Here is a 251,765-nt window from a genome sequence, read left to right as displayed (position 1 = left end):
TATAGGTGCAGCACGTCACTGATTGCTTACGTTGTGCTTACGCAAAAAAACATGGGCGAAATGCCGGCAATTTGTGCAGTCGAGAATAGGGCCCTGAATGAGATGCTCTGCATCTAAAAAGCAGGGAGGTCGATAAAGTGTCATCCCAGTCAGGGGTAGCGGCAGGGCAGCATTAAACAGAAATACAAGTTGAGGGTTAACTAAATTTGAAGGCAGCGTTTCGTACCATGCGCGTGGTACGAGATTGATGAAAAACATTTATTATGGCAGGAGGACCAGAGGTCCGAGCGTGGTAGGGGAAGAAAGGAGGGAAATGAAAGCCAATCTTGGCCAATCACTTCAGATGGTGGTACCTAGAGCCACTAGATGAGGGAGCGGTTTTTCGCACTTGATCTCACCCCCACTGCCCTCTGCGCATGCGCCGCGTTGCTATGGCAATGGAGGCGCGTCGCCTGCGTCGTCTGCTTCCTCTCCGTCGCGGCTGCGCTCCGCGGCGCCGAAGTCAAACGGGAGCGCGCGGCACGCCGCTCGTCGATGCGCGCCGTCGGCAACGAGAAGCGTGTAGCCGCGTATGCGATCACGATGGAAACAAAAACAAAAGCAAAACAAAGAAAGAAAAGAAGAAGATTCGAACGCGGAGATCGAGGCATTGGCGCATTTTTCTCTGCCCAGCAATGAACAGCTGATCTCACGATCTCAGTGCTTTCGTCAACTGCAATAGAGAATGCTTCAAACTCGTGGCATCGGTTGATTAATCCTTTTTCAATGTCTCCACTGATCTCGTTAATTATCTGGGTGACTGTGTTTGGAGAGAGGCTTATTTTCTCGAATGTCTTTTTCATGCTGGGACAGGTAGCATCAGCGACTCCGAGCAGGCACTGCTTAAGTTCACGAACAGACCTTCAGTGAAGGGCTTGGATGATTTGGCGATAAGCTCAGAAATGACGAAGCTTGCCCTTACCGTTTCGTCGCTTGCTTTGGCAGCCTTTTTGAACAGGTTTTGCTGCTTTCCCAACGCCGCCTTCAGTTGAGTCACGGTGTGCTCGCGAACGTTGCCAGTAAGAGCACCATACTTCTCGTGATGGCAAGACATGAAGTGGCGTCGAACATTGTACTCCTTCGGCACAGCCACAGTCTGGTGGCAGACTAAGCACAACACCTTGTCTCTTGATTCCGTGAACAAATAAGAAAGTTCCCATCGCTCCTGAAAGCACCTCATCTCGTCTTCCACATTGCGTTTTGCAGCCTGCTTGGACAACGACATTGTGGCTCGCTAGACTTCCACAGCAGAAAGCTTCGCTGTTTGCAGACCGTCCAAAAAAAAGTCAAAAAGACACCTGTCACATTTACGGAGGCGACAGGCACGTAGGAGCACAATTATATAGTGCGCTCTATCATGATTGACTTGGGGCGCCGCTACCATCCACAGTGCTGTCAACAGCTTGCGAGTCGGAGGCCAGGATAGGCGCTTGGTTTGGCGTCTCAATTTAGCGCACGCGAACAGATATGTGGCGTTTGATGTCTGGAAGTGCACAGTTTTGAAGGGCAATGTGCAGTCTTTTCCTCAGCAGCGAGATGCCGCTCTCTCCCAGGCCATAAATAACGCTGCGACACGCCCCTAAACGCACGTGGGTGAATTTTAGAGCCCGAACCTAGAGTCCGACGTGCGGCTGCGTCCTTTTCGCTACAGCTGCAGCGCAGTAAAAGTATTTGACACAAAGACGAACAGGAAAGCAAACACCATACAAGTTACAACACCCGGAAACCTTCCCGCTTTTCGCGGAAGCCTGGAAAACTCCGGACAAGCCGCCGTCTTCTCATTAGTGACGTGCCGCCCCGTTCGCAGGGTCATAAAACGCTGCGGGCAGTTTCTCCGCGGCCTGTGCTCGCCCAGCCCTGCGCGCACAGTAGAGTGCTCGATCCACAAGTCGCAGTTGCTTGTGACCATTGTGCACCCGACTTAACGGCGCCCGAATCGAGGGGCCTCCGGAAAAGAGGGGTGTCCGCTCTGGTAACGCGAAGCCGTGAAATACAATATCCACTCGTTTTCGAGCAGTCTCTGGCCACTTGCGTCCTTGGCTACACAAGCAGGGCGCGCACTCACACATTCGCTTAAATAAAAACATAAATAAATGAACCAAGACACTCATGAGGGGGCCGCTGGCCGCAATAAAAGGGTCCGCGGGCCGCGTGTTTGAGACCCCTGATCTACGCTCTCATTCTGGTTTAGTACACTCTGTTCTGGTTTACCAATTTCGAGTCAGGAGCAGTTTCCTATTTCGATATGTTTTCCTGCACTGTGTACACCATACGTGTATATTCAACAAAACTGGTTTTAATTATTGCATGTAATAAATATGTCCTGTGCTTTGTTTTTTTTTTTTTAATAAATGAATGATTCATGGATCCTGTGCTATAACCAGTCTCCCTTTGTCATTGAAGAATGGCATAATCCATATCAAACGATCAGGGCCCGAACAAAAGAAATGCTTAAGACGACCTGCCGTTTACTACGCAATGACGGCACGTGTATTATATTTTTATTATTGCGTAATTTTTGGCAACTTTAAATGCACGATGTAAACACGCCTTGCGCTGTGCATGAAGGCGTCTGCTTGAGAGCGTTCCCGTTACTTGCTGACGAATTCTGCTTTGTGGGGTCTATGAAAGAGCCGAAAAACAACTACGGGATGAAGCTTCTTTCATTACGTGGTTCATTTTTCCCGGCCTAATGAAAAAAAAAAAAAAACACTGCGCGCGCGGAAGGCTTTCAACCCTGCAGTTGCGCGTAACCTTTGCCCTTTTCATTCGGGTCTTTAATAAATAGTTCGTAATAAATATGTTATTTATTTTTATTTATTTATTTGTTTATTTGATTGTTTATTTGTTTGTTTGTGCATTTGTTAGTTTGTTTGTAAAGCAGGCCTCTATTTAGGCCCAGCACAGGAGGGTCAATATAACAAATTCGTCGACAACCACAAAAAGACTGAGCAACACGTACGAGACTAGCATCGTCCCCAACAAAGCAGGAATCACATCATATACACAGCTTACAAAAGTTGATAATTTGCGTAAACAGTTCTGGAACAGGCGCTAAAAGGATGGGATGCACAGCCAAGGGCGCCGATTTTATCAAGTGACCATCGTAATGAAAGCCCATGCTAGCGCCGATTAGCTTAGTCACAACCAGCGCATTTCGAAATACGACACGAATCGTGAGATCAGCTGTTCATCACTAGGCTGAGCAAAATGTGCCCAATGCCTAGATCTCCGCGTTCGAATCTTCTTCTTTTCTTTCTTTTTTGCTTTTGTTTTTGTTTCTATCGCGATCGCATACGCGGCTACACGCTAGCTTCGTTGCCGACGGCGCGCATCGACGACCTGCGTGCCGCTCGCTCCCTTTTGACTTCGGCGCCGCGGCGCGCAGCCGCGGCGGAGAGGAAGCAGACGACGCAGGCGACGCGCCTCTGTTGCCATAGCAACGCGGCGCATTCGATTCAGACGCGATTCCCTGCAACGCCTGCAACGGTGCAGGATGCGCTGCACCAAAGCGCTCGATTCACCGCTGCACGAGTGGTTCCCTGCACCGCGTCGCTCGATTGCTCATGGTGCGGCAGCGGTGCCGCCGCGGTGCAGAGAATCGCTGCACCTGCTACGGAGGAGGTGCAGCGATTCGGTGCCGTGAGCGTTGGGGCGTTGCGGGTTGGCAGGCGGCTACCGGCAGTTGCGGCGACCGCGTGAAAATGTCCGTCGAGCTCGAAGATACGCGGGACGAACTTAGCGTCGCCGCTGATGCGTACGACGCAACCCAGATGGCCGTAAACATCCAGTTGTAGAGGACGACAGGCGATGATGATTAGCAGACGACTATGCCTGCACCTCGCTCGATTGTGAACACGCAGGGGCGCTGCTGACGGTGCAGCCGTGATGCACGGCACCGCGGAACCACGCTGTTGCACTGCATCGGCACCACAGAACTTTCTCTGTGCACCCCTTCTGAATCGAATGGAGCTCTAGTAACGTTGCAGAGAGCAGTGGGCGTGAGATCTAGTGCGAAAAACCGCTCCCACTAGGGGAAGTTGTGGCGTTGTGGTACCATAGAGTTATTGTATGAAACTCCTTTGTGAAACTCGTGAAACTCTTCCTCCATGGTTAGGGAGCGGTTTTTCGCACTTGATCTCACCCCCACTGCTCTCTGCGCATGCGCCGCGTTGCTATGGCAACGGAGGCGATTTGCCTGCGTCGTCTGCTTCTCCGCCGCGGCTGCGCGCCGCGGCGCCGAAGTCAAACGGGAGCGCGCGGCACGCCGCTCGTCGATGCGCGCCGTCGGCAACGAGAAGCGTGTAACCGCGTATGCGATCGCGATGGAAACAAAAACAAAAGCAAAAAAAAAAAAAAAAGAAAGAAAAGAAGAAGATTCGAACGCGGAGATCTAGGCATTGGGCACATTTTGCTCAGCCTAGCAATGAACAGCTGATCTCACGATTCGTGTCGTATTTCGAAATGCGCTGGTTGTGACTAAGCTAATCGGCGCTAGCATGGGCTTTAATTACGATGGTCACTTGATAAAATCGGCGCCCTTGGCTGTGCATCCCATCCTTGTAGCGCCTGTTCCAGAACTGTTTACGCAAATTATCAACTTTTGTAAGCTGTGTATATGATGTGATTCCTGCTTTGTCGGGGACGATGCTAGTCTCGTCCGTGTTGCTCAGTCTTTTTGTGGTTGTCGACGAATTTGTTATATTGACGCTCCTGTGCTGGGCCTAAATAGAGGCCTGCTTTACAAACAAACTAACAAATGCACAAACAAACAAATAAACAATCAAATAAACAATCAAATAAACAAATAAATAAATAAAAATAAATAACATATTTATTACGAACTATTTATTAAAGACCCGAATGAAAAGGGCAAAGGTTACGCGCAACTGCAGGGTTGAAAGCCTTCCGCGCGCGCAGTGTTTTTTTGTTTTTTGTTTTCATTAGGCCGGGAAAGATGAACCACGTAATGAAAGAAGCTTCATCCCGTGGTTGTTTTTCGGCTCTTTCATAGACCCCACAAAGCAGAATTCGGCAGCAAGTAACGCGAACGCTCTCAAGCAGACGCCTTCATGCACAGCGCAAGGCGTGTTTACATCGTGCATTTAAAGTTGCCAAAAATTACGCAATAATAAAAATATAATACACGTGCCGTCATTGCGTAGAAAACGGCAGGTCGTCTTAAGCATTTCTTTTGTTCGGGCCCTGATCGTTTGATATGGATTATGCCATTCTTCAATGACAAAGGGAGACTGGTTATAGCACAGGATCCATGAATCATTCATTTATTAAAAAAAAAAAACAAAGCACAGGACATATTTATTACATGCAATAATTAACACCAGTTTTGTTGAATATACACGTATGGTGTACACAGTGTAGGAAAACATATCAAAATAGGAAACTGCTCCTGACTCGAAATTGCTAAACCAGAACAGAGTGTACTAAACCAGAATGAGAGCGTAGATCAGGGGTCTCAAAAACGCGGCCGCGGACCCTTTTATTGCGGCCAGCGGCCCCCTCATGAGTGTCTTGGTTCATTTATTTATGTTTTTTTAAGCGAATGCGTGAGTGCGCGCCCTGAGAGAGAGAGAGAGAGAGAGAGAGAGAGAGAGAGAGAGAGAGAGAGAGAGAGAGAGAGAGAGAGAGAGAGAGAGAGAGAGAGAGAGAGAGAGAGAGAGAGAGAGAGAGAGAGAGAGAGAGAGAGAAACATCTTTATTTGCCCTTCTATAAAGGCTTCTGCGTTGCTGGGGGAAGGAGCTGCTGTTACCAGTCGCCCCCAAGAACTGCCTCAATGTGTTGGAGGAGGGCCTCCCAGTGCTCCTCTTCTGTCAGTCGTAATGAGGAGGTGGTCAATTGTCGGACTGAGGGCGCGTACCAGCCGGCGCTTTTCGTCCGCTTGCGGAGAGAGAGTTTGAGTTGTTTTTGGGGATCCTCTGGGGGGTCAAGCCACTCCGCCCAAGTGCCAGGAGTAGGGGAAAGGGAGTCTGTGTATATGTTTCTTGTCTGTATAATCTCTAAGCAGTCCCACATATGTAGTGCTGGTTGTTAGGGTACCCGTGACCGCAGCGTGGGCAGCTAGCTAGGGTGGCCAGGTTTATTTTCTATGTAGTGCATGATATGTGGGGTGCGTAGGACACCTGCTTGAGCTCGGCGGATGCAACTTGTCTTCGATCGCGGCCAAGAGATGGGAGGAACGCAGTGTGTGTCTTGATCGGTGCGAAGGTCTACCAACTTTTGGTGCCTGGCTTGTCTTCGACGCGGCTGGTGTGGCGGTCGTATTCCTCCGGCAGCGCAATTGGAGGCTCAGACTCGCGGAAGAGAGTTTCGCGCGCGAGTTGGTGAGCCGCCACATTTCCTGGTATCCCTTGATGACCTGGGATCCAGCGGAGTTCAACCGAAAGCTCTGGTTGGGAGGTTAGATGCACTTCGAGAATGTTGCGAATGTGCGTGGCTATTTTATTGCGGCAGAAGAGGCGGATCGCATCCTGGCTGTCAGTCAGTATAAGCAGTTTCCGTCGGCCGGTGAAGTTCGTGATGGCATCTGCTATGGCTAACGCTTCGGCATGACCGGGATCACTAATTCCTTGGAAGCGACGAGTACTTTGTCCGTTCCCGTAGTACGCGGCGGTAGCAACTATACCGTCGTCTGATACGGCGGCGTCGGTGTAGACCGGAGTGGAACCCTGGTCTATCTTCTGCGCCACTAAATGGCGGGTGGCACGCGCTCTGTGGGCTCTGCGCTCGTGGTCGTTTTCCACACTCATGTGGCGGGGGGATAGGATGTACAGTCAGCCTTGGCAGGTGTTCCCAAGGAGCCCTGCTTGTGTAGCCAAGGACGCAAGTGGCCAGAGACTGCTCGAAAACGCGTGGATATTGTCTTTCACGGCTTCGCGTTACCAGAGCGGACACCCCTCTTTTCCGGAGGCCCCTCGATTCGGGCGCCGTTAAGTCGGGTGCACAATGGTCACAAGCTACTGCGACTTGTGGATCGAGCGCTCTACAGTGCGCACAGGGCTGGGCGAGCAAAGGCCGCGGAGAAACTGCCCGCAGCGTTTTATGACCCTGCGAACGGGGCGGCACGTCACTAATGAAAAAAACGGCGGCTTGTCCGGAGTTTTCCAGGCTTCCGCGAAAGCGCGAAGGTTTCCGGGTGTTGTATGGTGTTTGTGGATATTTGCTTTCCTGTTCGTCTTTGTGTCAAATACTTTTACTGCGCTGCAACTGTAGCGAAAAGGACGCAGCCGCACGTCGGACTCTAGGTTCGGGCTCTAAAATGCACCCACGTGCGTTTAGGGGCGTGTCGCAGCGTTATTTATGGCTTGGGAGAGAGTGGCATCTCGCTGCTGAGGAAAAGACTGCACATTGCCCTTCAAAACTGTGCACTTCCAGACATCAAACGCCACATATTTGTTCGCGTGCGCTAAATTGAGACGCCAAACCAAGCGCTTATCCTCCGACTCGCAAGCTGTTGACAGCACTGTGGATGTTAGCGGCGCCCCAAGTCAATCACAGTGGCGGTCCCAGAGATTGGTTTTGGAGGGGGCGAATTTTTTTTTTTTTTTGGGGGGGGGGGGGGGGGGGGGGGGGGAGGGGGCGATGAAGAACCGCTCCCCTACTTGCACCAGTTCTGCGAAGGAGGTGATAGCCATGCCGGTGCTAAAGTTTGCCGGGCGAAGGAAGCGCTGCCCTCTCCCCTCCGGGGGAGTACGCCGGGCCGGCGGCCTATTCGGCACGTGCTTTTTTCGCTGTGCGCGTGCTGCATTTGTCGCGCTAGGAAGAGGGCTGGGTAAAATTTCCTTTCGACTTATGAAAGCATACACATTAGCACGTGTCCAGCAAGTTCGGTTTACACGTAGAGTAGTTACTGAGTTCATTTTTGTCGACGTTTGTCTTGTCGTCTGCTACAGACGCGCCGCCTGCTTCCCGCCGCTCGACCGGCAGACTGCCCCGACGATTTTAAGGGGATAAACGCGTTGTTCGGCGGTCGTCGGTTGCTCTTTTCTTCTGCAAGGCGACAGCTGTTCAGCTGGTCACAGCGTACTTTTCTCTTGTTTGTTACTCCCTTCGCGTGCTCGCGCTTCTGACATCCGGACTTTCTGGACTGCAGAAACACTGACGCTTGCAAGAAATGTAAGATAAACGTGATTGATTATGGTTAATAGGTTATTTCTTACTCTTGAAACAATCAGCTGCATATTATAAAACGCATTAGAAAGGCACACGCTAATAAGGGGTGCGCTGACAGCGCCGCATTCCCATTTTACTTGACCTTGAAGAAATTTTGTTTGCAATGTTTGTCACCCGCTTGGAGTACAAGTATGGGTTAGCGTGACAGTTCGCGGAAACAACAGAACAGCTTGTGGCGTATAACTTTTAATTACTATAATATACAGAATTTGATGTATACCTCTTCTAATTACCAGTATTGCTAAATGTGGGAAAAAAGCGAACAACGCAGCAATCCCGTCCAGAACACAAGTCACAATGACAAGACGGACCAGAGCTACTACACCCAGGTAAATCGCTAGAAACTATTTTTTTACCCATGCAAAATGTCAACCTATTGTGCTATATATGGACGATATCGAATGGCACCAGCTAAACAACTCCGAAGTTCATTTATTATAGCGGAAAACAATCATTGGCAGCATGCATTAAAAAAAAAAGTGTAGAGGGGAGGACTCGTTAGAACACTAGTTTGCATTTTCAAAGCCGGGTAATGTAAATTGAAAGCACACAGATACAAACAAAAATGTGTCAACTTATTTCACCTGTCGAACCGCAGTGATCCATGCTTACCGTCTATCCTTTTGGTGCGCTTTCGCGGGGAATATGCAGAATTTAACGAATGGATCCTCTTCTTTCGCCTTGTTACTGTCGTGGCAGCTGACCATGCAACAATATGGGGGGTTTGCTTCACTTTCAGTTAATCTTTTCCTTTCGGGCGAGTGAGGAGTGTTCCCGCCGCCCTTTGTACGTGCTGGCTTAAGTGGCTAGAGCAGCAGGCGGTCGCTTTCTTCGCATTCGTGAGTAGGGGGCTGGATGCCTCAGGCGGTGCGGGAGACAGCGCGAGCTGCGCGTGCACTTGCCAGACGCGGAGGAGCGGGCCGCCGGGGCGCTCGGCCGTTCGAGCGGCGCGTAGCAGACGACGCGTCTCTAGCAGACGACAAGACATGCACCGGCAAAAATGGACCCAGTAGCTACTCTACGTGTAAACCGAACTTGCTGGACACGTGCTAATGTGTATGCTTTCATAAGTCGAAAGAAAATTTTACCCAGCCCTCTTCCTAGCGCGAGAAATGCAGCCCGCGCGCAGCGAAAAAAGCACGTGCCGAATAGGCCACCGGCCCGGCGTACTCCCCCTCCGGGGAGAGTGCAGCGCCACCCGGCGATCGTTCCGGAGCCTATGCGAAGTAACCCGCTTTCGTGCACAAATTCCTCAGTGGCACAGTGGTTTTTGGCCCCCTCTAGGCGGTACAACGGCTGGCTCGAGCCCGTATTTCTGACGGTCGCAACACGTTTGCGACCTCGCACAAGAGGGACCTCTTTGGGGGAGGGGGGGGGCGATCGCCCCCTTCGCCCCCCCCCCCCCCCCTTGGGACCGCCACTGGTCAATCATGATAGAGCGCACTATATAATTGTGCTCCTACGTGCCTGTCGCCTCCGTAAATGTGACAGGTGTCTTTTTGACTTTTTTTTGGACGGTCTGCAAACAGCGAAGCTTTCTGCTGTGGAAGTCTAGCGAGCCACAATGTCGTTGTCCAAGCAGGCTGCAAAACGCAATGTGGAAGACGAGATGAGGTGCTTTCAGGAGCGATGGGAACTTTCTTATTTGTTCACGGAATCAAGAGACAAGGTGTTGTGCTTAGTCTGCCACCAGACTGTGGCTGTGCCGAAGGAGTACAATGTTCGACGCCACTTCATGTCTTGCCATCACGAGAAGTATGGTGCTCTTACTGGCAACGTTCGCGAGCACACCGTGACTCAACTGAAGGCGGCGTTGGGAAAGCAGCAAAACCTGTTCAAAAAGGCTGCCAAAGCAAGCGACGAAACGGTAAGGGCAAGCTTCGTCATTTCTGAGCTTATCGCCAAATCATCCAAGCCCTTCACTGAAGGTCTGTTCGTGAACTTAAGCAGTGCCTGCTCGGAGTCGCTGATGCTACCTGTCCCAGCATGAAAAAGACATTCGAGAAAATAAGCCTCTCTCCAAACACAGTCGCCCAGATAATTAACGAGATCAGTGGAGACATTGAAAAAGGATTAATCAACCGATGCCACGAGTTTGAAGCATTCTCTATTGCAGTTGACGAAAGCACTGAGATCGTGAGATCAGCTGTTCATTGCTATAGGCAGAGAAAAATGCGCCCAATGCCTCGATCTCCGCGTTCGAATCTTCTTCTTTTCTTTCTTTGTTTTGCTTTTGTTTCCATCGTGATCGCATACGCGGCTACACGCTTCTCGTTGCCGACGGCGCGCATCGACGAGCGGCGTGCCGCGCACTCCGGTTTGACTTCGGCGCCACGGAGCGCAGCCGCGGCGGAGAGGAAGCAGACGACGCAGGTACGCAGGCGACGCGCCTCCATTGCCATAGCAACGCGGCGCATGCGCAGAGAGCAGTGGGGGTGAGATCAAGTGCGAAAAACCGCTCCCGGGTGCGTTTCCAAACGCTTCGCTGCACAGAGCACCCACGTGACATGTCTGTTCTCGCGATGAAAAACGGCAATTCAACGTGGTTATTGGCTGCACCCAAGCCTAAAGCGACCTAAAACATACCAAATCATCATTATTAACAAAAACGAAGCGTAGATTGGAGGTTGAAAAAAATTAAACTTAGAAAAATATACGCAATTAAAAAAAAACAACCCACGAGTTAGACCTGCCGGGGCTCGAACCCAAGCCGTCAGCACCAACCTTTCCTCCATGGCACCAACACTCAGTGCTCTACGTCAAGGCTACAGAGCCAGAACGGCGGATTCGTTATGGCAGGAGCTTAAAAGAGTAGCGCGCGCAGTGACATCACACATGCCACGTGCGTGCTCTGTGCAGCGAAGCGTTTGGAAACACGCCTCCCGCGTGGTTACGGTGGGTACGAGGGCTAGATGGCGCATGCCGTCACCCCAATTCAAAGAGGAGGCCTTTGATCATCAACATCATCATCATAAAAAATTAGTGCACAATTAAAATTATTTTCGCCTGTTTATTCAGAAATTACCTGCGGTTGCCCCATTATATAAAACGGTGGCTTTCATATGAGCTAGACGACATGCACTCCACAAAAATTGGTTGTCTGTCCTCTTAAAAATTATTCGCGCGAGGAGTACGGATAGGGAGTCAGGGACAGTGGGTACAGTCGTTGGCGCGATGGTAGCTTCGGTGGCTTCGGTGCTCTGTTGTTCTGTTGTAGAATAGTGTTTGTGTTGCGTACGTGTGTTACAAAACTATTCGTAGTGCTTATGTAATAGTTGAAATACTTGAGGTCACATTTATAGACAGAAATGGACGACCTGCCCACCGATCACGATGTAATTGTCATTGGAACAGGTACGCCCGTTCTTTTGCTTTAAAGAAGACATGGAACTGTCAGTTCGTCCGGTTTGCTCTGACCATGACTTGCTTAGAGTAAGCTTACTGAAGAACCAGGCCCTGTACGATGTAGTAGTGGTCATAACACAGACAGTGTGACTAGGAAAGCGTGCTTCTCGTGACGCTTCACTTTCATTTGTCGCACATCGCAAAGCGAAACCGTGAACCGGAAAAAAAGAAGAAAAAAAAAAACCCCTCTTTTTAGCGTGGTTCGGGCGCCGTTTTTTTTTTTCACCTGTTTATATTTGCTTGCAGGCATGCCGGAATCGATTGTGGCCGCAGCAGTCTCAAGAATCGGGCATAGAGTTTTGCACTTGGACAAGTACGCACACGTCTTTCTTACCTATATCTGCGTCAGATCCTGTGGCGCACTACTAGGTTTTAGAATTTGCACTGCTTGTTCTCAATATTCACCATGCTTGCATTTCAGGGAAGCCCACTACGGCAGTCTTTGGGCTAGCTACAACTTCACCAGCCTGCGAGAATGGCTGTTTGCGCAGGTACACCAGTAATGTGATCTTTAGAGTTTTGTGTGTAGCGTCGATCATTTGTGCTATGCATACAAAAGAGCCACCTTTCCTGAAGGCACGTGCTGGTCGGAACCAGTTGACCAGAAAATGCAGCTGTTTGAGCGTGCCAGTAACAACATTTTGTGTTATTGCAGAACCCTCCTCATCCATCTGAGCCACTGGCAGAGATTCCGTTGGAGCATGGTGAAAGCATCATGGTCACTGCGCAGAACAAGTCTTCAGTCTCCAATGCAAAAGAGATTATAAATGTGTAAGTTCGTGTGCAGTTTTGATCCTGCAAAGTACTTCTAGGACGTCTTTTGGCAGTGTGGCTCCTGTGGGGTTGACTCGAGTGGGTATGGCAATTTATCTCTGAAATGTCTGTATGGCATAGGGCTCTCAAGTGCTCACTGGCAACCTATGAGGACAGCCCAATGGGCCTCGTGCGGTGGTATTGTGTCCACATAGAAGCGGACAACGAAGAGATAATGTTTCTGTTACGCGAGCAGACAATGTTCCATAGCATTGCATTCGGTGCAGTATGAATATCAGCACGAGAAAGAAGGAATGGCCGCTATTCTGTGGTAATGTGGTAGAAACAGCGAAACGGTACTTCAATAAATTGAAACATTTTTGCATCAGCAGCGTGAAACCGATCCATCAGGCAAAAAGCCAGTTACATACAAGTGTGGGAACTGTTTCCGCGCTGTGTGAGCATGCTGTCATTGCGCAACCGCTTTAACTAAACTCCAGCAGCGTCGCCCAAACAATAAAAATGGAAGACAAAAACCCGAGAACCCACTTACAAGAAAAAGAGAGGAGTGTGCGTGTTTGCGCACATTGCCTCTTGGAAGCGATAATGTGTGTCTGAGAGAGAGAAGGCACGTTTACTTGTTACTTCTTTATATTTTTTGCCGGCATGACTGCGTACAATTAATGGAAGCATGTACGTGCGTGGGATGTATATTCGGATGTATATATCCCGGTACCGAAAGACTATTTGGGAAACTACAAATATAAACACTGGTTCAGTTGTTTTGTTGAATATACTGAATTTTTTGCAGTGGTCGTACGCCAAGTGGAGTGCTACACAAACGCACCCATAGTTCTGTGCTTTTTATCTCTTTTCGGGGTGGTATGTGCTTTGTGCACAGTGGTATTGCAAGCAGCTGGTTCGTGTACTGTTGTTGGTTTTTATTAGCGAATTGATGGTACAGAAACATTTTCAGCTATATTCTGGTAGGTTTTGATGAACACACATTTATGGGTATTATGGGAGTTATTCTACAAAAAAAAAAAAAAGGTTGCTTGCTTCTTTTTGGCTGAATTTTGAAGCCTTCACAATGAGGTCATATTGGAAATTGCTGCACATTTTTATTTCCATCAGGGAGATAATGTCGCCGCCGCCACTGCGAGGTGGTGCCATGTGTCACCTCGAAACTGCAGAGTGCGAAGCCCATGGGGCAGTTTTAATAGTGTGCACGGAGGAATGGAGGGGGGTGTGATTTCAGAAAAATATGCTTGCAGTCAAGACTGATTTTAGTTTCACAGTGCATGAGGCGAGATTGTGTCAGACAGTCACCCATCCCGTCGTGCACCGTGGGACAAGCTTTGTGAGCACAGTGATGCCAGTCCGTGCTTGGCCCTCCTCACTATATCTCATCCCAAATTGACCATAGGTGCCAAGACTGCCTGCGATCTTCTCGTACTGACCTGTACAATGAGTCGTTTATTCTCAAAACAGTGGACCAATGAAGCTGCGTCCCCAGCATCATTGCAGCCATTACCGATACCACCTTCTTCGAAATGATCGTTTGTAACCCTAGTTGTTTTAGCATGCTCATGCAATATGCGCATCTGAATTCTGTTGCTATCATATAAAGTTTCGTATTGTCTTCCATGTTACCACTTCTTCCTGTTTCGTGCCGTGGGCCTTGACAGTGTGTGTAACAAATTGTGTTCTGCAGGCCCGAGACCCTTCCTGCCTGCCCGCCACCAAGCCCCGGACCAGCCTTTCGGCAGTCCCCAGCCGCGCTTGCCGAAAACTCTGGTGCAGCCGACGGGCCTGTTGGTTCGGGCTCCTCCGAGAGCGCCGCCGATGAACTGGTTGCCAGCTGCCCGTGCCCGTTCTCGGCCGAAAGCACCGAGCATTCCAGCGGGGTTGTGGGTGCTCCGAGCCTGCCTGACGACGGGCCTGTTCCTGCGGCCGTGGCCAGTGAGGATGCTAGTGCTGCGTACCACACGGTGGGCAGTCAGAGCTCGGGCGGCTCGGTGGATGCCACCTTTGGGAGCACCACGCAGCACCTCGAAGATGGCATGTCGGACAGTCTGAATGAGGAGTCTGCTGGGGCCAGTGGAACTACCGCTGTGCCGGGCACCGCAAAGCAAAGGGAACAAGCCCAAGAAGAGTGGTCCTTGGAGAAGCTGGTGAACCTGTCTCGCAAGTTCAACCTGGACCTTGCTCCCAAGGTGAGCTGACTGATTTTTCTTATTCTCTATTCTTAAGGATGTTTCCTTTTTGCACGTATAATGCATGCCAGGAAAAAACGCTCTGGGGACAACTCAGCACTTTTCTACGAGTTGTAAATGCAAAAGCATTCACTTCGGACACTTGGCTTCTGCCTCGCGTTGTCAAAGGGCTTTGTAACCTTGCCCCTTAAGACACTTTGCTGTGCGATCTGCCTCATGGCCTTCAAATAAGCTTTGGTCTGTTTCCTACGTGTTGCACTGCTACTTGCTCTTGCCACCATGTGATAGACAAGTTGACAACGATGGTTAATTTCGCTGCCTGGCTGTTCGCTCGTTAGGCTAAATTTTTGTGCTCTCGTAAAAGACATTGTTAGGAAACTTGGTGCATACTTGTTCTAAAAATTACGGCACGATAAACAGGATGACACAGAAAAAGCACTGCAGTATATTGGCTTTTCACTACTGCAGAGTTTAAGCGCATGCTATGATACCATGAAACATTTTCCAGACACGTGGGTTAGGAACCATTTCACGGCTTCTGATGCCAAGTTTTTGCACCTCAAGAGCCATTCAATGCTTTTGCTTTCAAAAATTTAAACGTGATGTTTCCTTGGCCTGTAAGTGCAACCTGCTTATGCCATTGTTTAGCTGCATGTAGGAGGTATGGTTAAGATGCCTGGGTAATTAGCTTTGGCATCATTCATATCTCCTCATGCATAAGTTCAAGTGAATGGTGTCAATGATTAACGCACTGCGACGGTGGAGTGGCTAAGGTGTGCGCTGTCGAGCACGAGGTCGTGGGTTGTGATTCCAGGCCGTGGCAACTGTTTTTCTGATGGAGGTGGAAAACAGCACTGCTCGCGTACATGGAAAAATGCCCGCTCTCAATGTAGCTGTCGTGCGAAGCGTGATATACTGTGGCAGGCCAAGCCCCAGTTTGAAGCGCGCGTGCCCGTTCTGTGCAGCTGCTGTTCAGCCGTGGTCCGCTGGTGGAGCTTCTGATCTCGTCCAACATTGCCCGCTACGCTGAGTTCAAGGCCCTGACGCGCATCCTGACCTGGCACAACGGGGCCCTGGTCCCCGTGCCGTGTTCTCGCTCGGACGTCTTCAGCTCGAAGAACGTCACGGTGCTGGAGAAGAGGATGCTCATGAAGTTCCTCACCTTCTGCAAGGAGTTCGAGCAGCACCCGGAAGAGTACAGGGGTCAGTGGGAGACGACACGCTTGTCTTGGCATACACGAGCGCTGACAGAGGGTGGCACAGTCACGCACCGCCTTCCCTTTTCCTCTGCATGCACAGTCACTTCTTCCAGTTCATGGAGTGTTTCCAGCACATCCATGCTGAGAACTTCTTGTCTGCACAGTGTTGAGATGTTCTGGTCTTCATTTTCACTCTCAGTTGGGGTGTCATGCCATGGTGTCTCGCAGTAAACATATTTGAAAAGTAGACACACTCCAAGGAAAGGCATGCAGGCCCTCAAAGGCCCCCGTTGTAGCCGTCCACCCAGTTGACTGGCTGCACCGTTCGAGCTGAATCCTCCCTTCTTTTCTCCTGGCCCCGTGACAGGGTTCGAAGGCAGGCCCTTCTTGGAGTTCCTCCAGTCCAGGCAGCTGAGCACCAATGTTGAGCACTACGTGCTGCACGCCATAGCCATGGTGGATGGCGAGATGCCTACACTGCAGGTGGGTGGCCGCCCGTTGCCTTGCACCTCCCTCGACTGCCGCAGTGGCAGGGCTGCGAGTGCTACTGAAACCTGTGCGTCTAGCACTGCACACATCTGCGAACCTGCTGGGGTGGAAAGCTGTGTGAATGGCTGTGCGCTCATGCAGAGAGCGCAGAGTGCAAGAACGGAGATGGCAGGGTGAAGTCCGCTGAGTAACAGTCAGGGCTGTGGACGGAACCAGCCCCTGAAAATGTAATAGTACCTTGCTGGATACAGTGTACGCACCCTTGTTAAACTTGGATCTTCAAGCAGTCATGAATGAGCCTCGCTCCTCTGAGTGATGTTAGCAAGGCTTTTTCTTTCGCACTTTTTGGCAGGCGTTGAAGTCTGTTCAGAAGTTTCTGGAATCACTGGGAAGGTACGGCAACAGCCCCTTCCTGGCGTCCCTGTACGGGAGCGGGGAGCTGCCCCAGTGCTTCTGCAGGTGAGCCCACTGCCGCAGAGAAGCGACTCTGTTGGGGGCAGTTGATGACTTGTTTTCTTTCACACCACTGGCCAGTTGTGCCGCCATATTGGTGCACGATTGTGCGTGTATGTGTGCCTGGCGTTTCACTTAAGGGGGGACACTGAAGTGAATTTGTCAAGCTCCCGTTTTTGCTTGCACTGCGTAGACTGGCTCAAATTAGCACACTTTTAATCGTTTATCCGGTTGACAAATCGGTAATTATTTTACAAAGCGCGAAAGAAGAAAAACTACCATGCGCGGTTTGCGGCGGCCGCACCAACTAAGGCTGTGACGTTGGGAGGAGGGGGCACCGTGATTGGACGATGCCCAAGGTTAGCAATCAAACAAGTTTCGGTTTCGGTTCTGTAAAACAACATGTTTGACATCCGATGGTGTCGTTGGATGGGCATTCTCGATATCCCAGTAATCGTAGTACCGCGCTTCTGCCATGTTGTCGGCTGTAAAATGCATAAGATAAGCCTCCCAGGACGGCTTGGAATCGTAGCATTCACTAGCCGAGGCCTACGCAGTGCATGAACGCCCTCCGCGTCCCCGCAGACACACAAATGCATGCGCTTTTCCCCCATATTTGGAGCTTGCCTCACTCATGCATGTATCATAAAAAGCGTGTTCGCACCAGGCCAAGGGTCTGTTGATTCTGGCCTGTGCCCACTGCCCGCAAGCAGTCGGTGCTTATGGCAACAGCGCGCCAACGAGAACTCGCTAGCGCGCCAGTGCCAGGCTGCGCGAGTTCTGCGGACTAGTTCGTGGAGCAGGCCCAAAAAAAGGTGAACTCAGTATAGAAAACATCGGCGAAAAACGAAAAAGTTACCTTATTATAAAAAAAAAAAAAAAGCTTGTACCCGCGGGGATTCGAACTTATGACGGGCAAAACACTTGCAATGATATACCTAGCGCTCCAGACCACACGGCCACGGGCAAGAGCGCTGCGGACTATGGAAATATAAGGTATATAATGTACAACCAGTTTACACTTCTATTTAGTTTTAGTATTTCAAGCAGCTTAGGTGACTATTTGTTGTATTGCGCTCGCGCAGTAAGCGTCCCCCGGTTTCCACAATAGCTCACGTCTAGCAATTGCACTTCTTAGACGGAAAAGCGTTCGCAGATGCGTAGTCGTGCTGCTGACCGCTGTGCTTGTTTGCCCAGCGCAAAAAAGTACGCTGTACGGTAAAAATATCAGTTGATTTTATTTCCTTAGTGCCTATATTGACTTCGCTGACTCTTCTACCCCTTCAAGAGGCCTTATATTTGTACCAGTCAGCGAAGCGTCGCATGTGCGCTTGTGCAGCGCTTGTGTGAAGCGACCTTGACTTGGAGCTAGATACAGAGTACAAGCTAACAAAGTACAGAAAGGCTCATTCTTCCATTCACAAACGTGTTGTGGCTTAGTTTCAACTGATCGAGCGAATTGCCATGACCCGTCGGCGGCCGGCGGACTAAACGTTGGGCCGACTGACTCGGTCGCGGAAGGTCGGCGAGCTGTGCAGTAGCGCAGCCAATTGCCAGCTCCTCTCCTGCTGACGTCACACGAAAACGCCAAAGAAAATGGGCGAGAGTGCAGAGAGGAGGACAGCATTTTCGAATTGATTTTTCTACTAAATAAATTCGCGTAAACGCGCTCAGAGTGGTCGAAACAGGGCCTAGGGACTCCGGACTACAATTTGCGCTCGTAATCCCGCATTGTTTACAAATCACTTCAGTGTCCCTTTAAAGGGGGACACTGGTCTTGAGGACATTTTTGTTATTTTTTAACCTATGTGCTTGAGATTTACACATTGTGTGTATCTGAACATCCTGAGCTCAAATATGCAGTCAGTTTTCGTCTATGGGGTGTAAGTTTAGAGTTGTGCAACATGTTATGTCACTCTGTTTCGGGCAATTTTTTCATTATGTACCTATGAAATACTCAAATAGCTTTTATCCCTTTGTGCTCTAGAAGGGACAGGGAGTGCAACTATACTACTGCAGTAATTTTAGCATGGTTTCTGCAAACGCTGTAAAATTGGTAAATTCCAGGTCATCAATTTACAATGTTTTTGTTAAACTAACTGCATAAAATCTTGTGCCAGCAAAACAAAATTCTGTACTTTTGTGGTTTTATTGCACTGTTCAGTTCATAAGCTTTCGAATTCAGCAAAAATGATGTAAATCGAACCAGTACATTCCAAGATATTGTACCTGACAGCTGACCATGTGGGAAAAAAATTGGTTCTGAGAAAACAGGGCACGAAGTTTCTAAACAGGCAAAAATGGTCATTTAGGCGACTTCAAAGGGCGACAGCTTTGTGAATACTTATGATACAGCTATGATATTTTGAATGTACATTCTTTGGGACCTGTTGACTGCAAATAAAATTAATACAGAAAATTGATGTTTTGGCAAATTATCGGTCCTCAAGACCAGTGTCCCCCCTCAAAGATTTGGAACAAAAAAGGGAGACAGACACAGTAATTTTTAAAAAGACACACAAAATGCACAAATAAACAAATTCATCATTGCAGTCTGAAATTGCTCATTTAAATAAAGCCAGTTGTTCTTCCTGGCAAGTTCACTTAGTATTTAAGGTTAAGAAGCACGCACTGGGTTTGAAATTTTAGCCATTGAAACTAATGCGATATAACTGGAGCATCAGCCAAAGTGTGACAGGCCATGGTGGGAATTAAAATAAACAGGACACGTGCTTCAGTGTCTGCTACCAGTGACAGAGCAGTGCTGGCAAGGCGTCTGTTGTCACTCGGCTTTGTTAGCTCTCCACAAAAGTGCTTGGTGTACACTTTGATCATTGCCAGAGTGTGATGGCTGAGCGAGTTGGCCATGTGCTGCTGCAGGCTGTGTGCTGTGTACGGAGGCATCTACCACCTGCAGAGGGGACCCAGTGCCATCCTGCGCAATGAACAGGGCGCTTGCATCGGAATTGTGTCCAATGGCAGGCGCTTCAATTGCAGGTTTGAGGACCCTGTTTTTTTGCCTGCCATAGCAGAACTGCAATTGCATGTCCCACAGTTACCTTAATTGTTATTCCACAATCGAATTAGAATAATATCCCCAAGGACTAGCTGCACCCTTGGAAAAAGCTGTTTTGTATTTGAGAGCAAAATACCGAGTTAAGGGGTGTTGCTGATCCTGAGGGTTTGTCCAAATAGACCACATAGACCATTTTTGTGAAAACTTTGAGAGTGAGCAAACAATCAGTTGGCAGGGGGAAAAAAAAAAAAGAAGACATTCTGAAGTGTAAGTGATAACATTGTAGCACCCTGTACATTTTTGATTCCTCCAATATAGTGATGCACTTTACGGAGCGACTTCCTCAGTACATGGCCAAATGCCTCTCTCTTTTTCCCCTCCCACATTGTGCAGGTGGGTTGTAATGGGAGCCAACTACGCCCCACCTGCAGTCTGCCTGCCCGGTGACATGAGGAGGTAACATTTTTTGCTCGAGGCACGAAAAAGAAACAAGTTTTGGTTGTCTGTTTAGGATGGTAAAAACCATTTTTGTTTGCTTTTGGTACAGGGTCTCTAGGGCCATCGTCATCTCTGACAGGTCAATGCACCCGGCAGAGAAAGAGCAGGTATTCTCGACTCGTGGCCTCATCTTAGTCGCATTTACACCTTTTTCCCGGTTCCAGAAAAGGCGACGAGGTGCAGAATGGAATGCTGTAAATTTGCAGCACCCTAAATTATTGCAAGTCAAACGCATTTCATATAACCAGTGCCTTGATGGCCTTTCTTGCAGCCGCCAGGCAGAGCAATGTGCTTCGTGCTACAGCATTTGTAGAACACTGCAGTGGCCGCCATCTGCTAATTGTCACTGCTATCCCAACAGATCACCCTGCTCAGAATCCCTGCTGGGGAACAGCTGCCGTGCTCTGTGCTGGTTCAAGAGCAGGGGCCCGGCATGATGGTCTGCCCGCCTGGCCTGTGTGCGTGCCGCTTCTTCTCTATCTCTCACAACCGGGGCCTCTCACTGTTCACGACAGTTTTTTTTTACTTTATCATCATACTGTGTGGCAGTTGTTAAAGAGGCCATGAAGACAAAGTACAAATTTGTTATAGTATTTGAAAGAGTTGGTGTTTTATAGTGCCCTCAGCGCTTGTCCAGCAGCAATGGTGCTTTATCCACTGCGAAATAAAAAATTTTAAGCCAAAATTTCAATTCTGCTAAATCACGTTTCGTAACGTTGGAAATGATGTATCCAGCGCTAGGCCTTAAAACTAAAGATGCTATCCTAACCAGGGCTGCTACTTGTTTGTCTCCCACTTTCATAGATAGCGCTTCAGTACTGCTGAAGTCCCAGTGTTAGCACTTTGCTTCTTACCGCACTTCTATGCCTGCCATATTTCTATTACGGTTGATAGTAATCGTTTCCTAAAACATAAGCTACGACTCAACAAACTTGTGCCACTCATGCCGGTTGGCCAGTGTTGGGTCACACAAGCCTAGCACATCCCACGGCCGTGTTGGGCAGTGTCAGCCGGCAAAGTGCTGCACTAGCTGGTTCGTTCGCAACTTTAATTGTTTACCCTACAATTCTTACTGCTATAAAAAGATTATGCATTAAATTAAAGCGCAAATAGCTCATTCTGCTTGTAAACACCGCCTGCTTGCTTTTGCCAGACTCAGCCAATCGTGCAGCTTCCAATGATACGCCTTAGGTTGTAGTGCGGAAAAGCTAGGAGGTCGCATGGTCATTCGCTTTTTTTCTAATTATATAGCTTCTTTGAGTGAAGTGGTGTCAGTGTTATTCCAGCGAAGCAATCTTCATGGCCCCTGTAAAATGTCCTAGTAGCTGGCAGCCTTTCGTGGCATTTGTTATTAGCTGTAGTCTGCTTTCAGATAAAAAGCTTTTAAACTCTGGAAGTGGTACAGTGCAATCTCACAAACTCAAACTTGAAGGGGGCCAGTAATTTTGATGGGGGCAGTCTTTGTTCAAACTTTAGGTAGCTATTTTAAACTTGCACGACTATGACGGTACCTTTAAAAAGAAACACTTCTGGGGACCTGAAAGCTTTCTTGAAGAGGTCGTTTTCCCATCTTCCTTGCAGTTGTCGTTCACTTGACGTGCACCAGTGTTCATGAAACTGCCGAGCAAGATTTGGAGCAGGCTGTGAAGATGCTGTTCGACACATCGCCACCAAACGCAGGTACGGGGTGGAACTGTGGGTAGTGGTTCATTCGGAGCGCATGAGTACCCTCCTATGTTGCGAGACGGTTTCAACTGTGCTCTTGGGTCATCACCTTGGAAGCTGTCCATTTCAAACCGCAGCACTGTATCCAGAATGGACTGTTCCGTAAAGAATCGGTTGGACAGGGATCGAGCGGCAGAGATGTTTCCCCCTGGCAGTGTGGCTAATGCTATGTGCACTGGTTGTGGGGGTACTTATTTTCTTGCAGGTGGTGAAGAAACCAAGCCAAAGGCATTGTACATTGTGTACTTCAATGCTGAAGACACCACTCGGGCTTCTCTGAATGAAAACTGTCCTTCTGGTCTGATACTTGTGTCATCACCGGGCCCTTACCTGGACTACGAGCACCCCGTGAACGAGGTGGGTAGAACCACTCTCACTCGGCAATCCTTCGAGTGTCAGGCCTTTCTTACGCAGCCCTTGCCTACCCCCCTCTCTTTGCATCTGTCATTTCAAAGCTTTCGTAGTTGCAGAGTACGTTAGGTCCTTTTGCCTCGAGAACATTTGATTTAGGCTTTTGGCCCGATTCTTGCTTTTGTAAAAGATGCTAGAATGCTCGACTTGTACACGCTGCTCTGATGGAGTCCTAACACTGCAGCATAAAAGTTTTTGAAAATATTAACTTGCTCGGCAGATGTAGTGCTAGCTTTGTTGGAATCGCTTATGCTCATCAAAAGCAATTAGCTTGCATTAATTCAGGATCTTCAACTGAGAAATCATGATTGTCCTTAATTAAAGCGAGTCTAGATACGCAGGAATCTTTCGATGCCCATCAGAACATCGCTATTTTGGCCCAGCTTGCCATTTCCCTGCATTAGCTACAGGCTATGCGTTCAAGGTACCACTAACTACACCTTTCTATTGAGTGGGGCCATTCAGTGCTGCTAAAACGCGAAATGCTAGTGTTAATGCTGGCCGCTGATCGCAGGCACGAGAGGTCTTCCGCAGGATGTATCCAGATGAGGAATTTCTGCCACGTGCCCCGGACCCGGAGGAAATTTTGCTCGAACACGAGAATAACCCGGGAGACCATGAGCCACCCACCGGGAGAGGGGAGGGCGACGAGAAGCTGGAGGACCAAGTTGGGACCGGGGAAACCGATGGGGCCGGCACGAAAGGAGAAGAGAAGAAAGGTGATGAGCCGGAATGCGGCAAGGGAGACGACGCCAATGCCTCCAAACGCGGCAGCGGCGGCCCTGCTGCACCTAGTCGTGGCGGCGCCAGCTCCTCTGGGGATTCATGAACTGCTCTGCTTTCCTCCACTGCCGCAGGGCTTTCAGCGTCACCCGCTGTGTACATGCAAGTCTTTTCCAAAATAAAGTGCTGCTGCTTGTGCTCTCGCCACAGGTGCGTTGCTGAGGGCAAACAGGAGAGGCACTGCTCTGGCATAGAAGCTGGCATCGCCAAAATTGGAACGGGGAGGGCTATGCGAGCAGAATGGGAGAAGACTAGTTGTGGCAATGTTCCGCAACAAGCCTGTTAGCAAGGAGTGTGAACTATGCTTCATTTCCTGTGTTTCTGCAAACTCTGTACATGACTGTACGCCCATCCACATCACTACTCGACGAGCAGTTTGAGGGAGCCTAAATTGGTTAAATTTTGTATGTGGCCAGCACTTGCAGCAGAGCTGTATATGGCTAGGTGTCCGTAGATATTTTGTATCCGTGCCAGAAAACTCCCAAGCACCTCTGTGAGGAGGCGAAGGAAGCCATTAGGGCATTTGCAATTGGCCAGTGCACTAGAGGAAAGCCAGGGCATTCCTGTTTGGGCCAGTCGTGAATTGGGCTGCTTCACAGGAAGAGCAGGCCGCTTACAAAGCCAAACGCTGCAAACGTAAACACAAGTGCTCCTAGCAGCAAGGAGGAACGAGTAGCAGTGAAAATTGTGTCCAATAGGCCGCCTGGACGCGGCAGGCTCGACAGGAAGACTGACACGGGCATAGAGTATTACAGTTGAACCCCTTTATAAGAGACACGTACCGGGGAGCAGTTTCTGTCTCTTATATGAGATGTCTCTTATAAGCAGGGTACCATGTTTTCACTTACTAATCAGACCCTACTATATTGTGGGCACTGTATGACTAAAATAAGCTAAAAGAAATGCTACAGCATGTTGGAAAAGATTCATTCTAATTTATGTTTGGCCCCCAGAATTTATGAAACAGTTCTGAATCTTTGTTTGCTTCATTACTGTATTTACACTGTTTTTTACAACCAATTCTACGATCTTTTTTCCTTTCACTCTTTGTGGAAGATGAATCGTAGATGTTGAGTTCACAAGCCTGATGAATAGCCAGAGCGCACAGCTTCTTCCACTGTGTGCTCAGGCTATTCATTACGCTAGCAGGACTCAACATCTGCGATGCTTCTTGATTGGGAGCTATGCGAGTGAGAGAGCCCGCATGTGCGGTCGCGCTCCAATGGATGGCAGTAAGCTTCAACCACTTCTGTAAGTTGCATTTCCATTGGCAGAGCTTCTCAACATCATTTCATAGCTGACTGAACCACTGTGTGTTTGCTGAAGTTATAATAAATAGCGACTGCAGGCGTCTGTTGTCCACCTGTGTTTCCACAATGGAAGCAACTGCAATTAGTGACTGGTGGCACTGCATCTGAAGTTAAAATGTCTGTTACAAGCGAGATTATTGATTAAAGTTCAAGGATGACTTGTCCCTTATAACCAATCTTCTACATCCGATGTCTGTTATAAAAAGGTCAATTTAATGGGAAAGATAGGGCAGCCAGCCATGTGGGTGAATAGTGTCTCTTATACCCATTTGTCTCTTACATCCATGTCTCTTATAACGAGGTTCAACTGTATACAGTAATTATATGAAACTCTTTGGACGCAGGCCATCTGTCAGCAAATTGTACGAAATTTCAGAGGAACCTTCTGGAAACAAATGCTGAATTCAGTTGTGGTGTGCAACAGTCTGGTTTGGAAGTGGCAACGTGCTGCATACCTTTCCCAACGGGGTCGATGTGGCACTGTTCAAAGCACATATGACAAGCAAGGATTCGTTACTGCGCGGTGCTGTGCCAAGGCTCTGCACGGCGAATCAAATTGCAACGTGCAACTCCGCCCCCACCTGCTATGCAGCGTTGCTGCTCGGCCACCTTCGCAGGGCACAATGGTGTGGGGTTTTTCAACTAATCCCGGTGTCCACAGCGCTCTGTAAACAGCTTTCACCACAGCTTCAGAGGCAGTTTTAAACTACCATTTCATGGAACACTGGCAGTGGCATGTGTTTTTGAGACAACCCGCTTACCTACTACTGCCTTGTCGTTACGTCGAGGTCAAAAAAACAGAACAGGTGCAAATGAACGCCGTGAATTTTACTGCAAAATGGCCAAGCAATTCACAAATACACTTCTTAGCACGGTGCTTCACTCCCTATCAGTGCTGTGCTCAGCCCTGGTCATCGGCACCATTCAGTGCACCACAGCCAAGCTGTGGTAGCAGGCTGTTTTGCACGAGACAGTTGTGGAAGAACTCCTAGTAGCAGTGGTATGAATGAGGTCCAGTGGCATGTTGCCTTGTGTTGCCTGACAAGGCTTGTCGAGTTCCATTGTTGCATTACCTTGTCTTAATCGAACTTGTGCAACTTTTTTTCTTGTGAGGATTTGGATATCTAACCATTGACAAAATGATTACAACAACTCTTAACACTAGTTTTATTTAAAGATGTAGTACAATGTATGTTCTTATGAACACGTAAAGATGCACACACAGGAAAAGTTCAAGGAATCATTTTGTAACCGAGGACCCATTCGCTATTGGCAGCTGGTGGGTATGCATATTTTATCAATATTACCTTTCGAGGGGGAAAAAAATGCAAATGTAAAACGAGCCAATAGGTTAAACAGGGTACACTCATAAAATATAATTGTGGCCCAATAAAACATAACAGTAGGCATACATGAATGGCAACTAATACAAGAGTGACTTGTAAGCATCACCTGGTTAGTTGCCAGCTTTGGCTTCCCTACCCTTTTCATGCACCGACACTCACAAATTTAAAACAATCTGGCAAAAATTAATGCACATGAACGTCGATGCGCCATTTTGAGCTGTTACAACTGTCAAGTTGATAACTCTGATACACAACGAGACGTGGCAATTTTGTCTGATAAAATTTAGTAAAAGCCACTGCCGATCAAGCAGTCAAAGAAGTAGGATTGTTACAGGTATACTTTCATTCCCAAGAAGAGCTAGAAATAACATGAGCAACACAAGTAACAATCAAATCTCGTCCTAATACGGCTGCACCTTCCACATAGGCACTTCAAAAGAGCCATGAGCGAAAATCTGCAAACACAGGAATAAACAATTGCACCTAAGATGACAATATTCCCAGATTGCACTTCCGTTAACAGAGTACTTGCACGCTTCAAAGTGCCACCACTGAGGTAGAACATTGGCCGAGGCACAAACCGCCACTTTCTAGGCTGCTGTACATGTGAACAAAGAGCTACGACAGTCGTGCAGATGACTTGAGACTCAAAATGAGCGCACTGAGCAAATGTGGAACGCGGCTCGGTCGTCATCACGCCAGGCCCGCGTCCCTCGCCATGGCCACAAACAGGCCATCCTCTTTAAGCAGCAGCTCACTCGGCGAGCCCTCTTCCACTATTTCTCCAGCAGACAGCACCAGAATCCTGCAACACAGAGAGGGGAGAAGGATGAGAGGACCCAAGCATGCCGGCACCTACAAGCTTGGACGTCGCAGGAACTTTCCAGCAGACCTCCGATACTCATCGGGGGACCACATGCTGGAGGGACACGACGCAAGAACCTCGCAACTACGCACATAACTACTGTGTGCGGCAGCTTTACATGCAGGCCCCCGGTTTCGCTGTCATGCCCCATCAGAACGAATGGAGTGACCAGAAGTGCAGGTTCTGTAGAGAACCTATGCTCGGGCTGGCCACGGTGTTGCTTTGTGCGCGAATTCAGTTAGTTTCTGCACTTCAAGCAATCCAGGCCACTAGAAAGCAACGGCGGCTTCACTTCACCATACAGAAGGCAATACATCTGGCCAGAGTTGTTCAACGCGACGCGTACACACAAGCTGCGGGACGAGAGGAAGGCTGTGGCTTGCCTGTCGCAGTCCATGATGGTGTGCAGCCGGTGGGCGATGGTGATGACGGTGGTGTCGCGGAACTCGCGGTGGATGGTCTCCTTGACCAGGTGGTCCGTGGCCAGGTCCACCGACGAGGTGGCCTCGTCCAGCACCAGCACCTTGCACTTGCGCAGCAGGGCGCGCGTCAGGCACACCAGCTGCCGCTGGCCAGCACTGCGCACCACCAGGCGCAGCCAGTGGTCACACGGACAAGCTTTCAACGGGCCAACACACCCACGGGCAAGCATTACCACTTCCAGAGGTTACCTCTCAGACCAAACAAAGTGCTCCGTAACCGCAAAGTCAGAGCTGCTTGTTTGAACATTGCGGTGAACACCGGTGCCTATAATTGTTACATGCTGCATCACAAAAGTCCCAGCAGAGCTTCCCCTCATAGAATCTGCACACGATTTCACGTCAAGGCATTGATTTTCCCCTCGCAGCAGATTGGTGGCATCACAACAAATTTCCCCGGAAAAGCCACGCTTTTTTTTTTTTTTTTCCATTATTATCCTGGTTAAAAAAAAAACCAAAAACGAAAGCCCCTTTTCGAAAAACCGCTTACATCTCCACGTATGCTGAGACGGCGTGAGACGTCAGCGATGTATTACGAGATTAATGAGAGACTGAAGAGGCCACCAAAAATAGAGCAAGCAAGAAAGCAGAGGGTGAAAGTATGGAGAAAGGTACGACACATGCCCCCACGCAGTGACGTGCTGAGAGACAATGCCAGAGTACATTGCACGCCTGATGCAGCGATCAGTTCGCGAGATACAGCAGGTGTGCACCGTCACCCAGAAGACTGCAGTTCGCCCTGTGCACTAATTTTGCGTTAGGGGGTATCGTAATTGTCAGCCAACTTTTTCCTTTGTTTTTATAGACATCAATTTTTTTGATGACTAGGGAAGAAAAAAAAGGTAAAGCAGTTCAATTCAACGTGAAACTTGCCAAGTTGGGATGCGCTCAGAGCTGCTGGTCTTCAGTGGGATAAACCGGGCGACTTCAACTGGTGGGTGCAAAAAAACAGCTGCTGCAGGTCGCTGCTCGACTTCTTGCATGAAGCCGGACTCCACGCCTACCTTTAGACTTGTCCAGTGTCAATTTCCTGACTACCTGTGGCGTTTGCACCCCTTCTGTCTCTTCTACATATCATCTTATGTTTTCTTCATAGGCCGCAAGGCAAAAATACGAAAAAAAAAAAAACCCTGCCAAGTGCGGAGCAGCGACTTGTGGCAGCAAGGGGCTGTGGCACCCTCTCTTGACTAGTTTCAGTATTAGCCTGGCATTTATACCAAAAGTAGTCCAGAGAGCAGCCCCTGAAATGGCCCACAAAGAGACACTGGCTCGAGTTTTCATTAATTTTGGGTGCTTACCTAATGTGTAAGCTCATGATTTTTTTTCTTATTTCATATTACTGCGTCCTTATTTGTGGCCTAACAATGGCAGCCTCCGTGGCAACAGCGCAGCACAAAGATCCCCCGAACACTTTGCAAATGAGGAACGTGCGCCTGTGTGGCACAATGGGATGGACATCAGCTTCGTAACGCGAGGGAACCAGGTTTCATCCCGACCAGGGGAAGGGGTGATCTTTTCCAAGCCACTGTTCAGGTGTGTGACGCCGCACTACTGCAATGGTGGCTCGATACCGTGACCCTGGACGAGCTACGACAAGAAGCCCGGCCCCTAAATTGCTGGGCTCTTAAAAAGCTGAACTTCTTAATTCAGCACCTCCTGGTGTAAGTTCACTGAGCTGAAGAATAGTGTGATGAGTGCTTTCAAAGTTAGCACTGCCTGGTTTGCACGGGTGAGGTTATGTTCGAGCCTGACAAGAAGCTAGGGAGCTATGTCCGGTGAGCTTTTGGCCAATGAGCGTTCGACCCAAGAGCTTTTGTATGGTTTCCCTGCCCGGTACCCTCTACCGTCAAATGCCCCCCCCCCTTTCAGAGAAAAACTCCCGGTGACACCACTGCATGCCTCCTTTAATGTTTGTAATCTGAGAAAATGAGGACCCATCAGTGACACTGCATGCTTACACACGAATATTCTTTCCAATTTTCGCTGCTTCACGAAAAAATTCCCTGGACCACCATCGCAATTCCCTCGCTCTTACAACTGAATACCCTCATTTTGGAACATTTTGAAACCTACACTAACCACCGACTTATTTAGTAGTGCTATTGTAGGTGGGGATGGCAAGCAAGGTGGCAAACAGTGAAAATCCGCATACCATATTTGCTTGTGTAATGAACCCACACATACACTTTTCTTGAGAATTTACTTTCTTGTTACCTTGCATAAAAAAATGCAGCGGGAATAGAAAAGATACTGCTCAATGTTTTTATCTTGGCATGGTTACTGATGCCGTCGATGATCACAGTAACCTGATATCAAAAAGCATTCTAACAAAAAACAAATCTCAACAGTGGCCAGAGACACGAGCGCAAATTTCGTGGCTCACAAGTTGCACTTGCAAATTGCGGTTGCAGTTGCAAATTGTGCACTTGCAGAGCACCACCTACTGAAAACAAAACAAAACTCCTTGTGTATAACGCCACGAAAGTGTTGCGGTGTGCAAACAAAGCACCAAACATACTAACATAGCCTCCTGTATAAATTAGGGGCACTGCAGGGGTGTGCGTATGCCAAATAGTAGCTTTCGAATCAAATATCGAATCGAAGACTGAATATCATTTTTTTTATCGGCCTCGATTTTTCATAGGTTTTGGTGCAAAAGCAGAAGGTACTTCACATGTTCAAGAGACATGACATTCTTTTTCAACCCGGTGAACGCACTTTTCAACTCGCATTGACGACACTTTAGGAATTCGGAGTGGGCACGATATGCATTTGAGAGGGGAAAAAAAAAAAAACTTGCACTGGGGTTGCTGTACTTCAATCATAGGCAATGACTATAACTCAGAAGCGAGCACTTTGCAGGCGTGAACAATAGGACATGAAAACATGGCCCAACCATAATCATGGACCACGATGAGGCACTTCTTAATAAGAAGCACATGGGCACCGTAAATGAAAACGTAGCGGAAAGAAAGCTTGCACTACGCTGCTGTGGACAAGCCTGCGCTACCCACTGTGGTTAAAAAAAGTAAACATGCAGTAACCATACACCAACTGCATTAAAAGCAGCCAGAACCGCTTCTGATGTTAAATTAATAGCAGCGCTGTCAAAACGGCGGCGGTCTTTACCGAAAGCTGCCTTAGCATTGTAAACATCCGGTCGCAACATTCAAAATAGCGGCCAGAGTCGACGGCGACGGCTCGAAAAACAGATTTTATCGATGCAGTCGCAGATTACTCCGCGCAGCGAGATAAAATTAACGGCTTCTGCAAGGCGCGCTCGTCGAAAGCGTGATTTGGATGAAACTTGCCGAGCAGACGGTGTAGCAATGGTGCGTTAGCGTGCGCCGACATCTCTCGCTTTCGCAAAACCAGGGAATGTTCGGAAACGCCACTCGTCTATTCGAAAAATCGAATAGTGGATATTCGACTCGCGAATCGCATTACAGTCAAACCCGATTATAACGAACCCGGATAGAGCGAATTATGCTATATATCGAACAAAGAAAGATCAGTTACAAAATACATGCGAAACATATTCCTTATAACGAAGTTCACATCTGATACAGTGTACACCATTTATAGCGTAACCGCTTACAGTGCGGGACTGGATATAATGTGGGCTTTTGTGACCACCGGTTTGCCTCCCATAGAACTCAAAGCATAAGCATACCGCTTAGGATGCGGTTGGCCGAAGCACTATACCATTAAAGTGCGGTTTTTCGGCGGCTCTGCCGATCAACCGGCACAGCTGGGGCATCGTTTTAGGGTAGCAAAAGAAAAAAGAAAGGATGAAATCGGCCATCTGACGCAGTGCGCACCCCTTGCTCTCCTCTAACTTCGACACAAAAGAAAAAAAGGGGAAAAAAAAAAAAAAAAAAACCACCCTTTAGTTCATGCGTACGTGATAACCACAACTGACCTTGCTTGACGCACCTTTGAAGATAGCGACCCCCTCCCCGTCCGTGCGCGGAAGTTGTTTCTATTAAAGGGACACTGAAGTTATTTGTAAACATTGCGGGATTACTAGCGCAAATTGTAGTCCGGAGTCCACAGGCCATGTTTCGACCACTCTGAACGCGTTTACGCGAATTTATTTAGTAGAAAAATCAATTTGAAAATGCCTCCTTTCTGCACCCTTGCCCATTTTCTGTGGCGTTTTCGGTGACGTCTGAAGGAGATGAGCTGGCAATTGGCTGCGCTACTGCACGGTTCGCCGACCTTCCGACAGAGTCAGTCGGCCCAGCGTTTAGTCCGTTGGCGCCGACGCGTTGTCGCAATTCGCTCGCTCAGTTGAAACTAAGCCACAACACGTTTGTGAATGGAAGAATGTGCCTTTCTTTACTTTGTTAGCTTGTACACTATATCAAGCTCCGATTCCGTCGCTCCACACAAGCGCTGCATAAGTGCACATGCGACACTTTGCTGACTGGTACGCTAGTAGAAAAATCTACGGGCACTTGGAGGCGGGAGAAGAGTCAGCGAAGTCAATATAGGTACTAAGGAAATAAAATCAACTGAAACTTTTACCGTACAGCGCAAAACTAGGGAGCAGGAAGCACTTTTTTGCGCTGGGTGAACAAGCACAGCGGTCAGCAGCACGACCACACATCTGCGAACGCTTTTCCGTCAAAGAAATGCAATTGCTAGATGCGAGATATTGTGGAAGTTTGGGGGGCGCTTGCTGCACGAGCGCTATACAACAAATAGTCACCTAAGGTACTTGAAATGCTAAAACTAAATAAAAGTGTAAACTGGTTGTACATTATATACCTTATATATCCAAGCTCAGCAGCGCTGGCTCGTGGCAGAGTGGTGAGTCGCCTCTCATTGGCTAAGAACGCTACTCGGAGATTCTATGGAATAAACATTCCCTAAAAAGCTGTGTATGCAGTTGCCCCTGTAGCGCTGTGATTCCTCTTCCAGCCACCGAAGCGCGCGGACGCGGGATCATAAGCTACGTCGGGGCGGTGACAGCGGCCCAGTCTGGCCGCGGGAACAGGGTTTTTGACGCCGAAAACAACAACCAGGATTATCAAGCGAGTCTTCCACAACTGCCATCAGGAAAATATGTGACCAACACAGTATTTTTACACGGCGATATGCGTGCCAGGCCCTACCGGGTAGGAGATTTTCAAGACGCGCTCACGCGTTTGGCGCTGCTCCCAGAAGTGATTGCTCGGGGGGCGTACCAAATGAATCACGTGTGGGCCGTCACCTTCAGCAGCGCGGACACAGTAAAGAAGATGCTGGCCGTCGGAGACGTGAAGGTGAAGGAGAGAAAGTGCCTTGTCATTGATCCGAATAACCAGGACCTGCGTTTGAAGCTGCACTGGTTGCTGCACGGCGTCCCGGATGACGAGGTGTGTTCGGCGTTTGCTCAGTATTGCAGGGTGACCGACGTCTCGAGAGAGCGTTGGTGGGTGCCAGGTTGCGTTGAAAAGGGCTCAACGACGCGGCATGTGACTATTCGACTAAAGGAGCAGTTTTTACCACTCGTGCCGAAGCTGGACGAAGAAGTTAAAGCAAACTTGGAGGCTCCTTCCCATCAGTGTTCGGGAAATAGAGCAGGCCATAGATGAGCTAAGTCGAGGAAAAGCGCCTGGGCCTGATGGCCTCAGCGCTGCTTTTTGCAAAGCGTTTAAACGTGAACTTGCAGAGGCTCTTTGCAACGTTATATGGCTCGCATATAAGGAAAAGACGTTGCCCCCGTCCTTCCATAGAGCACATGTAATCCTTATCCCCAAAACAGATGATGAAACAAAATTGTTATCCGTCGAAGCATATAGACCAATTACATTCGCAAATGTAGATTATAAGGTATTTATGAAAGTTCTGGCAAAACGTTTACAATGTGTTATTCAGTCTCTTGTTGGCCGACACCAAACCTGCGGCATAAAAGGTCGCTCAATCACGACAAACCTCCATGTGTTTCGGAGTTTTTTAGAAACCACCGATTCACTGGGAGGACGAATTGCTATCTTGCAGTTAGATCTGGCTAAGGCCTTTGATTGTGTAACACACGATATCTTGTTTGCAGTACTCGACCAGGTGAATGTTGGCTCGATTATTTTAGAGGGGGTTAAAGGAGCCATGAAGAGAAAATGCAAGTTGGTTTTATTTGAAAGATTTCGTGTTTTATAGTGCCCCCAGCGCTTGTCCGGATGCAAACGGTGCTTTATTCACTGAGAAATTAAACAATTTAGGTTAAAATTTTGATTTTCCCGCTCAATCGTGCGTTTTCGTGGTCCCAAATGACATCACAAGAACCGACCGCTCTGCAGCCTAGAGTACCTTCATTCACGCATCCGCCGTACAGGGTAGAGACACGTATACGCTGGCGCCGCCATTTTCGGTTGCTCGCTCGTCGCCGAAGCAAGTCATTGTGTCAAAACCGCCCTAAAATTATCGCCGCAACGCGGTTTACTGAAGAAGTTTGAATCATATTGTCTGTTTCGCGTTGCTAGGTCTCGTCGGAAATGAAAAGAATAACGCGTTGAGCCCGTTGTCCCAATTGCGGCGGCACGGTTCCGTTCAAAGGTTGTCTCCACCCTGTACAGCGGTGTTGGTTTGTTCCCGCGTTTCTTTACGTTCCGTAACCTAGATGGCGCCACCATACCGTGGCAAGCGTTTGGTTTGTTTTTGCCCGCATTTAAACCTGGCTTGTTTTTGTTCTGGGAGAAAATATTCGTTCCCTGAAACAGTGCTAGCTCGACAAATGGGGTCACGTAAGACACCGTTGCTTGCGTCAATCGGCCAGTGTCGTCTGAGACAACCCCAAGCCCCGTAGTGCTGTGCAGCTAAACCAAGCATGCTGTGCGCAGTGCGAACAGCAGAACGCATCAGTACTTCTATGTTTACATGTGCTTTCGTAACTTCCACTGTTTGTCCCATCATTCTTATTGCTTTGTAAAGAATGTGCCCTAAATTTAAGCGCAAATCGCTCGTTCGTCTAGTTTGTAAGCTCTACCTAATTTGCGTCTGCTTCTGCCAGCCTCCACCAATCGCAGAGCTTAGCTCAAGTGACATCATAGGTTCTGTTGCGGGAAATGAGCTGGTGGGTCGCATGACCATTCCAGTTTTTCCTAATTATGTAGCTTATTTGAGCGAAGTTTACGTTAAAAGTGGTGTCAGTATGATTCTAACGAGACAATCTTTTGAATGAACCAAACTTGTGTTTTCTCTTCATGGCTCCTTTAAGATGAGTTACACAAACAGTTTCACGAGCCAGATAGTAAATAAAAAAGTTAGCGACAGCTTTGAGGTTGTGCCGGGTGTGAAGCAGGGATGTCCTTTAAGTGCCCTGCTGTTTGCTATTTACCTGGAACCATTTTGTTTGAAATTGTCAAATAGCAACCAGATAAGAGGTTTTACGTTGCACGAGAGTGAGGTAAAGGTTCTTTGTTATGCTGATGATGTTGCGGTCGTGTGCTGTGACAAAGAGAGCGGTTCGAGTAACGGCAAAATTTTGTGAGCACACAGGAAGCACTATCAATTGGAGTAAGTGCATAGGCACTTGACATGGAGACTGGGAGGGCACGCCAGAGGAATTTGCAAATGTCAACTGGAACACCTCCCCCACTAGATACCTTGGTGTGCCATTACAAGTACCAGAAACCCGCTGAGTTCTGGTCTGAGGAAACTGAAAGAGTCCGGAGGAAACGCTAAAATGGGGGGGTCATGATATGTCAATATTTTTGCGCGCTTCTGTCTGTAATGTATTTTTGGTTGCTAAAATATGGTATGTGCTTGAGGTGTTGTTCATGTCAAAAGTCAACGAGCAAAAAATTCATAGGGTTTCTGCTGTGCTTATTTGGCACTCAGGATGGGAGCGCATGAGTCGTGCGAATCTCTTCGTTTTTGTTAAAAAAAGGAGGTCCTGGACTGGTGGACCTATTTCTTAGGCAGGTTGTCTCTAGGTTTATTTTCCTGAGAGGCCAGACACACCCTTTTTTACAAACAGTTGTGCAGACGAGGCTGGTGAATCATTTGCCGGATTTTGTTGCGTCTTCCAGTGCACTAAAACCAAGAGCCCCACGAGGCTACTTGAAGGAGGTCGTTATGGCCTTTCAGTTCCTGAAAGCCAGGTTTTCCTATGAATACCTTGCTCTGGTACCTAGAAAGAAACTGTACAAGGATGTAATCGATGTGGCATTACCGGTACCTGTTTATCGCTCTTTATACCGTGCAAGGTCGGGGGAAAGACGTGTTTAGGAGAGTTACACAAATGCCTGTGAAATCAACAGTCAAATGCTTCTTTCAATTACACACCGGAACGCTACCCGTCAGTCCTTGGCTGCGGGATAAAGGAAGAATTGTAGCGGGGTCAGTGAATTGTCGACATTGCAGTAAACTGGAGACCATAGAGCACATTTTCCAGCGGACATTTTCCAGCGGACACTAAAGAAAGAACTGCCGGTATCTCCATGCGGAATACGTTTCCTTCCAACGCGTAATGATGGAGGCATGCCACTTGACATGTTTATGGCCTTGAGCCTGCACAGTCTCTGGAAACCTCATATGGCCGTGCGACATGCAGACCCGGATGCACGACCGGAAAAGGGAATACTTTATTGAAAGCATTGCTTATATTGGAGATGTAATGAAAATTGCAATACGAGCAACCTGATTGGGATAACATCTTGGATGAACTAGTTAACCTGAAACGCTTTTAACACGCGCCATATGTAGCAGCGGGAGAGGTTTTTATCATTATGTTGTGTTGAGGCATGTATCATTGTTTTGTTTTTTGTTCACTGTACCAAGCCGGTAATTAAAAAAAAAAAAAAAAGCTTGTGGTTGAGTGGTCTAAAGCGCTAGGATTATTGTTTTGTAAGTCGCAAGTTCGAATCCTCGAGGTTACATGCTTTTTTTTTTTCGTACGTTTATTTTTTCATTTGCGGCCGATGTTTTCTGAACTGAGTTCACCATTTTTGGGCCGTAACGTTCACTTCTCCACGAGCGAGTTCGCAGAATGCGGGCAGACTGACACTGACGCGCTAGCGAGTTTTTGTTCGCGTGCTGTTGCCAGAAGCACCGACTGCTTGTGGGCAGTGGGCACCAACCAGAATCAACAGACCCTTGGCCTGGTGCGAACACGCTTTTTACGATACAGGCATGAGTGAGGCAAGCTCCGAATATGCGGGAAAAGCGCATGGCATTTGAGCGTCTGCGGTGACGCGGAGGGCGTTCATCCACTGCGTAGGCTTCGGCTAGTGATTGCTAAGATTCCCAGTCGTCCTGGGAGGCTTATCTTAGGCATTTTACAGCCGACAACATGGCAGAAGCGCGGTATAACAATTACTGAGATATCGAGAATGCCCATCCAACGATGCCGTCGGATGTCAAGCATGTTGTTTTACAGAACCGAAACCAAAACTTGTTTGAATGCTAACCTTGGACATCGTCCAATCAAGGTGCATCTCCTCCTGTCGTCACAGCCTTTAGTTGGTGGGGTTAAAAAAAAAAAAAAAAATCCCCCTGGCGTTCTTATCATGTCCCGCGGCATCTGTTCATAGACGCTAAAAACGCCGCCATGGTCTTTCAAAACACAAACAAAACGGAAGTTAACGCCATGCTCGCCATTTGTAAGAAGGCACTTTTTCAACCTGTAAGACCCTGCAGCAGCGGCTGATGTTAAAAATAATATGAAATAAAGACCGTGCCTTTGTTTTTAAATGCTGTGCGTTTGAGTGATAAAAAATTTAGGATGACTTAGGTAGGTGGCGACGTGGTTGAATTTACGCATGTTTTGGTTATAGTGCGGTACCGCTTACAGTGCGGATTTTTGCGGCTCCCGCGACATACGTTATAAGCGGTCTACACTGTATATCGAACTTGGCGCAGCTAGAATTGCTGCCAGAATGCATGGCCTCAAAGCGGCGATTGAGATGATTGGCTGCGATGGAGATGTTGAGCCTCAATGGAGAAACGTGACTCCCGGCACTTTCCGCGACTGTTTCAGACGCCCCTGACTCACGATTAAAACCTCCCAGTCAGTGAGTCTGGACCAAGATGGAAGCATCAATGAACTGTGAGAAGAGCTCGCCAACGTTCCCGATGTTGTGCTGAAAGGAGTGCCCTTCAAAGATAGCCTGAGTGTCGACGGCGACGCTGCCTTCACTGTGAGCCCCTCGGACGCCGACACCGTCACCGATGTCATGGCTGCTGGCGCTTCGGGAGGCACCGAAGAGGCGGAGGATGTCGCGAGTGAAACCCGTCCGATGCTTAATGAAGCACTTTCGGCAGTCAATGTGCTCCACCGTAACTTCTCCGGTATTGAAGGACACGGACTGCAACTGATGTCTCAAGTAGAGAATGCTGTTCTAGTTGATGCTGCCAAAACGAAAGTGAAAACAAGAATCACCGCTTTTTGGGAAAGTAGGTAGTTACAGCGGAAAGTAGCTTTATTGCTTGCAATAAATATATTGTTTTGTGTATGGTAATGGCATGCTTTATTGTGTTCGTTTCTGCATGTGGGGATGGCAGGAGGAGGGGGTCCCGCGTATTGCGAACTCGTAACAAAAAACTCGTTTTAGGCGGGTTCGGCTATTTCGACCTATTGGGTATATCGAACTAATCGTGGTGCACATTGAAGTTTGCTGTAACCGGGTTTGACTGTATTTACGCGGGTACTACTCGATTCGTATTCGAGTATTTGCACACCCCTAGCTATAAAGCTGTTATACGGGAGGCCATGTGTACTCCACACTCTTTCCCTGCTCAGTGCTGTCCTGCAACTTTGCTACTACGCTCCATGGTTTTGTTATTCAGCTGTGCTACAACCTATTTTCTGTGCTCCTGGTGCGTGGCGTACGGTGGGCCAGCACGTGAGCTACATAGCGTGCGTCAAAGCGTATGGACACCGTGCGGCTGGGCGGCATGCGAGTGCTGACCCAGTGCGTGTACCGTATTTACACGATTGTAGGTCGACCCTTTTTTTCAAATTTGACAATAAAATGTTGGGGGGGTCGATTTAGAATCGAAATCGAACCGTCTACCATGTGACAGCAAGAGAAACGAGAAATCGGGGGTGCTACGAGGTGGGGACAGCTTTGCACCCTCATTCTGTGAACCGCATGGGGCGTTTTCTGCTTGCGAAAATGCGCTGCGCTGACGCTGCCGCGAATACCACCCGCATGCTGCGTGCTACGCGATTGGCGGTAGCAACATGGCGGCGTCACCAGCCGCGAAAAGGTGCGCGTAGCTCCAGCGACCGCTTGTAACCGCTCTTTAAGATATCATTGAAGGCACAAGCGACGACGTTTGTGCAGGAAAGAAGCTGACAATGCAGTCGAAAACGACACTATAAAGCATCATCTGCGCCACTAGGGAAAGCGCCAATCAAATATCCGCCACCCTGGTAAGCCTAAACATCTCCGGTGGCACCAGCCGGCTGTCCCGAGCGCTTTCAAACTGCTGCCATGAAGAGCGCGCCTCGCCATTGGGGCAAGACGTCAGGCTCCTCCCACTGCCGCGCTCGTCACGTGTCATACCGACATAGAACCAGTAGAACTTAGAAGCTGCCGTGCGTGCGGGATCGTCGATGTGGGTGTGAAAAAGTCGCCCGCGCAACGGCGACGTGCACGAATCCAGGCAAAAACGCGTCAAGAAGCATTTTATTTGTCTCTAATAAACAAAACGAGTAGTATTAGCGAATCCCTTGATTCAATGCACGGTGCTAACGTAGCCCAAATCATATCACATTGTTCAGTACACATTCCGAACGCGATGGTGGGAGGTTAGTCGCTTGGAAGTAAATCGCGCGTGGCCGCTTCAGTCAGCCGCCATGTTGTTTGTTTTGGTATCGCGCGGCAGTGGCCGCTGCTGGTTGCTTTGATGGTTGTCATCTCGCAGCGAATGTGTTCTTCCCGCTCAACCCACAGCGCATGGTTATTCCGGGTGCTTATACAAAAGCTTTTCTTTTTTTTAACATCTACCGCACATACCGCGAGTGCATGGCTCTTGCGGGAGCATTGACCATTGATGGTAGAGCCACCGTGTAAGTTGATGGAAGAGGTTCTCTTTGTGATACGATTTTCTAGGCGGCGCTCACATTTTTTTTTTTAAGAGATGCAACTTTTGGGGGTCGACCTACATTCGAGTCGACTTATGATTGTGTAAATACGGTACGCTACTGGTGAAAACGCGGGGTTTCGGCGATGAACAGGGATCGCCGTGTGTTCCGTGGGCCCAAAGAAGGGAAGTTTCACAGTGTGCAAAAACAAGTTTTGGAGTGCCCTGACGGCACGGACGACGATGTGCTGTCGGCCGACGATGAACGTGAAGCTGCAAGCGACGTCAACAAATGAGACCGCTCCGATGGAAAGTATGAGGATGATGTCGAGTATGTGAATAAAAAAGAAATTTGCTTACATACCCACATTTCTTTACTGAAAAGGCAAGGTTTTGACAACGCTCCTCTTAGCATCTTTATTGTATGAAATTTCAACTTATAAAAATCTGTTGCAACTATTTCCCGCATAATTAATCCTCCCTCCATATTCATGCTGAATTTTCTGGGGAGGGGGGGGGTAAGGGGGGCGGGTCATTACGCGAGTAAATACGGTATTTTTTTTCCTCCACAAGACGCAACTGAGGACGCCTGACGCTTATTGTGGTAATTTATTTCGTGCGACGAAGCGCTTTTTATCATTTCCGAAAAGGAAGGAAAGTGGCAGAAAAGAAATATTCTCCAGGCAGCCGTAGGGAGGGAGGTACCCATGAACTTTCCCAGTGCCTCCCCCTCCAAAAAAGCTCGGTGGGGGCACCTGCCCCAACGGCCCCCCATGCAAGTGACACCTATTATGGATGCATTGGAGCTCTTACGTTTTCAGGTAACAATGTCAACGTCTTGTAGGAGCACAAAGCAAGTAGAACAGGCAACCAATAAGGCATGGTATGTATGTTGTAATAAGCCCAGCAATTTGCCACAGAGATTTGGTTTCACAGAACACTTTGCCTTCGTATAGGTCAGTGTGTATGCTGTAAAGTTGACCTAAAATTGGCACAAAAAAAAAAGGGGGCACCCAAGAAGCTCATGCTAGAATTAAATTTTGTGGGTGTTTTGTCGGTCAACAGCCAACACTGGTAACGGTGCCCACATACTGATAAGCACACCCGCTGTTTGCCAGCGAAGCAATGAATAACTAGTTGCTCATAACACACAGCTCAAATCGGAGTTTACTCTCTGAAACGGGAGGGCCAGTGGTTATCTTACAACACCTGGGGATACCCAATGCTCAAAGAAATCTCAACACATGAGCATTTCCTCGTGTAAGCCGAGCTTCCCGCCGGTGAAATCAGCCAGATAAGGCACAAGGCTGCTACCGAGCTGGGAGAGAGAACTGAATGCCAGCGGAGGAGGTGGAGAGAAGCAGCGCGTGTTGCAAAGCGGGGTAGAAGGACACAATGCTCAAGGTCAAGGCGGACACGCCTCGGAAATGAAACGCACGGAAGACGACAGCAACGTGCCCCCTCCTTCCCTTCCCGGAAGCAGCCCACGTGAATAAGCTCGCAGAATGAAAGGAAGGACAGCTTGTCCTCCCCTAGATCGGCTCAGGCACTGCACAAGTGACAGAAGCGAGCGCCCACGCACCTGAGGTTCTCGCCGCCCTCGGAGACCTCGTAGTCGAGGCCCCTGTCCTGGGCGGCCACGAAGTCCTTGAGGTGTGCCTGCTCCAGGGCGTGCCACAGGGCATCGTCAGAGTACTCCTCGCACGGGTCCAGGTTCCACCGGAGGGTGCCCGCAAACAGCACCGGGTCCTGCATGCACACGCACACAAAGCAGCACGGGCCCACTCTCAGCTGCTACTACACTCGCAGTGGGTAAGGGCCCGCCATCTTGGGAAACCAAGACATGTTGGGGTGAACAATAAAAACTGACCCGGTTTACTTCTGCAAAATGATGTCCAGTTGAAGAACTGAAAAACTGTTCATATGGGCTTGTCGGTGCATACTTGGTTTGATAACAGTGCTAGGACAGGACACAGATCTTTGAACACATGCATCTTTTTATAGAAATAAGCCCTTACCCTCGCAATTTTTTGAATTTGTGTTTTATTGTTTTCATTTCCCGGGGTACATATTCAGCTGCAGCGAAATAAACCCTTTGTTGTTAGTCAGCGCCCAGTCTCGTGCCGCCTCCTCTGTGTCCTGTCCTAGCGCCGTTATCAAACTAATAGAGTGGAAGAATGAATAGGATATTACAATTAACAGAGCTACAGCCAAACAACTACTCATATTGGCAGTCATGGCCTCGCAAAACATTTGCCAGTGTCACAGGTTATGCCGAAATGCACACCTTGAGCTCAATGTCGTAGTTGCTACACCAAATTTTGTGGTTCCGCAGTTTTTGTCTTTACCCAGCTGCTGCTAGCAGGCAAGCGTAACTCAGGAGAGCATACAGTCACAGCTCTAAAGGTATGTGGGCATGTGTCTGTCTGCATGCATGTGTGTCAATAATCCTGCAGGTGACTAGAGCTCAACCAGGACACTACTACGTAAGGCGTGGTGGTGCTGGGAACATGCTCAGCCTATCTTAAATCCTGAACTTCACAGGACATGCGACACATGTTGGAGACGGTAAGGAAGAGACCATGAAATGGAGGTGGAGGTGCCGCAGCAGTTCTGTCTGACCTGGGGAATGATGGTCATCTTGGATCGAAGGTCATGCAGGCCAATCTTGCTGATGTCCACACTGTCCACGTCAATGGTGCCCGTCTTGGGCTCAATGATTCGGAACAGAGCCAGTGCCAACGTGGACTTGCCCGCACCCGTCCGGCCGACAAGACCGATCTGGAAGGGGCGGGGCACCCGCCGTCATACCGACTCTCGTGACGAGGCACCTGTTGAGGAGGCTTCCCCAACAGCATGCTCAATAGTTAGCACGAAGGCAGGCAGGAAGCCATTTTGGGCCCCTCATAAACAGCCCTTCCTGCTCGGTCCTTTCTTCCCCAGGAGACATCACACATTCCAGCTAAGTGTGTCCACTCACCCTGTACAAGTGATCAATCACATTAACACTTGGGCGTCCTTACAAAAACGGAGGATGTGCACCACCTTCGATTCTGCAAAATGCATGGAGTGCTGCCTCACTTTGCCCCGTAACAAGCTTGTGGCCGAGGCACGAGCACTTAAACCATGCAGTAACTCGTGGGCCTCTCAAACCATCACTGCAGACGGAATGCTTTCCAAGCACGCACACCAACAGCACAAACAGGTTCCGACATGGGTTTCAGCCCGCAGCTCACCTTCTGGCCATCGTAGGCCGTGATGTTGATCCCCCGAAGAACCAGCTCCAGGTCGTCCCTGTATGCCACGCTGTAGTTGGAGTACGCGACGTCCCCTCTCGTGGGCCATTCTGCAGCGGGCTGCATGTCCGCATTCCTCCACGGTGCCTGGAAAGCATGGCACGGCTCACTGTCTCTGCAACCGGCCGATTCCCAAGATCACCCAACTAGCCCTGCCTGTTCACCACAGGGGAAGCACAGACCACATACGTGGCACACAACCGCATGCGCCTAAAAGTGTGAAGAGAGGACCGGCTGCAAGAGGCACGGTTTGCAAAAGTATGAGTGGCAAACTGAAGACGGCAACAGACGGGTACCAAAGCCTGTGAATGGGCACCACTCAATGCAGGCACGGTAACAAGGTAGCTCGTGCTCAACGCTGCCTGTACCACATTCCCTCTCACGTCAGCCACTTTCCGATGGAAGCAGTAGGCACGCTGAGGCATGTCCGCCGGTGCGCTCCACACCACGAATCAGCGGAGAAACTAGGCGCCCTAGGGGCCCTACACATAGAGACGTAGGACCACCACCGTGCAAAGGCTGGACAAACCCTGTAGATCAACTGCAATAAAACTGAAAGGCGGGCTAGTTGGTGAAAATTCATCACTGCAACTTGAGCGCACAAAAAAACGAGGACTGAACGAAAAAGACACGCAGACCAGTGCAGACTAACAACTGGATTTTTATTCATCACACACCACATATGCACCCTCTTGGGCAACACCCGTGCATAATCAAATGTGTACGTATCACGACATACACACAAACGCAAGGAAGAAAAAGAAAACACTTTACATTATCTTACGTCATCTAACAACTCAATTTCCCTATCGGACAAGGCTACTGAAGGTTGACTTATGCATGTTCCCTCTGTTTTCGACATCTGCCAGGCTCCCACTATCTCTCTTGTAGTTCTATCTCGGTGGTGGAGCTCTGTCGTCGTTTGGACAAACAGCGTGCACTTTTTTGTTGTGCACCGCGCACAATGCGCAGCCAGATGTGTGTATGGCCGACCTTTAAGGATGGACATGCGTTCTCTGAGCCTTCTTACATTTACGCATCTGCTCGTCTGACCAACGTACTGGTGCCCACATGTGAATGGAATTTTGCATGCAACGTTTTTTCTGCACACCAAGAATTTGAACGTGTGACGCACGGTACATTTGCTAGCCTCACTGCTTGCCCTTTCCTCGTACAGTCTGTTCACTGCTGAGGAAACGCAGAATGCAGGAAAAACGTTGTGTACATGTGTGTTGTGTGATGAATAAAAACCCAGTTGTTAGTCTGCGCTGGTCTTGGTGCCTTTTTCGTTCAGTCCTCGTTTTTTTGTGCACTCAAGTTACAGCCATGTCCTGTAAATCATTTCGAGGCTGCGCTGCCTAGTGAGTGCACAGTATGCAGGTCGGCAGAACGTGCTGCAGAAATTCTTCTTAGCAGTATACCACACAAAGGTTGAGGGAAGCGCGTCAGTGTTCCATCACGGCACAGAAGAGGATGCGGACAAGAGTGAGCCCGTGCATAAACGGTACACAGGCAGCAGCTGTGATGTTCACCACCTTCTCGATCTGCACGCATCCTCACCGATTTCAAAACTCAGAAAATGAAACTAGAGCAGCTTAAAAACCATTTGCACATGTGAAACAACAAAACACACACGCACAGCAATTTTCATTATCAGAGACGGATTGACAAAAACAGTGTCTCCCCTCGATGCCGCACCCTCGCAGCTGGCAGTGCGCGCAGCTCTTCGCGGCCTTCACAAAGGGCTGAGTGAAGCGCATACCTCTTCTGCGAGCCCAATGTACTCCTTGATCCGCTCCACAGCCACCAAGCTTGTCTCGAGCAGGGCAAACATCCGAAATGTGTACGAGGCAGCGTTTGATACCTGCAGCAGAGAAATGGCCGCTGCAGGACGCGTCGCGTGCACCCCACGCAGGCAGAGGCATAAGCAGACTGGGAATCACCTCCAGCGTGTAGGACAGCACCAAGCCCACCATGCCTGGGTTCAGGACACCCCGGCCCGCAACTGTCAACATCGACGCACCCAGCGACACCACCAGGGCCAAGGTGTTGGCGATCACCAGCCTGCAACTGAGGGAGGGACACAGGCAGCGTGCTGGAGCAAAAGATTTTGCTCTGCTTACAGGAAAATGGTTTTTTACTGCAGCCAGCTGACACAAATGAAATGACATCTGGTGCTGCCACAAACCGCAATCTATTCCACTCCCTGTTGGATGGCAGCTCCTGTGATCATTACCCTTGTTGCAAACCTGCTCTTGTTTCAAATCAGCTGCTGTTACGAACCAGCTGCTCAACCTTTTGTGGCTCCCTGTTGGGCCATGCCTGACAAAGCGAAGCTGCCGTAGCGGTCCGTTGCCGGGATATGGCTGACACGGTTTCCTTCACTGCGCCGTGCGCGCATTCTTTGTAAACGTGATGCGCCACCTCTTGAGGGATAAGTGAACCTTGTTTGTTGAAGTTTTTTTTATTTTGCGCTAGGGTGCAGCACGGGCCTTCTGGATTCCGGGGCGTTATCACGTGCACACTGTTCGCTGAGAAGCACGGCCGGTTTCTCATCACGGGTGTTCTACGGTGGTGCCCTTAGCGAAAGCAATGATGACTTCAGTGAGGAAGAGACTCACATGCGTCCATCAAGTGGTGATGACAGGGATTTGACAGACGCGAGTGATGACGACCACGATGGCGGTGGAGACGGTACGGGGTGGATCATTACCCTGTGAGCTACGCATTTTGTCGAAAGACAATGAATAGGTGGTGAAAGACTTTTCCCCTGGAATCTAGAGGTTTACATTGTCCATAGTTTAAATATTTAGAGGCGCACTCAGCTGCAGATTCGTGCGAAGAAAGAGCAGGAAACCTGCACTACTGCCACAGCCTCATCCAATAGCTCGTGGGTGATCTGAGGGCTCGAGTTAAGAAGCGGGGCCCATCTGCGCATATCGGGGGCGAGGACAGGCTAGATGGTATGCGCCATTTCAGCTACAAGCTCCCAGGCTGAAGCAGCAAGGACTGCACTGTTTGTAGCGATGGGAAAACAAGAGGAAGCAGGAGGAAAACTGTGCTTTTCTGCAAAACCTACAGTCACAACCCTTGCCTACACCCAGGAGAATGCTTTGAGCAGTTTCACACACTGCTCAAATGTTGGTAAAGCTGTTGCAAGCAGAAATCAAGAGAAAAAATAGATATCCTGTGAGTTTTTATTGCATAGTTTGTGTTTTTTTTCACCGCGTCAGAAACTGCCAAAATGGTTGCGGACCGGAACGGCCGGTAAGTGGGTAATGCTTCCAGACTGCAAAGGGTTAAAACCAGTTCTTGTTTCAAATCGGCTCTAGCTAAAAGTCTGCCCTTGTCACAAATCTGCCCTAGTTACAAATGCCATTGCTTCGAATCAGCTGTTTCAAATCAGCCCTTGTTTCACATCGGCTCTCGTTACGAATCAGCCTTCAAGCGACTGACCATTGTGCGGTAAAGCGGGGACAGAGACAACGGGACATGACAATACGTGTTGTCAAGAACAGAGGTGGTTTCCCGTGCAAAAAATTCTTTGTGCACGCTCTGCGCGTTTTTTCCCCCATCTACAGGTGTCTATTGGGACACCTTTTATTTCGCTAACAGAAGTTGGCCACTTCAGGACACTGGCCACTTGATACTGGAGACATTGTCGCCGACAAACATGGAAATCTCCCGTTTTAGGAATTAATTTCTCAGGCGTGCCAGTGCAATGCAGGCAGGGCCTCCGTGCTCACCAGTCCAGTGCTATGCCATGGTAGCAGCAGTTGATGTTGGTGTCCACATGGCGCTCCAGGGCCCCAATGAAGTCCCGGGTGACATCGAAGGCCCGCAGGGACACCACGCCTGCTATGCTCTCGCTGATGTGCGACAGGATGGGCGAGCGAGTCACTGACCGCAGCCGCTGGACGTGTCGAAACGCTGGCAGCGACACTATCTGCGTGCGTGGATGGGGGAGAGGTGGGATAGTGAGGACACGGCAATGTCAAGTGTCATCAGCTTGTTTGAACAATGGCATATTGTCCTTTACATTCAGAAGAAACAATGAATAATGAAGGAGGGTGCTTCAGCACTTCCATCAACAGCCCGTGATACTGAAAGGCGTTTTTGATGTGCTGGTGGCCACATTACCCACCGCTGTTATGTAGCTATGACAAGACAAACTGCACAGCTCACATGACACTTCTTTTTAGCCACGACCCTAACGACTTTCCCAGCTTCAGCACACGCACTGTTGTAACTTCTCCACGCCCAGCTCTGCCAGCAATCAAGCAGATTTGTTGCACACCATGGGTACTGCCTCCAGGGAGCCAACGTGCATGCAAGTGGAGAGAGCCACTGGTGGAGAAGCTCGGCTGGGCGTTGTGTCTCACCAACCACTAGTGACACAGCACAGTCGAGTATCAATAATTCCAGGCACTTGATTGGAATTTTCAATTAATTGGAAGCAATGTTCCAGTCCTGGCAATTTTACGTGCAATTCAATGGCTCAAAAGTTTTAAAGATGAGGCCCAGTATATCGGTCAATTGGCAGTTATTGCAAATAAAAAGCATCAAGGTGACCGCCATCTCTCGATACAATTCAAAATTTCTAAGCGCTAAAACACCACTGTGCCCTGCACTATGTTGACCAGGGCTGCTTCCATCTCACAGATGGCTGTCTGGTTATCTCGTTTACCGCCCCTTTTCACAGATGCAATGCAACACCGCTGAAGTGCCAGTGTTCGCACTTTGCTCCTGGCCGGACTTCTATACCTGCCATGTTTTTACGAGGGTTCATACTGATCGTTTCCTAAAATGTAAGCCACGGCTCGAAAGCATGGTCATGCAAGTGGCCGTGCTGCTTATGTCAGCTGGTCAGCGATGTGGCAGACAAGTCCAATGCGTCTGACGGCTGTGTTAGGCAGTGTCATCCAGCAAGGCGCTGCACTCACTGCTTCAGTATTTATGTGTTCGTTCATTTTTTTATTGCCCTCCCAACAATTCTTACTGCTGTAAAAAGAATAGGCGTTCCGTTTAAGTGCAAATAGCTCGTTCAGCAAGCTCGTAAGCCCTGCCCAATTTCCCTTTGCTTGTGCCAGCCTCAGCTGCACTAAATAGTATGTCCTATAGTTCATCTCACAAGCAAGCTGCAGCACTGTAGAGGCTACATTGTTATCAATAGTGCGCCCACTGAGGGCGCCTAATCCGCCGTGAAGGGGGTCCTGAAAGGACACTCCCTTCTCCCCTCTCGGCAAGTGGCACCGCATGGCCCCGGCGCCTTTTTTCGCTTCCTTCGCGGTGAGTTAGGCGCCCTGAGGGGGACAACAATGTAGCCTCCACAGTGCTGCAGCTAGCTTGTGAGATGAACTATAGATTCTGGTGCAGAAAAGGGGCTAGTGGGTCGCATGGCCATTTCCTTGTTTCCTAATTATATAGCTTGTGTGAGTGCAGTTTACGTTAAAAGTGGTGTCAGTACGATTCCAACGAGGCAATCTTTTGAATGACCCAGACCTGTGTTCTGTCTGCATGGCCCCTTTAACCTTCTTTGTCGCACATAGCTCCATGCGAGAAGTTTGCGTGGTGGTTGCTTCAGGCTTTGAGTTTAGCGATAAATCTGAACTATCAGGGCGAACTGTGTCATATGCTAGAACTGCCAACAGAAGTTGCGATTCTAAACAAAATCAAGAAGGGGGACGTGCTGTGGACTAATGGCAACGCTGTAATTGTGCTTTTTGTTTCACTGCAAGTTCAGTTAATTCAAAGCTTTTTGCAGTCCCAGTGGGCTTTGTATTTTAAGGGGGACGCGGCTTTCAACTTCGGAAAAATGACCAAAACATCGTTTTTTTGAAAGCCACATATTCGGCTTCTATGTTTGCTATTCTGTGCGTCTGCAAAGTTTTTCCGCTGAAAAGCGTCGCAAAGTGGCAGAAAAAATAGTTTTGCCAAGCGCGGTGACAAACTATCAGCGCAAAAGGGCGAAAAAACGGCAATTTTCGGAGCGCTGTATCTCCGCAACGGTGCCACCGGGCGCGGCCATTTTGATATCGTTAGATCGGCCGAGCATTCATCTTTCCGGTTCCGCTCGTCTCTTTTATCTTCGTTCATTCACAAACGCACGAACGGCAGAAAAGAAACGACGCACAAATGAAGCTAGAAATAGATGCTGAAGCGCTATTTGTCCTCCGGTCGGGGCGCGCTAAGACAACCCTTCTGATTGGGTGTCGCGGCGCAATGCAAGATGGCGGCCGCCTGAGCTGCGTAGCGTGGGCGGTTTGAGTTCATTTTCGCTGCTTCGCTCGCCCAAGTTTCTGTTCAGTCTATGGTATTCAACACGAACGTTATCGCGATGGGAAGGCCTAAGATCACGAGCCAGATTACGGCAAGTTGTGGGGCTCGAAAGGCAGAGGTCATTGAACGCTTCGTAGTACACGTGACTCTACCATCGCCAGACCCCGGAGGGTGATGCGGTGTGCGCGCTTGCGATAGCGTTTCGTGAAGTGAACTTTTAGTCGGATTTGCTATGTTTACACACTTAGTTATTGCTGTGTCTTGATTGTGGGCTCGCTAGCCTTGGGAAAGAAACGGTCGACGCGTCAAACGCTGCGGCGCACACGGCATTCGCACTTTCCAGCAACGATGGTGCCGCCGCGTGCCTTTTTTCCAAAGCTGTTTGTAGATGATTGGCATCCCGGACGAAGGCAGCCGGAGCGTTCGGAAACGTGGGGATTGAGAACGCAAAAGCAATCGAATGTGCTATGTACCGCAGTATATAAATCGCTCAGTGCCGGGAAAAGCAAGCATTCATACCTTTACTGGAGATAAAAAAAGCCCATAAGGCTTGGATAACTATGCTCTGCATTGGAAAAGGTGTCAGCAACACAATGGGGTTTGCAGTAGTCACTTCACGAAAGCTGATTGGAGCAGTATCCGTAAGTTTAGTTCGCTCTCTCGTTATTGATGGTGTGTTTTTCGCGCAAGTTGAGTGTGTTGTTTATTAATAGATGGCCTGCAGCGACTGAAACTGCGGTTGAAAAAAGGCGCCGTGCCGCCACATAACATTCCTATGCGCACGCACGAGAAGAAAGTGAAGCCATTAACCAATAGGAGAACGTCATTGTTCTTTTATTAAGGTGCTGGTTTCTTTTAATAAATGCATCATTCCAGCTGCATTTTGTGCTTTGTTGGGTTGTTTGTGCTTCGTTCTCTTTTTAGCATTGTGTGTGATTACAGTTTTGAACTTGCTGCTCTTTTTTTTCTTTCTCAACCCTTCCCCCAGGAATGGGCGATGTAGGTAGGTATTGGTAACAAATATATAAACTTGTTACTGCGGCATCGTCATTTCCGACAGCACGCTGAAAGCACAGCACAGCTGATGTAACAGGAGCTGCCGCAGAGGCTTCAGCGTTTGATATTTAGTTTCGGTATTTTTATTATTACCTGCAACCTGCATAAACGCCGTTGGATCTTTCCTTGTAAAAACAGCCCACAAAATTATAATTTACTCGCATATTCACACTTAACCCGACACAATTGCACAAGTGGCAATAACAAAACGCTGTGCTCGGTTGCGCCTACCGAGCTCTGCTTGGCACTTAATAAATATACGCGAAGTTTGCTTGAACAATTTTACGAGCATGGATGAAAGTGTAGCATCCTTTATAGAACCTGCAGTGCCAACAAACGTTCACGCAGTGTGGTTGGCTGGTGACTCCGTTTAGTTGCAGGCACAATCCCTCGATGCTCAGCATGTCGTCGGTGGCCGCCCTGATGTGTGACTGACGATATAAACTGCTTTGCCTTCGACAAAGCACCTTCGTGTCTCATCGGCAAGGGAAAATATGGTCTGAAGAGACACTAAAGGGCCCGGGTCGGCTTATTCCTCCAGACACGCACGCTTATGCGATGTCCCGATCATCGTCCCGTCCTCCATTTTGATGCCCCGTCGCGCCACCTATATTCGCTGGAAAGTGCGAATAGCCGATGCGCATTGGAGCATCACATGTCTGCGCAACCGGTTACTATTGAACGCCAGTAGTTGTAATTAATGCCTGCGATGTTAGATTTAATCTTAAGAGCGACCTGACCAGCCATATCAGGGATAATCAAAGTACGATATGTCGCGGCAAGCGTGCGCTGCGATGCGCGGGAGCCATATCGCTAGGGGTGTGCGAATATTCGAAAATTTCGAATATTATTCGAATATTAAATATGATATATTTGTATTCGCTTCGAAAACTATGTATTCGAATTGTTTCGAATATTCGAACCGGTTCGAATAATCGGCTATTATCGAATATTTCGGTTGAATAGTTTAAGGGGGGACGCGTCTTTCAACTTATGAAAACCGTCGCAAATTTGTGGCACGATGTCAGCGCAAATGGGTGGTGGCAAAATGTCAGGGCAAATGTGCGAAAAAACGGCAATTCTCGGAGCACTGTATCTCTGCAACGGTGCCACCGAGCGCGGCCATTTTGGTACCATTGGATCGGCCGAGCGATCCTCTTTCCGGTCCTTACCGTCTCTTTTATCTTCGTTCATTCACAAACGCACGAATGGCAGAAAAATAAAGGCGCACAAACGAAGTGAGATATAGATGCTGAAGCGCGGTTGGCCTTTCTGACTGCGCGCGTGGAAACGGCCCTCCTGATTGGGCGTCACTGCGGCATTTCAAGATGGCGGCCACCTGAATTGCGTAATGCGCGTTTCTGAGTTCATTTGCACCGCTTCGCTCGGCCAAGTTTCTGTTCAATCATGGTATCTGCGGTGGTATTCAACAGAGACATTATCGCGATGGGAATGCCTGAGATCACAAGCCATATTACGGGAAGTTGCGTGGCTGGAAAGGCGGATCGGTCACCCAACGCTTTTCGTGGGGCGCGAGACTTTACCCTGGAGGGGGAAACGCGGTGTGTGCGCTTGTGATAGCGGTTCGCGCAGTGAGCTTTTCGCCTTATTTGCGATGCTTACACGCTTAGTTATTGCTAAGCTTGGCAGTAGTCTCGCTAGCATTGGGAAAGAAACGAGCGACGCGCCAAAAGCTTCGGCGCGCACGGCGTAGCCGCTGCGCGTTGGAGCATCGCCTGACTACGCAACCTGGCACGATTGAACTCCAGTAGTTGTAATTAATGCCTGTAATTTTAGATTTAATCGTAAGAGCGACCTAACGGGCCATGTCAGGGGTAAACAAAGGATGACATGTTCCGGTGTACGAGCGCCGCGATGAGGGTGAGCCATATCGCTTTTCTTGCGCAACGTTTCCCGTGCACTTCGAGTAATCATGAAAACAGGTCTGAGTTAGGAATAAGAACGTGTTGACAGCGTTAAAAATGTACCTTACAGTAGTTGAATTTAAAAAATTGATTTTATTTATTTTTAGGGAAATTATTAATACCAATGCACACATCTATAGTTTAGTGCATAGTGGCTGTGCTGCGAGGAATATTGGATGCCCTCAATTTTAAGAGTACCAAAAAATGTCCAAATATTGAAGTTGGAGTTATGAAAAATATTATACCAAGCTTCAAAGTAGCTCATTTGTACCCTTGTGGTATGTAAACTTTTGGCACTGAACGCCTGCACGTAAGCTGCCGCTCCAGGCAACGATATGAAGCATAAAAGAAGTCAAAGCTCAGTTTTCAAATTGAAGGAAAAGAAAAGAGTGCTAAATTACGGGATTAATTAATTAAAAGGACGAGGGAGAACACACACACAGCGCTCGTGTGTGTGTTCTCCCTTGTCCTTCGTTTTTTCGCGCTGTTTTGCTTCAGTGCTTAATTTGTTGCCATGGTCACTGCAGAGGGAAGTTTTGCAGTGCAGTACAAGCAACCAGCTAACCTACTTTGCATTTCAAGCCGTCTCCCCCCCTTGGTCCGCAAACTGGGCTGCGTACGCTTTACAGAAAAGCTGCAATTGATGTTTTATGGAAAAAAAAAGGGTGCAAAAGGCACTCCAATTTTAAGGCAAGGCATTCCAAAAGCTCCGTGTTAAAAAATTATGGAAGGCTACAACCCTGGCGACTTTTGATGAATGAAATGTATTTTTCAACTTCGGAATCCGTTTTCTCAAAAGTTTTTTTTTGCTACCTACGTCTCTTGTTTTAGTGATTTCTTTGTGACCTGTAGGTGTATTTTTGATTCCGTTTTTTGAGTTTCATTCCTTGATCAACAGTTCAGGTTGTGACAATCTTGGTTTTTCAGGTTTACTTTTGGTAAATTTTTTATTCAAATGGTCATTCATTGTCTATATGCCTGTTGTACATTCACGTCTAAAAAACGAAAAACTAAAAAAAGTTGTGTTCTAATAAAAAATCTAAGACTGTCAAGACCTCGTCCATTCATTTGGAAGTGCAAAGTGTTTTGAGCAAGCTTTCTATCATGTTTTATAGGCCACTCAAGCTCGGTACAAAGTGGACAGAAAGAAAATTTTATAAATACAGAAGTTTTCAAAATATTACTTTGAAATTTTTATGTTGTTACCAAAAAAGCATTTCTGGTTGCTGTGCAAATTTTCATCGAAATTCACAAAGAAATCAAGAGGTTGATTTCGAAAGCCACATCCGCCCTTAATTATTCGATATTCGATTCGATATTCGAAGCTAGATATTCGTATTCGATTCGAATTCGAAAAATTTGCTATTCGCACACCCCTACATATCGCCTTTCTTGCGCAACGTTTCCCGTGCACTTCTAATAATCATGCAAACAGGTTTGAGTAAGGAATATAGGAATAAAAATATGTTCTCTGCTTTAAAAATTTACCTTACTGTTGCAGCATTTAACAGTGATTTTTTTAGGGAAATTATTGATACCAATGCATATAATCTATGGCTTAGGGCATACTGACTGTGCTGCCAGAAATATTGGATGCCTTGAACGTCAAAAGTAGTGAAAAAAAAGAACTCTTCCATCAAAGTTGGAGTTATGCACAATATTATACCAAGCTTCAAAGTAGCTCATTTGTATCCTTGTGGTATGCAAACTTTTGGCAATGAACACCTGCACGTATGAGTACTAAGTTGCTGTGCCAGGCAAAGAAATAAAACATAAAAGAAGCCAGAAATTTTCAAATTTAAGTAAAAAAAATGCTTCACTTGTTGCCATGGGGACAACACTGCAAAGGGAAGTTGTCCAGTGCGATACAGCCAACCAGCTAACCTACTTTGCATTGAAAGCCCATTGAAAGCCATCTCCCCCTCCGTTTGGCCTGCTAACTGGGCTATGTACTCTTCACAGAGGAGCTGAAAATGATGTTTTGTGGAAAGAGAAAGGCTGTAAAAGGCACTCCAATTTCAAGGCAAGGCCTTCCAGAAGCCCCATGTTCAAAAGGACATGAAAGGCTACAACCGTGCCGACTTGTGATAAGTGAAACGTATGTTGCAGCTTCGGAAGCTGTTTTCTCAACTTTTTTTTGCCACCTGTGTCGCTTGTTCCAGGGATTTCTTCGTGACCGCTGGGTCTATTTTGATTCCGTTTCTTGCATTACATTCCTGGATGAACAGTTCAGGTCGTGACACTCTTGGTTTTCCAGATTTGTTTTTGTGATTTTTTTATTCAAATAGTGGTTCACAGTCAACATGCCTGTTTCACATTAACCTCTAAAAAAAATGAAAACTAAAAAACATTGTGTGGTAAAAAAAAAAAAATTCTAAAACTGTCACGACCTCGTCCATTCATTTGGGAATGCAAAGCACTCCGTACAAGTTTTCTATCATGTTTTATAAGTCACTCAAGCTCGGTACAAGCGGAACATAAAGAAAATTTAATAAATAAAAAAGTTATCAAAACATTACCTTAAAATTTTTATGGTGTTATCACAGAAGCATTTCCAGTTGCTGTGCCAATTCTCATTAAAATCCACAAAGAAATAAAAAAGTTGATTTTGAAAACCACGTCCCCCCTTAATGGGAGTCGACTGTAGCTGTCATGGGCTGAGGAAATCGCTCAGTTGAAAACACCCCTTCGGTCATAACATTTTGATGTCAGAACAAAGACACACAGTTGCTTCCAAGCAATTGTGAGCCTTAAGTGCAAGTAGAGACTGGTTGCTATGGTGTCCAGTTATATAAGTATATAAAATATCGCAGTCCACATGAAATTGCTATCAGCCCGATTCATGGCAGTCGTTTTTTTCTATACGCTCAACGTGTATGACAGAGCTGTCTGCATGCCAAGTAAAAAGAGGTTTAGCTCTTCCCCACTCACAATGTGCACAATAACTATGCTGCCAGGCAGGCTCTGTCAAGTGAAGCAAAACAACATTAACACAATAAAACCCTGGCCATTACCATGAAGACAAAATACGACCTTGTTAAATTAGAAAGAACCAGCCTTTGGTAACTCCCTCAGCTCTATTACAGCCCCCCAAAACATTTTTTTAATTATGAACATGCAACAAATATTGGAACTTCAAATTTTTGCGCTGAAGTGACATAATAAGGGTGGGAGTGATGCGACTTGCACCAGCATCAAGAACACAGCGGCTTGTTAGCATTTAAGCGGTACAAGCAAACAGAACTAGAGGCCCTGCTACAATCTCGCAGTCACGTTTCTTGGCAGTCGCCAATCACACAAACAAGATTCTAGCTGTAACGTCACAGAGGAATCGCCCAAGAGTGGCTGGGAGGTCGCCACTTTATTTCTTTGAAGTTTGCGATAAAATTGGTGGCACTGTTGCCGGGACAAAGCAGTCTTTTCAACGAACCACACTTTGTGTGTACTTTGTTTCCATGGCCCCCTGAGGCGCACCACAAGACCGAGCAGGCAGGCAGGGACACAAGAAGAGCCCGCTCTCTGAGGCGGCTCCTCACCGTGATGCTTGCAAAAAGAAACACCGCCACGATGACGACGATCAGGAAGTAGGGCGACATGACACAGATGAGGATGAGAAGCTGCATGCCCCAGATGACGTTGCACATGGTCATGTTGGCGTTCATGGGAATCTCCTTGTCGACCGACTCGATGTCACGGCTGAATCTGCAACAGGCATGGGCAAAAGACAGCTACTAAGATGCCCTGAGAAGCAAAAGCGACACAAAGCAACAAAGACCGATGACCATCACCACAAGGTTGTTATAGCGATGCTGTTAATGATACCTCAATTGAAATCTATTGCGGCCACTGTCAATGTGGAGTGGAGTGGAGTGGAAAACGTTTTCTTTATTATCGCACTGAGTGCTACCGTAGGCGGTGGCAGGTGGACATCCTAATCCGGTAGTCCACGCTGTGCTGCGGCGGCCCGAGCGCGCATCACAAGAAACTCCTGATCCGCGAGCTGGCCACTGCGCAGCAAGCTCTCCCACTGCTCAAGGGTGTGTGCTTGTGAAGGTGGGGGGTTGGCAGGGCACTTGTTGTATTTGGGGTGCCGGGGTGCGTATTCCCAAACCATATCCCGTAGGGGCCCAGGCCGACCACACCCCCTTCAAACGGCGACGTCACAGTGTGACGTCACTTTCTCTTCGTGCGCTACTTCATGCGACGTGGATTTTTTTTTTCTCTCTCTCGTTTCGGGCGGCGACCGATAATTTCGCTCCGTGCGCGAAGCTGGGGCTGAGGCGCTGGGGAGCTGACGCACATTTAGTAGAAGTTAAAGGCCCAACCATATGCAGCGTACTTCGGCGTTTTCTCACGTGGCGACGCAAGCTGACGCGCGAGCAACGCTGATGCCTACGCTCGCCAGATATCCATCGACGCAGTGCGAGAAAGCGGCGGGAAGCTGGCAGCGGCAGTCGGGTTTCACGTCCTTCTCGTGCTTTGGGGTCATTCCTTTCAGCAGCAGAGAATCAATTTCTTTTTAACTTGCGGTTATCAGATGCCTTGAGACAATATGCAAGCTATTTCTGTTCGAAAGTGCTCATTCATTTGTGGCTTGTTTGGTTTTCATCGGGGAGATAGGGTATTTGCGATAGCTTTTTTGAGTTAAATAAGGGAGCTCTGGCTACTTCACTTGTAGTATTAGCATGATGGGGCTTGGCTGCAAGATGGTGCGTGACGACCAAGCCTTATCAACGCCAGAATGCTAGCGGCGCATGCCATTCCATTCGTTGCTACCGTGGCTTGCGTAGGGAAGACCGAGGTTTTGCGATAGCTTATCTTGACTCAAATAAGGAGGCTGTGGTTGCATCGCTTGTAGTAATAGTATATCTGCCCTTGCATCCAATATGGGTGCGTAAGAAACAAGCGTTACCACGGCTCAAATCTCTCAAACATGACCAAAGCAAATTACTCGACAATATTCGTTGGCAGCCTCTGTTAGGGTACCAAATTCTTGGGACCCGCGTCTTCTCCTGGCGTGGTTGAGCGGTTGCGCGCTTGTGTGCTGGCGTATCGTTTTGAAAGTCCATGGTTCGAATCGTGGCGAAACCTCGTTTTTTTTTTTTTTTTTGCAATGAGGGTTTCACCGGCTTTTCTTTTCTTTTTCAAGCTAAACAAAGGGGGCCAGAGTGCCTTGCCGTTTAACCTACAAGTGACGTTCGACGGTACCCTCAGTATCAAGGCAGCCACGAAATTTGCTTTGCTCACACTTTTAATACCCATGAAGCTGCAGTCGGTACAAAACATCAAGGTTAAATCAAGTAGCAAGTAAAGTTGTGCTAAGTGCTTCGTTCATCATCCTATCTTACTTTGTTCAGATTTGACGGTAATGACACAATTATAAGAACGAATCAACACGCTCGCTGATGTTAACAGCAGATGAGCGACCGACGTACGCGTGTGCTTTCGACCGATTGGTAGAGAACGTTCTGCGCTTTGGTACGGAATCCAAAAGACCACCCAAGATCAAAAAAACATTGTCGTCTTCACTGTAATGATCGAGAGTGTTCGCTGTTCGCTTTCCGGAACGTAAACAATGACCACATGTACGTGAAACAGCGTCCGCCTGCGCGCGCACTCAGAGCAACGCGCCCAGCGCTAGCTTAACTAGGAACAGGATGGAAGACGAGCGTCTGCAGGCTCGCAAGAGAGTGCGGAGAGTGAGAAGCGAGAACAGGTATGCAAAGGTATACTTCGTGCTTGAAGCTTCCCAGCGCGTACGTCATGTTCGCGCACGGAGCGAAACCATCGACCGCCGCGAAGCAGCGCGACCACAAAAGACCAAAACAAATTTTTGTCTTTACTTTAATGAGAGTGCTTTCCGGAACGTATAGGTAAAAGGTTAAAGTCCTAACCACATGGACGCGAAATCACGCGTCGCACGAGCGTTGGTGTCGTTCGGCGGCAACGGTCTGGAGTCGTCGCCAAATGTGTGCGTTGGCCACACCCAGGGATGGATGTGGGGTGGCAGAGCCCTGCAGGAGCTCTGTAGCGATTAAGGATGTCGGAGTAGTTCTGCGAGAGTGGGTGCAGGACCAGAGGGCCGCTAAGTGGGTCGTCTTCTTCCCCTTCTGGGAATGCCCGGTGGGTCAGGTCGCGGGCAGGGGCATGCGCCACCTCATTCCCAGTGAGGGACAAAGGCCAAGAGCTGTTTTGTAGGCTTTGCGAATCATTATATCGATTTTGTTGGCATATTTGGTCTTGAGAGCCACGTAGGGTGTCCCATAAGTGATTCTGATTGATTTGATTTGATTGTAGGGTTTAACGCGCCGACGCAACGCAGGCGATGAGGCGCGCCGTAGTGGAGGGCTCCGGATTAATTTTGACCACCTGGGGATCTTTAACATGCGCCGAAATCTCGTACACGCGGGCATTTTTGCTTTTCGCCTCCATCAGAACCATAAGTGATTCTACTGATCAGCATGGCCTGAAGAATTCTGAGTGTGTCTGCTTCTTTGAGTCCATGACAGCGGGAGCACACACGTTGAATAAGATGAGTCAGCTGGGCCACAGTCTGTTGAAGCCCACGAAGCATTGCTGCTCCGCTTCCATCATGGCGGTAGGGAATTCCCAGGATTCGGAGCGTTTGCACTGTGGGAACGACAGCACCCTTTATGGTCGCAATCGGATCTGGAGTTGGGGGAACCGGTCGCCCTCATGCCCGCGAGCGCATGATGAGTAGGGCAGATTTTTAAGGTGCGCACGTCAGGCCGCACGTTTGCAGGTATGCCAATGCGGTGTCGACAGCTTGCTGTAGCTGATATTGCTGGTGGCCTGATGACCCTTTGGTAATCCACATTGTTAAGTCGTCTGAACACAGCGCGTGGGCGACATCCGCTATGGAATTGAGCTGGGCTGGTAACCCGGCAGACAAAAAATAAAGAAATACTGGGCTCCTGGGGAAAGGGTTTTGCAATGTGCATACCGTTCAACTACCTGGTCATCCACCCCTTTCTCTCATAAGATGAGTATGGGGATGACCATCGCTGCCTATACAGCTCTGATCCTGCTATCAAATGACAGTCAGCTTCGTGAGACCATCATCTGATCAGAGATCTACATGCGCCATTTATTTTTTCTAAATCTCTATACAGTATCCTATACTGCATGTCTGCACGTGCCTGCCTACACTTCTGCATCTCCATCCCTCTGCGTATCCCTGTACCACTTGCAGGTGCAGCACCACAAGTTGCGGAATGTCAGAGCCATGCACACCTGTTGATGATCCTGCCCATGGGGGTGGTGTCGAAGAAGGCCAGCGGGGAGCGCATGATGCTGTGCAGCAGCTGACGGTGGAACCAGACGGCCGCCCGCAGGGTGCCAATCACAAAGATGGTCCAGAAGACCAGCTCGAACACCACGTACGACACCAGGAACAGCCCGTAGCCCACCAGGTAGAAGCGCCGCCGGGACAGGTCTGCGTCCTGAGACCACTTGCTCAGCCAGGCTGCAGAGGCGTACTGCACCGGAGGGTGCCAGAAAAGCAATGCACTCCCCCTCTAGAAGGCGCTCAGCAACTCTGGAGTCAAAAGCTTGCTTTATGGCAGCAGCCAAAAGGGCAGACATTGGGAATGGGAGGCACCTAGAGCACCCTGGTTGACAAGAGAAAGGGGCTGAGAACTTCGTAGGAAAATCTTCCCTATAGTTTAGAGTGTGAAGAACGCCACCCCACTCACACCGAACATATCGCTAATCAAAAATGAGTTTCTTTATCCCATTAGTGCCATAGGGAGAGTTAGGAAGGAGAGCTACAACACAAACACATTTTTTTCTTTACTCCTCCAGAAGCCGATTTGCAAATTCCACCTTTTTAAATTAAACTAGCCTACTTGCAAAATTTCGTTTAGTTTTGTGCCACACAGAAAAGCAGAATATTGAGTTTTAATGACAAATTAGCAATCTATAATCGCCACTTTTGGACCTGAACATGCCTACAAAAGATTTTTTCTAGCACAAACTTGTGTGGCGCAACGAAGGTCGAACTGCTGTCATGCTTTGTCGTAGAAGTATAAACTTCAGCAGATATGAAACCATTTTACGAATACAAATAATTTGCTGAAAATGCACAGGATTCCAGCCAAACTAGGTGAGCGATGGCATCCACAAAAGTAGCCAACGCTCGCCAGCTTCGTTGGCCAGTCACCTGCAGCAATGCGATCACACTTTGACTGCAATGTAGACAGCACTAGCCTAGCAAGCACGCACCTCGCTTCCAAAGGCAATAATGCAGGTTAGGACTGCCGGGACCATAAACCGCCATCCCACCTGCTTGAAGTATGCACCATACACCCGACGGCCAACCTGGAATTGTTGAGGATGGAACAAATTGAAGCAAGTGCAGTTCTCGCAAGGGGAAAAAAATCGGAAAGAAAAGAAAATGCTGAAGTAATACACAGCATATATATGTGCGCGATATGAGCTTACATATCCAGTACACATGGTTTCTTCCTCAGTCAGCTTGAACTTGTCAGCTGCTGCTTCTTTTTTCGACTCTTCAGCTTGCCTGCACACACAGGGAAGGACTTTTTTCTTTTTTACATACTGCAGCCCAAGAGGGCTATCGCAGGATGAAAGAACACTAAACATTACTTTGCAGCAGTACATACAAACCTGTAATAAGCCTGCAAGGCTATTTCTGAATAAAACATGCCAGTGAATTCCACTCAGCAATCCACATTACCGGACCATTAACTTAATTTAGACACGTACTTATTTATTATTTCATTTATTTATTTTACAAGTGCCCACAAACAGCCTTGGTGCACAAAAGAAATGCAGTAGAGACAGATATGTAGGACAGAAAAAGAATAGCAAGAAAAAAAACACCACGTGACTGACTAAACCACGATTCCGCAATAAAAAAAGAAACTAATTAAAAAATACACTCATTCTTTGGACACATTTTTTACAGCTCGGGCAAGAGTGCTGTGACAGTCTGAAGTACTCGGATCAGGTGCCTCAAGTGAGTTGCAGAGGAGTTGGTTGTGCTCTTTGTACAGGACTTTGTACTTTGTACAGCAGGATAAAACAGTGGCAAGGAACGACATCGGGTCGGGACACGAAAACTGATGGAAGTTAGGAAATCGGCACGGTCAAGAACACCACGAATGAGCGTGCCGAGAAAGCACATATTGAGGAGCGTTCTTCAGTCACCCAGTCTGTCTAATCCAATGTGGTGAAGTATTCTATCACGAAAAGGGAACGATCATAACAGACCTGGATAAGTCTCATCCGTTGAATGCAGTTGATTGATTGCGGTGTTTAACGCGCCGACGCAACGCAGGCGATGAGGCACGCTGCAGTGGAGGACTCCAGATTAATTTTGACCACCTGGGGATCTTTAATGTGCACCGAAAACTCGTACACACGGGCATTTCTGCTTTTCGCCTCCGTCAGAAAAGCGGCCGCGGCAGCCGAGAATCGAACCCGCGTCCTTGTTGAATACAGTTAAAGAAAGCGACAAGCAGTGATCGCGGAACAGAGGTCCACACCCCCGAGCAGTACTTCAGCCGACATCGCATGACAGCCTGAAAGAATGGCAAACAGTAGCAGGTAGGATGAAGCCTTTCATAATGCGTGCCACGAGGCTAAGGAATTTATATGCAGTGAACATGCCGCACAACAAAAGAAGTGCAGCCTTTCCGCAAAATGAACTGAAGAACAGAGCGCTGGGCGAGCGAAGTGCTCAAACACTGACTTGTCCTCCCCTCGCAGGCCGCCGCCCAGCCTGGCCAGGCTGGCGCTGCTCGGGTGTGCCTTGACGTGCTGCTGCAGGAAGGCGGCAAACTCGCTGCCTTCCCGGGCAGCGAGGTCGGCGTAGGTGCCCTGCTCCTGCACCACGCCCCCGTCGAGGAGCACGATCCAGTCCACCTGGGGCAGGAAGGTCACCGAGTGGGTCACCAGCACCCTCGTCTGCAAGGGAGAGGGAGAAGGCTGTCACGCGCCTGCTTCGTGGCCTCGAGGGGCAGTGCTGGCCACCAATTCTGCTTAGGGGCCTGATCTGTAAGCCTCGACAAGAGCCCGACCTTTGACCTGAGGATGCCGGTGGGCCCCACAACGTGCTCAAAGAGGTGGGCTGCAACGTGCACGTCGACCGCGCTGAAAGGGTCGTCCAGCAGGTACACATCCGCGTTGTGGTAGACTGCCCGCGCCAGGCTCAGGCGAAGTTTCTGCCCACCACTCAGGTTGATGCCCTGCAAAACAGCATCATCCGCAGTGTCGTCCTGGGCAGCAGTCAGGGCGGGCGTTCCCCCGGGTCTCAGGGGCAACGGACCATCGCAGATGACTACACTTCCCCAACGCGGCGTCTATGGCGACATCACACCTTCAACGTGTGTTGAATGAACAGAGCGCAAAGCAAACGTGTCCATACCTTCTCGCCGATTTCAGTGTTCTCTCCCCCAGGAAGCATCTCCAGGTCTGGCAGAAGGGCGCAGGATTCCACCGCCTCTCGGTAGCGTTCTTCGTCGAGGGGATTTGTGAACACCACGTTGCCCTTGACAGTGGCGTTCTGAATCCAGGACTGCTGAGGCACATAGGCCAGCTTGCCCTGTGGTGGTGCAGGCAGAAGGAGCCACATTCTGCCAGTGCTCAGCACGAGCACACAATGTCGCATGTTCACAAAGCAGGGGTGAGACAGCTAAATCTGTTTTGGCAGCAGTTTCTGGAGCAGCGAAATTTAGATTTTGGAGCAGAAGAACGACATTTATTATGCCACCTTTGGAGTCTAAAAAATCACATTTTTGGCAACTTGGAGGAGAAAACTGCACTTTTTAATCGGGTTCAAACTTGCATAACACTGAAACAGCCTTTCAATAAAGTTTTTTCTACCGGAGCATCACAAGGTACGAACTGCACTAGCTTTTTACAAAACATTTTATTTACTTGAGTGCCGTCGAAGATACTGAATTGAAAAACTAAGCAATCATCAGGCATTTTTATTATCATGTAGATGCCGAAATTAATATTTTTGTAATCCCATACTCAGCCTTACGCACAAGAGTAGAGAGCCCGGCAAAAGTTTCACAAAGCGCAGTTGCACAAAAGTTGCACAGGGTCCCTTACAGTCGTCGCACCCCACCAGCCCTCCCATTTCAATCCCCAAGGTGCATGTTCACTACGATCGTAATTTGAGTAACGGTGGTATGTTTAGCCACCTTTCTCTTGGCATTAAATTTCACTTCCGATAGATGAACCATCAGTACTAGCGTGCAATAATAGCCCGTCCCGCTATCGGACACTGTTTGAACATTTTGCGGCGATGTAGCCTGCACCGCCACTTCGGCAGTCTCGATCGCCCCATTCCTGCGGCTCGCGAGCTCGCTGTCAAAAGCAGCAATAACTCAGCGTTTTATTATACCACCGCAATGAGTCCGAAATTTCACTTCAAGCAGGCATCGCGCCTCTCACTCGAGGCCGAAACACGGCGCATTCGCAGGCATCACGCTGTTTTTGATGAACCCCCGTCTTTCGAGTCGCACAACTTCCCGCAACAACTCAAACGACTAAATGCAAGCCCAGCCACTCCCATAACCAAAACCACGGCAGAAATCGGCGAAGAGCACTCTGCCTGAACCCCGAGCAACTTCTTTGCCCGGCGGCCACGTTTTCCAATCTTCACCACACCAAGATGGCGGCGTCCAGTTATGTCATTCCGGAGATACAGCGCCCCGAAAATTAGTTTTTTCATCAACTTGCACAAGCAGTTTGTCGCTTCCGTACACAGAAATGTTTTTTCTGCAGGAATTTGCAATGGTTTTTGATGGGAAAACATTAAAAACTCACAGAATATTATAACATGTGCAACCCGACATTGTCATTTTTGAAAAAACTGTCTCGGGGACAATTTTATGCCTGTTTTTTATTGAATGATCAATCAATTACACCTTTACAAACAGCATGACCATGGGGGTGCTGGAAAATTATGCCATCAGTAAGCATTTTCCCCACTGAAACTGACGGGAGCATTAAAATCCTTGGCTCTCGGGCTGTTTTGGAGCAGTTCGGGGCAATTTTTGCAATTTTCAAGCTTTTGGAGCAGCCTGGCGCAGGAAAACCAATTTGTATCAAAACTGCGCAATATGCGCAGCTGTCTCACCCTTGACAAAGGGGTGGAATTCTAAACTGTGTCTGTTCTACTTGTGACGTTCCAGTTTCCAGGGCCTCTCTGATGTGTCCGCTGAAGGCCTCACTACACCTTGCTTGTTCTGCGTCACATCCATGTTTCCCGCCTTCGGCCAATCAAGGACTCACTCAAAGCAGACACTTCCGGTAACAGACAACTCAGAATTCCGCCCTAAGAAGTAACAAAGGCAAAATGCTGCTACTGCGCTTTATAATTCACCATGGCAACAAATTGGTCCCACGTACTCAATGGTAACCGTGGGAACTGCTGGAAAATATAGCTGGAGATGCTTTCACAACGGGCTTTTATGTATGGGCTCTGCGACACACATTTGTGGTGTGTGTTCTGAGGTGGCTGGTTGGTGCATAATCGATTGATTGTAGTGTTTAACGCGCCGACACAATGCAGGCGATGAGTCGCGCCGCAGTGGAGGACTCCAGATTAATTTTGACCACCTGGAGATCTTTAACGTACGCCGAAATCTCGTACACACGGGCGTTTTTGCTTTTTGCCTCCATCAGAAAAGCGGCCGCCGCAGCTGGGAATCGAACCCGCGTCCTCGTGCCCAGCAGTGGAACGCCTTAGTCACTGAGCCACTGCGGTGGGTGTTGGTGCATAATTGAAGCTAAAGTTGCAGCACAAAACAGACAAGACCGACTGCCAACTGATTTTTTTAATTCATGCAATTTTTAAATACCCCCTCCCTCCCCAAGCCTGGCAGCGAAAAAACCATCTAGGAGGCGACAGAGTGAAAAAGAATGCCACGCTAAACCCACAAGTTACTATTTCTAAAGACCTTGCAGTCACTGGCTCCTCCATACTAATCTTTCACAGGCCTAAGAGATTTTGCCGAATAAAACATATTTACAGGCATAGAAATTTACACCAGAAATTTACACCTTGTTGGCCCCAGAATCAGCACTCTGCTAGTCATGTGCGAAGCATAATGTGAACAAACAACTGACCTGCACATCAACCGTGCCAGAAATCTTCTCCAGAGTTCCGAGGATGCCTGCCAGCAGGGACGACTTTCCCGAGCCAACCGCTCCCACCACAGCGACCAAGCTGCCCGCTCTTATGTTCACCGACACATGTTTCAACACGGGAGGCTCTCCCCTTGACCAGGACAGGGTCGCGTTCTTGAGAGTGATCGCATGTCCTAAAAAGCACAACATACATGTCACCGCACAGCAGTGCAGTGCCCAAATGCAAGAGGAGCGATAAAAACTAGGGGGAAGCCGCAGAGAGTGCTGTGGTTGAAACATGTTTCACTGTTATGCACGTCACTTCGAGTCCTTGTGATGCACACAGTGGTACTTATGAGTATCGAGTCAACTGTTGTAAAGGAACAGTGATTTAATCTGATTGATTAATTATGACGTTTAACGCGGTAACGCAACGCTACGCAGGCGATGAGGTGAGCTGTAGTGGAGGGCTCCGATTAACTTTGGCCACCTGAGAATCTTTAACGTGCCTCCAAATCTCGAACACCTGGGCGTTTTCGCTTTTCGCCACCACCAGAAAAGAGGCCACCAATAGCAGATCTCACTTAAACAAAACAACAACAGCAACTCCATTACCCTCATGAAATCCCTTATAAAAGAAACGTTCAGACGAGATAAACTCAACCATTGGCATTCCAAATCCTTGTCTAATCATGCCAACATTACTGTAATGCATTACTGTACCAAGAGTAATGCACTACATTGGAAAGTAGAGGCCTCCAGATTCATCAAATACCAAAGTGTTCCCCCCTTTGAGGTCCTACATTCTGTAACAACAAATTTAAAATTGAGCAGGGTAGCGGAAGCCATCAAGGGGTCCTGGACACGGTGGCAAGTCGGTTTTATCAGACACTTTGTACACGCATTGCTCGACGAGATGCTTCAGCGTGTGCAGCTGTGATCTACAAAGGCTCTGCAGAATGCAACAACCTACACAATGGACCTTTTTCGAGTAGCGCTGCCCCTAGCGGCGGCCACCCAAGCCACACTTTGGGGATTATGGAAGAACACACCCCATTTTTTCCGCCTGCCCTGCACCGTTCAGGAAGCCGTCCCAGGCATCACGCATGGTTTTGGTGGCAAAGAAATTTCTTGATAGTAGCAGTACCGCCTGCCTGTCGGCCGTGTTTTAAGCGAAGTGGGGTGGCAAACAGACTTCAGAGGTCTGCCGGCATTAGATGGGGCGGCATTATGATCTCGCAATCTGGTTCATCATGCAAACAGCATGGGTGGAGGTTTCTCAAAACTCTCAAGCCATAGCCGCCGTTGGAGCGGTTCGCCCAGTCTACCACAACACAAGAGTGGGCCGTCCCGCAGCAGGTGCCCCTTTGGAAGCACTGCGCACGTGCGTTGCCTCTTGACAGTGACACCACGATAAAAACAGCACGCAATAGACTACATGAACCAAGACAAAAGCAAACAATGTTAAAATGAAAACACTAACGCAAAAATGACGAAAATAGAAAAAAGACAAAGATAGCAGAGCTCAGAAAACAGAGCAGCATTAGCTGACTCGGCATTCGCAACTGGCCAATACAATGCGACAATGTTTTGTTTACATTTTGCCTCTAGTAATGGTGGATCGGTCGCTGGGAGCGAGAGTAGCGCATGCACAGAGCGTTACTGGAAAAAGGCCCATTTCTTTCCACTAAATACACACGTCTTGCAACAAAGTGGTATGCTAGGGCACCCCAAAAACATGAACACAAACTAGTGAAATAGCATGCTGCAGGCAATGCAAATTAATGGAAAGTATTGCAAGCACAATACTTGGTGTTACCAGAAGTGCCTGAAGGAAGGTAATCTCCAGCAAGGATCTGTGCTCGTCATAAGCACGAGAAACCACGGGGAATGGGAAATAAGCGTGGGAGAGGAGTGGGGGAACTTTACAGAGTAAGTGTGTGCTCCCGACTGCCGGTGAAGGCCCAGCCCACGCGTCCTGGACCATGCAACCTAGCTATAGGGAGGGTGCGACCACATTCAAAGTCTGTTTCAGGGCCTTCTCGAAGTAGAACCCTCAGTTGTAACCCCATGTGCACCAACAGTGATTAAGGGACACATCACAGGGAACAGGAACTTTTCCCTACAAAATAAAAGCTAACACTGCAATCAGGGTACACGCACACTGCCACAGGGTCCTTGGTCTCTAAGCTGCCAGGTTGGCACAACCCAGAAAAAGGGCTGTCTAAAGTAAATTATGTCTCAGAACAAGCCAGCATGCCATTCGGTCAGTCGCTTCATCCTACTGGGTAGCCCTGAAATGTTTGTGTTTTGTTTAGTACAGGGGAATGTCTGCGCATGAAAAACCCAGGCAGCAACGCATGCATAAGGATGCACAGCTGCTGCATTTCGACATCCTCAAGTATAGGTGGACACTGGACTGCCTCACATCATCAGGTTTGCTCAGGGGCATGGCCAGGAATTTTTTTTCGGTGTAGGGGGGGGGGGGGGGTCGACCAAACGATGAGAGGGGGAAATATGTAGCCAAAGCTTCTTGCGCATTGTTTTTCGAACGAAGCTTGAAATAACTGTCTTCAACATGCGATTTGTGTATGCTGAACGCTAACGGTAAAGCCCACCTTAAAGGGCCCCTGAGATGGGGTTTTTGGGGGGTCGATGGTATCGGAGCGCAACGGCTATTTCTTGAACTAATCGTGACGTGTTAGTGCGCTCTTGATTTAATCAATTTTTTACGAGCGTAAAAACATCAGAAAGCTACAAAAAACATATTTTGTGTGTGTGTGCGTTTACACAGTCGCACATATTCATTTTATACCGGAATGTAAAGCACTTGCACACCGGGCCAAACCGGGCTTGACGCTCCTCCGTTCTCGGCGGAAGGATACAGTGAGCGCAGGAGCAACGACGCTTGCAGCGTGATCGCACAGCGCTCCGTGTCTGGTGTAATCAGTTTTCTTTGCATTTGCTTTCATGGACGCTGTATCCGAAAGGATTCTTTGCACCATCTGTGTTTCGAGCGTAGCCTCGACGTTGTTTCAGTTATGAGGTGGTAACTAACGGCGCGCCAAGGGAGCGCCGCGCTGACGACGAAGGCGGAGCTCTGCACGCAGCGCTTGGACGACGCCGGATCGACGTAGGGAACGACGCCGGGGACGACGCTCGTGATCACAAGGCGCACGCTCAAGTGCGCTCACGCGGGCTGAATAAACCAGTTCAAGCCCAAACGCTGTCGCAGCTGATTCTCTGCGCCGGTCGCGACAAGGGCAAGAGCATGCGCATCCCGTAACGACAACTCCTGTCAAAGAGTTTCATTTCATTGCTTCCCATCTAGTCATGATCGCAGCTAGGAAAGTGTGGTTTCCTGCACCGGCCTTCTGAATAAACCTGTTGCCTAGTGTCCTTAGCGCGCTTTACCGTTTACTGTGTTAAATTAAGCAAGAGTAGCCGTTTGCCGCTGAAAACGAAAGGATTGCACTCTGCGGTTTCTGCATTCCGGCTCTGCCAAGTAGCGACATCTGGCGAATTTGTCTCAAAGCAAATGACACAAACGTTTGTGGCCCAGAACTGTTCTCTTACGCTTGAAATAGCTTGAATCTTCGACGTTTTAGATTGAACTCTCACAATACAAAAATTTTCTTTTAAAAGAGCCGTATACTTCTGCTGTAGAGCTTAAAAAAATAGAAAACATGACGTTGACGCCGCCATCTAGTGGGAACAATTAGGACCAAGTATTGCATTAACCAGAATTCACGCCTCCGCGAAATATTTCGATATAAAATGAGTAAGATATATTGTAATGATTCCGCAGTTACCTATATTACCTTGCCCAACATGATTTTAAACGCATAAAAGAACTATGCTAGTTTATAAAGGCATCTGAACCATTGGAAGCATGGGAGGCTGGAGTAGGGGCAGAGATTTTGCTCGCTCATTCTGAAAAAAATTGTTATTTATCGTGCTCCTGATCATCATTTAGCAAGAATGTAGTAAACAACATCAACTAAGATTGCTTGCATGAAGTGCCGAGAGCAGTGCATTTGCTGTGCCGTAAAGTTCCTGAAGAACGCCCACCCAAATTTAAGTACAGTATCAAGTGAAAAATACGAGATGGGTGAACTTTCGGGTCAGGTGCGAAAAACTACGAAAAGGTGGCCGCACCGCCAACCAAAACTGCGGAGATGTCAAGAAAAAATTCGAGACTGGCGAACTTCCGGGTCAAGCGCGGAAAGGACGAATAAGTGACCGCATCTACACATGAAGAGATGATTCGGGTTTGTTTTGTTCACTCATCGGCGCTAAAGCCATCGATTTTACGGGGTGGGTGCGTCTTTCACTAAATTGAACATTTCACCCGTAAAAGGAGGTCGGCGATGTTTCGGGGGAGGGCGTTCTCTGGGAACTTTACGGTAATTCTAATCGAGACGCGAGCGTACATTTCGCAGGCGCAGGGAGCTCGCTGTTACAGTCGCTAGAAATTCTAGCCGCTGTGTAGCGACGGTAAAAATAAGTTGTTGTTCACCGACTCTCGCGCTTGCAAGGTCGACTTCCGCAATCACCAGTACCTCCTGCTCGAAGTCCGTAAGGACTAAAAAGGTAGCTTAAAAAAAAAAAAAAAAAAAAAAAGGGCGTTGTCGTTTGATGTGCGACCCACTCGCTGAAGTAACCATGGTAACAACGACGCTGTAAACCAACGACCGCCACCGTCAAAAATCGCGGACATTCCGGCGGCCAACCATGAAATGAGTGCTTCGCCTCGGACGAGGTCGGACTATGTCGTCATCGCAAGCCGCCGAGCCAACAAATAGTTCTTTCTCGTCGGGGTAATAACTTTTGTTAGCGTGAGCGAATATGCTTACTATTTTTGGACTTGTTTCTACAAGAACTTTAGAGTAGTTTTCTGACACAAACAAAAACACTTTGAAATCCATCTCAGGCCCCCTTTAAAGAGGCTACATGATGATGATGATGATGACCTGAATTCCTGTTCGCCGGTCTATGGGTAAGCCACGGGTAATCCGTTTGTCCCTAGAGCAGGCGGTTATGCGGGCGCGCGCTCGTGAGCATGATCATGAATGTGCTCGTGAGTGGCCCGCAGTCCCCGAAGTTTGTCACGTGGAAGTGGAGGCCAACACTGGGTGTTCACTATCATGATTCGCGTGTTTTAGATTTTCCTTTAGGAAAGGGACTAATAAGTTTTCTTATCAGCTATGAAGTACAGTCGAGCACGATTTGAAGGTTATCGCGCCAGCATCGAGCAGCCAAGTGGGTCACCAACCTCGGAGGCCGGCGGCATGCTTGGGCAAGAGTTGCAAGAGTGCGAAATCTTGATTTTCATGGTTCCGAAACGAAACCGTAGGCCGCCTACGGTTTCGTTTCCGAAACATGAAAATCAAGATTTTGCACTCTTATCTCCCTTGTTGGCCGTTCCATGCTACAACATAGGCCCGCACGACTGACTTGCCACCCTTTTGGGTTTCAAGCTTTACATTCGTTGTTATCAAGCACAGACTTGGTTGCCTTTTATCTACGTCGACAATAAGGAAACTGGCATGGAAGATTTGCTAAAGGTGGCGTTCTGTCTGCTTCATTTGAAAGACAAGCTTTCCCGCGATAACCTTCGAATCGCACTGGACTGTACATGCGGCACATTCGTATATTAGGCGGTGAAGCTAGCAAATGTGCGTCTTTGTCCTAAAGTAATTGCCTTTTTGTTATTTTGTGCTAGTAACGTGAAATTGAAAAGACATGGCTTCAGTAAAATTCTGGTTAAGCTAATACAGAATGCTGATTCTAGCCCAGAGGGATCAAGAAAACAATGAAATAGTGCCAAAAAGAAAAACCTCCAAAAGAAAAAAATACAAGATGTGCACAGCAATGCTTTTCATATAGCAGAAATTATAGAACTGCAATAGTGAACGAAATGCGATGTCGGTAGAAAAATATCAAGGATTGATAGTTTACTGAACAAAATACAGTGACATGCTCTGTAATGTTATTACACTTTGTACCAGTATAAAGGCAAGGAATGACACGCTAAAGTCCAGACCACATGTATGCCTATATGAGGCTTTCCCTGCTGTTCCGCCATTTCCCGGCCGTGCTGTTCCGCCTGCGAAACAGCGGGACTGCCTCGATCGGCTCGCGGCAGGTTCCCGGCGCAGCTCGGTGTATCCGGCGCGAAATGCAGCCGGGCTGTATATGTTGACATGTGCAGCACCTGGAGCGGGCACAGGGATCAGACGTTGACGTAGCCCTTGTTTTCAGCTTTATATGGACAAGAATGTCCTTAAAACTGCAGGTTCCGCGCCTGAAGGCGACTTCAGGCGGTTCTTCAGGCTACTTGAACTGCACCCCAGCCTGGAACGAAACATTTCGGGAGAGGGGGAACGGGCCCGGTGCGCCCCCCCCCCCCACAGCTGCGCCCCTGGGGTCTGCTGCAGTACACGCACAAAGCCATGAAGTGAAACAAAAGGTAGCAACCTTCAACTGGGTTCCTGCCCACTGTTTCCACATCGAGTTCCGCTTCATTGAGGAAGTTCGCCAGACGCCCCATGGAGACCACAAACTTCACCAGGCAACATCCAGGTGCACATGAAATGGCCAAGAAGAGAAAACAAAGGGCACAGAGCTGCAGTGCAAACCCAGTCCTCACATATCCCAGATAATAAAGGTTGGTGCTGCTAGTGCCATTACAATATACATACATTTTTTTGTATTGAGTGCACGCAGCTTAACTCCATGCTTTGCCTGCTACCAAAAATAACAAATACCCACATAATCGTAGCAGCAATTTTCTCTAACATTTTGCTAGGCCTACATTGCCTTCTGTAAATCAAGACCCGTCGACACTGAGCACACGACGTTTCACTTCGCCGGAAGTGCGAGAAAAAGCCGTCCAATAGCAAGATTTCTGTATCGGGACGCACGTGGGAGAATCAACGACGTACATGCCGGAAGATGGCAGAGCCCAAAAACAGGCAGGAAAGGGTGGGGACGCAGCAACAAACTTTGCAACGAAAGTGTGAGCCTTCCACTGCACGTAAAAATGTCATAATTTGCACATATGACAATGACTTCCACATTTCGCGATTACGTCTACTCATTTAGTGCGCTCAAAATGCCTTTCAGGCATACATTGGCAGGTTCACTCACGAGTGCACTCACGCAACCCCCCCTCACCACCCATGAGTGAGTGATGACTGTGCCTCACCATTGTTTCGGACTGGCGGGTGTGAGTGCGAGCACCAAGCGCAGTGAGCCACGCTCACCACTCACAAGTGCAAGCGCCCCTCGCGGTGAGCCCCACTCACCACTCACTAGTGAGAGTGCCCCTTGTGGCACGCCCCACTCCCCACAAGCGCGAATGGGTGTGAGTGGTGATGGCAAATGACGAGCATAAGTGAGTGCGAGTGGTGACAGTGAGAGGTCAGCGTGAGCACAAGTGAGTGAGTGGTGACGGTGACTGGTGAGCGCGAGTGAGTGGTGAAGGCGACTGGTGAGCGTGAGTGCGAGGGGGTGCGAGTGGTGACGGCAAATGATGCACATGAGTGAGTGCGAGTGGTGAGCGTGAGTAGTGACGGCAAATGATGAGCGTGAGTGAGTGCGAGTGGTGAGCGTGAGTGGTGACGGTGACTGGTGAGCGTGAGTGCGAGTGGTGATGGCGTATGATGAACGTGAGTGCAAGGGTGACGCGGAATGATGAGCGCGAGTGAGTGCGAGTGGTGATGGCGAGTGTGAGTGAGTGCGAGTGGTGACGGCGACTGGTGAGCGTGAGCGCGAGTGGAGATGACGGATGATGAGCGTAAGTCAGTGCGAGTGGTGAAGGCGACTGGTGAGCATGAGTGGTGATGACGGATGATGAGCGTGAGTGAGTGGTGAAGACGACTGGTGAGCGTGAGCACGAGTAGTGACGGCGAATGATGAGTGTGAGTGAGTGAGTGAGTGAGTGGTGACAGCGATTGGTGAGCGTGAGTGCGAGTGGGTTCGAGTGATGATGGCGACTAGTGAGTGTTAGTGGGTGCAAGTGGTGACCGCAAATTTTAAGCGTGAGTACGAGTGGTGACGGAGACTTGTGAGCGTGAGCACGAGTGGTGACGGCGACTGGTGAGCATGAGCGCGAGTGGTGACAGCGAGTGAAGAGCGCGAGGGAGTGTGAGTGGTGATGGCGAGTGGTTAGTGTGAGCACGAGTGATGACAGCGAGTGATCAGCGTGAATGCAAGTGGGTGCGAGTGGTGACGGAAACTGGCGAGCGTGAGAGAGTGCGAGTGGGGACAGAGAATGATGAGCGCAAATGAATGCGAGTGGCGACAGCGACTGGCGAGCATGATTAGTGCGAGTGGTGATGACGAATGAGCGTGAGTGAGTGCGAGTGGTTACGGCAACTAGTGAGCGTGAGTGGTGACGGCGACTGGTGAGCGTGAGCGCGAGTGGTGACAGCGAGTGAAGAATGCGAAAGAGTGTGAGTGGTGATGACGAGTGGTTAGCGTGGGCACAAGCGGTGACAGCGAGTGATCAGTGTGAGCGCAAGTGGGTGCGAGTGGTGACGGTGACTGGTGAGCGTGAGCGTGAGTGCAAGTGGGGACGGAGAATGATGAGCGTTAGTGAGTGTGGGTGGTGACAGCGACTGGTGAGCATGAGTTAGTGCGAGTGGTGATGGCGAATGAGCATGAGTGCGAGTGGTTACGCCAACTAGTGAGCGTGAGCGCGAGTGGTGATGGCGAGCGGTCAGCGTGAGCGCAAGTGAGTATGAGTGGTGACGGCGACTAGTGAGCGTGAGCATGAGTGGGTGCGAGTGGTGGAGAGCGCGTAGTGAGCGCGAGTGCCACTGAGAGCGAATGGTGAGGGCGACTGGTGAGTGTGAGTGAGTGCATGAGGAAAAATAAATTTTTCTGTGCGAGCGTGAGTGAGTGGTGCCCAGTTTTGCCGAGGTATGCTTTCAGGGTCCGTTTAATGGCGCACAAGTGAAATAGGATCACCTAATAACACATGTACCAAAATATTGTTTCTTTTTGTACAACTGCTTCTATTATTTGTGTAAGCAATGATTTGATTTACACATCAATGAATGCTCTTGAGCATTGGCGACCATGAAACAAACAAAACCTTAATCGACCAGATTTAGGGGAAATTCCCAAGGTGGAGTAAGTTTCTGTAAAGGAAAGTTTGACATCCACCTAAATGCAGCCATACGGCTACAAAGGAAAGCTATACAGCTTTCTCAGAAACTTCGCAGTTGAAGAAAAATTCGTCCTGGTCCAGGATTCGAACCCGGGACCACTGCTTAACCGTATAGCTTTCCTTTGTAGCCGTATGGCTGCATTTAGGTGGATGTCAAACTTTCCTTTAAACAAAACCTTCCCCCTTACATAGGGCCTTAGACAAGTTGTGCAAGAAAACATGCACATAATAAGCGGGATTAGTGACCTAGCATAAGCCAACCACAAAGCTGATAAGGGTATCAAGTTCGTTTACGTACCCTAATAAACTTTGAAATGACATCGGGCAAGATCCCCATGGGAAAACGCAGCAAGCTGAATAGAGACAGCGACACAAATGCAATCTCAGGTGTCAGTTGCTTGGTCGGGTTGACTGCAAGGAATGTGCCAAAGGATGCTAGTGCTGCCTGGAAAAGACAAAAAGAAATTTAGAAAAATCTACGGCAACCACCAAAAAAACACTACAGGAGTGTTCTTTTTATGCAGGATGTCTTTCTCGTGCTTCCTTGTAAGGCTTCCTGGTACAGCCTTTGATATTGGGGGGAGGGAGCGCTGTCCGTTTAAAGGTGCTTTTAGGTTTATGCTGAAGTTTCATGTCGAAATCCAAGGAGGGTACTTGATAACTCACTGATGGCCAGCCTCTCATTTCTGCTGAATTCAACATGGTTCAGCATTTTGTTCGCGCTGCATAGCGGCAACATTTCATTACTGCACTTCATCGATTTGATCTCTTGTTACATGGGAGGCCCAATCTCTACTGCAGCAGCAGTGCTTGGTTTTAGATGTAGAGGAAGGCACATACAAATGCACAATTGGCGACACTAGATTACTACATCTGTTGTTGTGGTTGTCACACTGGTTGTGCGGGTCACATTGGTTGCGCGAGAGGAGAGATAGTAGTAGGCATCATTTCATGGGGCCATTGTCGAGGGAGAGAGCTGTGGTGTCAGGTAAAATCCTAGACATCGAGTACTTCAATTCTGACGTCACTGATCACACCATTGTACCACCTGCATACTTGTATAAACCATCCGACTGATATGCAAGAGGGGCTTGCTTTAAGGCCAGACAGCGAGAAATCCGGGCCAATTCAAAAGAGAGCATCCAAAAAGAGCTCGTGCATTAAAAATTAGTTATGAATAACTCAAAATGATGATGATGGTTGGATGTTAATGGCGCAAGGCCAACAGGGGCAAAGAGCGCCAAAACAGTGGTTATATATGAGAGGTGAGAACGTAAACACTAAAATCAGTCAGCAAAAACAAAAGTAAAATCAATAAAAGACAGTGAGGATGGCTGGTGTATAAGGCCAGGTTGTGATCATGCGTGGTATGAAATTAAGTCTAAGAATTTAACTTCTGCTAAATACGTATTTAAAAACACGCTTGACAGAAAATGTAGGATCATCAGAGAGGAAAAACGCTGGATGTAACGGGATGTGTTGTCTGTAAAGTTGGGTGAAGTGTTTGTGTCGAGTGCTTTGCATTGGAGTAGTACACAGATTACGGATAGGACCTCTCCGCACCCGCTACACAGGGGTCTTGGAGATCCTGTGAGCAGGTGGGAGTGTGTTACACGAGTGTGGCCTATCCGTAATCTAGCAAGGGCAACTTCAGTGTGTCTGTTGTGTGTGTCAGTGGTGTATGGTCCCAAGAGTGGCTTTATTATGTGCAGTTTGTTGTCTGTCTGTTGATTCCAGAGTGCTTGCCATGTTTCGCGAAGGTGTTGTCTGATGTGTGGCTTGAGGTCAGTGTAGGGTACTGTTGCTATGACCGGTGTATTTGGAAGAGCAGCAGCAGCGGCCATCTGATCTGCAGTCTCATTTCCCGCGATCCCAGAGTGGCCTGGAAGCCAACACATGATCACCTCGAGATTTAATGCAGACGCTGACATAATGGTTTTATACACTACATTAAGAACATGGTTTTTAGAAGACTTGTTGGATGATAATGAATGCACAACACTCAGTGAATCTGTGAAAATGATAGACTTGGGTATTTCATGCTTGACTATGTGATTTAAAACATGCAAAACTCTGTGGGCTTCCGCCGTAAAAATGCTGGTTTTCGAGTTCAGGGTCTTAGAGACCCTAAATCGGGTCCGTGCACGGCACAAGGCACGGTAAGGGCAGTTTTTGATGCATCGCTATAAAATTCTGCACACCTGTATTTCTCTCGCAGAAACAAGAAATGCTGCAGAATTGCAATTGTTGGCACTCGTTTTCTATCCATAGCTACTAACGACATGTCACACGACACAGCCCGAAGCTTCCATAGTGGTAGAAAATCCAAGAGAGATGATTGGCAGGTGTTTGAAAAAGTGACGCCACGAATAGACTCTTCATCTCTAGCACGGCGTGAGAATGGAGCAGGAATGGATGGGCGATTTAAAAGAAGTTGGGACGTAGTTGTGTCAGAGATGACAGGTTTAAAAGGATGGTTTGCCAATGATGAAACCTTAAACGCGTATAAGAGATCCATGTATGTTCTCTGGTGATCCAATGACCATTTGTCGCATTCAACATACAGGCTCTGTACGGGACTAGTGCGAAATGCACCTGACGCAAGGCGAAGCGTCAAGTGCAGCACTGGGTTCAGCATTTTTAGCGTTGTTTTTGTTAATGACCCGTAAACCACACTCCCATAATCCAAGCGAGACCCCACCAAGCTGGTAAAAACTCGTAGGAGTAGCTGCTTGTCCGAACCATAGGACTGGTGCGAGAGGATTTTCAGGATGTTCATTGTTTTTGAACATTTATGTTTAAGTTGCTTACTGTGAGGAATGAACGCGAGTTTTTCATCTAGCACTACGCCTAAGAACTTTTGTTCCTTGTTTACAGGAATTGAGTCACCATTAAGTTTAATGTCAGGGTCCGGCTGGATCCCACGCCTGTTTGATCCCACGCCTCTTTGAAAATATGACGCAGGTACTTTTCGTGGGGGTTTAAAGCCATTTTGAACTGCCCAGCGAGCAAGCTTATTAACGCCAAGCTGCACTTGGCGTTCACAGATGGACGGATTACAAGATTTGAAGGATATCTGCATATCATCCACATACATAGAATAAGAGATTGTTGGTGGCAGCGCCTTCCCCAGTGGGTTCATCTTCACAATAAACAATGTGCAGGGGTGAGACAGCTGAATCAGATTTGGGAGCAGTTTTTGGAGCAGCAGATCCTTGATTTGGAGCAGATGAACGACATTTATTACATCACCTTAGGAGCCTAAAAATCAAATTTTTGGCAACTGGGGGGGGGGGAGTGCACTTTTTAATCAGTTTTGAACGTACATAACAGTGAAACAGCCTTTCCATAAAGTTTTTTCTACGAGAGTATCATAAGGTACGAACTGCACTACCTTTTTACAAACCACTTTTAAATTCTTAGCCTCTATGCATAGAGTGGAGGTCCGTTGAAAATATCGAATTGATAAACTAAGCGATCGTTAGGCACTTTTATTATCACGTGAATGCCGAAATTATTTTTGTAACCCCAGACTCGGCTTTATGCACACGTGTAGACTCGCCACCGCAAAAGCTGCGCAAAACGAGGTGACAGTCGTCGCAAGGTGCAAGTTCACTACGATCGTAATTTTAGTAACGTTGATATGTTTAGCCACCTCCCTTTTGGCATTAAATTTCACTTAAGATAGATGAACCATTATTACTAACGTGCATAATAGCCCGTTCCACCATCGGACACTGCTTGGACATTTTGCAGCGGTGTAGCCTGCGCCGCCACTTCTGCAGTGTCGATCGTTTCATTATCGCCGCTCGCAAGCTCGCTGTCAAAGGAAGCAATAACTCAGCGTTTTACAACACTGCAATGAGTCCGAAATTTCATTTCAAGCATGCACCGCGCCTCACACTCAAGGCCGAAACACGGCGAATTCGCGGGCACCACGTTGTTTTTAATCACGCAACTCCCCGCAAATGACTGAATGTGAACCCAGCCATCCCTATAACCAAAACCATGGTAGAAGTCGGCAAAGAGCACTCTGCCTGAACCACGAGCAAATGCTTCGCGCGGCAGTCATGTTTTCCAACCTTCACCACACCAAGATGGCGGCGCCCAGTAATGTCATTCCGGAAATAAGGCACTCCTAAAATTGCCGTTTTTTTATCACCTTGCACAAGTAGTTTGCCGCCTCAGTATTTTTTCTACAGGACTTCACAATTGTTTTTGAAGGGAAAATTAAAAACTCAACGAATATAACATGTGCAACCCGACATTGCAACTTTCGAAAAAACTATCTCTGGGACAATTTTATGTGAGTTTTTTATTGAATGATCAATAAAAAATTTACAATAAATTAAATCTTTACAAACAGCATCACCTTAAAGATGCGGGAAAAGTATGCCGCCAGTAAGCATTTTCCCCACTGAAACTGATCGGAGCGTTAAAATTTTTGGCTCAGACGTTTTTGGAGCAGTTTGGCACAATTTTCGAAAGTCTCAAGCTTTTGGAGCAGCCTGGCGCAGGAAAACAAATTTGTATCAAAACTGCACAATATGCGCAGCTGTCTCACCCCTGAATGTGCAGCTCAAAACTCCCCCCTGAGGCACACCATTTTCTTGTACGGGAACCCTAGAAAGCGCAGAGCCTACTCTCACCCGAAAAGTTCTGTCAGACAGGTAGCTTTCTAGAGTATTAAACATGTTACCCGATATTCCGAAAGATTTCAAATCTCTGAGAATGCCATAGTGCCATGCTGTATCATATGCTTTTTCGATATCGAAAAATACAGTCATGCAATATTGCTTATGTGGAAAAGCATCTTTTATGTATGATTCAAGGCTCACAAGTTGATTGTTGGTGGATCGCCCCACCCTGAAGCCTGCCTGGCAGCTGTCAAGAAGACCATTGTACTCCAAAAAGTACACCAGTCGTCTGCTAATCATCTTTTCGAGCAGCTTACACAGGCAGCTTGTCAGGGCAATGGGATGATAACTTGCAGGAGAGGAAGGGTATGAGTATGTGTTGTGTCCTATGTTATGCTATGTGGCTGTTTCTTGTTGAAAAGGCATGCTCCAGAGGATGTAAGAAACTTCTCTATCAGGCGACCCCGGGCATCCGTGCGAGGAGAGCCCCAAAGAGAATTGTGTGCATTAAGGTCGCCTGTGAGGATGGTTCGGGCAGCTGGTCGAGCAGCGCTTTGAAGTCGGAACTCGAAAGTGCAAGATCAGGAGGAATATATACGGAGCATACCATTATGAACCTATTAAATATTATTGTGCGAATCGCTACAGCCTGAAGGACAGTGTTCAAAGTGACAGGGTGGCATGCTAACGATTTGCGGGCAATTATGGCCACACCGCCAGAAGAGTGTGTGCATCCATCCCTGTCCTTTCTGAATACCATGTAACTATTCAAGAAATTTGTGTGATTGGAATTCAAATGCGTTTTCTGAAGACACATCACACTTGGCTGGTTCGAATGCAATATCTCATAGACATCATCAAGATTTTTAAGGAGGCTTCTACAGTTCCATTGAACAATATTTTCTCTTCCCATTATGGAGATTTAGGAGCCACTGGAGCCTGTGTGTATGTGTGTTCATGTGTCTTTCAGGGCTGTTATTCTGGGATTGGGCTTTTGGGGCCTTTCTGTAGGCTTGGAAGTCGGAGGCTGCTCCTTGCGCTACGTTGCAGGCAGGAACGGCACGACATCCATCTCCTCGTCAGATGTCAGAGGGGTGCCCGACGGACTGGGCCCCCTGGACTTGACCCCTTTCGGGTGCCCTTTGTTTGAGCCACCACCGCCGCGGGCGTCGGGGGCGCCAGAGGTGGCATGGGCGGCGCGGCAGTGGTGGGAGCCGATGCGGGGCCCCCGTTGTCCATCCCCTCGGCACCCTCCAACGCGCTGGAGGACGGGGAGGCAGGGGCGGGAGCGGCACCGGTCCCGACAGAAGTGGTTTGCACCACAACCGCTGCTGCCTCAGCAAGCGGTGTGGTGACAGGCTGGGCTGCCTGAAGCAACCTAGCGGGGGGTGGGGGAGGGGCCAGGTCAGACTCGCTGAACTGGGTTTCTGTGGACACCAGACGCCGCTCCGCCCCCCCAGCAAGCTGCGTCGGCGTACCTCCCCAGGGGGAAAGAAGAGGCAAACCTCTTTCATGCCACTGGGAAGGTAAGGTTCTCAGTGACTTTCACCTTGATGATCTCCTTCTCCTGTTTGAACTTCTCGCATGTTCTAGAGTGGGCCCCGTGGGGCCCCTGACAGTTAGCACAGATGAGGGTTTGCGATGGGCAGTTGTCAGATGGATGATCGTGCTGAGCACACTTTGCACACGCAAGTCGGCCACGGCAGGAGGTGGTACTATGCCCAAACCGCTGGCATTTAAAACACCGGCGCGGGGTGGGGATGTATGGCCTGACGGGGCAACGAATGAAACCTGCATTTACTGATCCAGGAACTGTGGAATGGTCGAAAGTTAATAATTACATGTTTTGTTGAGATTTCCTTGTTATCTCGATGAATCATGATACGCCTCGCTGTTGTCACACCTTGGTCTTTAAGGCCATTTCAGTTTCATTCACCAGGGGCGGTATTCTCGAATGTTGTCCCTTTTGCGTCCCTTTCAAAAGTGTCCCTTTTGGCGAGCCCTGATTGGCTAAAAGCAAACAACCGGAAGTGACGTAGCGCAAGTGCGGCAAACCTACTGCCAACGCCCACTGCTTAACCGGAAGTACGTCACGATGAAAGGGACGCGAAAGGGACGTTTTCAAAAGGGACAGTTACCAGAATACCGCCCCAGATCTGACTCAGAGATCACACCCTGGGAGCTATTAAGGGGGGACGTGGCTTTCAAAATCAACTTTTTTATTTCTTTGTGGATTTTGATGAAAATTGGCACAGCAACTGGAAATGCTTCCGTGATAACACCATAAAAATTTCAAACTAATATTTTGAAAACTTTTTTATGTATTAAATTTTCTTTCTGTTCCGCTTGTACCGAGCTTGAGCGGCTTATAAAACACGATAGAAAACTTGTTCGAAGTGCTTTGCATTCCCAAATGAATGGACGAGGTCGTGACAGTTTTAGAATTTTTTTTTTACAACACAATGTTTTTTAGTTTTCATTTTTTTAGAGGTTAATGTGCAATAGGCATGTTGACTGTGAACGATTATTTGAATAAAAAAATCACAAAAAACAAATCTGGAAAACCAAGAGTGTCACGACCTGAACTGTTTATCAAGGAATGTAACGCAAGAAACGAAATCAAAATAGACCCAGCGGTCACAAAAAAATCCCTGGTACAAGCGACGGAGGTGGCAAAAAAAACTGTTTTGAGAAAACGGCTTCCGAAGTTGCAACATAGGTTTCACTTATCAAAAGTCGTCACGGTTGTAGCCTTTCATGTCCTTTTGAACATGGGGCTTCTGGAATGCCTTGCCTTGAAATTGGAGTGCCTTTTACAGCCTTTTTCTTTCCAGAAAACATCATTTTCAGCTCCTCCGTGAAGAGTACATACGCCACTTTGCAGACCAAACGAAGGGGGAGATGGGTTTCAATGGGCTTTCAATGCAAAGTAGGTTAGCTGGTTGGCTGTATCGCACTGAACAGCCTCCTTTTGCAGTGTTGTCACCATGGCAACAAGTTGAGCATTTTTTTTACTTAAATTTGAACATTTTTGGCTTTTTTTTATGTTTTATCATCTTGCCTGGCACAGCAACTTAGTACTGATACGTGTAGGTGTTCATTGCCAAAAGTTTGCATATCACAAGGATGAAAATGAGCTACTTTGAAGCTTGGTAGAGTATTCTGCATAACTCCCAACTTCAATGCAAGAGCATATCTTTTTAATACTTTTGACATTCAAGGCATCCAATATTTCTAGCAGCAAAGCCAGTATATATGCCCTAAGCAATGGTATCAATAATTTCCCTAAAAAATCACTATTAAATGCTGCGACAGTAACGTACATTTTTAATGCAGAGAACATATTTTTATTCCTATATTACTAACTCAAACCTGTTTGCATGAAAATTACAAGTGCACGGGAAACGTTGCGCAATACGGGCGATATGGCTCGCGCGCATCGCAGCGCACGCTTACCGCGACATATCGAACTTTAATTATACCTGATATGGCTGGTCAGGTCGCTTTTAAGATTAAATCTAACGTCGCAGGCATTAATTACAACTACTGGCGTTCAATCGTAACCGGTTGCCCAGTCATGTGCTGCTCCAATGCGCGTCGGCTATGCCGTGCGCGCCAGCGCGTTTGACGCGTCGACCGTTTCTTTCTCAAGGCTAGCGAGTCCACAGTCAAAACACAGCAATAACTAAGCGTGTAAACATCGCAAACCCGACTAAAAGTTCACTTCACGAACCGCTATCGCAAGCGCGCACACCGCGTCACCCTCCGGGGTCTGGCGACGGTAGAGTCACGCGCACCACGAAGCGTTCGATGACCTCCTCCTTTCGAGCCACACAACTTCCCGTAATCTGGCTCGCGATCTCAGGCATTCCCATCGCGATAACGTGCGTGTTGAATACCACAGATTGAACAGAAACTCGGCCGAGCGAAGCGGCGAAAATGATTTCAATCCGCTCGCTACGCAGCTCAGGCGGCCGCCATCTTGCGTTGCGCCCGTGACGTGACATCCAATCAGGAGGGTCGCTGTTCTGCGCCCCGACCGGAGGACCAATAGCGCTTCAGCATCTATTTCTAGCTTCGTTTGTGCGTCGTTTCTTTTCTGCCGTTTGTGCGTTTGTGAATGAACGAAGATAAAAGAGACGAGCGGAACCGGAAAGACGATCGCTCGGCCGATCTAACCATATCAAAATGGCCGCGCCCGGTGGCACCGTTGCGGAGATAGAGCGCTCCGAAAATTGCCGTTTTTTCGCCCTTTTGCGCTGATAGTTTGTCACCGCGCCTGACAAAAGTATTTTTTTATGCCACTTTGCGACGCTTTTCAGCGTAAAAACTTTGCAGACGCATAGAATAGGAAACATAGAAGCCGAATATGCGGGTTTCAAAAAAACGATGTTTTGGTCATTTTTCCGAAGTTGAAAGCCGCGTCCCCCCTTAAGGCTGCGGTGGGGTGTGACCCTGATGTCCAGATCTGCGATGCGAGTTTGAGTCGAGAGATTTGTAGCTTGTTGCTTGTCGTTGACTTCTACAAGAACTTCTCCGGTTTTAAGTTTTTTGGCTTTGTAGGATTGGCCAACAATGCCCTCAAGAAATTTGGAGATCAGAAAGACAGACTTTGTGGCAAGGGAGTTCGACGCGTCAACAGATTCCATTACCAAAAACCTAGCATAGTTGTCTGGCTTTGGGAAACTCGTCCTTGGCAACGGAGGAAAGGATACTTCGGTGCGGCCCCTCTTAGGGGGCCGATCTTTGGATTTAGAAAATTTGGAAACCATATATCATAGTATAAAAGCAGGGAGACGGGGGTACTTTCTTCGTCAGCCTTACCCTGATAGCTGATGAGGTCTTGGAGCTTCCTGCCTGGTAAACAGACAGGGAGCCCATCCGCTGGAGCTTGACCTGGGCTCCGACGGCCACCGTTTGAGGTTTCTACCCTTCACCTTAAAACATATCATCACGGTTGATCACAACTTATGTATGGGGGCTCGGGGTTCGCAGTGTCGCCAATACCGTCCCCAAGATTGCTCAAGGTGCCCCGTGCAGGGAGTTATGAATAACTCAAGTGTGGAAATTTTGCTTCATGTTAGACACATATAAATTTGCATACCATCCAAACACCACTGCCACAGGGTGGCACAGATGGTCAATACAAAGTTGGCAACCGGGTCCCATGGCACCATAACAGAACTCAGCTGCAATTCAAGGGTAGCTGAGTGCTCATGTACAGTTCCCGCTTATGTGATCTTTAAATTGATTTGAAACATTTTGCCAATAAAACGCAGTAATAGAGTCTCACAATGAAATGAACAGACAGAGTAGCATGTACCCAAATGTGTCATGAGCTTTCATATTCCAGTTCAACAAACTTCAAACTTTGAATTTTAGGGTTTAATGCACTGAAGCTACACCTGGGATATGAGGCATGCTATAATATTCAAGTTGACCATGTGACAATTCAAATGAACACACCTTAACTGGCGATTGAAACACTATTCGTGGTTCTGCATCCGCCCTCACTTGCAAAAGTGCTCGAGATGTACATGGGACACTGAAGCAGGGTGGTGGTAGGCAAGTGACCACTACTGGAGACACATACCAGGTACGGGGCACATGCCCACAGGAAGCCAAAGACGGAATCCAGCAGCGAGAACTTCTTCAGGTAGGACACCTCTTGGAGTCGTGTCTGCTGCACTCGCTCCATGAAGGGGAGCTCCCAGCCGCTCAGTTTCAGCACCTGGAACGATGATACGGGCAACCTGCAGAGGCAGTGCCGCCCACTCCGACAGGCGGCTTCTACAGCACCGGCAAGTGGGAGGGGGCAACGGAAACGGACAAGCTGGAGTATCTGTAATTAAAAGAAAAGACGTAAAGCTCACCTTAATTCCGTTCAAAATTTCACTGATCTGACGAAGCCGCTTGTCCTTGAGCGCCATTTGCTTCTCCTGTTTTTGTGGGTGGGAAACAGAAAAAAGAGCACGACTTAGACATTGCACAGAAGATACTACAAGCATCATGGAATCGCACAGTACTTGCGTCAGTGCCCAAAATGATGTATACTAGCAAGACCTCTCTTCCTATTTTTCCTTTGTTTTGTGAAGTGGCGAGAGAGATATCGGAACTGCAGTACTTGTGTTGCAGCTAATCAGTGCTAGCTCCTCTTCTGACCACCCCCTTTCACTTTACCCCCAAAGGGTCACAACATGGTGCTTTGCATGCACTGCACCAGGGCTGGGCAGTATCGCGATACTAGGATATCGCGATAGTATCTCAGAGATACTTTTGAGTATCTGTAGTTCAGTATCGAAATACATTTGAAAAATGTATTTGTATCTCGGTAGTGAAATACTTTTACGGTGTATCGAATATATCGCAATACTCCGGCGCCGAAAAGTATCTCGTTACATTCATTTTCTTGTCTCATAAGAAGTCGGCTTTTTTTAGATTGGCGCCACACCGCCTGGCTTCCTTCTGTGGGCGGCAGTGTTAGCCTAGACATTCCGGACGCGGCGGCGATTAGGCAGCCGGGTAGATAATTTCCACCCCAAGGCACATGTGTTGGTTGTAGCTATGATTAACCAAATGGTCGACGCTCCCTTTATATTAAAAATTGGGAGGGCGTACTTACAAAGAGCTTCGTCGCCGCTCGTTTTGGTGTCAGTGAGTGCGGCGTTTCGCGCGATAGCGATAGCCACATGTCGCCCCGCGCTTGATGCCTCTAAAGAAAGCGCATGCTTCGTTCCGTTGAACTGCAGAATGGGCGTGAACTTCCAGGAAGGGGCGTGTTAGATGTACAAAAGATTTCGTCGACACTTAATTTGGTGTTTACGCACTGGGGCGGCTCGGGCGACATGGTGTATTTAAGGGCCGGCTGTGGAAAACGAGGATTACTGGCGTGTTGACCGTTGCTTTCGTCGGTGGCGAACGATGGCGGCCGCTGAAGGCCGTGAAGCACGGTCTATCCTGGATGGCACGTTCTTTGAACCCTTGGAAAACGAGTCAACTGGTTCAACTCTCAAAGCAGAATGCAAGCTTTGCGGAAAAGTACTTTCGGGTTCGAGGACGTCGACGTCAAACTTCAAGATACATTTGAAGGTAAGCGGGGACATTTACTTTAAACGGGCTCGTGCATTTCTATTTTCGGTGTTGTGGGTTTCACTCGGTAATATTTGTAAGCGGTATACATTCGGTTTTTCTCGTTTTTCATTTATTTACCAGAGGAAACATCAGGGTGTATTTGTATTGTATGTTTGCATTTATTGGCGTAAGGGTAACTAAGACCAAAGAGCGCCAAAACTATGTCGCGTCGTTTTTCATAGTGAGGTTTGTGCTTAAAATATGTATGAAATGAGTATGATATATCTTAAAATATTGTATATATGGGTGTAGACGGCCCGAAGACTAAAACATGGAGATGTTCATGATGGCAGATGAAGGGGACTATGGATAGAACATGACTGTAGCTTGAGCCGAAGAGCGTGGTACATGAGCGGACCCCTCGTAGGAAACATCAGGGCCTTGCTCAATGCTCAAAGGCTCTGAGGTCACGCACTGTATGAGATGAGCTTTAAAAACTTGATTTCTGCAAGATAACTTAAAAGAGATTTGATTGTGAACATAGGTTCATCTCCTAAAAACAGTGAAGGGTGTAGTGGAATGTTGAAGGTATATATTTTTGGGAAATGCCGTTTTCTGGCCTCATTGCAGGATGTGCACTCAATTAACACATGGAGGACGGAGAGCCGGTCCCCACACTTGTCGCAAACTGGTGGGAGTGCACCATTCAAGAGATATGCGTGGGTAGCGTAAGTGTGACCTATGCGTAGTCTGCAAATCGATACTTCAATGAATCTGTTTAGTTTTTCTGTTGCATACCTTCCTAGGTGTGGTTTTACTGAGTGGAGTTTGTTGTCTGTGTATGTGTCCCATGTGTTCTGCCAGCATTTACGGATTCCCCTTCGGATCACTGGCTTCAAATCAAGGTAAGGGACCTGCGCTACATCAACACCACTACGGAGGGCAGCCAAAGTGGCGTTCTGGTCGGCAATTTCATTGCCCAGAATGCCACTGTGTCCAGGGATCCAGCAAACAAGTATTTTTAGTTTTAATTTATAAGCAGTCACAAGAGCTTTAAAAAGGTGATTGAGGACAACATTTTTTATAGGTTGAAAGGAATCTAGTACTGTAACCACACTGTGTAGAGTCTGTGTAGATAATTGATTCTTGTATTTTGTTCTGTGTAATGTGCTCCACTGTGATTAAAATACCATAAGCCTCTGCTGTAAAGATACTGGTATTTCTGTTCAAGGTCCTTGTGCTGGCGAAATCCGGGCCATGTGCAGCACACGACACAGCGGAAGCAGACTTCGAGGCATCCGTGTAAAATGAGGTGTATGGATGTATGTGTTGTAAATGTAAAAAATGCTGTAAGATCAATTCACGAGGTGCACGGCGCTTATCAATGAGTTTAAAGGATGTGTCGCAACAAATCGCTGACATTTCCCAAGGCGGGACTACATCGTCGATGGAGGTCTTCATGCCCTCATCAAAAGATACACCCATTGTTCTGATAGCATAGAGCAGTGCTGTATAAGCACGCTGGTGCTCTAGGCACCAGTGGTCACATTCGACATAGAGACTTTGTATCGGACTTGTTCTGAATGCTCCCGAAGCAAGGCGAAGGCCCAAATGCAGCACTGGGTCGAACATTTTTAGGGCAGTTTTAGACGCGGACCCATAAATTACGCTTCCGTAGTCCATACGTGACCTAACTAAACTGACAAATTGGCATAGAAGGCAGTCTTTATCAGCACCATAAGACTGATGCGACAATACTTTTAAAATGTTCATAGTGTTTAAGCATTTTTGTTTGAGCGTCTTTATGTGCGGTATGAATGTAAACTTTTGGTCAAGTATAACACCTAAAAACTTTTTTTCTTTCTTGACAGGAATTCGTTCTCCGTTCAGTGTGATGTCAGGTTCTGGATGAATTCCACGCTGTCTTGTGAATAAAACACATGTACTTTTCTGAGGATTCAGTTTAAAACCATTTTCTTCTGTCCATTTCGCAAGCCTGTTTACGCCTAACTGTATCTGCCTTTCGCATATGGACAGGTTGCATGATCTAAAGCCAATATGGACGTCGTCAACGTACATTGAGTAGGAGATTGTGGGTGGCAATGATTTTCCAAGCGAATTCACTTTAACTATAAACAGAGTACAGCTTAACACTCCACCTTGAGGAACACCATTTTCTTGTGTGTACGTTCCAGATACCACTGTCCCTACTCTTACTCTAAAGGTTCGCTGTGACAAATAACTTTCAATAGTGTTAAACATGTGTCCAGACACACCGAATGCCTTGAGATCAAGCAGTATGCCGTGGCGCCAAGTTGTGTCATATGCTTTTTCCAAGTCAAAGAAAACAGAAAGACAGTGCTGTTTGTGGATGAAAGCATCTTTGACATAACTCTCAAAGGCTACTAGCTGGTCAGTTGTGCTTCGACCTGAACGATAACCTGCCTGACAACTGTCCAGGATGCCGTTATATTCAAGAAAGTGCATTAGCCTCTTATTTACCATTTTTTCAAAAAGCTTTCCCAGGCAACTTGTCAGAGCTATTGGTCGGTAACTGGTAGGCAGTGAGGCATCTTTCCCTTCTTTTAATATGGCAACTACAATAGCTTCTCTCCAAGCTCTTGGAAAGTATCCTGCTGCCCAGCTTTTATTGAATAGGTGCAGGAGTGTTTGGAGAGTTTCTGAGTGCAGATGTTGAATCATTGTATATGATATCCTGTCTGCTCCCGGCGCTGAAGCCTTACATGTTCCTAGGGCAACCAAAAGCTCTGCTAGAGAAAATTCAGAGTTGTATGGTTCGTCAGATGTTTTGTTATCCCTAATAGGTTTTTTCTCCATGGATGATTTCTACCACAAGAAAGTATTCATGTAGTGAGTAGAACTTGAAACATATTGAAAGTGTTTTGCTAGTGCGTTTGCCTGGTCCTCCAGGGTGCCACCCGCACTGCTAACTAAGGGTAGGCTGTGTGTTGTCCGTCCATTAAGCTTTTTGATTCTATTCCATACTTTGCCTGTATCTGTGTACGAATTTATAGAAGTCACAAAAGAGTGCCAGCTCTCCCTTTTGGCTTGCTGGCGAATGCGCCTTCCTTGTGCCTTCGCACGTTTGAAGGAAATGAGGTTTTGGGAAGTGGGATACCTGCGAAGGATGCCCCATGCCTTATTTTGAGCCTGCCGTGCATGCCGACACTCCTCATTCCACCACGGCCTCCTAGTGTTAGGTGTGGCACCAGATGTTTGCGGAATTGAGCACTCGGCGGCATGAAGTATATGGGCCGTAATCAGTTCACAGGCTTCATCAATGTCCAAATGGCTTAAAGATGTGTATGAAAGCTGAGATAACTGTTTAAATTTCAGCCAATCTGCACCAGATTCCTTAAACCTTTTATGACAGATGGAACTGTTAGGGCTTTTGTCTATGCCTTTCAGGATGACTGGGAAGTGGTCGCTCCCATAAGGATTATCGTCCACTCCCCATTCAACAGACGGAAATAGGACAGAAGAGCCGATTGCCAAGTCTATGTGTGAGTATGTGTTGTGTGTAGTGTTGTAATATGTCGGCTGTTTGTGATTGAGTAGACAAGCTCCGGAAGAAAATAAAAACTTTTCTAGCAAGCGGCCTCGGGCATCTGTCCGTTGAGACCCCCAGAGTTCACTGTGAGCATTAAGGTCGCCCACTAATAAGAAGGGTTCCGGGAGCTCATCTATAAGGGACTCGAATTCTGAGCTCGATAGACGGTAATCCGGGGGAATGTACCGAGAGCAAACTGTTATTAACCTATTAAAGAGGATAGCTCGGACTGCCACAGCTTCGAGGGCAGTGAGCAACCGAAGAGGTTGGCAGGGGACAGACTTTTGCAAGACAATCGCTACACCACCAGAGGAGTGAGTGCAGCTGTCCCTGTCTCTCCTGAATACCGAGTATCATTTGAGAAAGTTAGTTTGTGTAGATTTTAAGTGTGTTTCTTGTAGGCATAGGATATTTGGATGGTACTTATGAAGAATTTCGTAGATGTCATCGAGGTTTCTAATTAGTCCCCTACAGTTCCATTGGATAATGCTTTGAACTGCCATAAAAAAAAAATAGAACAAAGATATTGAGCGTATGTTTTGCTCGGACGGAGATTCCTATGTCCCTGAGCCCGAATCAGGACCAGTGACTCGGGGGGCTTGTGGTTTTTTCCCGCGGCCAAGACTGCCACGCTGTTCTTTTGACGACTGCGATGCAGGCTGAGATGGCCCGACATCCATGTCCTCATCTGAGTTTCGGGGCGTTGGCGGAATGGAGGATTTACAGCGCCCGCTCCGCAACGCGTTTGAAGGAATGGCCGAAGATTCAGCCACTACCTTTGTCGATGTGCTGGACATGGCTGCAGAAGAGGGGCCTTCTGTACCCACATCCATCGCCACCGGAGTTTCGGCGGCCGGAGTCTGTGGAGTGGCGACAGCAACGCCACTCCCAGTGCAATTCTGGTCAGGTGCAAGGCCTGCGAGCACCGCTGGCGATGCCTGAGTTGTTTGGCCTGCCAAGGGCAGCACCCCGGGGGGTAGGTGCGCCCCCAAGTCAGTTTCACTGACCTGAGTGGCCGCAGAAACCAGACGCCGCCCCACCCCCCGGCGGGCCGCGCTGGCGTAGCTCCCTGAAGGAAGCAGCGCATACCTTTTACGGGCTTCTGGAAATGAGAGATTTTGTGTCACTTTTAGGTTGACGACTTCTTTTTCTTTCTTAAACTCCTGGCAAGAGCGAGAGTATGCCCCGTGGGGTCCTCCACAGTTGCTGCACTTGAGTTGGGTGCTTTAGCAGTCGTCAGCAGAATGGTCCGGCTCAGAGCATTTTGCACACGTTTGTTTTCCTCGGCACGAGTTGCTGCCGTGCCCATATCTCTGGCAGATGAAACAACGTCGCGGGTTTGGTATGTATACTCTGGTCTTACAGCGCAGAAACCCTGCGTTTACGTACTCTGGCAAAGTGCATCGATCAAAGGTCAGTATTATGTGCTTCGTCTTAATTCCGTTTCCGTCCCGTCTAATGGTGATGCGTCGCACAGCGGTTACCCCCTGCTCGCGCAAACCTTCAAGCAGGTCAGAGTCTGTTTCGTTGATCAGTTCTGATTCGGAAATGACACCTTGGCAGCTGTTGAGGGTACGGTGGGGAGTTACTGTGATCTCAAGGTCGGCTAGCTTGGTTTGCTTTAAAAGGGTGTTGGACTGCTCTCTACTCTTGACTTCGATCAGCAGGTCTCCGGAAGTGAGCTTTTTCGCTTCATAGTTTTTTCCTGTCAAACCTTCAATGAACTTTGCAACCAAAAACACAGATTTGCTGGTAACGGGAGTTGCTTTATCAACTGACTGCATCATTAGGAAGCGTGGGAAGTTGTCAGGGTGGTTGAAGACGAGGTTAGAAATTGGTTTGAAAAGTTCTTCGGTGCGGCCTCGTTTCGGAGGCCGATCAGTTCGTTTGGGTGGAATGGAGAAGGAAGCCATAAAATATGGAATGAATTCGGTGGCAAGGCCAGTCACCCACCACGGAGCCCAACAAGGGAACGTGGCTTTGCAGCCCACGCTAACTGTACGTTGCCACTATAACCCTATGCTCAGGATCTAGGTTGAAGCCTTCGCACAGGGTTAACCCTCGCCGCCTGGAGAAAACAGAGAAATAAAGAAAAGAGAAGATGACAGGACAGGGTTAGGAAGGACAATAGGAAAGCAAAAGAATGAAGAAGAGGCCAGGAAAAGGCGACTGGCTGATTCCCCCCAGGTCGGGTCAGACTGGGGGCACCGTCTACGGGAAGCGGGGGCCGAAGTGGTGTGTTGCCTCTGCCAGGGGGCCATAAAGGTCCAAAACAACCCTGGCTTTGGCTCAACCACCAGGATGCCCTTTTCCCCGAACACGGCAAAGCCACGAAACCTCCGGGTGGAGCAACCGATTATGAACAGTATTTGAAAAGGCCCCGGAAGCACACTTCCAGTCATAATAAAACAAACGACAGCGAGTGTTCAAACCTGTTACAGCAACACCCAAGGCTGGACAATTTTTTCAGTGCAACTAAAAACAACGTAGAACAAAAGAAGTTTGATGACCTTGTGGGAATCGTGGAGAACAGCGACTCGCGATCCCGAGCTGGCGCGCGCTTCGGGAGAGATATGTGCGCTGAAACTGGCCCGGCGCTCCGCTGGTTCGTCGGCGTCCCCCGAGAGATGGAACCACTGATATGCGGGCATAGGCGCGCGGGCGCGGGCGGCGCGGGAGACGGGAGAGTCTCGTCGGAGACCCGGTCGGGGCGAGATAGGCGGAACGCGGCGGTGGTGGATACATGCATCTCAGGTGGGAGCTTTGTTTACCGCGCGCCGTGAGTGCCTGCCTCCCGTTCGCGGTCACGACCCGGACGGGGTGATTCGTGAACGCCGTCGAGCCTTGTGCTCGCATGCTTTGGGATTCCCCAAATAAACGGCTGTGCTTCGGCACTACTGTCTACTCTGTTCTCGTATCGGCAAACCTCGCTGGGCTGCCGTAGGCATGGGAGCCCGCGTGGTTGACACGCCGGGAGATAGCGTGGGGGCCTACCGCAGAGTGCTGGCGAGGTGACCGAGGAACCCCTCATATATCCCACATGGCGCCCGAACGTGGGTCTCGTATTCAGACGAATTTGAGGTTGCTAGCTCCCCGAGAAATGCGTTGCTGCAGTCGTAGCCCGCTACCCTTTGTCCGGAAGACTTCGGACGAAACGCCTCGCTCCAGTCAGTTGCAGGCAGACAGTTATGATGCCTGATACAGCCGTGATGGCAAATGTGTAAACCTTCCTACACGCACCAGGCGGTGAGTCAGTAGGATACCTCCGAGCACCGCAGTCGCGGCCCGCTTGCGAGACAGGAGGTGCGTAGGCCTTGTTCCAACATGGCGGCTGGTCGCCTTCCTCGTAGCGCCGTCCCCGCGCAGTCGCACCGGCGGCGCCGGTTGAAGCTTCCCGCAGGTGCGGCGGACACTACCGAGTGAGGGTGCGGTGTTTGGGAGTTCGCAAGCCACCTGATGAGCCCGCCGCTACTGCGCTTCGAGTCCGAGGCGGAGTGTTTGCTGATTTGACGCCTGACAAAGAGCGAGGGGGATCGCTGAAGAATCAGTTTCCTTTCGCTGCAGGTGGAAGTGGGAGCAATGGGACCGTTGTCTCCGCGCTTCCCGAGTGCGTGCGTCTCGATGCCGTGAAGTCTCCGCTCGAGATTGCGTTTAGGCAGTAAGAGCTTCGTGCGGCTCGGCAGCGGGCTCGTTGGTCGTGAGAGATCGCCAGTCTTACGGACTCTCAGGCGACCTATACCAGTGATTTGCACCCGTAAGCCACTGGTATTGCGGTTGGCGCTGGCTCTACGGCAGCTTGTATTGCTGCGAGTGAGTTGCAGGAGCCCCGCCTGCTTGATGCTGACGCTGCTTTGCCGACCAACGCACCAAGCCGAAATTACTCGGACGGGTGTTTCGATGCTGACCCCCCGTAATAGTCAGGCGAGCTGCCTCCAGGCGGGGGTGGCTGCTGGAGCACAGTTGCCGGACTCGTGATTCCGCGAGTAAGCGAACGTGCAAGGGGGAGTACCCTCGGGCATGCAGCTTCCCGGCCAGTCACAGGAGATTGCGGAGTCCCGCTGCTCCCGCCTTCAAGTAAGGGAATTGTCTGCACCAGTCGGTAAGAGCGAGACCTGCAGCAAACGGATACCACCGGGAGCCACGCCAGTCACCACTGCCACAAACAGCGAGGATGGCCTGCTGAACCACCGGCGGGGCCGAGCGCGGCCCGCGGAGCTACCGCCAGTTGCTGCTACGGCCTGCCGGGCGGCAGCCAACCGTTCGGGAGGACCTGCGGCCGAAGTGGCCATGGAACCCAGGAGGCGGCGAGATCTGGCGCCTACACGAGCAGCGCGAGCCTTCGGGCAGCCGCAGTGGGCGCGGCCGTTCCTGTTGCCGCCTCGAGCTGGGAGTGGGGGTCGCAACATGGCGCAACCCCGGCGTTCATCGGCTGCGGCTGCAGGCTACCCCCGGGCCTGCCAACCTGCTGTGCTGCCCAACCGCGAGAGACTCGGAACCACTGCAATGTGTTTGCAGGTTTGTGAGGCGAGCATCGCGACGACGGCATGGTGTGGCGAACCTAGGTGTGGACTGGCATGGGAGTGGCGTTCGGTGGCTGTTTTGCTGACTTGAGACGTCGTGACGAGTGTGGTGCAACGTGGCGTCACTCGAGCTTAAGGGGGCACATGGGTCTTTGATCAAAAACTTTATTTTTGCAGTTATTATGATAAAAATTGGGGGGCACATGTAGTTTCTCATTCTGATTGTAGATATAAAATTTGTTTTTGAGTAAAATGATTATATTCAAATTTATTTCAATTTTTATATTCAATTTTTTGACAGCCTTTGTAAAAAAACTGCTGGAGGGATGCAGCTAAACAGGGAACCAGTGAACTGTGCACAAATCAAAGAGTGCAATAAGACTAACATTATCATTCTATCTGGTCTGTAGCAGAAGTTACGACCATTTGAAGTTTGGGCCTGGAAGGCAAAACCGGTTTTTCTGGTTGAATATTGAAATTGAATATAAAATTCAAATAAATTTGAATATGATCATTTTACTCAAAAACAAATTTGATATCTACAATCAGAATGAGAAACTACATGTGCCCCCCAATTTTCATCATCCTAACTGCAAAAATAAACTTTTTTGGTCTAAGACCAGTGAGCCCACTTAAGTGGCGTCCAGTTTTAGGGGGGAGGAGTGTGGGAATCGTGGAAAACCGTGACCCGCGATCCCGAGCCGGCGCGCGCTTCGGGAGAGACTTGTGTGCTGAAACCGGTCCGGCACTCCGCTGGTTGTCGGCGTCCCCCGAGAGATGGCACCACCGATCCGATCTGTGCGGGCAGGGCGCGCGGTGGCGGGCGGCGCGAACATGTGGCGCGGGAGTCGGGGGAGTCTTGGCGGAGACCCGGTCGGGGCGAGATCGGCGGAACATCGCAGTGATGGATATATGCGTCTCAGGTGGGAGCTTTGTTTGTCGCGTGCCGTGAGTGCCTGCCTCCCGTTCGCGGTCACAACCCGGACGGCATGATTCGTGAACGCCGTCGAGCCTTGTGCTCGCATGCTTTGGGATTCCCCAAATAAACGGCTGTGCTTCGGCACTACTGTCTACTGTGCTCTTGTTTCGGCGAACCTCGCTGGGCTGCCATAGGCATGGGAGCCCGCGTGGCTGAAACGCCAGGAGCTAGCGTGGGGACCTAACCCAGAGTGCTGGCAAGGTCCCCGAGGAACCCCTCACATATCCCACAACCTCCTGCAGAACTTGATAGTGAAATTCATGCTGCCGCTGCAATTTATTGAGGAGGACGCGTTTCAGCAGTTTGTGAAAGGTAGTGGCAAGTTTTTTTTCTGCCCAAACTGGTTTCGTTTTATTCTTATGGATGCGATTAACGGCGTATGTTCCCTATTTTCAGGCACATGCCCCGAAGTCACGCTGATGTCTCGTAGGACGCTCGGAAGAAGAATAGACGATGCATTTCAACAAAAACTAGGCGACATTAAGCGTAAAGTGCTACAAGCGACTAGCGTGTGCACTACCACGGACGTGTGGTCCACTTCCACGAATAGCTTCATGGGTGTGACAGCACACTGGGTAAAGTCATATACTAATTTCTATAGGCTATTTGGTGCAAGAAATGGCGCACGGGCATTTTTGCGTATTGCGATAGTACACAAAATGTATGACGGTCAAGTCGTAAGCGGTTAATTGACTGTATGCCTGATCGCAGAATTTGATGTTTGTGTTCAATTTTCATCTACCACTTGCAGATTGACTTCGACACACTTGAACGGAGATCTGCAGCTCTGGCGTGCAAACGCTTCATTGGAACGCATTCATACGACCGTGTAGCCGACTTGCTGTTGGATGTCTATGCAGACTTCAACCTTGAAACGAGCAAAATTGTAGGCACCATGACCGACAACGGGAGCAATACCGCAATGGCGAAATGCACCCTGTATTGGGACTCACCGAATTGGCCAAAGTCTGCAGAGGTGGTGGCATCAGTTCTTGGAAGGCAGCTGTCAACACCATGCGTCACGCATTGGAGCTCTCTCTACCATGCCCTGGATGTCCTGCTCACCGATAAAGAGAAACTGAAGACACTCTCGGAAAAGCTCGACCTCCCACAATTCAGAGACACAGAGTTCGACTTCCTGGACGAGTATCGGGGTGTACTCTACCCGATTGCCGCAGGTGAAGTGCTTTTGCTCGTATATTTCTAGGGACATTTGTTTGCGCTCACCAAGCATAGGAAATAGCTTAAAAACTGACAAAATATTTTGTATTCTATATTTTGCAGCAATTGATGTATTGCAGAAAAGCCTCAGCGGATACTACAAAGAGCTTCTGCCAACCATCGTCACAGTAGAAAAAAAGCTGCTTGCGCAGAAAGGAAAGGTACGACACGGATCAGTCATACTAGACAGCTGCCTCTCGGGCTTGCAGAAGCGATTCTCTGGCCTTTTTAAGGGGTCCTGAAATACCTTCCACCGATGCATGGATGTACATGTACCCAAATAAAGCAATGTATTTGCAATCTCCTCCCGCAAGAATTATGTTAAAGCGATGAGTATTAGCTGAGAAATCGTAAATCAAAAACTGCGCATTATCGTCTCTCCGCGTTTCCTCCTCCTTTTGACTTATTCTCCGCTGTTGACAGCGCGCGAGCCTTGCCTCCCATGATGCTGCGCTCCGCAGCGGTGACGTACTTCCGCTATTGTGCTGCTCAGACTGTCGTCTGCTACGGGCAAGCTTTGTTGACACCATGAATCCCGCACTCCGCTCAAGGCTGGAAAAGCGAACGAAAAATCTGGCCGCATGTATGCGGCGGCCTGGACTTGCCCTTTCGCGGTGTACGTTGCTGGCGGCACATGACTTTTTATCGGCGGCGAACTCGCAGTCGCACGGGGAGGGTCGTGCGCTCGTTCCCTTGATGCACCGCGCACTGTTTATCCAAAAAGCGCCCTATCAGATGTGGCCCCGCTGGTGCCGGGTCTTATTTTGCGGCGGTGGTAAATCCTGCCGGCGGCATGTGAAAAAGTCATATTAAACCGATACAGAACCCGTGCACAAAACGCTTCAATCATGTGACCAGTTCAGCTTGGGGCCACGCGTGGTGGAGAGCGGCAACATTGGCAAAACATGCTCCGTCGCGGCTCTGAGCTTTCTAGCGCTGGAGCGAGCGCCATTTCTTTGACAATCTCAAACATCGGTTGCCTTGGCAACAAGGCACAAACCGCTCCAGAAGTCAGTTACAGTTGCGTGATCCCGGTTCAGCTTGGGGCCCCACTTCGCGACATGTGGGCACTGCAGGCGTACCACTCACTCCCATTGGGAAGTGCGAGATGCGTTTGGCATTACAGGAGGCGATGGTGTGTGTGTTGTGGACGCCTTTGTTTCGCGATGAAATGCAACACAGTGCTTCTGCGGGTGGATAGTGCTTCCCATGGTCTGGACTATGTTTCTCGAGCGACGTACGACTCAACCTCGCATGGGGCATGTGCAGTGTGCGTGGCTAAAAGCCATCTCGGCTTGTGCGCCAGAGTTAAGTGACCTGCTGTTCGTCTCCGCAAACCGCGCGCGAGGTGAGTACCGAATTTACGACGGGCAGGAGGCAACCCATCGTCTGTTAATCGTGGTTCAGACTTTCAACGCATGTTGTGACGTTGTGTTCGTTAGAAACGCATCTCTGGATTGTTTTGAAGTTGAATAAAATGTATGCGTCAAACCCGGGCATTCGGCTCAGGGCGTTCTCTGCGATTGCACGAAAGAAGTGCCACGGGGCTTCAACGCTTTCTTTATAGAACGTACTCAGGTATCAGAATATCCATGTCGTGTTATGGCCGTGTTGCATTCAATACAAACGGTTAAGCGTTTGTTTTACACTTGTTTCATTTGTCGTAAAATGCCCAAGCACTCCGGCACTCCACTGGCAGATCAGCCGGCGAGCCGACGCTGAGCAGATCTCTTTGCCAGAAGTGCGTGAAAAAGCCGCCCAGTAGCAGGATGTCTAGCTCATGACGAACATCTGGGAATCGATGATGTAGACATGTGAAGATGGCAGCGTCCAAAAACACGAAGGGAAGAGTGAGAAAAAAACGTCAAACTTTGCAACAAAAGTGTGAGCTTTCCGCTGCGCGTAAAAGAGTAATACTTGGCACAGAGGACGTTGACGACCCAATTTAACGGTTGCGCTAGTTCATTTAGTGTGCTCAAAATGCCTTTCAGGGCCCCTTTAAGGATGGAAAATGAAGAGGCAATAATGTATCGTGCTCGCACCCATACTTAAAATGCGGTGGGCCCCAAACGAAGTTCCGAAAGCTCCAGACTTCGAAAGCTTGCTCTTGCGAGCAGCAGAAGCTCATGGACCGGACCATAAGAACTCTTACGACGATACGTCATCAGCTGCGATGAACCATGGCTTCTACGCCTTCGAAGATGAAGACTTCCCGACATCGGGACGGTCAGAGCAGACGCATGTTCAAGCGGAAGATTTTCGGTACCTTGACGACCCGAGGAAGGATTTCGCTATGCTGCAGGACTTCCCAGCCATTAAGTCTGTGTTCATTCATTACAACACAAACTTGTGTTCTTCTGCACCAGTTGAGACTTTTCTCATTTGCGAGCCTCGTGCTCAGACCCAATTGACGTTGTCTAGAAGACAGCTTGTTTGAGAAGCTGCTTTTGCTTAAGTGTAACTAACTAACAAACCAACGGCTGAAATTTCGACTTATTATGGTAAATGACCTAGTTAAACATAAAAACGAAGATGTATTATCAATTTATTTTTAAAAAACCTCTGCCGCATGATTGTGTAAACTTATGATGGTTGTGTACTATTAGTCTTTTCGTTATTTCATTTTTTTTGGTTTTGCATTTACTTTTACTTGCTGTTCTTTTCTTTGATTTGTTCACAACTGCTTGCAAGTACCTGCACATCAGTTATACCCTGTCATGTATGTATACATAGTTCGTATCTGTGTTAGTATTGTAAATGTCTTTTAGAACCTGACGTCGCCGAAATAAAAAAAGTATTTCAGTATCTGTATCTGTATCTGTATCTGTATCTTGTATCTGTATTCCAGAATACTTTTTTGTGCAAATTGCGCAAGTATCTCAGAAATATCCCGTTACGTCTAATTTACCTGTATCTTAGTATCTGTATTTTAGGCGCCCAGCGCATGTATCGCGATATCTGTATTCCAGAATACATTTTGAAGTATCTCTGCCCAGCCCTGCACTGCCCTGTACAAGCCAGGAAGTTGCAGTGTTAAGGAATTTACGCGTTCACTAATTAGTTTGTTTCTTCGCCCGGTGGCAGAGACCTACCTGGAATCGGTCGCAGAGAGTGGCCACGTATGTGGTGGCCAGCACGGCAGCGGCCATGACTCCCACAGTGGCCAGGCAGGAGGCACCCAGGTAGTGCCACAGGAGCACCAGAGTGAGCCCCGTGCGCAGGGGCACCGTCCACACCTGGGTGCTCAGGGTGATGAAGCCGCTCACCTCCTCCACATCCACCGACATCAGGTTCATCACGTCACCCGCCATGTACTTGCGCCGGGCGCTGGGCGCTAGACGGAACACCTGCACCCATTTCACTCCCCTTTCACTCTCATTTTACTCCCACTCGTTCGGCAATCGGCACGCGAACGGACAACAACCCAATTTAGACCGGAACCTGGCTGTGCGCATGGGTGCACGCAAATTTCACCTCCGTCAGAAGTACTGCCCTGTGGCACTTTGCAAAACCGCTGATAACTTTCTATGAAGCTGGTCAGTTAACGGCACACAGGAATGGCATTGGGCAAGCACATATAGTACAGGGTGTTAAGCAGCAACAACAACTGAGCCAGTTTAAAACTTAAAATCACTCACTCGTTCGCACTGAGAATTTTGTACATGGCCCCCTTCGCTTGACAAGTTAACGAGACTGGATTTGGTTTAGGAATTGGATAAAAACAATGGACGTCCTGCAGTGACGACATCATAAGTCATTCAGTCTAAAAGAAAAACATAAAGACTGTGTTATGTTTGAATGAATATACACAGCACCACTACTTCAGGACATTCCTTTTAATCTATGTGGCTAGCGCTCCCACTGAAGAAAATTGTTTTTATTCCTTGTTAAGAGGTTGAAATGGAAGTTTCATGCCCCTGTAACAGACCGATGCTTCGGAAAAAAGGTCTGGTGCACACTCTCAACACAATCTAGCACCATTCCTTTAGGCACAAATACGTGCGCACTGCCACTGAAGCCTATTTCAGTAGGGAGCCCCACGAGAAACAAGCCAGGTGAAAGGCGTCCGCACCTTCCTGTACAGTGCAGACACCAGTGCCGACTGAGCCCTGAAGGCCCCAAACTCAACGAAGTAGACAGCGTGCGCATCCAACACGCCACTCATGAAGAGGAAGCCGGCGTAGCCAAAGGCGTAGGCGTAGCCATGCCAGCTGTACTCGTGGCTTTGCATGAACGACAGGATCAGGCTGCACACACACACAAAGCGAGGGACCGTGTCACTGCCCAGTGGCCACAGTAGGCACAGCACCCTGCAAAACTGCCGTCTCAAAGAGTGCCGATATACTTTGCCAGATAGACCAAGAAGCGATGCAGCATGGATGTCAAAGAAGTTTGGCAATGCAACCAAATACAGCACTTAAAGCAGAATGATCAATGTATGCTGTAAAACATAGTCCGACATCATTTGTCAATTTAGAACATTCTAATGTTTCAATTCGTTCCTTACAGTGCCGTATGCCATTGGACACATAGTTCCGATGATTTTAAACATCCCGCGAAAGCTAAAAACTGCGCTTTGCGGACAACTAATGCCATCTGGCGTATTTATTGGCAACTCCCCTTTCAAATTCATTGTTTGTTTACTTTTCGTGTGCAGATACGGCTTCGAGTGAAATTTGAACCCGCGACAGCGGTGACTTGCGCAAAAATGGCGTCCACTTCACAGCGGGTTCCACAAAAGCAGACAGCTGTGGCTGCTGCTTTTTCTTACCCCAGCAGCAGGTGATGACTCCAGCAATGATGTGGGTTCATCAGATTTTAGTTCTGATGAAGACGCTCCCATTCAACGACTTCAGACTTCGACAAGTGAGGGTAAGGTTCGGTTTTGAGTTCGCACAGTATTTATAAACAAAATATGCTTCTTATCTGATGACTGCAGTTTTATTTTCATGTGTAGTGTCTCGACAACGTGCAGCAGGAACATTTTGCCAAATGTACCGTGCAGTGTCGCGTAATCAACAAGATAGCCTGGAGCTCATGTCGGAGTAGAGGTGTGGAGCGGAGTGACGCGCGCCACTTCTCAAGAGTACTGATTTTTTTTTCTTTCTGATTTTACCACTAAAGTGATAAGGATTTTGTGTGAGAACACAAACAAATATGCCTGGATGTATAATCTAGAAAGACTGACCTACTCGAGTGACGTCGTGGAGTGTGTGGGAATCGTAAAGAACCGCGACCCGCGATCCCGAGCCGGCGCACGCTTTGGGAGAGACTTGTGCGCTGAAACCGGTCTGGCGCTCCGCTGGTTCGTCGGCGTCCCCCGAGAGATGGATGGCACCACCGAACTGTGCGGGCATAGGCGTGCAGGCATAGGCGCGCGGGTGCGGGCGGCGCGAACGTGTGCGCGCGGGAGTCGGGAGAGTCGTCGGAGACCCGGTCAGGGCTGGTTCGGTGGAACATCGCGGCGGTGGCGGATACATGCATCTCAGGTGGGAACTTTGTTTGTCGTGCGCCGTGAGTGCCTGCCTCCCGTTCGCGATCACGACACAGATGGCGTGATTCGTGAACGCCGTCGAGCCTTGTGCTCGCATGCTTTGGGATTCCCCAAATAAGCGGCTGTGCTTCGGCACTACTGTCTACTGTGTTCTCGTATCGGCGAAACCTGTGTTCTCGTATCGGCCGTAGGCATGGGAGCCCGCGTGGTTGACACGCCGGGAGCTAGCGTGAACCCCTCACATATCCCACAAGTGGCACAGCTGTCAGGGCCACTAGGTTGGTGGGCCCACAAAAATCCAAAACTTGATGTACAGTGTTTAGGTATACTATATCGAATCATAGCTTAGGAATGTAGAAACAACATGTATACCTGATAATTTATAATATAATTTTTTGGCTCAGCACAATCACCTATATGTATTGTGCGTGTATGTTTTTTGTGCATTTTGTCTGTATATTTGACAAATAAGCTAAATATTTGCTCCTTTCACAAAAATGCTGTTTTTGAAAGAGGAATCTATAAGCTACAATTTCTTGCATAGCCATGCTAAATATTACAGTCACTCAAAAGAAAAAGAATGTTTTGTAAAAGCACTCAAAATCGGCCCTTTTTCCACCCCAACGAAAGAGTTAAAGGGGCCATAAAGACAAAATGCAAGTTTGGTTCATTCGAAAGATTGACTCGGTAGAATAACACTGACACCGCTTTTAACGCAAACTTCACTCAAATGAGCTGTATAATGAGGAAAACAGACAATAGCCGTGCAACTCACTAGCTACTTCTCTGCACTGAACCTATGATTGATTATGGGCAGAGTGTCGCAATTCCAACGCAAATTATACACGCTAAACACGGATTACAGGCTTGCAGAGCGAGCTATTGGCTGTTGAATTTAGTGCACATTCTTTTTATAGCAGTAAGATGCTGAGCAATGGAACTTACGAACAAACACATACATAAACACAGAAGCACTAGTTCGTACGGCACGCACTATGCCGGCCGACGCTGCACAGCCATTGAGCCCATTCAGCTTGCCTGACACAACACTCGCCAATCGGCACAAGCGACACTGCCACTGAATGACCCTTCCTGTCGAGTCACACAAAATATTTCATGACACGGTTACTATAAACCAAAACAATAAGCCAGGTGCAGGTCTAGTCAGAAAGAAATCATGTGCAAACAGCGGCCCTTCACAGTGACTGTTATGCCATCTATGAAGGCAGACAGTAAGCAGGGTACCAAGAACGACGTTTTGCCACAGACGGCAGCATTAGTCAACATACTAAGTTTTGTTTTATAAACCTGACCTGAACATGTCATTTTTGACGTCACAAAACACACAATGTGGCAGGAGAATTGACATTTTGGCTTGAATTGTTAAATTTCCCAGTGAATAAAGCATTGTTTGCTGACGGACAAGTCCTGAGGACGCTATAAAACACCAAATATTCCGAATTAAACAAACTTCCATTTTGTCTTTGTGGCCCCTTTAAAAGCACAAACCAAAAGGGCAGTTTAATGTCTTAACCGCAAGGGCAAAGTTAAGCTGCAACCAAATTAAATACTCAGTCTTTTACATCTACGGCAAATCCTTTTGTTATACAGAAGTTATCGGAATAAGAAAAACAAGCATAGGTGGTATTTTGGTACAAAGACGGAGAAAACCAAGTACCCCTCTGTCGAAATGACACAGATGGGAGAACGCGAAGCTTCCCCACATCAAATCAACACCAAACGAACCAAGCCAAATTCTTATCGGCACGGTTTACTGCAGAGCAATTGTGCTCTCTAGTGCTATACCAATACTGGCACTCCCTGGCTAATGCTTCACATCCACGCACCCATCTCCAAATCCAAACTGCTTCGACCATGCCAAAATGGCGCAATCAGATAAATGCAGGCTTCATAATGCGAGGCACCAAGCTTGGTAGGAATCGAACCTGGGTGGCTTGCATTATGCAGCCGACATCTATGTGACTGCTCCATGGGAAGCGTTTTTTTCTTTTCGCTTTAAAAAACAGTGGAGACACATATTGACCTCGTGTTAGGGCTGCAAATAAATCAGAGTAAAGCTGTTTTGTTACAGCGAGGGTTCACTCTCCTTGGGATGGCACTTTCGCAAGCCCAGTTTGAAGCATATCTCGAGAGGACGCTACGTTCAACTGCACCACACACGATCATGTGCAGCATTACAGCCAACAAGGACTCCTCCCCAACTCGACAAGGCGCACTCACCCCAACATCAGAGCTGGGAGAAAGCTGACAAAGACTCCCACGATTTCCAGGGACGCCGACAGGAGCACCTGGAACCAGCACACACGAAAGACCACCCAGTACAGCGATGGGGCCCTCTGCTGCACTGCTCCTGGCCTCTGGAAGGAGCCCTGCTCGTCCACAAGGGTCCTGGGCACGTGGAGGGGAAGCACAACAAGGCACTGTCAAGGACACCTGGGGGCAAATGAGGGTTCTTGCAACCCGCCACTACTGATTAAGGGCCGACTGCACTCAAGTTTCACCTCGACCAGATTTATTTTTAACCCTTTGAGGGTCGAATTTTTTTGAAAAAAACTTTCCCTGGTGGTCAAATTAGTTTATTGCGGATTTGGGATGCACAAAATGTCTAAAGTCAGGATTAAATGGTAAAAAATTATCAGGAACAGTATTTTGGGGTCAGCATCACTTAGAACTGAAAAATGCTCAATAGTATTTCAGAGTGTGGTATTCCTTGAAACACGGGTCTACGCACAGTGCCTTATCGCAGTCTGCACACATAAAGCGCATGTCCGAAAATGAGCTGTGTTCTTCCGAAGAAAGAATGTCTTGCGATTCATACTCGGTGAAAGGAGCAAACTCAGAGTCAGAAGAGTCATCGCGGTCGGTGTCATCAGAGCGGGCAGTTCGTTGGGCCATATCGCCGCTCTGCCGTGCATCTGAAGAACTCGAAGGCAACCCAGTGAACGAGGAGAGCGAGAATAACTCGTGCGCGCCGGTGATAAACAAGCTAATAGCAGCACCAATATAGATAGAAATCAACTTCCGCCGCCCCTGCAACGGAGTCTCTGAGTTGGTTACTTCAGTTCCAAGCAAGGAGGGCACGAATACCTAGTGAACATGGGTAATAAACAAGATAAGAGCAGCGCCGATATAGACCAAAATCAACTTCCACCGCCCCTGATAGCGAGCGCCGATCAAGTTTCGCGCGCCTCCAATGCGATCACGTGGCGAAACTGAAACCACGAAAAGCGTTGACACGTACAGACGCCGTAACGCGGCGAAGCCAGAGTTCAGTTTTTCACCGCAAGAAGGTAGCACAATCAAATTTCAAGCACTTCTTGTAAGTCCCAGGAGGTGGCAGCACCTCCCAGGGAGCATGCACCGTTAATATGGTGCGAAATTTCAAACGGATGCTCGAAATCGTACCCGTACGGCAAAGACCTTGCGGGGCGGAAAACCGCCGCAGTACACGTACGGCAAAAGCCCTCAAAGGGTTAAAGGAGCCATGAAGAGAAAACACAAGTTTGGTTCATTCAAAAGATTGTCTCGTTAGAATCATACTGACACCACTTTTAACGTAAACTTCGCTCAAATAAGCTACATAATTAGGAAAAACGGGAATGGTCATGCGACCCACCAGCTCATTTCCCGCAACAGAACCTGTGATGTCACATGGGCTAAGCTCTGCGATTGGCGGAGGCTGGCAGAAGCAGACGCATATTAGGTAGAGCTTACAAACTAGACGAACGAGCGATTTGCGCTTAAATTTAGGGCACATTCTTTACAAAGCAATAGGAATGATGGGACAAACAGTGGAAGTTACGAAAGCACATGTAAACAAAGAAGTACTGATGCGTTCTGCTGTTCGTACTGCGCACAGCATGCTTTGGTTTAGCTGCACAGCACTACGGGGCTTGGGGTTGTCTCAGACGACACTGGCCGATTGACGCAAGCAACGGTGTCTTACGTGACCCCATTTGTCGAGCGAGCACTGTTTCAGGGAACGAATATTTTCTCCCAGAACAAAAACAAGCCAGGTTTAAATGCGGGAAAAAACAAACCAAACGCTTGCCACGGTATGGTGGCGCCATCTAAGTTACGGAACGTAAAGAAACGCGGGAACAAACCAACACCGCTGTACAGGGTGGAGACAACCTTTGAACGGTCCCGTGCCGCCGCAATTGGGCCAACGGGCTCAACGCGCTATTCTTTTCGTTTCCCACGAGACCTAGCAACGCGAAACAGACAATATGATTCAAACTTCTTCAGTAAACCGCGTTGCGGCGATAATTTTAGCGCGGTTTTGACACAATGACTTGCTTCGGCGGCGAGCGAGCAACCGAAAATGGCGGCGCCAGCGTATACGTGTCTCTACCCTGTACGGCGGATGCGTGAATGAAGGTACTCTAGGCTGCAGAACGGTCGGTTCCTGTGATGTCATTTGGGACCACGAAAACGCACGATTGAGCGGGAAAATCAAAATTTTAACCTAAATTGTTTAATTTCTCAGTGAATAAAGCACCGTTTGTATCCGGACAAGCGCTGGGGGCACTATAAAACACGAAATCTTTCGAATAAAACCAACTTGCATTTTCTCTTCATGGCTCCTTTAATGTGTAGCAAGTACCACCAAATCAGCTGGGACACAAGTCCGCGTTAATCAGTCCGAAACGTTTAAAAAAGCTTTGGCGCAGACCATGCTGCACCTGCGGGCGGATCGCGTAAACAGCCCTGATGCGCCTGTGGCCCTCCGGCCAGCCAGTGCTCCTTCCTCTGGCCAGCCACGCAGCTGAAGAACCGGCCGAGCTCTGCTGCGCACGCTTCACCCATTTGCTGCCCTGCGTGCGCGTAGAGCTTGCATGCAGGCTTGCTCCCGAGCTGCTCACCGTCCGGCCACTCACTGGCCGGCTGCAACGTCATTTTAATGGCGGCCGCACTCTCCCCAATTTCTGTTTCAAAATTGCCGACTTTGCTGACCGGTGGTGGCGTGCCCGCACGTATTTCAGCTGTTGTATTTGACAACTTGCTTTCTTTTTTTAGCAGATTATACGGAAATAGTGTTTTCAAGAGGTCGAAATTTTGAGTAAGCACTGAAGAGGGGAGGTGGCAAATAAAACACCTCATCTAATTTATGCACCAAAGCTATAATCAAGCTTGGTGCACAAGTACACTCGGCTATGACAAGGTCAAAACAAAAATTAGTTTGTAGCTATCTTGTGTAGTTTCCAAGTTACGAGTGCATTTTATTAGTTCAACCCTTGAACTAATCAAGCTTAACTTTCTGTAAATTCTTGTGGCACAATATTCAGAAATTTTTTCAGGGTTTTGCAGCAGCTGTAAGCACATACTAATCAGCACACGCACATTGTTTTACTCACTGGGCAGGGCACGAGAGTTATGCCATTTTTGTTGATGCTTACCAAGGCTACAGAAATAAACAGCTTTACTGCACACAGTACACCTTCGTGAATACAGTGGCACAACAAGTTATTAAAGAAATGCAAGCTTTATTAGCTCTTTTTTAATGGCTGAGCAAATTAGCAGGATGCATTCATAACTTGAAAACTATACAAAATGGATTCTGTTTTGACTGTCATTGTGAACTGCACTTGCCCGCCAAGTTTGATTATTAAATTTGAAGAATAAATAGCAAACTTATCTTTAACTGCCATGTTCCCCCTTCAAAATACCTTGAGGGCAGCGCACAAGTATGTTCCAGTCACAAGACAGCCGCAGTGAAACAGCGTGTCAAGCTTGACGTGAATTGCACCTAACCATGCTAGATTAGGCAGTTCCTTTCTGTGCCTGTTCAACGACCCCTCAGTCCTAATTATATTAAGCTACATGCGTAGCAAGGGCCTTGGTTCCAGTGGCCTTGGTGCCATACGTAGCATGAGAGTTTCCCACCAGCCAACCCAGGCTGTAGACGCTGAAATCATGGCCCAGGGGATAAAGAAAGAAAACCTTCACAAAGATTAGTTGGAGTAGTACCGGCTACCACCCCCAAGCTTAGGATACAGTTACATCAGCATAAATATCTGAGAAAGTCCCAGACAATGCAGTGGCCCACAAAGCAGAGTTTGCAAGGGATTAGACACGTAATACAAAGGTTGTGGGTGCGGTTTGCACTCTGGGTGCACGTTTATTTGTCTTTCCCAAATATTCCAAAAAAATTTATATTTCTTGCAGAAAAAAACAAATGACAAACTACTTCCTCTTTCGCCCTATTTCGGGTTCTCAACTGCTGGATTTTGTTTCTGTGTGTCCGTATGTATATATTAATGTAATAGTTGATGTCAGCAAGTATGGCATACTCCTCCCCTGCTCCCGCGGCCGTGATGACGGATATCGAGGTCTGAGTCCAGCGGCTTGAGCGAGCGACAGGAGCCACTGTCTCCCCGCGAGCGATAGTCGTGTTGTCTGGTGTATGCACTGTATCTGCCAGGCAATAAAGCCTCACTTTGGATTGCCGGAGCCTGTCTACCGCATGTGAGTACCCGAACCTGTGCGTGAGTCTTCGGATTCCGCAGGGCTAGTGTACGGCGCGTAGCGTTCTCTAGCAAAGCTAGCCGGGGTCCTCTGCTATCCCGTACGTTAGCCCACAATATTAATGTAATAGTTGATGTCAGCAAGTATGGCATACTCAAGCTAATTAAGACTGCGATTTATTCATGGCAAGGGCAGTGCCAGGAGGTCAATAACTGTTTACTCTGCCTCTATTTAGAGAGGTAAGATATGCTGCCACTCAAACTGAAGGGGCCTTCATACGCAACACTATTATGATGAGAACACTAGCCGCAAAGCACAGCATTCAAACCTGTCACACGCACATTTAAAAAGCCACAATGCCCCCCCTTAACTCTTTCGCTACCGCCGGAAAATTGACTAATTTTATGGGTCCAAGAAAACATTTTTTTCCTGCTAAAAAATTGGTTAGGCACTAATTTCAGGAGCACAAAATGCAGATTATTTAACGGCATTTCCCATAATACCGGTTTTTTAAAGGTTTTTATATATCATAGTTATAAAAAAAATATCAAAACCAAAATTTTTGTCATGTTGTCGAAAAAAATGATAAAAAATGAGTTGTGTATATCAAACCACCGGTAGTAGAAAAAAATTAGAATATACATTTTGTAGGAAAACATTTCAAAAACACGCCCTAGAAAAAATGTCGACTTGCGCGGAACAGTTTGTCAGATATAAAAAAAAAAAATGTTAGCATGCACGGTGCTCGTGTCATGCGGTGAAGCCCAACCTCCAATTCAAAATGTGCAATTTCGGGTGGTTTCCTGGAATAAATCTGGCGGTTTGTCATTATCAGAGGCACCAATTTGCCCCCACATAATGTACAAACATCTTGTCAATGGCTGAATTTGCATTTACAGCGGGCACAATATTTGGGACAACCACGCGATGTGGAAAAAAACATGCATGAAGTTGAAAACGGAACGCCGTTGCTGATGCTTGTTGTCGTTCACGGTCAGTTATCTCTCAAAACATAAAGCTGAGCTTTATTATCATCTTCTTACTCGCAATTGTAGCCTTGCTCGCAAAAATGGGGTACGATGAGATAGAATCGTGCCCTGCGATCTTTGGCCGAGTAGCAGTTGCGCGCTGAAAAAGATCAGCACAACGAGCCTCCTCTATTGCAGCGCCACCTAACATTTTTCAAATGAAACAGTACAAAAACTTGTCAGAGACTTCGTCCGAATAGACACTTCAACTAAGCAGCAACATTAGACACCCGGATATACCCTCGCATGGAAACGAAACTGGAAGGCGAACAGCTGGCAGTGTAAGGCCGGTTGGAAGCGCTGTCCTCGGCGGAACAGATATCGGGCGACTGGGTGTGACCTTTTGACTTCGATCTGAAGTTCTTATCGCAGAAATCGGGTTAGGGTGGGGGGAAATCAGGAGCGCCGTGCTTTGTTCCAGGATCAGTCGCGGATGCTTCAGGCGCCATGGCAGGTAGCCTTGAAGTTGGGTAACTGCGTAGTAGCGCTAAATATGAATTTCGCGATGCACAAACGAAACCGAAACTGTTGTAAACTGTTTGCGAATGGTCCTGGGGTAAGTAGAACTACCACAGTACTTAGAACAACGTGCGCAAAGGCAATAAAACTGCTTAAAATCATAAAGTAGCTTTGCAACCAGGCACTGCTTGACATTTTCAGCCGATTTCTGGGGTTATTACTGTCAGAGCGCGAACCTGACGATTGAAAATCGTTTGCTAGTTCCCCATTCATGCCCTGATAGCAAAAAACAAGCGCTGGTGCAGAGTAATTACGAGTTGCATGCATTCTTCGTTGGTAGCCGTGACGCGCGATGACCACGCCCCTTTTCCACACCCAGGTGATTCAAAAGCGTGTCAAAAATCACGTTTCCATTGCAAAAATGAAAACAAAACTGATTTTAAAAGGCCATTTTCTGATCTAACTCTTTACAGCTTTACTTGTTCGAGAAACGCCTGGAACGCTATGAAAAGGCACTCCCAAAAGTATCGCGATTTTGATAGGCGCGGTAGCGAAAGAGTTAAGTGCGATAACTCGACACAAGGAAGTGCGCATCATTGTGCAGCGGATGCCAGCAGCAAAAGCAGCAATGAGCTGTGGGAAACTGTGAACTCTGAAGATTGCAGAACAACGGGAAGGCGCTCTTACTGGAGTTGTCGTGGTTTCCGATAAGCAGCTCGGTGGAATGCCCGGAACACCGTGGAGCAGCTCAAGTCAGAGCAAAGTCCGTGCAATGTGGACAGATCCAGTTTGTCGTAGTAGCCCAGCTTAATGATCCTAAAACATGAAGGCACAGCTTGTAAAGTGCTTTACAACTTGCCTGTGAAAATAGACCTTTTTGTTATTGTTTTACCAGCCTTTAGCAAATGAGGCATTTTTTTTGGAAATGAGCCAGATCCACCTAACGCACATTTGAGAAACAAGCAGAAGTTTGTTACATGGACCTAAATGCAACACTTTCAAAACTACTATTATATGATACAGTTTATATGTTAGCTAGACGAAGTTTATGGCCACAAGCAATTAGAAGTTATGCCGTAAATTTGAGCAATCTTGGTGTGATAAGTTTGGATTTGGCTAATATTGATTTGAAACACCCAAGTTGATGCAGCCTTCTTATGAAAACTTTATTGACTTTCAAGCATGGTGCGATGAAGTTTTGGTGGAAAAGGCATTAAACACATGCAACAGGTCCTCAAGAACAGTAGAAGTGTGCGTGGAGGAGCAGATGAGTCCTCTTCACACCACTAGCAGATCTTTTCAAATTCTTCCCGAGGATAATTTTCTTTGGCACGTCTGAAGGCACCCACGCAGTGAGTAAGCTCTTCATTGCCTTGCCACGAATTTCCAAAACGCCTCACAAGAAGGCTGCTCATATCTTCTTCTTCACCTCCATGAAGTGGTCCGTAGTCTCAGAGGGGGGAGGTCTGCCAGGGCTTGTAAGTGGCAGCTATTTAGGTAAGTACTAAAGTAATGAATATGGGAGTACAAAAAATAAATATAACCAGAATAATTTCGTAGGGACGGGTGAGACGCAATAAAATCATTGTTTCATTTCATTTCGGCCTCAGTTCCATTTTGTTCAATTCGTCTTCCTTTGACTTCATCATTGACGTCTGGGGACAGATCTTCTGCCGATCTCCTAATTGCCATCTGAATTCGTAATAAGCCAGATCCGAAAAGTGGAAAAAAGAAACTTACGAAAACACCCACGAAACAGTCTGAACAGTCAAGCCAGGAGCAAACTCCCATTGGGCAAATGAATTCGGCTTGTTTTTATCGGTGAAACAGCAGGATCTGGCTCATTTTCGATATGACCTCCGTACACGTTTTCAGGGCGTTATCTCAACTATTTTCTTGCCACCCCTTTTTTAGGGGAAAGTTGCAGACTTTTTCTTGTCACTGGAGTTTTATTCGATTTAGTTTCAGTTTCTGGGCCTGGCTAACCTTTCACTGTTTACATAAATATTACTGCCTTTGGCATCAGTCTAAATCTAGAGTATTCAAGTGCTTCAACATGGTCACTGTGTAGTTGCAAACGATGTGTTCAAAATAAAAAATGCCACAAGCAGAAACTTGTGCTTTGCAAAACATTTTTTGCCTTCAAAACAATAGAGCAAAATTCACAGTGTGAACACTGCACCTTTATGCTTCCCAAGGCCATGTAGTTTTATCTACAAGCCAAGCTGCATGCACAAACAACGCATTGTGCTAGCCTGCAAAAGCACTGCATGCAGATTCTCAATCCCCTCTTGCATGGATGAACCCATGCGAACGGTTTTGAATTATGGTTGAATTATGCCCTGTGGTCTACTCATGACAGTGAAGAAAGCAACCAATGGAATATGCTCGATGCATACGTAACCCACGAAGTTCCGAGGGGAATCAGGGGTCACAGCTAGGTGAATAAAAAAAACTTTCCTCAGTACTTGCATCAACATAATAACCCACAAAATGCCAATTAAGATTTTTAACGAAGACATTTTTCATGCTGATTATGGCATACAAGACAATTCAGTTATTAACATGATCTAAGTATACCATAGAAACAGAATTACACATCACAGCTTCACACGAACCAACTTCAGAGGATTTCAGGAACGCCGCTTTAACTAAAACGTTAGTTCAAGTAAAGCTATAAATATAATGCTACAATTCAGTCTCCCACACATGTTCCAAATTACATTGACAAATATTTCACTTCCAACACTGGGGGCACATAAAACTTTGTTTTTTACGTTTTAAAGCAGCAAGAAATCCCACTTCACATTTCAGCACAGCCAGGCCCATCTACGCTTTGTTTTAACAGAAAAAACGTGTCCAGCACTCACCTCCACATGTAAGCGAAAAATATCCTCGGAATAATGGTCCACTCATTGAGGGCACAGTAAGGCTGTACGAGTACAAAAGAACAATAACTTTGGCACAGGCAGCATGACATGTAGAAAAACAAGCATTGGCTAAAAAAGCTACATCCTAGAACAAATATCCACAATAACAGCCACAACAGGAAAGGAGCCAAGGTATATGCCCAGGGTTCTCAGAGGCCTTGCTTTCAGTAAACGCGACTTCATAAAATCCTAAATTCCTGCAAATGATAATGAGTGCGGATAAAAAAAAAATGCACAATTTTCACCACGAAGTTAACACTGCAGTACGTTAGTTAGGCGTTGCGCTCAGCACCACTGCTAGTGCAGAGATCTGGCTTTTTCTTTCATGATGACTTTGTGTGTTAACCAGCAACATTCCACACAGGTTACTCAGAGTTCAGCTTCTCAATAATTTGACCAGGAAATAGCTAAGAACGCATGGGTAAAACTACATTCAAAAATAATACCTAAAAAAAATATATCTATTTGGAGGTGCGGTGCAGAATTATAACCCAAACTTGGTTCAATCCAACTGACTACGTAACAGTTGAAACAACCCTTGAAAGGTATGTTGTTCATGTGGCCTGCTTTGTGCATGTTTTGGTTACAGTGCAGATTACCACCACCCACCCTCCCCGTGTACACAGTCTTCTTTACACAGACCGGGCAGCTGGACGGGTGGCGCCACCACTCAGCGCTACCCTCGTTACTGGAATGGGCCGGCGCATTTAGCTAGGCAGCTTGCTATTGTTTTTGTCATGTTTGCTTCAGTGCTTTAATGTCTTGGTGGTGTTGTGAGAAGGTATGTGCGGTGGAACAAAGTCTAGGCAGATGAGTTGAGTTCTTAGATGCATTAACAACTACATTAAACTTGTCCGATGCTTCTAAGGTTGGGTATGGGCCTTATTAGTGTGGGCGCTTTTAGCAGCGCTGTACGCCTGGCTCCCCCCGATTTGAGTATGAATAAAATTATTAGTATTAGTATTAATTTCTACGTGTTCAAATTATTTTTACTGATATCAATACCGTAGTCACTAAGCACGTACGAGTTTGATTACCGTGTGGCCGTGGAAACATCGCGGCAGTTTACAATTTCTTTCTGTAACAGTAAGCTTTGTGCCTTCTCTTTCCACGATTCCCAGCATGGGAGCCTGGTAGCTGAAGTGGAACTCCCATGTTTGTAGTGGTCATTTTACCGAGAGCCAAAGTAATCAAGCACCCAACAGCCCAAGCTGCAAACACTCGCCGCTCACCTGCCCATTTTACCACCAGTGTGGAATAAACGCTGGCACCGGTTAAAAAATGTGGCACAGTGTTGACGTCAGCCTGTGCTTTTAATGCGTTCTTAGCTGAGCACCTCAGCGTGAACCGTGTGATGCCTTGTCAATACATTTACATTTATTGTTATGAGAGTAAGCGTTTCCCTACGCCTCATCTGCACACGTTTTGGCAAGATGGAAGCCGCCATTTCAGGCAGACAGCGCGTCGCGCGAGTCGTGACCTATTCAAGACCCCATGCCACGCGCCGAAGAGGCTCGCCGTGAACGTGTGCGGGGTGCAGGGGAAGGAGGCCCAGTTGGTCGCCCTCCTTCGCGCTGCCTTCTCTCCTTCCGAGCCAACGAGCGGCACGAGCATTCTGCCAAGACTCTGCTCGGAGACTCAGACCTGACCGGTCGCAAGGGAAGCCCCTCTTCCCACAGCTGCACCGGCTTGAGCGAGTGAACAGAGCCCTTGTATCCCCATGAGCGACGGTCATGCTGTCTGGTATGTACCCTGAACTTGCCATGCAATAAAGCATTACTTGGATTGATGGACTCTGTCTACCGAAAGCTAGTACTCGAACCCTTGAGCGACTCTTCAGATTCCGCTGGGGCTAGTGTACTTTCTCTAGAACTTTCTCTGGGCTACTTCTGCGAGGCTAGAACTTTCTCTAGCGAAGCTAGCCGGGGTCCTCTGTTATCCATATGTTAGCCCACATGTTATAAGACTAAATGTAAATCATTGAAAGAAAAAAAAAAAACAGATATATAATCAAATGGAACAAAAGTCTCCCAGTTCAGTTGGTGACAGCCAAATCTGCCAAATCTGGCAATTGATGAAATTAACGTGTATTCCGATCCCACGCTCTCACATGATTAGCTGTCTGGGCTTAGGAACTTAATGCTTCTCAAAAATTCAAGGTTGCTGAAATGGAAAAACTGCATAAGAATTTTTTCGCATTAACAGACAATTCTCAAAATTTCTGCAATTTTTTACACCCTGGGCTTCGTTTGGTCCTACAACTTGTGACAGCAGTTTCAGTGCAGCGCATGCGACACAGTTTCTGTTTATGCAAGCGCAGATGGCAGCTTGTGGTAAAATGCGGCCGCAGCGTTCCGTTGAGAAACTGAAGGCAGGTTTTTGGCACCCTCCCACCTCTCGCCCTTCAGTAATTGTTTTTCTGGAAAAAACCATTACCCAACTAGCCAGCAATCAAGTCTTATCACACGCATAAAGCAATGCTTTCCTGTGTCAGCAAATAACTTTGTACTATCGTGCAGTATTTTGTTGAAGAAACAATTCCCGGTGGCTGTTGTAAATGTATTTCTGCGAAATTAACGACATTTCTACCTTAATTCATGAAGTTACGTAGCGTAGCCCTTTCTTAGAAGGCACCCCCAGACTTTGTCTTTCGCTCGTGCACGACGCCGTTTATTCATGAACTGCCAAAGGCGAGCGCCGCAGCACGCTTGAATCGGCTGCCCATGCCGGCTTGGCAGGAGCGTTTACCTGCAATATATTCCTCGATGCGCCAAACTGCACGCAGGCAACAACAGTGCATGAAAAATTTGCACGAAGGAATGGATTTGCACTTCTAGCTCGACTTCCGGTTTGGCGCATTAGCACCATCTGCGGTTCGCAATTACTGAGTACGGGCGTAAATCATGCACGTGGCATGCCTTGTAAAGGTTTCAAGATTTACCGATCGGAAAAAGCCCTCGTGGTTGCCTCACGCTTGGCAAGCCGTGCCTCAGCAGAGGGCCAGAAAGCCAGGCACAAGTACGCCCCGCTCACCGCCACCAGCCTTCCCCTGTTACCCTGTTAAGCGGTTCGCCACAGGTGGCACTGTTTGCTGAAGCGACAGCGGAGCCACACAACGGTCCCTGCACTATGTGTTAGATCCCGTAACACACCAAGAGCAGAGCACGCTCACCGTGTTTGCATCAAGGGCCGTATAGGTAGGAGGCTTTTCAGACAGGCTGGACAACACTAGCTGCACTATTGTCAATGGAACAAGACAGAAGTTGCAGAAAACACCAATGTTTTGCTGGTTCTGCAAAGAAAAAAAAGACAAGAAAAAGAAGGATGAAACTTGCAAGACTAGGTCAGTTGCATAAATGAGCTCAGATCATCACGGGGTTTCTTGAAGAACCTATGACAAACTTAGCTTATCCGACTCCTAGTGAACAAGCACCAAAACTAAGTTCCTTGGCACTGAAAGTGAACGCTCAGAATTCGCACATAAATTATAAGCATGAAATAAGGATATAAAGCATATTCATAGATATTTTTGTGAACAAGCCTTAACTTATTTTTTTAAATTTTTTTTCTGTTCACTGGTTGGTGCCTTCCAGCCTATTCACGATATAAAATACTTAGTTACGGTGGTGTTACTTCAGAGTGCTTAACAAGCTATACAGAAAGCTGACAGTGACAACAAAGCTCTATTTAAGGTCATTCGTAACAGTTAAAAAACAAGGTTTCGTAGCAGGCACTTCATAGTTTAGAGCAGGCTATCTTAAATTCTTGCCAAGTCAGTTTTGGTCTAAAAACCATGGAAACCTTGCTGTTTTTTCAACTAACTCGTGCCTAAAAGTGTAAACATCAAGAATAGTGATTAAAAAAATCATCTTGAAACACAGCACATGATCTATAATTGTACACACAAGTGAAACTAAAGTTTCTAAATAAGATTCTAGCAGGGTGAACATTTTTTTTAAACAGTACAACTACTGGCACTTCTCAAGGTTTCTTATGAAGCTCCTTTGCAAGCCCCTGGCCACTCTACACGTAGAGGGTTCATGCCCTACTGCTCCGCACCTCTCCGATTTACAGTAGGTGTGTGCAAATATCTAATTTGGGGCATTGAATCAAATAATGACTAGTAGAAATGTTTTCAAATAATGAACAAACATTTTTCTTCTGCTCTGCATAGGGCTCCCGAAAAATAGCCGCAGGAAGAAACTTATGCAACCAGGACTTAATGCATCGGAGTGTTTATGTACTAGTGCCTGATGAGGAAACGGTACAAAAGAATCGAACAGAAATTTGTCATCGTCGGCGCAGAGTATAAACAGCGGCCCGCAACGGTTCCACTTCAGTGGGCATGGCAAAGTGAACCAAACAGCAACGCTGACCATGTCCGTCCCTTTCGTTATCCAGGTTAGTAACGAATGTAGCTCGGTACGATCAAGTAATAGGTTTCTTGTTGTTGTGCCTTGCCCACACACTTGCTTATGCATTATGTACGACTGTTTCCATGTCTGCAAGCTGATTCTTTGCGGAGACGTTGAAACAAATCCCGGTCCCGATGTACAAGAAATGCTCGTCAAAGTCTTGGAGCAACAGGGTGTAATCTTGAAAAATTTAATTGAGTTGAAGAGCGAACAGACGTCCCAAAAGAATTCGCTTACGTTTATAGCCGGTAAAATTTCTGACCTCGAAAATCTTGCCACAGTGATGACCCATTCAACTAGCAAAATTGATCAGGTTGATTCAAATTTAAACCAACTAAAATCTTCCAAAGCTGACACGTCAGAAAAGCTTGTCGATATCAGAGACCGTAGCCGCCGTACCAATCTTGTCATATATGGCCTCGCGGAAAAAGTAAATGAAACAGAAGAGGACTTAAAGAATGAGGTAGTGAACGAACTGTTTGGCAAAAAACTTTAAGTTAAGTGCACTTCAATAGGCCGCATACACAGACTTGGAAGAAAAGCTGGCAACCGTCCCGTAATATTGTACCTCCAGGATTATAATGAGAAGCAAGAAATACAAAAGAACGCGAAGAAGCTTAAAGGTTCTGATGTTTTCCTTCAAAACGATTACTCTCGCTGCACGCTCCGTAGGCGTAAGCTGCTGTGGGACAGTGCCAAGATAGATAAAGCGAATGGAAAGAAACCGTATCTCCTGCACGATAAGCTGCGGATCGATGACGACACGTATATGTGGGACGACAGCAGTAACAGGCGCGTGAAAGTTCAAACTATCAATCCTCCTGATTTAGCAACTACATTGCAGCCCGAAGAAACACCATGACCGAATGCTTGTCTGCTAAATAAAACCTTGCTCCTTATTAATATCAACGTCCGAAGCATTCTTAATAAAACGATTGAACTCGAATATACACTGTTAACATACTGTCCCCACATCACCGTAGTCACGGAAACTTGGCTTCACGAAGGAATCGATGATACAGAAATTGTTCCTCAAAATTTTAAAATATATAGGAGAGATAGGTCGACACGTGGAGGAGGCGTCGCTGTCATTTTTAGCGCCCACGTAACCGTTACCCCTTTACAACAAATAGAAGAGCACGAAAGCTTATGTCTGAAATTAAACATCTTTGGAAATTCCTTTACTTTAGTTGCCGTTTACCGCCCTCCTTCTGATGGCGATTTCCTGAGCAAACTCTACAACTTTTCATTTCATTTCATTTCATTTATTAGTTCCTTAAGGGCCCGAAGGCATTACATAAGGGGGGGCAAATACATATAGGTAAGACAACAAAAAAGAAAGAAAAAAATAGTGACTGTAATGCATCAGTCAGCACAACTAGCACCAACAACAAAAAAGCAGATCACAGAAAACTAATACCAAATTACCAAATACACATGTTCAGTTATAAGACATAAAAGCACAGAAAAATGAAAGACAAGCATGAACAATTGTGCAGGTTCCAAGTAGTAAGGATCTATGTTATGAATCAGCATTGATGTTCGGAGTGGTGATAATGGTCGTCCAATTTGTTTCGAAAAGATGCGCGGTTAGTGCATGATACTATATTGTCGGGTAGCGAATTCCAAAGGGTTATTGCATTGGGAAAGAATGAACTTGTGAATGCCGATGTTCGACCGGGTAAGTGTGCTATTGGCTGTGTGTGATTTAGGCGCGCTGACGTGCGGTGGGCTGGTTTTAACAATTCATGCCTGGATTTTGGATGATAGTAGGCCCCATGAAGTAGGCATAAACGTGCGATATGACGGCGCGATACAAGTGACGGAAGGGAAATGGACTGTTTTAAAGATGTGACGCTGGCACCAGAGGAGTATTGGGAGGTGATAAAGCGAGCTGCGCGATTTTGTATGGATTCTAGGTTAAATACTCTGAAATATTCTGTCAAATACTCTGAAAGCCGCCTTATAACTGCTGGGGATTTTAATCTACCGAACATTAATTGGTCCAAATTAAGTTCCTCATCTTGAAGTGATCAGATTATCTTTGATATGATGTTAGCGTGTGATCTGGACCAAGCAGTGAGCGTGCCAACACGCATACAGGAGCAGACAGCATCGATTCTTGACCTTGTGTTCCATAGCAAATGCCTTTCTGATGTACATGTATCTGTTGATGATGGTCTGTCTGACCACAAGCTGGTTCTTTTTACATGTCGTGTAGTCAATCAACCTGAACAAATGCCTGTAAAACAAAGAGTATTTAAAAGTTTTTGTAAAGCAAATGATGAATCAATTCTCGATTACCTTGATTTAGCCTTTGATCACTTTACCAGTGTTGATGTCAACTGCCTTTGGAGTACTTTCCGGTCACTCTGTTGCTATTGCCTCGAAACTTTCACCCCAAACAAACCTAAAAAGCAACCCTCCAAAAATCCCTGGATAACAAGAGAAATTATTCATATAGCACGGAAAATTAAGCGCATGAGAAAACGAAAGTCACAAGGTCCCTTTTTCCAAAAATTAAAAGGAACCCTTTCTGAAAAAATACGGTCTAGCAAGCACACTTTCTATTAAGTAAAATTACCGCAATTCCTTAAGAGCGATCCCGCCAAGTTTTGGAGCCACATAAAGACTAATAAACAAAAAAATGCAAACTGCATTTTGCTCGGCAATCAAATTATTCGAGATGAGAAAGAAATAGCGACAGAATTCAACCGGTACTTTCACTCCGTCTTTTCAAACCCATGCGTGTTCAATAATGCCAGTGGAAGCTGCGCAGAAATCGATCCTGACTTCATAACATTCGAGGGTATATTTTCTATGCTTCTGAACATTAAAACAAAATCTTCTTGTGGTCTGGACAACATACCAAATGTATTTTTACACCGCTACGCAGAATCTCTTTCCCGCTTTCTTGTCATCATATTTCGCTTATCCTTATCAGAAGGCATTGTACCCGCAGACTGGCGTATCGCTCGAGTAATACCCGTACTTAAAAAAGGAAATAATCTCCTCGTAACCAATTACAGACTCATATCCCTTACAAGCACGTGTTGTAAACTGCTGGAACCCAATCTCAAATTACATGATCAATTTTTTAGACGCGCAAAATGTTATGTCGCCATTCCAACACGGTTTCCGTAAAGGTCTCTCTACAACTACCCAATTAATTTCCTGTGTCCATTCATTCTCCTCGGTTCTAGATAAATCAGGCCAAACCGAGGTAATTTTCCTTGACTTCATCAAGGCATTTCATTCGATACCGCACTCCAAACTAATTCACAAACTTAATTTGACTGGTTTTCCCTCTACTATTGTTATATGGGTTGCATCGTATTTAACTTCACGTACGCAGTTTGTTGACATAAACGGTGTTTATTCTAACCCTCTCCCTGTTAACTCCGGTGTTCCCCAGGGAAGTGTCCTTGGGCCTCTACTTTTTCTTATTTATATTAATTATATTACAACATGTGCTAAACAAGGTGTCGAAATCCGTTTATTTGCTGATGACTGTCTTTTATTCCGTTCAACTTCTTAAATGACCAGATAATGCTTGCCCAATCTGTCGAAGCCATAACTGCGTGGTGTGATTGCTGGGGAATGAATGTAAACCCTCACAAAACTATGTTCATGCGCATCACTAACAGGAAACAGCCATTTATTTACCCGTACAATATAAAAGGAACCCCCATTTTACTAACAGAAAGTTACAAATATCTCGGCGTAACAATCAATAGCAAACTAACTTGGTCTTCCCACATTAAAAAGATTTGTTCATCCGCATGTAGGAAATTAGGCATGTTAAGGCATAAACTCAAAAGTTGTCCCCCCAATACTAAACTGCTCGCGTACAATACAATAATCAGGTCTGGTTTGGAATATGCATGTGAGGTGTGGGATCCGCATACTAAAAAAGATATTAACAATCTAGAGAAAATCTAAAGATTAGCCGTCCGTTTCATTTTCAACCGCTTTCGCCAGTCGGATTCCCCAACTGAACTAATGAATGATAACAAAATTCAAACCTTAGAATATCGCCAGAAAACAGCAAGACTAAAACTTCTTTTCTATCTATCCAGCAAAAAATGTGTAGACCTATCAAACATTGTTACTCCGTTATCTTCGCGTCCAACAAGACGCTATAATTTCCAAAACTTCACTCCTATCTTTGCTCGAACTAACAATTTCAAATACTCTTTCTTCCCTCGCACAATAACAGAATGGAACGAACTACCACATCACATTTTTTAATCTGGAAACGTGTTACGGTGTATTGAAAGTTTTTGTGAAGTGTGACTTAGATCTTGTACCATAATACGTTGCATATGTGCCTGTTAGTTTGTGCCTCCTCTGTATTGTTTCCTTTTTTTTTTGTCATGTTTCTTGTATTGTACCACCCTCACTCCTGCCTGGGCCATTCTTGGCCTGCAGTATTTTCTAAATAAATAAATAAATAAATAAATAAATAAACGCCTTGTCATTAAGAAATGTCGGTTCCCCGTCATGCTGTGAATGCAGTGCGGATCGCTGCAGTCACTGAAATTAGAAACAGGCTTGTTTTCTTTGCTAGTCGCACTCTAGATTCCTCCCTCATGACCCTATATTGACAGCAAACTTTTTTGGCGTATAAATTTTCCACAAGTAGCATTCCAGTTCATCAAATAGACACCCGAGTTTACATACACCTGCTTCACACAAAGCTTCGCATAGCTTTGACATTGTCCGAAAAAGCCAAGCCAAAGGGGAATGCACACGGTGAAGATTGAAAACTGGAATGTCGTGCAGCAGAGCCAACTTTTATCGCCATTTAATTCGTAAATTTCGAATACTCCCCAAATTTGAGCAGTACAACTACGCTGCACAGTGAACAAAATAACAAACACAATCCTTCAAATATCTGCACACCTCTAGCTTATTGCCATCCCTGGAGGTGTCACCCATTGCATGTTCCATCACAACCGTCCTACGTTTTTTGGCATTGGACTTTGAGAACAGTTACTGTACAGCATGCGGCTATTCCTTGTAATAAAAAAAACTGTACACGCTGTGCCTACACCCCCAACCGAATTGCCACTGAATGGTGTCCACGTATGCAGGCATGGCGCGAGCTGCTTTAAATTGCACCACCCTGGGCATCTCTTCAATATGCAAGTATCTTTAGTTAATCATTCATTCTGTTGACCTTGGCATGCCGGGACACATCAGTGATGCCAATCCCCCAGCAAAGAATGAGGACCATGAGGACAATACCCAATCTTCGCTATTTTGAAGTGACTAGCCCCTGGTTGCTCCCTCGACCACATTCCAGCCCCAAAAAGACCATTTGCAACCAGAAAAGGTGAATTTTGAAAAAAATTTCCAATCCGCCTCTTTCACAACCCCACTGCGCATGCGCAATCCCCTAGCGGCCAAGTCCCTAAGCAGTCCAGTAGGGGCAGCAGACGACATTCCCCACAGCTCCCGCACAAGCGGGAAGGGGTCGTGGTTGTATTTACATCGTTTGATTTTTTTCTGTGTGCTCGTTGTGCGCGGAACAATGCCCACAACTTGTGCTGCGTTCCGCTGTAACTCGGAGTGCCAAAAAGGGAACGGTGTTGGCTTCTATCGCTTCCCGTCGGCCGCACGCGATCGGCTACGGCGGCTTGCGTCGCTCGCGTCGGCTCGGGTGATGGGAACTTGAGGCTCAGCATCCTGGCGGATATTTGATCGCTGCTATCTGTGCAACTGCGAATGACAATCCGCAACACAACTTTTCACTACACTATCATCCCCTTTCTCGCATGTGGAACTCTATTTAAGTTATAACTGCCGTTTGAGCGATCGGTGACCAAGACATCTGCGTAGCCTGTTTCGATGCTTCCGCGCAGGTATCGCCATCTCTCGGCCGCTCGGCGCACCGCGCGCCGCGGCGACCGGTCAGCGTAGGCTTGCATCGCGGCAGATACATCTGATCGCCGCTTTTAAAATAAGCCCTGACAACAATCCCTAGCACAATTTTTCACCACACTAACACCTACTTTCTCGCATGTGGAACTTTTTAGCGATCAGATTGATTCAGAAGAGCAGCGACAAGCGCGGTTGCTACCGTGGTCTGCGCCGGTTCGAGCCGCTGAGTGTGCCGAGCTGGCAGGCGCGGCCGGCGTGTGCGCGGACTGTTTCCGAGGGCAGAAAACGCTTCACGATTGCTTGCTTTATCCATTTTTTGCGAACAAACGCGCAGAATCTACAAATTCTGCTCAGCGATCATCGTAGTTGACCATGGAGCAAAAACAGTGGGCGCAGCGACGCCGACGACGCATCTCATGCGCGCATCGGGCCGTCTCAAATTCACGCGTACGACTAGTCGTGGCGACAGTTGTATCGCAGTCGTATCGATTCGCATGCGATCAGTCGCATGCGAATCGCGTGTACCAATCGTACATGTGTCCAGCGCTTAAAGGCATTTTGCGAACTGCCGGCCTTTGTTGAGCTGGCGATCGCACTTCATGCCAGACGACTCCAAGTACTGATCGCTCTGCTACTCGGACGGCACACGGATCTGTCCGAGATTTCTCTGCCAGCCCTTATTCAGTGATAAGAAGCCGCCTGGTATTATGTGATGATCAGGGGCTGTCATCTTAAGGCGTTATAAGACAAACACAGAAGAAAAACTTCGGCTGCTCCTCGCCGTAATGTGGGATTGCCGTGCATACAACGAGAACGCAGCCGGAGGAAACGCCGGCAAACCCTACAGCTTCAACTTCCGCTAGGCACGCTAGGTGGCAGCACACCGCAATGAAAGAGGCGGATTATACACTGCTTGCCACCAGCAGTACTATGTATAGGTTGTATTCACTGGCGTGGCGTGAACGGGGATGCGAGAACTCAAAAGCATTACCTCGACGTTAACTACTGCTTTGCGCAGTGTCCTACAGCCTACCTGTTGCAAGACACAGGTGAAGTCATCGGCACAGATCAGCCGATCCTCAGCTGCCCTGTTAGGGTGTCGGCCACAGACTGCTCGCCCTCCCTCTTGGGCCACTTGCGGACAGATGCCGCTGGTCTCCCGGCTAATGATGCCCTTGCGCTACCGCCGCATCTCAGTCACCGTGCGCGTGAACCTCACAGCTGCTTCGGAAGCAGTATTTGGTCTTTGTATTGAACGAATCTGCCGTGGGCCAAGTGTGGGCGCAAATGTGTCCACATCCGTATTCGCAGGCAACTGCGGTGCGCTGTAGGCATTTCGTGCATCGTGCGCGCTTCCTTTTGAGACCGCGCTCCATTCCTCGGTGGTGCGGAGGAGTTCTCAAGGGCGAGCAGAGCATCACCACGCAATTTCACTGCGATTGTTCACATCTGCTGACGCCACGGCCGAGAATCGGGTGGTAACAGCGCAGACTAGGGACACTGTCTTTCTTTTCTGCGAGACGCGGCCGCACGCGCAGACACGGTGGGCACGGTCACGGCAGTTTTCAGTGTTGCCAAGAGAAGAGATCGGCCGCTAAACTTTTATGTGGCTTTGATCAGTGGCCCCCAATCAGGCAAGCACGTAACCATGACGCTATAAGCTCTGGGCAAGAGATCTGCTGGCTAGTTGCCACCGGGTCATCTTTCTCAATAGCTTGGTTCATTGTCTGAAGTTTGTGTCAAAATCAGCATCATTGTCATTGAGACAAAGGAGTCGTTTTACTGAACAAAACATGCTTTGACTTGATCAGCCCTGTAAGTGACCCTCTGAACTTTCTATATAAAAAGAAACAATACGTTTAACACATGCCAATGCGCAGGATACATGGCCAGACAGCATGCAGTCAGGGGGGGGGGGGGGGGGCCCACCTCGTCAAAATCCACAAAATCGGCGTAGCACGTCAGCGCGACGCAACAGGAGAGCAGCAGCCAAAAGGTGGGGATGACTAGAGATGACTGAAGCCCCCTCCATCGTCCCCACATGGAGAGGGCAGTCACAAGAACCTGCAAGAAGGAATCGCAAACAACCACAGAGTCACTCCAGCTTTCGTAGTGCTTGAACAGCTTCACCTACGTGAAGCCTCTGGTTTACGTATACTAGTACCTGTCGACGTATCTTAAATAGCTGTGGGCTGCTGTATGGTTTTCATCATATCATGACTTCACACTACAGTTAAAAGCCAATCTAATGAAGTCAGCAGGAACCGCAAATTATTTCGCTAAATCGAGAACTTTGAAAATCGGTACTGTCATTTTACAAGCCGTTGATTCCGTAAGCATGGTGCACAAAGGGAGGCACATCCGAGCATCGCAATTGCGGCAGCCACGCCGCTCGCCTGCCGAGAATTTAGCAATGCGCTAAAAGTCCACGGTGAAAATAATAACAATGCGACACCAGGGCTTCTGGGGGAAACGAATTTATTTCCTTGCAGAAAAGCCTGTGATTTTCACCTCCGTGTGCTCCGTTAGCATTGGGCACCACCACTGCTGGCACCATCTAGTATCGCTGATTAAAAACCGGAACTGCCGAGTTCATCTCACAGAGCTCTGTAAAAAGGAAACCAGATCCCTCAGTTTTTTTTCTTACGTGGCGCAATACTCTTCATAGCGTAGCGTTCCAACAAACGAAAAATTTCAAATTCCTCCTTTTCAAAATGCTAAGTCTATTTCGTTTGTTTGAGTTCAGGAAAGCATTGAGCCGTATAGGCACCTGTGGGGGAATCCGAATTTGTTCGTTAGATTGGGAAATTCGTAACAGTATCAGGTTTCATTAGATCGAGTTTTGACTGTATTCAGGATGCAGCACAGATTCCCATACACCCTAGGAGAGCGCATTATGAATGACAGTCTAAAAACAATATCTTTCATTCCAAGCGACAGTCATACAACTGCCTGGACGCAATGCACTGCACATGTATAGGCCAGTTCGTTTTCAGGTTAAACCTGATTTCGCCCCGAATGTACCTTTTCACAATCGCGTGCCGACGGTCCACCGTTTTCACCCAAGCAAGCACCACAAGCAAAGCTTTCCAACTCATTGAGTGTGGGCACGACTCGACCGCTCGCTACCCCAGGCTGGCACATGTGGCACTGACATTGGTGTGCCTGGTTAACGCAAGCCGTGACGTTATGACTTTCTCCCGGCTGAGATACGTTCACCGATTGGACAGGTCTCAAATGGACGTCGACATGTTGTGCATGCAGATGATAGTGTATGGAAACACGAATGTCTAAAAAATCGATATTTCAAATGTTTTATTTCTTAGAAATTATCAATGCTGTGCACTGTCATCACTGCTGATTCATTTCCAAACAAATGCCAATTTCTAGAGAGTATTTGCTTGAAAACCCTGATGCCCACCCAGCTTGAAACAAACACCAAATTGAGCGTGTTGGAGTTAAGCTCATTATATTTTCTGGCAAAATAAACTGAGTGCATTACTTTGTACATCTGTAGATTGGACCTGAAAAAACCTGAATTTCGGAATGCTTTTACCAAAATACCCAATTTCCCCTCAATTATCAGTTTGAGAACTACCACCCTATTTTCCCCCCTTGATTTATTAAGGAACATTCAAAGCCCGAAAACGAACCGCAGACATGTATTGTCGACACAGAGGATCTCATAGGCTACATTAGATCAGGCAAGCAGTGAAAGCAGACTCTGAGGGCAGCTGAGACACACAAAAGTCGGGCTTACGAGTGTGCAGAGGAGAACGGATGTTCCAGCAACGTCTGCCAGATCTGTTTCGTGACGAAGATAGAGCAGGGAGGACACCACCAGCTTTGTTGCACAGACGGCAAACGTGAGCACCTGGAAGACCTGCAAGACGCACAAATCGAGGTCAGAAGGCTTCCTCAGCCACACGGCCCGGTCCTGGACTGCAAAAAACCAGGAATTAACCACTCGTGCACTGTTTTTGCACAGTTGGCAAGTTCTTTTGCAGTGCCCATCAGATCGCAACAGTCCCAAAGGGTTACGTGACAAAGTGGAGGGCTCCGGACTAAACAGGTGTTTCGTTCCTCACCTCCATCAGAAAAATGGCTGCTTGGTTTGGGATTGAGCCTGCATAACTGTGCTCAACATCACAGCAGCTCGGTCACTGCCCTCCCAAAGTTGGGGAGACCTTTTGGACTGCTAAGGGTCAGCCGAGCTGCGCCAATCTTATTTTGCAAAAACATGTGGGTGCTGCCAAGTTTTTGGCATTTTATGCACGACTAACAACTTCCGCTGGTGCACGTGGTCCACTTGTTTTGGCCATTTAGTGTTGCTTTAACTCGCAGCAAAAGGAAAGACCACAACTACCACATACTCAGTTGTACAGACCGCAACAGCCTTGTCTATAACACTCGAGCGGCATGCTGCGGGTTGCACCGGCGACGCCCTTCGGCGGCACCGACATCGGGTTCGAGATAGCGTGCATGTGCGTGTGCGCGGCCACCCTGAGATGATCAGCTTGTCTTTGTCGGCGGTTTTGGCCGCCAATGTTACAGAGGATGCTTTGGCCGCCGGGAGCGCTGTCAGCGGCACTGCTCGTGGGGCGCGCGCAGAGCGCCGCTCGGCGTGGGTCGCTGCTGCGTCACTGTTCCTGTCGCACGTCTGCGCTTGGAAGAAAACTGCTGCGTGTAATGGCGCGTTGCGGGCTGCGAGTTTATGCGCAGGTTTGGTAGTTGGTCGACGGCGGCGACAGTTGGATTTCCTAGAGCACCTTTTATCGTTCAAGTGGTCATGCTTTGAAGTGAATGGGCGCAATGAACGGAGAGTGAGCGGAGTGTCGTGCGGGATGATGTTGCGTATCTCGCATACAGGGAAAAGAGCTGCTGGAGCACAACATTGTTATATTGATAACTTTATTACATGTAAAATGGGTCAATGTGATTAATGTAACTTAGATAAAGAGAAAGTTCATGTGTCTAATCATTCCATCGACCTTCACAACCCTTGAGCGAAAACCGCCAGTCATCAGGCGTCGTATAAAAAAGCCCCTGGACGCCTCCTGCGCATTAGAGGAAGTTAGAGCGAACCAGAGAAAGATTTAGAATTAGGCGATGACACTGCGAATTAAGGAGGATGAAAAAGCGAATTAAGGATATTACTAGTGAATTAAGAGACATCAAAGTTAAATAACCGGAACAAAAGGGAATTAAGAAGACACAGGAAATAACAAGAATGAGTGCAAGTTAAAACCGGATAAAATTAGGTGGATTTCTGAGTAAATCAAGGTAACTTGAAGTAATAAAGATTAATCAAACTTAACTGGCAGATGTCAAGGTGTGTTAAGATGAAACCAAGCGTATTAAAAATGAGTACGAAGCGAAATAAATTGTGAGGATTCGACGCAACTAATAGAGAATAAAGTAGTGAATTAGGTTAGATAAAATAAATTAACATGAACCCAACTACATTCAGAAGGACCGAAGTGAATTATGAAGACAAAGCAGATGGGGAGAAATCAATTCGAATTAAGCGGAATCAGAGTCAAATGACTTGAATCTAAGTAAATCAATGTGTGTCATTGAGTAAATAATCGTGTATCGCAGTGAATTAGGCTGAATTAAATTCGATTAAAATAAATTAGAAAGTATACGGGAAATACAATCAAATCAAATCATTTATTTTGTTTTAATTCGCATTCACTGTCCATTTACTGTCTTGTGTCTTTCTTGACTTTGGTCGTTTTTAAATCACCAGGGTTTGTGTTAATTCCGTTTTTTCATCTTAATTCAGTCATTGATTCCGTTCAAGTCACTTTGTTTCCTCACAGTTCCCATTGATTCCCCTTAATTTGGTATGTCTATTTTCTAATTAAGTCGTACGTTTTTGATTCGCATTGCTATAAGTTCAATTCTATCTAACTTGGACTACTTTGTTGCTCAATTAGTTTATTCTTATTCTTCTTAATTCAGATTAATTCTTTTTAATTTGTTTGTCTTTCTTACGGATTCATTCCGGCCCATCTCAATTCACTTTGGTTACTGTTGATTCAATTTAATTCAGCTTAATTCACCTTGATACACGTTAATTCACTCAGTGACCCACCTCACTCTTGGCACTATGCCAACCTTCCCGAGCTTCCCACATACGGGCACGAGCAAATCCTCAACGCTCATGGGTAAAATTGAAGGTCGTTTCACTACAACGAATGCAAGTGGATGTGCTCGATTATCAGGGAGCGCTACTGGGTTGTGCGCTATTCGCCACAAGGCAGACCCGTAGGTGTGGCAGCATCGCACTGCTGGTGCGGATGCTCTGCCGATTTCACGCCTTGTGTGCACATGAAATGCGTAGACAAGCATGGTATGCTGCAGTTTGGTTCGTAACGTCGCACGGAGTGCGTGGAAGCAGAGTAAGTTTGCATTACTGGGCTGTAAAAGCGGCAACCCACCGGGAATTACTGAATGGCTGAAATAATGATGCAAGACCTGTATGCTGCGGTGGTTCATAGCAAGCCACTTCCCCGAAGACGAGAACAAGCAAACGAAGAAAAACAGATAGAGACAATTGAGGGAGCCCCGATCTAGGGGAATGCAGTTGGTGAAAGCAGTTAAGTCGCTTTTTGTGTTGTTAACATGACGTAGAACTACACTGAATTGGGTGCCTTGAAAAGCTAAGAGCACATCACTGCTCCCACATTCATTACAGGAGCTTGCGAATTTTTGTTGCATTGTGAAGGTAACATAAAATTTTTCAATTTTTATAAGAGCACACATATAAACATTCAAATGAATGTATCTCACGCGCAGCCACAGTTAATTGTCAGATTTTAATGAGATTGAAGGCAGGTTAGATGAAAAAAGCTCTTGTGTTAGTTATTTAAGGCTTTTTCATATTACTTGAAGCTGCGAATGAAAGTATCAATGTGCCCATTGCAGCTAACATCTCGCGTCTAGTTAGACTGGTGCAACGTGTGGTTACAGTGTTGTAATTAAACCAATACTCTCAAACACTTACTATACACTGGCCAGAAATTTTCTGTTACAGCTACACTGTTGATTACCTGTGTTCCCTTTCAAATATTATATGTAGGTGCCTGGAACAGAGAGATTCGAAGCTTGAAACTGTACAAAAAAGCTTGCTAAACAACCCTCAGTTACAAAACCATAAAGTTGGAAAATGAATTGTCCACTTGCAGGTGGGGCAACACATCCCTCCCCAATATTCCTTTAAAGTTCACACAATGAGGTCCCGGATAACTGCACTACGTTGTCAACTGATTCAATTCTTGAAGTTGGGTAGAAAAGCTACAAATAAAAGTTATGTGTGCCTTCTTTGTTCCTTAAATTTCTGACCAACGTTCCAGCCACAGCTTGAAGAAAGCACATGCAATGCGAAGAGGAAAATCAGCATTGCGTGCTAATAGAAGCTACCCCGGTGTCAAGTTGCATAAGGGCGAAAGAAGTAGGTTCGAAGAAAGGAGAGATAGATGTATCATTTTGAAAACTAATCAGCCTCCTTTTGGTACGAGGTTATCATTCAGGAATTATTACTTGCCTTCTTAAAAAAAAAAAAAACACTTTAAAGCCGGCAGTGTGGGAGAAATGAAAAAAATCCAATGAGTCGGGAGACGACACGTATGCTGTAGAAGATATTCGTGTTTTGCAGGCTGCGTGGGTAGCATTCAGAAATGTGATCTTCAATTATTTTTTACTTTTCAGGTCCACTTAGGGAGTTGAGACCTGGCTAATTTTAAGCAGATGGTTGTGCCGGGCAAATGCTGCTCTTGGGCGAGCTGATTGTCAGGATTTAAAAATGAGCTACACGAAATGCTGGAACGACGTCTTCTATTTCCTCTGTATCTATCGGTCCTCCCTTCCTCCCTCCCCCTCACCACCAGCAGGAGTACCAGTGTTCTGCCCACGGTGAAACAAATAACGTCTGCTGGTGGCCTTGCCTTTCATCAATAATAAACGCCCACTTACCTACCTACATGAAAACGCGACAGGAAAGGCAACAGAACAAATGCACACTCGCAACCGCTTAGTTCTAGCAAAATTTCCAGCTGAAACCGCCTCGCACATGCACAAAAAATATACATAAAAATATACCTAAAAACAGGCAAATCGTGTGGTATGACAGTAATGGGCGACTGTCTAAAGCAGTATTTTTGAAGAAAAAAAAGGAGGGGGGGGAGGGGGAAAAGACTTCTCTGAACGGACACTTCTTGGCATATCTAAAATACAGTGTAACCTCGTTACAACAGATCTGCTTACAGATATATTTGGATACAACATACTGATTTGCAATGCTTGGTTGGTCTTCCTATCTGTGCCATTGATTAAACTTCCTTTACTGCAGATTCTGTTACAACATACATTCGGATATAGCAGACCAGTTTGAAAGGTTAACAAGTCCACCTTTGCATCTCTACAGCAGACTTTTCAAGTGCAGGCCACCATTCATTTGTTACGTATGTCTTCAGTTTTTGTGTTGCTACCTCACAGTTGTAATCAAATGAAACAATTTGAAACAATTAAAAATAATTGTGAATTAGTAGAAGTGAAACTTCTTGCATCCACTTGCAGTATGCATAGGTGTGATGTCATGGCAATCAAGTGATAGGATTTAGAATTTAAGTGTTATAGTGCAACAGATAAGATGCTTATATACGAAAGTTAACATCATTGAAACAAAAAAAAGTTTGCCCTCATACATTATAGCTGGCTAAATCTCCAAGCTTAGCAATGAGATCTTTACTTGCATTTCATTTATATTCATGTGAAGACAATGGAAATGCAACTGTAGGTTGAAGAGACGTGAAAGAGAGTAATAATAGTATGACTGAATCAGAAGTTTGAGAAGGTGCCATACAACAGGAGCCCAGCAAATGTAAAAAGAGTCGTTCATGTGATTTTGTGATGTGCTTCACAATGTCGCAAGAGGATGAAACCGCTGAAAAACCCAAGTCATCCTGAAGGTTTGTTGGCCTAAAATACCAACCTGTTTAGGTTGTAACTGATTCTTGAGAAATGACCAGCATCTTTTATTGTGTGATTTGTTTTTAACAGTTGAAAAGTCCAAACTCTTGTTATAACAGACTTTGTCTATGATTCCGTAAAAGCCTGTAGTAACAGTATTTGGATTGTTCATACTGATTTTATATCAGACTGAAATCATGATCACTATCATGGTCTGTTGTAACGAGGTTGTATTGTACGCATCTGTAAATTTATGGGTGGTGCAAGGCACCTGTGCGGAATAATTGTTTTTGTTTGTTTCATAATTGCAAGGGACACGCATGGCAAATGTCTGTGCATGTACGGGTTTCCTCGTCTTTCCCCTTTTCATGTTACTTTGGCCTTTAGTAACAACCCTTCCAGCTTCAACCAGGGTGCCGAAACAGAACCTAACTGAACCGAAAACCAGAGCTGAACCGGTATTTTTACCGGAACTGAATCCGAACCAGAACCGTTATTTTTTGAGCACGCTGAACCCGAACCAGAACTGAACCGAAAAAAGAAATAACGGTTACCCGTTCATGCTGAAACGGTTCAACCCTCCGTTGTTGATATTGCACAGTCAATGCCATTCAGGCCTTTTTTTCCTTCACGTACCCTCAACTTCGCACCCGCTCCTGCACTTCCTCCTCCAGACAATTGAACACTATCACGCTTCATGTAACAACAGGGGAAATGAATGAGCACCAATGTAGCAATGGCCTGTTGCTGCTGGAAGTGCAAGCGTACTGCAAGCTGAAAACGAAATGTCATTCTCGGCAGCTTGGAGGGGATATAAAGCGACTTTGCCCTTCCCTGGCTGCGACTTTATTGGAGCAATCAGGCTGCAGCAGTGCTCCACTGCGCCACAGCGAAAGCCCACACCCGATGTGTGCAATGGTTTTTGGATTTCATAATTTGTTTCAAAGGTCCGACACCTGCAAATTTTTAATACTTGACAAGTGTGACCGCAGGAGCTGCTCAGTGGCTAAGCCGTTTGCTGCTGACCACAAGTGTCCTCGATCTCCCTTCCCCATGACCGTTTTTCTAGGGTAGATGGAAACCGAGAACGTCCATGTATCGAGATATTGATCCACGTTCCATATCACCAGCTGGTTAAAATAAGTCTGCCTGCCTGCAACATAAGCTGCGCCTCGGAGCAGAGATATAGCACGGGGCATCAAATGGGCCAGTTTTTCTTAAATGTGTTTACACGGGGGGAAAAAAAGAAAAAAAAAAGAAGAGGCAAATCACTTTAGGCAAAACACAAGGTTTTAAAATATTATGCAAAAAGTAAGTGTAACCGAATAAGTAACAAAAAGCCCCAAAACGTGGATATTGCTCTATACTTTTCTTTGCCCTGCCTTTCACAACCAAACGTGTCATCAATGCGAAGGAAGCGAGTTCCGTGGTCAGTTTTTGGGGACAGTACAGAGGACAAGTTCCGTTTTTCACAGATACAAATAACAACAACTATGTCAAGGAAAACTGTTAAGGTGTGCACTTAATCCTTTGGCAAGAAACTGCAGCCCTCGAACTTGTCTTGGAAGCAGAAACAGCAATAAAGCAGACGACACGTGCAGAAAGGCAGGCCGGTACCTCACACTGCCCCATTTGCCCAGCGATCATCTTTTCTGCTTGTTCTGCTGTTTTGCCTCTTTCAGGTCTGCTTTTTTTTTCGAAGGTGCACTTGTAACTGACTGCCCAACTCACTACATTACTTCTACTGCTACTCGTTCCGGAGGGGAGTACTGCTCTGGATGAATTAAAGAGCGTCTACCCAAAAAAGTCCCATCTCATTCTCCGCGTGTCAAACTTCCCTTTCATTTTGTAACAGCATAATCGGTTATAACATTGCACAATGTAGCACACGGAACGATGGCCAGGGGTCAGGTGGTACGATGACATACTGACTGTAATGCGCACATCCGGTATAGCTATCGAAAAAGGAATTGCAGTGGTCAGAGCAATAATGCAGTGACTGAGCCTTAACTAAAGCTTACTTTTAACAAAAGTGTGGCTAACACATTCGATAAGGTAACAGCTAACAAATTATTCCGGGTTACCAAATAGTCTAATTAGGTAATTGGTAGTATTAATGTAGCTGTTGTAGGATTTTTCTGTTTTGTTACAAATATAAAAAATGCGCGCCATTGGTATTAAGCGCTGATATTTGAGCGCGCCAGTACGCAGGCCTAAATTTAAAGGAGCCATGTAGAGAAAATGCAAGTTGGTTTTATTCGAAAGATTTCGTGTTTTATAGTGCCCCCAGCACTTGTCCGAATACAAACGGTGCTTTATTCACTGAGAAATTAAACAATTTAGGTTAAAATTTTGATTTTTCCCGCTCAATCGTGCGTTTTCGTGGTCCCAAGTGACATCACTGAAACCGACCGCTCTGCAGCCTAGAGTACCTTCATTCACGCATCCGCCGTACAGGGTAGAGACACGTATACGCTGGCGCCGCCATTTTCGGTTGCTCGCTCGCCGCTGAAGCAAGTCATTGTGTCAAAACCGCGCTAAAATTATCGCCGCAACGCGGTTTACTGAAGAAGTTTGAATCATATTGTCTGTTTCGCGTTGCTAGGTCTCGTGGGAAACGAAAAGAATAACGCGTTGAGCCCGTTGGCCCAATTGCGGCGGCACGGGACCGTTCAAAGGTTGTCTCCACCCTGTACAGCGGTGTTGGTTTGTTCCCGCGTTTCTTTACGTTCCGTAACCTAGATGGCGCCACCATACCGTGGCAAGCGTTTGGTTTGTTTTTGCCCGCATTTAAACCTGGCTTGTTTTTGTTCTGGGAGAAAATATTCGTTCCCTGAAACAGTGCTCACTCGACAAATGGGGTCACGTAAGACACCGTTGCTTGCGTCAATCGGCCAGTGTCGTCTGAGACAACCCCAAGCCCCGTAGTGCTGTGCAGCTAAACCAAGCATGCTGTGCGCAGTACGAACAGCAGAACGCATCAGTACTTCTATGTTTACATGTGCTTTCGTAATTTCCACTGTTTGTCCCATCATTCTTATTGCTTTGTAAAGAATGTGCCCTAAATTTAAGCGCAAATCGCTCGTTCGTCTAGTTTGTAAGCTCTACCTAATTTGCGTCTGCTTCTGCCAGCCTCCGCCAATCGCAGAGTTTAGCTCATGTGACGACATAGGTTCTGTTGCGGGAAATGAGCTGGTGGGTAGCATGACCATTCCCGTTTTTCCTAATTATGTAGCTTATTTGAGCGAAGTTTACGTTAAAAGTGGTGTCAGTATGATTCTAACGAGACAATCTTTTGAATGAACCAAACTTGTGTTTTCTCTTCATGGCTCCTTTAAGGATTCAAGGTTAGCGTGATGGGCGCTTCCATTGCGATTTCAATTTCAACAAAAAAGGAAAGGGAAGAAAATATATCCCTCCGTCATATCTCTTGGCAGTGGCTTTATGAATAGTCGCTAGGACAACATAAAGTCTGGGCGAGAAAGTAGGTGGTAAATCGTCGTCACCTCATATGTTTTTCTAATATCTCGTAATTGTTTAAAGTTTGCTTTGCAATTGCGCCACTGCCCCTGGGGAACAGCAGCATTTTGAAGTTTTGTTTGTATTTTGATTTGACTGTCTTTTAAACTACGAAACGTTTTTTCTAATTTCAGGTATAATTCAATTCATCGAACCGGTTCGGTAAGTAATTTTGTCGAACCGGAACTGAACCGGAACGAAATGATTTCGCCTGAACCAGAACCGTAACCGAACCAGTAGTTTTGTTCGGTTCGACACACTGGCTTCAATGAAACACCCTGGGCTGTCCCCAATACAGCAGATGATTGCGCTCACCGCTAAGAAAACTGCAAAGAGTCGAAACCAAGTTATTTGCACATTTCAAGCGGCAATCGATTTCACTGACATGCATTCCATGTAAGCTATTTGAGCACATCATAGCCACTAGTATTATTTCTCACCTAGACTCTATTGACTTCTTTTACTCACATCAGCGTGGCTTCCGCAAGCTACTATCTTGCAAAACTCAGCTAGCAGAGTTCACTCATGTTGTTCTTCACAAAAATGATAACAACCTTCAAATAGATGCCATCTTTCTAGACTTTGCCGAAGCATTTGACCATGTTCCACATAATCTACTACTAGCTAAGCTATCCGTCCTGGGTCGCCCCACTAACCTAATACCTCTGTCACACGGCAGATCTAATGACATTTACAGCAAATGCAATTCGCTCTAAATGTCATTAGTTCGGCGCTACACGAGAATACCGAATGAAATGAGGCGAATGACATTTAGCGGCTAACTGAGGTCCTGGACCTCAGTTAGTGGCCAAATGAGTAGCCTCGACAGCAGTAGCGCGTCCCTAGACAGGAAAATTCAGTAATAAACCAAAGAATACTGTTTGTAAAAACTGTCAGTAAACTTGTATTTTCTGTTTTGTATTGTTGTTCTGATAAAGAAAGACCAGCAAGTACTAAAAAAAAAATTCCCGCGCCTTCCCGCGAGGGGAACACGAGTAAATGCAGAGCATTGGGGCCTCAGTACTGATTGAAGGCAGTGTTGCTTCCATCGCTTCTTCCGTGATGCTGGAGCAGCAGACACGAGTAAACGTGGGCACGAGCGTCAACCAAGGAAGGAAGGAGCAACGCAGTGACTGAAACACGAGCGACCGCTAGCCGCTATATTTGCAGCGCGCGCAGTAGAGGGGGAGCAGTACGGGGGGGAGAGCGCGCATGCGCAAGCAGTGCGCGCCCTTCCACGCCCCACCGCGCTGCTATCACGCACCTGTTACGCCGAGACCGCGACGGAGCGAACGGGCTGACAACGACGCATGCGCGCGCCAGCTGCTGTTGAGAGAGAGGAGGGAAGGAGAGGCGCACCTGCTGCGGACGCGGAGCTGTTGACACCGTCCGACGCAGGAAGAGGCGAGGCTAAGAAATGCTCTGCATTTAAAAGAAAATCTCGTCCACAGTGCGCGCGCTACCCTAATCCGGATTTTTTGCAGACTTGCCTCAGCTTGTGATGTCTACTGATGTCACCTAAATCGGTGGTTTTCTTGTTTTTATTTAAAAAAATATTCCTTTGTTACGTTTTTTAAAAAATATTACGTGTGAAAACATTCTATATGCGCTTGAAATGTAATTTTGCGGTTTTTCGAGCTTGCTAATCGTCACCGCTATCACAATCAAATGACATTTGTTCCGCCGTGTAGACCCGCACGGCCGAGCTGAATGTCATTTACAGCTAATGTCATTCAGTTTGAATGACATTAGATTTGCCGTGTGACAGGGGTATAACCTTTTGGATCAAATATTTCTTGGAAAACTGGCAACAATTCACCACTGCCAATAACTGCCACTCTCCGCTTGCCAATGTTTCGTCGGGCGTCCCCCAGGGCGCATGTCTATCCCCTCTCCTCTTCCTAATTTTTATAAATGACCTCCCACATAACATAACAACAAACCTAAGGCTTTTTGCCAATGACTGCGTTGTTTATTCGGCCATCCACAGCCTGGAATATTCTGAAAACCTGCAGCAAGATCTTAGTACAATTTCATCTCGGAGAAAATCCTCACTCATGCCTCTAAATACAGCTAAATGCAAGCTATTGTCATTCCAACGCAAAAAGAGCCTAACTTCTTACCCTTACAAAATTAATGCTGTTCGTGTCGACCGGACCTCAACTTACAAATACCTCCGCATACACACGACGTCCGCTCTATCAAGGAGTACGGATGCGGAAACAATCTGCGCAGACACTTCATGAACTGTGGGCTACTTATGTATAAACTTAAAATCGGTATCTCCGGATATAAGGAAACTATATTATCTAACATTCATCAGACCTAATCTTGAATACAGGTCTTCCATTTTGAGCCCTTCACAAACCTACCTTACAAGCAAACTAGAAGCTGTCCAGAACCGAGCCACCCGCTTCAAATCTAATCAATACTCTAACACTAGCATGAGTGCCCTAAAACAATCATTATCCCTACTTGCACTATCTTCGCATTGAACCATCTTTTGTCTTTTCTTACTTCACTGTTTCTTTCATCCCCCGCGACAGAGGCAACCTTCGTTAAAACCACCACTGAGAACGGCACCTGCCTAAACAGCAGCCACACAATAGCATGCATCGCTGGTCGCACTTCAGCTATGAATAACTCATTTTTTCCACATTCTATCACACTTTAGAACACCTTGCCTAACGAAATCGCTACGTGCTCAAACCACTCCACCTTTGCGAAAAACTTAATCTTTGCCTTACAGCAAATCCTGTCTTATTTTATCACTCGCCAATCACCTCTACCCGCCAATATTTTGTACACTGTAAATTATCATTCTGTTGCTCCATCTTGGGTGCAACGAATGACTGTGTCTGCCCTTACTCCTTTAATGTAGTATATGCTCGCCTTTGTTTATGCTTGCTTTGTTTTCAGCCTGTCTCTGTGTAGCCTGTATGCAGTTTTTTTCTCTTCTCTTTGCTTTGCTTTTGTTCGTCGTTTTTGCTCTGCCTTGTATTGTTTGGTGCTCACTGCGTGCTGTATTCAACTCGCTATTATTGTCCCCCCTTTATGTAATGCCTTCAGGCTTTTAAGGTGACAACAAGTGAAATGAATGAAATGAAGTGATGTCCACGGCAACGGTGTTTCACGGTAACCAGGCCAGACAAGCAGTCATACTGTTTATTTTTTTTCCTCCTGTGGCAGCGCGTGTTTTGCATTCTGCGCAACGTGAACGTGAACAAGCAGTCGTCGTGAAAGCAGCACCCACACTAGCAGCGGTTCTTCACTCCGCCACCACGGGCCGACTGTGTTCGATCTCAGGGCAAATAGCAGACGACACACTTTGAATGCCCCCTTCTGCAGCGCCACACACCAACGATCCCAGGTGTTGCCTAGCAATGCATTTGTTTTCTTGCATTGAATTAGTCCCCTATATGACATTGAGTGTGAGGCCTCAAACTCAAACGCAACAACACTCTTCCTGGCTGTTGCCAACAACCAGAAACACTGGCATATTAATTTTCTGGTGACACCCACCCTTGAAGACAGGCTTCACAATCGCGTGTTGTGAATAGCCCTACGTAGGGACAGGCGTCAAAATAAAAACCTCGGCTCCGGGCGGACCGGCACATGTCAGCCCCAAAGGGAGTGGCTCACCAGCTTGGAGGCATAGAGGAGGCTGCAGGGGCTGGAGTGGCTCGTCCTGTGGGCCAGGGCCCATGCCTCACACAGGGCCAGGAACCAGGCCACCGAGCAGGGCAGCCAGATCAGGGCCGTGTGTCGAAAACACGGGGTCACGCTGGGCACCTCCGTGTCCCACGAGAGGGTCGTGTTCTGACGGGGCAGGGAAGAGAGGGAGCAGGTCGTGAAGCCACACAGGCACTCACTACTGAAAGACGTGACAGATGATTTCTCTGTTTAATTCCACTTCACAAATGCAAACGATGACTTTTGCCCCTTTCAAGGAGACCTAACAAAATCTCGACCCGGTGCAACAGCTTGCTGACGATGTTACAGAGCAGTGGACATCATCGTCATCATCCCCATCATAATCAGCCTACCAAAGCCCACTGCAGTACGAAGGCCTCTCTCTCCCACTGAACGCCAACCACTTGTGTCCTGTGCTTTTTGAGCACACTGTTTGCCCCCAAATTCACTTTTTTCATGGAGATAAAGGTCTAGTTCCATCCTTATTTACTCATGGCTTTGAAAAACCAATGGATGAGACAATTTTAAGCACCAAACCCGGGGCTTCGATTTCACACTGCTCTCAGGTAAACAGATGACCGAGCAGGCTGCAAAAGGCACATTGCAAGCAGTCTAGCTGCAAACTAGACATTTCTGGCTCGGTATTTCCCACATCTGCAACGTGCACAGCAGTTTGAAGCAATTCTAAGGCAGCCAGCAAAGGGCCAGTGCCAACAGAAGGATCGATAAGGGCTGACGGCTCATGATACACAAAACAGAGATAACATTGTGCCTAGAGATAAGAATACATCCAAGAAAATGCGGTGGCAATAACAGGGCATGCACTCAGGGCACCTTCACGGCGGCTGGTGTACTATGAATCCTAGGCAAGGAGTAAAGGTATTCCAAGTTGTGGCAAGCACTGCTGGCTGGGCAGACGATTCTTGAAACAAAAACTATTAACTTTAGTAGAGTCGCTGCTAGGCGGTAAACCGCCCTGCCATCCCTAGATGCTCACACTTCGCTGTTACTTGGCGTAAAAAGAAAGAGCCACAAGTCATTTCGCTTAATTAAAGCACATTCAAAAGTTTGGGGGTCTATCTACATCTGGGCTGTAAGGCGTGCCTTAGCAGAGGACTCCGGATGAATTTCGACCACGTGGGGATCTTAACGTGCACTGAAATCTGGATGCAGGTGTTTTCACTTTTAACCTCCATTAAAAAACAACAGAAACTGGCCCTGCAAATCTAGTTCTTGGGTCCAGAAAGTTACCAAAGCCGCTAACTATAGACATTTAGGGAAAAAGTATCGTTCAAATTCAATTAAAGAAATGAAAAATATTCAATTCAATTAATGTAATGAAAATATATAAAACATGCTTTCCAACTGCACATGTAGTTATTTACAGTACATTATAGAACAGTCTCTAGAGTCACATACATGCCAAAGAACCTTGAATTGTGACAAGCCACTGCTGTATACAGAGGGTTGTTCGTTTTAAGGTAAAACCGGACTTTACGTTTTTGTTACACCCCTAACATGTTTCAAGCGAATCGGGTCAAACCCGAATTCTCCTCGAACAGATCTTTCCAAAGTATTGATCTGCCGTTCTCGACCAGTACTTGCTGGAAGCAGGGCCCACAAACACAGCTTCCACACTCATTGAGTACTGGCCCGACTCTACCGCTCGCTACCCCAGGCTGGCAATGCTGCACGGACTTGTTGTGCCTAGCTAATATGGAAGGGATGATGTCGAGAGAACTTTCTCCCGCCCAAGATACGTTCAATGATCGGTCAGGTCTTGAATGGAGACCGACATAGTGTGCACGCGGATGATAGTGTATGGAAACAAGGATGTGTACAAAATCGGCGACAAGCTTTGTGAATAAAATGTTTGATTTATTAGAAGTTATCAATGCTCTTTACTGTCATCATTACTGAATAATCTCCAAACAAACGCCAAACTTTGGCGAGTATCTGCTGGAAAGCCCTGATGTCCCCCCAATTACCAGCTTGCAACAAACACCAATTTTAATGAGTTAAAGTGAAGGAGCTCGTAAAACATTCTGATACAGTGAGTGTATTACATAAAACATGTGTCTATTTAACCCGCAAAGCTGATTTAACCCCTCTGATTTTAAAAATATATACAACCGGAGAACGAACAACCTTATGTATGCAATATATAATGGCACTAACTTTTTGCTATTGTACTTCCGAGCAAACAAAGTTAATGGATAGGGCAACATATGGAGGCCAACAAATTTTTGCTATAAAAGAGCAAAATCCTCCCCCCCCCCCCCCTTTTTCTTTTGCAAAATTGTGCACAGAGCCTCACGGGGAAGCACGGAAATGGCAGCAAAGTGGCAGATGGGGATGCCTCGTCGAACTGTGTGTGCTAGCGCCTACGATACCTCGAGGAGTGCTAGCACTTCACCTTTGCCTTTTTCCCTAGTCCTGCCCCTTCAGCTGATGGAGACTGCGTTTCCTTCACACACCACTTGGACCCCTCACTCAAGACGCACGCTTCAGTTCAGTCTTCACAACTTCGTCCACACGGTTTACGCTTAGTGGAACATCTTAGCCCAAATGACATGAACAGTGAAAATCTTATTACCAAGCATCATTGCAGGTGCATAAAAAAAAAAGTTAAGATGCAAGCAAAAAAAAAACGAAATAAGGAGGCAAGTCCTAGTGAATGCAACTTACCCAAAATGATGTATTGCAAAAGCCCTCCATGATTGCTATCTAAAAACAAGAGAAGAGAGATCAACACAACGTTTTACCATTAGGAGCGTGCAACAAGGCTGGTAGCACCACTCATGCAGCCCAAGGGAAAATGTGGGGCAGGAGAGTGGAATACCGAAAAAAAAAAAGAAAAACATTGGAAGTCAAATTGGACCTGTCCAAAACACCACTGAACCAACTGGAACTGCAGCTGGTTCCAGTTATTAATTGGTCCAAAAGTGTTTCGGACCGATCCAATTTAACTTTTGCTTTTTTTTTGGCTGGTGGCTTGGCCTGCAGACAACGTATTTTGCGATGTCACATACCAAATGCTGCATTGTGAAACATAAATTCTGAAAACATGAATTGTGAAGAGTCACGATCGTCATAGTGCCACGATTTCAAGGCCAGACAGAACGCGTTTTTATTCCGAAGTAAAAGGTTTATGTTCCTAATACAGTGCGCATGCCTGTGTAATGTACCGGCACAAAATGAAGTGTTTCTTTTTTTAAACAGTTCAAAGAGAACTGAATGTAGTCAAGAATTTGCAGCACATATTCTGTCAAAGGCAAACTTTCGTACCTCCATCATATGTGTGAACCGGTTTGTTGCTGCCCTAATCAAGACAGCTGATGACAGGACCTCGCAATGTTACATGCAAGTCACTTTTGTAATTGCTATTAAATTAAAGTGGCCATATTCCTCGGACCACAAAGCGGGACGAGGGGTGTAAGGAAGAACGTGGCGCATAGCTTGAAGGGACGCTAAGGTTCAATGCAATTTTGTTTTAACTGAAGATTATTTGTTTCTTAGTACTCTCGGCCTTTGTTCGACGAGCAACGAAACACTATTTGCTGAATAAGTACATAAACACTCAAGCACGTCCATTCACCGTTCGTCAAACGCAGAAGGGTGTGCTGGACTGCTTGTTGGTACACTGTAACCTCAGGAAAACTGTGCAGACATTGGGACTAACCAAGAAACACACAACAGTTTCTTGCTTAGTCTTGTCATGTGCGCCCTTTTCTTGAAGTTCCTCAAACGATTTCTTTTGCCTCTTTCATTCCTCCAGCTTTTCATGAGCGACACTGGGCTCCACACCCGTTTCCCATATTTCCCGCCAAACCGTCCCACAAGCAGGCTGCAGGACGACAGCCGCAAAGCTGGGATGTGTCCCGACTAAATCGGGACGTCTGGTCACTTTATATGAAACGGTTACTTTATTTTTCCCCTTATGGAGATTTTTTGGGCTATTCCAAGCAGAAGGAAATGGCCTGCATTTTGAATGTGACACGGGACTTCAGGCCTTGCCCATTTTCAGCCTGACAGGGTTTCTTATCAATCCAGGTTTTCTGCCATTCACTGCCGCCATCAAACTATTTAGGCAAGAACTACCAGGTGATGCCAGTAATAGTGACAGTGGACCACAATTTGTGTTGCTGAGGTGCAGTGCGCTGGCTAGAATGTGTAAGAAATTAAGAGGTTACATCAGCGTATATAAAATGTCTTCCTTGAAGAGCATTACGTTCAGCCAAGTTCTCAATTGATGAAGCTTTTTTTTTTAGAGGAACTACGTGCTCTTTCATCGGCAAACTTTCAGCACCAGACAGTTCAATTGTGTGTGTAGTGTAGTAATCATCGATGGTTCACAAGCAATTGGTAGCGGTTTTACCAGTAAAACTGAATGGCTGCAGACGAAGTGTAACTGCATCTGACTCAAACTTCACACGTGCTTCCCAAACGTGCAAGCTTTTGTGCTAAATTGTTTAGCGGCCTTCTCTTAATTAGCACTTCCAAAACATTCGTGCCGTGTACACCCCGTAAAAATTGGCTCGTTTCATTATGGCGACCCCCATCACCAAGGCCTAGCTGCTTACAGGCATAGTGAGTGGAAGCTGTGGACAATACACTACAAGCTGTAGGGTCAACTGGTAACGCACTACTGCAGACAATGCAGGCTTTATAAAGAATAGCGTCTATGTGAACCAAGGCAGAGGATTCCTTTTTGCTTGCATTCTGGTGCAGTGTTTCTTTGACGCCTTTCAAAAGCATACATTCTAATGTCTGAAATCTCTGAACACTGAGGTGAATGATGCCCTCTTAGATTCAGAATTTGATTAGGAAAAGTGCAAAATGGCACGCCATGGGCACAAAAGCCCTCATGCATTTTCTCTAATGTCATGAGTATGGGTGCATGGAGTGAAGAAAAATCCCAAGAAAGGCCCCTAGTATTAAAAGACATGTAGCAGAAGTGAAGTAGCGTAGACTGTGTTCGATTTTTTACAGCTATAGTGGCTAAATCTGGCGAAATGCCACGAACAATTTTTACAGTGCTCCGACGGGGTGTGAATGAAAGTGGGTGAAATACAGGTGTGAATGAAATTAGCAACAGGGAACAGCTTATTCCTAACATATTTTGGGACATCAGCAGCAGGTTTCTTTGCGTTCCCGGAACAGTAGTAGGATTTCTGGAAATCCTCACATGGCTCCACAAAAAGTGCCGTCAGGCATTCTTTCCTCCATGCATTGGAGGAACACACCTGACAGGTGGTGACATCCACAGGGTCATATTTTAAATAAAATGTGACAACAGTTGTTCACATACCACCAAATCCTAAATTTCTTTGATTTCCACCATGCTGCATCAGCTACGGTGCTTTATAGGCTTTGAGGCTATGTGCACAGATGTGAATGCAAAGTTTGCTTATCATTTGCACCTGTGTTACCCACGTAGTTTACATTAACCGCAACTGCTGAATCGTTTTGCTAGCATGGTAGAAGGGCCGCATGTGTTAAAAATCAGGATGTGGACAATTGTCTAAATTTTAATGGACCTTTCAATATCAATAAGTTTTAGTATTCGCCGGCCACTTTGGAACAACATGCGTGTCTACGCTCAAAAAAAAAAAAAATCAATGAATGCCCTCCTGACCTAGTGATGTGACGCGGTCGTTCACAGCTGTTAATTAGTATAATAATCATGCATGCATTTGCGCAGCGAAAACGCACGCACATTCGGTGTGCTGGGCCCCTTCGGCCTTACACACCAGCCCTCCTTGAAATAACGCAACAGCGAGGAAGCCTTACCCGCTCTGCACATTGCAATTAATGCCGCAACCGTGCACGCGCGCACATGCTGGCATTTTTCGGGGGGTGGAGTGGAGGCGCATTTATAAATGCTTTACCTCTAGCGAACAATACCCTTATTGTGCGTTGTTTCCTCTTACTTTAAACAAAGGTAGCCGTATATGTTTCCCATTGTGCTTATTGCGCAATGTTTAATTATTTCTGCGCGAAACAGAGATAGATGTGCATACCCAAATTAAACGTGCCGGGAACGTATGTAGCCACGTGATACTACGGCCTGCTTTCAAAGGGCGGGGTAATGGCCAAAATAAGCGCGTGATACATGTTCTGCAGAACAAAACTTATACGCCGTTAAATGATAGAACTAGCCCGCAGCAACGAATCGTGAACTGACGCAAACGCATCCCTCTACGAGAGACAAAAGCACGGGTCAACAATCGCATTACACAAGCATTTCTACAAACAATTGTGGACTCGGCAAACGAAATGAGAAAGTGCGCAGCAATTCAACATAGCTATAGGAGGAAACAAAGGCCCAAATAAGTGCATAACAAGTACGCACATCAAGCAACGTGAACGGACTGCTACTGACCTGCACTGCTCGACTTTCCTTCAACAAGCGGCGAGATGAAAGAGGAGCCTCCACTTTTCCAATGCCGACACAAGCGAGCCGTAACGTTGAAAGCGAAACCACTGTTTACCGGATGGGCCTTTCTGCGTTTCCCGCGCGAAAGAAACGTAAACCGGCGGGCATGTCCTAACGTGCCACATACGTCGCTAACTGTTTCTCTGCTCACTGATACACTTACTCCATTTATGAAACAAACGGCATGTGCACAGGCATGTGCTTGCAACGTGCTCGCGAGCGCACCGCAACCGGCAACGCGCGCTGCGTGCGTTACGTATGTAGTACATACATGTATGTGCGTTGACTCTACCAAGGCCGCCGACGCCTCCGAGCCAAGGGCCAAGTCGGCCAGCCAAGTCTTGGCAATTTTGGCTTATCAGCCCCATAGCCATAGAGTTAATACTGTGCGGAACCCGCTAAATTGTTAACAGTGATAACGTAAATGTGAAAATAAAAACAAACTGCGCATAATTAAGCAATCTGTTGGTAAATTTACGCGTTTTACTGCTTATTCTTTGGCAGAAACTGCGAATAACGTGAATTGCTGTGGCAACTATGGCAACCGTCTGCGCTGATTTTTCTTTCCTTTTTGCTCTTACCTCTGGTCTTGTGCGGTGTCAGAAACTTGGTGCCAGAATGTAAGCTCGTTTTCTGGGTGTGCTCTTTAATTACTGACACCTGCTGGTGCAGTTGTTTTGCTTAGGAGCATGCCACTCTACAATAAGGCTGTTTCTTTTTTCCTTCTTGAAGGTCCAAGGTTACGTTCAAGATAACGTTGACATCAGACCCTAAGCTGCCTTTCAAAGTGTGAGTTTCTGTTTCCGAAATACTTTAAAGCCCGATCGACAGTCATTTGATTATCTGCTAATCGCTCGGCAGGGCGGTTCCCTAGAATCGTAAACTTTGCCTTGTTGTTCTTCTGACAAGCGTGTTCTGGGCGCTTTATGTGGCTTGGCATATGTGATCGGCTGGGCCGATTTCTTTGTGGAAGGTTGTTTGAGTACACGTTACTTCTTATTCCAGCCTCAGCGTTCCAGAGTGCACGCCATTTACTGCGGTCCTCAAGTTCGCAGCGGAAGAGGTGAGTTAAACGTTAATCCTGCCCATAATTCTTGCGGGCGTTAAACATTGACATATTAAAAAGGCTGCGTCTAGCGTTCCGTCCAGACGGAACGGCAACTTTCACTAAAGTTCTGTCCAGAGGAAACACAACTCGCGTCGAGTGCGGTCTCTCTTGATTTTTACCCAACTGGCCAAACCGCTACCGCTCACTGACTAGCCAGAGTCACTGATAATTATTAATCATTATTAATAATTACAGGTGATCGGACTAACTCTAGCTCAATCCGGACGGATCTCAAAGCCGCCACCCGACGCCCGCTTCACAATATTTCAGCGAGAGCAGTCGTTCTTGGTTTTTACCCAACTGGCCAAACCGCTACCGCTCACTGACTAGCCAGAGTCACTGATAATTATTAATCATTATTAATAATTACAGGTTATCGGACTAACTCTAGCTCAATCCGGCCGGATCTCAAAGCCGCCACCCGACGCCCGCTTCACAATATTTCAGCGAGAGCAGTCGTTCTTGGTTTTTACCCAACCGGCCAAACCGCTACCGCTCACTGACTAGCCAGAGTCACTGATAATTATTAATCATTATTAATAATTACAGGTGATCGGACTAACTCTAGCTCAATCCGGACGGATCTCAAAGCCGCCACCCGACGCCCGCTTCACAATATTTCAGTAAGAGCAGTCGATCTTGATTTTTACCCAACCGGCCAAACCGCTTCCGCTGACTGACTAGCTAGAGTCACTGTTAACTACTATTCACTGGTAATAATTACAGGAGATCGGGGATAACTGGCGATGGTTACGTAGGCCTTTGCTCCAGTGAGCGGGAGCGGTTGAGCCGCTGGAGTAAAAAACCAAGACTGACTGCTCTCACCGGGTGAATTGTGAAGCGGGCGTAAGGTCTAGCTATTACAAAACGCTAATCATGGCCACACACACACACACAAAAAAGAAAAAAAAGTTGCGAGAATTGAACCAGGGACTACAACTTCCGTAGTCAGCGGCAGAACCGCTACACCAAACCCCACGACGAGAAATAGCTGCTAATCGGGCAGTTTTGATTTGGCGTTCAGTCTGGACAGAACTTTAGCAGTTTTTAGCGTTCCGTCTAGACGGAACGCTAGACACTTCCTATTAAAAAACAGAGAAAGCACGACGCAGCGCTGCACTCGCAATTAAAATTTTGATCAAAAAGAAACGCCACATGTATTACTCAAGAAACGTAACAAACACACGAGCACTTAGCACGAGCAAAGTAAACATGTAACCCTCCGCGGTGGCTCAGTGACTACGGCGTTGTGCTGATGAGCCCAAGGATACTGTGGGGCTCTTCGATTTACACTCTAGGACTTACCGCGGATAGTCCGCGGGTAGTCCGAGGATTCCCCGAAGCCATAGGGATACATCGAATGTTGGACTGCTTCTCGGGGAGTCCGTGGTGAGTCCGAGACTGTAAATCGAAGAGCTCCAGTGTACGAGAAGAGAGAGGTGTGTCGTTTGGGGCCAATTAGGGGCTTCCCTTTTGCGATGAAAATTTCTGCCGAGGAACTCCTGTTGAAACCGCTGCTTACCAGTTGGTTCCAGAAGTTTTGTTCGTTAAATTAATCCTTGTTTATTGCTTTAAATAGACTAAATAACTGTTTAGTTTGATTTAAAAACTTCTAGGTGGCGCTGGCTTTAACAGGAGTTCTCCGGGGAATGCCTGCACTCCATACAATTTTTTCATCGCAAAAAAGACCCACGGTCTCCACGACACACCTCTACCTTCAAGTACACTGTTCCAAGGACCTGGATTCGATTCCCTGCCACTCGCAGCCGCTTTTCTGGTGGAGGTGAACAGCGAAACGCCCGCGTGTTCGAGATTTCGGCGCACATTAAAGATCCTCAGGTGGTCACAATTAACCCGGAGCTTTCCACAACAGTGCACCTCAACACCTTTGTAGCGTCGGCGCATTAACCCTCATAATCAGTAAATCAGCTTCAGTTCCCTCTCGAATGTACTTTTATTTTAGTGTGAGAGTGGTAGGTACACTGTAAGTGAAGCACTTCTGGTCTGTGAAGCGCCTTGAGTGAACGAATGCCAGCCTCCTGTATAACGCCTTGTGCCTGCTCAGTGCCAGAAATTCCGCTGTTCTCTCTGGTGGCGCCCTAATCCCAGGTTCTCCTGTGTTGGCGAGGGCACGGTCAACATTTGTCTTCACACCTGGCAACAATGGGTGGTTTAAAAAAGGTGTCCAGGCCTTTTGCAAACAAAAATATTTTTGTTGTATTAAGGACACTCTGGCTCTAGCACTGACGGGCAGCTCCTTATTGAACAAAAAAGGTATAAAAATTCACGAGGCCTTTCACGAAGCAGACAAATAAAACTTGACTGCGGTAATTACAAAACAGATGGACTTTCTTGGGCTACCTTGTTCGTTTGTAAATAATTTAGCCCAAAAGTTTATTTCTGCGTCTCACTTGATTCAGCCAGAAATGTTATTGGTGAGTTCGCTAGTGGGTTTGTGACCCACTGGGAATTGATCGCTTATTCGGTATCTGACCAGTGAGGGAAGAGTGAGTGTAGCGGGGAGAAGTATAGAGAGAAACGATCTTAGCGCATGCTGAATGCTTATCCTAAGCTTAGGGGCCCTCAAACACTGCAGTATCGCCTTGAGCTAAAGCTTGAAGTCGTCATTCATTGCGGAGCAGCCCGGCATTGCCGATTACCGCGTCATCAACATATCTACTACATGTGTGATGGCACCAATTCGTGGAGCAGTGGCGGCGGAGAAATAAAGGGAGGAGGAGAGTGGGCGCGTACCCTTTCGGGGACCGTTATTAGATTTTAGCGGCAGAACGAGACTTAATGGACTCGTCAGTAAAAAGGGGGAGCTCAACGGTTTGGACTTGTTTATTAAACGAAATTTAATTCGTATGACTCAATTACCACTAAACACCGAATCAAGCATAATTATTTTTCACTTATCAACTCCTATACTCTAGAGTGGCAGAAAAGTTAACTGTCTCTTATCGCAATGACAACCATGAGGTCATGTATACGTTTTGTTGGGAAACTGCCGTGGCGAACCCAAAAGGGCGAGCGTGCAGGCGGAAACAGCACACTGAACGTATTTTAGTAGTTTTGCGACGCCACGCGTAAAGCTTCGGTCTTTAAAGGAGCCATGAAGAGAAAATGCAAGTTGGTTTTATTCGAAAGATTTCGTGTTTTATAGTGCCCCCAGCGCTTGTCCGGATACAAACGGTGCTTTATTCACTGAGAAATTAAACAATTTAGGTTAAAATTTTGATTTTCCCGCTCAATCGTGCGTTTACGTGGTCCCAAGTGACATCACAGGAGCCGACCGCTCTGCAGCCTAGAATACCTTCATTCACGCATCCGCCGTACAGGGTAGAGACACGTATACGCTGGCGCCGCCATTTTCGGTTGCTCGCTCGCCGCCGAAGCAAGTCATTGTGTCGAAACCGCGCTAAAATTATCGCCGCAACGCGGTTTACTGAAGAAGTTTGAATCATATTGTCTGTTTCGCGTTGCTAGGTCTCGTGGGAAACGAAAAGAATAACGCGTTGAGCCCGTTGGCCCAATTGCGGCGGCACGGGACCGTTCAAAGGTTGTCTCCACCCTGTACAGCGGTGTTGGTTTGTTCCCGCGTTTCTTTACGTTCCGTAACCTAGATGGCGCCACCATACCGTGGCAAGCGTTTGGTTTGTTTTTGCCCGCATTTAAACCTGGCTTGTTTTTGTTCTGGGAGAAAATATTCGTTCCCTGAAACAGTGCTCGCTCGACGAATGGGGTCACGTAAGACACCGTTGCTTGCGTCAATCGGCCAGTGTCGTCTGAGACAACCCCAAGCCCCGTAGTGCTGTGCAGCTAAACCAAGCATGCTGTGTGCAGTACGAACAGCAGAACGCATCAGTACTTCTATGTTTACATGTGCTTTCGTAACTTCCACTGTTTGTCCCATCATTCTTATTGCTTTGTAAAGAATGTGCCCTAAATTTAAGCGCAAATCGCTCGTTCGTCTAGTTTGTAAGCTCTACCTAATTTGCGTCTGCTTCTGCCAGCCTCCGCCAATCGCAGAGCTTAGCTCATGTGACATCATAGGTTCTGTTGCGGGAAATGAGCTGGTGGGTCGCATGACCATTCCCGTTTTTCCTAATTATGTAGCTTATTTGAGCGAAGTTTACGTTAAAAGTGGTGTCAGTATGATTCTAACGAGACAATCTTTTGAATGAACCAAACTTGTGTTTTCTCTTCATGGCTCCTTTAATACTGGCTCATGAAGTTCAAACTCGCCGTTTTGCGGACTTTTGTAGCTGGAACACGCCGAGGTGCGTTTCAGTTCACCTCCTCCTGAAACAGCAGTTTGCGTCGGCATGGCCATCGGAAAACCTGGGAACTTGGCGCCCCTACAGTGAACGGTCTGCTCCGGTGGGTTTCGGGCGATAGAGCAGGCGCAGTAGGTTATACAGGAGGCTATGGCCAGGCCATCAAGAAATGAAGGCAGTGGCTGTGTTGCTGGGCAGCGCGCGCTGCCGCCTCGTTCGGCTCACTGCAGCGGATCGAGTGTGCCGAGTGCTGGCCCCGGCTGCTCGTCCACCGAAGCAGGTGGAGCAGCTCTGTGCAGAACGCCTTGACCTCCATTGACGTTAGACCCACTGGGTCAGCAGTTGAGCCTGCAGCCAGGCGCCATGCTGAAAGTGTGAACCCACTGATCATCCTGCTGTTGTGCAAGAGGCCACAGCCGTGTTCAGCCACGACTGTGCACTGGTGGCAACCACAGTTCTCTCACAACCACCGCATTCAGCGGTGGAATAGCTCTCAAATTGCGAATGTATAACCACTTCTGACAGGGCTGTAACATTGCCAAACCAAGAATCACCAAGGGTAAGCGCCCCTGTGTCTCTTAAAGGAGTCGTGCAGACAAAACACAAGCTTGGTTCATTCAAAGGACGGCCTCGTTAGAATCATACTGACACCACTTTTAACGTAAACTTCGCTCAAATAAGCTATATAATTAGGAAAAAAGGGAATGGCCTTGCGACCCACTCACTCATCTCCCGCAACTGAACCTATGATGTCATATGAGCTTAGCTGTGCGATTGGCGGAGGCTAATTTCATTCAAATAAGAGAATAAACTTCGTAGAGCTTGGCGCTGCTTTGATGGATGAATCCGTGGTCCTAAAATATTTCTGAGAGTAATTGGTCCCTGTTCTAGACGTTCCATGCTTTCGAGGAAGTGCGATCTCGAATCCATGTAGGCCGCACATTCTAATAAAATGTGTTCAATTGTTTCATATGTGGCCCAAGCTCAGAACAAAAGTCCGCTACCGCGCCAAGTACACGACAGTTTTTTTTTCCTTTTCTTTCCTGCCCAGCTCTTCCTTGGGCCTTTTCTTCCCCCATCCTTAACCCACAGCAGAGAAGCATGTAGGCGTCTGTAAATGCCGGCAAACCTCTCTGCTTTTCCAATAAAGTGCCTTCTCTCTCTTCTCTGTGGCGGAGGCTGGCAAAAGCAAACGCAAATTAGGCTGAGCTTCCAGAACAAGCTATTTGTGCTTAAATTTAGGGCACATTTTTTTTTTAAAGCAATAACAATGGTGGGACAAACAGTGGAACTTACGAAAGCACATGTAAACATAGAAGTACTGATGCGTACTGCTGTTGGTACTGCGCACCCTATGCTTGGTTTAGCTGCACAGCACTTCGGGGCATTGGGGTTGTCTCAGACGACACTGGCCGATTGACGCAAGCAACGGTGTCTTAGGTGACCATATTTGTCGAGCAAGCACTGTTTCACGACGATTTTTTTACCCCAGAACAAAAACAAGCCAGGTTTAAATATGGTCAAAACCAAACGCAGGGAGAAAAAGGGCTTGCCACGGTGTGGTGTGCCATCTAGGTTGCAGTAGAGTACCTCGATACAGAGTGGAGACACCCTTTGAATGGTCCCGTGCCGCTGAAATTGGTCAATGTGCTCAACGTGTTGTTAGTTTCGTTTCCCACGAGATCCAGCTACGCAAAACAGATAATATGATTCAAACTTCGCCAGTATACTGCGTTTCAGCGATAATTTTAGCATGGTTTTGATACAATGACTTGTTTCGGCGGCAAGCCAGCGACCCAAAATGGCGGTGCCAGCGTATACGTGTCTCTGCCCTGTACGGCCGACGCGTGAATCAAGGGACCCTAGGCTGCAGAGCGATTGGTTTGTGCATGCCGTGATGTCATTGCAGACCACGAAAACACACGATTTAGCGGGAAAATCAAAATTTTAACTGAAATTGATTAATTTCTCGGTGAATAAAGCATCGTTTGTATCCGGACAAGCGGTGGGGGCACTATAAAACACGAAATCTTTCGTATAAAACAAACTTGTATTTTGTCTTTATGGCTCCCTCAAGTCGCAGCATGAAATGGCATAAATTTTTTGCCTTGGCAATTAAAGGCCAACTGCACTCAAATTTCACCTCGACTAAGTTTATTTTTAATGCGTAGTAAGTACCCCCAAATCAGCTGGGACACGAGTGGTAGCCCCGTGAAACGCCTCGTTAATCAGTCAGAAGCGTTTAAAAAATCTCCGCCGCAGACCACGCTGCACCTGTCGGCGGATCGTGTGAACAGCCATGACGCCGCGCCTGTGACGTTACAGCCGACGGGGGCTTATTTCTCTGGCCAGCCACGCATCTGGAGAACCGGTCGAGCTCTGCTGTGCATGCTTCACCCACTTTCTGGCCCGTGCGCGTGTATAGCTTGCGCACAGACTTTGTCCCGAGCGGCTGACCATTTGGCTGCTCACTGGACGGCTGCAACGTCACTGCAATTGCCGCGCTCTCCTCGGTTTCGGTTTCAAAATCACCGATTTTTGCTGACTGCTTGCGGCGTCCACGCGCGTGTTTCAGCTGTTGTATTTTGCATGTTGCTTTCGTTTTATACAGACCGTTCAGAGATGGGTTTTCAAGAGGTCGAAATTTTGAGTGCAGTTGGCCTTTAATGTGCTTTCTTCAAAAAAAAAAAAAACTTTTTGTAACGCTGCGCAAGGTGTGAATGCTGTTTGTCATCCTGAAGCATATGCTTATTCTCCATCTGTTAAATGTTTAGGCATCGTTTGCCCAATATTCTGCCACATGAAAAAACAAATCAAATAGGCAACATTGCACCTGCTTAACACTACAGGATTAACCTGTAGCTCTACTTGCTAGCTGATCACACCTAGCGATACATGTTTTCTTTAACTTGTTCAGCTTTGAGAACATTATGTTTACACCATAGTATCTTTTAAAGGGGCCAAGTTTGGTTTATTAGAAAGATTTGGTGTTTTGTAGTGCCCCCCTTGCTTGTCCAGCAGCAAAATGAATTCTCTCGCCAAATTGTGTGTTTTGCGACATCTGCGATGACGTAACCAGAACAGGTCTTCAAGTGAACATCAGTGTGCTGTTATTCTGCAACGCCTTTTTAGTAAAGTAAGTTCCTGTTCATTAAAGCATCCTGACGGGCTAGTTGGTCTGACCTAATGGAAATAAACTTTGCGCTACAAGGACGGGACCACAGCGCAGAGGACACACCACACAGTTCCTAGTCCCCTCTGATGCGGGGCAGACACTGGTTAGTATCAGTTTACAGTTTGTTAGCCGCACTCAGTTTCTGATTGAGCCCTGTCGGTGCTCTTGCTTCCCAATGCGCTCCGAGCCATGTCGAGTCGGCGGCGTGTGGCTTGCTTTTGCACATGAGTGTACCGACTATTCCGATGTTCAGCGAAGACTGTGTTGCGTGTATTTTCGGTGGTCTAATCAGCACTGCAGTCTCTGGGGCTTGTGGCTGCTCGTTGCTGGCTAGCTGCTGCGTCGCAGAGTTTGTCGGCGCCAGCGTGCCGGCAGTGCTGTTCCTAGAGGCGGAGGTGCTGCTTCGTGAGCACGGCCTCTCTGGCCCGGTCCTGTGTAGTGTTCCCGCACAGGGCCAAGCTTTCGGCTAGGACCTTGGCTGTCGAGACGTCTGCGGGCATCTTGGAGCATTCGTAGAGGATGCGGTCCACTGTTTCGCTGGGGGCTCCGCACAGCCGGCGACTCTGGTCGGACCCAAACAGTTCGTTTCGGCGCTGTTGTGTAAAGAGCGACCCATTTCTGGCTTGGAAGAAAAGGCCGCTTCATCGGTCTCTGCAGTAGAACGGCCGCTGTTGCGGCTCTGTGGTGTGTTGCGCGCCCAGTGTGAGGCTTTGCTTTTTTGCTACTGCCACACTCTCCAGGCTATCGTGCTAGCTTCTGCTATTTCCTTTATCACCACTTTGTTCCAAGCTGCTGCACTTTATGCTTCGTGTCATTTGGAGTCCCGGCCATCTTTTGCTTCCAGTGATGTGATTCTCCTAATCCAGTGTGTCGTGATGTTTCTGTAGCGCAGGGGGAGGTGCAATCGTTTGTTCACATTTGTTTCTGGCATGAATTTTAGGCGGCCGGCGTACTGGATTTTGTACTTTGCTTTGTGAATTTCGTAGGGGGACCAGCGCATCTCTCCTGTGGGCATTGCTGTTGCCATGGCTGCGTTTCCTGTCCCAGTTCATTTTGGTGGCGGTCGAGGCACTTCACTGCTGCCTGCGTAGGTTACTGTCCCCTGCGTAACACGTCCCCTGCGTAGGTTACTGCTGGTGCCCCAAGTGCCTTCTAGAGAGTGTGTCCCACTGTGTAGGGGTTGTACGAGTGCCTTGCCAGATTCCAAACACGGCCTTTTAAGCAGTTGGATTTGGCAAGCAGGGACTTTTCCTGTTGTTCCAGGTAATTGGGGTGGTCGGATACTTTTACGTCAAGGTGCTTGTACGTTGAGGTTTGCTCAATTTTTTTACCTTCGAGCAGGAATGTAGGGCTTACGGTGGTGTCTACGTTCAAGCCCATCCAGTTTGTCTTGGCCTGGTTGAATGTAAGCTTGTCTGCCCTTGCCACTTGGGTGCAGATGTCTAGGCAGTGTTGCAGGTCCGCTTCTGATTCTGCCATTAGTACGATGTCATCTGCGAAAGCCAGGCTTGAGATCTTTGTGTGCACTTCTTTTCCCTCCGTTCTTTTCACTCCTTTTCCCTGCCAGTCTCGGGACTGGGCCCTCTTCGTCCAGCATTTTCAGAAAGTTGTTTATGTAGACGTTGAACAGGGTTGGTGACAGTGAGCATCCCTGTTGGAGGCCTACAGTCAGCTTGATTTCCTCTCAATGGAGGTTGTGGAGGTTGTACACGGCTGTGCAGTCTTTTTATAATATGAATAAATTTGGCCCCTACGTGTATTTCACTCAGCTTGCCCTATAGCTTTTGGTGTGGGATTGAGTCGTACACTTTTTCCATGTCCAGGAAGGCCAAGTAGAGCCGAGATTTGTCTGCTTGCTTCATTTCCATTGCTTGGGCGAGTGTGAAGATGTGGTCACTTGTGCAGCGGTGCGGACGGAAGCCATTTTGGGATTCTATTTTGATGCCGTGGGTTTCGCAGTAGTGTTGTAGTCGGCGGTTGAGTGCTGTGCTAAGCAGTTTTGAGACGTTGCTTAGTACTGTTATTGGCCGGTAGGCGCCTTTGCCTTTGCACATTAGTTTAACCCTGCCTTCTTTCCACTTGGGTGGTATTTTCTGCGTTTCCAGGATTGTGTTGAAGCAGTGGCGCAGGGTTTCTCTTGCATTCAGTTTCATTGCTGTTATGAACTCGTTGGGGACATCGTCGATGCCTGGTGCTTTTTGGTTCTTCAAGTCCTGTATGCGTCGCATCAGTCCTGTAGGTGTGATGGGGCCTACTGGGAGTCTTCGGTGTCTGCAGGGGCTGTGCGTCATTTGGTTTCTGCCCCTGCAGGTGCTCGTCTTGCAGGGCCCTGAAGTGCGTCGTCAAATGGGCTTCCATCTCCTCTTTTGTGCTTAGTCTAAGGCCGGACTGTGTCTGAAAGGGTGAAGGTCGTCCTGACAGGTTGGTTGGGTTCAAGGTAGTGCACTTATCTCCAGAACCTTTCACTCGAGTGCTTCCTTTCCTTTGTTATATATTCTTCTTCTAGTTGGCATGTTGTAGCTATTTTTTCTAGGTACTGTTTCCAAGCGGTTTTTTTTGCTGCAGTGTCCTCCTTTGTGTGCCAGGGTGGTCTAGACGACAAGGTACGGCGTTCAGCTATTGCAGCTTTTGCTGTTTTGTCAAACCATGGTGTTGATCTTGTCCTCATTCGGTGTTCTGTTTTGCCGATTGCCTTCAGGCAGCGTTCTTCGAGGTCTTCGTATATTGTTACGTCCTCCATTTCAAACTCCAGCTGCAGGGAGAAAGCTTCAGGTCTTTCTTTGTCTCTTGTTTTCCAGTGCTGTTTTGCTAGCCTGACCCTTTTGTCCACTTTATGCTGTGGGCAGATATTTAGTTGCAGGCTTATTCGATTGTGGTCACCTGCACAGGTGTTTGCCTCTTCCTCGTCATTGCACGTAGAGGTTATGTGGATTGCTTTGAGCAGGGCTTCTTTGTTGTAGAGGACACAGTCGATGGCCAACTTCCTTGAGCGGCAGGGCCCTTGGCATGCTGCTTCAAGGTTTGCTATTTGAAGGTTGGCTCTTTTGACCAAGTGCTGAAGGCCTGATGCACCCTTTTCCCTGCCTTCCAGTTCCATAATGTGGCAGTTACAATCACCCAGTATTAGAACTGGTTGGTCCTTGAACGTGTCTTCAATGTCTTTTTCTATGCATTTATAGATGCTGGCATTCCACGTCTTGTCTTTGGGGTTTGTGGCCACGTAGGCAACGCACATGCTTAGTACCTGTCTCCCTTTTAGTACTCTTATCCATGCATGTTCATGACATCAGCCTTCGGGGGTGAGGGTATACTTGTGTGTTGGGGAGTGGGGTTATAAAGCCAATTCCTCCTCCTCATTTTTCTCGTGCGCCCGTTCTTCCCAACTTTTGCCAGACCGTTTCCGAGTCTAGGTTCTTGTCCCCTCAGGTGGGTTTCTGTGAGAGCATGTAGTATACCTATGTTTTCCTTTTAAATTTGGTCCTGCAACTCTGCCCATTTCAATTTTCTGCTTCCCTGCATGTTGAGACATGTGGCGAGGTTTCTTTTGTTTTTGTTCTGGTTACGCTTGTGTCCCCTCCGCTCGTGGGGCGTGTTCTATTGCACTGTCCTGGCCTGCTGGGATGCTCGTCAGTTGCGTCTTGTTTGGCACATCTGTGTGAAGGCCGCGGTCATTGCTGGAGCCAATGTTTCTACAGCGGTCCGTTTCAGGTCCTGGGAGTGACGCCCTGTGCCCTGTACGTTAGTCCTCCTCGATGGCGCCACTGGCTGCCTTTGCTTTGTTTCTGACCGTATTTGCACCTGGCTTGCTTTTGTTACGGTCGGTAGTACTCGTTTTGTGAAGCATGTGGCGTGCTCGATAAACAGGGTCACGTAAGCAGTGGCGTAAATGGAGAAAAATCACACATCTTGCCATGGCAGCCATTTTGTTTTTAAAATATAGGTTGTGAGAAATATTCGGTGCAGGACCCCCCTGACCCTGGCATGATTTACCCCGCTGCACGTAAGACAATGTTGCTTCTTCCATTCGGCCTGTGTGGTGCGGGACAACCCCAAAGCGCCACACTGCTGTGCAGCTAGTGTAACAAGCGTGGTACGCTTCTGCATTTACGTGTGCGTCCACAATGGAAGTTACGAATGTTTACGTGTACTTTCAAAACATCCATTGTAATTTACCCCACCGTTCTTACTGCTATAAAATGAATATGCATTACATTTACCGTAAAAACCCGCGTATAATACGAACCCGCGTATAATACGAGGTGTAATTCGAGGACAGTAAAATCAGAAAAAAAGTTTTCATCCGCATATAATGCGAGGTAAAGAGCACAGAAAACATTTATTTGCACTGCAGTTACCGTTCAGTCATTGCCAGTTCTCGCTGGCACTGTCTCCCGACGTCTGTTCGTCATCGCCAGGTTCGCTGCCGCTGTCTCCTGAAGTCGCCTTGTCGGAAATGTCTTCCCACAGAAAGTGGTCCTCACCATCAATTAAGGGCGTTCGAGATGCCCATTTCTTAAAAGAGCGATTGACGAGCTCCTCTGGGATGCTGGCCCACGCATCCGCGATCCAGCCACAAAGCACCGCAGGAGAAGCCCGCGTCAGCCACCCGGTAGCTGTCACTTACGGGTCTCCTGACCTCATCCACTCTTGGTAGCAGGACCTGGTGCAATCTTTGAAAGGCTTGTTGACGCAAACGCCTAGCGATTGCAGCTGGGATGTCATTCCTCCTGGAACAACAATGAGTTCGGTGCGGGGTTCGCGCAACAACTTCTTCACGGAATCGGCCAGGTGGCAGCGAAAGGCGTTCAACACGAGCACTGACGGGAACCTCCAACAGTGCTCCAGGCCGCCGACACCACACAGACTTTATCCAGTCAAGCACCAGTTGCTTTCTCCACCCGCGAATGCTGCCTTCGGTGACGCCGAACTGCCGTCCTGAGGCGGAATTCCTGATGGTCTCGGCTCCTAAATTAACTTTTCTTTTAATAGCAGCCGAATACTGCCTTCGTGCACCCGACATCGTGGCAGACTTGTGGTGAACTTGCCGATCCTTCGCGTGGTCAAAACAATCAAAATGGCGCTGGCTGAGAGAAGCAGCAGCCAGCTAACGCCACCGCAAGATTGCGCACCCTCCGCTGAAACCGAAACCGATAGTGCAAATTTTCGGCTGAAAACTTTGGGATCCACATATAATACGAGGCACAAATTTTACATAGTAAAATTTGGAAAAAAACCTCGTATTATACGCGGGTTTTTACGGTAAGCCAAAATTGCTTGTTCTGCAAGCTTGCAAGCCCTGCCCAACTTGCTTTTGCTTTTCCCGGCCTAAGCCAATTGCACAGCTGGGCATATTTAGTCAATGGTTCTAGTGCGGGAAATGAGCTAGTGAGTCACTTGGCTATTCCCTTTTTTCCTTACCATATAGCTTATTTGAGCGGAGTTTACGTTAAAAATGGTGTCAATACGATTCGAACGAGGCATTCTTTCGAATGAACCAAACTTGTCTTGTCTGCCTGGCCCCTTTAAGACACAAAGGCGAGATTTCTTGCGTAAATATGCGTTCTGGCGTATAAAAAAATTTAGCTGCAAGATCTATGCTGTATAGTCCATTCTTCTTTGCCTTTTTCGTTGATGCGTATACTTGCGGCCCTTCAACAGCGTTTTTACAATGGCTATCAAGCAAATTTTTGACACGTGCCGCTTCTCTAATTTCATGTTTACAGTTCAAGGTGCCACCTGCAACGAGTGCAATTATCACCGATGATGGCATTGGTATCAACCCTTCGCAGTCAGCTGGTATGAGCCCACCCGTCTTTGCAGCATTGCACGTTGTCATGGTGGGCATACTTTTACCTACTCACTTCTTTTTTTTCTCCTCGTGCAGGCGACATCTTCCTCAAACATGGATCCGAACTGCGGCTCATCCCTAGAGACAGGGTTGGGTGTTCTAGATGACCAGTGACGCACCAGAAAGAGCAATTTGTGTACCCTCCCTCAGCTGTCTGGCCGAAATTTAAGTGCAGTGGACAAATAAACTGATTGTGCTTGTAATTGCCGGTAGCTCATTCCAGAGTGACTAATAAGAAGTGCAGTAAAACCAACCTCTAGAACCACACTGAAAATTGTATATTGGGCACACTTCGGAAAGACCCAATCACCGATTCGTTGATCAATTTTTTCACCTAAGCTCATAGATTTAAATGCGATGCAGGTGAAATGTTGAGGGCACAGGGTAAGGCGAAATGTGAATACAAAAGTTTTTTGCAATTAGGGAAGTTCACCTTCTTATGCACATTTTCCATAGTCACTTATCTAGAGGACTTATTTCATGCTCAAAAACAGTTTTTCCGTAAGCAAGTCGCAAGTGACCACGTCACATTTTGGAATGTGTTCCGTTTGTCATTTTTTTCCATCAAGAAACTCCCAGCTCCACATCAAAATGCTAGTCTGTTACCAGCTGTACTAAGAAATTGTTTGGCAACCATTGCGTAGCTGATTTTTCAGCCAAGGCAATCCAAAGATGCTGTGCACGTTTTTTCCACATTTGTGCTTCGGAGCCACGTTTCAAAAAATGTTGGGCATCACACTCTCAAGATTGCAACATTAGATGCTGTTTCATTGAATGATGGTAGTTATCGCTAGAGTCAGCATTTAGAAATACTTCGGATTGAACCCTGGGTGCAACACCACGATCAAGTGGCTAAAAGAGGTTGACCACAAGTAAAAATACTTTGCGAACAGAGCTGCATGACATCTCACAAAATTGGCAGGACAGGAGACAGGCTGACGACTTTGACGGTGATTGCGAAGCTGGTGCTTAATAAATGACTCATGGTGTCTGCGGCAAAAGAGTATCGTTTTTCACCTCTTTTCTTAATTCAAACTCAAGTATCTCAAAACTGTTCTTTTTTCCCTGTCTTCTATGTAAATTGTCACATCTACTGTGCCAAAATTGAAAATATGCATGCTACGGGTTTTTTTTTTTATAAAATTTTTAATATTAAGCCAAAAATTTAGGTACTGGCAGAAAAAATTTCAGAAATTTGAATTTCCCATTTCAATAAGGCATACAGCAGGCGGTCACAGGTCAGCATTACTCGAGAGGATTTCGCTACCGTGTGGAAAGGCTGGCTTGGTGCCCGCATACGGCAACGTTCTCGCACATTCTGATAGTGCTTCTAACTCTATCAACTCTGCTTCTTCTACGTTGTCGACCCAAGAAATTCAGGCATTCAGGGCTTTCGGCACTTTCGGATACGCCATACCGCCAGCAGCGGCAGCATCGGCGGCTTCCGCAAGAACGAACAAAAAACTTCTTTTATAAAACTTCTAGCAAATGAGTGGCTTCCTAATTTTTTATTAAAATGTAAAAAAATGTGCTTTTTGTATTCTGGAACCCCGCGCGGGGCACGAGATTTAGCCCCCTCGCAACGGCTCCTGCCCCGCGTGACGTCATATATACGTCATAGTGACGTCATATTAACAGCAATTGTTATTAGTTTGCGTAGTAGAATACAAAAAGCACATTTTTTTACATTTTAATAAAAAATTAGGAAGCCACTCATTTGCTAGAAGTTTTATAAAAGAAGTTTTTTGTTCGTTCTTGCGGAAGCCGCCGATGCTGCCGCTGCTGGCGGTATGGCGTATCCGAAAGTGCCGAAAGCCCTGAATGCCTGAATTTCTTGGGTCGACAACGTAGAAGAAGCAGAGTTGATAGAGTTAGAAGCACTATCAGAATGTGCGAGAACGTTGCCGTATGCGGGCACCAAGCCAGCCTTTCCACACGGTAGCGAAATCCTCTCGAGTAATGCTGACCTGTGACCGCCTGCTGTATGCCGATGGTACCTGCGTTAGATCTACGACATCGCGCAGCCGAGTGGCCCCGTTCGAACAACCCACGTCCCACGCAAGAAAAGACACCGTCCGAGCGTGATTATGTGAGCCTGCTGCGGCATGTCCGCGCGGCGACATCTGCTGTCAACAGTTTGCCCCACGGCAAGTTCAGAATGCTTAAATGGGTGGCCTGAAATCGCGGTGTGTTTTCAAAATGACAGCAGCGCGGAACTTACAGTGCTCAGGACGTAGGCTGGACGCGGCCACTGATATTTTACTGGTCGCATGTGCGCATTAGAAGTGCAAACCACGGATAGCTAGAAAAGGTAATCATTGGTGTTCCCACACATGTACCGCGTACAACCCAGCACAGTAGTTTCCCCTTTAAGGAGATTAGCAAAGAAGACCCGAAAATCTGCAGTTTGTCGCGTTTTTTGTATGTATTTTCGAGTGGACTGAATTGTGGCTTAGAATTGTTTACCCGAAATAAGTTTTGTGCGCGGAAAAGTCTGGTGATCATGGGCTTCTTGCATCATAAATGCATGGTATTCAGCGCTTGAAAAGATTTTTCAGAAGAAATTATTGCAGCTGTAGTGGTGAGCCATTTCACTACAGTAAAATGTGGCAGAAATACATCTGCGATACAAAGTATGTGAAAGAGTGAGAACATTGGCAGTCTCGTATCCCGTGGCCCAGATTGTGGCTGGGTAGTTTCCATCATGCATTCAGCTCCTCACATTGGCACACACATGATGCTACGACAAATTAGGAACTGGGTCCTCCAAAAGGTACACTAGCTAGGCGCTTCATGCCATAGCTGCTGCATTGGCATAACCTTCACGTCTCTGTATATGTGTCAGTATATGCTATGTTGGCCATATTTTACCGAGTTCCCTTATGCAAAGGACTTAATTCAGGACACCCAGCCGATAGGGTCAGAGAAGAAGCTGTACAGACGGTAACAGGAAGGGTATACACTTGGCCAACCATCATGTCTCCATCATATGAAAACCCATGGGTTCTATGCAGGCTCAATAGTCTACGTCAAAGAGAATCTTAAGATGTGCCTGGAACGTGAAAGCCTCAGCGGATTGTTTGTGTCCATGGGTATATGCAGCGAACACACTGCAAATGTAATTGATAGGCAAAGGTCAAGGCTGTAATGGTGGGAGTTTAACCAAAAAAAATGGTGAAAAACATCCCAATTTCAAACTGCATTGGTGTAATATGGACACGAGTGACGTCATATGGACGTGCACTGTAAATGCAGTTATCTGTGTTAACTGTACGTTAGCACTCAAGTGATACGATCAAACGGAATGGAGGCCCCACTGCGATTGCCCAGTTATGCTTTTTTTACGGTGGGTTCGGTTGGTGGCTGTCAATTGCACAAACAAGATTCTGTGATGTCATAGAGAAATAGCTGGAAAATGTGTATGGAACTTCCACTGCTCTAACATTTTCTGTACTATCTTATTTGTTTGAAGTTTACAATAAAATTGATGTCATTTGTTTTTTGGGCAAAGAAGTCTTTTTAATGAACGAACCTTGTATTTTTTCTTCGTAGCCTCTGCAACAGCCTGCCTACTGTGCCCCTAAGCAGTGGTGTGGTCACTAAACAAATGCCCACTTACCAGCCAGATACTGGCCAGCTAGACTGGTGTCAACAAAAAAGGAATCTTTCTTGACTTCTCTGCAGAGCTTTGCACTCAAGCAAAAAGATCACTTGGTTGTTTGGCTTTCCTGCAGGACTGTAGTGTAGTGCTAGAAGGCATCACTTGCTTATTTGGCACTTTTTCTGTGTATTGTGCCAAGAAGCCCTTGCGTTTTACTTGGAAAAGGAACTTCACACCACAGACCGTGCAGAGAAAGTAGAGCTACTCACTTTTTTCACAGCCACTGAAGTTTGGTAGAATCACTTGTCATTGACAAACACCATGTTTGCTTTCTGTCTGAAGGTGTGAATCTGGGAGAGTTGATTTATATTTTGGGGAAAAATACAGCGACAATAACAGTACTGAAGTACAAGGAAAGGTGCTGTGATGAACAGTGTCCATGTGTTCGCAGCTTTTTTGTCCAGTTTCTTTCCCGTGTTTTTTCATGGACTTGCTACAGTGCCTGATCAAGCCTGTTTTTGTGTAACAAAAATGTCAACAGCGAAGCACTTATCAATGCTCACATGCTGCCCGTTGACACCAAAGCAGAAGTACGGTCATTGGAGTCATTTTATTGTTGAAGCCTTCCAGGATACTTACAGCTTTCAGCTGTACTGCAATATTCACAAACAACAATAAAGACATTCACGTCCACATAGGTGTCCTTGGCTCCAGTTCCTGCACAAGGTATTAAGTACTCTCGGGAGAGGGCAATGTCAAGCTGTACAAGAGCCATTCCCTCGTAGATGTGTTCCATAAATTGTTTTTTAGGCATGTTAGCTTAAAAAATAGTTTCAGTGCCCCTTTTTTTTTCAAGCTAATTACCACCACCAGAGAATGTGCTTTCTAGCAGTTGGGCTCTGCTGGGTATGCATCGTTGCAAACAAAATATGGGACACTGTATTATGGCCCTTACGACTAAGCATAGTCACTTAAGCAATTAGCCGAAACAGTTTTTTACACAGCACAGAGTCAAAAAGCAAAAGAACATGAAATATCTCCTTGCAATTAGAAACTTTTACTGTTCACCCCCTCCCCGAAACACAGAGCAGACAATTACCAGCTGCGAACACAAGTATTTACGTCAAGTTGAATTCCACAGGGTGCTCCGGATGGGTACATTGATGTCACAGTCAATCAGAATTCGTGAATCCACTGTAAGCCTTCGAGAGAAGCTCTCACCATTACTGGCCATCCAACTGAGTGGGCATGAAATCAGTATTGTTGTTGGTTATGTTGACTTCCAAGCCAAACACGAGTAAACAAAAAACTAGCGTACCAAAATACATAATCAGAACAGATGCAGGATGACGTTTTGTTGGCTAACCGGGTTGAAGAAGGCAGAAGGCACTGGGGCAAAGGTTAGGGAAATAAAATCCATGCGGTAATTGTGAACGAAGTTATGAGACGCGGCCAGACGATCAGCTGGTAAGGAGGGAGGGCTATCCTATCTATCCCTTGCTACCTCTTTACTATAATTGAGCAGATAAAAACCTTTCATTAAACTTGCTAGCTGGCAGTTCCACGTACCCTATGTAGGAAATTTCAAGGTAGACAAAACATTGTTTCCTGTGCATTCAATAATAGCTGCCTAGAGATTGCTTAGAATTCGCAGCTCATTTGAAGTCTTGCATATCATGAAAGCACAATAGTATTATTCGAAGGAACAAATTCGAAAAACATAGATGAACAACAAGTCACTTGTTTAGCTTGAGCACACCAAACTTGAAAGCACTATTTAACACAAGTGTCAAGCTTGGCACAAACGGCGATCTTATCGGCTTGACTTCTCCCGAACTTGCACATTTGGAGCTTGAGCCTCCTTGCACAAGAAGCCAGCCAGTGGGCGGTTGGTTTCAGCGATAGCTGAGTACCTATGCTGCCCATGGACGGGCGGCTGCTGGGCTCTCCCATTCACCAGGCCACCCACGAAAGTGGAGCTGCGCTCCCTGCATGCAGCGTGCACGGATCGTTTCCGCGGGGTAGTAAGGTTTCTCGCAGTACCCCGCGAGAAAAATTGCAGAACAGGCTACATGCCAGGACGGATTGCGTTCGACGATGCCCTGCGTTACCTGACGATACTTGATTCGTGCACACTGACGCCGCTGACACTGCGTCGCTCGCGCTATCACGTCATCAAAGTCAGCTACCTCGTTAGCCACGGCGCAAAGCGCTGGAAAACTGATCCGCACGTTTTACGCCAGAATCAAAATACAAGGCTTGAAATGCAAGTAGCGATCGGAACAAGTAGACAACGAATGCAGGAGCATAAAGCCGATGGCACGCGAACTCCAAGACAATATGAAGCTAGCAACATATTTAACGGCAACAAAAGGAGCACGGAAAAAAGCAGGGCGAAGCAGCTTGCCAAAATAGGATGCGTTAGGCTAACCAAGACTAGCAGCAGCAAGTTCACGAAAAATACTCAATAAATCATTTCAAACAACCCTCCGAACAAGAAAAAAGCGCCGCGAGGCAGCCGCTGTGCAAGGCGATAACACAGAACAGGGAGGACAAGGACGTAACGTTGCGCAGGCTTGCGGTTGGAGCCAAGGCCGGAATCCCACATGGCGCACACACGCCGTCAAAAACGTCTTCAAATGTGCAACAAAAAAAAAATAGTGACGTCACAGGAAGTCACGTGACTAGTTTAGTTTGACGTCACTTCTGCGGGGCAGGAGCCACCGCGAGGGGGCTAGATCTCGTACCCCGCGCGGGGCACGAGACTTACCCTTTCAATAATTCTTGTGCAGTTTTTAAAAAAGCTTAAAATTTCAAAGAAAATGATGTATGCATTATACAGATGGCTTTAGTAGATGCCGAGAAAAATGTACCTCAAAATTACCAAAAATGAATGGAAAGTATGGGGCCTTACCCTGTGCCCTTACGACTTGTTAAGTTCCATTATAAAATGGCACGCAGTCATAATAGCCTGAAGACCACCACACAGTAGCACGTCAATGTGTTCACCGCATTCCAACAAGGAAGGAACGTTTCTGTTCAGTGCCGGACACACTTTGGGCTCTGCACGGTCAATCCCAACCATGTAAGAATAGCTGCAAGGAGTGTGTCTGCAGAAACACTTTGCAATCTGAAATTTAAAATTTCAGGTGTCCACAGGTTCTAACTTCTAATGCATTATTCCTACCTGGAAACTTTACTAGCCAGGCTGTCAACCTGCATCAAATGTAGCATTTGCACTAGCTTGTATTTCTTTTTTTAATGAATTGCTCGTCCAGCAGTAGCAAAAATGCAGCAGTAGAGCCCTCCAGGCTACTATGCATCTATTGTCACCACCTGGTGCAAAGCATTTGTATGCTTCGAGTGACCTGCCCACCAGAAGATAATTGCGCACTTTGCTGTCCTCTACATTGTTGCCCTGGCTGAAGTACAGAGAACAGGCACACAACCATGAATGGGGGGGGACAAGGGTGATTTCAAAATACTTTTATTGGCCGCATTGCCAGACCAGAAAAACAAACAAAACGTGCTTTGTGGCTGCGAGCAGCGCATTTGGAACATACAGTAGCCCAGTTAATCGCAGAGTGTTCATTAAAAACTTCATTGTTAGTGTGACTAGTTAATTAAGCAGTCGTGGTTTACAGGTGCCGTAAGTATGTGGTTGCCTCCAACGGTCAGTTCGCTCGCAATATCTCGTGCAGACGTGTTGTATAGACAGCCGTAAACATCTTCAATAACGAGGCCGCAAACACATGGGCCGTTGCTTGCCAAGGGGCCAAGAATGCACAAACAACATTAGTGTGAGCAATAAAATGCAGTGCACAACACCTGGAAGAGCTCGACAAAGCCGGGTAATTTGCCTCGTGAGTATTCAAGTGTCAGCCTTCAAATGGGAGTCTCTCAATTGAGGTTCAATCCATTCCCTTCTTTCGTAATGCTTTCCTGAAGAAAAGGAGAAACGCCACATCCCACACATTTCGCGTAACGCTGGGTGAAAAACTTGCACAAAACTCGTTTCGCAATAAAAAGGTATGAGCAAGTTTAAGGTCAATGCTTGGTGTGTCTCCAGGCAAAGGGCGATTTTGGCACCGCACAAAACTAAAACTGCCGCCAGGGAACAAGAGCGCAGTTTTTTCACAACATCCACATTATTGTGCTTTTTTTTCTCTTCTTTGTACTTGCAAACACAAAATAAGATGTGCAGTGCTCTCGAGAACAGCAGCTCAAGATTTACACATTATATCAAATATAAAACGTGCTCCACTGGTGGAAGTAAGATATAAATTACAACAGCATTGACTGAGACTACCCTAGGCGTGTTGCAATAACTTAATGGAGAACGGGGACAAAAGAGAACACGGCCAGCTAACAAAACAGTGCAACAATTTTTCTCTTGAGCCCCTTCCTTGGCCACAGATACGCTCCTTGAAAAGCTGACGACGATGGGGCTTTGTGGCCCCGCAGGATACACTTCTTTTTGGGCCTCTTGGTTACAGGCAGTGGAAGCTTCAGATGTCTCCGTCATCATCCTGTAGAAAAAAAACAAAGTTATCCGATGTACTGATGTCTGGGGATAAAGACCCATAGAGGCAAATGCTGCCACATTTCACTTCGGCTGGGCAAAAGCTAAAGCCATACGTATACTTGGCAAAAGGGAATGGCACAGTGGAAGCCCTGGGAAAGAAACAGCTTCAGGGGGGATGAGGGTCACTAACTTTTTTATTTATGGGTAAAAACGTATGAAAACTTCTCTGTAGATTTCAAATATGCAATTATATTTGAGCTGGTGCTGTTAGTTCAAAAGTTATCATACAAAGTCTAAACCGCAATTAGGTAATTTCTTACGCAGCTTTAATGAACTTTCGCATTGCATTTTGTAGCTTTTAATTACATGAATGGATAGCCAGAGAGTTCCCATACCCGATGACATTCTTCGTTTTTCTCAAAAGTCACAGCATCCTAAAAAAATATGTCAAGCATAAAAGATAACAGTATTCGATATTTTAGCTTATCAAAATAACTGCAAGTCATTATTTATGCGTAGCCTAAACAGAAAAACTAAGAATGTCATCGGCTGCCTCAGGCTCTACTGAAAAAAATGGTACCAAGATTGACCTTATGAAGCAAAAAGAAGTCTCCAAAAAGCTGCGTAAGGCTGAGGGAAGTGACCAAAAATATGAAACTGAGAAAACTGCATTTGAAGTTTGGCCATGTGCTATGAGATGAACCGTCAGTAGTGTAGCTTCAAAATTTCCCAGCAACAAAGACATGTTCTTCCCATTCTCAAATCTGTCTTTGGATTCCAAAAATGTCAACTAGAACTGGAGATACCAAAGGCCAAGTAACGGACCCCATCAGGAATTCAACAAAATTTATCGACTTCGAATCGGCGTTTTGCTAGCGTTGTGAAATCTGGTGGTGTCTTGCTGGCGCCGTGAAAACTGCAACAGTCCTTCGTAAACTGCCATCGTCCACTACAGTGCACTGTGGTACCCGGAATATTGGGTACGGCAGAAGTGTGAGGGTGAAACCTGCTTTAGATGACCCCCTTTTTTTGTTTTTTGGCGAGGCTATTTTATTCGCGGTTTTTATGCTGGCAGTTTGAGAGGATACAGGGGTGGAACACTGTGCAGTGCGTTCTCCGCATATGCATCATTTTGTTGGCCCTCAAAAGAGCGTTTTGGGGAACATAAATGCAGCCGAAAGGCAAACTTTCTCGGCCTATGGCTGGAAAAAGGTCTCGCGATCCTGTGACAAATCACTGAGCTTTGAGTTCGCAACACTGAAGTTCTGAAGAGGTGGTGGGGGGAGCTTTCACAAGTTGCAGAAGGCTTGCTGTACCAGTTGATGCCGATTCACAGCTGTCCAGGGCTGTAGTCCGTAGACCTGTCTGCCTTGTGCCGCTTGGCAAGCCTCCTCTCGCTGGCGTCGTTGCTCAAAAAGGCTGCGGTCGACTTCTTGAGCCTTTTCCTGTCCTCCTCAAGGAAGGAGGCAGCTGCCTGCAGTGCAGCCGAGGCCCGCCGCAATGCTCTCGTCGGTCTCTCTCCTGCCCCGATTGAGGACCGAAACAGCTTCGGCAACTGCTCCGGTGATGCTTAGCAGTGATGCGTGCTGGTCTTTGGACGCCCGAGTCCAAACGACAAGGTGCAGGCACTCACTTGCATTCTGAGTCTTGCCATCCGCACACCTCTCCAGCAAAGGCCTCATCACTCAGGCAATCAAAGATGGGCTCCAGTGTGGCTCGAACAAGGGTCTTTGTGTGGAGGGGGCTCCTCCCCGTTGGCGACAGCGCAGTTGTACTTGCACCACGAGCTGGGACCATCAGGGCACAAGCTGTGGTCGGGAGCACCATCTGTGGAGGCCATGTGGCGAAGTGTGGCTTGCACCGCCTTCTGCATTGCCGGCACGTCATGAGCACGGCTGCGGAGGGCATACCCATAATAGCTAGAGATTTTTCAAATTTTTTGGTCCGTTAGCTTTCCTCGGCCCCCAAGCGTTACACCCTGGGCCTTCTTCTGCTCACGTACACTTCGCAGGGCAGTGTGCATACACTTGCACACATGGTTGATGCAGTCCTTTTTTTCTATGGGGACAAACCCATAGACGCCTTCTTCCTTCCAGCCGTGCATGGTGCGGCTATCTCCATCGGACATCACGGTTGTGTACCGCAGCGCATTCTTGGAGAGCGAGTGCTTGAACATTATCAGGGCTGCCTCTACTTCCATGCGTCCTGCACCACAGTCAATGTTTCGCTGGCACTCGTGCTCTGCCAGCCAATCTTTGTAGCCCTCATCTGAAGCTTTGGGTCCGATGGTGCAACCTAAGCAAAAGTTAGAGAGGACTACATGATCAATCACCAAGCAAGTGTACACTTCTATGATGCAGCCCACTCCAATGTGTGGCAACCGTCCCCTTGTCATCCACGTGCCATCAAACATCACATCTATGTTGTTTGGTGGCTGACCAAGGTCCGAGTACAAGTCCTTGATGGCACGCACACTATCAGCTTCAGAGGCTGCTGCACTGTCCTCGCAAACCTGAACCACTTTCCTTAAGTGCGCTTGGAATGTCTTGTGGTGCAGGCCTCTGTGGGACAAGTTCATACCAGCACAAAAATCCAACAGAGCAGTCACCCCCTTCTCGATGCTTTGGATACTTTTCAAAGCCCTCATATTCACTTCAAAAAGAATGATATTGCCAGATCCTTCGGTCCTCGGTGAGGAAAAACGTTCCACACGGTGCTCACAAACCAAGCACGTCCCCTCGAGCTTCACGGCGAGCCCGTACTGCTGGTCAGCCTTCCTCAAATCCGGCGCCGCCAGCCCGCACTTGCCGCACCTGACATGCGCAAAAAGGTCCTTCAGCATTGCTATATCCACTTAGACAAAATCTGTGCCGGATTCTTCCTCTGAGTGCGCCAGATCCACTTCAAGGAGGTCGAATTTCCGCTGCATTGCTGACTTGGGCTCCATGCCGCGCTTGACCTCGTCCGCGTGTTCCGTACGCGCGGCAATCTCCTCTGCCGTGTAATACCTCATGTCAAGACGGCAGGACGTGCTTGGACCAGGTCTGGATTCCGGAGGTGGTTGGTCAGGCGATGGGGCAGGCGACGCAATACGAAGCGGCGAACGATTCTCATCCGGCGGAGTCGAGTGGCCCGAAGTCATACCACGCGACTTTGGGATAGGCGGACGATGCTATCGCTTCCCGTACGCATGACGGGTTGTCTTCTTCAAACAAACGTCTCCTGGCATCAGTCACGAAAGTACGCGATGGATGAATTAGAAGGAACTGTAAAAAGATCCAGCAAAACTGCTCTAAGCGAGCGCTGTGCCAGAAGAGCGGACTCCGTCTGCGCATGTAGCAGACGCCATGATGGCGACCGCCAAGACAGCAGTCGCGTTGACCAATGGGAGGCGTCGTACGGCGAACTCAAACCGCGCGCGCCCGCTCCAGCCAATCGGCGGCCGACAAGGCGCCTTCGGAAATCTGGCAAGGGCGGTCGTTCTAGTCAGGTGACGCCATTTTGAGATATCGCAAAATGCGCACAAAGAAACAAGCTTCAAAACAAGACCAAGATGGCGGCGATCGGTCGGCTGCTTTGCCCGCAGGGCGCGCGGGAATTTGAAGCAACTTTTGCCCAATTCGGGGCATTTCGTGGCCCCCGAGGCGTTTCAAAACATGATTTTAGAGTATTTCCTGGTGGAATTTCGCGTTGATGTTTTGAAGGCAGGTGCTTGAAGGTACAATTCCAAAAATCGATATTTTGGCCATTTTTTACCATTCTAAGACCCGCGTCCCCCCTTCACGGAAACAAGACTAAAGCAACACTTTGCTGGACTACTAATGCTTCTGCAGAAATCGCCCGTCACCATACGTAATGTTGCACACGAACAAAGTCGATGATGGCGGGAGCCATGGGTTAGGTCCCCCCAGCACGTGAGGAGATGCAGCTCACCCATTCCTTGGGGTCCACGCCTTCAAACATGTCCTGCGCGAGTGCGCCGTGCGGGTTGCCAATCTTGGACTTCATGGAATTTATGATCTGCACCAGGGAAATGGGAAGAATACACTGGCAAAGGCTGCCAGGGACATTTCAAGAAAAACGCCTGCCCCATAAAACGAGCCGATCAAAAGACAGTTACGCCTCAAACTTGTCAGAACCCAAATGGAGCACACATGTTGCATAGCAAAAAGGTCAAGCTTGAGATCTGCAGATCTCCAGTTAAACAGAACCTTGCGAGAGCCACAATGTTGACCAATTTGGTGGTGTGCTGGAAAAGCCCTGAATAGGTGCACCACTTTAAACGGTGCAGTTTAACCGAGTCCCTCTTATGAATTGAGGATTGAGCAAAGCAAACACAGAGGGCCAGTAGCCTGGGCCTGACAGCAGACGCACATACCGAACATATGCACGCAGTGGTACGCAACAGCTGCACCTCGCCTGTTAATTTTGAAACATCCCTGTATAGGCCACACCACTGATTTCCATGCACTGTGGGGCCGGCGGACACTTGCCTGTTCCTCTTTCTCGCGGTTGCTCTCAATGAGCGAGCTGGAGAGGGTGAGGTCCCCTTCGAAGTCGAGGCTGACGTCTTGCGGCAGCTTCGGCACGTGTGGAGCGGGAGGCCGGACATCGGGGGCCTCCGACACTGCAAGGGTGCACCAAAGGAAGGCACGGCTTGGCACCCAACAGTGCTTCCTTTCCAAAACTATGGGCCTGGGCTGCGAGGGGCCCCTCAGTGGAGGACATTTTGACACGCAAGCGTTTTCGCTTTCAAATCTGCCTGAAAAGGGGCCGCCGGGGGTGGGACATCTCCGGGCTCGGCAACACGGCCACTGAGCCACCGTGGTGGCTTAGCACTGTGTTTCCAGATCGCCGCCAGGTGACCACTGTGTGTGAGCACGGCTCTCGCGAAATTTGAAACCATTTGTTATTAGCACTCGGGAAATGTGTGTGAATATTCAAAAGTTCAAATACTTTGAAAATAGTGTTTTGATTCAATTTGCAGAGCAGTTTTAGACTTTAAAGTATTCAACGTTTATGAGTATTCAAAATTTACAAATACAGTAGGGGTGTGCAAATTATCGAAACTGGAATATCGAAGCAAATATGCCGAGCAATAATTGGCTCGCCGTCTTGTGCAGCACAATCATGTTTAGAAAGTAAAAGCCACGCACTGATAGTACCGGGGAAAGAGGCATGCGGGCAGAGAGTTCGAAAGTGGGGATGATACCATCACACCAGACATGCCTAAGAGGGTTTATAAATGAGGCTAATTTTTCATGCCTTACATTACCTTATACACCAAGTTTCTTTTTTTTCCCCACAAGCTGACATGAAAGTTCCTGGAACTCCTATGTACATTTATTTTTCATAAAAGAATTTTGTTAATCATATGGCTTGGCAGAATATATAGTTACACCCTTGTTGCACTCATACACTGAAGCACTTGTGGTTGAGGTCACCATTTGAGATGAAAGTTGTCGCATATAGAATACTGTATTACCATTGATAAATCTAACAGCCAAAGCATAGCTTCTGTATCTTTTAGGCAACAGAAAAATTTCACAATTTCTTAAATGCACAATTTCTTAAAATCGCTACACGAAGGGCGAGTACCAGATGATTGGAGGGCCGCCAGAGTCGAGCCTCTTTACAAGTCGGGTAAAAAAGAACTCATCTCGAATTATCGTCCTCTTTCATTAACGCCAACTACCTGTAAGCTTCTAGAACACATCATTCATACGCATATCTCTGAGTTTCTTAGTAAGCATAACATCCTAACAAAACACCAGCACGGATTCAAAAAAGGCTATTCAACCTGTACTCAACTTGTCGAGACAATACATGATTTCGCAACTTCAATTAACAATGGGACACAAACTAATGCCATCTTTATGGACTTTGCAAAAGCATTTGACAAAGTCTCACACAAGAAATTACTTTTTTAAATTAGAGAAAACACTTAAAAATCCGTGCCTAATAAAATGGATAGCAAACTACCTTATAAACCTTAAACAATTTGTTGTTTTTAACGAATTCTATTCAGAGGAGGCAACCGTTGACTCTGGCGTCCCACAGGGTACTGTTTTTGGACCCCTTTTGTTTCTAATTTTTATCAATGATATTGTGAATGAAGTTCCTGTAAAAATCAAGTTGTATGCTGATGACTGTCATATATTCTGAAATATCCAATGTAACTGATCAAAACATTCTAAATAGTGCCTTTCATAAAATTGTTAAGTGGTGTGATTTATGGCAGATGTCAATTAACTTCGATAAAACAGTATTTATGCGAATAACCCACAGGAAAAAACCCTTACTATTTAATTATTCCACCGCAAGTTTCACCCTTTCTGAGGTAACTAACATTAAGTATCTTGGCCTTTGGATTACCAATGACCTTAACTGGACTAAACATATTGACTCCGTAATTACAAACGCTAACCAAAAGCTAATATTCATTCAAAGAGCTTTAAAACAATCTAATTCCACGGTGCGTACTCTAGCAGCGTACAAGACTATCATTCGCCCAATGTTAGAATATGGAGTGATTGTTTGGGACCCCTTCACTAAAGCTAACATAACTAAATTGGAAAACGTGCAGAAAAAGGCAGTCCGCTTTATCTTTAATAGCTTTGGACGCACCTCTATAACTTAACTCTTACATCGGGCCAATGAGCCTTCACCTACCGAAAGAAATCGTTTATTACGACTACAATTTCTTTACCAATTAATTAAAGGGCATTACAAGCTTGATGTTTCCAATATCATTTCTTTTTCATCTGGGTACGCCACCCGCCAAAGGCATCAACTGACACTAACCCCTTTCCGGTCCCGAAATAACTGCTTCAAATATTCCTTTTTCCCTCGTACCGTAACTCAGTGGAATGAACTAACTAATAAAGAAGTCATGGAGCCGTCCTTATTGTTGTTTGCAGCACATTTGACCTGATTATTCACATCTTGCTGTTCTATTTTTTTGTTTGTTTTGTTTTATGCATTCTAGAGTGCCAACATTGTAAAAATAGTGTCTGTAACCACCCTGCTAAAATCTCTGTAATGGGGATTGCAGTATGAATAAATAAATAAATAAATACATAAATAAATACATAAATGAATAAACAAGCCTTTTATTTTTCTATAGCCTAGTTACTGAAGTGTGCTTGAGCGACTGTAAATATCAGTTTTTTTATCAGTAATCGCCAATTATTTGCGTTGATTTTAAAACATAAGCTTCGATTCACAACTATCTGAGCAAAATCATTCACTTGGTATTCACTTTGAAACCAAAAATCATTTTAAACAGAACAATAAAAGTTGGCTCTGCCACGAGACGTCCACATTTACCAGCTTGGCCGCACAAGCACCCCTTTGGGTTGGTTGACTTTTTCGCACGACGGCGAAGCTGTGCAAAGAAAGCCTGACACGTGCAAGCCTTGCATGACACAAGTGGAATGCTACTTATGTAAAACTTAAAAGCACCACAGAATTTTCCTCTTTACCTAGTGGCAAGAATGAGGAATCAAGAGTTACTACAGGGTGTCTGCAAATATTCAAAAATTCGAATGTGGATCGAATATTCAAAGTGTATTCGATTGGCAAAATGCAATTCGAAAATTCCTGAATATTCGGCCATGTCTGAATAATCTAGAAAAGTCGAGCCACTAATGTTTCATGTGCGCGTTTATTTTTTCTCCCTGGGCAAACAGTCCAAAATTGCATGTGCATCAGCAGCGATTCCCAGTCAAAACATATCATCGTAACGGCACAGCCATGATCGCAGGTTTGCGTGAGCAAAGCATCGAAAAAAACCTCAAACTCGTGAAAAATGCCACCGATGTTTATACGCAAGTGCCAACAAAAAAAGAGATGCACAACAAAAGATCTTTCCTGTGCAGGTGTGTTATCTGCAATGCGCAAAGGTTCTGTGCAGCCTGTGTGGGAGATAAAGTAAGCTTGCTGATAGCAGAGCCCCCGCTTCCCACAGATGGAGATAAAGGCAGCTAAGCTAGTACCACGCAATGCGCCCATTTTTTCAGGTACGAAAAGGATTGCCACTCCGCTGCGTGACAGCCTTTTACTGATGTTTTTTATAGACGCCTTCACCACCTTCCTGAGCCCTGACTAGGCTTTGAGTCACCCCTTCTGCACAAATAATGGTAATTTTTCTTCGTTTGATGACTTGAGCTTAGAAGGGTGGCCCCAATGCACGGTTTGCCAGAGACCGCGCTTGCATGGCTGCACTGCCAGAAGTGAATAGCAGCAAGCTAGCGCAGCAGTGGTGAGATAACACGTCCAGGTCTGGAGACACAGGGGTGAAATAACGGCTCTCAAACTTCGGACGCCGTGACTTCGCTGAGACTTACGAACGCAGCGTGCAATTAATCATTTGATGCGCAAAACCTAATTAGTTTGCCTAAGCGCGTGAGAAGTTTTTTATGATCTACAAGGACTTTGGACATCACAAATATGAAGCCAGAAAAAAATTTAGTTCATTAGGACGGACACTATGACACACACTGGGCACTGGCTGCCCACATATCACTTGAACAACCTTGATCAGCATGATTAGTGCTTCAAGTGAAGACAATAACGTCAAGTTTGCATTGCTATCATTTGTAATAACAAAATTGCACAATTTCGGTTACCTGCCACTAGCCCATTGAGCCACCAGGGCTCGATGCGAGTTGATATGGGTAAACAATATTTTTTCTTAGCACACGGAAGTACACGCTGCCCTTTTTGAAGTTCCAAGATCCTTTGTCTGTCGATAGTGTTAAATGTCGAAAAAACCACAAAGTGCGAGAGAAAAAAAAAATTGTTTGAGTTCCTCCCGAGCAAAATGACGTCCACTTGTTAGAAACTGGGTTGCTGCGATTATGCCACAGCCATGTAAACGGGGAATGCAACCATACTGTACGTCGCAACTGGCAGGTGGCGAGAGCCCTCATAGTACGATAACAAATTAATTTGCTGCATTCGCCTATGGCTTGTACTGTAAAACCTTTGCACCTTTTTTTTTTTTTTTTTTGCATAAACTTTACGGAGTCAGGGAGTGCATACTTTCTGAACATGTTGAGCACCTAATTTGTTTTATTCTGTTCGATAACTTAGTAAGTGTGTTACTACGAAGTAATTAACCTGCTGCAGCAGAGTAAAATGCAGTTTTGACAGTTTATTTTGGAAGGCTAATAAAACCATTGTTGCCACTCGTTTGTATCCTTTCATTTACTGCACACGTATTCGACAATTGATTGATTATGGGGTTTAATGCGCCAAAACTACACAGGTTACGAGATGTGCCGTAGTGGACGGCTACGGATTAATTTTGACCACCTGGGGAATCTTTAACGTGCAACTTCAGCAGCAACTTCCCTTGCCGTTCTTAAAGGGGCCATGAAGACAAAATACAAGTTTGTATTATTCGGAAGATTTCGTGTTTTATAGTGCCCCCAGTGCTTGTCCGGATGCAAACGATGGTTTATTCACTGAGAAATTAATCAATTCAAGTTAAAATTTTGATTTTCCTGCTAAATCATGTGTTTTCAAGGTCTGCAATGGCATCACAGGAACCAACTGCTCTGCAGCCGATTCCAAAGCCTCATTTACCATTAGTGAACCTAGATGGCGCCACCATACCGTGGCAAGCCGTTTGCTGCCTTTGGTTCGTGTGTGACCGTTGTGAGGGTGGTGCCAGAGGACATTAAGAGAGGGTGTTACGAGACTGCACCATTATCATCATCTGAACTGAGGGAAGAGAGGGGAGTAGAGTGTGGGGAGAGCCCGCGAACGGCGGGTGGAATAAAGCAGTCGGTCGGTGGAATCTGTGTGGGTTGGCTGACTGTGAGTGACAGAGTTGCAAACATGACACCGTATTTAAACCTGGCTTGTTTTTGTTCAGGGAGTGAATATTCGTTTTGTGAAACAAAGCACTCGCTTGTCAAATACGGTCACGTGGGCACCCTTGCTTGCGTCAATCGGCCAGTGTCGTCTGAGACAACCCCAAAGCCCCGGAGTCCTGTGCAGCTAAACCAAGCACAGTGCGCCCAGTACAAACAGCAGTACGCATCGGTACTTCTATGTTTTCGTGTGCTTTCGTAACTTCCACTGTTTGTCCCACCATTCTAACTGCTTTAAAAAGAAGGTGCCCTAAATTTAAGCGCAAATAGCTCGTTCTGCAAGCTTATAAGCTCTGCCTAATTTTTGTGTGCTTTTGCCGGCCTCCGCCGATCGCAGAGCTGGCTGGTATGACATCATAGGTTTTGTTGCATGAAATGGACATTCCCTTTTTTCCTAATTACGTAGCTTATTTGAGTGAAGTTTACGTTAAAAGTGGTGTCAGTATGATTTTGATGAGGCAATCTTGTTGAGTGAACCAAACTTGTGTTTTGTCTGCATGGCCCGTTATGGTTGTAGCATGCCTACCCTATTTTCGATGAATGGAGGACCAGTCAGCTATGTGTATTAAATACTCCAATTCGCAGACAGCTCATACTGTTCATATTTGAAACTACTTGATTCGATTCGCAGTCCCGATTTCGATATTTGCGCCCCTCTATTACTCGATTATTTGGAGTATGAAAGCACACGGGGCAAGGAGTAAGAGGCCAATGTTTGCGGCACGCCTGTGACATCAACTGTAAAGGTAGCATGCACCCAACTAGACACCAGTGCATGATGCCCAGGACCTGCACGACAAATCTACCAGGGCTCCTGGAAGGCGAGGGGGGGAGCGTGTTCACATCAAGTGACGTACAGCAGTCCATGCCAGGCGGACGCAGGCTGACCAACTTGGGCAGCCGGGTCACTCCCGAGAACCACTCCTCGCTGCTCAGGGTGGGCTCCCAGGTCACGCGCGTGTCCGGGAACAGGTCGTCTTGGAACAGCTCAGACTGAAACAGCCACAACACGGCCAGTCTCACCACCAGCAAGTGGGAAACACAGAGGTGATATGCTGCACGACGAGCCCAAACACAAAAGTGCGCGACAGCACAGTTCCTCCGTCCGGTACCACACACTCCCAGATGTCGTTGTTGTACACTGTGCGTGCAACTCTGAAGTCAACGCTTCAAAGGTACCATATCTACTCGCGTAATGAACCCACTTTTGTACTTTTGAACCCACATGTAGTACAAAGTGTGGGACAGTGTTTTCAACACTTTCGAAGTACGAAGCAAAGCAGTATGGTCTTGTGCTGAAGCTTATTCTGTAAATGTTGGAAGTGATGCATCGTTGTAGAGTGACTTTTTTTTTTTTTTTCTCGTGCAAATGGTGTACAATAGTTTTCATCATGTTCGAACAAGCCAATTAAGGGGGCGACATGGCTTTCAACTTAAAAAAAAATGACCAAAACATCGTTTTTTTGAAAGCCACACATTCAGCTTCTGTGTTTCCTATTCTGTGCATCTGCAAAGTTTTTCCGCCGAAAAGCGTCGCAAAGTAGCATAAAAAAAACTTTTGCCAGGCACGGCGACAAACTATCAGCGCAAAAGGGTGAAAAAAAAACGGCAATTTTCGGAGCACTGTATCTCCGCAACGGGACCACTGGTGCAGCCATTTTGATATCGTTAGAACCGCAAAGAGGATCTTCGGCCGATCTGCTTATCTCTTTTATCTTCGTTTATTCACAAACCCACAAACAGCAGAAAAGAAACGACTCACAAACGAAGCTAGAAATAGATGCTGAAGCGCTATTTGTCCTCCGGTCAGGGTGCACTAAAACGACCCTCCTGATTGGGTGTCGCGGCGCAACGCAAGATGGCAGGCGCCTGAACTGCATAGTGTGCGGTTAGAGTTCAATTTCGCTGCTTCGCTCGGTAAAGTTTCTGTTCAGTCTGTGGTATTCAACACGGACGTTATCGCAATAGGAATGCCTGAGATCACGAGCCAGATTACGGGAAGTTGTGTGGCTCGAAAGGTGGAAGTCATCGAACGCTTCATGGTGCGCGTGACTCTACCGTCGTCAGACCCCGGAGAGCGACGCACTCTTGCGATAGCAGTTCGTGAAGTGAACTTTTAGTCGCATTTGCGATGCTTACATGCTTAGTTACTGCTGTGTTTTGACTGTGGGCTCGCTAGCCTTGGGAAAGAAACGGTCTATGCGTCAAACGCTGCGGCGCGCACGGCACAGCCAACGCGCATTGGAGCATCATGACTGCGCAACCCGTTACGATTGAACGCCAGTAGTTGTAATTAATGCCTGCGACGTTAGATTTAATCTTAAAAGCGACCTGACCAGCCATATCAGGAATAATCAAAGTACAACATGTCACGGTAAACGTTCGCTGCGAAGCGCGCAAGCCATATCGCCTTTCTTGCGCAACGTTTCTTGTGCGCTTCTAATAATCATGCAAACAGGTTTGAGTTAAGAATATAGGAATAAAAATATGTTATCTGCGTGAAAAATTTACCTTACTGTCGCAGCATTTAACAGTGAATATTTTTGGAAAATTGATACCAATGCATACATCTATGGCTCAGGGCATACTGGCTGTGCTGTGAGAAATATTGGATGCCTTGAATGTCAGAAGTAGTAAAAAAATGCCCTTGCATTGAAGTTGGAGTTATGCAGAATATTATACCAAGCTTCAAAGTAGCTCATTTGCATCCTTGTGGTATGCAAACTTTTGGCAACGAACACCTGCACGTATGAGCACTAAGTTGCTGCGCCAAGCAAGATGATAAAACATAGAAAGAAGCCAAAAATTTTCAAATTTAAGTAAAAAAAAATACTTCACCTGTTGCCATGGTGACAACACTGCAAAGGGAAGTTGTCCAGTGCGATACAGCCAACCAGCTAACCTGCTTTACATTGAAAGCCCATTAAAAGCCATCTCCCCCTCCGTTTGGTCTGCTAACTGGGCTATGTACTCTTCACAGAGGAGCTGAAAATGTTTTGTGGAAAGAAAAAAGCTGTACAAGGCACTCCAGTTTCAAGGCATGGCCTTCCAGAATCCCCATGTTCAAAAGGACATGAAAGGCTACAACCCTGACGACTTTTGATAAGTGAAACCTATGTTGCAACTTCGGAAGCCGTTTTCTCAAAACAGTTTTTTTTGCCACCTCTGTCGCTTGTTCCAGGGATTTCTTCGTGACTCCTGGGTCTATTTTGATTCAGTTTCTTGTATTACATTTCTTGATGAACAGTTCAGGTTGCGACACTCTTGGTTTCCCAGCTTTGTTTTTTGTGATTTTTTTATTCAAATAGTCGTTCACAGTCGACATACCTGTTGCACATTAACATCTAAAAAAATGAAAAACAAAAACATTGTGTAGTAAAAAAATATTCTAAAACTGTCACGACCTCGTCCATTCATTTGGGAATGCAAAGCACTTCGAACAAGTTTTCTATCGTGTTTTATAAGCCGCCCAGGCTTGGTACAAGCGGAACAGAAAGAAAATTTAATAAATAAAAAAGTTATCAAAATACTATCTTGAAATTTTTATGGTGTTATCACAGAAGCATTTCCAGTTTCTGTGCCAATTTTCATCAAAATACACGCAGAAATAAAAAAATTGATTTTGAAAGCCATGTCCCCCCTTCAGTAAACTTGGTGTCAATGTATTGAGGAAAAAGTGAGCTTTATGCTAAAGGTTTTCGTTTTCCTGTAGGTTTCATAAATAAAAGTGCACTGTACGCAAAACTTCAACTGCAATTTTCTCAGCTTTGTGTTTTTCGTGCAGTTCCCTAGCCTTGCGGAAGTTTTGAGGATGTTCTTATGAACGGATTTTGACAAACTTGGTGTGATTCTTTTCAGAAAGAACTGGATTACAGGCTAAAGCTGTTTGTTTTTTGGTTAACATGATATTTGATTAATTATGCAAGATGTTGCTTAACTGCTGTTTGTTCTGTCTCTTCCCAACTGATAATTATTTCTGATCAATAAGATAAGTATATAAGGATTTGCTGAGCTAGTGAATGTTTAGGAAGCATGGCACACTTTAAAAAATGAACTTTGTTCATGTAAAATTTCCATAAATCCCCTGAAGAAATTGCATGTTTAAAAATGTTCACCATGCCATCTAGACAAGATATCTGAAATCTGTTTGCATTTTTGTGATCACCAGATCATAATACACCTGCACACCAATTTTCATCAAAATTGGCCTGTAAATAAAAAATCCAGTTTTAAGACCCACATCCCCCCTTAACAGAACAATTTGAAGGCACGGCCTCAGCTTTCTTGCTGCTTATTGCTGGCTACTGCACACTGAAAGTACATTTTCTGCCGAGCACAAATCACGCACTAACAACCGCTTCTCCCAGCCACGTGCATCCCAACAGCTTCCCGTGCGAGTGCGCGCAAGAGGGAGGGAGAGTGCACAGCGTGCCGCAGGCGCCATGGGCAGTTCCCACAGAGCCTCACCCTGAGCCGAGGCACGCGGAAGGACAGCGGCTCCACGTTGCTGGTGGTCAGCCGGAAGGCGCGGGCGAATTCCACCTCGGCCACATTGCAGGCCACCTTGGCCAGGAAGGCCACGGCCTGGTGGGGCCCGCCGGGGCACTTGTAGTGCGACAGCGGGAACAGGTACGGCGGGTCCAGGGACACCTCGAACGCAAAGATGGTCGAGTCGCCCTGCGCACCAGCCACGCCAATCGCCTTCATCTTCCCGGTGCACGCGGCGGCAGCACGCGCGTCGAGACAGACAAGAGCACTGCGGCTTGGGTCACCTCGGGAGGAGAAGTACGGCAGAGCCCTGCCCCGACTTGCCTCGGCGCTGCGTTTTCCCGGCTGCTAAGTTGTTTTTGTCTAGTCCCGACTCAGCTCACATAGAGTCCCACGCATTAAAATCCTCAGTGTTACGTTGTGGCTCAGAGTACGTTCCCAGATCATTTGTCGCAATTTGACACTCACTCCGAACCTGCCTGGGCAACATGCGGAGACCGCCAGTTTGACGAGCCTTGACCAGGCTTGGCTAGGAAACCGACTGCATAAAGACGCACGCAGGTGCGATTTGTCACCACTAGATGGCCCTATGTTACTGTATGCTATCACCATCCTCACTGCGTTTACAATGGAAGTTTCACTTTGGTATGCCAGAAGTGCGTGTTTGCCATGAAAGCACTACCGCATGAATAGCACGCGCTCTCGTCGTCATCGTGTGCTTCAAGCTTTGAGAACACCGAAGAACTTGAGACCGCGAACTTTGTCGTGCCATAATGGCATCGTGAAACGGGAGGCGCTTTCACTTCAGGAAAAGCTTGACGTACTAAACACAGTAGACAAGCAGCCAGCACGGAAGAGAGTTGACATCACTGGGGACCTTGCACCGCCACGCATGGGGTTTTCGAGCAATCGTAAAAAGCGGCACTCATACATTCTCGAGATTTTTTAAGGTTCGAAAGCCTAAGTTGCAGAAATACATGGTTGTAAGTCAAGGCTACAGTGTTTTCGTTCATTTTCGATAACCCTGAGCATAACCAGGGTTCAACAGTGGCACAGTTGGTTGGTCCACATAGAACACCACTCAGATAAGCTTGGTAAGCTACTACAGCAGCTGCAGGTAGCCAGGTAGATAAAGTGACAACCTACCACTCACAAACACCTACTTTGAAAACAAAAATGCAGCCAGCAATCAGTTGCTAAAGCCTCATGTGCTGTTTTGCAAGCTCTTTACAGGAGATAGGTTGTAGAGTGTGACGACTGGTCAGTAAAGAGAAACTTGTAAGAAATAAAACTCGCACCCTTCTTGCGATACATTAGAGCTCCGTTATCAGATGAAAGCAGCACAACCAGCCAGAGCATTTACTCTGAGCTCAGATTTCCAGAAACAATCGCCCACCAAGAAGATCGCTAAAAGTGGGCTCTCCACTCGGGTGATCTAGCGCTACACCCTGGTTACTGGTACCACTTGTCTCAGTTGAGACTCCACACGCTACACCTGTTGCCAGTGGCAGTTGGCTATAGTAAGTGGAGCAGGCATCTGCGATGCCCAAGGACGACCAGGCTTACCTTGCCGGACAGGAAGAGGGTTGAGCTGTCTTCATCGTAGAAGGGAATGAGTATGGCAGGGCTGACGTCAATGCCCTCGGTCGTCACGGGCGCTGCGAGGGACTTGGCGTCGTAGAGGCTCACCTGCCGTTCAGAGACCCTGCGACAGACCCGCACTCAGTGGGTGGCTAGGAATGCAGCCCAGAGCCCTCGGGTGGCGGCAGCCCCAACACTCGGCAAGCTGGTGGTGAGACAGACCTTCAATGAAGTCTGGCAATGTCAGCAGGGCTAAAATGCCTAACCTCGGCCAGTGTAGCTCACGCTACAGAACTTCTCGAAATGGCACAACGCGGGCTCTCAACAACTGATTAGACTGACGGCTGCTACTCCAACGAAGGGAAAACCGTGGGCTGTGCGAATGCCACCCTGTAGCGTGCACATGAAACTGGCTGAACAAGAGTGGGAGTAGTGCTTGAGAGATGGCGCTGGGCTGCCAAGCGCCTGGTCTGCCTGGGTGCACTGCACTCTCCACCAAACAGGAACGGAGTGGTGGCGAGCGCATGCATCATGCAAGTTTCGCAAGCAGACAGCTTTTGCTGTAGCTATTTCGGGAGAGCGAGAATTACACGAGGGAACAAAAAATAGTTCTGGCAGATCACGTTAGGGGTGCGAGCATTATGTGCATAAATACGGTATTCTTTGCTATTTGATTACATTTGCAACACAGTTGCTGTAGCGATACCTGGTCACAAGCAAGCGGTGTTTTTCAGTGTCAGGGGGCAAAAGGCATTGGTATTCAAAACTTGTTGTGGAACTTTCATTTATGGGGACACGTGGGTCAAAAAAATCGAATTTTTTTTAAATATGTCGTTTTTTTGTTTTCACTTGCACTATCATCTTTGACTATCCTTCTTTCATGGAAAAAAAAAATAAAAACGAAATACGAACAAGAACTTCGTGAAAATCGTGTCTGAATGGCTCGCGGTGAGCCTAGAAATCACGCAATCAAGCCGAATTTCGGCCATCTTTAAGAGTTTTTGCTGCACGGAAGCATGGCTGGCCGCCATTTCAGTCACTTGAGAGAGGTAGACGAAGCCTTCTTCTCTCAAACCACTCGCCAGCTTCGTATCTCTGCATAAAAAATTTAAAAAAAAATATTTCTTCCAGCTTGTTTTGGAAGCTCCAACTGAATATTGTGGGATATGAGGGGTTCCTCGGGGACCTGCCAGCACTCCGGCGTAGGCCACCATGCTAGCTCCCGGCGTGTCAACCACGCGGGCTCCCATGCCTACGGCAGCCCAGCGAGGTTGCGCGCGCCTATGCCCGCAGGGACTGGTGGTGACATCTCTCGTGGGTGCCGACGAACCAGCGGAGCGCTGGACCGGTTTTTGCGCAAGTTTTTCCCGAAGCGCGTGCCGGCTCGGGATCGCGGGTCGCGGTTCTCCGCGATTCCCACAATATTTAAATCACGTGACGTGAAATCGGGACCGCCATTGGCTCTCGCCACTTGTGAGCTGCCATCGCGCCTCCGTCGTCCCGTTCGCTACTTCGCGCTACCTTTTCTATTTCCTTATCGTGTGTTGTTAATCACGAACGGTGAGAAGAAGCATGACTTTCATCGCTGCAAGTCCCGGACTTCACGCCCGTACAAGGGAAAGTGGAAGCGGCGCGGCATTGCGACAATTACGGCCAACGTTGGCACGACCGGCACGGCGAGGCCTAACAGCGATGCGCCTTCAAGCGTTGCGAGCGCGGCTCAATCAGGCGAGGCTGGTTTTATCAGTGACGCTATCAGCTTTGTAAGCGCATCGGAGAAGAATTTCAGCCTTCCAAGGCAAGGAGACAGTCGGCAACGGGAGTGATGCAAAGCGCAGTTATCTCCGAAGTCTGAGTGACCTTGTGAGCGGCGCCGTGTGCACAATGTGCGGGAAGTACGAACTCGTCGTAGTTGAGGTTGCAAACAAGCGGAAGGGCCTCGCATCGGTACTGGAACTCAATTGCAAAACCGTGGAGTGCCCTGCAGGAGTGGTCACTGGTTTATTCGGTCTACTCATCGCATCGCGCTGCCGCCATCGGCAGCGGAGGCCGCAACCTTCAACTCTGCACTGGAAGTCCCCGTAATAGTTTCGCCACCAATGTGAAAGCGGTACTCGCTGCACGCGCGGTTGGCATCAGACACGATCAGCTGTGCAGGTTTAGTGCCATTATTGGTCTACCGAAACCACTGCACCAAAAGACGTTCCACAACATTGGCAGGAAAGTTCATGTTGCGGCCACAAAAGTCGTCGTCTCTGACAACCTTGCTGAAGCAAGGCAAGTGACTGTGTTGCAAGCTGGTCAGACTGACGTCAGTGTGATGTTTGATGGTACTTGGCAGAAGCAAAGACACAAGAGCCACAACAGTGTTGGCACTGCCATTTCTCTAGACACTGGTCTCTGCCTGGATTTTGAGGTGTTGTCAAACTACTCTCAAGGTTGCAGCCGCCACCAAAAGCTTAATGAGCAAGAGGAGGAAGTGTGGCAAGCCTTTCATGCCTCTGTGTGTGAAAAAAATGTCGACTGCGCATCCCACGCCATGGGGGCGGAAGCAGCACTGTGCATCTGGCACAGGACGGTATCGTACAACCTGCAGTTCACTGTAGTGGAGACGGCCACCGCCTTCGCAGTGTTGTGGTTCAACAGGGGCCAAACTATCTTTGAGCAAGTTCTCCCAGAGCTGGGAATCTTCCCTTCAGAAGAACTGGTCAGACTAAGCAGTGCAAGTGACCAGCGGAGGATCAGGCAGATGTCTGCCAAGCTGACTGCTAAGGCTAGGTCCCATCGCCGCAGCCTGGTGAAACGGTCCCATACCGAGGACTACACCCGCAAAAACCGTGAGGGTGCAACTTATGCAGCAGGAGCGTTCTAGTTCTGGTACCTCAATGTGGACATTTCAGACTATATCCCCACCAAGTTTCATGTTGTTTGAGCAAGAATTTTTGAATATGCCAAAGAAATAAACTTTCAAATGCGTTTTTCTGTTTGTTGTTTTTGTCCGTTTTCCGAGTTTGTACACACTTATTTTCCCACTTAAAGTTGTCGTATCACATCGAAATTTTGCACAGATGTTCATTATAACACATAGAGTGCACAAATCTTGTTCATTATAAAATTTGTGTCCTTAGATATTTCTGACGGTCATAAAACAAAAATATACAGAACAAGAAAAGGCACACTACCAGTCATCTTTTTTTCGTGGTGAGTAAAATGAATATGAGGCTTTTTCAGGTAGATTTGTGCACTCTGCAATTCATAAGGAACCACCTAGCCTATTTTAAAAGTTTCAGGAAAAATTTTTACTGCAAGAAGAAGTGTGCACAAAAAAGCCATTTTTCTGCAAGTCATGCTGCGTAACATTTTATCCGGAGCAGCTATTTGAAATCTGATTGCATGCATGACCACAGGAGCTCAACCTTTACAAGCTGTGAAAATTTCAGCCTCCTAACTTCATTATTAAAGAAAAAGTTGTTTTGAGGAGCATGTCCCCTTATGCGTGCAATGCCTTTCAAGTTCTTTGTTTGACTGCCTAAATGTATCACCTCCACCTTTTATTTTTATAATTTTCTATATTTTCAATATTATTTTTGCTACTGAGCAAAATTCCCGAACCGCCAAAGTTGTCTTTTTTTGTACAAATATGTATGTTTAGAAGCCCTACATTAAAAGTTAAGATCCGGATTCTGGGTTTCAATTCAACTTGCAGTGAAAAATTTGACATTTAAACACCCCTAAAAACAAGCCCACCCTTAATAACGAGGCTACAGAAATGTCATGTGACAGCCACCTTTGTCCTCTGCTCGGTTTTCGAGTACCGGTAATAGAGCTTCCCCGATTACTCGTCCCCTCACTCATCTGTCTTTCCAGTGCTACGAGGAAAGACAAAGAAATTGTGGACATTACACGCACAGAAGTGTAACACGGGTGCCCTCATATATTCCCTCATCAACAAACACCGCCGCCACCTTCAGCCGCATCTGATACCGCTGGAGTGGCCCCAACCAGGGAGCGGCCGTACTTGTTGAAGCCCGTGGTGACCAGGTGGGTCCCTCCGAGCACCCAGGTGACTCGGGCACCACGCGTCCCCGTTGGTCCCAGGCCCTCGCGGACGGGCAGCTCGCTCCTCCGAGGGTCGTACACGCGAAGCTTCTGGTCCTTGCACAGGGTGGCCAACAGCACGCCGTCCGGGTTCCACGCCAGGCTGAAGATCTGGCAGCGGCAAAAGTTGACCCGATGAGAGCCATTGGTCAGTCGAACATTCACTCGGTGACAAAAGACTCTTCACACGTTACTACACCCAGCCAAAAAGCAGGTCCCCCCTTGCAACCTAATGTGCATGCACTTCGGCCTGGAATGTTACCAATGCGTGGAGTTCCGTGTCGCAAATATCTATACAATGCGCAAAGTTTGAGAACGGGACTGGTTGTGGCTACAAAGTCAAGCATAGTATTTTGTTCCAAATGTTCCGCGTTTACCTTTTCAGAGGAAGCATTTTGTGCCCAAATTTGAATAAGGGTTTTGGCAGATTGAGCAACACATATGCAATCACTGTGTATTGTCACACATAAGCGTGACAATCACTGTGCAATGAACATTACAAACCTTTGCACAAAGAACAAAGATTTTTCACATCGTCACAGAGATACGCACTTTGTCAAGTTTACAGGTCCTCTAAATGACAAACAAAAAAGAACAGATTACAGCCAAGCCCTGTGATAAGGAAATTCTACGGCTACGAAATATACCGTATTTATTCGAATCTAAGCCGACAGTTTTTTTTTAAATACTCATATATCAAACTCCAGGGTCGGCTTGGGTTCAAGGATTTTGAAACACGCGCCAATTTCCAAGTAAAATTGAGGGAAGCGGTGCGCAGCTAGCGTCACCCAGAAAAGAAAGTATTGTAGCCATTACTAGACGAGCCAGTAGCCACTTAAGGGGCCATAGCTGGGGGCGATGCCGCCATTTTGAACTGTGCAGATAGTGGCCTGCGTGCGGTGTGACGTTTGGCGCCACTGCGCTGTCAAAACCAAACAAGTGGTGCCATTATAGTGCTGCTTTTAAAAGAAAAGTTGTTTTAGCCGCGGAGTTGTCGTCGAACGTTCAAGCCGGGCGGGACTTTGGCGTTTAAAAAAATGTCTGTCGTTGGTGGACACAACGGGAGAGGATATTTGCGTGCGCACAACGAGGATGGCATTCACCGGACCACAAGAAGGCCGTCACCACAAAATGGAGACGGCATTGGCTGACTTCGTTCGGATGCAGCGAGCAGCTGCCCTTCCAGTAACGACGGAAGTGCTCCAGGCAAAAGGAAGGTAGCTTTCAAGGGAACGAGGCTTATCGCGGGCACACTTAAAGCTAGTCGGGGCTGGCTACAGAAATTCATGAAGCGCTTCAACTTTAGCCTCCGTCGTCAAACTTCAATTGCCCAGAAGTTGCCCGGTGATTTTGAAGAGAAACTGAGCTCCAGCACTGCATCTTCATGTTCAATAAACGTGTTTTCTTTTTGTGAACGCTGACCTCGCCTTTTTAATCGGCCTGCATTCGAGGTAAGTGTGTTTTTTTTTCGTGGCTTCGGACTTTCGGGGGTCGGCTTAGAATTGGGGCCGGCCTAGATTTGACTAAATACGGTATTCAGATTCCCGGCGAATGCCCATGTATTTCATATCTCTCAGCAGCAAAATGTTCGAACAGGCATGTCGGGCATCGCTCTCGGCACAGCAAAGTGGGAAGAAGGAAAATGCTAGGCCAATATGCGTGACGGGGAAGTGGCAAAGAGACAAAAGCCAACGAGTGGGTGTGGGGAGTGCACATCGTGGCGGGGAGGCACGTGTCGGGGATTGGCTGCGCCTAGTAATGACAGAAGCTCTGACGTTGTGGGAATCGTGGAGAACCACGGCCCGCGATCCTGAGCCGGCGCTCCACTGGTTCGTTGGCGTCCCCCGAGAGATGGCACCACCGGTCCGTGCAGGGCATAGGCGTGCGGGAGACGGAGAGAGTCTCGCCGGAGGCCCGGTTGGGGCAAGATCGGCAGAGGATACAGGATACCCTGTATCTCAGGTGGGAACTGTTGTTTGTTGCGCACCGTGAGTGCATGCCTCCCGTTCGCGATCAAGACCCGGACGGCGTGATTCGTGAACACCGTCGAGCCTTGTGCTCACATGCTTTGGGGGTCCCCAAATAAACGGCTGCGCTTCGGCACTACTGTCTACTGCGTTCTCGCATAGGCGAACCTCGCTGGGCTGCCATAGGCTCGGGTGGTTGACACACCGGGAGCCAGTGTGGCGGCCTAGCCGGAGTGCTGGCTAGATCGCCCCCGAGATATCCCACAACGTGCAGGGGTCCGATATGCAGATAAGATGGCCAGGCCAGAGACGAACCAAGTCGAAGCTAGTGAAGACCACCAGCTCCGCTGTTTCCTCAGTCTTCGCATCTCAACTGCAAAGGTGGGGATTTTTTTTTCTTTTTTTTTTTTGACGGCCATCCCGCATTAACGAAATTCACTGCAAGTTTAGTTGGCATTTTATCTATTTGAGGCTAAAAGTGTCCAAAAAGTGCTGAAACACATTTTTTGCGGACTCTTCTGCCACAGTGCAATCATGGCCGCCACCATGTTTGTTTAGGAAAAAGACAGCTCAGAAGATGGCCCTAGAGGTAGTCAGGTCATGGATGGTCAGGGTGGTGACTCACGGCATGGCTGGGGCTAGGCTAGCCAGATACTGCCGAGCAGCACACATGCGTTTGTTGTGTGCGTGGCATTTGGCACACTTGCTTTCAACAAGACGCCTCCGCCAGCCCAAAAGCGGAAGTTTTTTATCGCTACACGATAAGGCAGCCATCATTGCCCACGCCAGTGGCCCAGGCGGAAGAAAGGAGGACAGTGCCGACGATGGAACCCGGTGCAGCTCGCTCTCTACCATCTTGAAAAGCAAGGCCGCCACTCTTGAATGGCATGACGGCTGCGACCTTTCCGGACTTCGACAAAGCGGTGGAACAACAAGGTGCCACTGTCTGGCAAAGTTTGTCAACAGAAAAAGTTGGACTTCACTTGCATGCTCAAGCATGCTCGGTGCAGGAGACCGAGGAGAAAAAAATTGGCTGGCGATTACGATACTCCCTAATGCGATATTTGGGCGCAGCAGCAGCGTGTGCTAAGGCGGCGCTCACTCGTGGGTTCTCTCGGCAGCAGCAATGATGAGCCTCTGCATCGGCGGCACGAAGTGCGTCTCAGGAAGGGACTGTGACCCGCATATTTGGCAGCGAACGCACAGCATAGACACGCACACGCCCCCCTCACGTTTTCGCCAAGCTTCGCGTCGTCGAGCGCCTTGTGTGGGCGCAGCATACTGCCCCCTCCCCTCCTCCACCGCACACTTTCGAAGAGCACAGACTCACACCGCCACAGTGAACGGCCCTCCCCAACCAATTTTTCGGCACTCTCCTCCTTTGCTTTCTTTCATCGTTGCTTTTTCTTCCACTCGACGGTCCAGTCACCGTTCGCTCGGTCACGACGACCGCAATGCGGCTCAGCCCATGAATGGCCGACAAGGGGCTGCGCCCTAACACATGCAGAGAAGACAAAACCGCTAAATTTTTTGGATGCCTTTGACACTATTTGGTCATAACTAGGAGCGCATGCTGATGACTAACAAAGAACCACTTCTTGCAGTGCGAGAGCTGAGCTGTGAAGTTGCGGCAACATAAGGCTCGCAAAGTAATGAAACCAACTTTCGGAAATAAATTTTCAGTTTCCTGTCATTTATGTTTCATTCTCGCGGCAATAAAATTCACACAAAAGTAAATTTCGTGGCTTTCCCCGGCGGTTTTGTTATTGCAGGGTTCGACTGTATGACTAAATGACTAAAAGAATGATGAAAGATGTCAGTCATACAACCAGATAAAAAATGGTTCTGCAAAGCAGTACAATACGTTTTTTTTACCTACAAGGTATTGAACAGTCTGCTTGAGCATGACTACATTTCAATGCGTGTTGCTGACCCAAAGCCAAAAGATAAGGCCAGCCACTCTAAAGTTACCTTCCACTGTCAGCACATGCGCGTTGTGGAGAAGCTGGCAGACACATTTTTCGACTAGACGGCTAACGATGAAATACGGAAAGAACAGTGGGGAATCCAAAACAGCCAAGGTAACCAAAAAAGAGGCAAGGCAGATTGCAACGAATAAATGGAGGGAAAAAATGGAAGCTAAAACGTCGTTAGAGATGTACAGGGCTGAGAAGATGAACATCAGAAAGGAAAATTTCTACGATAATTCCCAGGGCAGTGCTTTGCTTTTTGAGGCTAGAGCAGGTTGCCTGCGAACTAAGAGTTTTGTGGGGAAGTATTCACAAAATGATGGGGTATGTGTGGTCTGCGGAAAAGAAACAGAAACTATGCGGCACATAGTGTTAGAATGTGAGGGTATCCATCCAAATCTACATGAAGGGAATATTGGGCTTTCAGAAGCCCTAGGATTTAAGGGTATCAGAGAGGAAGTTAACTTCAAGGCTGTCGAGGGGACGAAAAGAAGATTAGAATGCTGGTGGACGAAAAGCAGAGAGGGGAATATTGCCTAGGACAGTTACCACCTGTAACAGGGAAAAGAAAGTATTTCGGGCCTAATAAGCTTTAGGGCCTGCCATAAGCAGCGCTAGTATTAAACCAAGAGTGTAAAACATGGTTATATTAGTCCTTTTTGGTAAGATAACATGTCATCACCTCGCTTCAAAGGGGAAACCAATAGGAATCATCATCATCAGCAGCAGCAGCATCAGCAGTTGTAGTTCACAGTGCGATATAGCCAACGCCCAGCACATAGCAAAGGATGCATTTCGTGTGTTTTTAGTGAAGCATTGGGGTAATTCCCTGCATTAGGAGTACACTGAAGGGACACTGAAGTGTAGGACCAAGCAGGCCTCTACAGAGCCATGCTTAGAGCCCCTAGCTTTCCGCGATTCCGCAATTCTGCAAAAAATTGCGGAATTAAAGTGTTTTCGCGGAATTCCAAAAAAAACGTTAAAAGTGTGGCACTACGTCCCCAAAACAATATATTCAGTGAAATAGGGCGGAAAAGTAGTAGCAAAATGGTTTCTATTGTCTGCAACATTTTTACTGTTGAAAATTTAAATTTACATCTGCGTATTCCTACCTTATCAAATAATAAAAGTGGCTAGTTGGCAAAGCCTCCACCCGAATCAAGGGGCTTAGCCATAGCCACAGAAAGAGAACATTGCACACGACAAGGCCGGTCAGATTGCAAACAAATGAAGGGTGCAATGAGTAAAGCGGCTAGCAAGGCGCTAGTATACTTGGAGAACTCTGACACTTGGAAGTTCTTCAAGAGTGTGAGGTGCTTGGATCCCCTGCAAGTTGGGTGTCTCTCAGAGAAGAGATCAGAGTTTGGGGCCGTTCCTGGATTTGTAGCCCTAGCTGCTGCATAGCAAGTGTACCTGAAGTCTGCCCAAGACCTCAAGTCTAGTGACAGGGATTTGGCACAATTTCTTTCTAAACAAAAAAAGCCAGGTGAAGATTTTGATGTCCTGGCTTTCTGGGCTGGGATGGAACACCTGACTCCAACACTTTCTTCCATTGCCCTTAAATACCTGTCGGTCATTCAGTCGCTATGGTGACATCGTGCCTCACAACAAGCGCCATTCTCTTGGTGAAGAAAGCACAAAGCATCACCAGATGCTCAGCCACAACAGCTTCCTTCAGTTGTAAATAAAATCTAGCACGTTAGGAGTCTGACGTGTCTAATAGATGAACTGTTACATATACCTTATGCTGTTTCAATGTTGTTGCGGAATTTTGCAGATTCCCCTATCTAGAATCGCAGAATTTGAAATGTTCCACCGCAAAAAGTAAGGGGCTCTAGCCATGCTTCGGGTAGTGCTGTGAAAATGGTCAGTCACCTCGCCAGAAAGCAAATGGCTTCACTACTAGCCTCCTTGCGCAAACAGCCACCCTGGTGTACGCGTTACCTGGTCCGTGTGGCCCTGCAGAGAGATCTTGGCCTCGCGGGTGGCCATGTTCCAGATGACAATGGTCAGGTCGTGTGAGCCCGAGGCCAGCACGTCGGCGGCTGTCGGGTGGAACTTGACAAAGTGCACTTTCTCCGTGTGGCCCTTGAGCTCGTAGTCGGGCTCCGTCAGGCTCTCGTCGAGGCCCCCCTTCGGCACCGTCCACACCCGCACCCGGCCATCGTCGCACGCTGCACGGGCAGAGGGAGAAAGAAGGCCAGGCCACCGTTCCAACAAGAGCAGCCGCACTCGTGCACACAACTGCATTCGTCCGCTGCAGGACGAACACCTCCGATTTTTGCCCACAAAACCAGGTTGCTGTTTCAACCATGCAGCTCAGACAGTACTAGCGAGTAGGCTACAGAAACAAATATACAAATAAAAGAACTCAACACATTAAGTTTTTAATATCTAATGAATAGCCACGAAGAGTTGCATCCAGAATGCCATTTTACATATGGAGTGCCACTCTACACACACATGCCCACAGACTGTTTGCCCATTTTTTTCTTTCCATTATTTGTATCCTCCCCCTGCTTCAATAATGCAAAACTGCTTCAATAATCTCGCTTTCAGCATTCTATTTCTAGATCCTGGAGTGCCACCAGCACATACTGCATGTGCACACAACGTTCGCAGCGAGTCCCGACCGTTTGCACTCTGTTGCATGGCATTGTCACAGAGCTTGCAACCCGAAAGTGCCACCCACCAATGGCGATGCGCCTGTCGTTGAACGGGTCCCACGCAAAGTCCATGATGCTGGTCCCACAGATGAGGCTGGGAACAACTCCAGATTGTAGACGGCCTCTCTTGGACAGCTGCAGGCCACAACAGGCAACACCGTGCTCTTAGAGACACTGCTATGGCTAAAACTGCTTCGGCTGGTACCAATTAAGGTGAGGGCATGGAAGCAGAGTGAAACTGAACGCACTACTGGTTGCCTCCGCAAGCTACCATCGGTGGCCGCTGGGCACGTGCTGTGCCTCCGAGATTTCTCAACTTGCTTAGAGTGCGAGGGCAGGGGCTCTATGATACAGTCTACGCTGTATACAACGCCACAGGCAAAGCCTGTGGCGTTGCTCACATGGACCAGCTGCTCAAGTACCCCCCCCCCCCCCCCCCTTGTTGCAGGGTAGAGAGGGACCTCCTCCTCTCGCTTCCGCGGCGAGTCGAGAGAGATAGGGAAAATAGCAGACCTCCATAATTCCCACAAATATAACTAGGAGTGATTATTAACCATCTATAAAAATCAGTCGTGGCCATCAGAATTAGCTAGGCTCTTTTAAATCCCTTCGTGATGAGGCAGGTTTACCCAAAGCCGTTCATCAAACAAATTGGACCACTGCCGTTCCCCAAGGCAGCTTCCACATTTTTTATTTTAGTGAGGTCATTGAAACAGCTGATACAACATAATTTGATGAAGGACAGCTGTGAAATCGAAAGTTAGACCAGTTGGACTGCGCACAGCCACCGGCCGATTGCACACAATGGATGGGAACCAACCTCCCACTTGATGCATTTCTTGCCTTTTTCACCAAAAAACCGGACTACAATGATGCATGCGTGGTAATAATAAAGACCGAACTTCACTGAACCCGAGTATTGCTTAAAAACCTGTTACAAAGGCAGGCTCGACTCCGGGTGCACCACTTCGCATATTCAGTAGTGCTGTTGTTCAACCTCACTGGAGTCGTGTTTATCGGCAGCGGCCTTGTTTTTTGCAGTCAAGCAGACCGTCTGTTTAGACAGGCTTGTACTTCTGGCGATGTTGGCCTGTTTTTCCCCATGTTCGACAGCATAAATTATGCTTACCGTACTTACCCGATTCTAACGCTCACTTTTTTTCCGAAAAAATAGGCCGAAAAATTGCATGCGCGTTAGAATCGGATACGAAACCGAAACTGCCAATACAGCGGAAACTTCATCCCAACCATCGCCATCGCCATCGCAAGATGGCGCCAAAGCTTTTAGCAACGATTTTTTCGGACGCAGGAAGCCTAGGTGCCTAGGATTTTCTATCGGCGCTCACGCAAATCGTCAAATCATTCCATTTGCGCACTTGATAACAGCAATGGCAGCAGCGGTAACGAAGGTGTGCCGCTTCCACGAGTGGCTTACAAGCGGCTCTCATGCGTTCAAAACGAGCGGTCGGCTGAAGCGCGAGTCTCTGGAGAAGCTCGCGGGATTGGGGTGCGAGGCGTGGGCCACGATCCCATCGACCATGGTTGAACGTTTGATCGGAAGTATGGTATCGCGAACGCACTTGACGGCACCGAGGACGAGATGTTGTAGTCAGCGGAAAGCGACAAGGAGCTCTCGGAGAGCGACGAAGAGCGAGATGAGCGAGATTACTTCGGGAAATAAATCACCCGTTTCTCTCGCATTCGTTTTTCTGGGTCACAAAATTCTATGCGCGTTACAATTGGAGGTGCAAGTCTTTTCGGTTTTGTTTGCCAGGAAAATCAGGTGCGCGTTAGAATCGGGGGCGTGTTAGAATCGGGCAAGTACTGTAATTTATCAGACAGTGAAATCGGGTACCCCGCCACTCACGCCGCTGGTTGAAAAAAAAAAAAAGAAACAAGGCCACTGGCACTGGCTTAGCTTGGCTGTGCCAACGACGCAGCTGCCAACAATGTTGCCAGACAACAGTTTTCATGCCAAAAATAAACAAAGAAAAAGCATATCGGGGTGCTGTCCCCACAGAAGCACGCTATAAATATTCAGTTGAAACAATTTTTGCCTAAAATTTAGTCTGTTATAGCAAATAGTTTCCTCTAGCCAGGTCCGTTATGAGTGGAGTGGACTCCATTTAAAATGCATGGGGACCGGACAAACCAACAGTGACGGGAAGTGCGTTGTTGCCGCAATGCGGGCCAACCCGCCACAGCATCGTTGACAGCGGAATGAACACACTTCCCTTGCGCCGTCGGCATGCGGCATCCTCCACTTTATCATTTCTTTTCTTTTGATGTGCTGCTGATCTAAAGATAGACGCACCCTAGTGCACCCGCAGGTGCAATCATATCGCTTACGCTATCGTCTCGGCGCCGTTCTCGGATAAGTTGTCGTCAGACACGCAGAAAAGCGTATTCCAGGCGATTTTAATACTGCTCGTTCTTCCTTTCAGTTATCGATAGACATATTTACTTTGTTTTTAAGCCATGCGGGGCTTTTGCTAGCCCTCGCATAGACGAATACGACCCACGGCGACCAGCCAATGAGATTGCACCCTGGGTCATGTGCAGTCAGTAGCCAATTGGGTGGCGCGTTCCGTCTCTTTTCTACCCTGGTTTTACTCGCAACCAACAAACAACACGAAGCGGTTCTGGCATGGAATTGAAAATGAAAAGATGCACTTTTAAATGAGACCAAGGTGGACGCCATAGCGCAAGTAGAACCCAAGCGGCCAGTCGTCGAAAAAATGCTATTTTTACGTGGCATCTTGGTCGATTTTAGCGGTCGTTGGTGCGATAAATTGATATTATGGCTCCAATACGCACCCCTGGGCCTGGATATTTGGCTGACCGGGAGGAAAATAGCTCTACTTTCCAAAAATGGCGATTTTTAAAAATCGATTTTTTGGCCAAATTTCGGGATTCCAAGACCCGCGTCTCCCCTTAAATTGCTTCAAGGGTAAAGGATCAGCCCTCATAACATAGTGGGAGGCTGGGTATTTTACGATATCACAATGGATGGAGCAGCGAGGGAACTTGGGAAAACTGATGAGACGGCAGCCATGCAAGGCCCGGAACGCATCAAGAGCAGCACCTCCAGGACGGCCAGGTGTCCTCCCGAGATGGCCAGGGGCAGGGCCAGCCGCTCGGTGTTGGCCCGGAAGCCCTCGCTCTCGCCAGGCAGCGTCTTGCACATGGGGGGCAGGTTGGTGATCTGGGTGTCCCGGTTGCCCACCGACCCGTTCAGGTGCCGGTACTTGGACACCCGCACTGCACGGAGGAACGCCCCGGGACCACTGTGGCTGGGCAGACAACTGGCTACACTTCCAGGGCAACTGGCCCTGTGGGAAGATGCGAGGCCCAACACTCTGCGCTGGAAGGGCACCGAGGGAAGAGGACGAAACCTCAAAGCCAGTCCTTCGCGCAGCCTCCAACAGCAGTGCTCAAGGGACCCTGCAGCACTTACCATCGACTGCTTGTAACGTATTTTGGGGCAAAGTCTATTCTGGTGCCACAAAAAAAGCAGGCATGGCTGCCTGCTGGCGAGCACACTCAGGCTGGTAGGGCGTTTTTGAAGCAATAAACGTTTGTTGTCAAGTGGTCCCGTTGAAAGGGGACTGTTGAGTTCGTCACTCAAAGTCCGTGCGTACTCAAAACACAAAAGAAATGCCAAAACTGTGCGTTCAGGTTCAGGCATAGAAGAGGTTGGTACACAGTGCCGATGACGGGGGATCGTCACAGGAAATGCGAGAAATACGTTGCAAAGTTGACCAGCGACAGCCAAGAGGACAGCCATGGCCTCAATGATGTCGTTTAGACCATGCCAGGGGAGGAAAATTGAAGAGAGCAGGGTTGATTTTTCTGCAGCGATTTGCATGCTCACCACTTCATGCACACATGTAATATTCCTGGCAGTGTAATCTAAACATCACACAGGTTTACTTGCACTGCTCAAAGAGTGTTACAGGGTCCCTTTAACTAGCAAGACTGAATGCAGGTGCTCCCAAGAAGCCCTCCCAACAACCAGGAGAGTACTGCACCAGGGGCGGTATTCTCGACTTTTGTCCCTTTTGCGTCCCTTTCAACAGTGTCCCTTTTGGCAAGCCCTCATTGGCTAAAAGCAAGCAACCGGAAGTGACGAACGCAAGCGCGGCAAACCTACTGCCAACACTCACTGCTTAACCGGAAGTACGTCACGAAAAAGGGGCGCAAAAGGGACGTTTTCAAAAGGGACAGTTACAAGAATACCGCCCCAGGCCTGATAAAGTGTCCCTGGTTGGGGGCAGACGCGCCACGACAGGTGCCCGCAAAACCAAAAGTGCCGGCCAACACAGGTTTCTTTCAGGTCAACTCCCATTAAGATGACCTTGGCAAATGCAACTTGCTCCTCAACTCAACCGAGAGGCCCCGACAAGCAGGCGTCCACAAATGTGGGAAAACCCACCTTCTCAGACATGGAAGTACTTTGCATCGGTTAATAAACCAGCAACCAACCATCTGGCTGCCTGCAATTAGCTACAACTGCTCCACGCACAAAAGCATTCGGACCGTTACCCCGAGCAGCTAGGAAGTTCAGCAGAGGGACCCAGCACCTGGCATTTTTAAGCAGTTTGTTTTTTGCCTCTGCCGGCTGGTACTCTTGCTGCCCATGGAGCAGCGCGTAATAAAGCCCCCCAGCCAGCAGCGACAAAAGGGACCCCTCAAACAGTGCTTGCCTTTGAAGCCGCGTCCCTCGTTGCGCGACGGGTTTCGGCGCACGGCCGAGGCGGCAGCGCGCGGAGCAGCGGCGGGCCCGACGCTGACGGTGGAAGCCATGCAGGAGCGGACGCGCGGGGTCACTTTCTGCTGGGCAGCAGCCGGGAAGACGGGCCCGTCCCCGTTGTGGCCGTTGGTGCTGCCCACAAGGCCGCCGCACTCCTCCCCCCACCGGGCGTTGCTCGTCACCTTGGTCCGGGGGGCTGGCTTGGGCGCTGGCACGGGCTGCAGCAATCCCACAGGAGGAAATGTACTAGAAGGTACGACCTTTCACCAAGCTCCAATCCTTTCATTTCTCCCCGAGAGTCTTTTCCCACTCCTGTTGTACTGGTTCTTTTTCCTTCAAAAGATTATTGGCATTTCCGTGTGTTTCGGTTGCCCCAAACGAGTGTGGCAAATATACCTCTTTCAGTTGTGTTCGATGCTTTTTGTAGTAGCCATCGTGTCAACATTTGTTGTGTGCTCTCGTGTTACTGTACATTCATGATTTACGACAAACCCGATTCCTGTAACACAACACTACTGTCAGAGCTCTTGTTACATCTTTTGTAAATGCTGCTCAGGAGACGGTGCTGCTCAGGAGGCCGTCAAGCTCACATCTCACGGCTTTTTCTGCAGGCCTCCAGCAAAATAAATGAATTGAATAGAGGGACAGAGCAATCTGCCCCGTGTGCACTGTCCATTAATCACATCCCAAGTTCGTCTACTCCCAGCTTATACCCGTCTTCCTTTCACCTCACGAAGTTGCAAAAGAAGTTTTCAAATTTCAGGCGTTTCACGCACTGAAGCTATGCCTCGGCCACGAAGAGTGCCATAGTGGAGGGCTATGGGTTATTTCAGAACACCTGGGGATTTTCAATGTGCACGTTAGTCATAACATGCGGGTGCTTTTGTTTTTTGCCTTTGTCAATAAACGGCTACCATTGTAGACCTATGCTTCATTACTGGTTCCATAATCGCAAAGTTGTGGTGGGCCCTTACTTGAGCAGCTACTATATGTAGCCTAACCTTTGCCTACCTGTATTTGTACGCATCACTTGGTTTGAGGTCTATAGACTGAGTTCGTTTGCATGTCCAATTTTATTTAAGACTAAAGAAATATCCAATATCGAAATGCAGAAAAAAAAATTGAATTATGGCAGCTCTACCCAAGAAGCTGCCCGAAAGAGATGTTACTGAGATAGCTGCAGAAAGATCTCCCCATCTATGTTTAAGTGCTGCGATATTTTCAAGTGAGCATTTTTCTATGCTTGCACCATCCAAGGGCGGACAGGTAATCCGTACACGAAGAAAGTGGGACAGAAAAAGGGCAATCAAATTTTTCGCCCACCCAAGGATGAGAAAGCTGGACGTGTCTGTCGACTTTCGGAAGAACAAGAACCTGCCATCGGCGCTAAGGATGACACCGAAAGTGCAACAACACGGCTGCCCCTCCCCCAGGCAGGCACCACCACCAAGAGAGGAAAACAAAGCACCTTCTGCGGGAGAATCTGGCGAACCTTCTCGTCCCCGAAATCGTCGCTGGAGTACTCGGCCGGCACCAGGCTGATCTCCTCCGGGTCCCGGGAGACGGCGGCCGCAGGCGCTGCAGGGCCCGAGCCGAGCCTGTGCCCCGTTCGCGTCAGCCCTTCCTTCGGCCTCTTCTCGGGGTCCAAGGTCACCTTGGGAACGGGCTGCGAAGAACCCATCAATTACACCTCCGCTTCCGCACCAGCACAAGGTCTGGCCAGAAACAGGACTGCGAACACGAGCAGACCGAGTTTAGATTCTGCAAAATCTACATTACCCTGCCTTCAAGCAACACACGAATGAAGAGGCTTGGATAAACAAAGCCTGCCATACATTTTTCTGGTACACATTGGTGTTGCAAGCTAAAGCTGCAGTAAGCAGCACTGCAGGTGAAATGCGCTTCATGCGAGTACACACCGCGGGATCTGCACAGCTGGCCCCGTCACCTTGGCTGAGCAGAGCTCACTTCTCCGCAAGGCATGCTTGGTGTGAAAAACAATCCTCAATGCTGCACAGCCCACAGTAGATAAAAACACCGCTACTGACGTTCTAATGACCTCGTAAACATAAGAAGCTAATCACCCAGATACAGCCCACAACTGGAATCAAAATTTCCACTTTCTGGTTGAACCACATGAACACAATTCTGAGCACTGCCCACAGACAATGATCACTAGTCAGTGTGCTGAAGAAAACATCAAAATGGGTGCTCCATACGTTACCTGATCAAGAAAGAACTTCCTGGACAAAAATCCTGTGTCTTTTACTATCACAGCAAACCCACGTCATAAAAAGATCAATTTATTGTAAACCTCACATTAAAGAGTTCAAAGGAGCCATGAAGAGAAAATACATACAACTTCGTTTAATTTGAAAGAACTAGGATTCAGTATCTCACTCAGCTCCATTACAGCCACAAAAGATGTTTTCTTAACGAAAAAAAAAGCAAGAATTATTTAAAAACTTTCAAATTTTGCACCACAGTGACGTGTTATGAGCAAGAATGGCGTCACACGGGCCAACAATAAAACACAATTTTCAGTGTGTTAACTGCACGTTAGCATTCAAGTGATGCGGTCAAATGCAACTAGAGGCCCCATTACAGACGTCCAGTCACGTGTCGTAGTGACAGGTGAGTTAGGTGGCCGCCAATCACACAAACAAGGTTCTGTGACGTCATAGAAAAGTTGCAAGAAATTGGCTAGGGGGTCGCGACTGCTTCACACGTTTTGTTTAATATCTCTTATTTGTTCGAAGATTGCGATGATATTGGTATCATTGTTATTGGGACTAAGCAGTCTTTCTAATAAACCCAACTTGTATTTTGTCTTCATGGCTCCTTTAAGGGACACTGAAGTGAATTTGTCAAGCTCCCGGTTTTGCTTGCACTGCGCAGACTGGCTCAAATTACCACACTTTTCATCATTTATCCGGTTAATAAGTCGGTAATTATTTTATAAAGATGGAAAGAAGAAAAACTACCATGCGCGGTCTGTGGCAGCCACACCAACTAAAGGCTGTGATGTCAGGAAGAGGGGGCACCGTGATTGGACGATGTCCAAGTTTCGGTTTCGGTTCTGTAAAACAACATGCTTGACATCCGACGGCATCGTTGGATGGGCATTCTCGATATCTCAGTAATCGTCATACCGCACTTCTGCCATGTTGTCGGCTGTAATATGCCTAAGATAAGCCTCCCAGGACGGCTTGGCATCGTAGAAATCACTAGACGAGGCCTACGCAGTGGATGAACGCCCTCCGCGTCACCGCAAACGCTCAAATGCCATGCACTTTTCCCCCATATTCGGAGCTTGCCTCACTCATGCCTGTATCGTAAAAAGCGTGTTCGCACCAGACCAAGGGTGTGCTGATTCTGGCCTGTGCCCACTGCCCGCAAGCAGTTGGTGCTTGTGGCAACAGCACGCCCACGAAAACTGGCTAGCGCGTCAGTGTCAGTCTGCGCACGTTCTGCCAACTTGCTCGTGGAGCAGTGAACGTTACGGCCCAAAAATGGTGAACTCGGGTTAGAAAACAGCGACCGGAAACGAAAAAATCACCTTACAAAAAAAAAAAAAAAAGGACTCACCCTTGGGGATTCGAACTTGTGACTTGCAAAACAAAAATCCTAGCGCTTCAGACCACTCGGCCACGAGCCAGCCTTGCCGAAGTGGGATATATCAGGCATATAATGTACAGCCAGTCTATACTTCTATTTAGTTTTAGCATTTCAAGCAGCTTACGTGACTATTTTTTGTATAGCGCTCGTTCAGTAAGCGTCCCCCAAACTTCCACAATATCTCACGCCTAGAAATTGCATTTCTTAGATGGAAAAGCGTTCGCAGATGTGTGGTCGTGCTGCTGACCGCTGTGCTTGTTCACCCAGCGCAAAAAAGTGCTTCCAGCTTTCTAGTTTTGCGGTGTACAGCATAACTTTCAGTTGATTTTATTTCCTTAGTACCTATATTGACTTCGCTGACTCTTCTCCCGCCTTAAAATGGCATTAGATGTTCCTACTAGCGTAAAGTCAGTGAAGCGTTGCATGTGCACTTGTGCAGCGCTTGTGTGGAGCGACCTGGACTCGGAGCTTGATACAGTGTACAAACTAACTAAGTAAAGAAAGGCACATTCGTCCATTCACAAACGTGTTGTGGCTTAGTTTCAATTGATCGAGCGAATTGCGACGACCCGTCGGCGGCCGGCGGACTAAACGTTAGGCCAACTGACTCGGTCCCGGAAAGTCGGCGAGCCGTGCAGTAGCGCAGCCAATTGCCAGCTCATCTCCTCCTGATGTCACACGAAAACGCCACAGAAAATGGGCGAGGATGCAGAGAGGGGGAAAGCATTTTCGAATTGATTTTTCTACTAAATAAATTCGCGTAAACCCGTTCTGAGTGGTCAAAACATGGCCTATGGACTGCAATTTGCGCTTGTAATCCCGCAATGTTTACAAATCACTTCAGTGTCTCTTTAAATGGTCTGTCTGCACAGCAGAGCAGAGAGAGCAAGCCATTCCCGCTTTTAACGAAGTACTATCACTTATACCAGGGCCAATTTAGGACTGAAGTACGACAAGGGTTCACTGTACCTGGCCCCATGGGACTTGAGCTGAAATTTCACTACTGCACACCTCCATTAAGCCTGACGATTATCAAAAACCATGGCATTTTTTTTCTTTTATTTATGACACTGGAAATCCAGGGCCGAATTCTCTAAAAAACGGGCGTCGCTTTGAAACGACGGGGTAGCGCCATTGAAATGTATGTGTTCTGGGGTTGGGGCCGCCGCTTTGAGGTGGGCAGCGTGAAGGAGGAGCTGCAAGAAAAGCACTGTGGCAAGAAAGCGAAGCGACACCCACTGCCCTCCGTCATTTCACTTGTCGCTTCGGGTCCTTGCCACAGTGCTTTTCTTGCAGCTCCTACTTCATGTTGCCCACCTCAAAGCGGCGGCGCCAACCCCAGAACACATACATTTCAATGGCGCTACCCCGTCGTTTCAAAGCGACGGCCCGCCGTTTTGGAGAATTGGCCCCCCAGTCTATGGGTTCTTAGGCTGGACTCGAAACTTATAAGTGGACTAGACTGTACTACACAATATCCAAGTGCCAAGAAAATCTCACTGTTATAACCGATAATTGCTATAAGCCAGTTGTGAACAAAGAAAGCCGAAACAGAGAATATTTCATTCGCACGCAAGCAGGGCTGTACGACTACTTATTTGCGGAAAAGAAGCCATAGTCGATCAGCTTTGTTTGCCGCACGCAAAGCTGGCGCGCAGCTGAGCGAAAGGTCCTTGGCGGAAATGAAGTCCCTGAGGGACTGTATCATGCGCAGAGCCTCCTGGGAAGACCCTACTTGAGTAGGCAGCACAACGGCGCCACCAGAGTCGTGGCTGTCAGCGCTGTCCACAGCACGTATCCGCGCAACGATCGCCTCTTTAGCAAGGCACTTGGACGTTACTAAAACATCGGCTCTGCGGAAAAACGGAGGCAGCTGAAGAGCACCCAGTCAAATTCAAAGCGGTGCACACGTGGCCCAAGCAAGCGGTGCCAGTACAGGCGGTGCGAATTTGCAAGCCACCGCAGGGACAATGCCAAAGTGCCGGTGCCAGGACGGGGTTCGGAAGAAAAACTGCCCCCCGGCTGAGCAGCGCAGCAGGTTCGTTTTCTGAGGGGCAGACGGTGTGCGAGGCGCCTCAGGGTGCATGCCACCGCCGGCAGCTTGAATTTTCAGTGCGCGCTGAAAGGGGCCACGCAGACAAAACGCAAGTTTGGTTCATTCAAAAAGATTGCCTCATTAGAATCATGCTGACACCACTTTTAAGGGGGGACACTGGTCTTGAAGACATTTTTGCTATTTTTGAACCAATCTCCTTGAAATTTGCACATTAAGTGTGTTTTAACATCCTGAGCACAAATATGCAGTCAATTTTTATCTATATAGTCTAAGTTCAGAGTTCTGCAACATGTTATGTCATTCCATTTTGGGCAATTTTTTAATTATCTGCTTATGATAAACTTGAATAATTTTTGTTCCTTTGTGCTCTCGAAGGACCAGGGAGTGCAACTATACCACAGCAGTGATTTTATCACTGTTTCTGCAATTGCTCTGAACTTATCAAATGTCAGGTCATCAATTATCAATATTTTTGTAAAACAAGATGCATAAAAAATTGTACTAGTACAAAGAAATTTTATATTTTTCTGGTTTTATTGCACTGTTCAGTTCTTAAACTTTCAAATGCAGCAAGAATGACGCAAATCTGACCAGTACATCCCAAGATATTGTACCCGACAGTTGACCTCATGGGAAAAAAACTGGTTTTGAGAAAGCAAGGCACAAAAATCGGAATTGCAAGGGAAAATGGCCATTTAGTCAACTTCAAATGGTGACAGCTTTGTAAATACTTATGGTACAGCTATAATATTTTGCAGGTACGTTCTTTAGGACCTATAGAATGCAAATAAAATACAGAAAATTGATTTTTTGGCAAATTTTTGGTCCTCAAGACCAGTGTCCCCCCCTTAAGGTAAACTTCGCTCAAATAAGCTATATAATTAGGAAAAAAAGGGAACGGCCATGCGACCCACTCGCTCATTTCCCACAACAGGACCTATGATGTCATTGTGCCGCCAGCTCTGCGATTGGCTGAGGCCGACAAAAGCACACGCAAATCTGGCAAAGCTTATAAGCTTGCGAACGAGCTATTCGCACTTATATTTAGGGCACAGTTTTTATAGCAGTAAGAATAGTGGGGTAAACAGTGGAATTTGTAAAAGTAAACATAGAAGTACCGATGCGTACTGCTGTTGGCACGGCGTGCTATGCTTGTCTTAGCTGCACAGCACTGCGGTGCTTTGGGATCGCCTTAGACGACACTGGCCGATTGGCGCATTTGTCAAACAAACACCATGTCTCACGAAACAATTATTTTCTACCTTAACAAAAAACAAGCCAGGTATAAATATGGTAAAAAAAAAACAAAGGCAGAAAATGGCCTGCCATGGTATGGTGGCGCCATCTAGGTTGACTAATGGTAAACGAGGCTCCACAGCAGCTTGAAATGTTCTTGTGATGTCATCGCAGACGTCATCAAAACACACGATTTGGCACGAGAATCATGATTTTAACTTAAATGGATTATTTCTCAGGGAATAAAGCATCATTTGCTTCCAGACAAGTGCTGGGGGCACTATAAAACATGAAAGCTTTTGAATAAAACGAACTTGTATTTTGTCGGCATGGCCCCTTTAATTCTTTCGTTACCACGCCTATTCAAACCGATCACCGGTGATCGACGAGTTATACTGCCTATTTCGACATGCTGTAGTCATTTCTCATACACCTCATGCGGCCAGTGGTTAGTCTAGGCACTGCACTTTTAGAATCACTTTAAATTTTCCAACTCCAGCGACATTGAGATGTCTGGTGGCGTTTTTTGTGAGCTGAGGTGCATGTGTTTTTGAGGGAGGGGGCGTGGCTGCTGCACTTGACAAAAAGAATGCAGATCGTGGTTAGGCTGCATTACCATGTTTTTTTGTCAAAAGGCTCCTGGCAAGTCAAGTACCAAATTATGTTGTCAGCTTTGTCATCCGACAGCGTTGAAAGGTGATAATTACTTGAAAATAACACCAGCTATTCACTAGTGATCTTTGGTTCGGAGAAAGGACGGCTGTATTCTGCCAAAGCTTATTTCTGATGGTCCCCCTCATGTCTAGCAAGTTTGCCTGGCATTTTCAGCCAGTTTCCAGCAGTTTCGGTTCCCTTTTTGCGTTGCAAAATTCAGAATTGGCGCTACTACGCAGTTACCTAACTACAAGCTCATTTGCCATGGCACCTTCATTGCCCGCTACTGTTCCTCGAAACAAGCATGCTGCTCGTGCTTCCACTTTATCTACGCCTTACTTCTGGATAACAGCTTCCGCTGAAAGTCAAAAGATAACATCAAGTTGTTGGGTATTAGTTCAGACGAGGAGAACGCTTTCAATTGGCCTTGAACACCGCCAGCTGTTCACCAGCTAGTTTTGGTTTCAAACGAGGGTATTTCCGGAAGTGTAGCGTCGCTTCTTAGTAGAGCTGTCTATTCTGACAAAGTCTCCAACAGCCTTGTATTTGTTTCTTTTCGAAATTGTTAGGTGGTGCTGCAATGTAGTAGGCTCGCAGTGCTGAACTCGCTTCATAGCACGACGGCGGCTCGGTGAAAGCTTGCTGGGCACGATTCTAGCACGTTTATATTGCCTATTTCCTGCAAGCAAGGCTACCATAGCGAGTCAGAACATGGTAATAAACCGCAAATGAAAGTTCTGACTGATAAGTGATCATCAGAACGTCCACAAGCATCCACCAAAGACTTTGGTTTTTAACTCCAAGCGGATTTCTTCCCATCACTTGCTTACCTTCAATATTGTGCAGGTCATAATCATTGACAAGGTGTTTTTACATCACGTGGAAGCTAATTGGGGCCATTAATAATGTCAAACCACCAGATTTCTTTTAGAGAACCATATAAAATAGCAAAATTTGAAATAATGGCTGGGCTTCACCACAAGGCATGGGCACCACGCGGGCGATCATTTTTTTATATCTGACAAATCGTACAGCGCAACTCAATTTTTCTTTTAGGATGGGTTTTGAAATGTTAACCTACAAAATTAATATTCTAAATTTTTTCTAATACTGGTGGTTTATTACACACCTTACTTTTTTGTATTTTCTTCGATGCCTGGACAAAAATTTTGAATTCAATGATTTTTTTTTTGCAATAATTATTTATGAAAACATTATTAAAACTGGTGTCGTTAGAAAGCACGTGGAATCATCTGCATTTTATGGCACTGCAATGTGTGTCTGACCAATATGTATAGCACAGAAAAAATGTTTTGTTAGACCCGTCAAAATTGGTCAATTTGCCGCAGTAACTAAAGAGTTGATATTAACATTCCTATGGGACTTACTTCATATTAATATTCCTATTAATATTCATATGGGCCTAAAAACCATTGGGCACCAATGCGAACAGCTTTCCAGGTCCATGAAAACGCTCCGAACCACCCAGTTTGCTTATTCTGAGAATATGTCACTTCTGTACTGAAATAAAAAATAAAAATCTTGCTTGCTAGACAGCTATCGCCATCTAGTGAGAAGAATTGATATGATTGTAAAAGAAATAAGAACACTGTCGTGCAGTATGTGTAAAATTGTATCGCTACACGATGCTTTTTAAGCCCGTGGGTCACGAATTCCCGTAGGAATGTGATCAGGTGAGACCCCCGTCATATCCGGTATCGCGGCACAGGAGCACTGTAACAAGCGGTTTATTTTACCATAGAACACACATGAAAGTGTAAGGTTGCATAGTTGTTCATCGTTATATCCAATATATCGTTACACATGGACTCGACTGTACCAGAAACTGGCACCACAGTTTGTTTTGCCTAGCTGCACATTCTTCCCTGAATGTTGTCCTCCTACCCTTACCACAAGCTTTTTTTCCTCTCCAAAGTGATTGAAAACTAAATTCTGCAACAACTAAACAAATTTTGTTTTTTTTGCATCACTATGGTTAGCACAAATTTCATGAACTAAAACCCAAACACTGTGCAGAAGCAACGAAATGACTGACCACGATGTAAATCTCACAGCTGCTAAAAAAAGCTACAGCTTTTTCCACACACGAAGTAAATTCTCAGAAGTCCAAAGCTGAATTTGGGCCTACGGCTTCAGAACAAGCGCACTATTGTCTCTAAGACCGCTTGGTGGATGGCAGTGGGTCAAGTTATTGCAGAATTTGATCAAATCTAATCAGCATGGAAAATTTGGGAGTTGTTTCCTTAGCGCCCATACAAGTGACGGCACTTTACCCCACAGTGCAGCGATCCCTGCAATTTGGCAGCACTGAAGACGCTTGAAACAAGCCCGGCCACCGAGATGAGCTCCACCTTACCGAAGAGTTGGCGGGACACGAGAGTTACCCTCCACTGCGGCAGCGTCCAGGAAGCGAGTGGCAGCCAGCCGGCTCCTGGCAAGTTCAAAGCCTTGGCTCTCGCCAAGTGGGCGTGCTCAAGGCACTGCAGCAGGGTGTGCAGTGAAGCAGGCAGACTGGCTCTACTCGGGCGGAACTGACTTCCCTTTGTATGCAGTCGCACCACACTCGTGCCTGCAACTGTTACTCGTCAGAGTGAAGGGCACGTTGCGTGAATGGACCAAGGCCAGGCCAGCCTCAGGGCAGTGTCAGGGCAGGGCCACCACTACAACCGAGTCACACTTACGTGCAGCCCACCCGATCCGTTATCGGCCCGACCCTGAAAGAACTAATGTGAGGACACCTTCAAAGTTCAATGTTTTGTGTGGGCCAGCGAAATTTAGGTTAGAGTTCATAGCACTCCCCTTTACAGGTACTGCAACTAAATATCAGGTCTTTCAGTTCTCTCACTAAGCCTGCAAGAGCAACTGCATAAGCAAAGTAACCCAGGCAGCATCACTCTCAAAGGACACTTGCCTTGGCAGACTTCTTGGCCAACCAGTCGGTCACCTCTATGGAGGGGGTTGCTGCCAGTGTGTCTGGGAACACATCCGCATGGAAGTCCCTGTATGACTGAAATAAAGAAAAAGGAACAACTATGACGGACTTAACAGCTGAATTTAAATTCCACCCACCAGACGCAACCTGTCTCATGCAATTTCAGATGTCTTGCTTTACATCATGTCTTTTTTTAAGGAAAGCCACTCTTTATATCACAGTGACAGCAAAGAAACAACAACGTGAGGCAGTGTTCACCTGGATACAGCATTTTCATGAAAACAAGTGAATCTGAAACGATCAACTTCTTGTGCTCAACTTGTTTAAATTCGTTACAACGACAAACAGCAGGTGCACAGCACCTACAGCTTTTCTTCAATCAAGCTTCAGCTTGGCAACAAGACTGAAGGGCAGAGAATGTGCAAGACGATGTGCAACAATATGTTGCCCATATTTCCAAGTGGTAACACATGCCACACAATCAGATATCACTGCACATCCACTGCACCCCAAGCAAGAGCCATTTTAAAACTCAATATGCACCCTTGCCACAGCTTTCTTTAAGCAAAACCGAACAGGAGGTACTCCAAAACTCCCTAAGGGCTCTGGCCAGTTTTTTTCCACGAAGCGCTACTTTCATCCCCTTAACCACACACAAGCCCGTGCTCTAATTGGGCTTGTATTAAACAGTCCTACGTGTGCTCAGCACCTTTCGCTTAGCTTTATCATCGTGCAGCAAAGGCAACACAAAGGTGCATGTTGGCTAAGAAGCCAGAAGAGAACCTTTTTCAGGGAAAGAAATGCTGGACATGAGGCCCGGGGGCTTAGATGAAAGGTCCACACGGGCACTTTTCAAGAACTCGTGCACGAGAGAAGCCCGTAGTGATATGCTCCCCAGCAGACAGAAACGGAAAGAGCAGAGGGGGCAGAGGCAGACCTTGCGGGGCACCTGGTAGGAGACGGGCACTATGCAGTCCTGGCCCAGGATGAGGACCCGGTTGACCTCGCCCTCCATCACCTTCATGGCCCGCTTGGGCACCAGACCCGCACCCTTGGTCTGAACCTCACCCATGTACTTGGAGGCTGCGCACCCAAGGGGGGAAGGGAGAAAAGATGCCCTAACGCGCCACATTTTGCAACTGCACCTGAAATGACTAGAGCACAAAGGCTGTATCGATGCCGCGACCAAACAAATCATCCAGCAGGCATGTTTGGCCAAACCTAGAAGCATGCAATTGAGCAGCAAGTTTTGCCAGAAAAAGGTCCCAGCTTCCCTACACTAGGGATGGTTACTAGAGCAAGAGTAATGCTCTCACTATCAACTTTTCGCCATTTGTCAAATGACATGCAGAAGTTGCCATTCATCGACGTGCCTCACCTTCACTGAGGAAAGGCTCCTTGAAGCTAACCTCCCAGAAGTTCACGGTGATGTCGCCCTGGCCAGAGAGACATAAGCGACAGCTCAACAACGGCAAAATGTAACAGGAAGGCACCAAGTGGCCCTTCTAAATGTGCCCGCAGGGTTCGGTTAATAGGGGTTTGTGGCAAGTATACCTTAGCAGCCAGGAACAGCATGTTGGTATCGGGGTCATACAGGGGAATGTAAACGCTAGAAAGGAAGAAAGCACAGCACACGATAAGCATGGCATTCCGCAGAACCATAACACTCCCCCTGGGGAAACTAAGCGAGTCGGTAAATTATGCCAAACCAGATACACAGATTACATCAAGGACAGAAAAAAAAAAAAAATTTGAACGCTCAACATGCCACTGCGCTTTACAGGTTCGGAACAGTTCCAAATGCAACAGGACTCATGAGCACAGCAGGGTGCCAGAACACTTTCGAGGGGTAGAAATACTGCAGCAAATGCTGAGGAGGAGGAGAAGGTTGTTCATTAGGATACATTTGGATAATCACCCCAAACCAGACTAGGAAGACGAGGGCAGACAAGGTTAGCCAGTCCCATACCACAGAATGCTCTTGCAATCGGAAGGGAGCTAGCTCAGCCTAGAAGCCCTAGCGCCACTCAGTAGTGTTTGTGGGAAGCCAGCAAAAGCGACCTTCATGCACCAGTCGTGGCACTCGGCCGGCCCCACTCACCCCATGGCGCTGTCGCCAGACCACTTGGCACACGGGCTGCTGAACCTGCGGACATCACGCAAGCACACCTCCCGCTCCCGGGCCTGCACGGGGCAAGAAGGGGCATCGTGTTCCCACTGCAGCAGCACAGCACCACCAATCGTCTAGCACTCGAGTCTCAGCAGGCACTTGTGCTGCCCTACACAAGAGGAAGCCATTTATGCAGCGCTCATTTTGTTGCAACCTGCCACATCGCTTACAATCAGCAATCAAGGCTTTCGTAACACCTTCCTTCCCTCGGCTATTCAAATCTATAGTATACTATTGATGCTTTCAAGTTTGAATTTTGAAGTTTTCTCATTCGGATTTGGTGCTTTGCAAGTAAGCTCCGAGAGTTGGCACCACCTACTGAGTAGTAGAAACACTTACATTCTCTTCGATTTTTTTTTTTGTGTGTGCTCGGTGATTTTTTAAACTACCGCCAGGGTCATGTGACACATGCTAGGAGGATGGGGAGATGGTGCCGACATCGCGAGCTACGACGCCGTGGAAACGCCACATTTGTAGCAATTTGGATGATTCTAAAGGTGACTTTTTGAATGACATTAGCAGCACTGACTGCGAGGAAAACTTTTTGTCATGAGATTTTGGCACCGAAAGCGACAGTGCGCCAAACTGGCCCAGCACCTGATACCCCTGTTCAGCACAAGCTCCAGAAAATGCAAGGGTACTGAAACTGTAAATTGTGCTATGAACAAAAAGGAGTGGAGCAGGAAACCCAACGTTTTTTACAATGCATGTGTGGCCAACCTGTGCTTCAAGGAAGTGCTTTGCACAGTGGCACTACACCCGCTAGTGCTAACGTTTTTTTTTTCCAAGTCAATAAATTCTACAGTTAGGCATTTGATACTCGCAGGAGTTTTGCACTGATAGCATGTGTACAAAATGTATATCTTAAATTTTTTCTGTGTTTTCTCTGTGTGGAGCAATACTGACGTTCTTGCTTATTTTTGTTTGTCCCAAAACTTTCTTGCATGGCTTTTTTTCTTTTTTAAAAAATAAAAATTCCTGTTTAAAACAATTACGAGTGCAAAGGAAATTTACTATTCTACAATTCAATACCATACACATATACGTTGCACATTCTTTGGTAGACTACCCAAAATCGTTGCTCTTTTCCTGGGCAAGGAAGAGTTAAAGAGCCCTGCAATCTGTATGTTTCCAAGCTTAGCCTGATGAAACCCCACACACTAGCATGTGCGAAAAATTCTGTAACTGCTGCAGCAGCAAAAGCGTGCATTTCTCCGAAGATAAACGTTAATAGGGAAAAAATGAAACGAAAGAGAAGTTGTAATACCGAGTTGAGCAGCTTAGCCCCTTCCATTGTCCCAGTGATAAGACACAGCAGCATTCGTAATTTTATGGGGCAACGTGATAACATATCAGACTGCAAACTAGTTTGTAACAGGAAACCAGAGATGAATATATCAGCACAGGCAAACCGCTTCCCCTTCACCCACAAGAAGCTTCAACCCTTTTTATGTACATACGCCTCGTATATCAGCTAACTTCTAATTCGGTAATGACCCTGGGCAAGCAATGACTGCAGGCAAAAGTGAACCACCAACAGTCTCACTGCCACCCGTTCTAAAGCTGTGACAGCTCTTTCGCACGGCCCTGCATTATTTTTTGATTCGAAGAACATTTCTGCAGGGGTACATTTTAGCGCCCCACATTCACACCACCCGACATCTGATCGGATGTCAAAGTGCCGCACCAGCCTTCCCCGATAGCCGCTGCACCACCTTCGAGATTATTGCGTCCACACATTTTCTTCATTACACCGACATGCCAGGAATCAGTTGTGACTATTTGGTACAGAGTTCCACTACGGAGGAGTTCTTGATGCGACTGAAACCAAATTTACTTTCCATTTCACTTCCCTCCTTTTACTGTGCAGTAGGCAGCTTTTAATTACGTACGCCACCACGAACAGTCAAAATGCAACAAGTGTGAATGATTAGGCAGCCGCCCAGAGAGAAGTACCCTTTTTACGAAACGATACATGTTGCATGATTCAAGTACGTTCGGTCCGCAGCCAGTTTTCACGGGCAGGGCAACAGATGCCAGAACTGGATGCTCCAAGCTTCCTAGACCTGATTGTTACTACCGTATTTACTCGCATAATGAACGCACTTTTTTTTCCAAAAATATGATGCAAAGTTTGGGGTGCGATCATTACGCAAGGTAAGTTTTTCTGGAAAAAGTTTCAGCGCAGAAAACGCAAGTTGCAGGTCGGAAAGTTTACGATAAGTCTCTTGAACATAATAAACATAACGAATAAAAACAATAAAAACTCCACTGACCACCAAATGAGACCGAGTGATGCAAAATGCACTGTTTTCATTACGGAACGCGCTGGAATTAGGGAATTACGGAACGCGCTGGAATGAGTTTGCTGTGAGGTGAGAACAGGTTGACCAATAAGTGGCTGCTGCTGTCACAGTGTGGGACATCAAGACACGGCTGCCGACAAAGCAAGCCGAGCGCGTTTTTTTATATGTTTTGTGAGTACATTATGGGCATTTAGTGAGAGTTTCTTCCGTACCAATAATGAACTCGCGCTTGTCGATATCGCTAATATCATCAAATCCGGGGCAATAACGTAGCCATGTCCACTTTGAAAGAGGAGGAAACTAACATAAGCACGACCATCGTCGTCTAGACTTGGCACGCATACGACACATGGCTGCGGTAAGTTCAGGGTGCGATCATTGCGCGGGAAATATAAAAAAGTCATATTTTGACGACGAACTTCAGCGGTGCGATCATTATGCGAGTAAATACGGTATACAAAGGGTGCAGTAGTACGTGCCGACAAACAGCTGTTTTGCAAACGAACTAACAAAGACAAATCCCTGCAGAATATGCTGCAACAAACTTAAATTCACAGTCTAAAATGTGATTTTTTTTAGAGCTGCCTCTGTTCACTCAGTACGCAGAGCGGCTGCGCTGGACCAATTACAAGAACTAGCAGGACTTGAGATGGCTGACCTAGGACTCTCAAAACTGGGACTCTGATAAGACGTTTAGGTCAAATTTTGCAGACTTGCTCTATTCCGGGATTTTATTTTGTTTTATTATTTTAAACCTGGAAAGATTTTTTTGGGTGTGCGCGTGTGTGTGTGTGCACTGAGCCCGGTGGTTGAACTTTTCGGTTCCCACCAATCCTAGAAAAATTTCCTAAAGCAATCTTATACCCCTGTCACACACGGCAGATCTAATGACATTTAGAGCAAATGTCATTCGCTCTAAATGTCATTAATTTGGCACTACATGAGACATTTAGCAGCTGTCTGAAGTTCGGGAGTTCATTCAGCAGCCAAATGAGTAGCCTCGACAGCAGTGGCGCATTTCTAGAGAAGAAAGTTCAGTAATAAACCAAAGAATACTGTTCTTAAAACTTTTAGTAAACTTATATTTTCCTCTTAATGTTGCTTTTCAAATAAAGAAAGACCAACAAGTACTAACAAAAAGATCTTGTCCCCAATGCGCATGCTACCCTAACAGATTTTTTGTGGACTTGGCTCGTGATGTCTACTGATGTCACCTAAACCACTAAATTTTCTTACTTTTATTTTTTTGTTAATCCTTCGTTATGTTTAAAAAAATGTATGGAAACATTCTAGATGTACTTGACATAGAATTTTGCAGTTTTGCGAGCTCGCTAATCGTCACCACTGTCACCACCAAGTGACACTTGTTTCGCTGTGTGGGCTTGCACGGCCCAACCGAATGTCATTTATTCACAGCTAGTGTCATTCACTTTGACATTTGCCATGTGACAGGGGTATCCCAATGCTCACTAAGGGCTAGCTATTTAAAACAAATAGGAGGCAAATTTTTTTTGCAAAACACAGCCGCATGCAGTAATAAACTGCACACTACATAACACCTGCAGTTGAAACAAGATATGCAGGAAAGCCGATGGTCTGGATAGGCCAGCAGGCACACCAAAAACTAACAAAACAAGGAAGAACTGCACCACTTACACTGCCCAAGCCAGTCGACAGGATGTAGTCGCTGTCTCCTAACCAGAGGACTCTGGAGTCCCTATTGTTAGCGTGGCTGGGTGCATCCTGGGCACACGCACAAAAAGAGCACTTGCTTTACCAAAACCAGGCCCATCAGAGAGCCCACATTCCACTGGGGAAGCTGTGTTACAGAACCAGGCAACCAATCAAGAACGTCTGTTTTAACAGTTTTTTGGCAACTCACAGCAGTAGGCAACACTTCGAACATGCTTCTGAAGAATGACATATTCCTGAAACAGCCCACAAGGGGTAGAACTGAAAAGCAGCAAGCTAATGAAACAGACATAATTAACAAAATGCTTCCTTTGATAACTCTTCCCAAGTAGTTTTACTTGTAGCTGCAGTACGAATAAAGGTAAGTAAACAGGTTTGCACACTCCAATGCATGTGCACAAGTGGAGCCACGAGAACCCGGGGGGGCAGCATAACAAGCGATTGCCTTAACACGTTAGCCACACTCTTCAGGTCTCCACACGCACAACGAAGTGCTCGCAGCTGTCGTGGAAGTGGAGACTGAAGGCAAGGGACATCGGATGCAGGCGCAGCAGGATGAGAAGAATAGCGCGCTCAGTTTCACTGTCGCAGCACTTTTCAGGGCAGCATCACCCCAACGGGGGAGTGAAAGAAAAAGGAGAGTGGGATGAGACTTTCTCGTTCCTATTGCTGTTGTCTCGGGCCTTGCTGAGCAATAATCCTGTACAGTTGCCTTGCATTTGTATCAAAATTGCACGATTTGGGACTAGATTACAAAGTAACTGAACAGTGCGAACTCCCTCCAAAAGGGTGCAAATTACTACGTAGACACCGACTCACGAGCAAATTTCCCGGTGCCCGGGGGTCCCAGAGTCGCAGCTTCTTGTCGCGCCCAGAGCTCACAAGCTGGTTGCCATCACCTCTCCAGCTCAGGCTCTGAATCAACTCATCGTGCTTCAGGTTGGCTGGGAGACGAGAAATGGTCAGCGTCAGGCAATGTGACAAGTGGATCACAACCAAACGGGGTTTCAGACTAGGACACAGATGCAGGCAGCAAGCATGACCACCGCTGCCACAATAGGCTTGCGCAGTTTGCTCTCGGACAAAATAAGCATCCCTGCCCAAGCTTTTTTGCAGACTGTTTGTAAGACTGATGTGCAAAGCATACTAGGGAGCACAAAACTACACATGATGGGCAAAGCCAGCTCTTGGAAATAAAAATAAAGGACAGGTGCAGCCTCAAACAAGGTACCTGAAGGTGGTGAAACACCAACACTTACCCCAACAACTGTCCCAAAGAATGACTATCTGTGGAACCTGGGGTCACACCCTGTGGTTCGCTTCAACCTTTACTAATGACATGTGCCCACCTTGAGCCAAGCATCAAGGTTCTAAGAAATTAGCCAACATCCCACTAATGTGCCTGATGTCGACCCAGCACACTCCTTGCTCTTCAACATGCCATGCCAAGCAGTGAACCAACGTGAACACTTCCAGGAGTCTACCGTTTTCACCCAGTATACAGGCGATCAGGGTTTGCGAAAGGCTCTGTCACTGTCACAGTATCAACGTCAACTGTCGCAGGAACTTAAGGAGTGGAACTAAAATACAACACAGTTTTCACGAGGCAAGGACAAAGCACCTTGCTGATTGCAAGAAATGAACTGGAAGTAACTGGGAGGAAGTGGCACTACTTGAATTTTGCACAGATGAACAAGTTATGCGAAACATTGAAGAAAATCAGGCTGAACAAGCCGTGTTCATTCAGACTTGACAAATACCTGCCACAGAAACAATAAGTGCAAGACGACAACTTTACTGAGGGCACCCAGATAATTTAAACCGCTTCGAATATTTCAACCTACTCCAAAACAGGTTATACACCGCCCAAAGCAATTGTTAGCAGCAAAACGAGTTACAGGTTGAAAAGACTTTTTCCCCATGCATGTCCATCACAGTTGAAAGATTTCAGCAAGCTGTGTCAAAACGAGCTCGTCCAGAGTCTTGTACTCACTGCCAAGCTCAGTTTGGTTGACTAGGTCCCAGATTTGGAGAGCGCTATCCGCAGCCGCAGCCAAGAGACAGTCCACAGCAGGATTAAAAGACAAGTTCTCGATGCGAGACTTGCCAGGCTGGAGCACAATTTCGGGGTTCTGGGGAACGTTCGGTACAATCCCATCATCTGGGATCCTCCAGACTTTGACCTGCAAGACAAGTTCGGGGTGGAGCTACAGCACTCCTGCTGACAGAAATATAGGGAAAACTGCAAGATTTATTAAAGAAGACAACTATTTCACGAAACAAAGGCTAGTCACTTACTGTGCCATCATGGGCGCACGTAGCCAGCAGCCCGTCATCATACGGGCAGAAGTCAAAATCAGTTATGAAATCTGGAAGGAAAAGTGCAACTTGAGCTTGCAGGAATGTCGCGCTCGTTGCAATATTTCAAGGGTGGTTTCTACACACCGGAATGCGCGTGAAGTAGAGGGCAGTTCTTGTTTTTCTTTCCAGTGTCATCTAGCGATAAGACACCTAGGCTTCCACCGCCTAGGAACAACAACGCCGACAATTAGAAACAATAACAAAAACTTAATCGAGATGCACCACCCGATAGCAAAACTGCTTGAATATACAGACCTCGGTTATCAACACTGAAGACTTTATGCAAAGCACTGGCTTTTATGTGGTTCCCGAATGACTGCGGTGCGCCGACAGATAGGTCAAGAACCCAACCCTGAAATTGAGAACTGATGTTCAGAACGGTCATTTGCATAAAAATGAGTTCGGTTCTAACGCACTTCGTCAGCGCCGCTACGGGTTTCCAGTGCAGATCAAAATTGGCGGCTCGGTTTCAATGCGCACGCTATTTTAATGGGCTGCTCAGGCCTGCGCCGAAGCCGATAGCGCAGGAAGGCGAGCCGTGATTCATTCGACAACGAAACGCCCAAGCATGCGGCTGTTACTGCAGCTGTTTAATAATAAAAAGACGCTGTCGCATCCGCCTCAGCGGAACCATGCAAAGGTCGCGCAGCCGTTACGAAGGCAGCCGAACGTGACAATTAAAAATGCACGGTAGACGACACACACACACACACCAGGCGACAGCGGGAGATTGACGAAACTTACCTCTCCTTTCTTAGGGACCTTAGGTGTGGCATTTTTATACTTGGAGCTCTTGAAGCGATACATAGAATGCCGGTTGCATAAACTGAGTATTTCTGTAGGGAAAAAAAAAAAACGCAAGCACTGTGTGGCGTATGGGGGATGTCAAGCGCCACAGGCAGGCGGCTCAACAAAGAAGCTTTCGGCATGAGCCAGCGAAATGAACCGATTAGACACCGATGAGGGCTTCAGCGGACAACTCACAATTTTAAAAGCCCTCCGTTGCATCCACGTAGCCCCGTAGAACAGGGTTCAAGGCAAATTTGGCCCAATCAGGCTCCCAAATACAGTCGACGACACATTTCCGAACCTGTCAGCTGCGCCCCACCAACCCTCTGGAGCAGCCGCGGTTGACAGATCATTTGGCGCTGCAATAGCCAAACCCGGCGCTCGATGCGTCCCACAAAGCTTTCTAATAACACATCGAATGCAACATGTCGGTGGATTGCCCTATAGGAAATTCAGCGACCGTCCAAAGATTTAACAAAAACATATACATACGCCGTGCCGACTCCTGCTCCCAAGTTTACTTCACTGAAGAAACGACGCCTCCCATTTGGTCACGTGGGGTAAGGCGTCACGTGGCCTTGGCTATGACGTCATTGGCGCGATCGATAATAATGCGGGGCCTTCAAACAGCGACAATCGTGGCATGCGTCCTTTATTGTCACACTCGCTACAACTTTTCGTACAGGGCAGGCACTAAGCTGGCACTTAGTTGGTCACGGCACCGTGTCTTCATTCGTCTTTTGTTGTTGTTTTTTTTTCTCTGTGTGTTTCGGTATTCCTTGCAGAGGCGAATGCTTATCAGTTGCAGTTCTCAGGTCTAAGGTTGGATAAACCAAATATAAACAACAAAAATTATAAAAGAAATGCTTCTAATTGATGGAACGGAAAATTAAAGTCGATTTTGTTTCATTGATTAATATGCGCTGGCATGTCGAACAATTATTGCTCCGCATGCTCCTCCTAGTCCTCGCTGTCAATTTTAGGCGCAGGGGGTGGAGCAGCAATAATGAAAATCAAAGACAAACACACTTGGAGGTAAAAATATGTGAAATAAAGTTCGCAATTTCATCACTTCTGCGGTTAAATTCTGCATCTGTTCTTGCTTATGGTATGTCAGGATTTTCGATACTTTTCTTGTCCGCAGCTATCTTTTATTTTTTCAGCTCGTCATCCAAAGCATTTGGTAGATATGCAGTTTCTTTTTGTTTTTTCTTCATCTAATCGACTGCCTCAAATGTACCTGTTGCAATATACCCCTCTCTCTCTCTCTCTCACGGACGGCTAGGTGACGGATACATCATCTGCCTAAGGAATTTATGGATCTCGTCAACCCGCACAAAAATTACCGCCAAAATTGGTCACAAAACTTTGTCGATGGTCACTGAACTGACTGCACTGCATGCTGCATTGCAGCACATTCTAACTGCTCCAGTCCAGGCATGGTAAATACTTACCCACTCCCAAGCAGCCCTTCAGCACCTGATGGTGCTGCTGCAAGAGAAGAATTGCTCAAGAAATTAATAACCTGCACACGTTGTATGTGCTGCAGCGGCTTCCATCTCACTGCGGTGTGGGTGGCAACGACAATGCCGACAGAGCTGCTGCTTCCGCGAATTGCAGCGCGATTATTACTAATGCCTGTCACAATGCGCTCTTGTTTCCTCGGTTGCTCTCAGTGTTCGCTGTGGACCTCAGACTGACGATTTCGGATGCCAAGCGGTCTGTGCAAGCGAGATGAAGCTGCCCTGCACCGGATCAGGCTCAAAGTCCATGGCTTACACTGAATATTTTCTCTTTAAACTTGACAGGCTTCCTCCCCCTGTGCCCGACCTGTGCAGTTCGCGAGGACTTGAAGCACATATATTCTGTGCGCATGACGAGCTCGCTACGAACCGTACCACGGCTAAGCTTTCTCTAGGACTGCCCGTGTCCGCCCAGATCTCTCCGCGGGATCTTCTTGGGCCGTGGCTCACAGCAGGAAAAGGAAAGGCATGTCGCGCAACAAAGAACCCCCCCCCCCCCCCCCTCCCCGGAACACTGGACTATGGCAGGGAGCTATAATCTCCCGGACTCGTTCGCCTGATTGTGTGCGCGCTTTTCGTGCGTGTCTGCGTGTTTGAGCGCGGTCATGTTCTGTTCATAGCTTTTCATGTCACCTTCACCCTCACCTGGCGGCTAGCCTGGATCACCTCGCTTGCCCTACACGCGACTCAGCAGTGCGCCCCCACACTCCATTTCTTGTTTCCTTTTTTTTCTTTGGGCTTTGTTATAGTTCTCCCCCTCTCCCCGACTACCCTGACATCATCAGCCGGGCATCTTCTCGAAAAACCTCGCGACCCCAGTGGTTCCGGCTCCAGGCTGAAGGCAAAATGCAAGCGCACGGTTTATTAAAAAAACTGGTACGTCCCAACAATAACGACAGTTAAACGTAGACTTCAAATAATTAATCTAGATAATAAAGAAAAGATGCACCCGGGGGTTCACCAGCCACTTCCGCTTTGCCCCTACGACATCACGGACACTTGTTCGCATGACTGGTGGCCTCTGAAGAAGGCTGCCGCCAAGAATTGGTGGCCTCATGTGAAGAGAGCTACCCGTAGGCCGGCTGGTCGACCGAAAAGCTCTGATAAGATCTCTGGACACATAAAGCGTGCGGGAAACTGGGCTGTCCAAGCGGTTACTTGAAAATAGCGAAAAAGGACCGGTTCTACACGCATCGATCGTGGCATGCCGTTATCTCATAAACCACGTACCAGCTCGTTCGTGGGTGCGTTTACTTGGTGCGCGAAATATCCTCGCACGGGTTCGTTCTGATCTTTGAAGGTTTGACGATTGATTCGGCGCACTTTCAGCAAAGGTTCGGCACGCTTTTGGCGAAGGTTCTGGCGCACTTTTGATCCGAGAAATTAAGCTTTCGCGCTTCTCGATTGATTGTGGGGTTTAACGCGCCGACGCAACGCAGGCGATGAGGCGCGCCGTAGTGGAGGGCTCCGGATTAATTTCGACCACCTGGGGATCTTTAACGTGCGCCGAAATCTCGTACACACGGGCGTTTTTGCTTTTCGCCTCCACCAGAAAAGCGGCCGCCGCGGCCGGGAATCGAACCCGCGACCTCGTGCTCAGCAGCGCAACGCTTTCGCGCTTCTCCCAACTTTCTTTGGGAAGGGATGGTGAAATATTGGTGTCTACCCTATGACGTCCCTGTGACGTAGTGCGGCGCTGAATTAAAGGGTTTGTCAACATTTTGCACCTTTCTTTGGTGGAAACAAGGAGGAGCTTATAGCGAGTGGTCCTCGTCTTACCTGGCAGATAGTCTGAATCACATGCAACAAGCCACGCCCGGGTCTTCTGTAGGGCATTTACCACACACGGTAAATGCTCTACATAGTTCATGGTACGTTGCTGCGCCCAACCTTGTCTGGTGACACTAACTGCACCCAATGTTCAACGACACCCAGTTTCCAGGTAATTCACAGTTCTTTCGACACTTTTTTTTCAACAAAGTCATACGACAAGCGTTTATTGTGACATTTCAGAAACACACGGCACATCAAATGGCAATATAAACATGCGTGCGGAGAACATATGAATATGAACAATGCGCTAACACAACGCTTGCCAGATCTTTCCGCGCATCCACATTTTGCGCCTGCTGCATGCAGTGGCGCACACAAGGAGCACTGGCCTCGTTGACGGCCGACGCATTTGTTAAGTCGCTTTCTGCGATGCGCAGTCGCAGCTGGTCCCAGCTGCTGCAAGAGTGGTCGACTAGCAGCAGCTGCTGCACAGCATCCCCAGGAGACCAATTACCAACAGGAAGCCCAGAAAGATGAACGCCGCGTTGTGAAGCCAGAAGGCGAAGTAGAAGGCCGTCGATGAGCAGTAGTGCGCGCTCGCCGGGTCATGCGAAGGCCACAGGCTGCCGTACACGTACACACAACCTGAGCAAAAGGGGCAAAGATTTACAAAAGAAAGGGAGTCAATATTTACGTTGGCAATAACGGTCGCTGCCCGTCTGCAATCGAATATATTTGCGCGAAATTGCAAATAGACATCAATGCTCATGAAGACTACTTGTGAGGTTGGATTTTGACGTGACGCGTGAGCGCACTCGTACGTGCCTGCTCCCATCGCACGAAGCAATGCCGGTGACCACCGGGAGCAGACGAGCCGGGTTTAGATGTTCAGATCTCCGATTTCTACGGCTTTTTAAGGGCGGATCTGTTGTAGCGGAACCTTTTCGTAAGTCTGCTGAAGGTCGTGCGTCACGCTGGGTAGGGGCCCCCCGGCGATCTCGAAGAAACCGGTTCCCAGACCCGCCGATAGACAGCGCAGTGGTTTCGCAGGGGCTAGAGCCACTAGCAGGGGCGGCTTCTCTTCCTCCCGCCACTGACGTTCAGCTGCCGATTCCTTTCCGCGAAATTTTCTTGGCACTTTCGGCCGAGCCGACACGTAAGCACATTTCACGCCGGGTGAAGTTGGGTTTAATTTTTTTTTTTTTCATGTCATTACGGCCATGGCTGACTGAGTTGCCCCGACCTGGATAAGACAAACTCAAACTGGCGACTGCACTTATATTTAGTGTCCACACAGACCTGTTACGAAGATCACGAACATGGCGACGTTGAGCACGCCCGTGACGGCGCCCAGGACGACGTATTTGCGCTCGGTGGTCTCCTGCTCGCAGTCGGCCGGGTACAGGCGGCCCGAGCGAACCGCGATGTTCACGACGCCGCTGAGGAGGGTCACGACGCCACTGAGCACCAGCAAGACAGGCACCATCGGCTGGTGCGGGCACTGGTTGATGTAGACGGTACCTGCACGGCCGGCAGGAACCGGCATAGCACAACCACACTGCAATTAGTGGTAACTAAAGTCGCCTCATTTAATCACGCTAGCGGACGCACATAGAGACTGGCAGACAGAATACACACCAAAACGTTCGTGTTAGGCGGCTCAAGGAAGGCTCTTCAAAGCTATATCGCAAAACTGAGGAGTCCCAAGTAATGCGTAAAGCACGCACCTATGACGACTGACGCGACAGGAACCAGGAGTGTCGCCAGGACAACGAACGTGAAGACTACTGAAAAAGGAATGACGGCTTACAATGGCACACGCCCACAACGACACAAGGGAGGCGGGCGCTCACCGGTGCCAAGGCAGAAAGCCAAGACGGCGGCCGCCACCTCCTGGGGGTCGTGGTCGGGATATTCTTCGCGGGCTTGCCGCAACCGCTCGAGGACAGACTCGTCTGCGAGCAGAAGGACGGGTCAAGAGAGAGGTGCGAACAAAAGAACATAGTGAGAGGATGCGATCGACCGTACCATTGCCGAACCAGAAGCGTGACACGGGGGGCGGGGCGTTGTTGGTGCTTCCGTAGTGCGCTCCCGCCGACGGCATGTCGATGGGGTCACTGCTGACGTGTATCCCTTTGGCCTGCACGTGTGGAGAAGACATCCCGAAGACAACAGGATTCGCGCATGCGCGCAGGCGTGAGGTCGGGTTAGCAAGACTGCTGCTCCCGTATTACCGTGCGCCCGAAGCAAATTTTGAACAGCAACGACTCAGTTGAATGGCATTCGTTATTGTTCTAATTTGGCCCTCCTGTTTTCTCCCCTCCATACTTCAGGCAAAGAAGGCAAAACGCAGGGGGAACAAACAAAAATGCGCCTTCGTCTCGGGCTATCAACTGACTCAATATTCTTGCCTGCTTGGCGATCGTTGAACCGGTGACATTTGAGACTATGTATGCCCTAAAATGGCCTATCCTTTCACATTGCAGGGTAGGGACCGGGCAGCTGGACGCGTGGCGCCACCACTCGAACCGGTGCATTGGACTACGCAGCCGTCCGTTGTTTTCGCCGTGTCTGCTTCGGTGCTTGGATGTTTTGGTGGTGTTGTGGGCGGATATGTGCGGTGAAGCGAATTCTAGACAGATGTGTTGGGTTCTTAGATGCACTAGCGGCTACGTAATACATGAGTGCCTTTTGCAGCGATCTACACTTGGCTCCACCCGATCCGAGTAAGAATAAAACTAGCATTATTAGTATTCATTTCTGCGGTGGCTCAGTGGCTAAGGCGTTGCGCTGCTGAGCACGAGTACGTACGCTGGTTCGATTCCCGGCCGCGACGGCCGCTTTTCTGATGGAGGCGAAAAGCAAACCGTGTGTTCGAGATCCCCCGGTGGTCAAACTTAATCCGGAGCCCTCCACTACGGCGCGCCTCACCACCTGCGTTCCGTCGGCGCGTTAAACCCCACAATCAATCAAAATCAGTATTCATTTCTTCTTAAATGCACTAACGTAAACTTATTGGACGCTTCTAACATTGCGAATGGCGGGGTATACATTGACAGAGCGCTTTATGCAGCGCTGTGCGCCTGGCTCCACGCGATCTGAGTAGGAATAAAATTATCAATATTATTATTCATTTCTACCACTTCAAATTATCTTCATTGGTTTCAATGACTACACTTTCCACACGAGCCTTGACGCTGGGATACCTCGATACGTGTACTTTGAAGAAAAGGCACTTGCGTACGAGATAGATTACCGTGTGGCCGTGGAAACGTCGCGGCAGTTTACACTTTCTGTAACCGTGTGCCTCCGGTATGAGCCGAAGCGGAACTCCCACTCTTGTAGCGGTCAGTTTATCAAGAGCCAAAGTTATTCAACCACCCAACAGCCCAAAATCCCTCCTCCCCTACAGCCCCTTTTATCACATGGCTGGCACCGATTGTTAAAAAATGTGGCAGAGTTTTAACGTCAGCCTGTTTTTGTTAATGCTTAAATATTCTTTGCCGAGTGCCTAAAAAACGTGCAATGCCTTGTGAAGAAACCAGAACCGCGCGACTGGTTGCCTCAAACAGAGGTGCATCAGCCCGAGACCTCCATGGCACAGACGCACTTCCGACAAGCTGGAAGCAGTTAGGACTTGGAGAGGGGCGCAAGAAAGTGCAAATTAAACAGAAATATCACCCAGCCCTCCGTCTGACGACGACGATGGTTGAATGCGAAGCTTTCGTCGTGCCAAAGAAAATGGGAAAGGGTCAAAGTCAAAGACGCTGCGATCAGAAGACCAAACTGCGTGCTGGTCAAATTCAAAGCTCAACTAGTCAAAGTTTAAATCCAGAAGGCAGCCAAGGAAACCCAAACGAGAAAGCTTCGCGATAAACCATCATCGTCGTTAGGCGGATCCAGAGTGCATGATTTTTTGCAAGCGTAGGTGGCAGCTTGTAAAACTCGACCGCAGCATTCAGTTGGGAAATTGAGGGCAGGTAATTTTTGTCACCCTCCTTCTCTCGTCCTTCAGCCACGCAGGAATTGTTTTTTTTTAAACCATTAACCAACTAGCCAGCAACCATTGCAAGTCTTATAAGGCAATGCTTTTCCGCGACAAGCAATAACTTACTTTAACTGTCATGCGGTATTTATTCTATAAAAGATTCCATGGCTGTAGTAAACGTATTTCTGTGAAATTAAACACGTTTGTATACCGTAGTTAATGAAGTTACGGAGTGTCCTCTCTTACAATCATTGTTTTAGGTAAATTCCAACTTTGTCTTTCGCTTGTCACTTGTGCACTACGCCGTTTCGTCATCAACTGCAAAGGCCAGCGCCGCAGCATTCTTGGGTCGGCGGCACACACCGGTCAGCTTTGTAGGAGCATTTAGCTGAAATATATTCCTCGATACACAAAACTTCACGCAAGCATGAAAAATTTGCATGAAGGAAGGGACTTGCACTTCCAGCTTGACTTCCAGCTTGGCGCATTGAGCGTCGTCTGCTATTTCTAATTAGGGAGTATGGGCGTAAATCATACACATGGAATGCATGAGCAAGACTACGCGACAGCAATGCGTCGTAAATGTCGCCTCTGCTTTCAAGATTTTGCGGATCTGAAAAAAGTCCTTGTGGTATCTATATACGCTTTGCAAACCGCACCGCAGCAGAACGACAGGAAAGTCATGCACAACTACACTGCGCTGACCGCCACCGGCATTCCATGGCACTGACGAGCGGTGCACCACGGGCGGCGCTGTTCGATGATGGTGGAATGGATGATGGTGGATGACTTGTGGAGACTGGTTCATGTGCCTGCTCTGACATTTGCAAACGCGGTGGTGTGCCTGTCGGCGAGAGGCCGTGACGTACTTGAGAGGCGACAGCGAGAAGTCGGCCGAATAGCCGTCGGATGTCACGGTAGGGTGGCTAACGAAGCAATCCAAGGTGACCTAGGCTGGTCCAGTTTTGCTGCTCGGGAGGTCTCAAGCAAGCTGGCTTTCTACAACCGGCTGCTCAATATGCACCGGGACAGATGGGCGAGGAGAGTCTTTGAATACTTGTCGGCAACCTGTCTTCGCACATGGACTCGGCGGATATATCACCTGGAGCATAAGTTCGGTCTCACACAAGACCCCATTCGGGTGCATTCAGTCGGAGCATACGCCCAGGCAGTACAACAAAGAGTACGAGAAGTGGAAGACGCAGCATGGCAGCTAGCACTGACCGATAAAGAGACTCTGTCCTTCTACGGCCAGCACAAGAACTCTATCAAAGCGGTCCGCCTGTACGATAACAGCGTCGGGAGTGCCCTGCTTTTCGATGCTAGAGCAGGGGCACTACGTACTCTGACGCGGCAACAGGTGTACGATGAGACAGTGACGTGTGTGTTGTGCCGCGCTTGTGGGAACTCCGACGAAACAATTGAACATCTGGTGCTTCAGTGCGACGCGCTTGGAGAGCCTGTGTCTCAGACAGCTCTGGCAGTAGCGCTGGGCTTCGAGGACTCGGAGGGTGAAGTGCAGACTGTGGCAGTATCCCGGACTAAGCGACGCCTTGAACAGTGGAGGGCAGCCTGCAGCACTGCAAAGCACAGTGAGAGATCGGGGAAAAAGTGTCTGTGACAATGTGAGGGTGGCGTTGAGGGCGCAGAGCCAGCCACTCTTTCTGGACTCTTCCTGGACCTCTGTGTAGTTGTGAATTTTGTTTTTCTTGTTTCTTTTTTTGCCAGGCCGTCACTGTAACGGCCACCCGTTTCAAAGGGAAAGGCACCACTGCATCATCATCATCATCGATGATGATGATGATGATGATGCTTAGTGGCTTAATTGTAACGGGGTGGCGTTGCGCAGCGGCCTTAGTCGCAATGCTACTGTACAATCACCTCGCCCAAAAATACAAACAAAATAAATAAAAAATAATGTCAAAATAAAAAGCAAATACTTTTACGAAATTTTTGTGCTAGTCTGACTTCTTTGTTCGCATGTCTTCCCAGATTGTTCTCTGCTCTTTTCCCACCAACATTCTAACCTTTTTTTACTAACCTCTACTGCTGTCCAGTTCACTTTTCCGCTAACCTTAAAGCCAAGGGCTTCCGGAAGCTGGATGGCTTTATCACTGAGGACTGGACGGATATTTTTGCCACGGCCCCTCGATCAAGCGCACACCTTGCGTGCGCTTGATAGAGGGGCCGTGCTTTTGCACTCCGTTACAATATGTCGCATGGTTTCTGGCTCATTTCCGCAGCTCGGGCTTCAAAAAGCAATGCACTCCCTTTGGTATTATCGAATAATTTTTCCCTTGTGATCTCCTGCTTCACGATCATGTAGATATCTAAAGACTGAAGCGACGGTGGCGCCATACAACGGCCGCCAAGTCCCTTATCTGCTTATATGGATTTTTGGAGAGAAACCCAGGAAACGGCTCGTTCCTCGTAGCTCAGCCAAGGACAAGCTAGCTGCGCCTCGTGCGGTTGCGCAGTGAAAACGTCTAATCGCTCGTTCGTGCCAAGGGAAGGGTTGCGGAGAAGGGGATAGGGGGAAAGAGTAAGAGCTGGTAAGGGCGAGTTCAAAGAACGATACAATCCGACTGCGCGCCGAGCAGCGTTCGAGACGAAACAAAACGAGGCAAAAACGATCTCTCGCTCTACAAACTTGTTGAACCGTGTGCAGCAAGTCCAACAACGTCCATCTACCCATGCGCGAATGCCAAAAGGCTCCCTAACGACGTTCTTAAATTGGAAGGGCTCTTTAATCACTTAACATCGGAAACACGCTGAGAACACCCTTTCGAAGTGTGTCTCCCAAGTTAATTCCCCGTCATGAACCGAAAAGGGCGTGCTGCACTGGCGGAAGCAGAAATTGAGAAATAAAATTCGTGCTTTACGCACCGAGGTTGCACATGGATTATGAGGCCCGCCGTATAGGGACTAAGTTAGACAACCTTAGGATCTTCAAAGTGCGCAAAAATTGGCCATCTGCATGCAGTTCTGCCACGAAGGCGGCTGCTGCGGCCGGAATGTACACAATTGAATATATGTTTGTAATTACTGCTTCCTCTGCATTAATTGCGCAAAAAAAAAAAGAGAGCACGTGGTCGAATATTTCATCTCACGATCCCGTTACAGCTTGTTTCCTTCTCCGCGCATTCCACCAGCCGAATCTGGGTTTCGCTGTTGAAGCTAGCCAGTTCTTCCGGGATGGGTTGGATATTGGCCGAACTTTTGGGTTTCCTTGGCAGGCCCACGCACCCGCAGAGGAGGCTCAGTGGCTGAGGCGTTGCGCTGTTGAGCACGAGGTCACGGGTTCGATTCCCGGCCGCGGCGGCCGCATTTCTGATGGAGGTCGCGAAGATCAAAAGCACGCGTGTGTACGAGATTTCGGCGCGCGTTAAAGATGGTCAAAATTAATCCGGAGCTCTCCACTACAGCGCGCCTCATCACCTGCGTTGCGTCGGCGCGTTAAACCCAACAATCAATCAACCAATCTGAAGGCCCGCACCATGTGGTCGATGGTACAGATGTAATTACAGTGTGGGCAGGGCGGGATTGATGGCGTGAACTTTGGATAGGTGAGGATCCTTACAACAGCCTCTTTACGCTCAATGGTTCTTGGTGGCGGGTGGGCAGGAGGACAGTGTTTCCTGTCCAGCTGATGCTCCGCAACACGGGACTAGGGGATGAGCCGTGGCCAGACGTATCGCGGTGGGTCGCCCCATTCTCGCTCGCGCTGTCTTGTGGGCCATGACGTTGCTGCGAGGTGGGCCGAACCAGACGGATCTTGCGTTCAGGGGGTCGTTGGGGAAGGGCTCTTGCAGCCGGTCTTGATATTTGTGCACTTCGACATGCTGCTTGAGAGTGAGCATATCGGCTGGGTGTGGGCGATGGCTGCTTTCTCTGCTTGGATGACACTACAAAGTGTGACACTGGCGATGTGCCAAGTGCATGTGGTGACGACAGCCGCCATCATGCATATTCATGCGAGCGCCCGTGCACGCGGTTGTTCCGCGTAATGGGAGCCGACAAGATGTTTCGCCTGATGTGGTTGTGGGCGTGTCCACGGCACAAAATTGCTTTGTTCTCCTGGTATGATAGCGCTCTTGAGCGTGGTCCTTACAGAGTACAAGGACGCGCCTGCGGTTATCCACTACTGCGTGTTGTCCTGGCCAGGACCGTGACCATGATCGTGCTTCACACGGAGGATATAAAGGCGTGTCTCTCTAATTCAATGTCCGTTCATCCACCACTTTCTGTCAAACTAAGTTGGAAACTGCTGCCGACTGCACTCTTCGCAGAGGATGAGCCTCCCTAATTATGAGTATACATGATCCGTCTTAATTCTGACCTCTCTCCTCACGTATACAATGCAAAGTGTCTCTACTCCGCTGCCTGCCCATTCACCTCGGACTAAAACTATAACCAGGATTGTGCTCCACATCACTATCCTTACAGGGGACAAAAGCGTGTCTCTGTATACTCCATATCGACACCACTTTTGCTAAGCAGAATCGCGCATCTGCTATTGCTGCTCAGAAAGGACAATGGCACGTCTCTTGACACGCGCGTTCTTCCACACCATTTCTCATGCCAAGCAGAATAGCGCTCCTCAATGATTTTGATTGATTGATTGATTGATTGATTGATTGAAGGGTTTAACGCACCGACGCAACGCAGGCGATGAGGCGCGCCGTAGTGGAGGGCTCCGGATTAATTTTGACCACCTGAGGATCTTTAATGTGCGCCGAAATCTCGAACACACGGGCGTTTTTGATCTTCGCCTCCACCAGAGAAGCGGCCGCCGCGGCCGGGAATCGAACCTGCGACCTCGTGTTTAGCAGCACAACGCCTTATCCACTGAGCCACCGCGGCGGGTTCCCCAACGATAACGTTCCTGGACACGGCCTGTCTCTGAACGACATGTCCGTCAATCCGTCGCTGTTTCGTGTTAATCACGCTCCTGATCGCAGATGATGCGTTGGTGTGACTGACTGACTGACTGACTGACTTGAAACAGGGGCGTATACGTAGGATTTCTTTCATTTCGGGGTGCGAGGAGCATGCTTTTTCGAAAGGAAAGCATGAAAGGAGGAAAAGTGAAAAAAAGACCAGAAAAATAAAAAGACAGCCAGAGCAAGAAATTTACACAAATGAAAAATACGAAGACGTCGACACGAATTCCTACTCCACACAACTTTCCGATCATTTTGTTAATTTTTTCCCACCATGAAGGGCAAAATGGCTGCTCTTCGTTGTGCGAACACACATCACGCAGTTTGGGAGTAGCTCATCCACGCAAGAACAGCTATTATATTGTTGACAGACCTAAGCATTTTCGTCTTTCGTTGCCCACCCTCTCCTTGCGTGCATGCATACGACGCACCCAGGGAGAACCCAGCATCGCTGAAACGCAAGCCGGGATAGCACGTTCCTTACGCGACGCCAGAGGAACAATAGATCGATTTATATTTCATTTCGTGCACCTAAGTGCAGTACGAAAAAGGCTCTTTTTTTATTTCTTCAATATCTCTTAAGCCCACAAAGTAAGTAATAGGATGTGTTTTCCGTCCCCTAATTACTACAGGTAATTCAAGGCAGATGGTAAATTCAAAGATAAATTCCTATAATGAACTAGAGAGTGCGCAACACTGGTGCATTCCTGAAAATTATTGTGATCGAATTCGTTTGTTTTCTCACACAATCTAGTGTCGATAAATTCCTTTTCAGCGCATAGGCACCTGGCTATAGCACAGCGCAATGTGACGGGCTTGTACATGGAGTCCCGAAATTTGTACAGCGCAGTCATTACGCAGTGCGGATGTTCATTATATGCTTCGATTTTTCATGAAGCTACAGCTGCTTCGAAATTTCCCCCTAAGGTTAAACAAAAATGGCTTTCACAAATTTAATATCTCAGGCATCGGCCGCCTTGTAGTCCTTGAGAGATTTTGTTGTAATTGTAGCTCGTTTCATATTGCCCCATTTTAAACTGTTTGTTTAATTCTGTCAGCTTTTCAAAAGGGAGGAAACGTTTTGTGAAAAGATTGTCTCTCGTCTATGTATACTTGTATTTACAAACAAATGTTTCCTATTTTTAAGCATGCAGAACGAGAGGTGTGTTCGTTTCATGACTACTTGTGACTCATGTCTTTAAAAAACAGACAAGAACACACGCACAAAACTGTACGCAGCATTTTCGCGTATCCATAAAGCACACATCGAGTGGACCAAAAATATGTCCTAATATATGAAAATTCAATTACAAACGTTTGCCAAACCACACTTGCGTCCCGAATGTCGTTACCCTTAGATGCACTTTAATTTGCCATATATGCATGCGAATTGTATTTTTTTTTTAAATATGCGGTTAGGAAACAGATCGAGCTTCACAAACATGCTGTATGTAGCTCCATTCCGCCACTTAATTTGCGATTACACGTAACATTTCAGGGGCGTCAGAAATTGAACTGGTTGATAATTCTAAAACCAATTATTGGCCGTGGTTGGCACGCAAGAGAAATCAGCGCTGACGAAGGACAAAGCAAAGACGTATTGTCGCGGAGATCACTGTCACTACAAGAGACGCATCACGCCGTTGGTGAGACGGCTTGACATTTTCGCAATTCTACGTCATTGCGACGTGCCGCGTGTACGCCTATTCTTTGTCCTGCGTCGGCGATACTTTCTTTTGATTTTTTTTTCGTTTGGCGGTGTAACGTGAGTTATTATGTAACTGCATCGCGTAACCTTGCCCTCCCCCACGTTCAGTTTCGGAGGTTCCAACTTCCGCGTACACCCTTCTCCGCTTACTTGCGTGTTCTTCTATTATTTGCGGTGTTGGTCACCCTTATTCAGGCCACACTGCGTCCATATATCCGCCGAATAAGTGCTGACGCAAGAAAGTAAACATGAAAACAAACGGGCGTTTTGAACAAGCCGCGCTGTCGGATTGCAGCTGCGTCGTTTCGCGCAATCACAAGTGGCGTTCGCGGTAGCGTTTCGGACATACGTCGTTGCGCTGATTCGCACCAGCGGTGCGATGCAGCACCACGGCAGCACCACGGCCACACGAAATCGTAAAGGTCGCAACGTGGAGACGTGCCCTGAATCGTCATCGCGCCGCACAAGTTTCTCGCAGCAAACGACGCGACTGCCGTGCGAGCTTCGCAACAGGCGCCTCGCTATCGCCGCCGCTTTTCAAGGTTGACGCGCGTGACGTTGCGCCACCGAAGGTGCCACTCACATTGTGAAGCAGGTTGTCTTTGCTGCAGTACATGGCTGGTGCCACCAGTCCGCCACGGTCGTGGTTTCAACTATGCGCGAAGAAGGGACCCTAACAAAATGCCGCCCCAGAGAGGGTGGCGGCTGCAGCTGCAGAAACAGCTGGCGTTGTCTCGTCGCCAACGACGACGCCCTTTCGGTTTCGATTCTCCTCTCAAAATGGTTCTGCGGGGCACTCCATCGTAGCAGTCCCGCCGACAGGACTAGACTTCCCTTTGCAGACACAATTTACACGTGAAGAAGAAAACGGGGCAGGCAGATTGGCTTCCTTGCCTTGCCGGCGTTGCGGCAGCGCGCAATAGAACAGCGGCGGCCGCGGGCGCGCGGGTGTTTCGAATGTAAACAACCGCTCGGTCCGCTCCCAGTTCCCAGCTCGGCAGTGCATCGAATTTCGGTTCGCGTCACGTGTCGGATGCGTTCGAAGACCGAGGCCGCCGCTGGATGCGCGCCGTCACGTGCATGCATGCAACTTCCAGGACGCATGAAAGGAGAACACGAAGATATATGGTTCCCGACGCGCAAAAATCCTGTTTAGTCTACACACTATCAAGGTATATTCGCCCCGAGCGCGAACAGAGTCGGCCCCTGGCGGCGGCGGGACGAACCGCTCCTAGTGTGGATGGCGCTCTCGCGTCGTCTGCTTTTTCACGTTGCGTGCGGTGCAAGACGCGTGCTGCACACGACAAAACAACCAATATGTGTGCTCGTTTGGCAGTAAGCAATGACGTAGTTACCTCTGCTTGCGCATTTCCTCTAGAAACGCAATAATCAGCGGCCGTTGAGGGTTAATGCGCTGGTTTAATTCCACGAAACATCTTCGCCGTGGTCACCGCTTGAGTGTGAACATTGCTTCCACACATTGCACTTTTCCTATTGTTGAGTGCAGTCGTCTGCCGTTTCGGGAACGTCGAAGGGTGCTTTTTGAAGGTGGCGTGGTGATTATTTAAAGGATAAAAGTTTAGTACGCGAAACGGGTAAGAAGCGAGACCTGTGCATAAGCGTGCAAATTCCACACCCTTGTAAAACTGCGCTGTGTCCTTATAGAAAGAAGAAACAAACAAAAACATTTACACTGCACACGACCCCTGAGCTATCGCCCATACATTACCGGACACGTATTTTACACCAGCAAGCGCCTGTGTGATGTTCTTCCCGTATATTTCTAAAATAAATACCATTTTTGGACAGTCGTTGTTTATACTGAGGAGGAGGAATAAACATTTCTTCAACTGTATCGAGTTGCTAATTTACGTATTATTTAAAATACGTTTCTATGGATGCGCAAGAGTATTTAGGGGGGATTTTTCGGTAAAATTAAGCAGTTGTGAGTTTGCGTCTGTCATGTGGCATTTCGTGTGTCATTTTCATATTTATCATTTTCAAATCCGACATGAATCACCTTGTCCAGAAACGTGTCTCACTCAGCATAACCAAATACCTAATATGGTCACGTCTTAACCTCTTAAGGTGGAGCTAAGTTTAAAGAAAGAGGAGAAAACGCGTAATATAATGCACGTTGTTGCCCACATGTGTGAGGGGTGTGTGCCTTGACTCGCTGATTTTTTTTTAAATTTTTTCCCACAATTCTTGCTTTCAATACATTTTTGAAAAAGGCGAGCCACAATTCCTGGACAATCTCGGACCAAAGGGTGGTTAATTAATTTTGAAAATACGTGTTAAAGTACTGCTTTTTCATCGCTACAGAACACAACGCCCAGTGTAGTTTCGATTGTAAGTAATACTGATAACCATAGTTAGGCTTCTCGCGTTACATGCGTTCTCTTCTCTCTGCTCTTGCAACGTTGGCAGGACCCCTCCCTCCCCCCCCCCCCTCTTCCCGAAAAAAAAAGAAATGCACAGAATTTCATTTTTTAACCAATCCTCAAGAATTAAATGCCAAGACAAAGGCGATATTCAGTTTACAAAACAAAGTAGTTACCGGGAACCCGTTGCGCTGACTCGCAACGAGAAATAAAAAGGAAATGTTTTACTACATCTGCAACAGCGCAACTTCATTTATTGCCATCTTTAGGGTTCGTAAGCGACCTTCTACGCAAGAATGCAAACACATCTCGCTTTTGCAGGCACATGTTAGATTTTAAAAGGAACGCAAATGGTCAACAGAGCAGCCGTAAAAGAAAATTTGTGCTCACTATGAGGTCCCAGAAGCTTGGTTTGCACACCTGCTTGTCACTTTGCGATAACCTAGCTAAACATGAGATGCTGATTGTACTGCGTGCGTTGACAATTCAATTCGCAAGTTCACTTGCGACGAAAGCCGTAAATAAGTGATCTGAAACCGTTATTCATCAAACCTTCCTTCAGAGTCGCTAAAATTTCATTTAAAAGACCTGTTAGAGCGGTTACATTTATATATCTGCGCTGATGAAAATTCAGTAATTTTATGTTGCCTTTTGAACACACAAAAAATATCGTGAGCTCTCAGAAAGAATTTCGGGGCAGTTAAGTAGTGTTACCATTTCAGGGCATCCCACAAATGCCAGAATGCGTCATGCTACCAGTGAAAGCGATTGAGATTGCTGCTGTAAATTGAATTTCAGATATCGAGGCTTCCTGATTTGTTTCTATTTATGCTTTTATTGAAGGCTCAAAGCCATAGTCTGGAAAGATCGAGCTTGCTACGAGCCACAGCGTACAAGTTCATTGTCACAATTACGGCCATTCTGAGATTCCCGGTGAGCCGTCGCTTTTTTTGGCGTAGTAATGAAAACTGACTGCCGCTTCCATGCTATACATTGAACGTTGAGGAACCGACCTACAGTATACCACTCTTGTTTGCACCTTTCGTGGGCACATACGGCGGGAAAAAGGCACGAAGCGCGCCCACAGTGTGCATTCTTACGGGCCGCTCAGCAGAGCATCCACACTAGCAGCGCGACGGTGTCGCCACCTACATGTCGAGCTCGCGGCGAATATATTTCTCTTCGCTTTATAAAAGAGTTGCAACCGACCGGTGCGTACGCTTTTACGTCGCTCGTCAACCGACGAGACGGCAGGAGGCTCAACCAAACAGGCATGTACCGGAAAGCGGGCAAAAAAAGGGGGTTGGAGCAATTCCTTTTTTTTTTTTTTTTTCCCAGGAATTCAGGCCTTCAACTTCGGCGCCATACGGGAAAGCCAAGAAAACGCGAGAAGTAAAATTTGCTGTGACCTGTGCAAAAGTAAAATACAGGCGACCTGCAAGTGCCCTCGCGTTGGAGGAAAAGCAGGCGACCCTGCTTGACGGATTCTGATCACTCCAAGTTTTTACCAGCGTCGCACAGGACGTTCAAGACGTGAATGCGACGGGATAACGGACACCCGAGGGGAATCGATCCAGTCCCCCCTCACTACCTCGCTAATTAGCTTCTTGAAATTCGTTAAAGCTAGAGTACCCCGATATTAAAAGGGAAAAGGGGGGGGGGGGGCTTTTGGTGCCTTTATTTCAATGCTTTAGATATCAGTCATTCTACGTTGTTGGTTAGACCAAAGGTTTCCTAATATTGGTACATATGCTAATTTTGTTCATTTTCAGAAACTGAAATGAAGCATGAACCCTTTCCAGACAGGGTCACACAACGATGTAAAGTGGTTTCTATTGCAAACAAAGCGGCCGAGCTTATACAAATATATATACCCATAAACATGCGTGAACAAAAAAAAAAAACAGCTTTTTTCGAGATAGTGGGTGAAACCAGAGATTTAAGCAATTACAAACTAACCCCCCCCCCCCCCCCCCTCCCTCACCACTGGAACAAACCAGCGTGACGAAATGAAACCAAACACGGCGTTGCGCGATGGTTTTTAAAGCCCACACCTTTTTTTTTTGTTGTTGTTGTTTTGTTTTAGCTGGCCGGATGATTGGCATACATAACTACGCTATCCAACTGAAGCCATTCGGCCGAACGACTGTAGTGCTTATGGCCTGGTGAGAGGTTTACGTGACCAGAATGCATACAAGAACAGAATGCATACACCTCCGACGAGCAAATGACAACCAAAGAGGACCGTGCACTTACGTCCAAGCACGCAGCGGCGGGCCGTTTGGAACACCGCGTCCAGAAACGGCTGCCCGACCGAGTGCGTGGGCTTTTATCTCGCGGCTCTATCATCTCCGATGGTCCGGGCTTATCTCTAATGCAGTGGCGGCGCGCACGCGTCGTATACAAGGATACACGGCGGGATCAGGCATCATTGCTGTCGGCGCACGAGCTTATCGGGTGTGCATGGAATGCCGCAGCTCATCGTTAGCTCGTCAGGCAGCGCCCGACTTGCTGCTGCCTGCGCATCTAAGGGCGCAGCTGAAAAAAAGCGTTTGTGCGGGGGGTCGCGACTCGCAAATGCAGCTAAATGTTTGACACCTTTGGAGTTGCGGAGTTCAGATTTGTGAACATGGATCAATTCTTAGCACCGCGGACGCAAAATTAATTTAGACACCGCAGCCGTACTCCACGCGCGCCCGAACCTCACCGGTTTTCCCCACATCATGCATGCCGACCAAGCTTTCCGAGGACGCGGGTTCGATCTCAGATGGAGGCGAAAAGCGAAAACGGCCGTGCGTCGAGATTTCGGCGTGCACGTTGAACGAAATTAATCCGGAGCCACGTCTGCGGCGGGCCTCGTAACTGCAGGTGCAGCTTCTCCGGACGGCCACGGAATGCACACTCCTGCCACAAGAGCCGCGGCTGTTTCTGTTTGCGTGGCGACGCATAGGGAACGCAGCTATAAAAACCCGATCTAACAAGGTCACCGCGAACCACTAATTAATTGGTCAAATCGAGAACTTCGTAAATCGGGGCTGCCATTTTACAAGTTCCATAAATTCGATGTCCCAAAGGAGGCGCATCCCAGCAGCGTAATTGCGCAGGCACGTCCTGACGGCTTTGATGAACGTTGGGCGGGCTGTTTGCACGACCTGGTGACGGTGAACGCGGCCGAAGCCTGGCATTTGATCTCGTCGCAAGATAAGCTTCGATTTCTCGAGGTCGTTCACCAAAGCCGGGTCGGGGAGCAGATGGCGAAAAACCCGGAAGTTCAATTTCTCGGTACGCGTGCAGCGAAGGTATAGGGGAAGGTCCCCAAGTCCTGGAAGACGGGGAAACTATCAACCTCAGGGACGACAGTATACCAAAACGACCCAGACGAACGATCCGACAAGGTTGTCACAGAATTGTGCGAGGTAATTTAGTGGCCGATGCCTCGGACGGGAGGAGCGACAAACAACTCCCCCCTGGATACGAATATAGGATGTGGTTCGGACCTGCTAACCGGCGATAGGTCCACGCCTGATTGATTAGCCGCTGGCGTGAGGCACGAGACGGGGCACGGGAAAACAGTTTCAAAACAACGGGCATTTACTTCACATTCACAGGAAATTCGAAACAGACAGACAGGAGGGTTGACGAGTTAATACACACTGCAGTTGACACCCCGTTGGGGTCAGAGCTGCCAAGACACCGACACGAAGTACATTAATCACAATGAAAGAAACGGTACACGCCGTTACGAGCCCGAGGAGGAGGCGACAGTAAATGAAGGGGACAGTAGAGTGTGCAATAGGCGGGGTTGGAGGCTTCCCCCAACACATACAGCGTGGTGCACTGAAGGAGACGGATAAGGCGCCCGTGCAGTTCGCTTAGGGAAATACAACACAGAAGATGAATAGGAAGAGTCCGAGGAAAGGTGGAGAAGGGGAGACCGTCTTAGCTGCGGTCCGGCTGATGGTCTCGCCGGGGTGACGGAGGCTGTCGGTCGTCTGTGGTGGGGCGCCGCTCATCAGCGACGCAATTTGGGTGAACTCCGGCCGCGCACTGCCGCCTCCTTGAGGAATCTTCGGGGGCCCGAAGTTCACCGCCGTCGTCGCTCGGCCTCCCCAGCACAGCCCTCAAGGCCGACGCCGCGTCCCGGCCGTACGTCCGGCCACCACCTTCTCAGCCCATTCTCCCAGGAAACCCCGCACTGCACCACGCACAGTCCACCGGGCCGCGCGTCTTCCAAGAATTCGCGGGGCGCAGCCTTCTGCAGGCCGCGGCACTCTCGCCCACCTCTCTCCCCGAAACACATGGCCAGCCGACCCGGGTGCGACAATGGCGGCGAGAACATTCCTTCGCTTCGCGGTACGGCTCCTCTCGGCGAGCGGCAAGAAAACCCGTCAAGGAGGGACATGAATTTCGCGACAAAGGTTGATGTGTGAGGAAAGTGGCGACGACGTGGTGACCTGCGGTCCGACGACGCTGACAGCCGAAGAAAGCGCCGATGATGTCGTCAGTCCTGAACTGCCTGTCTTTGTCGACGGGCACCAAGTGAGTGCTTTTGTGGACACTGGTGCGGACTTTTCTATAATTAGTCAACGTCTCGCGGCACGCTTACGAAAAGTTAAAACCCCGTGGACCGGATCTTCCCTCCGTTCGGCTGGAGGACATCTAATGGAGCCCGTTGGAAAATGCACTGCCAGAGTTCGCATCGACGCTTCGGGTTTTGTTACTGCGGCAGAATGGCGAAGTTCGCCATTCTGCTGCAGTGTTGCAAACACCTCATGTTAGGCATGGACTTCCTGCGGGAACACGAAGACCTCCGCAAGCGTTCCGTCACATTTGTACATTCAGATCTCAAAGAGGACCGATGCTCGGCATTGCGCGTTGTCGATTACGGGGTTGCTTTGCCACCCCGATCATGTGCCCTTGTATCTGTCAAGTGCGACTCGTCATGTCATGGGGATGGCATAGTAGAGCCGAGTAGCGCTCTTTTTCAAAACCTTGGCGTCGTCATTGCTCGGGGTACAGTGCACCTAAATCATGGTTGCACCGCGATCTTACTTACAAACTTTGGACATGGGCGTCAGCAAATCCCGAAAGGTACCGCAAGCTCTCATGAGAGTGAGCAAACGAGCAGCGATGCTCTGCAGAGCATCGCTGACGAAGCAGAATTTTTCGTTTTGCACACAGAAACGACAGGCACTGAGCGCCCGTACCCACCCCCCTCTCGACATTTGTCCAGACCTACCACCCGAAATACAGCAAGGGGTTCTGCAGCTATTTGCTCGAATTTCATGGTTGCTTTTCTTCGACGACCGTGGGTTCGCAGGCAGCGCTAACAAAGCACCGCATCGTTTCCGACGACAACCAAAGCCCTATTCATCAAAATCCTTACCGTGTCTCCCCAAAAGAACGCGATGCCATACATCAGCAGGTGCAATAAATATTCGGGGACGATGTTATTCAGCCATCTCACAGCCCGTGGTCGTTACCTGTGGTCCTAGTGAGGAAGAAAGATGGCACTCTACGCGTTTGCGTTGACTACAGAAAGTTAAATCAAGTCACGAAAAAAGGATGTGTATCCGCTCCGGCACATTGACGACTCTCTGGACAGACTGCGCAATGCATACACTTTTCGTCGATGGATCTAAGGAGTGGTCATTGGCAGATAGAAGTCGATGAGCGGGATCGTGAAAAAACTGCTTTCGTGACACCAGACGGACTTTATGAGTTCAAAGTTTGTGGGGTTCACATTTCACACACTAGTGATTTCCTACCCCGCAGCCATCCGCGCTCAGCAAACATGCCTTGCGAACGCCGGCTGCGGACGGGTCCGTTGTTTGCGGAGACAGACAAAGGCAGGAGGCGGCGAGGGCAAAACATCAATGGCAGCATTTATTGCAAAGTGCAAATCAAATACACTGCATACAGACTGATCGTAGGCCATAACGGTAACATTGGGAGCGAGGCATTAAACAACGCTAGAGATCGAGATGGTTCGACTCACCGATGGCAAGCCGGAGCAGCTGAGCGTTGCGGAGTGCGGTTGCAGTCTCCCAGCTCGCCCGGACGCGTCCCATTGTGGCGCGTTCCCCAGGTCAGACCGGCGCGCCGAAACGTCCGCGCGCTACCGCATCCCCAAGACAAGAGAGCGTCCTCACGTCATCCGACAACCCACCACACCTCGCCTTTTGGCGGCGCTAGTATCGAGGAAGAACTGGTTCTCGGGTAAGGCAGAGGGGAAAAGGGTCAACGCCTACCAGGGCGAGAACAAACCGTCCGGTCGCTGGCGCCCTCCCGTATGGTTCCCGTCGCGTGAGCGAGGCGCGTGTGCACGCCGGCCGCGATGGGAAGCTAGGCAGAAAGGGGTACGCGTGAAAGTCGCGATCCCCACAAGTTCTCCCGTTTTGTATTGTGTTCCGCTCCGGCAACGTTTCAGAGGATGATGGACACTGTTTTGACCGGCTTGAAATGGCAAACGTGTTTGGTCTACCTCGACGACGTTGTCGTGTTTTCCGAAACCTTTGATGAACACTTGAAAGACTGACTTCTGTCCTTCGTGCCATCCGTTCAGCTGTACTCTCCCTGAAGCCTGAGAAATGCCATTTTGGCTACGAGGAGCTCTGTTTTCTGGGCCATGTTGTTAGCCGTCAAGGGGTCCGACCTGATCCCGACAAAACTGCAGCCGTCGCTGACTTCCCTGTGCCTGCAGATAAGGAGTCCGTGCGTCGCTTCTTGGGCCTGTGTTCTACTACCGACGTTTTATACCGGCTTTTTCGCACACTTCTGCCCCACCGACCCAACTAACACGAAATGACTCGAGTTTTGTCTGGGCTGAAAAACAGCAAGCGGCTTTTGATGAGCTCAAGCAACGCCTACAAGCTCCACCTGTGCTTGCGCATTTTGATGAAAGTACCGACACGATGGTCCACACAGACGCAATTAAGCAACGTCGGACTCGGAGTGATTCTCGTACAACGGCAAGACGGCGCAGAAAGAATTATTGCTTTCGCGAGCAGGGACATTTCCCGCGCAGAGTCCAACTACTCCGGCAGATCGAACCAAAGCCAAAGACGGCGGTGCTCCCCAAGGAGTGGCAAGAATCAGTCTTGACTAAACCCCTCCCCCGTAACATGCAAGCGGGAAGGCACGACGAGAGGCGATCGGCGCGGGCCAAAACTCTGGCCCGGCAGCTGGAAGAGGACCCTCGGGCCTCGCTCTCGAAACACGGCACGAAGGCAACGGCGGTCGTCACCACCATCGACAAGCTGGTCACCAGTGCGTCGGTGCGCACAACGGACCCGGCCGAAGCAGAAGAGGTGGCCGTGGCCCTCGCCCTGGCCACGCCGGAGGCGAAGACCGTGGTAACCGACTCCAAGGCGGCATACGCGCGATAACCGGAGGGGAGAGTCTCTCCCGCGGCACTATCCATTTTAAACAAACGAAGACCACCGGGACGAGCGATCAAGCTGGTGTGGGTCCTGGCTCACTCGCAGGTGGAAGGCAACCTCCTCGCCGACCACCACGCCCGAGAAATGTCAATCCGGGCCGAGGACGAGCTACCGCCCGCCACGAGCTACGAAGACATAGTCCAAATGTACCGAAGCGAGCGATGTAGGCTTCCCGGTCCGCATCCGCAGCTGGACAGACGACAGCAGACGATCGTTCGTCGCATGCAAGAGAGAGAGAGAGAATGAACTTTTATTGAGCCCAATAAGGTATTGGCTAGTGCACGCAGGCACCGGATGGGGTGGAACCCTCTTCTCGGGTCCCATATGCGTCTAGCAGCTCCTGGCCCCTGGCTGACGATCCAGGTCGGGGCTAGACAACAAGGTCTCCCATCGCTCTCGGGGGTCGGGTAATAGGGGTGGGGGCGGGCGGATCTCAAGAGACTCGCACTCGGCCAGGACGTGTGCCCGAGTGCCTTGTCTGTCCTTGCAGAACGGGCAAGTACTCTCGTACATGTCCGGGTACATCTTGTTTAGAAGTGTGGGATGCGACAGCGACCCCGCCTGTATTCTTCGGATTACGAAATTTCGGCTCAATTGCGGGTGAGGCCTGGGAAATCTGCATCTACGCTCTCTGTACATTTCAGTAATTTCTCTATAGCTCGTGACGGGGCGCAGCTGCGCCGGCTCGTCTTCGGTCCGGACGGACAACTCTCGGGCGTGGTGGTCGGCGAGTTCGTTTCCTTCCACCTTCGATTGAGCCGACACCAGCACGAGCTCTAAGGCTCGCCTCGGGGGCCTTCGCTTGGACAATATCGCATGTGCCGCGGGGGACACCCTTCCTTTTCGGAAGCTGGCGTACGCCTTCTTAGAGTCCGTGACTATAGTGCCGGCCCTCGGATATGTTAGCGCGAGGGCCTCGGCAACTTCCTCTGCTTCGATCGATTGGCGGGGTCGCGAGCCCATCCCGTGCTCCTGAACAAAATGTACCCGGCTGAGCACGACAGCTCGTGCCCGTTCTGCAAGGTGAAGAGAGGCACTCTCGCGTACATCATAAGGGAGTGCACGAAACTCAAGACCCCCCCACCTTCCCTTCCCCCCACCCCCATCCCCAACCCCCTCGAGCGATGGGAGATCTTGCGGTCCAGCCCCGACCTCGCCAATCAGTACGAACTGGTGGCCAGGGGCCAGGAGCTGCTGGACACATATGGGTCCCGTGACTATATATAGGGAACCACCCCATCTGGTGCCTGCGCGCACACACCTTCTTTAAAGGGCTCAATAAAAGTTGATTCTTTCTCCGCCACCGAAAAAGAATGTCTTGCAGTTGTGTGGGCTGTAATGAAGCTGCGCCCTAACCTTTGAGCTGCGGTGTTCGGCTCATCGCGTTGGGGGCAGTTAAGTGGGTATAGCTAGTAGGATAGATGTGGTGGAGATGGAGGTGATTGTGATACGTGTTGGTTTGGAGCCGACGCCAAATGCGGCCGTCGGCGGTAGAAATGGAAGGGTGGGGAGCGGGATAGGTGCGTCGGGTTGCTCTACAGTGGTAGAGGAGGTTGGGAGAGTGGCGTAGGGGAGTTTGCAATACTGGCTGCGTTGGCCACTTCTGGGAATGCCAGGTGAAGGAGAGCTCGGGCGGTCATGGCGTGTGCCACCTCATTCCCAGGAAGGGCAGTGAAGCTATAGGTGTCGACACTATGCGGGCACGAGACAGGGCGGGGCACTGAGAAAGGATGGCCAGGGTAAGAGCCGAGACTCGTCCTAGTGCAAAACTACGGCAAGCAGCTTGGGTCATTGCGAGGGCAATGGCTGCTCCTTGAGTTACCGAGGTGAGGAGGGCGTTGTCGAAGCGGGCAACAGTAACGGTGTGGTCGGGTCGCTGCCGTATTTTCTGATGAGGAGGCGTGTATACGATGCTGACGACGGCCGGCGTTGTACGGCAGGGTGTATATGACGCGGAATGGGGAGGACATGGATGTTGCGCGCACTGATGGAGATATGCGTTGTGGCGAGTCCGGAGTTTCCGGCCTAGCGTTTGAGCAGATGACGACCGGCGGGGGTAAGTTGTAGGCGTTGTAGTTGGTTTTGGAGATGGGCTTCAATCATCTATGAGAGGGTGTTGTGTACACCCAGTTTCAGTAAGCGGTTGGTAGAAGTGAAGGTGGGCAGGCCGAGGGCTGTCTTTTAAGATTTCCGTATTAGGACATCGATCTTGGCATGTTCTTTTGTTTTTATATGGTAAGATAGGGTGCCCCGTAAGTGATGCGGCTGATCAGCATTGTTCGTAGGATGCGGCAATTATCTGTTTCCATGAGTTCGTGCAACACCACCTAGACTTTGGTTCGTGTCGGCGAGAGCATATTCGCTGAATTGGGTGTGTAAGTTGGGAAACTGCATGTCTGTAGAAGTTTGTGGAGGTATACGCGGCCCCGGAGCCGTCGTGGTGGTAGTGGACTCCCAGGATGTGGAGGGTTTTGACGGTTGGGATTGCTTTCCTGTTGAGAGTGAGTGAGGGGTATACGGGGTATGGTTTGGTGGGCGGCCCTGGGTTCGCGCTCGGAGAACGAGTAAGGCGGATTTTGATACGGCGCAGCAGAGACCGCAGGTTTGGAGATATTGAAGCGTAGGGTCGATTGCCTGTTGAAGACTATATATATATATATATATATATATATATATATATATATATATATATATATATATATATATATATATATATATATATATATAGGGAGTAGTAGAACTTTGAAGATGGTAGAGAACACAAGAGAAGAAAAACTTCGAACAAGGTAAAAGCACGATTGTGGCCTACGTTTCAGCAAAGAGAACTTGCTTTCCTCAGGGCCCTGCTTTCCTCAGGGCCCTGAGGAAAGCAAGTTCTCTTTGCTGAAACGTAGGCCACAATCGTGCTTTTACCTTGTTCGAAGTTTTTCTTCTCTTATATATATATATATATATATATATATATATATATATATATATATATATATATATATATATATATATATATATATATATATATATATATATATATATATATATATATACAGTCCTCAAAAGTGTTAACAATAACGAAGAAGCGGGTGCCAGCCTATGCACGGAGCGGCAGATTACGATAGCCACCGGCGCATCTTCGGTGCCTGATAATGGGTGCTTCCGATGCAGGCTTTCTGTTCTTGGCAGCTCCTGCGCATGCGCATAACATCGCTGATTATCCTGGGCGCTGTAGCAAGCTTCCACTCTAGGCATACGCTGACACCTCGTTTTTTGTTGTTGTTAATACTTTTGATGACTGTACATGTGTGTGTATCTTGCTGTTGTCCGAAAGAGCCTGTGTTGGACCATATGGTGAGGTCGTCTGCATTTAGGCGTGTGACACGTGGGAGATTTGTTCAAGTACTGTCGGGAGTCCAATAAGCGCTATATTGAAAAGTAGTGGTGAGGCAACCGAGCCATGGGGAGTACAATGAGCCTCTTCATGTAATCTGCGCAATGCGACGTTTAAGCTTGGTGTTTATTTCGGCGCCATCGGTTGAGTATGCTATACGTCGTGCCGTCCACATATGGTCGAGATGGTTATACTGCTGGTGGATCCTGCCTGAGCGTGATTTTCTTAGTGTGAGAGTTTTGTAGATCAATATGTTGTTGCGTCCATTGTTCTAGGTTAATCATCGGTCGGCAGAATATGGTTGGAAGTGAAGCTTCGCGGAAGGCTCGCCAGTCAGTGAGCTGCGCCGTGCCCGTCTTGCGATGCATACTGGTGAGTGGAACGGTGAGAGCAATGATGTAGTGGTCACTGCCTCTGGTCGCAGATTCCATACAAGGTCGGTGGTGTTGCGGCTCAATGTCAAATGCGGTGTGGTGTCTCGGGTCACGCTAGTGTGTTGTCAAATCGTTCTGCAGGGTGAAGTGGTAGTGCTGTGTTGCTTGCAGCAGAGCTGTGCCTTTTAGATGCGACGCTGAGAGCATCTCTTGTCGGCGGCCCTGTCCTTCCTGCGTGCGTCCGTTGTTGTCCGAAGCCTTTCCACTCTCCCCCTCTCCTCTCCGATAGCGAACACTCTCTCGCGAGGGGCATTGGATTGGATTCGATTGGCTTGGCTTGGATTGCATTTGGATTGGATTGGATTAAAGTGGATTGTGTTGGATTGTGTTGCGTCATAGCCGCGGCAGACGCACTGGCGCCGGCGCGTGCCCAGCCCAGGTGAGAGCGAACACACTCTCTCAACATCTGAGGGTGTGCGGCCCAGCGCGCTCCGCCGGTGGGCGGCGCTGCGCGCGGTGCTGCGCATGTGCAGTACTCTCTCTCTCTCCGCGGTCTCCTCTCCTTCGGGCGCGCTGCGCATATAGCCGGTGTGCCGCTCTCCGGCGGCCTTTCGGTCGACGGTTGCTCTCCGTTTGCGCTTGAACCCCCCTCAGCGTCGCATCACACTGCAGGGTTCCCGCGAGGGGAGGTGGGCGTAATTTTTTGGAGCCCATGTAACGTGAGGTGCGTTGAAATCGCCCAGGAGTAGCATGGGTTGTTGCGAATGTACCGCACTGCCGCGCTGAGGAGGGCTTCGATTGCGGATAGGGGTTGTGTGGGCGGGCTGTACACGTTCCGTATATATGTAGAGCCTTGGTGCTTGCGGCTTATCAGGAAGGATTTCAACGAGCTAGGACGTGGTCGATGGGCGACGTAATTGGCATTACCTGGGCTGTCAGTGACCTGGCGATGACGATGGGTGTGCGCTGGTGAGGGGGATTGGTGTAAGTATCATAACTGCGAAGGCTGGGGCACGGGGTATCAGTTTCTTGCCCGGGACGGAAATTTTAGATGCGAAGCATCTTATGGTCCGGGCTATGTCCCTCCCTCTGCCGTGCGGCGTCCACACCCCCACTGCGCATGCCTGGCCAAGCACCGCTGATGGTGTTTGTGGCAGGATGCCCCTAGGGATTGGCCAACCAAAGAATCCATCACGAGATAGCTTCGCGTTCAACCACCGTCGTCATCTTCCCGTAGGAGAACCCAGAGTAGTGTGCGAGGCATTCCTCCTCTCCTCTCCGAAGCTCCTCTCCTCTCAGGGATTGCGCAACGAATGGCAACACCTGCGGTAGCCGCTGCATACTCCGCTGGGGGCACCACTGTAGCTCCGCGGTATGAACAGTGACTCATTCCGCTCCCTTCATTCTCCTCCCGCAACGCCGCGATGAGTCAGCGTCAACGCCAGCGCCGCGGAGAAGAGGGCTCGAGCCGCTGCCACGAAACGGCAGCGGCAACAGGCCGATCCCGAACTTCGGGCTCGCGAAGCCGAAAGGAAACGTCACCGCCAAGAAGCTGCTGCAACGAGGGCTCGCGCAGCTGAACTAATGGGAACTTGAGTCGACCGCATGGCTGCTTCGCATGCATACTCAGGGTTCCCCTACGGGAAGATGGTGAAAGGTTTTTTTTTACAATCTTCTGCCGCGTGCATTGTAAACTGCTAATCATAACTATGATTTATCTTGTTCGCCGGTGAAGGCCATCATTCCTTTGATTATTTTTCATTTAACAAATAATTCTGTTGAATGGTGGCTTGGTTTCGTGATCAATCCGCCTCTTTCATTGCGGTGTGCTGCCACCTAGCGTGCCTAGCGGAAGTTGAAGCTGTAGGGTTTGCCGGCGTTTCCTCCGGCTGCGTTCTCGTATGCACGGCAATCCCACATTACGGCGAGGAGCAGCCGAAGTTTTTCTTCTGTGTTGGTGTTATAACGCCTTAAGACGACAGCCCCTGGTCATCGCATAATACCAGGCGGCTTCTTATCACTGAATGAGGGCTGGCAGAGAAATCTCGGACAGATCCGTGTGTCGTCCGAGTAGCAGAGCGAGCAGTACTTGGAGTCGTCTGGCATGAAGTGCGATGGCCAGTTCAACAAAGGCCGGCAGTTCGCAAAATGCCTTTAAGCGCTGGATACATGTACGATTGGTACACGCGATTCGCATGCGACTGATCGTTACGACTGTCGCCACTAGTCGTACGCGTGAATTTGAGACGGCCCGATGCGCGCATGAGATGCGTCGTCGGCGTCGCTCCGCCCACTGTTTTTACTCCATGGTCAACTACGATGATCGCTGAGCTGAATTTGTAGATTCTGCGCGTTTGTTCGCAAGAAATTGATAAAGCAAGCAATCGTGAAGCGTTTTCTGCCTTCGGAAACAGTCCGCGCACACGCCGGCCGCGCCTGCCAGCTCGGCACACTCAGCGGCTCGAACCGGCGCAGACCACGGTAGCAACCGCGCTTGTCGCTGCTCTTCTGAATCAATCTGATCGCTAAAAAGTTCCACATGCGAGAAAGTAGGTGTTAGTGTGGTGAAAAATTGTGCTAGGGATTGTTGTCAGGGCTTATTTTAAAAGCGGCGATCAGATATATCTGCCGCGATGCAAGCCTACGCTGACCGGTCGCCGCGGCGCGCGGTGCGCCGAGCAGCCGAGAGATGGCGATACCTGCGCGGAAGCATCGAAACAGGCTACGCAGATGTCTTGGTCACCAATCGCTCAAACGGAAGTTATAACTTAAATAGAGTTCCACATGCGAGAAAGGGGATGATAGTGTAGTGAAGAGTTGTGTTGCGGATTGTCATTCGCAGTTGCACAGATAGCAGCGATCAAATATCCGCCAGGATGCTAAGCCTACAGTTCCCATCACCCGAGCCGACGCGAGCGACGCAAGCCGCCGTAGCCGATCGCGTGCGGCCGACGGGAAGCGATAGAAGCCGACACCGTTCCCTTTTCGGTACTCCGAGTTACAGCGGAACGCAGCACAAGTTGTGGGCATTGTTCCGCGCACAACGAGCGCACACAAAAAAATCAAACGATATACAACCACGACCCCTTCCCGCTTGTGCGGGAGCTGTGGGGAATGTCGTCTGCTGCCCCTACTGGACTGCTTAGGGACTTGGCCGCTAGGCCCATTGCGCATGCCCAGTGGGGTTGTGAAAGAGGGAGCTTACGTGGTTACCAATTTTAGAAGAATTGTCTTCTTTCGATGTGTATGATAGTTTTTGACCACCAAAGTTCGGTGAGCGGGTTTTAAACCGACACTGATGTGTTTTAAACCAGCATCGTAGTCATTCACGTGCCTGTTTGTTCTATATGCAATAAAGAAAAAAAAAGCATAGTAAAAAAAAGAAAAACACAGAGACTCTCCTTTACGCCTCGAGCTAGAACGCTTCGTGCTTCGAAGACAAGAGACTTTTACAGCAAAGCTGTATACCTCTATCCCCCCTCCCCGACGGTTTCAACTCCGTTAATCAGAACAGCATTCCCCTTTACGCACAGCAAGCGATGCAGGTAGCGTAATGTCGTCGTCAGGCATTTAGTACACAGCATAACAGAACACACGAAATCAACAGACTTCCGAAGCGGCGAGCCCTACGTTCCACACCACGGTCCACGATGCCGCGAAATGCGGCCGAGTTCACGTTCACAAAAATTAGGCGGGCAAAGAAACGTCTTCAACTCCCGATGACATGATGCCGACCGTTTTAACGCTACAGGACGCTCAGTTTGTGCCGTATTTGTCTCACGCGAACTCCGTAATATGTAGTCGCAATGTTTATTGGCCATGTTTATTATAGAACAACACGCTTGGCGTGGCTTCAGTTGACTTCGGGGCAGGCTTGCTAAAAAAATGTTGCAGTACATTCAAAATCGGCATCAAAAATATGTGTTACTAGGTTCATAGCCTAGGTTTTTTGTAAACCAGATCACAAACCTGTGGACAAACCACGCAGAAAACGCTAAGTTAAGTTGGCTGCACAACCGCGCGCTGAAGAAGCAAGGTTCTCGCACGCGAAAAGAAGAAACTTGTGGAGCAGACACGCATGCACTACACACCGCAACTTAGAGCTCAGCGGACCGGCGCACACCGTCAACGCTGCCGCCGACACCGCGCAACACGCGACCGGAGCGCCCGCCCTGGAAGGCGCAGTTACGAAACTGAAATAAGTATCTAAAAAAAAAAAAAATGTTGCACGACACGACCTCGCCTAACAGCACCGCCAAGCGCCGCCTCAAATGGTCCACAGGATAAAGCTGAACATTATTCTGTGGTCTGGTCATAGAGAAATAAAAAAATTAGAAGAGAGGACACACGGGCTTATCGCGGCCGAGTGATCTGACTTGTGCGCCTACCGCCAGTTGGCGCAAGTAGTAAAAAACTATATATTTAAAATTAAGCTAACACACAATAATATACTTTTAAAATTTTGTTACACATTAGACTACACACTTTTATTTATGTAACAAGTTGAATGGCTGTGAATCTAAATTTTTGTGGCTTCGGCGTGCACGGTATAAAGTCAAGCCGTAGGAAGCCGTCGCCCTTTGTCTTGATTTGTCTCTTTTGACAGCGTTTTTCGCGGTTTGCACGTGCGGTTTTAAACTCCGTGTCAACTTCTCTTGGACAAAGAATCCCTGGCGCTTTCTTCACGGCATCGGTTTTCCATCCTGAACGAAAGGTGAGGCATTTCCTGAAAGTTCTGACGCGGGATATCGTATTTACGTTCCTTTGTACTTGAAAGCGGCGAGTATTGCGCAGGAAATAATGCATGGCGGGTCATGTGACTTCAGGACAGTAGTTTAGGCAATGCTTTGGGAATGTGACTGTTAGTTTAAAAGTAAAATATTTTAGGGAGGTTGTGGTGTTTGCGCAAGTGCTGAAGTGTCAGCGGTACGCCCTCGTCGTCGCACGTGGCGTGCGCATGCAGCGTACGACGGCGGTGAGTAACGTAACGTGCAAAAGGTGTCGGCCGGCCGGCGGTCTGTACGGTGAAGCAAGTGTCGTGCGCTGTGGCTGCACTTAATATACGTGAGCCGCACACTGCGTTCGATT

At 47.9% G+C, this 251,765-nt stretch overlaps 6 protein-coding genes across 12 annotated transcripts; 3 read left to right on the top strand and 3 right to left on the bottom strand.

The window, feature by feature from the left end:
• Nucleotides 1-11,353: 11,353 nt before the first annotated feature.
• Nucleotides 11,354-23,322, top strand: Rep (Rab escort protein). Its single transcript, XM_077702143.1, has 15 exons — nucleotides 11,354-11,583; nucleotides 11,881-11,947; nucleotides 12,056-12,125; nucleotides 12,290-12,405; nucleotides 14,102-14,603; nucleotides 15,569-15,806; nucleotides 16,170-16,285; nucleotides 16,644-16,750; nucleotides 19,625-19,741; nucleotides 20,154-20,216; nucleotides 20,308-20,365; nucleotides 20,620-20,716; nucleotides 21,840-21,938; nucleotides 22,189-22,340; nucleotides 22,909-23,322. Exons 1-15 carry the CDS (start codon nucleotides 11,538-11,540, stop codon nucleotides 23,221-23,223), a joined length of 2,163 nt encoding a protein of 720 aa, XP_077558269.1. The 5' UTR covers nucleotides 11,354-11,537; the 3' UTR covers nucleotides 23,224-23,322.
• Nucleotides 23,323-25,294: 1,972 nt separating this feature from the next.
• Nucleotides 25,295-145,671, bottom strand: LOC144173861 (multidrug resistance-associated protein 1-like). 3 transcript variants are annotated; one of them, XM_077702141.1, is made up of 31 exons: nucleotides 145,653-145,671; nucleotides 141,631-141,669; nucleotides 138,892-139,068; nucleotides 126,515-126,637; nucleotides 124,684-124,818; nucleotides 115,626-115,745; nucleotides 112,394-112,455; nucleotides 110,211-110,339; nucleotides 103,789-103,956; nucleotides 100,126-100,300; nucleotides 99,146-99,400; nucleotides 84,565-84,630; nucleotides 84,285-84,422; nucleotides 74,353-74,499; nucleotides 71,357-71,441; nucleotides 64,877-65,070; nucleotides 62,160-62,336; nucleotides 61,813-61,980; nucleotides 61,485-61,699; nucleotides 60,212-60,290; nucleotides 59,993-60,088; nucleotides 59,003-59,247; nucleotides 55,285-55,450; nucleotides 46,235-46,434; nucleotides 44,432-44,558; nucleotides 44,251-44,352; nucleotides 42,429-42,575; nucleotides 41,815-41,973; nucleotides 40,775-40,941; nucleotides 27,082-27,276; nucleotides 25,295-26,638 (listed from the first exon to the last, which is right to left on the bottom strand). In XM_077702141.1, exons 2-31 carry the CDS (start codon nucleotides 141,658-141,660, stop codon nucleotides 26,527-26,529), a joined length of 4,359 nt encoding a protein of 1,452 aa, XP_077558267.1. In that variant the 5' UTR covers nucleotides 141,661-141,669; nucleotides 145,653-145,671; the 3' UTR covers nucleotides 25,295-26,526. The 3 variants fall into 3 exon arrangements, with proteins under 3 accessions (XP_077558267.1, XP_077558266.1, XP_077558268.1); XM_077702140.1 differs by lacking the exon at nucleotides 145,653-145,671 and adding an exon at nucleotides 145,328-145,646; XM_077702142.1 differs by lacking the exon at nucleotides 145,653-145,671 and adding an exon at nucleotides 145,545-145,563.
• Nucleotides 94,492-97,062, top strand: LOC144173863 (uncharacterized). Its single transcript, XM_077702144.1, has 3 exons — nucleotides 94,492-95,407; nucleotides 95,584-96,010; nucleotides 96,117-97,062. The coding sequence occupies exons 1-3, from the start codon at nucleotides 95,093-95,095 to the stop codon at nucleotides 96,293-96,295; spliced, it is 921 nt and encodes a 306-aa protein (XP_077558270.1). The 5' UTR covers nucleotides 94,492-95,092; the 3' UTR covers nucleotides 96,296-97,062.
• On the top strand, nucleotides 145,671-159,995 carry Ufm1 (Ubiquitin-fold modifier 1). Its single transcript, XM_077702145.1, has 5 exons — nucleotides 145,671-146,001; nucleotides 146,114-146,170; nucleotides 146,387-146,444; nucleotides 159,668-159,740; nucleotides 159,829-159,995. Exons 1-5 carry the CDS (start codon nucleotides 145,919-145,921, stop codon nucleotides 159,897-159,899), a joined length of 342 nt encoding a protein of 113 aa, XP_077558271.1. The 5' UTR covers nucleotides 145,671-145,918; the 3' UTR covers nucleotides 159,900-159,995.
• Nucleotides 159,996-166,864: 6,869 nt separating this feature from the next.
• On the bottom strand, nucleotides 166,865-219,786 carry Pod1 (coronin). Of its 2 annotated transcripts, none has more exons than XM_077702138.1 (25): nucleotides 219,650-219,786; nucleotides 219,113-219,204; nucleotides 218,624-218,720; nucleotides 218,453-218,533; nucleotides 218,306-218,376; nucleotides 218,001-218,190; nucleotides 216,827-216,951; nucleotides 215,972-216,058; nucleotides 211,941-212,023; nucleotides 211,394-211,448; nucleotides 211,218-211,275; nucleotides 210,777-210,922; nucleotides 209,819-209,914; nucleotides 200,791-200,988; nucleotides 199,276-199,540; nucleotides 197,655-197,830; nucleotides 194,596-194,704; nucleotides 193,848-194,077; nucleotides 187,887-188,077; nucleotides 183,854-183,992; nucleotides 182,267-182,476; nucleotides 178,657-178,792; nucleotides 172,412-172,545; nucleotides 171,852-171,938; nucleotides 166,865-167,922 (listed from the first exon to the last, which is right to left on the bottom strand). In XM_077702138.1, the coding sequence occupies exons 2-25, from the start codon at nucleotides 219,173-219,175 to the stop codon at nucleotides 167,902-167,904; spliced, it is 3,048 nt and encodes a 1,015-aa protein (XP_077558264.1). In that variant the 5' UTR covers nucleotides 219,176-219,204; nucleotides 219,650-219,786; the 3' UTR covers nucleotides 166,865-167,901. The 2 variants fall into 2 exon arrangements, with proteins under 2 accessions (XP_077558264.1, XP_077558265.1); XM_077702139.1 differs by lacking the exon at nucleotides 219,650-219,786 and adding an exon at nucleotides 219,353-219,617.
• Nucleotides 219,787-222,645: 2,859 nt separating this feature from the next.
• On the bottom strand, nucleotides 222,646-237,865 carry LOC144173858 (uncharacterized). Of its 4 annotated transcripts, XM_077702135.1 has the most exons (7): nucleotides 237,733-237,864; nucleotides 224,482-224,593; nucleotides 224,307-224,408; nucleotides 224,181-224,240; nucleotides 223,753-223,974; nucleotides 222,905-223,098; nucleotides 222,646-222,874 (listed from the first exon to the last, which is right to left on the bottom strand). In XM_077702135.1, exons 1-6 carry the CDS (start codon nucleotides 237,823-237,825, stop codon nucleotides 222,926-222,928), a joined length of 762 nt encoding a protein of 253 aa, XP_077558261.1. In that variant the 5' UTR covers nucleotides 237,826-237,864; the 3' UTR covers nucleotides 222,646-222,874; nucleotides 222,905-222,925. The 4 variants fall into 4 exon arrangements, with proteins under 4 accessions (XP_077558261.1, XP_077558262.1, XP_077558260.1 ...); XM_077702136.1 differs by having other exon boundaries at nucleotides 222,646-223,098; nucleotides 224,181-224,237; nucleotides 237,733-237,865; XM_077702134.1 differs by having other exon boundaries at nucleotides 222,646-223,098.
• Nucleotides 237,866-251,765: the final 13,900 nt, after the last annotated feature.

The sequence above is a fragment of the Haemaphysalis longicornis genome, unplaced genomic scaffold, assembly GCF_048455015.1.
Source record: "Haemaphysalis longicornis isolate Haplotype H1 unplaced genomic scaffold, Haemaphysalis longicornis Haplotype H1 scaffold_3, whole genome shotgun sequence".
Classification (NCBI taxonomy): Eukaryota; Metazoa; Arthropoda; class Arachnida; order Ixodida; family Ixodidae; genus Haemaphysalis; species Haemaphysalis longicornis.
The sequence above is the reverse complement of the archived record's forward strand: the minus strand, read 5'-3'. Positions and strand labels throughout refer to the sequence as shown.

Excerpts from the sequence above, each read along its gene's own strand:
- Ufm1 (XM_077702145.1), top strand. The coding sequence starts at position 145,919 with ATGGCAACCGTCTGCGCTGATTTTTCTTTCCTTTTTGCTCTTACCTCT. Across the intron at positions 146,171-146,386 it reads CCTAAGCTGCCTTTCAAAGT|CCTCAGCGTTCCAGAGTGCA; the intron begins GTGAGTTTCTGT and ends TTCTTATTCCAG. Across the intron at positions 159,741-159,828 it reads CAACCCTTCGCAGTCAGCTG|GCGACATCTTCCTCAAACAT; the intron begins GTATGAGCCCAC and ends CTCCTCGTGCAG.
- LOC144173861 (XM_077702141.1), bottom strand. The coding sequence starts at position 141,660 with ATGGAGGGCTTTTGCAATACATCATTTTGG. Across the intron at positions 115,746-124,683 it reads ATTTTGTGGATTTTGACGAG|AACCAGCAAAACATTGGTGT; the intron begins GTGGGCCCCCCC and ends TTTTCTTTGCAG. Across the intron at positions 112,456-115,625 it reads CGGCCCTTGATGCAAACACG|CCTTACTGTGCCCTCAATGA; the intron begins GTGAGCGTGCTC and ends GTACTCGTACAG.
- LOC144173863 (XM_077702144.1), top strand. The coding sequence starts at position 95,093 with ATGCTGCCGCTGCAATTTATTGAGGAGGACGCGTTTCAGCAGTTTGTG. Across the intron at positions 95,408-95,583 it reads TGGGTGTGACAGCACACTGG|ATTGACTTCGACACACTTGA; the intron begins GTAAAGTCATAT and ends TACCACTTGCAG. Across the intron at positions 96,011-96,116 it reads ACTCTACCCGATTGCCGCAG|CAATTGATGTATTGCAGAAA; the intron begins GTGAAGTGCTTT and ends TATATTTTGCAG.
- Rep (XM_077702143.1), top strand. The coding sequence starts at position 11,538 with ATGGACGACCTGCCCACCGATCACGATGTAATTGTCATTGGAACAG. Across the intron at positions 11,584-11,880 it reads TGTAATTGTCATTGGAACAG|GCATGCCGGAATCGATTGTG; the intron begins GTACGCCCGTTC and ends ATTTGCTTGCAG. Across the intron at positions 20,217-20,307 it reads CTGCCCGGTGACATGAGGAG|GGTCTCTAGGGCCATCGTCA; the intron begins GTAACATTTTTT and ends CTTTTGGTACAG.
- Pod1 (XM_077702138.1), bottom strand. The coding sequence starts at position 219,175 with ATGTATCGCTTCAAGAGCTCCAAGTATAAAAATGCCACACCTAAGGTC. Across the intron at positions 211,449-211,940 it reads TCTGGCGACAGCGCCATGGG|CGTTTACATTCCCCTGTATG; the intron begins GTGAGTGGGGCC and ends CTTCCTTTCTAG. Across the intron at positions 199,541-200,790 it reads GCCAGATTCTCCCGCAGAAG|CCCGTGCCAGCGCCCAAGCC; the intron begins GTGCTTTGTTTT and ends GGATTGCTGCAG.
- LOC144173858 (XM_077702134.1), bottom strand. The coding sequence starts at position 237,825 with ATGATAGAGCCGCGAGATAAAAGCCCACGCACTCGGTCGGGCAGCCGT. Across the intron at positions 224,409-224,481 it reads ACGCTTCTGGTTCGGCAATG|ACGAGTCTGTCCTCGAGCGG; the intron begins GTACGGTCGATC and ends TTCTGCTCGCAG. Across the intron at positions 223,975-224,180 it reads TGTCGCGTCAGTCGTCATAG|GTACCGTCTACATCAACCAG; the intron begins GTGCGTGCTTTA and ends CCGGCCGTGCAG.